The sequence below is a fragment of the Arvicola amphibius genome, chromosome 3 (genome assembly GCF_903992535.2).
Source record: "Arvicola amphibius chromosome 3, mArvAmp1.2, whole genome shotgun sequence".
In the NCBI taxonomy this organism is placed as follows: Eukaryota; Metazoa; Chordata; class Mammalia; order Rodentia; family Cricetidae; genus Arvicola; species Arvicola amphibius.
Window position 1 is genome coordinate 40,166,720 of NC_052049.1, and position 252,224 is coordinate 40,418,943.

The 252,224-nt window shown below is 41.3% G+C and overlaps 3 protein-coding genes across 6 annotated transcripts; 1 reads left to right on the top strand and 2 right to left on the bottom strand.

Annotated features, from left to right (window-relative positions):
- Positions 1-11,068: 11,068 nt before the first annotated feature.
- Ercc8 (ERCC excision repair 8, CSA ubiquitin ligase complex subunit) lies at positions 11,069-48,115 on the bottom strand. Of its 4 annotated transcripts, XM_038322621.1 has the most exons (12): positions 47,987-48,115; positions 44,694-44,789; positions 37,653-37,754; positions 33,081-33,204; positions 30,460-30,541; positions 29,230-29,298; positions 26,706-26,772; positions 24,391-24,491; positions 23,245-23,369; positions 18,417-18,614; positions 15,754-15,837; positions 11,069-11,313 (listed from the first exon to the last, which is right to left on the bottom strand). In XM_038322621.1, the coding sequence occupies exons 1-12, from the start codon at positions 48,061-48,063 to the stop codon at positions 11,245-11,247; spliced, it is 1,194 nt and encodes a 397-aa protein (XP_038178549.1). In that variant the 5' UTR covers positions 48,064-48,115; the 3' UTR covers positions 11,069-11,244. The 4 variants fall into 4 exon arrangements, with proteins under 4 accessions (XP_038178549.1, XP_038178550.1, XP_038178551.1 ...); XM_038322622.1 differs by lacking the exons at positions 37,653-37,754; positions 47,987-48,115; XM_038322623.1 differs by lacking the exons at positions 33,081-33,204; positions 37,653-37,754; positions 47,987-48,115.
- A 109-nt stretch (positions 48,116-48,224) lies between these two features.
- Positions 48,225-158,386, top strand: Ndufaf2 (NADH:ubiquinone oxidoreductase complex assembly factor 2). The gene is made up of 4 exons (XM_038322625.1): positions 48,225-48,416; positions 115,209-115,298; positions 125,402-125,442; positions 158,067-158,386. The coding sequence occupies exons 1-4, from the start codon at positions 48,290-48,292 to the stop codon at positions 158,310-158,312; spliced, it is 504 nt and encodes a 167-aa protein (XP_038178553.1). The 5' UTR covers positions 48,225-48,289; the 3' UTR covers positions 158,313-158,386.
- Positions 158,387-160,953: 2,567 nt separating this feature from the next.
- On the bottom strand, positions 160,954-164,884 carry Smim15 (small integral membrane protein 15). Its single transcript, XM_038324314.1, has 3 exons — positions 164,781-164,884; positions 163,479-163,597; positions 160,954-162,673 (listed from the first exon to the last, which is right to left on the bottom strand). Exon 3 carries the CDS (start codon positions 162,646-162,648, stop codon positions 162,424-162,426), a length of 225 nt encoding a protein of 74 aa, XP_038180242.1. The 5' UTR covers positions 162,649-162,673; positions 163,479-163,597; positions 164,781-164,884; the 3' UTR covers positions 160,954-162,423.
- Between the last annotated feature and the right edge of the window lie 87,340 nt (positions 164,885-252,224).

Consider the following 252,224-nt stretch of genomic DNA (forward strand, 5'->3'; position numbering starts at 1 on the left):
AAGGCAGTATCTTTGCTGTTGATTTTTACATACCTATCTTAATGCATTTCAAATGAGTTCTCTATTTCCAGATACATAGATAAACCACTCTAAGGGTCAGGGATGTTGTTCAGTTGCTAGCAATGCTTGCCTAAGCACACACAAAGTCCTGGGTTTGATCCCCAGCACTACATAAACCAGGGACACATGACTCACGGCAATAATCCCAGCACTTGCGAGATAGGAGAAATAGTCAAGGTGACCCTCAACTACGTAGTGAGCTCAAGGCTGACTTGGGACATATGAGACCCTATGTCAAAAAAGAGATATATAGAAAGAGAAGGAGGGAGGAATGGGGAGGGGGAGGAGGAGGGAGAGAAATGTGACTTACAACTCCAAAGCAAAATTTGTGTCATTCAGTTATAGCTAATTTATTTCAACTTTCTTCTTTTATGCCAGGACAAGATTAGATTTGTTCGAAAGGCTTAAGGTATTACAATAGGTGACAATGGTGGTCCTTTATGACTTAGAATCTAGAAGGGAGTGAGCTCGGTGCATTGAAAATCAAGAGCCCAATGTCTTCATGGTGTACCTGGGGCATCTCTCAACCCTTAGAAAAGCCTTTTTTCTGTAGGAGATTGTGATTGATAGAGACTCACACCTGGTCAAAATGTAGAGGATAAGGGAATGTGGAAGGCTCAGTTCTGGATCACATCTGGATCATATCTCCTTCCCCCAGGGCTCAGGGATCAGAGCAAAAGAGGGAGCAGAAAGCCTGCAAGAGTCAGAGGTAGCTAAGGAATGCCGTGAAACAGTGTTTTCTGTCTGTGACATTGCACACATAAACTCACATAGGTTGTGACTATATGCACAAGGCCCGCATAAGATCAAGCCAGCCAAAAGTCCAGCATGGGTCAGCGAGGAGATCACGAAATCCCAACACTAGCTGACGAGCTATTGCCAAATGGTGGTTGCTGGAGTGGGGGTGGGGAGTACATTTTCCCCCCCTGGGATGCAGCCCCTGGTAGGGTTCCCATGCTCCAGTGGATGGCCTTGTACCCATGCACATGCTGACAGCACTAAGTAAAGTCAGTGGATAGAAAGGGACTGAAAGAGGAATGAAAGAAGTTGCAGGGGGAGGACAGAGTGAATTGTTCAAAATACACTATAATGCTAGTATGGAATTCTCAAACATTAAATTGAAAATAAAAACAGAAACAAATGAAGCAATGTCCATTCAAAGATTGTAGCTAATAATTCACAAGATCGTTTCCATTCTTCTGAGCACAAAGCAAGTGGTATTTCCTAGCCTTCCTCCCATTTTACACTTGGTCATGGAAATTAACTTCTGGTCAATGGAATTTGAGCCAAGTGTTACTTGGCACTTCCTTCCAGGTGAGAGACTTTGTGCTCACTTACCTTCTAGGTGGTCCCCTGCAAGAACAACAAATACCCTTAACCACTGAACCATGTGTCCAACATACAGAATTCGTTTGAAAAAAGTTAATACTGATCTCAGGTGTTGTAGAAAAAATGTAATAATGGAGGCAACTATTATTTTAATCCTCATCAGATTTATTATATGGCTTTCATTTTTTGAAAGACTGTGTATATGTCTGTGTGAGTATGTAAATGTGTGTGCATACCTGTGTGGAAATATGGAGGCCAGAAAAGGGGGTTGAGTATCTTTATAAACTATTCACTTGCTCCTCTGAGACAGAGTGGATGTTTTCTTGGTTAGGCTAGAAGCCAGCAAGCAACCGCAATCCTCATGTTAGCACCCTGCTCAGAGCTGGGGATCTAGGCATGCACCGGATCCCCAGCTTGGGGAGTGTTGGGATCTCAATTCTGGTCCTTATGATCAAACAGAGAGTACTCTTAAGCACTGAGTTATCTCTTCAGCCCCATGACTTTAACTCTTAAATCTGATTCTTGGTATACCTGCATAGTCTTTCCTCTCCCTGTCTTCTTGCCTTTTTGAGAGCCTTCATTTTGCTTTTTTTCTTTTACATTCCTAATCATAACCTGAAGTATGTAAAATTCCCAACAATTATTGTCAGTTGTACATAATGGGGGTTGGGGATAAGGATCAATCGACAAACTTTGAGTCAAATGCAATGGAGAAATTTAATCTGACCACATTACCAGGCAGGAATGTGTGAGCAGTAAAGATCACATAAGAAATCTGTACTTTGGGGGCTGGAGAGATGGCTCAGAGGTTAAGAGCATTGCCTGCTCTTCCAAAGGTCCTGAGTTCAATTCCCAGCAACCACATGGTGGCTCACAACCATCTGTAATGGAGTCTGGTGCCCTCTTCTGGCCTGCAGGCATACACACAGACAGAATATTGTATACATAATAAATAAATATTTTTTTAAAAAAGAAATCTGAGCCGGGCGGTGGTGGTGCACGCCTTTAATCCCAGCACTCAGGAGGCAGAGGCAGGCGGATCTCTGTGAGTTCGAGACCAGCCTGGTCTACAAGAGCTAGCTCCAGGACAGGCTCTAAAGCTGCAGAGAAACCCTGTCTTGGAAAACCAAAAAAAAAAAAATGTAAAAAAGAAATCTGTACTTTAGGTTTCATGCAGGTCCCTTACTCTTGTCAGTTTCTGAAAGTCACACCCAGTTTATAGAATACGGCTAAAGAGCCCCGACTTAGAGTTTTATTGCTGTGAAGAGGTGTCATGACCATGCAGCTCTTATAAAGGAAAGCATTTAATTGGGGCTTGCTTACAGTTCAGTGGTTTAGTCCATTATCACAATGGTGGGAGGCATAACAACATACAGGCAGACATGGTGCTGGAGAGGTAGCTGAGAATTCTACATCTGATTGGAAGGAAGCAATAAGAGAGAGTGACACTGGACCTGGCTTGAGCTTCTGAAACTTCAAAGTCCACCCCCAGTGACACACTTCCTCCAACAAGGCCACACCTCCTAAGAGTGCCTCTTTCTATGGGCCTATGGGGCCCATTTTTATTCAAATGACCACAAGCCCCATGGAGACCAGTGGGAGAGCCAGGCAGATCTGAATGGTGTAAGGGCTGAGGACACTGACTGAAGAATCTGCTATTTTGTGAGAAGGCAAAATTATGCAACAACCAACTTAACTAATGTTTTTCATTAGCATTCATAATACATAATGATAGGTTTCACTACCAACATAGCCAATATTTAATACACTTGAAATTTCATATACAGTAAATGACACACATAACAATTAACTTTATAACATATGTAAACTGTAAGATTCATTGTTATGCACTTAAGGGCTTGGCAATGGGGTCACATGCATTATAAACTTTTCTCAAGCACTATTCTAGGTGCTTTTGATGTGGTAATAAGCAAAACAGATACAATCTTTGCTCTCATGAAATATTTACAGTCTGAAAGGGACAGGAAGACAAAGAAAAACCAGATCATCTTGAGATAAGACCTGAATGAATTTTTACAGGATGGTATAACCTGATACTTGTGAAGTTTAAAATAAGAAATCTACTAGTTGAGTGCTTTTGTATGTCAGAAATATACTTTCTTTTTATGACTTCATAAGATGTGTTTACTCCCTTCTACAAATGACTATCCTAGCTTAATATGTTAACTTACAAAGCCAGTTCATCGGTGGCAACCCTATAGTTCAGATGAAGACATCAGAAATTCATCTAAGGGACTAGGGAGAGGGCTCAGTCAGTAAACAGCTTGTGGCACAAGCCTTAGGAATGGAGTTCAGACCCCAGGGCCTGAAAATCTGGGTGTGGTAGTTCACACCTGCAATCCCGGTGCTGAAGAGGTGGAGGCAGATAGATCCCTACAGCGTGGGTGACCACCTAATGCAGCAGAATCAGTAACTCTGTCTTAAACCATAAGGTGGAGATTGGGTAAATCAACCTGTGGCCTCTGTAAGCACCTACTCACACATGTGTGTATGTCCATCAACCCCATACCACACCGAGAGACAGAGACAGAGTTAGCTGACTGCTTTAGGATTCGGTCTCAGTATTCATTCAATATAAGGTAATTCCTTCACCCTCATCTTCAATGAATTTTAATTATTCATGTATAAAAATCCCTGTTTATGTATTTCACACTGAATACCATTTTAAATGCTTTTAAAATCTCATGAGTGATCTTAGAAAAAGAATGAGTTTTAATAATTTTTTTTCTAGTTCTCTGACCTAGCTTCTCAGACCTTCTTATTTTACTTTGTTTAGTCCTTCCTTCCCTCCTTCCTTCCTTCCCTCCTTCTTTCCTTCCTTCCTCTCCAGTTTAGCCCCACCCTTAACACCTCACTCAATACTCAGGCTGGCATTCAAACCTCAAGCTTTCTGCACTAACTAGGAACTGGGGTTATAGGTGTCACATCTAGTTCTTTTTTTGATGAGTCTATTATAATTTTAAAATAACCTTAATATTTTCCAATTTCTATAGTGATCACTACTATTTTTAAGTATTTATTTTTATTTGTGTGTGCATGCACACATGTGTGTGTGTGTGTGTGTATGTGTATATTTACGTCACATGAGTGTCCAAGAAAAGGTGTCCTGGATCCCAGGAGCTGGTGTTACAGGGGTTGTGAGCCACCTGAAGCTGGTGCTGGGAACTGAACTCAGACCTTCTCAAAGAGTAGCAAATGCCCTTAACTGCTGAGCCATCCTGCAGTCCTGTCACTGTTTTTTGCTTGTTTGGTTTGTTTTTTTTGTTGTTGTTGTTGCTGCTATTGATTGGTATAGGAGGTTCTTCTGTTTGTGTTTTACTTTCATTGGTTGAATAAAGAGACTGCCTTGGCCTTTTGATAGGGCAACCCTTAGGTGGGCGGAGTAGACAGAACAGAATGCTGGGAAGGAGGAAGCCCATTCCTCCCCAGTCCTGCCCAGATCACCGAAGAAGCAGGATGTGACTTGCCCAGCTGAAAAAGGTACCGAGCCATGTGGCTAACACAGATAAGAATAATGGGTTGATATAAGTTTGCAAGAAGCCTGAGCTAATGGGCCAATCAGTTCTATGACTTATGGAGATCTCTGTGTGATTTTCTCTGGGACTAAACAGCTGGGGTAGCAGGCGGGACAGAAACCCCAACAAGCCGACTCGTACTACAATTGATGTTTCTTTTCTTCTTTTTTCCTCTTCTTTCTTTCTTTCTTTCTTTTTTGGTTTGGTTTTTCAAGACAGGGTTTCTCTGTGTAGCCCTGGCTGTCCTGGAACTAGCTCTGTAGACCAGGCTGGCCTCAAACTCACAAAGATCTGCCTGCCCCCGCCTCCCAAGCACTGGAATTAAAGGCGTGTGCCACCACTGCCTGGCCTGCCACTGTTATTTTTAATAACTTTTTTCAATAGTACTTACCAAAACCCTAATAAAAATTGCACACAAAATACAAAAACCATATAACACTATAATATTGATAAAAATGATTAACTCAATTTCCAGGGATTTTTTTTTAGCAATCCTTTAAGTACAGGTTTGAACAGTAAATTTATTTAGGCACTCCAGATGCACCCAGCAGTTTTGATGGAGCATCATGTGACAGGGAGGGAAACTAGAGTCAGAGGTCTAGTGCTCTGCTCCTGCTGGTGTTTGTCTAAGATATCAACAGGCCCTAGTTTGGGACTGCTACTAACCTGTGCTACAAAGGACAATACAAACCAAAGGGAAGTGGCCTGTGTAATTCCCTTGAGCCAGTGCTGAGCACCAGTGGCAAGGAAAGAAAACCGCCAGCCAGGCCTAAGGCCACTTGCCAGCTCGGCAAAGTTTACAAAATAAACACTGACAAACACAGGCATTGAAGCACAGCTTGAGGAACCTGGTCACTGACAGGAGGAACACATGACAGATCCAGTCAAGGTGGTGACACCCTCTTCCTGAGGATGCCTCGGGAGCACCAACCAGGAAAGCTGAATCGACAAACTAGTGAAGAAGCTACCAAAGTTTTCATCGGTGCTAAGAGTGCACAGGGCATTTACTTGCCGATTCTAACACACATAATACTGATAGAGATCACAACAGCTTGCCTTATTTTTTCCCCTGTTTTGAATCGTCAGTTATATGATTAGAAACAGACAGTGGAGCCGGGCGGTGCTGGCGCACGCCTTTAATCCCAGCACTCGGGAGGCAGAGGCAGACGGATCTCTGTGAGTTCGAGACCAGACTGGTCTACAAGAGCTAGCTCCAGGACAGGCTCTAAAAGCTGCAGAGAAACCCTGTCTTGAAAAACCAAAAAAAAAAAAAAAAAAAAAAAGAAACAGACAGTGGAGAAAAGAATCATACACCCCACATACAAAACTACTGTTGACACAACCATCAAGACATGTTATGTTTTATATTACAGGGACTGGATTATAACTCGGTTGGGAGAGTATTTGCCTTGCATGCAAGAAGCCCTGGGTTTGATCTCAGCACCACACACACTAGCTGTAGGGGCACATGCCTGTAATTTCAGTCCCTGGCAGCATCAAGAGTTCATGGTCACCCTGGGCCATATAAAAACTTGGAGGGCAACCTGGGTTACATGAGACTTTATCTCAAAAAAAAAGGTTTACATGACTTGTAATAATTCTAGAAATCAAGGAGATTTAACATTGGCTTAAGGTAGCAAAGAAGGAACTCCAAAGGTTCTTTGCAAAAAAGAACTGGGCATGGTGGCCCATGTCTGTAAACCCAGCACTTGGGAAGCTAAGGCAGCAGGATTCAACCAGGATGCCTGGCTGTGAGGGTTTGAATGAGAATGACCCCTATAGGCTCATAGATTTGAATACTTGGTCACCAGGGAGTGGCACTATTTGAAAGGATTAGGAGATGTGGCCTTGGTGGAGAAAGTGTGTCACTGGGGGTGGGCTTTAGGGTTTCAAAAAGTCTATTCCAAGCTCAGAGGCTTTCTTCCCGTTGGCTGCAGATCCAGATGCAGAAACTCTCAGCTCCTCCAGCACCATGGTGGCATGTAAGCCATGGACTAAACCTCTGAAACTGTCAGTAAGCCCCAATTAAAAACTTTCCTTTATAAGAGTTTCTGTTGTCCTGGTGTCTCTTCACAGCAATAGAAACCCTTAGGCAGTTCCCAAGAGTGTATTTACGTATTTGATATTGCATACTGCCCCCACACCACATCTTTCAATATCTCTATTTAAGGAAAAAGCAGAGAGGGAAAGCAAATATTAACAATGATACAAATGTTTAACATAATTGGCTTAATTAAGACATTGGGCTAAGTATTCAGCAAGTTCAAGGTCAGCCTGCATACTTAGATAGACTGTGTCTCAAAATAATAAAACCAGGGGCCGGAGAGATGGCTAAGCAGTTAAGAACACCAGCTGTTCTTCCAGAAGACCCAGGTTCAATTCCCAGCATCTACAAGGCAGCTCACAATTGTCTGTAACTCCAGTTCTAGGGTGTCTGGCATCCTCACACAGACATACATGCAGGCAAAACACCAGTGCACATAAAAACCCAACACGAAAGGAAAAGCCATATCCACAACTGAAAGGTTAACTATAGGCCATGAATCTAGTACTTCTTAGAGCTCAGTCCCTTGTTCTCCAGGCATTGGTGGAACCTGCTCTATCTAGAACACAGTGCCAGGCAAAGTGGTTGTTCATTTTGCAACTGGCTTTCCCTATCACACTTTCTAGCAGGTAGAATCCCCTGTGCGCCAGGCTTCTGCTGCTCCATTTCTGGCAAGGTTTGAGTGATCTAAATGCATTGCTTTAATGAGCTAAATCAACCCATCCCCCTGCTCCCTACCCCTTGGTTTTCTTGTTACTATTTGGTCACTGTGATGAGAAAAGTAACCACTAAAGGAAAGTTAGGGCTGGAGAGATGCCTCAGTGGTTAAGAATGTGAGCGGTTTTTTCCTAGAGAACCCAGGCTTGGTTCTCAGTATCCACATTACGTTGTTGATGGAGAGAGGGCCTGCTTTTCATCCCGGCCACCTGGCTAGTTTACACCCCAAATAACCCAAAATAATCACATAGAAATTGTATTAATTAAAACACTGCCTGGCCCATTAGTTCTAGCCTCTTATTGGCTAGCTCTCACATCTTGATTAAACCCATTTCTAATAATCTGTACGTCACCATGAGGTCGTGGCTTACCAGGAAAGATTCAGCATGTCTGACCTGGCGTCTCCATGGTGGCTCTCTCTCTCCCTCTGCTTTCTTCCTCCCAGAATTCAGTTGCCTTCTCCGCCTAACTGGTTCTGCCCTGTCATCATTATTAACCAATGAAAGCAACACAAATACAGAAGAACCTCCTACACCATTAGATGACCCAGTTCTAAGGGCATCAGACACTGCAGGGTGGCTCCACAGGCATCTGCACCCACCTGCACGTACCCACATAATGAAAATAATAGAAACAATTCTTTAAAAAAACAGCTGGCACTGAGGGTAGGGTTTGTGATAAGGATGTTGCTGACACAGACCTAATCATGTCTTGTGAACTTTGGAACAAACTTGCAGGAGAAATGTGGAAGGGTTTAGAGTTTTGGGTTAAAATGAAGTTCTGAATGCTGTAAATGGACTCACCGGGCCATTTCCATAGGAGCTCAGAAAAGCAGAGATGCCTGAGGGTCCCAGGGGAAAAAGGGCCCTATCAGATTTGGAATGGGAATGCTTTCTTGTTTGCTACAGGGATGAAGAGATATTGGGCTTTCGACTGCTGAAGCAGGAGTTTGGGGACTTCTGAAGTGGAACTGACTGCATTTTGCATTGAGATGGCCATGAACTTAAAGACAGTGATGGAGTGTGAGATGCCCCCCATGGGCTCCTATGTTCAAATATTTAGGCCCTAGCTGGTGGTGCTATTTTTCAGAGATTGCAGAATGGAAGGTGAAGTCTAGTGGGAGAAAGTAGAGCTCACCTCCTGCTTCTGCTGCTGCAGCTACAACCTGCTCCTTCCCACCACGACAGCCTGTACATTCAAACTGTCTGCTAGAGTTACCGCTTCCTCTTTTGTTTGTCAGGCATTTGATCCAAGATGAAAGAAGCAAATAAAATATTCACCGTTTCCCAAGCTTGCCTCAAGCTTACAAAAGCCCTTGTTTCCACTTTCCTAGTCAGTCACCACATTCACGTGAGTCTTAGTCATTGTCACCGTACATGTACAGCATGAGAAGAATTTCACTTAGAGAAGACACATCTACAAAGGTCGTTTCAACCTCAGCTGTGCAGTGAAGGTGTTGTGCACTCATTTTTCTTGCCTGGGATGTGATGTGGCCAGCTGTGTGAAGTTCCTGTCCTGACTTCCCCGCAGGGATGGACTCTAACCTGGGATTGTTAACTGACATAAATGTGTTCTCTCCCAAAATGCCTTTGTTCAGGGCATTTTATCGCAGTAAAGAACTGAAACTAGAACACACGAACACACACACACTCCCCTAAATCTCATACACCCAGAAAAAAAAGTAGAAGAGTTAAAAAATCTAAAATCTAATGCCTAAGGAAAACAGAATGTAGATCACAATGTATACAAGACACCCACACACCTACATGTGATATATATATATATATATATATATATATATATATATATATATATAGAGAGAGAGAGAGAGAGAGAGAGAGAGAGAGAGAGAGTCAGGAAATCTGTATAAAACACAATTTGACTCCATTATAACAACATAGAGGGGTTTATACATGCTGAATCTGAAAATTTTAGACAGAATTATGCCATCTCATCTAGTGAAAACAAGTAAATCCTATATGTTGATATAGGTCTATATAGAATTGTAATATAAAGGAATACACACTAGGCCAATACAACTGTGGCAAAAGTATGAAGAATGGGGGAGGGGTACTTGTTTGAGAAGACACGGTTTCTATAATAGCATCATGGCAAATAGGACAGTATTTAAATTATACATGTGATAGACAAGCACAGAGAATGCCTAAGTCCCAGGTACCCTGGAAAGATCCTAGGTGACCATTACTTTCCTTCTGGAGTTTTACTTTTTAAAAATTATCTATAATGTTTAGAAGGGCTGGGCCCTTCCACATCAGCCACAAACTGAGAAAATGCCCTACAGGCCTATCTACATCTCCATCTTATGGAGGTATTTGTAAAATTGAGGCTTTCTCCTTTCAGATGGCTCTGGCTTGTGTCAAGTTGACATAAAACTAGCCAGGACACATAGAAAGCATTTGGTCAATAAAGGCAGATAGTAGGCCTAGCACTAACACTAGAACCTAACAATTATTCACTTAGTCCTCCCATTCACAGAACCCTCTTTTACTACTCTACTGCCGCTAGGAATCAAGAAGAAAGGGAATGCAATATTACTGCCAGAGGGGCTGAGCCCTTAGTCTGGTGGTAGTCCTCTTGCCTAATGTGTGAGGCCCTGGGTTCAATCCCTAGTGAACATACATGTATACACACACACACACACACACACACACACACACACACACACAGTGGGGGGGGGCGCTTCATAATAATCGCTCCTGGGTTGACACAGAAAAGGGGAGAAGAATAAAAATTTTATTACAACATTTCATGTTTAATCCAGACTCCAGCAAGGATCTTGCTGAGTCTGACAGAAAGGAAATGAGGACTGAGTACAAGCTGCCCTTTGAAAGTAACAAGTCGTCAGGGGATTGCCCATGTGATACACTGTTCTGACTGTAGGAAACATGAGCTGTAAACAGACAAAAAGCTAGAAGACGTCAATTACATGGAGCTATCAATATGAGAATACAGAGTTGCAATGTTACCTTTGCATAAATACTTTTTCTTCTAATTATCCTTGTTAAAAATCCCCCTGGAAGGAGGCTGGTAACACAGCCTGGGGATCCAGAGCTGAGACACATCTTACACTCATCAGACCTACAGGCCTGGCTGAGAACAATGACCTCTGTTCATGTGCTGTGCCCGTAGCAGCTGACCTGACAACAAGGCAAACAGGCTCAAACAGAATGGTTTTGAACAATTAAACCACAGAGAAGTTTATTTCAGGGTTTTATACACGTTGACCTCATTTTAAAATACAAAGGTAAACATCCCAAATTCAGAAACTGACTAAAGAGTTAAAAAAAATTAAACACACACACACACACACACACACACACACACACACACGGCAATATGGTACACACCTGTAATCCCAGCACTTGGGAGGCAGAGGCAGAGGAATGGCTGCAAGTTTGGGCTTAGTCTGGTCTACACACAGAATTCCAGGCTAGCTTCAGGCTAGCCAAGGCTACACAGTGAGACCTTGTCTCAAAAACAACAGTAACCAAAAGAAGAGCTAGAGGTCCGATGGACAAGGAGTGAAGGCCGGCTAAATCACCCTTCTTCGTCACTGCTGCTCCACGCATCCACAAACGCTGGATTCAACTGGGATTTAGTCGTAGCCTAAAAAAAGAGAAGAATCTATTTTTGTATTTCATAATTTTAGTCTCATACTAGGCTAAAATATGCTACTTCAACAGCAATTAGATTATTTGGAAACTATATTACTGCTAATTTAAAAACAAAAGTAATGTAAAGAAAATGTAAATTCTTTTATAACTGACAAAACTGATTCTTCCAAAATAACCTGCTTTCCTCAAAGGAATCAGATTATATGCATGCGCAGATCTGCTATGATGATGGCCAGTTCTATGCATGCGCAGATCTACGCTATGCCACTGTCCACAGTATTTCTAGGCTGCCATAGATCACAGTACTCCAACTCTGTGGAGAAGGCACAACACTGACGTGCAGGTGTTAAGACTGGATGCATGCGCACAGCATACTGGACAGTCCAGAATACATATGATGGTAACTTTGTGTTGTCTGGATTAACTTTACCATCATACATAAAAATACCAGAATCTGAGAACTATTTCTTCCATCAGAATAATGTAAGCCCTCACCCCCAAGACAGTTCCTGCTTTGTAGTCGAGGCTGGCCCAAAACTCATCACATAGTTCTGGGGCTCTTTAATCTAGTCTGGCCCAAAACTCAACACAGTTCAGGGACTACAGAAGGTTGTGAACCCTATGTGGGTGTCAAGAATCTAACCCACATCTTCTGGAAGAGTAGCCAGTGCTTTTAACCACTGAGCAATCTCTCCAGCCCCACACACTATAGTTCTGTAGCTCAGCTGACTTTTGAGTTTGTGGGAAGCACCCTCCTTTATCCTTCTGAGGGCTAAGATGATAAGCATGTGACACCAAGCCCAGCTGAATATTAGTTTGTAATAAAAGGTTACTGTGGCTTACTACACAGCTAAAGCATAGGTAAACTACAGGAAACCGGAAGCAAGGGCAAATAACTAGCACTGAGGTTTCCCTGGGAGATTTTTCTAAAAACTGTTTGGATTTTTCACTTAAAACTGCAAAAAAAAAAAAAAAAAACCACAATATTCTTCCACCTTATAGCCATCAGTGAAAAGATTTGGCAACTAGAGATTTTAATTAAATGAATTATCAAGTCAGTTCACTTGTTTCTTATCTCAAGGAAATGACTTCAAAGGCTTAAAAGATGCTCTTTTTTTTTTTCTTGAATTAAGAATCAGATTTGTTTCTTATATTGCAGCTTTTGCATCTGGCTACTTGATATGATCCGGATTTCAATAGCTAACAAATTGCAGGATTACTGTTAAAGTATTTTAGATATACTGTCTTTTGTAACATAGGGAAACATCTTCTGTGATGGCAACCCTTAAGTCATGTTTAAGAATGTGGTCTACCTTACGATAACATGGCAGAATCTTACAATTCAAATGGGAAAGCCAGCGTTCCCAGTAATTTCCCCCACCAGCTAGACTAGCTAGAAAACAATACAGCGATGTAGGCATGCTGCAGTTGTTAAATAGGCCAGAGGCCATGGCTAAACTTACTGGCTACTATCACTACACATACAATAAAAATTTACCCTTATACTTGCCTCCAAATGGCCAAATAAAAACTATGACCAAACTCCAGCTAACCACTCATTTCCAGCAGCAGTGATGGAAGCTGGAAGTCTATTTATTCATTTACTCTTTGATCCAATGTTTGCTGAATCTCGTGATGCCCGAGATTAATAAGGGTAAGTTCCTTACAGTTCAAATCTGACTTCTATCAAGGATGCTGTTTGAAGCTGGGTGTGGTGGAGCATGTTGTAATCTTTCCACTCAGGAATTTGATGATTTAACAACTACTAAGCTAGACTGCTCAGGATGGGTTTAATCTCAGAGATAACACTTTTCTCCTGTCTTTAGACTTTCAACTCCACCTTAGATAGCTACCAAAAATATCCTTGAGGAATAAAAGCTACACAAAGCTCGTGTCTTCTAATTCCACAATGGAAGCCCAATGTGCAATCTATTAGTCACTTTAATTTCATTTGACAATTCAACAGAAAAATTTATATTTCATTATGAATTATTTTGCTTTGGTAAGGATAGAAACAAAAACAAGATGTTGACATATTTGCACATATATTTACTACTTACAGTCGTAAACAGATATTTAGAATGTATTATAATATTACTAGTATATTTTATAGCTAAAACAATCATAAATAAAATTTCAACCCTGTGGTCAAGAGCTGCAGTAACAATGTTGCAGGCGGATTAAATACAAACTACTATTCGAGGTAGTAACAATGTTGCAGATGGATTTAATACACACTGCTTTTTGAGAAAGTAACAATGTTGCAGGTAGATTTAATACATACTGCTTTTTGAGACAGTAACAATGTTGCAGGTGGATTGAATACACTACTATTTCAGAGTCCTCTACTTTGGTTTTCTCTACAACATCTCCTCCTAGTGGACATCTAGTCTATGCATGAACACCCGTCCTACCTTACCAGGTTTCTGGTTTACTGGCAGAGTTTTGTGCATAGAGATGCTGAAATTGGGTTTAGAAGGGATCCAGTACAGAACCAAATAATGAGAAGGATTAAAACAGCACCACAAGGACATGTCTTGAGAAGTTTCAAGTGTTATTGGAAAGTCCCAGATCTTTCCATGTCAACAAATGATACATCTACACAAGTACAAAGTAGATACAGCCATTTACTGTGCCAATGCCTAATGTTTTGTTTTGTTTTGAGACTGAATCTTGCTTTGTAGCCCAAGTTGTCTTAGTCCCCTTAGTGCTAAGATTACAAGAATGAGTCACTACACTCAGCTGGAACTAGGATTCTTGATAAGAAATAAGATTAGAACTCTAGTGTACTGTCCCTATATATCCCTGGCAACTAAAGGTACCTAGAAGCTACAGATAGGCTTGAGTTGACCACGCCAATTAGAAAGTCTGAGTGAAAGTAAACAGACATATTCCTCAGATATAACACAACAGTCTGACAATTAAACAACAAATTTAAAGATCATAAAATATCCCTGTCATCTACGGTCTTTCAATTTCTATAGGTAGACTTAAAACACTCCTTAAAAATCTGAGAAACACTCCTCAGGCTGCCTTGGTTCGAAAGGAAACCTAACAACAACTTTGGTTTAACAACCTGATACATGCACTAGCACTCAATTTAAAAATACTACTTTTTCATACTCTACTTTTTGTAAATTTAAGGTAAGAGAGGATACTACTACTTCAGGGCAGGGCTCTTGCCTCATCTGTTTAACACCTTTACCTAAGCTCGTACCATCCTGAGATAGGCACTGTGAGGTTGCTGATCTAAGTGTGAACTGACATTGTGAAAAGACAGATTTTAATAATAATAACTCAAAAGTCAACTCCAGCTCTTTCCTTTCCACAGCTGCCATGACATCCAAACTGGGGAAGATCCAGAAACTCTGTGACTTCATGAGCTAGGGCCATAGCCAATAGGTGGCATCACAAGCACCCAGAAGGTTAAGGTAATGCTGGGGCACGTGTTACCACCACAGGATCAACTTAGACATATGGCATCAGGTGACTTTGGTAAAGCTGGTATGTGGTCTTAACACTTAGAGAGGAACCAGGGCTTATGCTCATCTGCCAACCTTGGTAGACTGTGGATCTTGTCAGTGAACAGACATGGGTAAATGTTGCCCCCATCATCAGTGTTGTATGGAGTTCTGGGGAGGGAAGAGCTCCCTAAGCAGCCCTCACTGTGAAGCCCAAATTCTTCAGAATAGCCAAAGAGAAGATTAACTGTACTGGCCACAATACAGTTGTCATGGTGGCTTAAAGCCAGACAGGGAGCAAACAAACAACAAAAAGAGATAACTCTACTTTTAGGAGTATATCCTAAAATTAATTAGAAATAGGAACAACTTTTGAGAATATATTTATATTGAGGTTGTTTAAAACAATCAGCGGAAACAAATATTTAAACTATGACATATAAATGACAGATTACCATATCATTAAAGATATTTCTAATTCGTAGCTGGATAATGGTGGCGTATGCCTGTAATCCCAGCACTTGGGAGACAAAGGTTAGTGGCTCTCTGTGAGTTTGAGGCCAGCCTGGTCTACAGAGTAAGTTCCACGAGAGCCAAGGCTAGCTATATAGAGAAAGCCTGTCTCAACCCCTCCCACTACAAAAAAAGTTTCCAAATCTTACTCATACATGAATGGGGACTATTGTATCATTTCAATGAGAGAAGACTCTAAATTATGTGTCTATAAATTAACTATTGCTTTAGAAAAATCAATGCCAGGGAAAAACAGTAAAGTAAATAAAAAGTCTTTACTAATTAAAATTGAGAAATTATGTTTTTTTACTATTTTTCTGAATTTTTATGGTTGTGTGGCAAAAACTATCTGTACAACCAGAAAACAGCCAGAACTGCTTTAACAGTCTCCCCCATCAAATAAAAAACTAATCTTTATAATTAGCAATCACTGCACAGTAGGTAGAAATACCACTTACTTCATCATCGTCATCAGGTATTGGTTCATATAAAGATGGTACCCAAGCAAGAATATTGCAATCCCTGCTACCACTGTACAGTTCCTGTAATACAGAAAGCAAAGACTGATTGTTGATCAATTTAAAGCTGGTATAATGAGGAAATGAGCTGTATCAGTTTTTGAAATGATCAGACTAAGTAGGTTAATTAATTTAGATTAATTCCATTTATTTAATTTCTATTCATTAAACAAAATATGATGATGCTTCTCAGTTTTTTAAAAATGTGGTGTCTTTAAATTCTGTGCATGACACAGGCAAACTTTTTAGAAATACTACAAAGCTCTGGTTATATCCTGAGATTTCATTCTCCAAAAAGATCATACCAATTTGTACCTTCTATAAATGAGAGTTTCCACTCCACTGCCCTTGGAATCTTCCCAGGAATAACCAATATAATATGAAGCTTTATATTTTAAAATAGAGCCAAGCGTTAGAGCTTACAAACAGTGAGAAAATCTTATAGACATTCAATGTCTTACTCGTTTTGTCAATACTCATGAGCATATTTCTAAGTGTTAGAAAAAGTAAAATGTACAATATCTTTTCTCTGACAAAAACTGAGGCATCTACAATAATGACTTCAAAGAAGAAAACGAGATTCTACAAAAACAGGCCAAAAGTTCCATTTAGCTTACAGCTACCCAGCTGTTCTTCCAAAGCTTCAGGACCCCACTCTGTCTGCAGAAACATTCAGTACATGGAAGGACTCATGGGCTGATGCACATGTGTGTCGATGTCTTAATGGACATGCTGTTTGCTCCCACTAAACAACGCTTACTCCTTTCCAACAAACTGAAAAGGTTCTGGTCATACAGTAAATTAAGAGCGTAGTGTTTCCTAATGTGTTCAGTGACTGAATCTTTCTGAGTCTGAGGCAGATAAAGACATGGTGTTGGCTGTGAGTAGTGGCACATGGGATTACTCTTGGCTACATAGCAAGTTAGTGGCAGTATGGTGTATGAGACCTTGTCTCACAAACAAGGCAAAGTAAACCATAACAGGCAGAGCCTTTCCCAGCTAACAGACCAGCCAGGTGTCTGGCAATCTCCGCCTCAGAATATTTTGTTTTTAGTTTGAAACTTGCTCTGTAGCCCAGCCCAACTTTGAACTCCTGAAAATAATCCAGAATGCTGGGAGTGCAGGTGTCTATGTCACCACACCCAGCTTATTTGGTACTGTTATGTTTTGCCTATATGAATGTATATGTACCGTGTGTGTCAAGTACCATGTACCTGAGGGGGCCAACAGGGCATCAGGTTCCCTGAAACCAGAATTACAGATGGTCATGAGCTGCCGTGTGAGTGCTGGAAACTGAACCCACGTCCTCTGTAAGGGGAGCAAATGTTTTTAACTGCGGAGTCATCTCTCCAGACCCTTCTTGGTATAGTTCCAACAACTCCTAGGCCTTTCTGCTAATAAGCTCCTGCCTAAAAGAATGTCATACTTTATAGTCAGAGTATCTTGTTTAAGATTTTGCTCGTGTCTCAGAAAGACTGTTTTCTTTGATCCAACAGAAATGAAAAATGTCTTTGAAAGAAAAAAGTAAAGACATTTAACAAAATTCACAGTATTCTGACAATCTTCACTGCAAACTTGACTGGCTCTGAAAACACACTGAAACACTTGTAGTTGTTCCTATGGGAGTGTTTCCAGAAAGGTTTGTTTGCTGAGGGAAGCACCGCCATGAATGTGGGTGCTATCAGCCAGGAGGCGGGGTCCTAGACTGAAGAAGAGCCAAGCCAAGTGTCAGCATTCACCTTGCTCGGCCATCTGCTGGCTGAGGCAGAGACCACTTGCATTGTGTCCCTGCGGCCTGACTTCCTTGCCATTACAAACTGTGTCCTTTCTAATCGTAAGCTCAAGCAAACCGTTCTCCTGGGAAGCTGCTTCCAGTTATGTATTTTGGTCACATGAACAGAAAAGTGACTAAGGTGAGTATTTAACAAATTTCGAGTTGCTGAGGTGGTTCAGTGAGCAAAGGCACCTGCTGCTAAGCCTGACGTCCCACAGGATGGAGGGAGAGGGTCGATTCCTGTAAGTTATCCTCTGATCTCCACATGCATGCCCTCGTATGTGCCATTCCACACACAAATAAATAAATGTGAGAAATGTCGTGAGCTGCATTAATTCAAAGATATACTTTACTAGTCATTTCAGTATCTAGTCCTGCAAAGACATACTTACATCAGCCTCTGACAGAAAATAAGGAAATGAAATAATAATTAGTTTTAGATTTCAATATAGTCACACATAGCTAAACCAAGGTATACTATAGTTTGGAACATATATATATTTTACCTAAAGAATTATTCACAAGAAAATACTTAAATTACATTTCAAATGGTTAAATGGAGCTCATATTCAAAGGGAAAGACAACATATCCCAACCAATTACAGTATTATATTGATTCATATACACTTTCTATGCCATATGAGAATTAGGCTCTATTAATCTGTATTAAAGAAATACTATCTCAGTGGTGGATTGTTGGCATCAAACTTCAGAATGATTAAAAGCATATAACACTTGAAAACAGAACCGCAACTTCCAGTTTTATACACTACTAGTCTGACAAGCCAGCCTTCTAATGGTTGTTAATTCCCTTAAGTGTCATTCTTACCTGGAAATGAGGCTGGAACACACAGCAGTCGACACTTTTATAATGTCCCTTAAGCACAGTCAGCCGCTCTCCCGAGTGAACTGCATAGACAGCAATGGTGCTGCCATATGGAACAAAAACAAACTCTGAGCTGCAGCCCCAGGAGACAGTGAACTTCAGTCCTTTCCTGCTGTCGTTACAGACCTTCCCATAGTTTACCTGCAGAATTCAAACCATAATGCCACTCATTTTTTAAGTTTTGTTAAAAAAGCAACAAAGACTGAAAAAAAACCACTTCCTTCACTTATTACAATTTAACAAAACTAATATCTTAATAAAAACAAAGGCCAATGATACAAATGTACATTTTATATTTGAAGAAATAGAAATTGTGAATAAACCCACAAGGGAGAGATGGTACAACAAAGTCAAACTTGAATTATTTCCGACTGTCAAACTTTCAAAAACCTTCCCCTCTCTTTTTGGTATCTGAAGACAAAACTCCGGGGCCTCATGGATACTGGGTGAGACCTCTAACCATACTACATCCCCAACTTCTGGTTGAGCTATTTTAAGGAGAACATGTAATTGGCGTCATAATATGGCTATTTCTTCAAATGGGACAAATGGTTTAGTAATAGTCTCTTTCGGCTGGGACTGAACTCTTCCTAGGAATGTGCTGTAATAAACCAACACAATGCACGCCTGACCATTACAACCATCTCAAGTGTGCAGATGAGTGGTATTAATGCTGCTGTAACTCTCCACTTTTATCAAAACTAGCTGAACAATAAAGATATTCTTACTTCTTGATCTAGTAATTGCTCCTGGGAATTTATCTTAAGGAAACAATTAAGCAGCAGAGAGTACTATGCCCAGAGGGCTCAATACAGCACAAGGGCAAAACAAGTGAAAACGGAGCCACCCTGTGGCAGCTGTGGTGAAGTACAGCAAACACTGAGCTTGGGTTCTGAAATCTATGTGAGAGGGGTCACTCAGATTTCATCTCTAAATTCCATTCTTCTAATCTGCTAAGCAGAAACAACACCATTTACCATAGTGTCATTGTAAAAACACAAATGACATCATACATATGAGTGCACCTGGGAAATGATGGTAGCCAGCCAGTGATGTTCAGACTTATTAATTCAGAATAATTAATTAGGAGGAGCAATCTTCATTTCCACCTGATGAGCCAGTATGTACCATCTGACTATGGGAGGCGTGGTTCTGGAAGTTAGAATGGACCATAAACGGGGAGGGGCAGTAACATAGGGCTGAGGGGAGAGCAAAATGCACAAGATATGAAAGATATTGGTAGTTAACATGAGAAAAGGGAAAGAAACAGGAGGAGGGGCTGGGTTAATGAAATAATATCCTTATGGAGATATCCTAAAGGATAGGATATTTAGATATCCTGAAGGAGTTTGAACACAGGTACGGGGGAGAAGGGTTATTAATGGTATTACCCAGTGATGAACCCTGAGTGCAACACCAACATGCCACGGGGTGAAATAGTGGCACAAAAGATCTTTGGGTAATCAACCATTTTCTGAGTAGGTTTGAGACCACTGTTACTGCAAACCCAGTCAAAAGCTATGGCTGTGGAACTCACACCTCCTAGAGGGGACCTACTACTAATGCTAAGTGGACATGGTATCACACAGCCTTCTAAATATCTATGTTTATGCCCACAGACCAGTGCAGCTTCAGGAGGAGCTTCTTTCTGCAGCGGGCAGCAGCTAGCGCAAAACCCCGTAACTGATGGAAGTGCTGGGAATAAGTGACTGTTGCGTGCTTAGTCAGCAAATGGGACACCTGTATCAACCCCTGTAAAACCCAGGATCCATCATGAAAAAGAGGGCAGAAAGAACGGAATACATGGAAAGGCTAAGTAATTTCTTTTCCTTTTTTTCTTTTTTCCAGACAGGGCTTCTCTGTGTATATTTGGCTGTCCTGGAACTCACTTTGTAGACCAGGTTGGCCTCAAACTCAGAGATTTCGCCTGCCTCTGTCTCCTGAGTGCTGGGATTAAAAGTGTGGGTCACCACGCCTGGCAAAGGTAAGTAATTTATCAATGTATCTTGGCTAGTACACATCAGACTCAAATGCTGCATCTAAACTATGTCAACAAAATCACTGAAACATTTTGTTATATGACATTTTTCTTTCATCATGTGAAGTGATGGTCATAGTACACTTCAAGACAAGTAAGCCCAGGGTATTCTGGGAGCTTTTAAGATAAAGTAGAAGATTCAAAGACACACTGAGATGAACCTTGAAAGCTGAGCAGTAGCAGCAGGAGGGGTACTCTAAAGTGAAGGCTGCAGTCTGTGCCGCAGAATAGAGGGGCAAGTGGATACAGCAGATCTAAATCTCTAAGGAGATCAATGCACTAAAGGTGGGGAAAAGGGAAGTGGCAGAACGCAGAGCCAGAGGGCAAGAATGCACGGCTCATACAACTGGTGAAGGCAGTCGGTTTGAACAATGCGGAAACGTGGAGGAATCAGTGAAAGACATCCACTGGGAGGAACTAGGGACAGTTAGGGCATTCGTGTAGTTAGACACATTGCGGCCAGCAGTGACACAAGGAGAAACTAACTGCACTGTGGCTGGCTTAACAGTGGTGTCAACAGTCTCAGTTCCTTCCCTGTGCCACCACACAACACAAAGGACGCACCAGTAACTGGGACACATCACCAATTCCCACTCTCTATTCTTCTCTTCTTTTGTTGTCAAACGTGTCTCTTTGTGAACTGGCCCAGCTGGAATTTGCTCTGTACTTTAAGACATGGTCTCCAGACTTCAAACTATGGGGAGATTACACCACGATCATTAAGGATCCATTAAAGATTATGTGAGGGGAAAATTTTAAAATTGTATTTCTATTTATTGTTGTCTAAAAAATAAGAAATTAAGCTTTACTAAATTTAATATGAAGACTCAATATTTGTATATAGTTTATCATTAAACATATTGGAAATGTGTATTTGCATATATTTACACAAGTAAGGCAAAAACACAGGATTACTACTACACTCTGCCCTCTAGAGGATTATTACTACACTCTGCCCTCTATAGGATTACTACTACACTCTGCCCTCTATAGGATTACTACTACACTCTGCCCTCTATAGGATTACTACTACACTCTGCCCTCTAGAGGATTACTACTACACTCTGCCCTCTAGAGGATTACTACTACACTCTGCCCTCTAGAGGATTACTACTACACTCTGCCCTCTAGAGGATTACTACTACACTCTGCCCTCTAGAGGATTACTACTACACTCTGCCCTCTAGAGGATTACTACTACACTCTGCCCTCTAGAGGATTATTACTACACTCTGCCCTCTATAGGATTACTACTACACTCTGCCCTCTATAGGATTACTACTACACTCTGCCCTCTAGAGGATTACTACTACACTCTGCCCTCTAGAGGATTACTACTACACTCTGCCCTCTAGAGGATTATTACTACACTCTGCCCTCTATAGGATTACTACTACACTCTGCCCTCTAGAGGATCACTACTACACTCTACCCTCTATAGGATCACTACTACACTCTGCCCTCTAGAGGATCACTACTACACTCTGCCCTCTAGAGGATTACTACTACACTCTGCCCTCTACAGGATTATTACTACACTCTGCCCTCTATAGGATTACTACTACACTCTGCCCTCTATAGGATCACTACTACACTCTGCCCTCTATTTGGTGGCTCGGCACTACATTTTTAAACTTGTAATTAGTTTTTAGGCAGACAATATTCATGATTTACAAAATGATGACACCCAAGCTGAAAAGAGTATTAAGTAAATCGGGGTGGAATTTGTTTTTTGATCTGTAAGATGTTAACAAATTTGAGGACAAGGTTTTTCCTTGGAGTTTACTTTTTGGAATCAGTGTCTCAAGTCCTTTCAAGTCCCCTTTCTAGGAGAGATTCTAAGTTAGCTTTGTTTAATGTTTAACTCTTTATAAATAACTTACTTTGATGAAGTTTTTTTTTTTTTTTTTTTTGAGACAGTAGTTTGGTGCCTGTTCTGGAACTAGCTCTTGTAGACCAGGCTGGCATTGAACTCACAAAGATTCGCCTGTCTCTGCCTCCCAAGTGCTGGGATTAAAAGTGTGTGCTTACTACCTTTAAGGAGATAGAAATGGACTAAACGGTATCAGCCATGGCCATATGCACAGTGCCATTTGCAGTCGTCACATTAGACTCCGACACACACTGCAGAACACTGTCCAGTTTGGTCCTGTCACTTCTCTACTGAAAGCCTTTACTTGCTTTCCATCTAGCCTAAGCCTCTCAGACAGGTTAAAGGACCACTCCACACGACTATACGGGAGGGTGGGGGAAGCAGTTAGCAGCAGAGGGCTGCCTCTGAGTCTGTGCCCATTGTCGCAACAGAGACAATCATATCAGTGTTAGCACTATAAATACTAGCATTAACAGCAGTAGTCAAAGTGACCCTGTGACCCTCAGTACTTGAAAAGATTTATTAGCTAGAAAGATGGGGAAAGGAAAGGATATGACTAATTTTAAATGTAAAATTTGACTGTTGGTAACTTTATCTGTAGCGGTTCTCAATCTTTTAATTAAAAGGATCAAGTTCACCCCTACTACAGCAGTTCCACACTAAGAGAGAGAGGGAATGAGCTGGGGTGCCAGGTGGGGTGGCGAGCCTGAGAATTAGCTGTTCATACCTAAAGTATTTTTTCAAAATATATTAACAGCTGTTAATAGACAAGAAATGAAGTCACCTCTATAGAAAATGTAATATGTGTATAAATGTACATCACAGATCCATTTACTGACAGGTCCTTTAAAGTCTCTCACCAGTGTGTTCTCCCCATTGGAGCTATTCCAGAGCCTCATTCGGTTGTCTGTGCCAACAGTGAGCAGGTGAAGTCCATCACTTGTAAAACATAAGCCATTAACTTTCCCATTGTGAGCAGTGTTTGCTGTAATGAAAACACATTTAACTTATCTTTTTCTGTGTTAAGTATATTTTAAACACATTAAAGAATAACTAATGAATTACTTAAAATATAAGTTGATTATGCATAAAATTAACCAATCTTTAGGTTATGTAAGCAAGATAAACTACATTAAAAGAACCTTGAATACAGAGGAAAAGAATATACAAAATATTTGCCAAGTATAATTTTTTCAGTAAGCAAACTGTACTAATTCAACTAAAAAATCAAAACTTTAAATGCTTTTCAACCCTTTCACATATTTCCCTCTAAATTAGAAATCATTTGACAAAGTATTAAAAATCTAAAATGGCAGGGCATGCCTATAATCCCAGCACTTGGGAGGCAGAGGAAGGAAGGAGAGCCATTTGTTTTAGGCCAGCCTGGGTTCAGTCTCCAGCACTATCAAGAGAGAAAAGAAATAAAGAAAGGAAAATATTAATGTTTTCTATCAAGAGAAAGTTTAACAGAGAAAGAAAAACTGTTCTAGTCTTATAAAAACTTATATCACTTTTAAGTTGGGGAAAAAAACAGCTGAGAAGCAGCTATCCCGTTTGACCACAAGTTCATCTTAATAGACTATTTCTAGTCTAGAATGGGTGGACACTGCTTTGCAGGAATTAAATCCTGTATAAAAACACAATGAGCCGAGTGTCCCAGGGATCGCACCTGACTCACATGTGCACAACCTGTAGTGTCTATGGTGACACAGAAGCTCAGGACACCACTCCTGCATCACTCTACTGCAGCTTTCTGGGTAAAACTGAGTTGACATAGAACAAACATATTTGCAAACCAAGGTACACATGAGAAGCTTGTATGTTTGAAAGTTTGGAGGCAAAAGCAGTCTACATGGATCTTGGGAGAAAGAAAAGCACAATTATGTTTGATTTTGAATGCCATTTACAAAAATTAATTTTTAATTTGTCAATATATACTTATTTGATTTCAATTTAGAAAGCCACCATAAAACCATTACTGTATGATTGAATGTGGCCTTTGTTACCTGATTCAACAGCTTGTGACTTCTTCCCATTATGCTGATCAAGAGTGAGCAAACATCCTGATGCTCTTCTCACATCCCATAATTTCACTCTACTGTCAGCACTGAGGAGAAAAAATAGCTCTTGTATTGACATGTGTGGCTAGGGTAACGAGTCACTCTTTACTTTGCTAGATTGAACATGGAGGTTTCACTCTATGTCACAAATATATTCCTATAATTGTACTGTATTCTTATTTTCAACAAATATTCAACATTCAAAACTCAACATTCCCATAAAATAGTAAAAACATAGTAAAGAAAGGTCATTTTTCTTTACAGATCAAAGGATAGAATTCTGCTTTTCTCCTATCACACTAATTATGACATATTTTCTGTATTTCTCAAATGTTATCCATACAACCAAGCAGTTAAGGAATCTCATTGTTTAAGCATTTATTATCTTGCTTTTTATAAAATTTTGTAAAAAATTTTCAAGTAAGATGTATAATAAGGACAATCTCTTTCCAGTTGTTTTTTGTGCTCCGATAAGTCTTTGCTAGAAAACTGTACTCGCTGTCTTCTAGAAACTGGGCGCTTCAACAGAGAGTGAAACATCAAAGGCAAAGACAAATCATGCACCGATCTCTCCTCTAAGAAACTCCCAGTAGTAAAGGGCTCCCAGCCAGATCCAGTCACCTGTCATGTCTTCATAAAGACCTTAACAATATTCTTTAAAAACTTGATTTTACTTATTTACATGCATGTGTGTCCATGAACACAAGCCAAAAGTTAAAGGACAACTTGCGTGAGCTGGTTTTCCTCCCACCACACAGGCTCTGGGGAATGAACTCAGGCTGGCAGGCCTGGCAATAAGTGTCTTCTCTACTAAGCCATCTCGCCAGGCCTAGACATCTTTTGATAGCTACAGTCTAGACATCGTTGTAACTCAGAAATCACATACTTTTACCTCCTCAGGTCACGTCACTGATCCCTCCTACAATTTGTGTGTGTGTGTCTGTGTATGTGGTTTTCATTGTTTTAGCAGGGCTTCCAAAACTTTCATATGTTGAGGCACTTTCCTTTAAACACCAAAAATCACTGTCTGTGTCATGTGATCCGTACCATGGTATAGCTATAGCCCAGTGGTCTCATGTACTTGTAGCCAGCCCCTCCCCCACAGCCTATCATTCAGTATCTTTACTATCTCAGCCCTTCAGTGGACAACCCCACCCTCACACCGGCAAGCAGTCCTGCTCTCTTCCTGTACTAGTTACTGAAGGTCCACTCTTCACTATTTCTCCCTCAGTCATCAGTCCCCACCATCAACACTGCTGGACCTCTTCCTGTACTAGTCACTCAAGGTCTACCACCATTAAGGCACTCCAGAATGTTCTGTAGGCACTGGTCTTTCTGACATCATGATCAACCTGTGCCTTTAGTACACTATTTGGACTGGGTAGTGCTACGGGAGCGCCTTCCGCTTCTCTAGCCAATAGCCTTTAAGATACAAGCCCACTTGGGCGTGGTCTCTTACACTATAAATGTAGCTGTAGAGTATGTGCTCACTCTCTTGTTTCCTTGCTTCTGGCTCTGTCTTCCAGCTGCTAGACTCTATTCCTGTTCCCTGTTTGTGCAGAGGGCTGTTATCTAGGACAGTGATCTGTAAGTTTCCCCTAAATAAATGACCCATTATTATTCATAATTCTGAACTAGTGTGGGATTATTTTGTGACTTCTGCCATCAGGATAGTAGCAATTAAATACTAACAAACTAAATCAACGGATACATACATATTTTGTATCAGGACAAAAGTTATGGCTAAAAAACTAAAAATGTCATCTTATGCGAGCAGTGTTTTCCTTCCATGTACAAAATAACATGTTTTACTAGCAGAGCTAGATGATTTATGCAGAGGTTCTCCTGCTTTCTCTCTGTTCTAAAAGATGAAAGCCTTCAAGATGGATGACCATGCAAAGGTGGGCACAGGGCAGATGGCCGACAGGTAGACCCTGCAGCACCCGTATGAGGACGTGAGTGCGGGTCCCTGAAAAGCTAAGTGCAGCTGTGTGCTGCACAAGATAAACACAGTGGAAGGCAGCTGAGGGAGACACCTAGTGTCAACCCCTGGCTTACACACACATGCATGTGCACCTGCACATGTACCACACACACAAAAGGAAATCTTTGCTGATGTAAACTGAAACTTGTTACTCAATATTTCATTTTCAGGTACTAACAATTATATACAATAAATATGTATCTTATGAAAACTACAATCTTTCAAAATGCTTCTAATTATTAATATTAATAGTAAAACCAAATATATTGCAATTTACCTGGCTGTTGCCAAGATATAGTCATAGCGTGGTGACCAGGAAACTGCCAATATTTCTTGTCTGTGACCTGCAAATCCAAGAGTATAAAAATTAGACACTTATAAAATATTCTAAAAAATAAATATAAGGGGCTAATAATTTTGCCTGACTCAGAAAATAGCAAGCATAAATAGCAGTGAAGATATATGATCACTTCTTAAACTTGCAGCATCTATGTTTAAATACTAATGTGAGATTGCTAAGAAGTATTTTATTTGTTTATTCATTTATTTATTTATTTAATTTATTTATTATGTATGCAATATTCTGTTTGTGTGTCTGCCTGCAGGCCAGAAGAGGCCACCGGACATCATTACAGATGGTTGTGAGCCACCATGTGGTTGCTGGGAATTGAACTCAGGACCTTTGGAAGAGCAGGCAATGCTCTTAACCTCTGAGCCATCACTCCAGCCCCGCTAAGAAGTATTTTTAATTTCATTTTCTTTTTTTAAATTTTTATAAGTTTTTTTTTTCATTTTACATACTAACCACAATTCCCCCGTCCCTTCTCTCCTCCTGTTCCCCCCACCTTCTTCCCATCCAATTCCCCCATCCACTTCTCAGAAAGGGTAAGGCCTCCCATGGGGAGTCAACAAAGTTTGGCATATCAAGTTGAGACAGGACTAAGCCCTCTGTATCAAGACTGAGCAATATATCCCTCCATAGGGAATGGGCTCCAAAAAGCCAGTTCATGTACTAGAGATAAATCCTGGTCCCATTGCCAGTGGGCCCACATGCTGCCCATGCCACAGGACTGTCACCCACATTCAGAGGGTCTAGTTCAGTCCTATGCAGGTTCCCCAACTATCAGTTCAGAGTCAGTGAGCTTGGGTCCGCTGTCTCTGTGTGTTTCCCCATCATGATTTTAACCCCTTTGCTCATATAATCTCTCCTCCTTCTCTTGGACTGGACTCTGGGAACTTGGCCCAGTGCTTAGCTGTGGATCTCTGCATCTGCTACCATCAGGTACTGGATGAAGGTTCTGTGATGACTATTAGGGTGATCACCAATCTAATTACAGGAAATGGCCAGTTCAGGCACCCTCTCCACTATTGCCAGAAGTCTTAACTGGGGTCATCCTTGTGGATTCCTGGAAGTTTCCCTAGCACCAGATATCTCCTAACCCCATAATGACTCCCTCTATTAAGATCTCTCTTTTATTGCTCTCCCTCTCTGTCCTTCCCTCAACTCAACTATCCCATTCCCTCATCTTCTCCTTCCCCTTTCCCTTCACACCCACCTCCCAATTTACTCAGGAGATCTTATCTATTTCCCCTTCCCAGGGGCATCCATGAATGTCTCTCTTGGGTCCTCCTGCGACCTAGCTTCTCAGGGGTCCTGGGTTGTAGCCTGGTTATCTTTTTCTTTACGTCTACTACTGGTGGAAGTTTTTAACCCAAGACCTTTTAATGTAAAAGAACTGGCTTCTGCTTTGAAAAAAAAAATACAATTACTAATTTATATCAATCAGTCTATATAACAGAGTCATCTATCTTTATAATAGAAATACATGTAATAAAACAACCATTTTACAGAAATAAAATATTTATAATTTCTTATAAAGTTATAAAAGAAAAACTTGATTGAAAAAAGCATTAACAGCTTTGTTTCTAAAAAACACAGATGATAAATTCAAAGAATAATTTTACCTAATGGAACTGTTCTAATCAGACATTTTCATCTGCCCAGCTTTTTAATCAACAGCAATTATTAGTAATAATGTCATCACTACCCACTGGGCTCGAGAACTGTCTCAGTGATTAAGAGCCTTACTGCTTTTGCAGCTCCAACAGTAACTTTAGTTTCAGGGGAACTGACGTCCTCTTCTGACCTCCAAGGGCACGAGGCACATATGCGGTGCACATACACACATGCAGGAAAGACACTCATACACATAAAAGAATAAAATAAACCTTAAAAAAAATAGCTGCCTATTCCATCAAGTTTTTCTGGTATATTATATTTCTCAGAAGCTGATAAAATATGTATATTTCTGAATTATATTCCAGCATTCGTTGTATTAGATAATCTAATACGGCTAAAAATTAATAAAATCGTTTATATTAATATAGTTTCCCCAAAGTATTGCTTCAAGACTTTTTCTAAAATATTTGTAGTGAGGAGAAAAGATTTTTAAATATTAGGAACAAAGCTTCCTCATTAATCACATTATCCGACAGCAGACACATCTGATGACCTAAGTCCCAATGCTCGTCTGTTTAAACGTAGAAACAGCTGATGGCTTTGAGCTGATTTCCTAGTTTCCTTATCCTCTGCGTTCCCCTTACAGTCACTGTGCATACAGATGTCTCAATAGTCCTGCCGGACAAGAATAATGCGCAGCAGGACTTCTCTTTCTTTGCAGACTTAACAACTAGCTCAAAATGCATCAGTCAAGTCATTTACAAAGAACACATTTTAAGTCATGTTTCCTTTTACCGAATAGTTTACTCAAAGCAGTAGCTGTTGCAATTAAAGAAAATACCTTGTAGAATGTGAGAACAGGATCCAGACTTTAAATCACAAAGTTGTACCTTGGGTCCTCTAGTACCAACTGTCAAAGAAAAAAAATGCAAAGACTTTATATAGTATTTATTATAAATTATAAGATCCTAGCAAACTACAGTTAAGAATCACAGCACTTTCACTGTATCTATACAGGAATATAAAATGTATGTCACAATACATTTACAAACCTCTAAATCATCTTGAATGTTTATGACTATAGAAATGTTCCTGTATTTGCACTGTATTTGTGCAGAACTGTGTGTACACAGTCTATTCTCATCACAACAGCTACGGACCCACACAGGCTGCTGGGCTACTTCACAGACGACCGAGAGGTAACCACAGTAAAATATCACAGGAAATCTCTAGCAGCACTTTAAGTGTGTTTATAGCTCTTTGCCACTTTATCACAGGAAATCATTCAATTTCAACAGCTCAGTTTTCTCAAGCTAATGCTATTACTATCTCTTCAGTTGCTAGACACAGCTTCACAGCAATTCTGACTCAGATGAACGGATCTCGCACCTCCATTAAGTGCCTCTCTCCTATAGATGAAGCAGCTGATTGGTGTCCAGCTGTGAGGAGACTCATGCAGCTCTCAGGAATAACTCAGTCCTGGGGACCAGATACCCGATAGTAGGTTAATATTTTTTTTTCTTCCTTATATGCTAATATTTGTTGTTGTTGCAGGAATTATATAAATGCCTATCTGCTTTCAATCAATGTTAGAGAGAAATAAATTTTTCTTTCATTGCGTTGAACTGGAAAATTTATAAATTACAAACATTAGTTACTTTGTGTGTGTGTGCCGAGGATGGAGCATAGCCTGCTGTAGTCAGCTCTGTCCTACCATGTGGGTTCTAGGGATCAATGCTAGGTATTAGGTGTGGCAGTGACAGCCCTACCCACTGAGCTACCTTACCAGTTCAAATTGTCGTATTTTGTTCACATAAAATACCTTAAAGTTTAGTGACTTAAAAGAACTCCTCAGGGAACACATACAAACTGAAAGAAACAAAGAAAAAGAAAAAAGAAAGGGAGAGAATCGATATTCTCACAGTCTGAATCCTAAATAATAGCATTGCTGGACTTAAACTAGTTTATAATGTTTAAAATAATCTTTCCCTGGCTTAAAGTTTTTCTGTCAAACATAATCCTAAAATGGAGAGCTTCCCATATGTAAAGGGCAAAAGGATGGTGTACGCACCTGCTACCAGACAGTGCTTGGTGGCTGCTGGAGACATGTGATGGCTATAAACCGTTTCCTCAAAGTTAAACACATCTGCAACCTGTTAAACAAGAGACATTAAAAATGCGCAAAATCCATTAACAAATTCTCTTTCCCACATTTTAAACGTATTTTTAATTGACTGTCAGCAATTTATCAACTAAAACATAACAAATTCCAGAAATTAAGGAAAGACAAGCCTCTAGAGGTTTACCACCCCTCTCCAGCAGGCCAGCGTCTCTACAGACTCACTACCCCTCTCCAGCAGGCTAGCACCTCCATCAAAGTTCTAGCTCCTAGGAATCTGCCTCTCAGCACCACATGGCCTCAGTTTCCAGGATGCTAATCATAATCCTTTGGAAGGATACATTGCAGTTATCGGTAACCACAGCATTTATCCTTTTGGCTTTCTTCACCAACTACTCTAGAACTTTTGAACAAGCCCCAGGGTCCCTAGCATTCTTTCCTGTCCACTTTTTCCTAGTTGCATTCACTGCTTTAGTAACGTCTGTCAGCCTACAATACACCATCTCAATAAACTAGTTGTCTGCAATATCCTGCAGCATTTCCAACTTTCTCCACTGGCCACAAACATCCCTCATCAATCACAACAGGTGATTAGATGATTACAGTTCAGTTGAAATTAAAGTCACTGAAGCAGAAATCGCACAATCTCTCACGCAGCCAGCCGCCTTTGCTTACGCTTTCCCGTCTTCATTTCCATCATGGAAGAACAGTCCGTCCCCCATGTCACAAGCTAATCTCTGACCTCCCAACACTGCAGCAATCTCAATCTACAGGTTAGTTGTGATTATCTCTACTGGGTCATTCCCAGAAGCACTGAAATAAAGTCCCCTTCATCCTAATATCCCAGGACAAAATAAACAAAGCTTACACCCTACCATCTCTCAATTTTCTTTCCTCCTCTTCATATTAATTTTGGCAATCTTAAATTACTTACCATTTCTTTTGTTAAAATAATTTATTTTGTTTTATGTGCATTGGTATTTTGCCTGCATTAATATCTGTGTGAGGGTGTCCCCTAGAACTGAAATTACAGACAGTAGTGAGCTCCATGTGGGTGCTGGGAATTGAACCCAGGTCCAATGGGAGAGCAGCCAGGGTTCTTAACCGCTGAGTCATCTCTCCAGGTCACACTTACCCTTTCTTAACTCACTGCAATCTTAGATTGTTTCACTTGTCTTGTTCACACTACTTTTTCACTATCGCTGATAGCCTCGGTATCCTATCTGGTGTGTCAGCTTCCTTAAGACAGCCAGTCACCCCACTGTCCTTGAGACAGCTTTTCACTGGCTCCTAGTGTGGAGATGTACAGATGTGTCCCCTACTCTCTGGCTCCTAGTGTGGAGATGTACAGATGTGTCCCCTACTCTCTGGCTACTCCTCTTCATTATTTTTGTGGGGTTGTTATCACTTCTTCTGTCTTATAAGTCCTGATCACCCTCAGGGTTTGTTCTACGCAAGCTGCTTCTCTTCACCTGAATGTTACTGGCTCATTATCTTTATTTTACTTTCACATAATAAATTACCCAATTCCCATTCCAGAACCCGGGGACCCATTCTTGTGTGTGTTGTTTTTGGTTGCTGCTCTGAGACTAGATCTTGCTCTATTGCCCATGACTCACAAGACAGTCCACGCTGGTTTTGAACTCATGTCTTTCCTGCCTTAGCCTCCCAAATGCTAGACTTATAGGCATATACCACATGACCAGTTGCTGCTCTGTCTCTTAAAAACTCTCCAACGCCTTCCTTCTCAGTCTCCTGCTATACATAAAAACATAAGCGTGAAGCATTTGTAATGTCCAATTTATGTTTACAAACCTTTCTTTTCTCTGAGAACCAGCCTATCAGGATCTAGATTTCTTAGCAGGTTTTCAAAACCTTTAAACAGAACTTTGCTGGGTTTTGTCAATGGAGGATTGGTTCAGCTACAATGTACTCCACTGTGGTCAAACGGGAAGTTCATGACATACATTTAATCTATTTTAGTTTAGTTTTTTTTTTTTTTTTTTTTCTGAGACAGGGTCTGGCTAATGCAGAACTTACTATTTAGCCCGGGAAATGCCAACTTTAAAATTATGTCACATTTCTATAAAGAGGTTTTACAGGCAGGTAGATATAAAGCTGAGGATAAGTAGTACTATAAATTAATTTTCATTAATTATATAATTTTCATCTCTATTATCTATTTTTACTAAGTTATGTTATGAAAACTTTCTTTTCCTGCAAGTTTTTAGATAAAGAAGGGAAGTCTAATTCTATTCCTTAGCTTGAAGTTTTCAAATAATAAAAATATTTGCTAAGGTTTTGAATGCTGGTTACATGCTAGGCCTTGTGCCATCTTGGCCCTCATTTATAGACAAAGGAACGATGCAGGTGCTTTGGCATTTGCCCACTGTCAGTGTTAACCAGCAGAAGTCAGTTAACCAGGATATAAGCCCAAACACTAGTTCTCTTTAACTATTCTACTTTCATATCTGACACACAGAACGTCTTATCAAGAAACCACACCAATATGGTTGAGGATTCAATTTTCCATTATCCTACATAGCATTTTGGAAAGGTTTTAATGTATTTACCTGCAATGTATTTGTATCCCACACTTTCAGAGTTTTATCGAATGAGCTGGAAGTGAACATGCCCGTGTCATGAGGGTACCACTGAACAGTCTCCACGCTGTATTTGTGAACATCAGGATGGCTTCTACAAAACAGCAATCGAAATTTAGAGACTGCTGACTTGGGTGGGTTTCAATGTATTATTATGAAAAAGTAGCAGGCATGGGTAGGGAGATATGGATCACTACACTCACATCACACATCCCTGTTCTAGCTGTTAAGAAGGGGAGAGAGAATGTCTAGGCATCTTCAGATTAAATTTCCCAGTGAGATGTTGGGGGCCTGCCCTCTCCTAAGGCTCATCATGTATCACTCATTCCCATACTGTATACAGTTGGGGGTGGGGGTGTTGAACAACTATAGCAAACTTCTTTCACCTTGCAGGTGGCAGGGGTTTTCCTAACTGGAAAAATACATCTTTTTGCTTTTCTTTTTTCTCAACTACCATTATTAGAACTGGGGATGCTTCACACACTGCCATGGGGATCCACACACTACTGTGTCCCAAGAAACTTACTCTGGCACAAAGGAATGCAATTGGTGCGTGTCAATGGGACCTACTAGTTTCATGTAACCCATCATGAAATTACATGTATCATCTTGTGAAAGGCTGTCCTGCTTAAAAGACATGTTGTGTCTCTGAGCCAGTCATCAGTACAGTACGTATGCCATCTTACTCAATCTTAAACAAACTGGCATTGTGATACTTTTGAGACAATGAAGGCAATCTGAATACAACATGTTTGATTCCAGGGATCACTATATATGTGAGATAGTGGTACTAGGGTTATATTTACAGAAAAGGTCTTCATTTCAGTGACACAAATAAGTAGTTATTGATGTAGTAATGTTATCTGGGGTTTACTTAAAAATAATCCTGAAACTGTTTGAATATGTAGTAGATACTTAACAAATTGCTTACGTTTGACAGTTGTGAAGGTTGGGTAATGAGTAAATAGGTTATTATACTCTTGTTATGTGTGTACATGGGAGAAATTTCCAAGAATAAAACAAACAAGTGTATAGAACATCATGTAATCTTTGCAAACAGGACCATTGTGGGCTCTAATTTCTACATGTGAATGTTAAGTCTCTGGGCATCTGTAGTGTTAAATAGAGGCAAGGTCGTAAAGGCCTGCTCTGGCCTCGAGACAGATGTATACAGCACATAGTCTGTAGTTACCACCCATGTTTCTGTATGTGTGCATGTGTGTCTAAGTATTTACTAACTTTCCTGCTTTCTCCATCATTTTATATGGGTTAACTATATACTCGAGCCCACAATTTGCATAATTCTGATATTGTAGATACATCATTAGGTTATGCTAGAACCGTGTTTTTAAAGGCTATGGGGGAGGCACATACAGATGTTGGACAGTCAAATGTGTGGGCAGCAGTACTCAGGTGCCTTTCTTTTCTGCTAAGGATTCAAACTCCTCCTAGTCACAAGGAACCTCTGCCCTGTTGTAAGCAAGTGCCTACTTTCTGCTATAGAAATCGAGGGACTCTAGGCATTGTCTTTTCCTCTTCCTTGGCACCAGAGTTGCGTGCTTAGCTTTATTGATCTGTTTGGAACTCTCATTGTCCAGGTCTGAATGGAAAGCCCATGGAGAGTTAGCTATTAGTCAGTGCTGTAGAGTTGGCCTACACTGGTCACATGTACCAAAGTTAACGGAATTATTTCTATAGTGTAACCTTGGCTGTGTTCCATGATTTAACCTTTCTTTCTCCTTCCTTCCTTCCTTCCTTCCTTCCTTCCTTCCTTCCTTCCTTCCTTCCTTCCTTCCTTCCTCTTTCCTTCCATTTGGTAAATTTGATTCTCTAATTTTCTTCACAATTTCATGATATACAATCATCATTTCAATAAGTTTCTCTTTAAAATAAACAGAATCAACTTTGATATCCTCTAAGAATCTTGATTTCAATATAGACTTTCTGGTGAGTTGTTTTAAATAAAACCAGTTCTTATTGTAGAAATACAAACAAAAGCTCATTTATATTTTAAATTTAAATTTTAAAACAGGATACGATATTGTATCATTCTCTTACATATGACATTATTCCCATGTACATTTAGTAAGAATATTGGTAGTAGAATCTTTTTAATGCCCAAGAACAAACAAATTAAGTATATCAAGAATAAATATTACAAAGTAGTCTAAGCCACAATACTATACTAAATAACAATTATTTAGTACAGTATTTACTAAATAATACTACAATAAATTTTCTGAAATTATATTTTAAAATGATACTGTAAATAGCCATTTTAGAGTTTGAACTCAGGAATAAAAGTCATAATAAAATAAAATACAGTCACACCAAACATTTATTTATGTTACACACCAAAAACCTCATCAAATCATAGTTCTTCAGAGTAACACTATCTAGCATATATATATACATATATATCAGCTGTATAAAATATATCTATTTCACTATTTAATAACCTTAATGTGTTAAATTTTAATCTCAGGAACATTAGATTTTAAAATTATTAAATTAAAGCTGGGTGTAGTGGTATACAACTTTAATCCCAGTACTCAGGAGGCAGAAGCAGACAGATCTGAGGCTAGCACTTAAGAATTTAGTTTTTTTTTTCTTCTGATTAAGGCTGAGGGAAAGTGTGTAAATGGCTCAATCCTCTTAAAGAGCAGGTCCCATACTGTGTACTATTGTTACTGATCTTGGTTGTCCAACATTAACTAGATGGTAAGACAAAAATGCTGAAGACACCATACACATTGGTTGTAGGCCATGGAGAAAACAAGCTGGAACTGACCCACAACCCTCCTCCCAGTGAGCTAGCTTTTATGGTGGGGAGGTGTTATGCAAGCCACTAGGAGAGAAGTCTCCTCAGTGGTACCACCCAGAAATGGACCCTGCATCCTACAATCCCAACCTGCCAGGCAAGGTAGTGGAACAGTGTCAAGACTGGATTTGAGGTCTGCTCCACAGAAAGGACTTAGTGCTTGTTAAAATGTAAAAAACAGTGAGAGGGACAGTCATGCCACACAACAGGGCTCACATGGGGGTCACTGGAGGAGGAGAGAGAAGGGACAGAAAAGGGGATAGAGAAGGGGGCAGAGTAGGAGACAAAGAGGGGGGCAGAGACCAGTCCCTGGGGATAAGAGTGGCAGGAGAGAGAGACAGAGAGACAGACAAGGGAGGTGGGCAAGACCCACCTTTTAAAAGGAAATGTAGCAAATGTGCACAGGAGGTGTTCTTAGTGGCTGCAGCTGAGGACGTATCCTGTCAGGACCCCAAGGACAGGCCAGTAGGTGCCTGAATACTAACAGTGCTTGTACCGTAGAGTCCACACTAGGGAGTTCACAGGCTCTGCAGCAACTTGCCTACTACTGTTGTTTGCTAAATGGACCTGGAGTCAATGGCCACTTCTCTCCTACTGTGTGGGTGTCAGGGACAGAACTAAGGCCATCAGGTGCCTTTACTCACTTAGCCACCTAGCTGACACTGGACTTTTTCTTTAGCTATATTCCTTTCCATTTACACAATAGTTTTTTTTTTCACCTTTCAACATGCTTTAACAATAATATTGACAGAAACCTGGTGAGAATGAGGGAGCAAATATTACCTCTTAAACAAGATTTTCAAGAATTATGTTTCTAAAATGAATCAATACTGTAGATACACAATTATAAATCTTCGGGACCATGACCTCAGGGCCTTTCCAATGCTTTGGGAATATCTACAGAAGGGTGGCTGCTGAGATCTCTGAGCTTCTTGTGAGAGCACCCCTTGGCAGCTAGTCTCTAGGGCAAAGTTGACTTAACAAATCAGAGAACCGGCAAAAGAGCTGCAACTGGCATAAAGGAGCAAGCAAACTGCTAAGGAAGTCAGGACAAACAGGTCTATTTTAAGTTGAGCATTTATTTTTATTTGTTGTGTTTTGTCTTGTTTTTTGAGACAGTTTCTCTATGTAGCCTTGGAATTGTCCTGGAACTCACTCTGTAGACCAGGGTGGAAATCTGCCTGCCTATGCCTCTTTAGTGCTGGGATTAAAGGCATACACCACCACCACCCAGTTCAAGCTGAGCATTTTGAGTGAGTAGACAGACAAGAAAGAAGGGCACACGTGTGTGCGTGTGTGTGTGTGTGCTGAGAGGACTGCCTATACATTTATCACATCATGTTTTTAATCTATTCCTCTTCAGCATGAGTTGAAAATTTAGTTTGCATTTATAATTAGTGAAAGATTCATAACTGAACCTTCTACTAAGTGTAATTAAAACCATAGCCACTGAGGTATGCTCTGTAGGTGCAGAACAAAAAAGACACAAAAGTCTTTTTAGAATTTCATTTGAGAGCTGATACAAAAACTGTTTGGAGGAAATCACACGACAAAAAAACTATTGAATTTTAATTGTTTTTCAAGAAAGCATCAAGGGATATCTTGGTCAACTGAAAAAGCTGCTTCCGTCGTGCACATGACTGTTATTTTCGTGTTTTGCATTTGATGCACACAATACTGAACTGTTTACATATTCATGAGTTACATTTTCAAATACACACCTGCCAACGGAACACACTGCTTTACATGTGTAATAGGGTTGTCTGCTGGCGTTCTCAAGGTCATAGAGTACAATCACACCATCTGAACCACCCGATAACATGCTGACAATGGAAAAAGCCACATTAATCACTGAAAGAAGTTCACCTATTGATGGTGATTTCATATCTGCAAACATTGGCCTATATACACCCCAAAGTATTAAGATAATAAGTACAGTTAATTCTAAAAGATTTTAATAAACTGAAATTTTTAACATTTACAAAAGAACAGATACAGAAAATCTCAATCTTTGATCATTTTACGTTTACCCCAACAACTGCAAAAAAAGAAAAGATGGTAGAAACAAGATGGAAAGTAAAATATTACAGTATTATTTTATATGTCTTCTTAAATCTGTACGAAATGAAAACAGATCTAGCCTATTATTGACAGTAGTTACCTGTTCCTGGGCAAATTATATCACCTATCTCAACCTTTCAACATTTGTAAGAATAGCAACAATGGAGTGGGGGGGTTCTCCCCTAAATAACAAAGTTGACGCGGCAGTAAACGGAAGCAGGCTTCCTTTCCTGCATAATCATAATCACTTACTTCGTTTGTCCTGAGTGCCTACAGAGCATAAGGCACTGTGCTAGTAACTGGGAACGACACAGGCACACCGACCACCGGGGAAGCCAGTCTAGCAGGAAAGACCTTGTAACTGCCTCACAAACTCTATGTCCTAATTGGAATCACTGTGGCAACGGACTCTCCTTTTATTTTAGCTTGAAGCTTCAAGGATAGCATCCTTGGTTATATAGTATTAAAACTGGTACCTGAAGGCAGAAGAGAAAGTAGCCTGTAAGGTGTAGGAAGTTTGCGATCTGTACCTAGTCTAGTGACCGAAGGAAGAAATACGTACAGAAGGGAGATGGGAGAGAGAAGAGAGGTCTAAGGGCCACGCGTTCAGTCTTAATTTTTTTTTTGGGGGGGGGTGTTTCTCTGTGTAGCCCTGGCTGCCTTGGAACTCGCTCTGTAGACCAGGCTGGTCTGGAACTCTCAGAGATCCACCAGCCTCTGCCTCCTGAGTGCTGAGATTAAAGTTGTGACCCACCACACCCGACTACTCAATCTTACTTTTAATAGCAAAGGATGCTAAAAGGAAAAAGCTGTTCTTCAAACTAGTCTACTACATTGGTAGAGACTGTCAATTATTTGATTAGAAAAGCTTTGAAAATGATTTCTAAATAGTAAAGTAACATGCTCGACAACAGAAGATTCTTTATATCAATTCAACTACCTTACAACATTAACTTGTAATACATTCTTGGTTTTTAACTTTACTCAGGACCCCGACTGCTACTAGCTTGTTTACTATCTACTCTACTAGACTGTTTGCCTCCTTTCCTTTCTTTTCTTCTTCTTCTTTCTTTTTTTTTTTTTTTTTTTTTGGTTTGGTTTTTCGAGACAGGGTTTCTCTGTAGTTGTGGAGTCTGTCCTGGAACTAGCTTTGTAGACCAGGCTGGCCTTGAACTCACAGAGATCGCCTTCCTCTGCCTCCAGAGTGCTGGGATTAAAGGAGTATGCCACCACTGTCCAGCTGACTGTTTGCTTTCTAATTATGATTTTGTTCTTCTGAAAAAAATCTGTAACATTTAACTGACTTCCCTGGCAGCCATATTTTCAGTTTAGGAAAATAACAGTAGGTGGTGAACAGTGCACTAAATTCAGAACAAAGCCTACAAAAGCGAGAACTTTTGATTTTTCCCATATATTGGAATACACAGTATTTCACATTCAATATTTTCACTGTTTCTATCTCTCTACCTCATTCAGGGTACCATTTTTAAAAAACATTTTTTACAAGATGAAAATCTTTTTGAAGAATGATCTCTTTTTTTTTCCTCATTTTTTTTATTAAAGATTTCCATCTCCTTCCCTCCTCCTCCCCCTTCCCTCCCCTCCCTTCCACGCATACCCCCACTCCACCCCTCTCCAAGACAAAAAGCCATCAGGGTTCCCTTCACTATGTTAAGTCCAAGGTCCTCCCAGCTCCCCCTAAGTCCAGGAAGGTTTCTCAGGAAATTTGGGATCCATCTTCCCCAGGACCCAGCAATCCCACTCTTGGGAATTTACCCAAGAGATGCCCAATCATATTACAAAAGCATCTGTTCAACTATGTTTATAGCAGCATTATTTGTAATAGCCAGAACCTGGAAACAACCTAGATGCCCTTCAGTGGAAGAATGGATGAAGAATGATCTCTTTTGGATCAAATTTAACTAAAATCTTAGATATTCCAAATTTTATCCCATTACTACACAAAACACAGTTGCCCAGTTAAAAACAGGTACATCTATCTCACCAAGGGTTCTTCAGGCGTCCACACGGCCCTTTCTGCAGCACCACCCCCTTCTTTACCTTCAGCTACTCACTAATATCGCCAGCTTCCTTTCCTGAACACTGCATAATTCACCACTCCAAAGTGTACCATAAATAAAGGGCTTTGAATTGTTTTAAATGAACACAGACCTTCACCCACTCTGTGATTCTTTGCTCCCTTGAGCTGTTCCATCTCTATGATTTATCATCTGGGCTAACACCCAGGTCATTTGCTCTGCAATTTCCAGTTTAGACTTAGACTGAATTAAAATAACTTTTACTTAAAACTGGTTTCTTTATTGTGATGTGACACCAGCAGTCAAATTTATACATCTACATTTATAGATCTACAAATTTATACATTTACATAAAGTATTGCTACTTTCTAGAAGTACTGGTCATGGTAAACCCTTATATTTCTATCCTGGTTATTCTAACTATCTGGTTTCAAGCCAGCAAAAGGCAAAGAAGGGCTAAGGAGTGCAGTACTCCAAGAATTCCTGTGTACCACTGATAAATGTCTGTCTTCTGGCCTTGAAAACCAATTTGAGTGGATGGAAAAGGCTTAATTCTCAAAGTATTTTAGATTAAAGAAAAAAACAATAGTCTTCCTTTGGGCTTTTTATAATCCTTTCCCTTACACACACACTGACAGTGTGACCCTTTTCTTACACACAGTGTGACCCTTTCCCTTACACACACTGACAGTGTGACCCCTTCCCTTACACACAAACTGACAGTGTGACCCTTTCCCTCACACACACACTGACAGTGTGACCCTTTCTTTACACACACAAACTGACAGTGTGACCCTTTCCCTTACACACACAGTGTGATACTTTCCTTACACACACACTGACAGTGTGACCCTTTCTTTACACACACAAACTGACAGTGTGACCCTTTCCCTTACACACACACAGTGTGATACTTTCCTTACACACACACTGACAGTGTGACCCTTTCTTTACACACACAAACTGACAGTGTGACTCTTTCCCTTACACACACAGTGTGATACTTTCCTTACACACACACTGACAGTGTGACCCTTTCCCTCACACACACACTGACAGTATGACACTTTCCCTTACACACACTGACATGTAAGGGTTCCCTTACACACACACTGACAGTATGACCTTTTCCCTTACACATAGTTATAGATCTGTAGACCAGGCTGGCCTTGAACTCAGAAACCCATCTGTCTCTGCCTTCCAAATGCTAAGATTTAAGGTGTCTCCACCATGCCTGGCTGTAGTTGTAGATTTTACTCCAAGTGAAAAGGTTTATTTTATTATAGTCTCAAGGTTATTTTGCTTGCTTGCGTTGGTTTTCTGTGTCTACTCTTGTCATATGCAGTCTGGGTCTTCTTGGCCTTTATTCTGTCTGTCTGACTACCTTCACATCTGTTGTTAGTGCTGGGATTGAACCTACAGCCTCACACATGAGAGGCTAGCACTCCACTACTGAGCTACAGCCTGGTCCTTCATCCTTTCCTTCCTAATCTTAAGTTCTCTATGCTTTTTGCCTTCTGTTTCTAAGGAATTATACCTTGTGGTGATTTGCTTGTGTTCTTTATGCTTTGTCTCATTTCTGAAATATTTTTTTTTATTTCTACTTTTCCATGTGTTTATAACCTCATTTCTGAGATTTTTAAATTTGAATTTATTCTTTCATGGATTCTATGTTTTGGGGTTAGGCAAGAGATGGATCAGTTGGTAAAGTGTCCGGCACACAAATATAATGACCAAATTCAGATGTCTCAGGAGCTGCACACATGTAAATGCACACACAAATGTGTACCACACATACATGGTAACAAACTGACTTTTCATTAATTTTGAAATATCACATTAGCATTCTCACATTTTATGACATAACCTGTCAGGCATGAAGTCATTGCAGGGGCTGTCAGTTCTCTAGCTCTTACATCTCATATCCTATTTTTGCATATTTTCCCATTCTTTCAGAATGGAGTTAGAGTTTAGAATTTATATTTTAGAATTTATAATCTAGATTTAGAATAACATTTAAACTTTTATTCTCAGAAAAATCCTCCTCCTAAAATATATTTTCTTTCCTTTTGAAAGATACTTAAAAACATAAAAGTTTTTAATTAGAATTTTTTCTGTTTCTGTTCATGTCCTAAACTTTTAGGTGAGCTGTCCTTTCCCCTGTGTCTCTAGCACCACACTGCTCAAGCTGGGTTCTAGTCTTCAGTATGGGGCTCTGTTCTGCAGGGAGCGTTGACCTATTAGCTCTTAGGAATGATTACAAGGGCCACACTGAGCTCCTTCCAGCGTCGCCTGTAACTGAGGTGTAACATGCTTTCTTGAAATTAAATGACTTTCTGTTTAGTATCTTACACTAATATTATTTAACTATGAGGTTAGAATTCTGCTAATCATGACCATATCATGCTGTGGGACAATGGTCTGTAACCTGTCAATTGTATTTTAATAAAACGCTGATTGGCCAGTAGCCAGGCAGGAAGTATAGGCAGGGTGATGAGAACAGGAGAATTCTGGGAAGAGGAAAGAGCAGTCTGTAGTCATCATCCAGGCACAGAGGAAGCAAGATGTGACTGCCTTACCGAAAAAGGTACCAACCCACATGGCTAACACAGACAAGAATTATGGGCTAATATAAGTTATAAGAGTTAATAAGAAGCCTGAGCTAATAGGCCAATCAGTATATGATTAATGTAGACCTCTGTGTGTTTCTTTGGGACTGAAAGGCTGCAGGACTGGGTGGGACAGAAACTTCAGCCAACAATATTAAAGAGGTAGGGCACTGCTTTTATATTAAAGGAGAAAACTTACAAAAGGTGAATAAATTAGAATTTATAAGATATACAAAATTTAATCTTCATAGGTGGTATGCAAATGTATTCTCTGTAGTTGAAACTACTAAAAATGCAGTCTATGGGTAGTATTCTTAAAATCACACCTAATTGTGGAACTGCAGACTGGCCTACCAGATCTGTGCATTCTGGTTGTGACTGCGGTTTTTAGTGCTTCTGCTACAGTGTTCATTGTGGATGATAAATATTAATATAATTTTGAACAACTTACGTGTACACTGATTTTTGTTAAGGAAATAAAACACTTGGTTTTCGATTTGACATACACTTTCATCTTGATTTCTTCTTGCTCCTGAGTGGGACTGAATATGTCTTAGCAAACAAAGAAATAAACAATTGTATCTTTTACCGTGTATTAAAGGGAGTGCTACTGTGCTGAGTGGTTCAGACTTCGAGTGCCCCGTGGAAATGCTCTTCAGCCTATATTCCTCAAACATACTCCACACTTATGTAACTGTAATTCACCAGTTCGGACTGACTCTGCTAACTGGTTACTGTAACTCACAGGTTACACTATGCTAAACAGCGGGGCTGGGACACTAGTATATTTTCTCCTCACTGGCATCAACGACCAAAAGAAATCAGCTGTCCTTTATTCGTTAGGTCTGCACCTATTTTTACAAATGAGAGCCCCACAACTGTCCTTGAACAGGAAATACTATATTTTGCCTTGGAAAGCTAGGGAAAAGGAAAGAATTTTTGTGTACCATCTTTTAAATTTAGCCTCGTGCTAAATGGAGAACTCTGTTCGCCACACATTTCTTACACACTATTATTATGACAGAGGTAAAAGTAGAAAGTGTGAGTCTGCCAGACCTATCCTGACTTACGTTAAAGTGAAGGACAATACTTTACTAAAACAAAACTCTAGGGTGACTGCTGAACAGCAATAGCACGAGAAACTATTTTCCTTAGTTTTTTTTTTTTTTAAATATACAAGGTCTAATTGTAGACCACATAAAGACTGATTTGTTCTATTTCCTGTGGTGCAGGGCTTGAGTCCAGGTCCTTGTGCATGCTAGATGAGGGTCCATTACTGAACTACAGCCTCAGCCCTCATGAAGGGCTCTGAGTTCACCTTCCTTAACACCATTCTTTTCTCCTCCCCCTTCTGCTCCAGATTGAACCCAGATCCTTGTGCATGCAAATCGTATATTCTGCCGGAGAGCTGCATTCTCCCCCAAACCCTCCTGTATGAGTAGTGTGGTGTGATGACAAGTTGTGAATAGGGGAACACGTTCAGTTACAGTGTGGACAATGAGCTGAAACAATTCAACATGCACATAAAACTGCTTTCAGTAGATTTTCTCAAATTCTTATGACAAATAAGCTAAACATGATCATTCTCATCGAAGAGCTATGGCAACTGGAAATTTGGAAGGTTAGATAATTGCACCAGGTCCCAGAGATGGTAAGAAAGAAACTCAGCAAAACTGATGCTTCAAACTTAATTTGCCAAACACATTTCTGCTTTTTATATTTTAGTTCCCATTAGATTTCTTGACAGTAACATCTATATTTAAAAGAGCACCCAAGACACATCCCAGCACTTAGAAACCTCCTGCATAATATAAATCCCTGGGTTTATTGATTTAACATGAATATATCTATGCCACAGTAGTTTGGAGTATTGATTGAACTGGCAACGTTTTGCATATTTGATTTTGTTTTTATTTCAAATGAATAAATGCCAGCTCAACAAATGCAACAATTAAAATTTTTTTAACATATTATAACTGATTTCTACTAGTCAATCTAAAAAGAAAAGATTTTACTGCATTCATTTAGAGAGAAAAGTGAAGCCACAACTTACTATCTTCCTTCAACAGGCTCAATGTCAAGAGTGTTCACGCCACTGCAATGGATTCTTTCAACATCTCTGTCTTTGTTTAACTCCAGTCCCAGGACCCTTCGACAATTAAAGAGTAAAAGAAAAAAACTTAGTAATAAGAAAAACTTACACATAAGCAAATTCCTTATTTTCCCAAGATTACATGGATTACCGCAAATCTTTTTAGTCTCTTACTATATTTAAAGGTATTCAGATTATTAAATGTAATCCTCTAAAGTAAGTTACCAACAACTACATACAAATATTTCACTTGATACATTACCTTAAATTTCATTTAAAGATTTTAGTCCTTAAAAGGGTATCTAGGGATAAATTTTCAAGAAAAAGATTCTGATAAACTTGACTGAGGACACCTAGTGGATAAACATTTGAAGTATACAATTTAAAAGATTCTCAATTCTCTTAAGAGCATAGAAATACAAATTATACTTCTTTATGCAGCAGTTTAAACGAAATGAATTATTTTCTTTTTGTCATTAGTGTCTTGATTTTTTAACCTGTCTTTATTATTCTGAATTCTGCCTTGGGTCCAAACATAAATTGTGTGGTATGACAGTAACCAGAGGCCAAATTTGCTGGCTGATGGACCAAGATGGGAGTTCCAGAAAACTGGGCAATCACAGCAAAGATGGAGAACAGAAGGAGAGCCCATAAAACAGTTCACAAACTCCAGGACTCATCCTCGAATGCAACATGCACGGATCCAATCCTGAATATCCCGCAAAAGAATTTCCAGACTCAACCATATGCCACTTAGGTCACTGCTTGGCCTGTGAGAGTCATGCACTGGGGAAGACCTAGTGGTTTTGAAGCACAGCCTACAGAGAAGTAGGAACCATAGTCCAGATCTAATCTGATAAGTTACTACTGAAACAAAAATATCAACATTCTTCATAGAGTAAAGAAGAATTCCACACCCTGCAAGTGTTCAAAATATTTAGGATGCAATTCAAAATTATTTATTCTGCATACTAAGAACCATAGAAATTACAACTTCCATGGGAAAAAGATTTCAATCAAGAGAAGCTACAGCTGAGACAGCATGGCTTTGGAGCCACACAAGGCAGCTGCAGAAAATGCTTGCGTGAGAGATTATAAACAGGTCCACATCCACTTAATGGATTCAGTAGCAGACAGGAACTGGCACAAGCTAACAACATATAGGGAAAGACTTGGGGAGAGGACATAATAGAACTTTAGGGACCAAAGGAACAAGTAAAACAGGACAAAGGTTAATGTAACTGGACTCCAGAAGGACAAGAGAAAGAACACAGGGCAGGCAGTACAGCTGGAAGGAAAAATGACTGAAAACTCACTGTGAACCTACGAACTCAAGAAGTAAAACAGATGCATGTAGAGTAAACCCAGAGAAAGCTACATCTAGATACACCACAGCCAAATTGCTGACAACTAAAGACAGCATTAAAGCAACCAATTGATATAGATAGATATCAATCTATGTATAAAGAAAAAAGATGACTGGGCTGACAATCTGTGCAGCCATCGGATGTTATGGTGGCTTGAAAAGGTATGGCCCCATAAACTCATGCTTGAATGCTTGGCCTATAGGAAGTGGCACGATTAGATGCATAGGTGTGGCCTTGTTGGAGAAGGTGTGTCACTGTGGGGGGTGGGCTTTGAGGTCTCAGACTTGGCTCCTCCAGGGTTGAATATAAAGCAGAAAAGCCTCACATCCCATCAATGGTCTCAATCCAAGCACAGCCAGCACCATTTTATTATAAACACAGAAGACAACTGGTGGGGGAAAGTTTGGTGTTGCTAAGATACAAGTTTGCAGGTGGAAACACAAAAAATAGTGCTTTAGGAATAACACTTCACAGAGAAATGAAATCCGTTGACAGGTAGATTAATCTAGTGGGACCTCTTACTTGTTTGAACTTTTATTTCTAATGAAACAAGAAATTTAGGTCACAGAATGTTGACAAAGACCTTAGGGCTTCCTTAGACCAAGGACATTTGGACATTAAGACTCAGAATCCCACATTTGCAGATCCTCTGTGGTTTACTTACTTAAATTACTGTAAGACTAACTATTAACTACAAGGAGAAAGAGTAATGCTGTTTTTTTTTTTTAAAAAGTTTTTGGCTGAAATTAAAGGTGAAGTAAGCATAGTCATTTATTTCACAGTGTTTCCTTTGCTGAACATAATGAAGAAATCCCAGAACTAGTTGGAGTAACAACTCATATAATCAGAAAGATGGTCAGTCCTGATGTTAGGTTCTTGTATGAAATGAAAACTTCTGGCTATGTGTCCAAGAATGCAGAAGTGAGTTAGAAAGGAGTTATTTCCCCACGGACTGATGAGAGAACATCAGGAGCAGATACAAACAGCGCCGATCATGTTTAGAACTCATCAAAATGTGGCTATAAAAAGGTTGCCTGTTAACTCATTTAGTTAAAACAATTTAAATACATTTTGGAAGGTATTAATCTAAATATAGAACACTAAAATGTAAGAATGAACGCAATATACTTATATTTCAGTATATAAAGTATAACTGTTGAAAGCAGACAATTTGTTTTTGTTTGTTTCTCAATGATCCGGGAATCCTGGAATCGGCTTCCAATGGTCTCTAATTCTTAGTACTGGTGAGCTTCACCTTGATTCACTGGTAATTCGTTCACCTTGAGCGAGCCTTATCTGTGACTCACTTCTGATTGGCTAGAAAATGACAAAAATGATGAGCGAGAACTCCCAAGATTAGGTCATGTGAAGAGGCTGCCTCCCAACTTTCGCTGCAGCGTGCTTTGGTGAAAAGTCAGTTGTCATGTTCAGGGATCCTATGGGGTATTTCGAAACAGTGCAAAATTACAAGCACAGCTTCCCTTTGGGAAAATCTGGAGTACGCCACCAGCATTCGACCCACAAGGCATATACCTGAGCCTCAAACTCCACACATCCGATCGATTTATTCGATAATTCCCAGCTCTATTCATTTCACTTGAACTTCACTCCCTGAATGAACGCCCGCCCATCAGCTCTCCTGGAGCGACAGTTCCCTAATTCGACCCACTCCCACTTTCAACTTCATTCTTCAAGCAGACGGCAAGCTACAATAACTGTGGCCGGCGTTTCACCTTCAGACTTTGCTCTACGTGCACACGCGGGTCTTCTTCTCTGGCACCTGCCGACTTCTTCATCTTCGGACCAACGGTCCTGCCATCCTAACTCCCTGCTCGGGAGTCTCACTCGGTACGTTAGAGGAAAAGGAAAAGACAAGGCGTTCCCTACCTCCGTGTGGACTGCGCTCTCCGCAAACGAAGAGGGTCCTCCAAACCCGACTGTCGAGCGGACAGAAAGCTCAACATCTCGGTTCCGTTCACCGGCTTGAGGCCCGGGTGCCGCCATGACCCAACTTGGCCCGAGTTGTAACAACACGGTCTCCCATTGGCTCACCCGTGATGTGACGTAACCAACGGGGAGCGGCGTTACTGGGAGGCGCGAGAACGCGAACCTGAGCGGTGGGCGGGGCCTCGTGTAGGTGGGCCCTCCCGGCCGGCGAGAGTCCTGGGACCCTGAGCTGCGCGCGGCGGCATGGGCTGGTGGCAGACTGTGCTGCGCTCCTTGTGGAGCTCTCTGTCGAAGGAGGTGCGGGAGCACGTAGGCACGGACCATCTGGGGAACAAATACTACTACATCGCCCAGTACAAGAACTGGAGAGGTGAGAGCGAGGAGTGGCTGCGGGTCGGTGCGCCTCCCGGGCCGGTGCGTGTCGCCGCTATCCGGGGCCGGGCCTCGGTGTCCCGGCCCTTCTCCCGGCGTCCGAGGGCTAGGTCGTTGCCTTGGGCGACGAAGCCTGGACCGAGTCCTCTAAGATCTGCCAGAGGTGTTTGAGAAGCATCGGGCAAAGCTTTGCACCAGTGCACAGCCAGCCTGGTCTTCAGCTCCTGGCTGTCCGTCTTCAGAGTTTACGTTTTCCAGTGGCGCTGTGGCTGGGACGCTCGCCCTTGTCATCATCCTTATCTTATAATTTATCTTATAACATAATTATCTTATAACTATGAAGTATCCACACACACCGATCTTTTCTAATTAGCAGTTCCCGTTTCCTTTCCAGGGAGTCTGCGTCCCAAGACCCTGTGCAGGTCGATTTCAGAGAAGGATCTCTAAAGATGTTTTCAAGAAGTGGAGCGTGTTGTTTGGGGAGCCAAGAGTGCTCCATTTTAGCCAGGCGGCGGTGCCACACGCCCTTCATCCCAGCACTTGGGAGACTGAGGCAGGCGAATTTCAGAGTTCGAGGCCAGCCTGGTCTACAGAGCAAGTTCCAGGATAGCCAGAGAGATCCCATTTCGAAAAACAAAACAAACAAAAGAGGAGTTCCTTTTTGTTGTTGTTTGACACCATTCCACATAGCGGCTTTCACAGCGTATTCTACTTTTCTCTATAGCTCCAGTAAAGAGTCTCAGACGTGGAAGAGGAAAGAAGTTGGGTTAGAACCTCAGCTCTGAGGTAGCTGAGGGACAAGTCATTTATTCTTGCCTTGCCTCAGTGGTCTTACGTTAAAGAGACAGTAATAGTGTCTCTACTGGGGCACTTGAAGACCTGTTTAACACTGTTTTCCTTTACTTCTCACACGTATTAACTATGTTAAATGTTTATGTAAAATTGTTTTTACTTAACTTTTAAAAAAGATTTTAAAATTTTAAAATTTATGTGTACTGCCTGCATTTATATATGTATGCCATAGAGGTCAGAAGAGGGCATTTCCTGGAACTGGAGTTAAAGGTGGGAGATGGGATTTGAACCTTTGTCTTCTGTCAGTGAAGCAATCACTCTTATCTCTGAGCCATCTCCCTCCAGACTCTGCTTAGCCCTTTTCTATAACTTCTACCGTGTACTTTTTTTTTAACCTACTGAGCATTTAAATATGGTCTCCTTGCTTCCTATACCCAGACAACCACAGATCTGATTTCTGACATGATGAACTGATTGTTCTGAATTTTCTACAAGTTTTATAAATGAAAACGAATAGTAACTTTTCAGATTTCTTTCTGAGTTCTTCAATTAGGATAATTTTGAAATTCACTCTCCTGTGTATCAAAATGTTAACCCCATGCTAATGTTCCAATGTATGGAATGTAGAGTTTGCTTATTCACCAGTTTACAAATCTTTAGATTATTACCAGTTTAAGGCTGCCACAAATTAATCATTAACATCCATGTTGATAAGGCTTTATACAGATAAAGTTCAGCTCTCCTTTTAAAGGGTCTGCAAGGAGAATGGCTTTGCCAACCAGTAGATGCATGCTTCACTTTGTAAGAAGTAAAATGATCATGGTAGTGCACGCCTTTAATCCCAGCACTTGGGAGGCAGAGGCAGGCGGATCTCTGTGAGTTAGAAGCCAGCCTGGTTGACAGAGTGAGTTCCAGGACAGCCAGGTTACACAGAGAAACACTGTCTCAAAAGAAAAAAGAAAAGAAAACAAACAAACAAAGTGACTTTATCAAGCTGGGTGTGGTGGCACACACCTTTAATCCCAGTTTGAGGCCAGCCTGGTCTACAGAGTGACTTCTAGGACAGCCCGGGGATACACAGAGAAACCCTTTCTCGAGAAACAAAAACAAACAAAAGTACTGATATTATTGTGTATCACCGGCAGCCACTCTGGAGGGTTTCCTTGTTTCTTTTTTAGTTAATTAGTTGGTCCATTGTGAAATCTCAGTTTTTCTTTAGTGTTCCTTTTACTGCGAATAAATGGTTTAGGACTAAGGAAATGGCCCACTGTGTTGTGATACTCGTTCAGCAAATGTGAGGGTCTGAGTTTCAATCCCCAGCAGTTACATAAATAGCTAGGCATGGCTGCATGTGAACTGGGCATGGCCGCGTGTGAGCCAGGCATGGCTCTGTACACCTGGCAACCCTAGCATTTCAGGAACAGGCAGGCAGCTCTGACGGACAGGTGGTGAATGGTCAGGCAGACTAGCCAGGAGGCAAGTTTCCAACTCTTAGAGACAGTAATAGAGAATATACGGGAAACATCTGCTCTCCAGCTCTGGCCTCCACGTGTGTGTGCACAGGCATGTACACTGGCACACTCAGGTGTGTGTAATGCACACAGAACTCAAGCATAGCACAAGCTTTCTTTTCAAATACAAATGCTATAAATTGGTCCACATTTCACATTTTGACATGTCAGAGATTGATCTAACTGTACAGTCAGGACAGAACAGGTACTGCCTTCAGCATCTCCCACGTGCTAACCCTTAGTAGTTATCCACATGTCAGGGATTGATTTGACCGTATCACAGTCAGGACAGAGAACAGGTGCTGCCTTCAGCATCTCCCACGTGCTAACCCTTAGGAGTTATTCTCAGTTCCTAACCTTGGTAGCTGATTATTGTATCAATCATCATTTTTTCTTTCTGAGAATATTATTCAGAGAGAGTCATAACATATGTAACTTTTTGAAAATGGCACCTTCTATTCTGCATAACAATGCCTTTGAGAGTCATTGTATCAGTGGTTGGTATATACATGTGTGTGTATGTGTGTGTGTGTGTATAAAATTGCTGTCTAGTACTCCATGCCAAGGATACACTGTAGTTTGTACATTTACCCATTGATGGCTTGGGCTGCTTCCAACTTTGGGGGCTTGGGGATAGAATTGCCATAAACATTTGCATGTGGATTTTGCATGAATGTTTGTTTTCATTTCATCTAGAGGCATAACTGATTTTTAGCCTTTTATATCACTTATTAATCTCCATACAAGCTCAGTAGCTCCAACTTGCTCTGTAAAATGTAAACAAAAAAATACTTACCTGGCATCAGGAGACATTTTTGGAACTCAAGGAATAAATTAGATAATGTCTTTTTAAGAGAGTGAGATTTAATGTCACAGTCTACTTGAGTTGAATTTGGACATGGTTCTTTGATTTATCACTTAGAGTTTTCAGCATAAGGAGTGTTCATATATTTTGTTTTATTTGTTTAGAAATTTATTGTGTTTGATATTATGAAGGGTACTTTTTTGTTGTTTTTTTGTTTTCTTCTTTGAAGCAGCCTTCCTGTGTAGTTTTGACTGGCCTGGAGCTCATGGTGTAAAGCAGCCTGACCATGATCTCAAAGAAGTCCACCTGCCTTTGCTGTCCCAGTGATGGGATTTTTATTTACCTTTACTTCTTTGCTTGCATGAGTGCGTGTGTGTCTGTGTGTGTCTGTGTATGTCTCTGTGTGTGTGTTCCAGTGCACATATCCGTGTTTGGAAACCAGAGATCAATGTCAGCGTCTTCAGTCACTCTCTTCCCAGAGCTCTTTGCTACAGCTGGATTATCTGGCCAGCACATCCTAGGGATCCTCCTGTCTCCACCTCCTCAGCACTGAGATTTCAGGAATATGCTGCAGAGCTGGCTTTTTACATGGGTGCTGGGGAATTGAACTCTGGTCCTCACACTTAAACAGCAAGCACTTTAACCATGGAACCATTTTTCTAACCCAGTTTTAAAGATTCCCTTTGTAAACTTAACAGTTCCTTGCTCTTCTCTGATAGCTCAGAGAACTAAGCTAAAATTGCAAAAGCTGAAACTTTGACTTTTTAACATTAATAATTACTTGTTTATTATTTGTGTGTGTGTGTGTGTGTGTGTGTGTGGCATGCCTGTGCCACAGTGATCTTGTAGATGTCACAAGACAGTTTGGGATTGTCTGTTTTATTCTGCCACTGTATGGGTTTTGGGGTTCACACTCAGGTCGTCAGGCTTGGAAGCAAGCAACTTTGCTTTTGGAACTATCTGACTGACCCATGGCTTTATTTTTAGATCTGTTCTGGGAGCTATGAACATAGTCTCTTTACACTACCCGTGTCTTGCCTTGGTGTCTTCCCCATCTTCTCCATCCCACTTAATTTCTAGTGATCACTTAGTTTCTATTGTCTTTGTAGTTTCATTTTTTTCTTAGATGCCATAGAGTTGTAATTACATATTATATAACCCTCTTAGATTGGCTTTTCAATTAATAATATGCATTTACATTGTTTCCTTTTTGTTTGTGTGAGACATAATGGTTTTCTTTCTTCCTGTCTTTTTTCTGTTGATTATATGTTGGAATATGTTGATTTAAAATTAGTAGACTTTATTATATGTATTTCAAACTTTTGGGATTTTTGTTTAGATTTTATTTATTTCTATTATGTGTTTTGGTGTTTGGGTGTTTTGCCTGTTTGTATGTCTGCATGCTATGCCTAGGAGGCCACTGCCATGCGGGTGCTGGGAACTGAATCTCAGTACTCTGGAAGAGCAGCCAGTGCTGAGCCATCTCTCCAGCCCTGTTTTCATTTCTCTTTATAGCTATTTCTGCCCCGCCATGTGTGTTTGTATGTCACTAGTATGTGGGTACTCACAGAGGCCAGAAGAGGGTATAGGATCCTGTGGAGCTAGTTACAGGAGACTGTCCCAGGGTGGCTGTTAGAAGAGGCAATTGTTACGGGACACTGACCTATTGATGGGACGTTGATCCATAGTATAGCTCTGAGCCTCTTTTATATATAAATTGAGCAGGATTTGGGATGATAATGAGGTAAACATGAATCAATGGTTTTATGCATTTGAATTTTACATGGTTGTATTGTAACACAAGTTAGGAATACATTTTCTTCCATTTTTGTTCTCACTGTCTCATAACCTCCCCCCTTTTCTGTCTTTTTCGTGAACTTAAATTAACCATAGTTACCATTCTTTCATCGAATGCTGATTCTTTAATATCTTTATATCCAGATACAGGAAGCTCAGCTAAATATGGGGAAATGAAATGATGACCCCATGTTTAAGTGAGAGTATTACCTAAGTTGGTGGGTAATACAAAGGCAGTATTAAATGAATTATCTTTTAGTCCAGAATTTTAAAAGCCAAAACAAAGCAAAGCACATAGATGGATGAAGTATCTCAAAGAATATTAGAATAGGTAATTAAGATACAATAAAATAAATGAGTCAGATTAGCCATGGAATAATCAATATGCTTACCAGAAATAAGAGTGGCTGTACATGGTGCAGGCACCCTCTAGTGTGGGCCAGGTCCGGACCTGCCCTTCAGATCCGCTAAATTGAATTTTATTACATCATCAGACTTCTGAAGGATACTTAGCTTTACAGTTTCCCTTTAGAATCATCATCTAATTATTCAAAACCTGCGCCATCCACTGTTGTGTTTCTAGTAAAGGTGCATTGACTGTAATCTCACGTCAGCCTATTCCCACCATTAATGGGAACAGTCGCAAAGAATATGGAAAGGTAAACACCCAGAACTGAAAGTCTTAGCTTCTTTTCTTAGTAAATAATTGGAAGATGGTAATACAGTTCCCCTGCCTCAGTTTGGGACTAATGAAAATATTTCCATTTCTCCAGCAGATGGCAGCATTGTTCCAAAAATCAACGTTGACCGTTTCTTTACTTTTTTTCTTTAAACTGAAGGAATGATTGCCTCCCTCACACACCCAGGTGGGATCAGAGTGTTTATTTACTTCAACAGCAGCAGCAGCAACAGCAAAACATAATGAACATGGAAGGAAACAGAAATACACAAGATGGACAGAGACCAATGGGCAACATGGCAGTAATAAAAGCTTTGCTGTCCGTAGTTTTCCTCCAAGATTTCTTTCTTTTTTAAATAATTGTTTGCTGGATCCCCTCAGTTGTGTATAGGTCACACACTTAAATACTAATGGTATTTCAGCAAAGAGGGGAAGACCCACTGTTTGCCCTGTGGCTTTCAAATGAGATTCAGCAACTGAATCCAAATCTTGGTTTTCCTGCCAGGGGAGTGTGGGATCTTAGAGCTGAAATGGAGACTAATTATAGGTTATTGACAAACTGTGTTATATCTATTTTTAAATGAGGCTAGAAGTATTTTCTTGAAATGAGTTGCTAGCTCTCTGTCTCCGAGGGCTTCATAGCTGCTTTATGTTAGGACAGTAAGGTCAGTATGAGTACTGATCGTCGTATGTAGTAAATGCTGTGTGCAGACTGACTTCTTACCGCTTGTCAGGAGACACTGCCTTTGTGGGAAAATTACAGGACTTAAGTAAAACAAGAGTGTTGCTTTGTTAAAGCCACTCAATTGTATCGTGTTGACCCAGGGCCCAGTTTCTCTTGTATTTTTAAAACAGATTGATTGGTTTCCTCGTCTAACTCTGAGAGAGCTGCTCAGGCCAGCAAGTCATCTCTGCTGCTGCTCAAAGCTAAGCTACCTCCCCAGTTACCAAACTGCTATGCTTACTCTTAGATGTCACAGTTGAGTGAGGTCTGGTGTAAATAGCTTCAGAATTACGTGGCAGGCTTCATTATTCAGTTGTTAGAATTTTTTAACCTTTTTTTTCTATATCCATTTTTACAAAATGGTGTGTGGAATATATACATTTAAAAAATACCTTGAATGATTTTTTTTTTTTTAAAAAAAATAGCTTGAATAATTTCAGTCATGCTTTTATCTTGCATTCCAGCTGTCTAATGGCTCCATCTTGTGGTCCAAATAACAAACTGCACCCTTTGCCCTAAATGCTGATTAGTTTTTCCAACTTAGCTGAATACTTCACATAGAATTATTTATATTGCCTTATTTATTAAGACACGAGGCATTAAACATACATTAGTTGCATCTGTGTCTCTCTAGGGCTTTTCTCTGAAAACCACCCCCTCTTTAATGTATTTTTTGTCTTCTTCAAATGTTTGTTCCACCTTAGGGTTCCTTAAGATCCAGAAGCCATTTGTATAGTGAACTGCCTATGGGTAAATAGAATTATTAAATACATGAATTTAAGCTGCTCATGAATATACACAGCATTCAATAACCCTTAAAATATGTATATAAGGCAGGTTGGTGGTGGCTCACGTCTTTAATCCCAGTACTCAGGAGACAGAGGCAGGCGAATCTCTGTGAGCTCGAGGCCAGCCTGGTCTACAGAGTGAATTCCAGGACAGCCAGGGCTACGCAGAGGAGCCCTGCCTCAAAAAAACAAAAACAAAAAGTATCTAAGGAGTTTTATGATGGTGGTGTGAGAAATGGAGATGTTTGTCGTGAAAAGTAAAGTGTAAATCTTCAGGAACATTAGCTCCCAATTGCAGCTGTAAGACGGCTGCTGCGATTCAGAATGAATTAAGAATCTGTCTCACTATCAGCTTTACTTAGATTTCTTTTGAGAAAGTTATATGTAGCTGTGCTGGTCAGGATTGTGTCGACAGTTACGACAGCACGATGTGACATTCTTAAGTGTGTCTCTTAATGAGAGTGAAAAGTGTTTTCAAAATTTGAGGGAGTTATCATTTCTTCTAAACTTTTATAATAATCTTTAATATATTCATTATTGTTTGAGTTATTTTTCATAGTCCAATCCTGCTGTGCTCTTGACCATGTTCTTAATTAAAAATCGATAGTGTTCTTGTAATTCTGTATTACTTTCTTAGACTTTGTGAAGCTGTTTCTAGTATGTAGCATAATTTAGTATGTGCTTGCATTGTAGAATGACTGAGTTAGCATGTATGTTGACTCATATAATTACTACTTTTCCTTCTTTAGTGAGAATACCTCAAACCCCATAGCAAATGTCAGGTCCGTAGTATGTGGTTTGGTTTTAGCCATAGCCACCCGTCCATGTAGTCAACTTGTTCGTCCATCCTGTCCACCCCAGCTCCCAGCGTAACTCTCCACCTCCTGAGAAGCAGCATTATTTTATGTGTCTTCAAGTTAATGTTTTTATATTCCACATATTTGTGAGACTGTATCGTATTTGTCTTTCTTTGCCTATCTCATTTTTTTGAGCACATTCTCTGTGGTTGTTTGAATAGGTTTGACCCCCATAGACTTATGTGTTTGCATTCTTGGTCATAAGGAGTGGCACTATTGAGAGGTGTGACCTTGTTGGAGGGGCAGGCTTTGCAATCTCATATATGCTCAAGCTCCACCCAGGGTGGGGCAGTTCATTTCTTGTTACCTACAGATCAAGGCTTAGAGCTCTCAGCTCCTCCAGCACCGTGCCCGCCTGCATGCTGCCATGCTTCTCACCATGATGATAATGGACTAAACCTCTACCCAGCCAGCACCAGTGAAATGTTTTTCTTTACAAGAGTTGCTGTGGTTGTGGTCTCTCTTCACAGCAATAGAAACCCTAAGATGTTCTCCAGATCTATCATTTGGCTGGTCCTACTTCCTGTGTAAGCCTACCCAAATAGCACCACCAACTGGGGACCAAGTGTTCAGAGCCTCTGGGGGACATTTCTCATTCAAACTACCACCACATAATATCATTTAAGCTTGTTCATGATATCACAGATAGGATTTGTGATTCCATTTTAAACAGCTAAGCAATAATACATGATGTATACACACCATGTTTTCTGTATTCAGTATCTGTTGACGATGGACATTCAGGTTGAATAATATTGTGTAACATAGGGCAGGTCTATTCTTCTGCTCGGTGGCACTGTAACAGAACACATGGCGCAGGCTGCTTGTGAAGTAAAAAGTTTACTTCAGCTCGTAGTTGTGGAGCTTAGGGCCTCAGTTGGACAGGCAACCTCATTAGCTTGGCCCTCTCCTGAAGTTAATCATGGTGAGAGCATACATCAGACCAAGGAATCACGCCTTAAGGCAGAAAGGTGTGGAGTATACCACCAGGGTCCTGTGGTCCCTTTCATAGGCGCGCGCGCACGCACGCACGCGTGTGTGTGTGTGTGTGTGTGTGTGTTTTAGAGAAAACTGTGTTGGGAGATCATAGTTTGTATGACCCCATTATCTGGGTTGCTGGTTTTGTTTTGTTTTTTGAAGTGAGATACGAAAAGCAGTTTAAGGATCCTCCTGAGGATTCTTGTTTAAGCAGTTGCAGGAGGAGCAAGACTGGGGAGGACAGACCATATCTTCAGTCTTTTCCACTTGAGATTTTATTAGACATCTAAATAGAGCTATCCAGAACATTGTATAAATTAGCCCCGAGGTCAGAAGTCTGATTTGGACATAGAGATTTACAAGTTACTGGCAGGGGCAAGAGCAGATGGTTGAAGTCAGTTAGAAATGGTGGCTGGGTAGTGTTGCTCACTGACAGTTTGAGCTGTGGCGGGTTAAGACTGAAGGTGGTAGGAGGCCAGCTTGTTCTACACGGACTCTGAAGGCAGGATCTAATATCGTAGCATGCCTCGAGTTTCTGTGTATCACTTGTTCAGAACTGTGGCTTTAACTTTTCCTAGGGCGACATGAACAGACATCTACTCAGTTCAGATAGGGCACTGATGACAGAACAAAGATGGGGCCCTCCAAGTCCAGCCTGATTAGTCAGCGAGTTTAATTGGGGTTCCTTACAGGATCACAAGTGAGGGGTTCTTAGAGATGTATGTTAACCTAGAGCAGCTAATCCACTCAAGAGTTGCTCTCCCCCTCCAGCAACCATTAACCACCTATGTGTTTATTATTTTAATCGATCCCATTAATTAAAAGGATATAGCCATGTCAAGTCTAGAACATTTTACAACAGAAACTGAGAGTAGTGAGCTCTACTTCTAAGTAATAAAAATGATTATTGTTTTTAAGTAGATTAGATCTTTTAAAAGATGACATCATGAAGTATAAATTCTTTAATTTTATTAAATTGTTTTTTGTTTTAGTATAATATCTATTTACTGTAATTCCTGTCTTGTTTCCTTTTGGTTTCTTAAAATAGGGACTCACTGCATAACCCACGCTGGCCTGGAACTCCTGATATAGACTGGGCTGGTTTCAAACTTGTAATCTTCCTGCCTCTCTCCTGAGTGGTGGGTTTACACCACACTCAGCATTTTACTTTAATTCAAATATCTAATGTGGTGGATTTTGATTAGAGTTTATGTGATTGCTATTGCTTTAGCCTCTCTTAATCTAAAGTCAGAACCTCTCTGGGTGTGTGCATCGGCTTCCTATTCATTCGTTTCTTTAACCCTTTCAGATGGTCCTGAAATGAAGAGTTTATACTCTGTCGTCAGCACTCCAGAGGTGCCGGCATACAGTGGCTGTTTAGTTAGTGCTTGTTAACACCGAGCTGGGCCTGGGAGATAGACTGTGGCTCAACTTGCCTCATTACCTTTCTGGCAGAGTTTCCACGGCCTTCTCCTTAAGCAGAATACAGAGGAAAGCAGTCCCTTTGAGGATATGCAAGCCCTTGAGGTGTGTCCTTGTAAACCTGAAGGATTCCCTTGGCATTTTACCTTGTACATTTGACTTCCTTTTGGTTTGGAGTCCTGGTAGTCTGTCCTTGAGACTGAATTTTATACATTCCGTCTCTGCATGTCTTCGTAGAACGTTCGGCCACACTCCAGCCTACTAAGATGGTCTTTATCATAATAGCGTCCTCACGGACAATCCACATATACGTTAACGTCAGAAGCAGTGCTTCAAATGCCTGACTTCCCTGGTCAGTGCACTTACTGTGAGTTGTAACTAAGCACACAATGCTGTTCAGTGTTGAGAACAGCAGGGAGTTAGGAACGTGGTAGAACAGGACTTTCTGAACTATGATTTTAGCTATTAGGTGATTAATAAGAATAAAGCAGAAAAGAATAATTTTCTGTACTTTTTGATGTGCTATAAAGATTAAGAACACATAATTCGTATTTGTTCCTATGCCTTTTCTTCCTTAAAATGATCTGAAAATTAGTCTCTAGGAAGCTTCAAAAACATCTTTGGGGCTGGCTAGATGGTTTAGCGACTAAAGGTGCTTGCAGCTAAAGCTGATGACCTGGTTTCTTACCTAGAACCCACAGAGTCGAAGAAGAGGAGACTCCCGCAAATTGTCCTCAGACCTCGACAAGTGTGCTATGATGTGTGTGTGTGTGTGTGTGTGTTAACAGACATACACAGAAGAAAAAATTGTAATTTACAGTTTTAAAAAATGTTTGGATTTTCTCCCGTCACTACCATTAGCCCATTGCTATGTACTAGTTCCTCAGCTCATAACCTGGAGAACATAAGGGCGCGGTGTGTACATACTCACACAACTTTCAATAAAGCCTTTATAACAGAGACCTAAATGCAAGAGCGTGTTTCACACGGACTGGACGTGAGTGGTATGAGTGTGCTCGTCACGGCTACAGGTGCCATGCTTATGTGGTGAGCTGCTTCTTGGTCCTTTGCTCTAAGTTTATTGACTGTTCTTTAAAGTGGTATAGATTTCCTGAAAACTTGTGCTTTTTTCAATTGCCTTTCCTTCTTTTGTTAGCTTTCTGCTTCCAACAAGGGCAACCTGAAGAGAAAGAGATTAGTAATTCTGTCACAGGGCCATAGAAACTTCTGTTGGAGTGCCTGAAACTGATTGGTGAGATCCTAAGGAACTTCCTTTTCCCTTCGTGTCAGCTCCAGGAAGAGGGTGCTGAAACCAGTGTAAGCTCAGAGTATCATCCCTGTGTTGCTCTAACTCAGGTTCCGGGTGTGATTGTAACCGAGCTGATGGGAAGTCTTTGATCCTGCAGTATTTCAGATTCAGACCTTTAAACATTGGTGCACTTACACAGTTTAAGTAGATAAATCTTACTACAAGGATGCCAGTACTGTTGAGTGGGAAAGAATAGACTTCAACAAGTGGTACTGAGACACCATATGCAAAATGGATAACTGTTAACGTAGGAGTTAAGCTTATAAAACATCTACAAGTAGTGCCTGTGGGTTAACCTCCTTAACCTTAGAGTCGATGTATAATAATAATTAGACAGGCTTCCTAAAGCACAAATGACAGGAAATTAGATTTCATCAACATTAGACCTGTATTCATCGAAGACATTGTCTGGAAAGTTCATAGACAACTTACAGGAGGGGAAAAAATACCTGAAATGATAAAGTGTATCTAGCATCTAAATTTAGAACTGGGTTAACTCGGTGATGGGAAGAATGGAGACAAAAAAGGCAATGGAGACCATTAGACCTTTCTATAAAGATGATACACAATGGCTAACAAGCTCATAGAAATATGGCCATCTTCCTTCTTTGAAAAAGTAGAAATCAAGAACTGTACCACCTCTGTGATTTCAAAGAGGACAAAAAGTGAGTTAGGCCTGGTGGCATAGGCCTTTTATAATCCTGGCTACTTGGGAGACTGAAGCAGAGGTTACAGTTTGAGGCCTGCCAGTAAATTCACTTCAAAGTAAACTCAAGGAAAGCCTGAATTACTTAGGGAGACCTTGCCTTGAGCCAGACAGTCATTTATTAATGATAATGAAGATGATTAATAATAATAAATAAAATAAGACAAAAGGGCTAGGTGATGGGGCTGTGGCTGAGTTGTAGAATGCTTGTCTAGCATATTCCAGGCTCTGGGTTCAAGTCCTGGTCTGAAAGAAAAGAAAAGGGTGACGATGGTAGGAAGCCGAGCTCTCTAGGACCCTGGTGAGAGTTGGTGATGGTGCACAGCTGGGAGACGTTTAGTGCCCTCAGTGTGTAGCGAGAAGTCCCCACCCAGATCGTCAATCCCGCTGCTGGATGTGTGTCCAAAAAGAAAGTATACTCAGGCAAATGCCTTAAAACAATGTTCACAGCTCCACCGTTCACAGAAGTCAAAACGGAGAGCCTCCCAAGTGTCCATCAACAGAAGAAGGGTAAACAAAATGTGCTACTCCTGTATGTAGAATGCAGCATACTCAGGCATGGAAAGGAGTGAGGTGTTGATCCATGCCTGCTGCAGTGAGGATGAACCAGTGAGTGTCTTGTGCAAAGTCAAAGAAGCCAAGCAAAGATGGATACTGTGCGATTTCATTCATCCGCCTTATCCAGAGTGGACAGGTACACTCAGGCAGAAGTACCGCTGGACGACATGGAACTGAGACGCACAAGTGGCAGCTTACAACTTATGGACTGGTTTTCTTTTGGGATGATGGAACTACTTTGGAACTGGGTAAGGGAGTGAATGCGTTGCGAGTGCACTTTTTACCACTGCTTTTTCCACTTTAAAATCTATGTTATGTGGATTTTATCTCAGTTAAAAGTAACAAGTCAACCTGTAATCAGCTGCATGGGATTCAGTATCCCTTCCTACCCTCCAAGGACACTGCACGTAATACACAAACCGACACATACTTATATGCACATAAAAATAAACAAAATGCTATATGAGTGCAAGTTCTACAGTGTGGCCTGGCCGTCTAAACCAGACCAAGACAGGGATAGTAGGATTGGCAGTGAATTAAAAGTATTCTGAAGAATGCACACTATTTTCTAGTGAGACTTGTATAATGGATAAGTTTAGAAACTAGATTAGGCCTAAAAAATGTTAAATTTCCATCCTGCATGGCACACTGAGCAAAAGGTGAACAATTAAGTTATATTAACACAGATAAATAATGCTGTTCATATTAGTATTTTTAAGTACTGTGTGTTCTATGCTGTAGAATATTTTTTTCTGAAATTATTTGGCCAAAGTTCTTTAAAACTTAAAAGTTCTGGGGCTGGAAAGATGGCTCAGCAGAACACTTGGTGTACTGATATTTTAAGGTTGAGGTATGTTTCTTGTATACAGCAGAAGGATGGGGTTCTGTTTTCCTACCTATTCTGATACCCTGTGTCTTTTTATAAGCGAATTGGGTCCATTGATCTTGATTAAGAGATATTAATGAGCAGTGATTGTTATAACCCCAGAGAAGCTAGGTAAAAAGGAGGACCCTACGAGGGACACACATGGAGGGCCATCTCCTGGGTAAACTGGGAGGCGAGGTGGATGGGAGGGGATGGGGAATGGGAACAGGAGGGATTGACATTGCCGAGTGGGGGATTGGCGGAGAGGGAGAGCACTGAGAGAAATATCTTGATAGAGCCATTATAGGCTTAGGGAGAAACCTGGTGCCAGGGAAATTCCCAGGAATCCACACAATTGACCCCAGTTAAGAATCCTAGCAATAGTCTAGAGGGTGCCTGAATTGTCCTTCTCCTGTGATCAGATTAATGACTACCCCAATTATTATTATAGAACCTACATCCAGTAACTGATGGAAGTAGATGCAGAGATCCACAGCCAAGCATTGGGCTGAGCTCCTGGAGTTCAGTTGATGAGAAGGAGGAGGGATCATATGAGCAAGGGAGGGGATCAAGATTATGATGGGGAGAACCACAGAGACAGCTGACCGATGCAGTGGGAGCTCACAGTGGGCTGACAGCTGGGGAACCTTCATGGGCCTGGACTAGGCTCTCTGACTGTGGGTGACAGTTATGTGGCTTGATCTGTTTGGGGGGGTCTGTTAGTGGGACCAGGTGCATGAACTGACTTTTTGGATCCCATTCCCTATGGTGGGATACCTTACTCAGCTTTGATACAGGGGTGATGGGCTTGGTCCTGCCTCAACTTAATGTGCTAGACATTGTTGACTCCCCAAGGGAGACCTTACCTTCTCTGAGGAGTGCATGGGGCAGGGGAGAAGGGGAATGAGGGGGAAGTGGAGTTGGTATGTAAAATGAAAAAATTTTCTAAACAAAAAAATAAATTAACTGAAAAAAAAAAAAACACTTGGTGTTTTTCCAGAGGATCTGGGCTTGATTCCCAGCACCTCTGTAGTGGGTCACAACCAGCTAGAACTCCAGTTCCAGGGGATCTGATCCCCTCTTCTAGCCTTTGCTGGCACCAGACACGTCTAGAGCATAGACATGTATTCAATCAAAACACCTGTACACATAGAAAAGTAAAATAAAAAATAAAACATTAATATCTTAATATATTTTTGCTTTATTATAAGATTTTGGTTTTTATAATAAAAAATTTGATAATGGTTAGAATCTAGAAGAATTTTCTTTTTTGGTCTGGAATTCACATAATGAATTTTGGTGGACTAAATAAAAATGTTATAGGACAGCATAAAGGAAAATTTAAAATATAGTTATAATTGCTTGCTAAGGAGTATAATAAAACTCAGTGGAGAATCAGTGCTTCCATAACTTGTTAGCATGAAAAATCTGCAAACCCTCACAAAGCTGAGCGAGTGAAGTGAACATCCCTTTCAGTGGGTGTGTGTGGATTTAATGATAACTGTGCACTACATGGTTCTACTAATGGCACTGAGACACTTTGCTGTCACATTTGAGATGTTATGTTGATAGAGGGAAGCTCGGCCTCTTGACTGTCTCATCGGCCTCTCAAGTACTAATACATTCAGCACTTTCTAAGTGGTATGCTAATGCTTTACTCATGTTATCTTATTTTGTGTTTAATGTTAATAAATGTTGATAGGAAGTCATACAGATATAACCTTAGGTGTGTTTCTCTAATGATGAGAGAGAGAGAGACAGAGAGAGAGAGAGAGAGAGAGAGACAGAGAGAGAGAAAAAAAAATTTGCGGTTAGCAAGATGGCTTAACTGGGAAGGACACTTTCTATTGGCTTGATGCCCCAGGCCTGGATTTAATACCTGTGACCCACATTGTAGAAAGAGAACCAGCTCCTACAAGTTATCCTCTGGTCTCTACATACATGCCATGGCATAACACAAGAGAGAGAGAGAGAGAGAGAGAGAGAGAGAGAGAGAGAGAGAGAGCGTGCTTATACACAATAAATAAACATTCATAAAAATAAATTTAATTAGAAAAGTCAAACTTACTGAAATGGAAACAGTGCTTCCTTTTGGAGTTGACCGTTTTGACCCGCCAATAGCCTGCAGTATGGAGGAACTAGGAACTGTGTGTACATCCTCACTGGGTCAATTGCAACTTCTCACTCCGCTCTTCGATGGGTCATCCATCAGCTTCCTCTGACATCCCGTGACCAGTGACTGCTGGAGAGGGAGCATCTAGCATCCACAGAAGTTGGCACATGAGTGTGCTGTAGGTCATAGATCAATGAGAGGCCCAGCCATGTTATCAGAAGACCAGCTGCAGCTGGTAGGAGAGGTGCTGCAAGTTGAGAGTGAGGAATAGGAACAGCACAGCTTGGGAATGAGGCGGAGGGACAAGGATGACTTCTGGTCCACCTTCTTTCTCATGCTTCTGTGAATCATTACCGCATCACACTATGGCCTTTTTCTAACGACAGCCTCTGTTTGGGCATCCAGCCACCACACGATACTATTCTCAAGGTTCTATTCTTATTCTCCTTCCTTGGCAGAAATACCCCAGGGGAAGAAGCCAACACCGCTCCCCATCCCCAATTACTTTCTAACTATTTCTCCTGTCCTATATCCCCAGCTATTCCCCTCAAGGCTTTTCTTTCTCTAATAAGTCCAGATGGGCCCACCTTCTTTTTACTTTTGCTTTTACGTTATATTTATCTTCCTGTGTATTTAATGAGCTCTTCCCTACTCCACGATTGCCTGCATTTAAAAATGATTGCAAGGGTGCAAAGAAGGATTCGCAGCAGTTCCCCATGCAACTTTTATTTCTAAACTAAATACTACTTATAAATACCATTGTGAAGCTTGTGAATCAGCATTCCAGACTTGTAATTGTGCCCATATGCTGTCTGCTTTCCATTAATATCTGGTGGCATTGCATTGAACATATTTTTCTCACCTGTGCCATTCTGACAGTCTGGGAGATAGACTATTGGTCTCAAGGTAGTGAATCCTTATTAAATATAGTTTGGTTGGAAGCTGTGTGTGATAAATATTCTATCTCTTTAGATATTAAAGCTTATTACATTGTGATGAATGGTTTAATAAATAAAAGGAAGTCAGAGTTTCTGTTACCGCTGCCATGTCTTATATTAGAGACATCTTCCCCTTTGTGTTTTTCTCTTTTAGACACTAACCTCAGGACTTGGCGTCTCAGGCATCATCTGTAGCCCCTGGTCAGACCTTCCTATAATGTCACCCTTTGTGACGCGACCATCGCTGGTCCAGCGCCGCTCAGATTATCTCTGAAAGTGAAGCAAGATGACAACCCGCCTGTTCTGTGCTCAGAACCCGGTGTCCCCCAGCTGGATTAGACCTGGAGGGAATGCCGACGGAAGGATGGCGGGAGCCCCAGCCGTGGACAAGGTGGGCCTGGAGAGGACCAGAGCGGTGCTGCCAGTGTCCCTTTCAGCTCATCCTCACAGGCTCGCTTAACTTTAAGTCACTCTGTGACTCCTCTCTAGTCCTCGCTTAAGATCAGTAATGTGGTCTTGTTCAATATCCGACTCACTCATCTGTTGGATTAGGGAAGGAGGACATTTGCTCCTAATCCTGTAGGGTCTTAATATTATTTCATATTCATTCTGATTTAAGATTCTAAAAATGTGGTTTTGTGTTTCAAAATCTATCACGGTTTAATCACTGCAGGAGTTCAAGGACATGGGAAAGTATGATTTATGGTTCCCTTTCCCTCTCAGCGTGAATAACTTCAAATTCAGTAAAGTGCTGCTTTGGCTTTTCTTCCCCGAATGGTTTACTTCTCTGACTCACTTCAGTAGTTGCCTATTTTCCCTTTCAGAAATGTCTGTTCTCTCACCAGGACACTAAAACACTGTGCAGATGTACAGTTGGATACAATGATGCCAATATAATATATGCACTGTTCAATAATTTATTTTGTATCTGGAGTGATGCATCTGTTTCCTTCTTGTGGGAGGGGTTTGAGCTTCGTTTTCAATGTCATTTTAGGTACTGGTCCAATTCTTCCATCCAGTTAACCAAAAATGAAAATTTCCATCTGTTCAATTGCCATTCAGAGGAATGTTTTATCTCTGAAGCACATTATGACAACTAAAATTGACAGCATAATCAGTCTGAGTTTTTTTCTCTTTCATTCCTCTTCATATCCTCTTGAGCTTTAACAAGAAAGGAGTCCTTTTTCTTTTTTTCTTTTTCTTTTTAATAGCTGCCCAAGAAATAGGGAGCTGATTTTCTTCTCTCCAGTAGCTATAGACCAGCAGAGCATGCATGGCTGTTGTCCGCTATTCAGTGCTTCATTATATATATTTTTTTCTGTCCATTAGTAACCCTACTTGCTAGCTAAATGCTGTTAGCAGAACAATACAGAGTTCTGTTTCTTAAGAGTAGATGTCTGCCGTGCTATGTAGTGTTCCCTTGCACTCCCAGATTCTCTCCAACTGGAAGGAATAGTTACAGGCTGATCTTTATTGATTAGTATGTAATTTTTAAAAGAATCTAGCCAAGAAAATCTTTGTAATATACTTGTAAAGCTTTTTTAACTTTTAAAGACTTGGAAACATTGTTCCCAATAGCTTCCTTGCTGAAATAGCAGAAATGGTTCCTTTCCCGTACTGTTAACATTGGAATTTAAGTTAGCCAGTTAATGAAGAAATTTTAGATGCAATGAATAACCTGTGGTTCTATCTACCAATTGCAGAGCTAAGTCGCTGGAGGAGTAACAGGGTCAGAATAAAATAGCTGGTTCTTGTGACAATTTCCTAATATACTATAAACACCAATACACTGGGACCAGCTATGTTGAACTCTAGAGATAGCTATTTTCTTAATGTCTATACTTTAATAAATACTCTGATGCCTGTACATCTTCTTGTGTTCTCAAAGAATTATGATGCTTTATATAATAATGACTAGCACTTGGCTGGCCTATATAATATTTGCACCACAGCCTTTGAAGTATATTGAAGTCTCTGCATTTGCATGGTTGCGCACACTAAGATTTCTTTATTCTCCCTTGGCCCATGCTATTGGCTTATAGATTTCCCATTGCCTACCTAATGTTTCATGTACCCCTGTGTAACAACCATGTCAGTTATAAATTGTGTTACCCAATGGAAAGTACTGCCTTAAAACTGTAGGAATTAATGTTTTCTTATGATATGAAAGCCTGATAGAATGGGCAGCCAGCTGTAGGCTGTTGAATATATGGAACATTTTTGCAGCTTGATTGTGAGGCCTGTTGGAATATCATATAAAAGGATAAAGAGAACGCTTGAGTGTGTGAAGCATTACCACTAAAGGATTCCAGCTTTGCATTAGATTATTTCTGTAGTGACATGAAATATTTGTACATTTATGATAGATTGAGTAAATTTAAATGTCTTGTCGTAGGGTCTGAGAAATTCAGTAATTAAAATGTTACTGATGTCTTACTCTTACTTCTCAGTCCTGAGAATGAACAGGTTTTTAGGGGTGTGCAGTACTAAAGACATAGTCATATACTTTAAAAGGAGTACAATCTATCACCATACCAGTCTTTTCTTTTTAAATTCATTTTAAGCTACTCTCCTTAATGACCTAAAACAACAAAGGAGTTGAGAGAAAGAGAAGGAGGGTTTGGGAGGAGGAGGGTGGATGGGGAAGATGTAAGGATGATGTTGCATAGCTGGGAGGGGATGGGAAGGAAGGAGGATGAGGGCTCTGGGGACTGTTGGTCACGTTTGAAGGATGGGAATGAGTTGCTGTAGAGTTTTGAAATCATCTTCTGTTTCTTCCACTAGTTCTGGGGAAGACTTATAAACAAGACAAGCATGACTCTTGAAATCAGAGTAGGAACTTTCTTAAATGGGAAGCCGGTAGGTAAGACTGTGACAGTGCCGTGGAAAGAGAGTGGTATGAACTGGTTTGTCCTTTGAGGTACTCACGTGCTGCTTCTGTCCCTCTGGTACCTAAGAATTCAAGGCTTGGAATCTGAAATGTTACTTTCTTCAGTAAGTATACAATAATAGTATATTTTACATAAAGCAGTGTCGGAGGAGGAGGATACAGAAATAAAGCAGATTCAGTCCTGCCTTTGCCAGCAATCCAGGATTAGATGCTGAGTTTGAATCCTAGCGCAAACACTCAGTAATTCTCTGATTCATTCACACACGTTTATTGAATGCATACTATACACTTGATTTTTCTTGTGTTACTTGACTTTGGCAAATAAAATATAAAAGGTATATGCTTGCTCACTCTCCTTCTAGAAAATGTGGTATACTAGCAGATAAAGAAAAAGAGAAAGAATAAATGCTGTAGGTCTGTGGAACAAGATAGGGAGAGGATCTAGTGGGTTCTGCACTTGACTGAATGGTGAGAAAAGGCCTAAAAGCAGGAGTGACATTCTGTTCCTAGAAGGAAGGCTTGCAACTGTCCTCCAAAGAACTAAGAAGAGAGTAACATGAAATGAGATCAGTTGCTGTCTGATTCCTCCTCAAGCAGAGATCATTGTTTATGGTACAGAGTTTGGTTTTTATTCAAAATACATTTGGAAGCTCTTGAAAGATTTTAAGTGGGATAGTTACATGGCCTGACTTCCTGTTTGGCTTTTTGATTTTTAAAAAATAGCTCTTTTGTCCTATTTGTTTTGTAAAGTTGGATGTTTAAAATGGACGTTGAAAATTAGTTATGCCATTTTACATTTTTGCTTAACTGGGAAAACTGAAAATTTGAAATAAAACTTGTGTTTCCTAGGAACCTGTATTGACAGTGTCTTCGTCCACTAGAGCCAGTGAGCCTTGACGGGAAACTGAAGGTCATGCTCAGTTTGGTATCCTCAGTCCTGGACTGATAACTTGCACCTATTAGGTGAATAGTGTTAGGCCCGAGGAGACTGGATAGGGGCAGTGATCACAGAGGGAGCTTCTCACATCAAAGACTCACCCCTAAGATGTTAAAGCTTTTCTGAAAACGACTTATCCCCGGCACTGAATGCAAAATAGTGTAGGCGAGGCCTTAGGCTTCCTCAATAGACACTGACAAGCTAGATCCTATATGGCTACATAATATACTTTCACTGTGATAAGATTTGTTTATTTTTGAGATAGGGTTTTTTTTTTTTCTGTGCAGCCCAGGCTGGCCTCAAACTCACATTTCTCATGCCCCTATCTCATGTGTGCTGGAATTGTAAGCATGTACCATACACCTGGCTACACTTTAAAGCAAAAATTACACTAATTTTTAAGTTAGAAGTTGTAGTAGTTTGAAAGAAAGTGCCCAAAGGGAGGGGCACTATTAGAAGATGTGGCCTTGTTGGAGGAAGTGTGTCACTGTGGGGGCAGGCTTGAGGCTCGTATATGCGCAAGCTACTCCCAGTGTCACAGACCACTGCCTGTTACCTGTGAGTCAAGATGGTAGGACTCTCCACTTCTCCAGGACCATGTTTGTCTGTACACCACCACGTCCCACCATGATGATAATGCACTCAGCCACTGAGAATGTGAGCCACCCAACTAAATGTTTTCCTTTATAAGAGGTGCTGTGGTCATGGTGCCTCTTCACAGCAATAGAAACCCTAACTAAGACAGAAGTTATGTTAATACATAGTTTATCATTCCTATAAATGTGTCTAATGAATGTACTAGAATGCATTACTGTCTTGTTAGTTAATATCAAAAGAAACTTGATTTTTCTCTCTTTAAATTCAGTGGTCATATGACTTGCCAGAAATATTCAATAATGCTATATCTCTAGTTTTATAAAAAGCTGTCAGTCGATATTTAGTACTTAAGAAACTCATAATAGCGTCTCTCAAGCCTTGATAATTACCAAGAGTAGTCTTATAAAACATTGACAGGTTGGAGAAAGAGTTCAGTGGTTAAGAGCACTGGCTACTCTTAGATAGGACTCAGTTTCAATTCCCAGTACCCATATGGCAACTCATAACCATCTGTAGCTACACTTCCAGGGGATCCAATTCCCTCTCTTCTGGTCACTCTGGACACCAGGCACCAGATTCATAGACATATATTCAGATGAAACACCCATACACATAAAATTTTAAATTTGCTTTAAAAAATTAAAACTAAAAGATTCTTAAATTTTTAAATTAAAAAAGTGATGGACAAACATGTACATGTGGATAGCAAAGTCATCTGTATGTATATTCTGTGTGTAATACCTAAAAATTATATGGAATTTTAAAACAATTAATTCACACTTTTGCTCTTGTTATTCAGATCATCCTTTCAAGATTTTCAAAAATGTTTGAATTTGCTTAGGTTCAGTTCCATTATTCTTGGAGGATTATGACTAGCGGATGATATGAAGAGCTGGGCGTTGAGTAGTGATTTATAGATATTCATCAGTGTTATTACCACCACCTTCATTTTCAACAGCCACGTTGTGATAGGCCTGTGCATTACAAGGCTTATGGGTTTCCCACCGGTACTTATCCATTGTTACAGAGCATACTAAACTCTCTGGGACAATGGCGTGGACTAGGCCTTGAGGAGTGATGTAGGATCCGATGCTTTTTATGAGATGCCTTCCTCGTTTCACTCATCAGTTTTCCTTTTTAATCTTCCCGACTTTGCCTTCTGTTGTGGTTTCCTGTTCCTGCCATTTGTGTTTTGTGTAGTCTTGCTTCTACGGGCGCTATACAATCTTAACCTGGCCTTCGCTGCTGTCTGAGTCTGTGGTCATCCTGGCTTATAGTTACTCCCTATGTTTTGTTCCGAGTTTATACTGATGTTTTCAGGTTTCTTTTCGTTATTTATTCATTTGTTTATTTTTAAGGCAAACTTTTTGCCTTGTAGCTTAGATGGCCCTGGAACAGCCCTGCTTCAGTCAGCTAATGCCACCACAACTGGTTCTCTGGCACCGTCTGTTTCTCATACTTTTATGTGTTATGTGCTGAAAGTATTCTGAAGCCTATTAAGTTTGGGTAACTGGTTTTTTTTTTTTTTTTTTTGCAACAGGGTTAAATTTGTTATAATAACTAAATACAGAACTTGTTAGAGTTTTTAATTCATTATTATTCACTGTGAATATCCAAGAGGGAAAGAGGTATGGAGGGGGCAAATATAAAATGAAACATCTTTAAAAGTGGTTTACCCATGAAGTGCACCCCTCCCCGTGACGGATATTGATGGATCAGTTCATTGGCCTGCACAGATTTAGGGCAGGTGATGGCCAGAAAGTTGCTGTGGGTGCAGTGTAGGGTAGAGTGCTTTGGGGTGTCAGGTTTCATAGGCTCCACCCCAGAACCACAAAGCAGAATCTTGAGAAGTAAGAAACACATTCCGTGTCCTCTTTTCCATCTCTTAAGAGACTGGAGCAATGGGAGCTCTTCTCTGCCATTCCATAGTCTTATTATTCCTTTCTCTGATGGAATTTGAGAATCAGATTTTAGCGCTATTTTTCTGAGTCACTGTCAGTACCCTTCAGATACCAGGAGGGTCAGTTATCCTTTCTGAATAGCCCTGAATCTTTGGCCTGTCCCTCTCCTCAGGCTCTCTATCCTAGACTGTGTCTTTAATGCTTTCCCCCTGAACTACAGCTGCCCTGTGCTGAGTTTCCACCTGTCTTTCTCTGATCCAGACCCGACATGGGCTGAGCGTGATTTCTAGATTTCAAGTGCAGTCATATGACTGTTGCTTTAATTTGGTAACTTCATACTATCCTTAAGCATTAAGGCTAGGCTGCTACATTTTAGAGGCATTCCACAGAGTCAGGTTCCCACCTACCTGCCTGGTGAATAGTCTCACATGCCACAGGGTTTGCTAGCCTCTAGCTCATGGGATTCTTCAGCTCTAATTTTAGGTATTTATTACACAAGGCCTTTGCACTCTGGTTCCTTACCTCTTACTGCCCTCCTCTCTCTCCCTCTTCTCTCTCTGACCTTCAGCCCCCTGTCTTGTTAACCACCAATCCTTTGCTGGTCATTTAAACACCCTTCCCCCCGCCTCGGAGATCTGCCTTTCTCTTAGACCAGATCTACAGTTTGCCGTCGCATAGGATTTGGGGCTTACAGCACCACTTCTCATTGCCGTTGTGTATTTTATTGATGGGGCACTTGCTCTCCCCTGTGTGCCATGCTTGATGCTGCAGTTTGCTTCCCATTATGCAGCCAACTTTTCTTTCTCAGTTTTAGCTGGCATTGTGCCACATAGTGCATGACCATTCCGTGTTTCTAATGGGAAAAGCCATACTCTTTTGTCCCTTCTGTCTCTTGGGCTAGAGCAACATGAGTGCGTCAGCTGCCCTCTTACTCACTACAGGCCGAGAGGACACTTTAGAGCACAGAGAATCCACAGAGAAGGATTGAGAAGCCCTTTAGATGGCCAGTATGCTATCATTTAAGGCCCAGACTCTTGTCTTCTATCATTTTTTTATGAGGGAGAAAAGTAAGCTGTCTCCCTACTGTTAATGAGAATTCCTACTTTCTTCGTGGCATAGCAGTTCTTTGTGTGAGCCTTTTCCTGTTTGTATTCCTGTACCTTATGTCTTACCAAAGAGTAGAGCCTGCCTTCCTTTAGTAAAGGATCTATATTCACACACACCCAGCTTGCCTTGTAGCCAGAATGCGAACATATAGTCTAGGATCTGCCAATAGGAAATGTCTGCCCCACTTATGAATTCATGAATTAGTGATAAAAAAAACTATACAGTAGCAGAAAACCTTCCTGGCAGTGGGTACAGTTGGGCAGTAACTGAGGGGAGGGCAGCAGAATATAAAGAATGGAGGCATCATCCATCCGTATAGTGCCAGCAGGTTCAGAGGGGCAAACTGTCACATCTAATGCTTCATGACAACAGCCATAGCTTTGTTGTTGTTACTGTGTTGGTTTATTTAGGATGAGCGCACACAGATGCCATGGTGTGTATGTGGAGGTCAGAAGGCAACTTGCAGGAGGAGTTGGTTCTCTCCCTAAGCTGTGTAGGTACTGGGGGTTGAACTCAAGGCGCCAGGCTTGTTGGCAAGTGCCTCTACCCACTGAGTCATCTTGCTGACCAAATAATATTTTATTAGACTAGTTCTTGGCATTTTAAATAGTTCTCTTTTCATTACATAATGTTTTCAAGCCTTGTACAATGCTATGAACTAACCAATATTTTCTTTAAAAAAATCAAACCAAGATTTCTGTTGTTTGCACTTAGACATCATCTACTGCTCTGCTTGGCCTTCCCTAGCAGGATATAGATGCTGTGAGGACCATTGTGCTTATCAATGTTTCTCCACAATGGGTAGGATCTCAGTGTGTCCTTGCTCAACACCTGCACATTGAAAAGGTGCTTAGCTTGTTTCTTCTTTATCTAGTATAATAGATGGTAGACCTGTGTCTCTGCTCTCAGCTTTCTTACCTACCCCTGCAATTTTGTGTCTACTTCATTAGCAACTCAAACTGCTTGGGTAAGATTACTAAGGGTATCCTGTTTGCTTTACTCTCTGGAGTCTTTTCATTTTGTCACGTGACTAACTTCTTTAAAACTTTAGCCACAGTATTCCTTTCTGGGTGTCATTTTACCATTCTGACTGTTCTTTCAGGTTTCTAAAAGTATTCCTGCGTATCTGGCAGCACTTCCATCCTTCTGTTCCCCCCAGAATTCTTTCTTAAATGCACCCACTCCTATAGCTTCGGTTACTACACATGCTGATTTTCAAACCTTGTCTTACCCCCAGCCCTCTCACTTGAGTTCATCCCGCCATGTCCAGCTGCCTACTCAGTGTATGCATCGTGATAGTCTGCAGAGCTCTCAAGCTCCACATGCTCTGCATGTCTGAGGATTCAGTGGATTTTGCTGTCCTTCCCAACACAGGGATAATGTACATATGGCTATTATCTAAATCATTGGCTTACTCTACTTCTCAGTAAACTAGCTGAAATGAAATTAATATGCATGTGCAAAGTCACAGTTAAAATTTATTCAGATTTTTTTTCTTTCTTTCAGTCTAGGGCTTATGATTTTCTTCTAGGATATAATTAAGGCTGTCTATGATTTCCAGAATTCTAGTTAGTACCAAGACAAGAATGTAGACATAACAATAGCAATAATAATGATAACATGATTAGTAATCTTAGTATGCTAAAAACTTAATTTGAATCTGTTACTCTCTTAGAGAAACCATTTTAATTACATATAAACAGTTTTAATTTATAATATTTACTTAATAGAACTTTAACGCCTTTTAACATAGAATGAGTATTTTAGCTTTCAGAAAAAAATATAAACCATTTTACAAAGGAAGGGATACTGACTGAAAAAATTGTAAACTAAGTCACACCTCTTTCTTGTGTAATAATTTCTCCTATAATCTGAAATATTCACATTGCCATTTAAGCATTTGGGAAGTTGTGCCAACAGTTTGCTTGCCTTGGTTTGACTTTTGCCAGAACTCTGTATGGATAGTTCTGTAGCTAGCAGAGCCTTTCACTAAAGGCGTCTTCAATTTGCCTAGTTTGACAGATAAAGATCTTCAAACTGGGGAATTAATAAGTCACTCAAACAAAGGCAAATTGTTGTTGTAAACATCCAAGCACAGAAGTTGAGAAAACAGCTGAAACTGTCAGAGTGGGTTTGAAATTTTTTAATCACCCCAGGAAATAGCTGATACATAAGAGCATATTAGTGCAGTTTTGTTCATTTGAAACCTTCAAGCTTAATTAGATTTTTTTCCAGGCACTTAATTTATGTATGCACCACAGTTTCCTTTGGATTTTAATTTTGTTTAATGTCTTTTGTTCAAAGGTACATAAAAAGAAAATTTTCCCTTTATAATAATTTCTTTCAACTCCTAAAATAAGGTATTTAAGATTTTCCTTTGTTGATACATTGATTTAAAGCTTTGTGCTTCCATACTTGAATTATATTAAAGCCAATGGATTTATTTCTAGCTAATTATTCTTTTCTATTGGACAGCTGCCTGGATGTTTAGAGCAGCTGAATAAAGCGTGTTTTTATCCCAGCATCCCATGACATTGCATGCCTTCTGGAAGCTGCATTAAACTGACGCTGTGTATCACTGGGGAGCCAGACGAATACTCTTTGGTCCCGTTTGCTCCTGCGTTTATCATTTCCTTTTGTAGCGTTAGGAGTCAGTAGATAGAGTGAGTGGGGGTAAAACGCGCATTCCGAGCTGAAGTGTTGCTGTACAAGTTTCCAGTGCTGGGAAACTCGTGGTTGCTAAGTAACCAGATCACAGACCTCCGCCACCGACCGCAGTCGTGGGGATTTTTTAATAGTGCTTAGGATTTTGGAGTAATGCCATCTACTGGTTGAGAAGAACATCCTTTGCTTTGGCTTTATATTTATTTGTGTAACAAGCAGTAAGCCGAGTACAGACCCTGCTTCTCAGGTATCTTGTTCATTATCTTTGAGACCCAAATTGAAGCTAAAGAATCATCATCACGGGGATGGCTGACTCCAGAGTCAGACTTTGTTTTGAAACAGATATGCATAAGTCTCAACTCCCGCTAATTTGTGAAAGTGTGTCATGTCTGCTGGTATAATTAAATATGTTGTGTGACTGGATGGTACAATATCTATATCTATATCTCTGACTTGCTATTTTTAATTATTTTTAGCTGTTACTAAATATAAATCCAGTTTTTTTCTGTTTCTATATTTAAGATGAGAGTCATGGAAACATGTGTCTAAATAGTTCTCTGCCTTTCCCAGTACTCAGAAATTTTTCCATATTTAGTGAGCAAATGATATTATATTACTATAAATTACTTACTACTAAAGGATAGTTTAAAATCTGAAGGGAAGGGGTTAAAACGTAGTAATAATTGTGGGTATCTTTACTGTATATATGATTAACTGATTTTAAAAGATATTTCTACAAAAAAGAGATGATTCACCTTTTGTAATGATTAAAACCACTTTTTCTATACAAAGAGAATTAAAATGATAATCTATCTAGATAGAGGTTGGAAAAGCAAAAGGTTGCAGCTGTGTAAGATCTGTGTACAATGGGAAGTGTGGCTGATCCCAGGGAAGCCTGGGTGATGGCTATGGTTGTGTTCATCTTGACACTGTAGTAATGGCAGTGCTGGTAGGTGGCAGCCAAGTTTCATGGAAGCTGGTTGCAAACACCTGTGTTGTGGGGAAGCTCCAGGCTGTCAGGAGAAATCACAAGGTGTTCTCTCTTCTGGCCGGTTTTGTGTCTACTTCACTGGAGTGTTCTGTCTCATGTGGTGTGTTTCTGAAGGGGGAAGTAAGTGCTGGGCGGTGACTCCCTGTTCTGATGATCAGAGTCTCTGGAACCATTCTCTCCCCTGAAGATCCCAGGAAACAATGCCCTTTGTTTCCTCGCTAGGTGAGTCAGCAGCTGTTACCTGGTATGGTTCCTAAATCACTATTATAGTAAGAAAGTCTAGTTTAGGGACCAGTCTTATACTGGAAAGATAAAGAGTGGTGTTGGCTTTAAGATGTGTTTCTTTTCTGCTAGGTGGTGGCAATAGTACACGCCTTTAATCCCAGCACTTGAGAGGCAGAGACAGGCAGACCTCCGAGTTTGAGGTCAGCCTGGTCTACAGAGTAAGTTCCAGCACAGCCAGGGCTACACAGAAAAACCCTGTCTCGAAAAATCAGAAAAAGAAAGAATGTGTTTCAGGATTGGCTAGTTGTCTCTGCATGTATAACCTGTACATCTGACTGCACTCTTGATATATGTGTGACGTTTAGTCCACTTTGACTCGCTTTCTCATCTATCTGTTTAGGGACTCAATATTTGCCTGATACGTCTCTTTCTTTCTCTACTTCCAGCCTTTTAATAAGTCCTTTCTTTAGTAGTAGATGCGAGACAGCCTGCAATAGGGTAAATTCTATAGAAGCTGATTAATGTCCTAATAAGATAATTTCAGATAGCACATATTCCTACCAGTGAACTAATGTACTAATAAGATTATTTCAGATAGCACATCTTCCTGCCAATGAATTGATAGTGTATGTTAGCACGAGCTAATCATGTTAAATAAGAACTAGGCTTGAGAATCCTTTCTATATAGATTCATAATCTAAATAAGAGCTTCATAGAAATTTTGCACTAAAATCTATTGTTTATAGGAAAATTTTTTCATTATGATAGCCCAATTTCTTTAGTTGCAAGTTCTAGTTGTTATTCCCAATTTAATGATTTTTAATAATTCACCTATTTTAGGGGCTAGTAATAATGCTTAAACTGTTACTTAAGAATTCACATATGTAATGGCTCAGCTATTCTAAGCACTACCTGCTCTTACTGGTCTTGGGTCCAGTTTTGGACACCCTTCTGGTGGCTCACAACTCGTCTATAATTCTGGTTCCAGGAGAGCTGATGCTCTGGGCAGGCACTGCATGCTTGTGGTGCATTTAGACAAAACACTTATATGTATTTTTTAAAAGTACATGTTTTAGTAATTGTTTTAAAATTTAAAGTTTACATGAATAAAATATAGTATTTTTGTCTGCTTTTTCATATATTTGTAAATTTCTAGCATTGTTTACTTGTATTATTCTTCTTAAAAGTTAATAACAAATTTGTCTATTTTCAAAGAACCAGATTTTTGTTTTGGTATTTCTGTTTAATTTCATGCTAATTCTACTTCTATTTTATATATTCTACTTTCTTTATTTCTTTGTTTACTAATTTTTCTGTTTTCTTCAAAGTCTCAGGTCATCAGTCTTTTTCTGTTTGTTTTCTGATATAAAGACTTTGGGCTATGTATTTCCTATAAATAATAATTTATACCTTCCAAGTTTTACTGTTATTACTAATATCATTTGACTAGTTTTCCAATATGTTCACTAGCATATTTCCTCATAATTTATTCTGTATGTGTGGCCTGTATGTGGTGCATGCCTGTGTGTGCTCATTCATGTATGGCCTGTATGTAGTACATATGTGTAGTGCACCTGATGCACATGCCTGTGTGTGCACATTCATGTGTTGCCTGCATTCATATGTGTTGCACCTGATGCACATGCCTATGTGTGCCCCGTTCATGTGTGGCCTGTATTGTTTGTATGTGGTGCACCTGATGTATATGCCTGTGTGTGCGTGAGGAGACCAGACTAAGATAGCATCCTGTGTCTTCTGCCACCCCTCTCTGCCTGATGGTCTTGAGACATAGTCTCTTGCTAAACTAGAAGCTGACTGTTTAGGTTAGGTGCTGGGCAGCAGCAATCTCCCAGTGCTGAGGTTACAGGCGTGTGCAGCCTGTCTGGCTTTTACATGGATGCTTGGGATTCAAACCGCAATCATTATCTTTGTGTAGCAGTCCTCCACTGAGACTTAGCCAGCCTCCCTCAGCCTGCTTGCTTTGTGTTCTTTTTATTCCTTTTCCTTTTCTTTTCTTTTTTTTTAAATGTATACAGTGCAGGCCAGAAGAGGGTACCAAGTCTCATTACAGATGGCTGTGAGCCACCATATGGTTGCTGGGAATTGAACTCAGGACCTTTGGAAGAGCAGGCAAAGCTTTTAACCACTGAGCCATCTCCCCAGCCCTGTGTTCTTTATCAGACTAGCTTTCCTTTGATGATTATTCACTGTGCTTCTCTTGGGGTCTTTAAAAACTATTTTCCTTAATTTTCCTTTTGGTTTTCTCTTTCCTTTTAAAATTCACTCTAAGCACTTACAATTTTAGTTACTTTCAGATTGCAGATGCACCTTGTTTTGCCCTGTGGTTCTATCCTCCTAAACCTATTGAAAATTGAAAGCAGTTTAAGTTAAACATGCATTTAATTTACTTAACTCTCTGGGCTTCATTGCTATCTGGACTACCATAACTGTATTTAGAACATGTATGTGTGCCCTACAGTTGGGTGAATTGACCCCAGAGCCTAATTTTAAATAAGGTGGTGACTATCTCATGTGCTGTGTTATATACAGAATTATGATTATATATATTTTGTTACATAAAAGCAGAATGATGGTATAGATACCCTTTCACACCATTAGAAAGTCAAGGGATCGTAGCCAACCATTCTAAACCAGAAACAGCACCATCATAGTGCCATTGTCTAATTATACCCACTAAAGTTTTTCTTTATGGTGGTCTTGTCAAGCTGAAGTCATTTTCATTCTTTTTTTAATAATCATCTTTAATTGGGATTATTTCTGTAGAAATCTTATGTGGTGGGTGTCTCTATAGCACTATTTACTTCTATGTTGCTTGGATCCTAAAATAATTTCAAAGGTCTAGCACAGTTTTGTTGCTTTCAAATTTATCTTTCACATTGTCCAACTGAGTAAATCTGAAACCCTTACATAACTGTGATATTTCTCTAAACTTTAAACTTATTTCTGTGGCTCCTGCCTCTCCCTCCTTCCACACTGTCTGCTTTGCTCCAGTTCAGGCACCCAGGATCTTCTAGTAGATTTTCTGAGAGGCACAGCTCTTTGATACCACGAACGTTATACACGCTCTCCATGTGTCCCTCTCCACCCCTCATCAGCTAATGGTGTATTTTGTCTCCGGCAAGAGACTACTGCCATTCTATGCCCTGAGGGCCTGCAGTTGGGTTTGAAACTCAGTGATTGCCACAGTCCCAATTCAAGCCCAATTTTATGACAGCGTGCTATTTTGAGGTATTCTATAGAGCACCATTCCAACCCCACCATTAGTATGGACATTTTTGTTGTAAAAATTATCTGCATTTTAAAAATATTGATGAGATTCATTGGCTTGTATAGTCCCCTTGTATTTTAAGAACTTTGATTGATTCTGTATATTAATATCTTGTGGTCATTAAAGTTTTCTTTTAGTGTTCTGTTTGTAAACTTTTGGGAGGTATTTATACGGTATGCAGTAAATATCTAGTAAATGTTCTCAAAGTGAAAATACACATTTATGCTGGAGAGTTAGCCTTGTATCCTAGTTCTAAGATATATAGTTCTTTTACTAATAGACCTGGAATATATCATGGTGTTACTGTCTTACTCACATGCTAATTGACACAGAGAAAGAAGCGTGCCTCAATTATATGGTTGTCATGGCAGAACTGGATTTGAATCAAGTCTGGGCTCTAGGAATCTATGTTCTTTACTGTTTTACTATAGCTTTTATGAGTTTGAGCAATATGTTATTTTTATATTCAGGCTTAAAATCCCTCCCACTGCCTTGCATTCCAGATGTTTCAATAAATGTTTTATTATTTCAAAAGTAAATGTTTCAATAAATATTTTAATCCACAAGCCTACCTAGCATGGCCCATCATACATCAGCCGTTTGCCTCTCCAGATTCTAAAAGCTTTCCATCGTCAGCGATTTCCTGCTCTGTGGTTGAACTGCATCCTCTCCTCTGCCTTCCTGATAGCACTCCTCTGAGCCTCTCTGGAAGTGTCCTCTCCAGTGTTTTGTCTGTTCTAGCTCATAGCGCCTGCAGCACCGCGCTTTCAGGGTTGCTTTCATGTTGTTCTCTTGACTAGGCGGCTGTCTCTGAGGAAAGCACAGGGCCCTCATCTCTGTATCCTCCTGGCTAGTAAGCATTACCTGGCACCCTGGGGATACTCAGGAAATGTTTGTGAAATAATGACTGAAGAGCTGTTGCTTCATTTGTTATTCTAGAACCATCAGACTTGCTTACCGCAGTGGCTTGGTGAAATCTTAAATAAGCCTGTGGCTTGCTTTGTACCTATGAAAACTCTTTATAAGTAGCGGGTGCTTGAAAAAAATCACAATGACTTTCTTACGATAGCTTACCAAAGCTCTTGACAGTGTGCTAGTTTAGTTGTAGAACAACATAGGTTCTGTAATAGTGTGTTACTTAACAGCAGTTCTGATCGTTATTTGTTGAAAATGAGTTGTTGGTGAGAAATTAACCCAGTTGTAATTACATATTAAGAACAATGCCTGGTCTGGCTGTATTAATTTTTTGCTTTAATATTTTTCTCTTGGAAATATTTAACAACAATATATCTCATTAAACTTATAGTTACTAGTCATTACTTTGTGACTGCTTTTCAGTTATGGACTCAGTTGATATCATATATAGAAAATACTAATTTTACCAAAGCTTGTCTCATTATTCACTTATCAGCTAGTGTAAATGAGTACAGATGACCGTATAGAACACATATGTCTCTTAGGCAACAGTTTCTTCATAAAACACATCAAGTGTATCTGTGGTGTGGAGGGCTTGCCTTGTTTTCTTGTTATTTAATTTAATTTAATTGTCCAACACTGGGGAAGGGGTCTTCATGCTCCTTATACATTTTAACTCTTAAAATGGAGTGAAGAGTAAGAATGGAGAGTTATTTGCTGCAGCCTAGTAGACTGTTTCCAGGCTGGCAGCTGAAAGTCAAACGTGAGGAAATTGCAGAAATTTACAATTCAATGTGTGTTTCATCAGGGAGAAATCCACAGATTGTTTTGACACTCAGTTAGAAATTCAGCATGAAGATGGACGTCTCATGAAATTTGCAGCTGCTGATTGAATTTATATTTCCATAAAGGCCATCAACAGTAGAAGCCTGCAGGGAAAGAGGGGGGAGAAATGACAAAAATCGTGAGGCTAGCATTTTTCCTCAGTGTTGCAGCCACAAATTACTGGTAATAAGGGTTTACACTGACCGGGATTAAAGCAAAAATAAAGACAGCCAGGAGGGAAAAACTCTTCAGTTTAATTGATTTTAACTAAATATGTCTACATTTGATATCTATATGTGTGTGTTCATCTATGGAAAACCTAATATATACTTAAAAGTCAGTCTTTACTATTTAAACAGGAAAAATGAGGCAGTTCTTAAAGCTGCAGAACTCTTATGCAGGGTTATCTTTATGAGTCTTCAAAAGATTTGGATATTTATTAAGAAGAACCGAAATATTTTGTAATAAGTGGTATTCTCAGGTGAATTGAAGGTTGCTGTAAGATCATGGAATCATTATTTCAGTTCAAGCTTGTCTTTGTTTCTGTAATATTTACTTTCATTTTGAAAGGGTTTAGGAAAACCCTGTACAGTCCTGTATCTTTAAGAACTGCTTGATTTTTCTTATTTATGAAGTAAAGATAAACTACCTGATTTTAAGAAGGTACTAGGTTTTCTACAGATGAATAAATATATACTTAGATATCAAATGTAAGCATGGATAAATCAATTATCCTGAAAGGCTTATTCTCATTTAAAGTGCCTTTTAAAAGCAAAATAGACAAAACCTTATTTTTGTATTTAATGCTTTTTTGTAGCAAATTCATATTTTACACAATTGAAAAATACTGTGGGCTGTAGGAACTGGGGTTGGTTCATTGTTTCTTCAGAGTTCTTTGTGTGGACAGCCTTAGTGATACATCATGCCCTTTCCTGGAAAATTAGAATTTATACAACTATAAGTAAAAAGTAGTGTCATACTGAGAAAAGAATTATGTTTAAATAACAATGTGGCCTAAATCTATAAGACTATCTAGAAATATATATGTAATTATTAGAGATTATTAGCATACTAGAATATGAATATCAGAACATAGAAATGATCCCAATTGTTCTGTTGTATGGTCATATTTGGGAGTCTCAACTAATTTGAAAATAACAGTATTTCTGATGGCTGTGCTCTGAAGTCACATTAGGCCTTTTCCCCCCACAGCTCAGAATTTGCTTTAGGTGTCATAAGCTCTTTGGGGTTAGATGATGTGAACTGTGTGTTTGGCTGGGAGGCTGGGAATCGGCTTCGTTTTCAGTATCGCCACCAATTGTCCTCTTCACCACGTGCTAATGGCCAGACTTTTAGCTAAATATATTTTTTATCTCTTTTTAAGGTTTATTGATTTAGGTTTTTATCTATGCATATTTTGTTTGCATGCATGCCTATGTACCACATGCATTGCAGAGCCTGTGAAGGCCTGAAGAGGGAATCTGAGTCCCTGGATCTTGGGTTATGTTATAAATTGCCAGATGGGTGTTGGGAACCTAACCTGGATCTTCTGGAGAGCAGTCAGTGCTGCTGCTGCTGCTGCTGCTTCTCTTCTTCTTCTTCCTCTTCCTCTTCCTCTTCCTTTTCCTCTTCTTCTTTCTTCTTCCTCTTCCTCTTCCTCCTTCTCCTCATCCTCCTCTTCTTCTTTTTCTCCTCTTCCATTATCCCTTTAGAAATGTTATTTACTGTTTTGACTTGCCACCTCTGTCTGTGTCTATTTTTAATTTTTGTACATGAATTGTAACTCATTCATTATTTATATGGCAAGCATTTACTGACCAGTGTCTGTAGCAGAGACTGTTTTAGATACCGCTACAGCACAGACTCTCATTCATTAGTGAGAAAGGAATACAAATAAGTGAGGAGACACTACTGTGTCGAGTAGGAATAGGAGCAATTGGAAAGGAAGTGAAGGGCCTGGCGTGGGAAGAGCAAGAATGTGCTACCTGGAGGGGACGTTCCTAAAGTAAAGTGATGAGACGGTACTAAAGGATTCTCAGAGTCCCACCTTAATTCGTAGCATAGACACTGGCTTTCTGATCTCGCTTTCTGGGTGTGATTTTTCTCCTCTGAACCTCACCTCTTGGCAGCTCCTTATCTGCAATACTTCTGCAGCTCTGATGACTGCCAAGCTATTTGTATATTGATACATAAATACACATAAATAAGATTTGGAGAAGTATTCATTTTACACAAAACCACAGTTCTTCTATTTACCTTTCCTGTCATTTGTCTTTTATTCTGCAGCAAACCAAGAAGACATTCAACTAAATTATTCTTTTAAAGCTGCGTATTTTTTCTTTTTATTCTTTGACAATTTCATGCATGCATGTAGTGAATTTTAGCATTCTCCCCAATCCTTCCCGTCTTTCATCTCCTTCCTCTCCAGCTGAGACCATTCTTCCTGCCAAGTCTCTCTTTTCCTTTCAAGTCTTCTTAAGTTCATAACCCTCTAGCTGCTTGCACGAGCATGGGTGGGGTTATTTACAGGAGCATCAGCAACTTATCCATGGCTAACCACTGAAGAAAATGACACCACCACCACCTGCATCGCAGCCAGTAACTGACGGCAGAGCCACTGTGGGGTGGCAGCTCATGAGCCTCCGCATCTATTTCCATAGTGTGGTGTGCTACCATTCTTCTTCTGATGAATGAGCCGATGGCCATTTGAGTCATTTAAAGGGTTATGTCACTACTAAAATTGCTTCATAAGCATCCAATAAAATATTTTCTCCTACACGCGATTTTCCTTTTTAAGAAAAATTCCCAGGTGTGATATTGCTGTGGCAGAAGATATATGTAATCATTAGTAATAAATATTGCTAGAATAGTTTGGGGCAGGGCCTTGGAGATTCACATCTCCCCAGCATTAGACATGAGTGTGCTCCTCTTCACAGCCTCACCAGCATTGGACATTCTGCTTGGTGCATTACCTGGTACGTTTTCTTTTATAAACACATCTGTCATATCATCTCTCCCATGCTCCGTGTGTAGGTATTCTAAGCATGCAGTCTGCATGCCGTATTAAACTTTTGTGCCTGTACAGAACTATACAACCATTTCCAATGATCTTACTCTCTCTCTCTATCGATCGATAGAGATAGAGATATATTACCCACACTGACCTCAACAACTAAATAATACAAAGCCTGACACATGGAAGAAAAGTTAGGTAAATTCTTGCTTTGAAAGGTAACTATTTCTTGGTGAAGGTGTAATGGGAAGGGCTGTGCTTGTATAGGGATGAGATGAAATAGAGGAGATTTCTATATCCCGCTTTCTATTTGTCTATGAAGCTAAAATAACTCAAAGGAAAAGCTTTAAAAACACAATGCAGCAAATGTTTAAGACTTTTGACTGCCAGTCATATTGGTTTCTTTATGAGTACAGATAAGCACCAGATCACTACATTCTAAAGCTTTGCCCAAAATCTCAATGCATTCTTTTAAGGGGACACTACTACCCTTCGTATTTAGAGAAAGCATTTGTCTTAGGTGCACATTAATATGATCAGGACGTAGTTATATTTGTCACATTGCTGCCAACTATTCCTAATCTCCTTTCTGACTCTGAATCACATGCCTATTCTAGGCCTGTGCTGAGTTGATTTTGAATAGCATTGTTGACGCTTAGAGCACTGTGTGCTGTGAGCATCTTCCCTGGTGTGGGATGTGAAGAGGAAAAGCGGTTTGCTTCGGACAACCTGTTGGTTGCGTCCAGATGAAAGTATATTCTTTTTCAGACTGAAAGAATCAGAATCCTGCCCCAGTCTCAGCCAGCCTCTGATTTTAGAATCATCATGTGGAATGTTTCCTTTGCCATAAGCCTTCAGCCTGCTTCCCTCCCATTCTAGCACCAGTGTCTGGGCTTCTGCCTCTCTTTATTCAGCAAGTATCTGGGAGAGTGTGGAAGTCACATTAGCAGCAGGATTCTGAGGAGAGCTTTTTAAATAGTTGCAATCTAATGGGGTAACTAGATTTGGGATTCATAACAAAATATGGCAATAGTAAAGTTTTCTGAATACATGAGAAAAGATTGGTTCAAATTGAGTACATAGTAAATCCAATAGCACTCGCCAGTGTTGTATCTGTGCCTTCACTGTAGCCTTGGTTCTGAACACACACACATTCCGTACATAGAAACAAGAAGCGATACCTGATATACTCGCTACTGTGAGCATTATTTTACTGTACACACAAAGTTGTCTCCTTTTATAGAAGTGTAATGGTTTAATTATGGAAAAACAAAATTTGTAACATTTTCCAACTGTTATTCCCCAACATATAAGTGTGAAGTTAGTATAACTTTGGCTTATTGTGATAAAATGTTTGACTTTAAAATTGCTCTTTGAGTTGCTGACTTGTTTCATTTAAAAAATCATTAAACAAATTTTAGTTTGAAGTTAGGGCAGAATTTCCAAGTTTCTGGAATGCCATTGTGTGCTATGTGTTTAGGTGAGGCAGACTTCTCAGCGTTGATGCTTATAAATCAAAATATCATTAAACCCTGAAAAACACTGAATATTCTGAACATCTGACAGTATCAATTTTTCATCCAAAATTTAATTTATCACATAATAGCATAGAAGCCTGTCTATCTCATTAGTATGCACATTTCCTTTTATCTTTCATTAATGGTAAGATTATAAGTATACCAAGGAATTGTCTCAAAATAATTTTTTATGATTTATTACCAGTAGATGTTTTATTTCTATACACTTATATACCTTATAAACAAATTCCTGTAAAAATTTCTCATTCCTAAATGGATCACATGTAGAAAAAGCTTAAGAAGCCCTGATCTGGAGCAAAGGGAAGGTGGCTGACTAAGCTCTGATTGACAGAGATTATGCTCTTACTTTATGGAGAACTTATTTCTAGGACCTGGCAAGGGTATGGCCTTGGGCCAAGAGTGACAGATAGGCCATTTAACCATATAGGAGACATAAGATTATAAGAGAGGACAAACAATCAAGTCTCTTAGCACATTCTCTCCTTCCCCTCAGTTTCCTGTTGGTGTTCCCCATTACTTGCATTCCACTAAACCCCAGAGTGTAAGACTGTCTGTTGATGCAAATCCATCCGTGTCACCTTTGGGGGCAGGGCCAGCTGGATCTGGAAGGGAAGCAAATGTTTTCAATGCCATGTTGATTCCTGCTTGCTAAATTACATGCAAAGGAAAGTCTCCGACAGCTTGTGTCATAGTAGAGTTTGACTGCTGCATGAGGAATTAGATGAAGGACAAGTGTGTATGGGGGCGGTGTTAATGCAAAATGCATCCTCGGGAAGAAGCGGAATTTGCATTTGCCTATCATGGATTGACAGATTTAGAGAGACGAATTGGGACTGAGTTAGAAAGGACAGTGTGTATAATTGCATGGAGTACTGTGCGTCAGAGTAAAAGGTGGCCATTCATGTAAATTCACAGAATTAGAGGGAAGAACAAACGTAGTTTAGGATTAGCCTACAGAGAGCCATAGGAGCAACTGTCCTGGTGTTCTGCAACAGCTTACAGGGTATCCTGGGGTGAAAGGACTCTTCAATGAAATAAATTTGTGAATTGATAATTCCCCACCATGATACACACAGTGAAAGTTGACCGAGAAGAAACTACTTTTTTAGCCCTGCGTGGCAGTACACGCCTCTAATCCCAGTACTCAGGAGGCCAAGGCAGGCGGATCTCTGTGAGTTTAAGGCCAGTCTGGTCTACAGAGTGAGTTCCAGGACAACCAGGGCTACACAGAGAAACCCTGTCTTGAAATAAAAGGGAAGGAAAAAGGGAAGGAGGGAGGGAGGGAGGGAGGGAAAGAGGGAAGGAGGGAGGGAGGGAGGGAGGGAGGGAAAAACCAAACTACTTTTTCTGTTAAGCACTTGGAAAAAGAATCTACCCTACTTCTCCCTGTTTTAAAATTGAAACAGGTTGAAATCTTGTAAAACTGATATTCTATAAAATGTGTTTTGTGAAAGGCTACAGTTAATGGAAAGCATTTCAGTCGTTATTTGAGTCGTAATTTAAGGAGATTATTATGCCAAGATGAGCTGGGTGCAGATGCTCTTTAAGCCGCAGTTGGTACTAAGTGATACAGGCACACGTTGCTCAGCTGACGTGGAGGGGAGTGGGTGAGTTGTAAAACTGATGACTTTGGGAGGGTGTTGGGAAAGAAATGCCAGGATGGCTGGATCACGGATTGCATGTAGGTGACAAGGGAGAAGAGGCAGGAGAGACAGACAGATGGCAGGATGGGAGTTTGTCTTTGAAGTTATGATTTTTGAAACACATTTTCCAGTTTTATAAGAGTTTGTAAGTTATGACCATCAACCATCAAGAATAAAATATTGGAAAGACATGTGAGAAAGTCTTCACATGTGAGAAAGTAGGTGCACAGAGTGAGTAGCCTATATGCCTACCCTGAACATGAGTTTAAGAGAGCATGGCCTTAAGTGTTTGTGTGTCCTGCCTGAAAATTCTCCCATGAATTTATTTTCCTTGCTTATTTTCACACATTCATCTTGTTCTAGCTTTCCGGAAAGTACGAATCCCTGGGTTTGAGCTCCAGCTCCCCTTGAGATGGGGAGAGAGGGTGTTAAAAAGCCAGAGCAGCAGTACAAACCGGTAATCCATGCTGGGGCATTACAGGTTCAAGGTCAGTCTAGAGAATTTAAAATTAAAAAGGGCTAGGAGTCTGGCTCGGTAGCAGTTCACTTCCCTAGTACGTGAGAGACCCTGTGTTCCCTATCTAGCAAAATGAAGCATTTTTTTTTCTTAATGACAAAAAATGTCAGTGTTCTGACCAAGAAAGGTTAACCCAGATCATTGGGGTTTTGTGTGTTTAGGCAACTCCAGCTCTGTCTCTGGTGGGTCTGCACACAGACCTTTTATTGTCTGTCCTTCACCCAAAGGGAAATTTGGATAAGCTGCAGCATTCTCTTTATTTGGAGGATCAAAGTGATCGTTGAAAACATTCCTAGTTTCTCGAGTATGCTCTAACTCTTTTTGAAGCAAAGTGATGTAAACGATCAGCTGCCTGCATGCTGGGGGTTGGCGTGGAGCCACATGCAACAGCAACGACTGGTGTTAGACAAAGGAGACGCTGCGCACTCCTCTATATATTACTTGTCATTAAACCATAATTATCACAGGTAATCATTCTAAAACTAAGACGGGAGGGAAGCCGGTAGCTCCACTGTTGTTTGCGGTCATGTTCCCTAAGTTATGTTCTCTATGTTGCTGTGGCTTTTTTTGTCCCATATCGTATGATTGTCATCTGCCCATTTCTCTGCACGTTTTACTGTGTTTTTATCTGTAGAAGATGAAGTAAAATGTAATACTTCTTCCTTATTGCTAATTCCTTGCCTAAATCCTAAAGCCCTATTTTAATGTAGTTTAGGATAAATTTACTGAAAATATTCAGTGCTTATATTTTCAGTTTTGAATTTATTCATATTGTGACAGTAATTGGTAGAAAACTGTTTCTCACAGCTGACAGGCCAAAAAAAAGGGGGTTGAGGACAAAGCTACCACATGCCAGAGTGCTGAGGCCCATAACACATTTGAGTAAGTGAGGTTTGTATTTGCATTGTTTAAAGTACTATCAAAAAAAGAGATGGAAAAAGACTGTATTTTATCAACCATCTTATAAAATTCATTTTGTAAATACTCATTTTTTTAAAAGAGGCCTGATATTTTATAAAGCACATAAAACAAACAGACAAACACCTGGAAGCCACCAGTGCTGTTATGAGTCTTTTTTGAAACTCAGATGCGTCTATCTCTTAGAAAAATGGTTAAGCTTCCAATGGAACCTTAGGCAATAATGTTATCATTTTCTACCATGAAAATACTGCTTAGTAAGTAGTCATTATTTAGCCTCTGTCTTATGAGCTAGTTCAAGTTACTGTCAAAGTGTGGTTTAAGAATCCTCCAGGTTGCCAGGTGGTGGTGGCGCACGCCTTTAATCCCAGCACTCAGGAGACAGAGGTTGGCGGATCTCTGAGTTCGAGGCCAGCCTGGTCTACAAGAGCTAGTTCCAGGACAGGCTCTAGAAACTACAGGGAAACCCTGTCTCGAAAAACCAAAAAAAAAAAAAAAAAGAATCCTCCAGGTTCCAGGCATGATAGTCTTTAATCCCAGTACCCAGGAGGCAGAGGCAGGTAGAGATCTGTGAGTTCAAGGCCATCCTAGTCTACAGAGTGAGTTTTAGGACACCCAGAGCTACATAGTGGAACTCTTTCTCAAAAAAAAAAGAAAAAAAGAAAAAGAAAAGAAATCAATTCCTTGGTGATAAAATGGTGGTCTTTTGTTTTAATGATCATGTGATCGTGACTGTTTTTCTGTTACTTCTGGCAAGGGCAAATAAGTGTATCTAGTAAAAACTACAACATCTCATACATATTTTATGAAAGAGAAAACTAGGTTTGTCCTGATGCTTGTCGGGTATCCTGGGTAAGTAGGAATGGACTGAACATTCACCCCTGCCTTATTGTTTTTAATTCCTGGCAGGTAAGCTTGGAGGAGGTTTCCATGTAAATGGTAGTGTGATGATGCTTTGGAAGCTCGAGGATATTGTATCAAATCATTTGAGAGTCTTGTTTAAATGATGACTTACAAACTCATAACTGGATACTGGAGTAACTTCTCCGAATGCTCTGTCCTGGGACTTTGGGGTTAAGGTCACTCAGTCTGATAAACATCTCTGCCTTTCCCCTCCTGCACAGCCAGTGGAGTGAGTTGGATCAAGTTATCCATAAATTTATTTCTAAAAGAAAACCTCAGAGGATGGCTTTATTTGGAAACAGGGGCCCTTTTAGGCATAATTAAGATGGTCCTCATCCAGTGGCTGGTGTCTTTCTCAAAGGGGGAAGGAATGCATAGATGCATGCACAGGGAAGAAGGCCATGTGAGAACAGAAGCAGAGTTTGAAGCAATGCATCCACAAGCCAAATAGCATAAAGAAAGGTTGCAGTTACTAAAATGGGGGATGTCATTCTCCATTAGCCCCATCAGAGCAAGTGTGGCTCAGTCTGTGCCTTGATTCTAGACCTGATACCTCTGTCCTCCAGAATGGAAACAATGACTTTCAGTTGAGTGAGCTGCCCATTATTATTAGTTCTTTGCTATGGCAACTCCAGGGAGCCTGAGCATTCTCCCATGAACTCCATTTCCTTTTTCTTTTTTTATTTATTTTATTGAGATTAAAATTACTTCATTTTCCCCCTTCCCTTTTCAAAATCCTCCTACATTTTTCCATTGCTCTCTTTCACATGTAAGGCCTCTTTTTTCAGTTATTACATGCATATATGTACATGTATATACATATATATCTTCCTACATATGACCTGCTTAGTCTGTATAATGTTATGTGTATATATTCAGGGACCGACTGCTTCGTATTGAATAACAAATTGGCGTGTTCTTCCCCAGGGAAGAGTGTATCTGCCACAGTCAACATTCCTTGCCTCTAGCTTTTTGTGTTGGGTTGAAGTCTCATGTCTTTCTCCGTTCACATTGGCATGTCTGTTGTTCTTGTTTGGGCAGTCATGCTGTTGAGACTTGTTGGGTGTAGTGTCTGGCCATCCTAGGAGACACAATCTCACAGCAAACTTCCTCTCTCTAACTCTTACAGTCTTTCTGCCCCGTCTCCCACACTGTTCCCCGAGCCTTAGGTGCAAGCGGTTTTTGTGATGTATCCACTGGAACTGGGCTCCACAACTCTGCATTTTGATTGATTGTTATTTTCCTCTTTGTTTTTATACATTGTTCTTATCATGAATCTCTTAGGTCCTTGAATGTGAGACAGTGTCATGTTCATTCTCAGCACATAGTTCAGTATCCCTCAAGTACTCATTATCATTGTGACTATGTAGACATTTTAGGTTTTAAGATTCCCCGGATGTATTCTTTATGAACAAATATTAAACTCTTATTAAAATCCATACATTTGGGGAGGACTGCAGTAAAATAAATAACCACAGAATATTATATATGGAAAAGGTTATAGCTGATGATGAAACTTGGTATTCTATAGTTAGCAGAGGCAACTGTTACCACTTTTATGTCTCATCCAAATGACAGATGAGATCCAAAGTATATTTTAAAGCAGCAACTGAACTCTCTGATGGGCTTTCAATTTGAATTCTTCAGGGAATATTGAATGTTCAATAATTTTGCTCTAATATTATAGTGCATAGCTGAAATTACAGCTTAACTATCAAAATTCTGTCTGAAGCATAGATTACTTATAAAAATTAACATTTTAGTAAAAAGAGATATAGTTTAAAGTTAAGTAAAAAGGCTAAAAAGTGTAATTTAAAGTAATATTTTATTTTAGAAAAGTTGCAGCTAAGTGGATATGTAAAGATTTAAATTCTTTTATGTAAAGAATTGGTAATATGCTAACTTCCTGACATGAGGAACAATCATTAAGTGAGCTCACTGTAAACACTTTCCACTCCACTTTTCTCTCTTTCCTCTGAGGTAGCTCGAAAGCTTTGCTTTGGATATTTAATACAGGAGTTGGAGTTTTACTAGTCGAAGTGCAGATATCTCCTTGGCATGTTGTGGGTATTTTTACCTGTCTTACTGTTTTTCATGAATTTTAATATGCAAAGATCCCAGTGTTCATTAAATTCTTCACTCTTTTTGTAAAGTCTGAGGGCAGAGATATTGTTTAACACATTCCGTAGACCAACACTGGAGCAAAACAGTGCCAGATTTGAAACTTGGCAGACTTGACTGTGTGATTCTTTTAGTTGCAGAAAGCATTGACCTATGAATTATAAGCAGATTTATTTTATCCAGCAGAGTGAATGAGCATTTCTTGTAGGTGTAAGCCTTTATATATCCATGAACAGACACTAAAATTATCTTTCAGTAAAGAGAAAAGTGATGTTTTTACTTGGTGATATTTTTTTCCCAGACCTGTATTCACTTAGCTTCCTAGAGGACAGGGAAGATCTTAAAAACCATTTAATTGTTTATTTTGCTTCTCAATAATGATTTTACATGCTATAGAACAAAATAAAAATTCATGGGTAGCCATGATAAACCGTGTATGCTTAACATGGCATTTGAGTGAAACATATGGACAAAATTGTTCAGATAGCTCCTTAAATATCCAACCATTCCAAATATCTTTGGCACTAACAGACCGGAGTCCTGTAAAGAAATGTATTTGTGTATTTGGACTCAAAACTACTATTAAATATTCTGAACAAACTAATTTTGTACATGTGTATGTGTATGGCAAGAGTACAGGCATGTGTGCACATGTAGGGGTTAGGCACACAATCATACCATGTATGTGCATGCCAGTAGAGGCCATTAGGTGTCCTCTACTGCGCTTCCTCTACTGCACTCCACTGTATTTTCAGCAGCTCTCATTAAGCCTGAAGCTGGCTGTTGAGGCGAGGCTAGCTAGCCAGTAACTCCTGGGATCCACCTTGCAAAGCTGAGGCTACAGACACACGTGCCAGACTCAGCTGTCATGTGGGTGCTGGGAATTCAAACTCATGCCCTCATGTTTGCACAAGAAGTGTTTTTACTCACTGAACCATCCTCCCAGTTCCTCACACAGTTTTGATAGAACTGTTTTAACTACAAAACTGTCATTGAGCTTTTATTTGAAATTTGTTGGTTCTTCTTAAACAAATGACTCCATGACTGTAATTTCAAGTTTCCTTATGCCTATGTACTCATTTATAGATGGCCAGTTGCATAAGTTATGATACTTATACACAATAGATGCTACTGCAAAATAATAAAGACAAACTTTTGTGTTAATACAAGCAAATTTCTATCATATACTGTTATGAAACAGAAACACAGACCAGTGTTAAAAGTAACCTATTAGTGGCAAAGCAAGGTGTGTGTGTGTGTGTGTGTGTGTGTGTGTGTGTGTGTGAGAGAGAGAGAGAGAGAGAGAGAGAGAGAGAGAGAGAGAGAGAGAGAGAGAGAGAAGCACATTCCTATTGACTTTTTTTGTATAACAGTCATCTGTGGAATGGTAAACTTATTGAAGATAGAAGTTTCTGTCCCACATGGTCCTGCAGTTGTTCAGTCCCAAATAAACAACAGAGGCTTTTATTAATTATAAACTGTTTGACCTATTACTCAGACTTATTACTAACTAGCTCTTACCACTTAAATTAACCCATAATTCTTATCTATGTTTAGCCATGTGATTTGGTACCTTTTCTCAGTAAGACATTCTCATCTTGCTTCCTCTGCATCTGACTGGCGACATCTCTTTCCTCTTCCCAAAATTCTTCTAGCCTGGTCACCCCACCTATACTTCTTGCCTGGCTACTGGCCAATCAGTGCTTTATTAAATCAATGCTAGTGACAAATCTTTGCAATGTACAAGAGCATTATCCCACAGCAACTCAGGATAGTTCTGCCAGGTGTGTGTCTGCAGAGATAGAACCCAACACACAAGACTGCATGCAGAAGTCTTTCCTTTCTGTATCACTGTGTGCTGTGTGTTGAATCATGAGAATAGATTAGTCAAAACTAAAGATAGGTTGACAGACAGTGATCTTACTAATAAATGTTTCTTAATGTATTCTGCTTTAAGACAATGGAATATAATTCAGTGTCAAAAAGAGATGAGCTATCCAACTCTGAAAAGGCTATGGTGGCAGAACTTAAAAAATGCATCACTAAGTAGAAAAAGGCTGCATATTATATACCTCTCTATGATATTTTAGGAAAGGCAAAACTGGGAAAATAGTGGAAAGATGGGTGGTTACCAACTCTTGTGGACAGAGGAAGGATGAATAGGAACATGGATTCTAGGTGAAGCATTCACACAGTATAATGAGACTGATAATTGCTGTGGAATATTAGTTGAATATGTGTTACGTTCATTTATGCTGCAGAATTTTTTTATTTAATGATACAAAGGTATGTTACATTCTTTTATGTTGTATTTGTTAAAAGCGTTGTGAAGCTGTGTTACTTTGCCTGTCTAAAACACCTGATTGGTCTGGAGCTGAACGGCCGATAGCTAGAAGAAGGATAGGCAGGGCTGCCAGGCAGAGAGGAAAAATAGGAGGAGAAATCTGGGAACAGAATATTGAGGAATAATAAAAGAAGGAGAAAGGACACTAGGAGCCAGCCACAGCAAGCCACAGAATAAGTAGTAAAGAAAGGTATATATAGAATAGAGAAAGATAAAGTCTCAGAGGCATAAGGTAGGTGGGATAACTTAAGAAAAGCTGGCTAGAAACAAGCTAAGCTAAGGCTGGGCATTCATAAGAAAGAATAAGCTTCTGTGTATTTATTTGAGAGCCGAGGGGTGTGTGGCAAAGACAAAGAATAAAACAAAACACCAACTGCAAGTAATTATAAGCTTATCCAAACTCATAGGATGTACACCAGCACACAGGAGCCTTCCATGGTGGTGAGCGATGTGCCAACTCACCATTCGTATAAATGTGTTACTCTGGGAAGAGACATTGATGGTGGAGTGTGTTCTGCATAAGTGGAATTGGGGGGCGGGGGCTGCATCTCTGATGTATCTCCTGCTCAGTATTGCTCTGATTTTAAACTGCTCTAAAAGATAATATAGCAAATGATTGTATTTGAGGTTAATGGGTATTAAAAATACATAAGGCTGCTGCTATGTGGAAATCATCTTGGTGGTTGTTGCTGCACTACTATAAAACATTTAAGGGCAAATCAGAGTTTTTTAAAAGATGTACATTGGTTGCATCACAGATTTTGTTAAAGGGTTCTGTGTTCTATGTCTTTGAACCATGGTGTGGCTACTCTCCGTGCACAGCCTTGCAGTCTATATTAAGCTTGTGGTTCTTCTATGTAAACGTAGGCCCTAATTACATATCAAAGTGCTTACTTCCCGCTGATTGTTCTCAATTATAGTAGTATATTTTGTAAAATCTGAACTCAGACATATAAATAAATGCTGTAGCTTGTTGTAATTAGCCCTGGTGAATATTTTTGCAATTTTATTAGCTTTTATAATCATATTAACTTTGTCCAGCAATTAATAAGTGTGACAGTTGGATCTGCTACTATATCACAGGTAAGCAGATATGTTCCATGAAGCAGCATAGCACCCCTGTTTAATTTCATGAGATTTTCTCTGTTTTTGGTCCGTCTTCCTATAGTAGAAATTCTCAGTATTGTGTAATTTGAAATATTCCTCTCTTCCAAGCTTTTCCAGTGTGAAACACAGGGCCTTCTTGTAAACATCACTAGTTACCCAACTCTGTTTTTCCAGTTTCTTGTTGAGTTCAGCTCTGACTGACTCCCACTAAGTCTCCCACCAAAGCAGGCTGGTGAACCGAGATGTAACTCTTATAGATGTCTCTGTCACGGAGAAGTAGCTGGGTGGGCTCTCATGTTAGCTGAGGCTGACTCATTGGGTGTATCACGCTCGGTACAGATTAGGCTTAGTGATAGCTCATGTGGTGTACCTGTTAGTTTGAGCTTTGGCAGTGGTGTGTGATCTGCAGCAATTCATCCTTCCCTGGATTTTAACCATGTGTATATGATGACTATTGTGGATTCCAGTGGTTCGCATCTGCATCTTTTTACAATTGTAATTTTAGATGGTAATTTCTTCAAATAATTGTTACTTGTGTTTGTACTTTGAAAACCACCATCTCATTTTATTTATTAACTTAACCTAATTTATTACTCATTCTAATTATAAAAATAGCACAAAATTGAAATAGTTCATATAAACATCAAAAAGTCTATCATAGCCTGGCAGTGATGGTGCACACCTTTAATCCCCATTATCTCACTTTATTTATTAACTTAACCTAATTTATTACTTATTGTAATTATAAAAATAGCACAAAATTGAAATAGTTCTTATAAACATCAAAAAGTCTGCCATAGCCTGGCAGTGATGGTGCACACCTTTAATCCCCACTATCTCACTTTATTTATTAACTTAACCTAATTTATTACTTATTGTAATTATAAAAAAGCACAAAATTGAAATAGTTCATATAAACATCAAAAAGTCTGCCATAGCCTGGCAGTGATGATGTGTACTTTCAATCCCGAGGCAAAGGCAGGTAGATCTGAGAATTCAATTTATTTTTACTCTCTACTTCAGTGCCACTGACTTTTGTTAGTTGTCTGTAATAGCGACCATCATATATATGGCCTGTTTTTGACTCAAGTGTCATTTTGTGGTGTATGGCTGTAAATGGTGTGGTAGCCATTAGAAACAAAATATTTAGCTGGGCGGTGGTGGCGCACTCCTTTAATTCAAGCACTTGGGAGGCAGAGGTAGGCAGATCTCTATAGTGAGGAGGAGGCCGCTTGTTTGTCCCTGCTGCCCAGTATCAAAATAATCACACAAAAACTGTATTAATGCAGGGCAGTGGTGGCGCACGCCTTTAATCCCAGCACTCAGGAGGCAGAGGCAGGTGGGATCTCTGAGTTCGAGGCCAGCCTGGTCTACAAGAGCTAGTTCCAGGACAGGCTCTAAAAACTACAGGGAAACCCTGTCTCGAAAAACCAAAAAAAAAAAAAAAAAACTATTAATTAAATCACTGCTTGGCCCATTAGCTCTAGCTTTTTATTGGCTATCTTTTACATCTTAATTTAACCCATTTCTATTAATCTGTGCATCATCACATGGCAGTGACTTACCGGTAAAGTTTCGGCATGTCTGACTCTGGCAGCAGCTCCATAGCGTCTCTCTGACTCTGCCTTCTTCTTCCCAGCATTCCATTTAGTTTTCCCCACCTACCTAAGTTCTGCCCTATCAACAGGCCAAGGCAGTTTCTTTATTCATTAACCAATAATAGCAACACATAGACAGAAGGACCCCACACCAGATCTCTATGAGTTCAAGGCCATTCTGCTCTACAAGAACTAGTTCCAGAAAAGCTAGGGTTATTACTGTGCATTCCTTAGATAACTGATTTGTCAAAGAGTTTTTATCGTGAGAGTATCTTACATTTTGTCCAGTGCTTTCTCTTCTCTTAGGGAAATGATTGTCGTTTCTGTTCTTCGTTCTGCTAATATATTTTATCTCCTGATTTGCATATGTTGGCCATCCACAAATCACAGAACTAAATCCCAGTTGATTATACTGATGATCCTGTTCATGTGAAGAATGTGTTGAGGTTTTTACATCCATGTTCAGCACCATTATCAACCTATAATTTTCTGTTCTTGTATTGTCTTTGTAGCATTAGTACCAGGGTAATGCTGGTGGCATTGCCAAATGGGTTGCAAGTTTACTCTTAAGTTTTTGGAAAGGGTTTAGAAAGATTAGCACACTTATTATTGTGCTATGATCAAATGTTTAACAGAAAGCAACCTAAGGGAGGAGATGCTTATCCCGTCTTAGTTTCAGAAGAACACAGCCTGTCAAGATGGGGAAGGCACATAGCAGAGTGAGGAAGCTTGTCACTGTGGCTGCAGCGTGGAAAAAAGGAAAGTCAAACACCGGTGCCCACCCCCAGTGACTCATTTTCTCTAAGCACTGGCCTCTTCCATTTCCCACAGCTGCCAGCTGGAGACCAAGTGTTCCAACACAGCAGCCTATGGAAGACAGTTAGCTTTCAAACAGCAACTTTATCAAATAAAGCTCAGCAGTTTAGTCATTTGGTCCTGAATGCTTTCTTTATAGGAAACTTTGCTACTCATTCTATCTCTGTCCTCTTTATTGGAAACAGATTCTTCATGATTTGGTGGTGGTTACTATCTACCTATGTAGATGCTATAGCTTCTATCCACCTATAACATCTCTCTTCTAAGGGACTTCAGTAACAGGAACATATCTGGGAATGGGGAAACTAATAATTTGGATGTGTGTTTTGTGATTGAACTAGAATTTAACCAAATGAAGATGACATTGGGATTTATTTTTAAAAAGCAAATGAAGCAAACATCACTATAGCATGCTATCCAGTCACCCAGGGCTCAGGGGTCATGAGTGCTCTGCTCTGTACCCTAAGATAAGGAGCCCACCCCATACTCAAAAGGTAGTACCATGACATAGAGTGCATAGCTCTCATCACATCTGTCCAGCTTCTCTCGTTGCCTGCCCCTCCTTAGTGTTTTGATCCTTACGTCATTAGCACTTTCCAGGCAAGAAATGTGTCTGCAGTAAAAGCCGCCAAGGCTGTTCTGACCTTGGTAGCATTAGACATCTTGTCTGCTTCTTCCCTTCAGCCACGGAACTGCTGGGTCTTAGCCATGATCTTATTCTACACAATCAAAGTCTGTCCCTTGAGGGTCTTGTATTCTCCCACCCTGTGGTGTCGTGAGCACTGACACGAAAAATAATACAAAGCTAACACGTAATATTTACTAAGTACTTGGCATTGTTAGCACTTTAGGAGACTCCCATGGTTAAGTTTTTTTTTCTTATTAGCCCTATTTTATAGATCAACCAGGATATAGAAAGTCACATAGTACTGAAGAAGATAGGCTAGTAAGGACAAAATTCAGAGAAGACACAACTGTGTGTGACAGAAGTGTAAGGACACCTCAGTAAAGCGTTCTAAACAAAGTGCATGACGAGCCCACTGAATACCTGGAGTTATAGGAGTGATCCTGATCGTTTTGGTCATAGAGATAAAGGTTAAAGCTGCGGAAGCTGACCTCTGGCGTGTCACTGACAGAGCTCTCAGGAGCCGGTGTGAAGTAGCCGTGGCTCTCATCCATCGTGTCAGCAGATACCAGGTGACCGTGTGAGGCCCGGTCTGAGCTCCACAACACAAGGCAAGCACTGAAATGTGCCCAGCATTGCTGTGCCAGCATTCTACTTCTTCTTGCTTTGGATTTCACTCTGGAAGACTTAATGCTTCAATATGTTTTAATAATACGACAAGTTCCTAACCCACAAATTAGTTGAATTCTAAAAGTTCTATATAAGCAGCTTATTTAAATTCAACACATTTTCCATAGAAATTGTATTATAAATTGTAGCTCAGTTTTCAGAATAATTCATAGATCTCATTTAATCTAAAATGTATCTGAATTATTGCATATTAATAAAAGCATATTGATTAGCAGTGAAACCAAGAGAGATGCAATAACTTCACGTTTTTTAAGGAGAATAGAGAATATATATATGATACATGTTTTTCCAAGTGGGCTTGACTCAGCCATAATAATAAAAAAGAGAACAAAAAGAAAGCTCAAGCTATGCGGTCATTGTTCTGAGGACTAGGGAAGTGGATGCTAAGGTTTTCTGTTTCCAGTCCATCACTGCTGTTGTCACGGACTGATACACGCAAAGGCAGGACTGGAAATAGGTATGAGCCCGATTTTGGGGACACTTTTTGTAGCAGAGGAGTGGTTATTCTAGAATATGTTCTTAAATCCATTTGAAAATGTGATATAATTGTATAGTTTTCCTCAATTATAAACACGAAGATTGTTGCAAGAATTAAAGTAGAAAAATAATACCTAGCAGAACAGTGTATGCAAATGTCACTATAAATGGTGCTGCTCACCTCCAGACCAGCCAGGTAACAATGGCCAATCGCTCACAGTAACAGCATCACCAGTGTCGCTGAACTGCACGGGGTTATATTCCACTGGACCTCCCAGTCGTACTACTGAACATAAAGAGCGTTTAGTCCATTGTGTCTTGGTAATGAACCCACTGTCCACCCGGCCAGTGCACAGGGGAGGAGGCAGATTTCTTTCCTGTTCTGAGATCGCCATCCCAGTAACAGCAGGTCTTCATCTTGTGACTGTAGCCATTTTCTTGCTGGTTTCTGGGTCTTGCCCTCCCCCGCCACCCAACCCAGCACATGACAGGGTCTCACCTTGTAGCCAAGGCTGGTCCTGTTCAGTTGGTGACTATCACATTCCATTAGACGATTATGTGATCTTTCTTACATCAGAATAGATTTCCATTTACTAATGATAAATACTACTTGATGTTTAGCTAAATTAAACAGATTAATGAAGGATATTAGTAATTTCATGGATTGATAAATATAATTTCTAAGAAATTAAGATTAATGCACCAGTAAATGTACTCTATTTTCATTAATCTGTTTGTATTTAATATCCGTCATCTATCCTGTGAACTAGGAACAATAGCCAGCAGTGCAGCCCTTGACTCTTTTATGGCCTATAATAAATGACCAAATCCTTGATTTCAATGAAAACTTTTGAGTCTAGAAATCAATTTCTAAAAAATTGTTTTTAGTCTGGAAATAACAGAATATATTTACTACATTTTAAATCCAAAGCAGAGTTTTGGTTAAGCTTTACAAGTATTGTAATTTTAAAATTCTCTACATCCTAGTAATTGCTACTCTTTTTAAGTTGAAAATAGTGTTTTTCATATAATATATTCTGATCGCATTTCCCCTCCCCCAACTCCTCCCAGGTCCTCCCTATTTTCCCAACCACATGCCCTTCTTTCTCTCTCTCTTTAGAAAACAGGCTAATGAAACAAGCCAGAATTCAAGAAATAAAAGTAAAAAGCACAAGAAACATACATGCACAGAGACAAGAACTTATACAAACACAAAACTGTTAACCGTAATATATAGGCATAAGACAAAAAAGATAAGACAAAAAAGGCCCAAACAAAGCGAAGTGAGACAAAAGAACTACAAAAATACCAGTGAGCTCATTCTGTGATGGCCTCTGCTGCTGGTCGTGGGGTCTACTTTAAGTGTGGTTACCATCCCTATCAGACTCCATTGGAGAAAACTAATTTCTCCTTTGTGAATGGATTGGATTGGAGAGAGCTTCTTGGTTAAGGGTGAGAACTCTGGAATTTGTGTCCATTCCCCGGTCTCAGCACTGGGTCCCTGTCTGGTTTGAACCTGTGTGGGTACTGTATATGCTGCCACAGTCTCTGAGTTCACTTGTCGGGGTTTTGGGGTGTCTGGAAGACAATGTTTCTTTGGTGATAGTCATCCCTTCTGGATCATACAATGTTTCCTCTCCCCATGGTTTCCCGATCCTTGAGGGGTTTGATGGTAATATCCCTTTTAGGACCAAGTCTCTCGTTCTGAACCTTGTCCAGTTGTGGTCTCTATGTTAATGCCCATCTACTGCAAAAGGATGCTTCTCTTTTTAATTAATTCCCTTTTCTCTTTTTACTTCTTTAGCTTTCCAGTGTTGTAATTTTATATCTCCCTAAATCTAGTAATATTTGCTACCATTTTCATTAATCCCTGCCACTCCTCATTTTAGTACTCTATTAGCAGTCCAAGTGTTCGCGTTACGTGTTCATACAGCAATCAAGTGCTTAATTATACTGACTTGTACTTCACTGTACTTGCTGAATTTGGTGTGAACAAAGCTTTTCTATCACAGCCACACATTTCCTCTTATTTTATTTTTTTTAATTTTTTTATTTCCTCTTATTTTAAAAGCCTTTTTGCTGGGCATGGTGGCACACTGTTTGTTTGTTTGTTTGTTTGTTTTGAAGCTATAGTTTAATCACAACATTTCTCCCTTACCTTTCCTCCCTCCGTACCATCCCATATGCCCCTCCCCACTCACCTCCAAATTCATGGGCTCTTGTCATCAATTGTTAGTGTATACACATTACATATATATTCCCAAATATAACCCATTGCACTCATATAATGTAACTTGTATTAGGTTTTCAGGGCTCTTCTCTGGGGAGGCCCTCCTCTCCCATCCCCAGCTTTCCTCAGCTGACCCTTGTTTTCTGTGTAAGGTTGAGACTTGGTGGGTTTGCCCTGTACAGTTTGGCATGTTCATTGTCCACTCCTAGTTAGGCTCACTTTGAGGTGATATTAAGAGGAGACACAATCTCACAGGAAAGTGACTGATGCTCCGACTCCTAGAATCTTTCCTCTCCCACGACTGCAGTGTTCCCCGAGCTTTCGGTGTAGCTGTGTCTATCAGGACTGGGTTTCATTTGCGTTTTGATTGGCTGTGGTTGTCTGTAGTGGTCTCCATCTGTTGCAAAGAGAAGTCCCTTGGTGAGGAGAGAAGACTGTGAGTATAAGGACAAATGTTTGTAGATTGTTAGGGATTGTGTTGGTTTAATAAATTAGGGGTTGTAGATTTTCCTCCAATAACCATGATTTCACCAGCACTGAGGAGTTAGGTAGGTTGTAGCATAAATAATAAAAACCCAGTCGTAGATATTGGGGGACTGAAGATCAGAAAAACAAAGCAGTCAAGCCACTAGTGAACTCTTACCTCTACCTCAGACTGAAAATGGGCAATCCTGTCTCCTCCACTTTATATACCTCTTTTCACCCAGCCATATCACTCCTGTCTCCACTGCCCTAGTGCCCGGATTAAACATCTGTGACTCCTGAGTTCTGGGAGTACCTTTGTTTCTTTTTTTGGACAGATTTGACCTCAAGTAGCCCAGGGTGGCCTTGAGTCCTGGGATTAACCTAGGATTAAAAGTGAGTGCCACCACTCCCTGACCTCTAGGATTAAAGGTGTGTGCTACCACTGCCTGCCCTGTGTGGCTGCTTTGCATTCTGATTTTCAAGCAAACTTTATTTCTAAAATACAAATGAAATATTACTACAGTAGATTTCTAGTAACAGGCCTGGAACCCCTCTTGTTGAGTGGTTTCTTAGTCCAGTTTGAGAGCAATTGGTTACTACCACAGTATGTGGGTGGTACCCGCTTTTATTCTAGTTCTTGGGTGATAGAGGCAAGCAGATCTCTGCGTTTCAGGATCACCTGATCCAGAAAGCAAGTTTGAGGCCATCCAGAGCTAAGTGTGTGTGAGGGTGTGGGGGGCAGGTAGGGCTGGCTTTTTAAAACTGTGATTTCCTTACAGTATGTTTTATGATCTATTTAATTTGGCTAAAACAAAATGCATCCTTCTCTTCCTTACTTTTGTACAAGATATATGAATTCATAATTCACATGCATTTATTCCAGACTTTGCTAATGTTTCTTGTGGTATTTTATACTGTTCAAATTTCCATTTATAAAGAAAGTTTATATATTGCTTTACAAAGAAGTATAGAATATGTTAAGTTAACAAAATACTTCCAACTCTTCCACCTCAAGCAAAATTTACATCTTCAGGCCTTTCAAGTGAGTTGTAATTTTTTTTTTTTTGGTTTTTCGAGACAGGGTTTCTCTGTAGCTTTGGAGCCTGTCCTGGAACTAGCTCTTGTAGACCAGGCTGGTCTCAAACTCACAGAGATCCGCCTGCCTCTGCCTCCTGAGTGCTGGGATTAAAGGCGTGCATCACCACTACCCGGCAAGTTGTGATTTCAACATTGATGTTTTTCCTTTATAACAGAGTCCCATGTACTTCTTCAGGGACTCAAAAATCTCTTGCAACTTGGAAAAAAAAATAAGTGCTTCTTAGAAACATACTGTAAGCAGGTGTTTTGTGCAGTAATGAAAAAGAAATAAACGATGTAATGAAAAAGAAATAAACGATGTGAAGTACTGGACATTTCTTAGATATATATGTTTGATATGGGCATCTATCAATAAACCTGTTTAACATTTTATTGTAAATCTTCCCAAATGTGCAGTTTAAACTACCCATTATATTTGTTGCTTAAAGGATGTTTTCTGAACTTTACAGCTGTTAAGTAATGTGCACGCGCACGTGTGTGTGTGTGTGTGTGTGTGTGTAGGTAATAAGGTTTGAATGGGTCTCACATATTCTAGGCAGGTATTCTCGGACTATGCTACATTCCCAGCTATTTTTAGAACCTGAAATTTTTGTTTGAATACAATATTATTTTGAGAATTTTATTAGTAGTAAATGAGAAAGTTTATATTGGAAATTTGCTGTAAACTGATGTATTTTTTCTTAAATTGTGATATTCTTGATATGCAGTTTCAGAGTTACATTTTATTACATGCTTACTGCTTTTAAAAATATGAATGAGTTCAGGTTTTTTTTTTCAGTTAAGAAAAGAACACCAATATGTTAACTAACTGGCCACAGAGCATTTTCACTGATAGAGGAAGCACATTGCTTGAGATTTTTCTGTCTCTTCCTACATGATGTTTGAGGTCCTTCAGCTTTTGCAGCCCAAGAGCTAGGCCATGTCATACCAGGCGTTTCAGGATAGCCAAGCTTTGTGGTACATTTTTTTTTCTTCCATGAGATGACCTCAGATTATTTGTGGGGGACCCATGACTGTGGGAGTTTTACCTGGTACAGTGAACTCACTGGTGGTCCTATGAATTCAGGAAGCATATCTGCAAGGCCTTTTTAATTTTTTTTTTTTAATTTTTTGCCTGCTAAGATCCGCCAAGATCATCTTCAAAGCTCTCATAAATACGTGTAGATTTATGGAGTCATCAACTTCATGTAATCACTATAGGAAAGTAATAGCTTATGAAAGTTGTTAATAGTGTTAGTTTTCAGCTTGATATTTGTAATGATTTCTCATAATAAATATGTAAATACTGATTTAAAATTCTTAAACAGAACATGCTTATGCTTAGAAATAAGAAAAATGCTTCCATTAAAATGTCTGCTATCTTTCTTTACCCGATGTCTTGGGTTAAGTTAATCACTCAGCCTCTTTTGTTTGTAAAATGTTACTTTAAAGATGAGACGTAATATATGAAAGACAGTTAAACACTGTCTGGTCCTTGGCTGTGTCCTAATGAGTAGATGCTGCAGCTGAGGAACTGTCATCAAACTCTACTGTAAGTCATTTGTAAAGTGGCTTTCAGTCTAAAAAGTTCCTATTTTGGTTCTTAAAATTGAGATTCATTTTATATATAATGATTCAGAATGTATCAAAATTTAGAAGTTCAAATCTAGTGTCTGTAGTTGACTTTTCAGTAGGCTTGACTTTCATACATTATACATAGATGTTTCTAAGCCTCCTTTTATATGCAGAATGGAATCTTTTATAGTTAAAATTATCAGCTGGCTGCACTGCTTGCTGCCCCTGTGATAAAAGGCCAAAATCAGTGAGACCTTAAAGATCTTATCCTGCCTTTTCTATTTCATAACCATTTCTCCAAGCCAAGAGCTCCTAGCAGACATCAAAAGCCTGGAGCTTGCTTATTTACAAGGGACAGCGGTCTCAGATATGTCACCTCACTCAGCCCAATCTCCCTTTGCAACCCCACCTCGCCTACACTCAGCTCTCATGTGTTGACTGGTTGGGGAATACTGGACTGAAAGCAGACAGGTGCTTATCTCTATCATGCTGTTCATCTTTCTCCCTGACCTTAACCAACTCCATCCCCCAGTCCCCATCCTATAGTCCAGGACAGCTACAGTAAACTATAAGAACTTACTTTGTCGCCAAGAAAGAGAAATATGTAGGTTAGGTTTTGTGATCTGATGGAGGAGTGTTTATGTGTTACTTTCATTATTAATAAAGAAAACTGCCTTGGCCCTTTAAGAGAAAATTAGATAGGTGGAGTAGACAGAACAGAATTGTGGGAACAAGGAAGTAGAGTTGGGGAGACGCTTCAGGCATTCGCCATAGTGAGTCTCCATGCTGCTCCTCTCCGAGATGGACGCAGGTTAAGATCTCTCCTGGTAAGCCACAACTCGTGGTGCTACCCAGATTACTAAATATGGGTTAAAGCAAGATGTGAGAATTAGCCAATAAGAGGCTACAGATAATGGGCCAGGCAGTGTTTAAAAGAATACAGTTTCCGTGTAATTATTTCGGGTGTAAAGCTAGCCGGTGGCCGGGTGGTGGGACGCAGCCCCGCCGCTTCACACTACAGTGATCTATTTAACACAAAGAGTCATCTGTGAAGAGTTAACCTCAACTAGGAAGACATTTTCTTGATTAATGATTGATCTGGGGTGGCCAGCTGGGTAATTCACCCCTGGACAGGTTCTCCTGGGTTGTATCAGAAAGCAGACTGAGCAAGCCATGACGCAGGCTAGTAAGCAGCATTCCGACAAAGTCTCCGCTTCAGTTCCTGCCTCAAGCTCCTGCCCTGACTTCCCTTCCTGTAAGCTGTAAGATGAAAAAAACCCACTTCTTCTCCAAATCACTTTTGTTCATGGTCTTCATCATAGAAATACCTGAAGCACTGAAATTTGAAGATTTAAGATTACTCCAGTGTCTGCCCTGGCCTGTGAGGGTGGATAAAGAAAGGAGTGGTGGTTCAGGAAAAGATGCACGAGTCTGCCCTCGTTCTTCAGGGCCACTGGTGCCTCTTGCCACAGGGATCTGTCAGTAGTCTTGTTCGCCTACAGGGTAACTAAGACTGCATGAAGCAGGATGTGTTGTAATAAAGTTGGCAGTTCTTCAGCATAGATTCATTGTAGAAAATGGTTTCGTTGTGGCAGGCAGATACATATGTGTGGTACAGTTTACCTGCAGTCATTTCTTGTGGGACTCTCTGCCCTACCACAAGTCCCTTTCCTCTTTCCAGATGTTCATCTTTACTACTTTAAAATCTAGATTCTGCAGGTGAGTGAAGACATTGCGTGTGTGCTGAATTGGCACATTTATGGGTGCATCATGCGTGTGTGCTGAGTAGGCACAAGTATGGGTGTCTCCCTTCTCATCCTGGCTCTTGGCCATTCAGTTCTCTCTGGTGCAGTCCAGAGTCTGTTTCTGAAGCAGTCCTCCAGGGTCACTTTTAGCTGTACAAGCAAAAGTGTAGGAAGATTTGGGGGACGGACAGATGACACGGATGGCAGCAGATGGCTCAGACTGCTGTGCATATCACTTTTTTCTCCCTTCGTAACCTGCCTCAGCTTCCGCACACGAACACAAAAGACCCATCACCATTCTCTTTTCCAATTTTGCACCTTTTGCTTTTCTTCTTTTACATTAGTTTTATTTTTTAATACCCCTGAAATAGTACAGAGAATGGGTACAGCCCAATCTTTTCTTAGTTTGTATTGAAGAATGTGTAAGTAATTCCTAGCCTTTTGCCATTATAAACAGTATTGCAATGAGTAACGTTTTCATATATCTTTCCAAATAAGTGAGAATATATAGATAAAATTTCCAGAATTGTACATGCAATTTTGACAACTTTTTCTAAACTGTTGCCTATAAAAGTTGCCGAGTTTAGCTCCTCCAGTGGGCACTAAATTGCCATTTTTGTGCAGGCACTGGGCATTTCATCCTATATGCCTTTGTCCTTCTTTTCTCTGCATTATCTGTTCATGTCCTTGGAATATTTTACTGTTTACTGTTGGTCTTTTCTTAATGATTCATGGGAGCTCTTTTATATATTTAAGAATGACTGCATTAATAATACATATGCATACAAGTATTCATTACAGCATTAGCTGCAGTTGCAAAGTACTGAAAATGACTTAAATAGCCAAGCCTCATAACTCTCCTAAATGCACAGGGGAGTATTCTGGAAGTTACATGTGTAATATACCACCATACTGAATTATAATGGTCATATGAAAACACAGCTTTTAAATTAAGCCATCTGTATCAAACATGAATACATTTTCCTTGCCATTATTCCCCAGACACACAGCACAAATACATATATATGTCTGAATGGATAGGAGTGGTATGAAACACTGGCTTCTGGATTTGAATGACTATTGAATTCATGAACCCATAACAGCTATAATTGCCTGCCTAAGACATGCACAAGATTAGGCCCTTCAACATTCCATCATGAGGGACACAGGAGTCCCCACACCTAGCTGAAGAGCTACTGTCAATTAATAGTTGCTAGGGGAGGCCAAGTAAATTTTTTTTTTGTGGTGGAGTTACTTGTAAGCTGCCTATTATAGCACGAGTTCTTGTAAAGGGAGGCTGCTTTTCCATTTTCCGGCCATCCAGATCTGAATAATAACACAGAAACTATATTAATCTTAACACTGCTGGGCCAATAGCTTAGGCATATTCCTAGCTAGCTCTTACATCTTAAATTAGCCCATCTATTAATCTATGTATCACCACAAGGCTGTGACCTACCAGTAAGGTTCCAGTGTCTTTTTCTTTTGGCAACTCTATGGCGACTCCTTGACCCTGCCTTCTTTCTCCCAGCATTCAGTTCAGTTTTCTCCACCTAGCTCTATTCTGCCCTGTCATAGACCAAGTAGCTTCTTTACCAATGCTAATAAAACATATTCATATCATACAGAGGGGAATCCCACATCGTTATAATTTTTCAAAAATTGAAAACTTGGAGTCAAATATTGGGTAAATGTTGAAAGATAAGAGAGACAAAGGAGCAAGCCATGGTCAACTCTTACTTTGCTAACTCCTCATCCAAAAAAAGGACCAAGCTCCTGTCTCCTCCCACCTTATTTTCCTCTCTCCACCCAGCCATAATCACTTCCTGTCTGTACAGCCCTCCAGTCGTCTATGGTTAACTTGTGGATAGCTCTGCCCTCTGATCTTCAGGCAAGCTGTTATGTTATAGCATAAACAAAATATCACCACAACCTGTGCTTCAGTAAAAACCCCCTAACCCATACTCATGCCAGAAACCTTAACTAAACTCAGTGGGTCACACATGCACCACACACAGGACGTGACTGTAGGAGGGGGATGAGTTGGGGAAAGGAGCTAAGCAGGAGTAGGAGTGAGTAAGAGAGGGCGCTGGGAAGTAAGAATGATGAAAATACATTGTATACATACACTTAATTGTTAGAAAATCAATTATAAATTTTCTTAAAGATCTTTTCTGATAAGAATTAATGGGACTGGAACTGTAGCTCAGTGGCAGAGCACTTTGCCTAGCAAAACAAAACCATGAAATCCTTTGGGAAAATACCTTACAACTATCAATGACATCTGTGTTCTGAAAATGGTGCATAAAGCAATAAAAACATCAGATATTTCCCATCAAACATATTCTGATTATTGATTGTTTTGTAGAGCTTTATCCAACATTAAAGGACTTAGATGAATCTCTGTCAGTGGTTGTGTGGCTTGGCATTTCAGTCACACACACAGACACCATGGAAGGGAAGGTGTGTGCCTGATAATTTCATGAAATTTATGAAAACAATTTACTATCTCTAGTATTCCTTCCTCTTTTGAGTCAGAATTTAAAAAGATGACAGGCAGGCTGCAGGACCAGGGACACAGAACATTGTTTGGCTGTAGTAGATTTTTGTCTCCCAAGGAGAGAACTTCTTTGGCGAACAATCTGCTAAATGTATTATTGCACTTTATCTCTTCCTCAGGTCTCAAAGTTATGCCTCAATTTGTAAAACTAAATTTTAATAGCATACCTGATACATGTTCTTTAATTGACTTAAATTTTCTTTTAGTATTATTTTAATTCAGTTTATTGTTGTTGTGTGTCTTAAATGTGTTTTCAGTTGAAAGAAAATTTATCAGTTTTCACCTCCTTTTCCTTCTTTCCACACTCCCACTACATTACTGTTGTAAGTTTCCCCTCTGTGTGCTGTGAATATGTTTTATTACCATTGGTTAATAAAGAATCTGCTTTGGCCTATGGCAGGGCAAAACATAGCAAGGCAGGAAATCCAAGTAAAGATAGAGGAAGAAAGGAGGGAAAGTCAGGCAGACACCATGTAGCTGCCTAAGAAGCAAGAGATAACAAACCATGAGCCTCATGGTAAAATACAAAATAATTGAAATGAGTTCATTTAAGATGTGAGAGTTAATTAATTTATAAGCCTGAACTAATAGGCCAAAGAGTATATAATATTAACTCTCAGAGTGGTTATTTCATAAGTAACTTCAGGAACAGGCAGGTAGAGAAAACCCGGTCTCAGTGAGACAGAGAATATTTGTAGCTACACCTTCCCTTGAACCTGTCCCATGTCACTCCACTCAAATTGATAGCTTCTTTGTCTTTTATTATTGCTACATATATATTATATGTACACACGCATGTATGTATATGTCTGTATGTACATATGTATATATACATACGTGTACATACATACAGATGTATACACACTCATGTATGTGTGTATGTGTCTACACAAGTATATATAAATACAACCTGCTAAGTCCATTTTGTTGTTTGTGTGCATTGGTCAGAGAGACTGACCACTCTGCATTTAACATCCAATAAGGGGCTCCTCCCTGGCAGAAGTTAATTCTCCTCCCCGTAGTTATTGGTTACCTGGTTTTTTTGTCTATAGGTTGAACCCTGTGAAATTTCTCATACACATGTCCACTGATATTGCCACTGTTCCAATCTTGTGAATGCAGCCATTTCTAGGAGAAACCATTTCACAGGGGACTTTCAGGTTGTGGTGGTTTGAATAAGAATGGCTCTCAGGCTCTCATGTCCCCAATAGGTTGACCTGTTTGGAAAGCGTTAGGAGGTGCGGCCTTGTTGGAAAAGATGTTTGCGTTGGTCCTGGTGTTTGGTCACAGCAGTGGAGAAATGACTAAGCCACTGGTGTTAAGGCTTTCACAACCTTTCACCCCTTCTTTCACCGGGTTCCTGAGCCATAGATGCAGCAGCTGTGATGTTGATGTCACCGTTAGAGCTGGGCTCACCGTGAAATGCTGCTCTCTGCTTGTGTCCAGCAATGGTTTGCATTTGCAGTGAAGAGAGGCTTATTTGATGAGGGATGGTAGCAACATGTATCCAGGAAAGGTGGCTTGTACACAAAACGCATTCACAAGTCATGGGTCTGGAACTACACTTGTGGGTTTGACTGCAAACTCTTAAAGCGGCAAGTTTTATTTTTATCTTCACATTAAAACACAACAGAGGGGAGGAAAATGTTAGCATACACAGGAGCTTTCTTTTCATCAAAATGTCAAAACATACTCAAACTGGATATTGAAATTTTTTTTAAGGTAGGGAGAATGACATGCTAAATTTCATATTTTTTGCATCAGAAAACTTCTGCACGAATATACACTTATCACCGTGTGTGTGTGTGTGTGTGTATGTGTGTGTGTGTGTGTGTATCTGTCTGGTATGTGTATCTATATATAGTCTATTAAGTGTTTGTAGTAGGCTATTACAGGTGATGGGATTTTATTTGGTTTATATTTTCTGACAGTTGCCTGTATTCTGCAGTTAGTGTTTGGTGATTATTATCTTAACTGATATAAGGAATGTTTTCTACATCCTTAAAATCTGGTAAAGGGTAGCGGTTTTCATTTTTAATTGTTTTAGAGATAGCAGTTACTTTTGCTTTTAGCATTTACCAGCTGAGATGTGCAGGTCTACAGATGAACAGTTATAGATACATAAAAGTTCAGTTACAGGGACTGAGACCAGGTCTACATTCCTGGAGCTTGTTTGCTGATGGTTTTATCTCAAATTAATGAATTAAGTTCTTGTAGGCCGCCATGTCTTTATTTATAAACTAAGATAATGGTGCCTCACGAAGCTAACGGTGCTCCATAGAGCTGTGGCATTTGAGGGGTGGGAAAGGCCTAAGTGTAATAGCTGAAGCTTTGCACCATGTGAGGGTGTAGGAATGGCAAGGACTCTCTGAAAAGACACAGTGATGATCTTTATTATAATAAAGAAGACAACCACCAGAATGAGGGGACAGCTTGCAGATGGGGAAATGAATAAATGCCAACTAGGTCTAAATAGGGGACTAATTTCTAGACTATATAAAGAGCTGTAAAGATTAATTCCCTAAATACGTCCAATCAATAAGTCGGTTAATGAACTTAACAGTTCTCCAAAGAAGAACTACAAGAACCACTAAATATCTGAAAAGTGTTTAATATCTTTAACTGACAGAGAAATGAAATTCAGACTCTTTTCATCTTCCATCTCACCCAAGTCAGAATAGCTATTGTCAAGAAAACACACGACAGAAATGCTGGCAAGATGTGGCGAAAGAGGAAACCTTGTCCGCTGCTCATGGGAGAGTAAAGTGGTGTGGCCAGGTGGACGCTGGGCAGAGAACTAAAAGGAGAACTACTGCCTGAGGGCCTGGCCCCCCTGGGGTGTACCTGAAGTCAGCACACCGCAGAGACACTCGCACGCTCGTGTGTACTGCCTCACTATTAACAACAGCTAAGAAATGGAACCTGCCTAGTTATCAATCCCTAAAGGAACTGACAAAGAAAATGTCCCCATAAACAAAGGGAGCTTGTTCAGCTGTAAAGGCAGATAAAACAGTATTTACAGGAAAAAGAACACAACTAGAGATTGTATTAAGCAAAATAAGACAAAATAAGATACTCAGACAAATACCATATTTTCTCTGTCTCGTGTGTGTGTGTGTGTGTGTGTGTGTGTGTGTGTGTGTGTGTGAAATAAAATAGAAAAGGAGCCATGAGAGTGAAAGAATACCTTAAGGAAGGGGAATTGGGTGGGGCTGGAGGGAGGTAGACTGTGTGTAAGAAGAAAGCTGAAGTGGAGACCTATTTGGGGGAAATAGGGGGCCAGCCCGGGGAGGCAGGAAGACAGGGAGAGCTGTGAGTGAGATGAATAGGAACAAAGGGCTGGGTGTGGCCCAGTTGGTAGTGAGGAGGGAGAAGCCAGAGGAACTCAAGCTCCAGGTTAATCTTGGCTGCACAGTGACTTTGAGGCCAGCTTGGGCTACACGAGACGCCGCTTCAAAAAACAAGGCCAGTGTGATGGGTCAGCTGGGAAAAGCACTTGCCTGATACCTAGGATCCACATGGTGAAAAAGCATGCTGGCGTATGTATACATGCATCTGTATGTATATGAAAATGCTGTAATGCAATCCAACACTTTGTATGCTAACTTTACAGAGGTAAAACTTAACTCAGTGCCTGGCATATGTGGTAGACATACCATAAATATTAGTTTTGTATTCTCTTTTAAAATCTAGTCATATTGGGACCCTGCCTTTTTTAGACTTATAAGATAATTGTGTGTAACACAATGTTATAAAATGAAGAGTAAATATATTATAAACAAAATGTTGATGTTAAATTAGACATTGCCTATCCACAAACTCTCCAGTCTGGTTTATTGGCTTCTGTGCCCTTCATATGTTACTGACGTGTCTAGACAGACTAATGAGTTCTGTAGAATGGTTACCTAAGGAGTTTCTAGATGACTCTTTGGATTTATAACTTCTGTATCTATTTTAATGTATTTATGAACTAAAAACACAGTAAGCATATGGATGGGAATCTTTTAGGACTAGGTAAAAGTGACTCCTAAAGAAAGGTCAACTGAATCAAGAATGTCAATTAGAATATTATAAAGTATGGCGTATTGAATGGCAGGGTTGGGACTTTAAAAAAAAGGAAAAGAACAAGCAAATTGACTGTAGGTTTTGGACTGTGTGCTCTGAAGTCTCATTCTCTCTGTGCCCTGGGCCCCCCATAACCTTTCTGGCTTCCAGCCTAACCTGACAAGCTCCAGGTTCAGGGAGAGACTTTGCCTTAAAGGAATAAGGTACCCAATACCCTCCCCTGGCCTCTACTGTCACACACACACACACACACACACACACACACACACACACTGCATTTACATACAGACAGATAAAAAGTAAAAGAAGAAATGCTCGTTAATTACTCTGCCTGTTTTTCCATCCATACATATGCAAGTAGCTGTGACTTGTATTTTCAAATTATTTGAAGACCTTACATGAAATTTATAGACAAAAATAGGAACAAAAAGCTAATTTTTGTGTCATAGATATACCTATAGCAAATATGCTTTATTGGTGCTCCTGGGAGCCGCATACCTTCCTCTCTTCCTCCTGTGCCAAACTTACTGACATACACTTAAAAGCTTATAGACCACACGTGTTCTGTTTTGTATTTTAGATGATTTTGCCCTTTATTTAGCTGTTGTTATTAAAAGAACATGTTTGTATCTTAGTATTAAGTAATGGCTATATGAAGACATAAGTATTCTGATTCTCAGACATTTTAGTAAGTAATGTACAGGCATAGTTTTTAGTAACCCATTGTAGTTGTATGCATCTTGGGTCTTTGGAAGTGGCTTAGTAGGTAAAATGCCTGCCACACAAGCATGAGGACTTGTGTTCAGATCCCCAGTACTCAAGAAGCCAACTGTGGTAGCATACAACTGCAAACCCAGTTCTGAGAAGACAGATCCATGGAGTCCTTTGGTCAGTTAGCCTTGCCAAATAAAGGAGCTCCAGATGAAATGAGAGACAAAATAAAGAGACGGACAAAAGGTGGTGTGTAGTGGTGGAGGAAGACAACTGATAATAAATTGTGACCTCCACAAGCATCGTGGTTTATGATCTTTTTGGTTCTGTGCATTTGCCTGTAGCTTTTCTCCATCTTTCTCTTTCCTTACATTCCTTGAGGTAGTGAACCAGCTTGGTCACAGAATCTAACCTAGAGTGCTATGGGAACAGAGTGCAGCCCTGCGTACAATGGGAGGAGAGAGGCAGTAAGGTCTTGGGTCTCTTACATACTTAATAAGGGCTGTGAACTAGCTCCCTAAGGCAGTCACAACAGCTGGACTCCTGTAATACGTACACTGTGAGTTTGGGGACACAGACACTTCATTATATCTTTATTAGTAGTGTCCTGGAGGACTAATTGCTTGCTTTCTTTAAATAGAATCTAGATTTGTTCTACAAAAATTAATTTTGCATACAATGCTAGAAAGTATTTAAAATTTGCAGCAGTTTCAGAACTGCCTTCTTCATATAACTCTAAGTAAAAGTTATTCTTTTTGCTGATAATTTAATAATTTTACATATAAACTGGTGTACAATAATCAAAAGAGAAGATAGAACCTGTCATGGTGTAGTGTAGGCTCATGTCAAATGTTCATTTGATCTTACAGGACAGACTATTCGAGAGAAAAGAATTGTAGAAGCAGCAAACAGAAAGGAGCTAGACTATGAAGCAGGAGACATCCCAACAGAATGGGAAGGTAAGTGTTCACCTTTAATAGGGTGTTCTGAAAGGCAAAACATTTAATGAGCTATAAAATTAGAGTACATAGAATTACTTCTCCATGGAAACACTTTACAACTTTGTTTCTGGACCATTGCATTTATTTGAAATTTGTAAAGGTAACAATTTTAATAAGGGAGTGCATGTCCGGCACCAAGAGTTGTAAGGCTCCATTGGGACTTGGAGGTGAGGCAGGCAGAGCAAGCTCCTACCATGTATGACACAGGAGTGTGCTCATGCCTGGCCCTTGCATTCCACAGCCCCCGACTAGAGTTCTTTTTCCAGCATTCACTAACTTCCAAACTTGGTAAAGTAGCATATTTTGGGTCTTCATTTTCTCCTGTATAATTTGTGGAGAACACTTACATTAGTTGCTGTTTGAAGTATTTATATAACTCACGAGGAACCTGTGAAGTGACTACCTCTTAAATTAAGGAGAGATGTTTGACCCCTATCTGAAGACAGAAGTTGATGTGGAGAGCTACATAAAACAGCTCTTGCCTGTGATCTTAGCACTTAGGAGCTGAAATGGGAGAATTGCCTCAACCTCAAGGTCAACTTGGGCGACATAGTAAAAGTCTGGGCTATAGTATGAGACCTTGCCTCAAAACCAATATATATATATATATATATATATATATATATATATATATATATATATATATCAGGAGGACCTTAGAGTGGAGACGGGAGGATCCCTGGCGTGTGCTGCCTCGTGCCTGGCTCCAGATTCAGTGCAAAACTCCGTCTCAAGAGATTAAAGCAAAGAGTAATAGAATACTCAGTGTCTTCCCATGGCCTGTATAAGTGCACACATGTTGGTGCATGTGCACACATGTGCACAAACACTAAAAGTAAAATACTTAACTGAAATACCAATATCTGTCTTCTATTTTGCTTTACACTTGGCAGGTGTTACCTGTGGTCATTTGCTATAGTCATTATCATGTTTGATCATAACGGCACTCATCTAATTCAGATGCTGTATTTATTCATGGTTAACCTAGAGCATCTAAGATCCAGTAAATTTAGCTCAATTGCAGCTTCATACATTTAGAGCCTTCACTTCCTGGTGGGCACAACGTGATAGCCATGAGAACTTCCATGTGGCAGCCATGAGCAGTATGTTCCACTATGGCAGCATGTGCCTGTAAATACCCTTTCAGAGACGACCATTTCTGCCCCCTGACTACGAGAGGACAGCTCCATGTGGGTGGGTAGCAGAGCTTGTTCTCTTCTGCAGTGAAGTCTCTACGTTGGCAGCTTGTAGAAGGAGCAGTTGAGCTTTATTTTCCCGGATTGTCAACATTTGCAAATCTCGAGTAGTAATGCTTGTGCCTCTTATGAGCCTAGTTCGTCATTTCCCAATAATAGTATAGAATTAAAGTGTTTATAGAAATAAATTAGGTTATAAATAAACAAATAGGTAATGGCTAATTTTTCAGCCTTTGAGACTTTCAGAGAATTGGAATGAAGTTTTAATGCTTTTTACGACTCTGTCCTGATCTAGTAATTCAGCATACGATCCCCACGGGGCATATTCTTAAAAATTATGAATCAGCCAAATACTGAAACACAAACACTTTTACAGTGGCACACATCAATTAAGTAAAAAAAAAAAAAGTACTTTGTACCATGCAAATATATACAGCACTATGTACAGGGAAGTGGGGGAGCTGTACATTGAAGTCATTGATACCAGCACCAAAGGAACCTGCTTTCAAACCAGATGAATAAAAGTTGACATTTTTAATTGTTAACATTAAAGTACCGGTACCTACCAGTTGCCTGCTGTCATACAATAAGGGTTAAATAGTGTGGGTTTCATTTGTTTATCTAGGAAGCTATTGACTTCCCTAGCATACATTCAGGAGTGAGAGAAAGACACTGGATTAAGCACTGAACTACATATATGCTAATGGCCATAGAAAATGAAACAGGCAAGGGACAAATAGAGTACTCTGAAAGCTTATACAATTTTAATTAGTATTCAGAGGGACCTTTCTGAGAAGGTACCTTTTTTTTCTTTGCATAAAAACCAAAGAAAGATCTGTCCCTGCCCTAACAAGAGGGGCCTCACTAAAGCAAGCACAATGGCCCTGAGGCAAAGGCCTTCCCTGGGGATCAAGGAAGCCGATTTGAGAGAAAGCTATGGGAGATAAATTTAGAGTGTTAAGAGAATGCCTGATCTGGTGGGCAGCATTGTGGACTATCCTAAGGACCCAAGCCTTTTCTTCCAGGGAAACTGGAAGCCTCTGAGAAGTTGGAGGAGCCGCTGTGTGCTGAGTTATGGTTAAAAGGATCTATCTCGCTTCTGAATTATAAGAACTGAGGGCGATGACATCAGAACATGGAGACAGAACGTTTTCTAATACTAAGGCAAAGAATAATGTGACTTGGAGCAGGTTAGCATCAGGAATAGAAGGAAGTAGATACACTCTGGAACAACACAAAAGTAGAGCTAATGGGATTGTTGACACAGCGGACACAGAGATTGTTAGTCAGCATGCTGAGCCTTCTAGTCTCACCTGGAGAAAATGCAGTGCTGATATAACTATAGCAGGAAAAACAGACTAGGAGGGAAGTAAAACCAGTGTTGGAAATGGTAAGTTTGAGAGGCCCATTTAGCATCCGATTAGAAATGGTGAATTGTGAGTCAAGAATTCAGTGGAGCCGGACGGTGTGGCCTACTCCTTTAGTCCCAGCACTTGGGAGGAGAAGCAGGCAGGCAGATCTCTGAGATCCAGGACAGCCAAGACGACACAGAGAAACCCTGTCTCGAAGAAGAAAAAAAGAATTCAATGGAAATATCTGAGTTAGAAGTAAAAATGTGGAGTTTCCAGCAAACAAATGCAACCTGAAAGGCTGGATGATGTCACAGAGACAGTGAGTGCAAACAGGAAGTGTGGGACAGGCTGGAGCCTGTTTGTCGGGTTTAGAGCAGTGGAGACAAGAGGAGTGACAAGAAAATTAGGAAAAAAAGGAAAAACTTCCCATTCTGGAAGCCAGTCATCAGGAAGGAAACTGAAGAACATGTCACCCATTAACCGTTTACTCTTAGATCAGACAGACCAGCACTGATCTCTACAAAACAGTTCAGTAGACTGGTGGAGCCGGAGAGAAAAGAGAGACTTTGGGGAAGTAAGCAGAGATGGTGTTTTGAGGAGGTTACCTGTAAAGAAAGTTACGTCGTCCCACCTAGAGAGGAAGGCGGGCGACAAGAGGGTTTATGCTGGCTGAATTGGAGGCAGGAAATGAGAGGATTTTTCAGTAGTGATGGTGAGGATCCAATCCCAAAGGCAGCATGTATCAGTTGAAAGCCCTCGAGAAGGGAAGCTGGGAAAGCCCTGGTCCATAGCTGGAAGAACACAGAAGTTCCATCAGTAGGAATTGTGGATAGGTGAGACAGTGAGAATGTCTCTAAACTCCTGGTTCCTCCTGCTGAGTCGAGTGCTTACAACCTTCCCCAAGCTAACAGCCGCTACAAGATTTGAAGTCAAATCATTTCTTCTAAGTCTGTGACATTTTGTTCTCCTGTTGTTGATTTAGGGACTGAATTAGGGCTTGGACACGCAAGGCATAGCTGCACTGCTAAGCCCCAGCCCCAGCTCCTTCACTCATTGCCTTGTATGAAATTCCCTTAAATTAACTGTTTGATGTTACATTTAACCCACCTCTTTAGTAACTCGGCCAACACCTCCTTTTCCTTCAGTGGGGTAGATGCTGATTCCCACTCTCAGCCAATCCTAGCCCCAGATGAGATGTTTCTTGTGTTGCCACTCATTTCCTGTTCTCCTCATAGCACCTAGCACCCAGGTGAAAAGCCAGGTGTGGTGTTGCATGCCGATAACCCAGTGCTAGAAAGCAGAGAAGGGAGAATACTAGGGCTTGCTGGCCAGCCAGCCTGACCAGTCAGTGAGTTCCAAGTTCAGTGAGAGGACTCATCTTAAGAAATGAGGGAGGGAAAGGCCAGTGAGTTGATTCGATGGATAATGGGCACTTGCTACCAAGTGGCAAGTTCAGTTCAATCCCCTAACCCGCATGGCAGAAAGAGAGAAGCAATCCAGGTGAGTTGTTTTCTGACCTCCACATATACATGCACCTCCTGACATGCACACACTCACGTCTTCTAAATGGAAGGTCATAGTGGATGGTGTCTGATGTTAATATCATGTGTGCAGAGGCATGTAAACATCTCCCCCAACACTAGTTTTTAAAAACTTGATATGCTGATTCTGACTTGATTTATATCAACATAGTAAACTAGGATTCCTAAAACTTTTTTTTAAACAAGAATAAAACTGGGAGATAGAGAATGTAAATGTTTTATCAGGACAGTTTACTTCTGAGAACATTAGAATTTAAGAATGGACAAAAAGTGGAGCTGATATTTCACCATTGTAAATTCTCTCAACCTTTTATAAATTGCTGCCTGAAATATAAAATAATAGGACAACAGCTACGAAAAATAGTTCATCGATTCTTTATAAATGTGAACATAGACCTGCCCCACAGCTTAGAAATTCTGCTAGGTATTTACCCAGAGACATAAAGACATATGTCTGTCTACCTAAGTAATTGTCCTGCTTCCGTGCAATGGAGTATAAGGCGCAGCAATGCAAGAATGAACTGATGAGCTTGCTCTGCTTCCTCTTGCTGTATATAAGTATAGCAAACTCTCACTACTCCAAACAGCATATGCTCATTACCCCAGAATCTCTGTGAGTCAGGAGCCCAGGCATAGCTTAGCTGGGTGCTCTAGCAAGGATCCTGTGAGACTGGGATGAAGGTGCCAGCCAGGCAACGATCTGCCTTCTTCCCACCTGGATGTCTATTGGCAGCATCAGTTCCTTGCACTTTTAAGATGAAGCTTCAAGTTTTTGCTTCATATTTAAGAAGCCACCCTGAATCCTAAAGGTCAGCAGATAATTCTTATATCTGTCAGATATACTTAAAGTTGTTACCAGAAAACAACTCATTTCACAATATGTCTTTTGAAGAATTTCTCAAACTTGAAGAAAGTGTACCTTTATTTATTTATCTATTATTTATTTATTTGTATGAGGTGTCAACACTCAGAACTGGTGAAGATCACTTTTTTCTTTCTTTTCTAATTATTAGACTTTATGAGTCTTTTTTAAGTAAAATAAACATCTCTTCCAAATTTACAAATTTTGAGTGCAAACAGTTAACATCTTTATATTCTTTATACTTTGATTTTATTCACCTAGTAACCTGGTGGTAGGATATCTAATTTACCATACATGGTTAGCAGTGTTTCTAGAAGGATCCTAATGCCTGTAGAGATTTGGAGAAAGTATGCCTCATGGAGCATTCTTCTCCCTGCTTCTTTTTGTCTCTCTACGTGATTAACGGGAGCCTTAATTGCATGCTCACCTTTATACTCAATATAGTTTGTATGTGCCGACGGGAATATTAGAGTTCATGCATAGTGATGAGAATGCAGATGAGCAGATGAAAGACCACTGGGATCTTAGGGCCTTAACTGTCCAGTCCTTTTGCTGAATTCTCTTTCAACAATGGTAGCATAAAGACGACTGGTACAGAAATCACCTTACAGATATTTTACTAATAGTAAGACTGTTTTATGATTAATAATTGGATAAAGGTATTGTTTAGATTGTTTTGAGATTTAAAAATCATGCTTCAGTATTACTGCTTTTTTCCATCCCCTCCTCTTCTGCCCTTTGCTGACTCCCCGGTATATGTCTGTGTGACCTGTGGTAGCTGAGAAAGTGGGTCTGACTGTCAGAGTGAGTGACCCATGGGACGTGTCCAGCTGTGGTCTTGTTATGATTCCTGACAAACAGTAGTGCCACCGGCCGTCATCCAAAGATGTTTCAGGCATCTGGTTTGTGAAGAGTCATAAATATACAAGCTTATTGCAGCAGTTAATGTTTATATATCCATTTAAAGCAAACATCAGGAAATGATCATTTCAAATGAAGCCTAGAGAAGCCCGTGGTCCTTTGTCAGAGAATGATGTGCTATGACAGTCACTGGCTGCGCCCAACACTCAGCGTCTGGGCTCTGTTACATTCTCAGACTTATAAATGGATATTTTAAACTTAAAACCAATAAACATCAGAAAACACATGCTTCAACACAATATGATATATAGATACTGAAATTTTTAATTCTATATAATTTTTGTGTCATAAAACATTCCTTCAATTTTTATAAACTAATATTTAAGGATGTATAACAAGAGATAATACCCCCAATGTCTTTACCTTTATTAAAACCTTTTAAAATAAGTAGGGGTGCAGCTTGGTGGTGCAGAGTGCTTGCCATAAGGCCCTTGGGTTCAATCCTCAAGTACTGAAAAAGACGGGAGAGTCTTTTGTAATGCTCTGTGTTCGTTAAAACATCTTTTTCCAATCTTGGAAGAAATCTGAAAGTGCTGCTCTGTGGACTTCCCGGTAGAGCGGTTATTTTGCGGTGTTTTCTCCTGATCATAGTGTGCATTATGCTATTACACTTCTCATCACAGTCTCATGCCACTGGTATGTGTTTATAGACTCTAGAATATACAGTAATCATTAGTAGATATATAATAGCTGATCATGAAGTTTGTTTTAGGTATTAGAGTAGTGGTTTGCATTAGATATATACTTGTTACTAAACGGATTGTACTAAATGACAGCCCTGCGGGTTGGCACACATTTTCTTTAAAGGACCAGATGGTATTTTGGACTTTGTGGGTCATTTGGGCTATTGCAGTTGCTCAATTCTGCTGCTGTAGCCATAGATAAAATCAGCATGGCTATGTTTTGATAAAATTGTATTTATAGACTGCGAAAATTTAACTTGCTTATAATTTTCATATGTCATGAAATATGCATCTTTTGACATTTAAAAACGCCACATAAAGATGTAAAAACAAGCAGTAGACTGAATTTAGCTTGAGTCAAATTTGCTGAATACTGTCTTGGTGGTTGACTGTTCTAAACTAAGTTCCTAATGTGAATTAAAACTGAAGAGTTATCTGAAACTTTTAAGAGGCATAGGCCTTACACTGAATGATTTAATCCAACCTCTTTCCTGGGGGAAAAATCGACAAATATAAATAACATTTTGACAATAAAGAAGTAGCTGAAAGTATTGTAAATCACTTTTTTCCTTGATGACTTAGAGGAGTTCTGATGTTACAAAGCCTTTTTTTTTCTAATGGGCAAGAACTATTATAATTCATTGTAATATATATTGGAATATGCATTGAACATGTGTAAGTATTAAAGACTTACTTTCTCAAGGCATTTACATGATAGAAAGATAAATTGCCCATTGGTGCACCCTGACCTTGACAACCTACAGTCATATAAAATCTGCAAGTTTTAGTTCAGATGGGTCAAATAGAAGCTAAGGATAGTAAAAAGAGAATGCAGAAAAGAATCAGATGTAGAAAAGTTCAGAAATGGAGTAAAGGGTGCTGAGCACGCAGCCTGTTGGAGATGCATACGTGGGTCAGTGTAGGAGAGCACAGCAAAGGGGCAGTAATCCCAGCCCACAGTGCAATGTCTGTTTACACACCCACGACCATGCAGAACTAGACTTTGCAGAAGGTCCTGGTGTTATTACTTGTGTGATAAAGGCATTTGGCAAAGCTGACTTGAAGAGTGGTGTCTGGTCTGTTGAGCTGGGAGAGCTCGGTCTTCACAGCCATTCACCACGTTTAATTCCCAGCCTGCTCAGTCTGTCTGAACCTCATTCCCTGGTGTGTGGAAGGGGTCGATGTTTTGTCCTCTCTGCCATGTTAGGTTTGCAGCTAGCCCTCCTCATACTTTGGTGCCCTTTGCTGCTAAAGGTTGACAGACTGCTTAGGAAGGCATGGTTGATTTCAGAGCCAAGGGCAGGAGTAGATCTTCAAACCTGGAAGATGAGGAAGGACACTTAACGGTTTTACAGAGAAGACAGAGTCAACTAAAATTAGAAAACTGTTTTTCCCTTTCTAAAGCAGTGGTTCTCAACATGTGGATCGCGACCCCTTTGGGGGTCTAATGACCCTTTCACATGGGTCTCCTCAGACAGTTGGAAGACACAGATATTTACATTATAATTCATAAAAGTAGCAAAATTACAGTTATCAAATGGCAACAAAAGTAATTTTATAGTTGGGGGTTACCACAACCTTCAGGACTGTCTTAATGGGTTGCAGCAAGGAAGTTGAGAACCACTGCTCTAGAGACTACATTGCCCACAGTGAACTTTTCAGAATTTCCTGTAAACCCTCATAGGACAAGCAGATGTTATTGGGTTTTTTGCTTTTGCAAACATATAAAGAAAATGTATAAGACTGGGGTGGTGCTGTATACCTTTAATCTTATACTTGTGAGGCAGAGGCAGGAGGATTTCTGTGAGTTCAAAGCCAGCCTGGTCTACAAAGCCAGTTGCAAGCCAGCCAAAGCTACATAGTGAGCCCCTGCCTCAAACAAAACAAAACAGAAAAACAAACATAGATGTACTAAATAAAATGAACAATAAGAATACATTTATATGTTTATATGTTAAACAATAAGCTGAAGATATATGTAAATGTAAAAATCATGTAGCTTTCAAAACAACTATTTGCTATAGATATCATTTTAATTTCCATTTTGCAGAATCAAAATCTGATGCTTTGAAAATTAAGTTGCCCTGGGTACCGTAGCTAGAAGTGATAGGGGTGGAAGGAGAACCAGACAGTCTGGTCTAGAGCATGCTGTGTAACTTTTCTGATCTAGAGCACGCTGTGTAGCATTTCTTATCTAGAGCCTGCTGTGTAGTGTTTCTGGTCTCGAGCATGCTGTATAGTGTTTCTGCTCTAGAGCGTGCTGTACAGCGTTTCTTATCTAGAGCATTCTGTGCAGCTTTTCTGGACAGAGCTGCCCCACTCCCTTCCCTGCAGCATAGCTAGGAAGTGATGGAGGTGAAAGGAAAACCCAGTCTGATCTAGAGTATGCTGTACAGCTTTTCTGATCTAGAATATTCTCTAGCTTTTTCTGGTCTAGAGCATGCTGTGTGGATTTCCTGATCTAGAGTGTGCTGTGTGGCTTTCCTGATCTAGAGTATGCTGTGTAGCTTTCTGGTCTAGAGCATGCGGTGTAGTTTTCCTGATCTAGAGCATGTGCTGTAGCTTTCCTGATCTAGAACATGCTGTGTGGCTTTCCTGATCTAGAACATGCTTTGTAGATTTTCTGGTCTAGAGCATGCTGTGTAGCTTTCTTGATATAGAGCGTGCTGTGTAGCGTTCCTGATCTAGAGCATGCTGTGTAGTGTTCCTGATCTAGAGCTTTTCTGGATGCAGCTGCTCTATTCCCTTCCCTCTGCTGCAGTGTCTACCAAGTGGGCATTGAACCAGTGTCTGTGTTCCACCTTTGTATCCTGCCTCCCAAGAGTTCAAGTGAAGACTGATTGTATTCTCCAGCCACAGATGGCAGCTACTTACTAGAGCACATAAGAAAAAAAAATCCCTGTAATAAAAACTTTTCTAAATCCTCGATAAATTGGGCAATTACAAATTCATATTTTCAGAATAATATAATTTTAACATTGCCTTGAACTTTATTGTGATTTGTTCTTTGTGTCATAAATAGAATAAATTGAATTCTGATGATTACGAGCTGCGGTTTTGAAGATATGAAACTGTCCTCCGGACAGTCTAGTATTTTTTTCACGACACATATCACCACCTGACTTTATACATCTGTGTTTAGTTCCTGTACCCCACTTCCCTAGTATATGTGCTACAGTCAATTGAGGCATTTCATCTGCTCAAACTCCAGTATTTAAAACAGTTCATCATAGATGTTTAAAAAATATACACGAATGAATCAAAGCTTTATGTATGACCAGCAAGATGGCTGAGCGAGTAAAAGCTCTTGCCACTAAACTGTATAACCTGGGTCCCATTCCCAAAACCAACATGGTAGAAGGAGAGAACTGACTTTGGTAGGTACCCTCTGACCTCCACACATGCTGTTGGGTCCCCCATTAAATAAAAGTGTAAAAGGAAAACAATATTTAATTTGGATAAATTATGGAAAACAGACATTTAAATGCTATTTCTTTTCATTCTAGCATGGATTAGAAGAACAAGAAAGACTCCACCTACTATGGAGGTAAGAATACATGGGAAAATATTCAAATAGTTTATGCTTTTAATGCTGTGTTTTTCAGATGAGAGCTTGTGCTACTAAACATATATAAATCCTTGGGGAAAATATCATACAGTATTAATTTACTCTGTAAGAAGTAATTCTCAAGTATTTCTAGTAAAATAATTTATTATTATATTAGCATTACATAGTAATAAAATATTGTATGATAAAAGTATGTGCACATATTCTTGTATTATAATTTTTCTTTATTCTTGAGAACTTCATGCATGAATTCAATGAAATATGATTATATCCATTTTCCCATTTTTCTCCACCAACTACCCTGTATCCCCCTCCCATATTCCCATCTCTCAACTTCATGTTTCTTTTTGTATTTCTTATTTCTTTTTCCATAATCCATTGAGCCCTTCTAGCATGTGCATGGACATGGGGCCAGCCACTGCCACAGAAAGCTTACCATTGGGAATATCCTCAAGAGAGAATGATTCTCCCTCTCTCAGCATCCATCAAGTGCCAACAGCTTCCGTTAAGGGGCGGGGCATGGAGAACACACTGCCCACCCACACATCCTGGAGTTTTGGCTTGTTTGACCTTGTGCAGGGACCGTGAGTGCAGTAACCACGTCATGTCCAGAAGACGGCTCTGAGGGGGTGGGGGCACCGCTCCTCATCCTCCAGTTCTTATTCTTTCACAGTCCCTGAACCTTGGAGTTGATCAGTCTCTTGTTCTCAGCACTTAACGGATTCCATGTGTCTGCCCTGACTAAAGGCACTGGGGAAAGAATCTTCTTTGGCCGAGGTTGAGAACAGCCTATGTCCAGAAGTATAAATGTGAATATTTCAGAAGGCAGTTTGGCCACGTGACTATAATAAATGCACATCTTATGGAACTGATAAAAATATTTTTAAAAAAATACACTTTGACAGGAAAATGGTTTAAAAACCCATGTTCTAAGTCAGTTGCCTATAATACTATTATCTCAGAAGACTGAGTCAGGAAGATGGCTAGTTTGAGGTCACCCTGAGAACCTTGGGGTGATTAGTCTTTAGATTTTTTAGAATAGTATATGTTTGAAGCCTAGCAGTTTGTGATAAACTCAAATACTATAACATTACTATTTCTCTCCTGGCCAACTTGAAGGGGAAGGGATCAGTTTCTAGTACAGTTCTTGGGGTGCTCTGGCCAGCGGAAGGTCTGATTCCTCCCTTGTTGACTTCATCCCCTGACCTCCTGGTACCTGCTTTACTCATACTCCTTAGAGGAGCTCCAGGGAGGCTCTCAGGTTTAATGCTGCTTCCTGTTGCCATCAGCAGACAGACTTACCTGTTTATATTTAATTCCTCTTAAAAGGCTCTTTAGAATGCTAGGATACCTCTCTGAACTTTTTTCTTTCCTTTCTTCCCTTTTTTCTTTCTCTTCTTCCTTCTTTCCTTCCTTCCTTCCTTTCTTCTCTTCTCTTCTCTTCTCTTCTCTTCTCTTCTCTTCTCTTCTCTTCTCTTCTCTTCTCTTCTCTTCTCTTTTCTTTTCTTTTCTTTTCTTTTCTTTCCAAGACAGGGTTTCTCTGTGTAGCCCTGGCTGTCCTAGATCTAACTCTGTAGACCAGGCTGGCCTCAAACTCAGAGACCCACCTGCCTCTGCCTCCCAAGTGCTGGGATTAAAGGTGTGCGCCACCACGTGACTATCTCCTCAACTTCTTAACTCATAGATTGAATCATTCCTTTCTTGAATACCCTAGCTTTGACACCTTAATAGGCCCTTGGAGTTTACCTTTCAAGTTTATTGTTTATTCATCTTTCTGATCCATTGTAAGTAAAGTAATACAAGAATTAAGCATTATCCATCTTTGCATCGTAGCACCTGATGCAGGTCTCGGTTTGTTGTTGTTAGGCTGGTTTATATAGACAGATTTGAGTGATGAGCTTGAGTTTCTACCCACCAATTACAGACCAACCTCGCAGAACATACTTCCAAGTTGAACATTGCTTGCTGTATTTTCAAAGAGGTTCACATGCAACTACAGTACATCGGTGTGGTTCAGCACTCGTTCTGCAGTGCAGTACGAAGTGAGCTCTGTTTCACAAAAAGTAGACTTTTCCTGACTCTTACTTTATTAGAAGCCATTAATAGCAAATGTTTAAAAATATTGTTCTTGTCAGACTAAAAGAATAGTGGAAAGCACAATAAACTCTTCTGGTTGAAAAGTAGCCATGCTTTTTGCTAACTATTGACAAAATGCATGATGATTTAGTGATATGTTTACAGACAGTAAAAAAAGAAAGGCACAATATTAGTTCCTTTTCAATTGTTTCATGAAGGGGAAAAGGAGCTCAAGACACCAATAAAGAAAGACTGGTCAAAAGTACTTGGAAATGATGCTGTTCTAGTCTAGGCAAGGGTTGGGTAGATGTGTAGGCACACTCATCGTGGCTTTGGTTATTTACTGGACCATGGTCTTGATTCTGGGCTGGAAGCTCTAAAGACTTATTTTGTCAAATGGTCATGAAATGGTGAGGAGAACTACAAGTACTGGTTTACAGTGGGAATCTAGCAAAGCAAAGGGAACAGGAAATGATGGGAAGTGGGTAAAATAAACAGTTAAATGTTTCATACTTATTTATGTGACGTATTGCAGTCACTTCAACTGAGATAGTTTGACCTACAGTGGTGCAAATGGTTGAGAGACTTGTATGTTGTTATCAGTATCTCTCTTCATACAAGCAGACCCTTGTGGATTGGAACAGAAAACTGTCAGGTGCTGGTTAAGCTCCCACTCTCATGGACAGTAATTTATCTGGATTATCTGCCAACTTTTGTCTCTAGAATCTCATTTTCTTGCTGTTCCCATTCTGAGTGACACCCCCTTTTACTATTACGGATGTTGTGGGTCAGATGCTACCAGTCCTGAGTTCTGTATGTTCAGTATTTTTATGCTCATTTTATAAGTTAACAAAATGAAATAGCCTAATTTTGACATTTTGCATATATGGCTCTACTTTCTTGTTGACTTAAATTACAAAGGTGAATGTTGGAAGCGGGGCTCCTTGTTCGTCCCAGCAGCCCAGAACTGAGATAATCACACAGAAACCATATTATTTAAATCACTGCTTGGCCCATTAGCTCTAGCTTTTTGTTGGCTAACTCTTACATCTTAATTTAACCCATTTCTATTAATCTGTATATCACCACAAGTTCATGGCCTACCAGCAAAGTTTCAGCACATCTGTCTCCAGCGGCAGATCCACAGCATCTATATGACTCCACCCTTCTTTCTCCCAGCATTCAGTTCAGTCCTCCCCACCTACCTAAGTTCTGCTTTACCAGCAGGCCAAGGCAGTTTCTTTATTCATTAATGGTAATTACAGCACACAGAGGGGACTCACACATCAAGTAAACTATGTGTTCTTCAAAAAGTAGACACCTCTCTTATCCCAAATCTTGTATTTTTAGAAATGTGGTAGAAATTTAGAAGAAAATTGCAACATTTTCACACTCTGGGATCTAGCATCATTAATTAAAAAACAATGAAGTAGAAACTGATGTCTGAACATGGGCAAATCTTAGAAAACATGATATTGCATAAAAAGAGCAAATCACAGAAGATTTCACACTGTATGCCATTCATATAATCTTGAAAGTAAGGAAAGAATAATGGGCATTCATTCAATTAAGGTGGGGACTTAAACACAGGGGTCCACTTTTGCAAGACTAGTGGGAATGACAGCAGCGGGATGTATTCTAAAAGGCAAAGGCGACAACTATGTTTGGAAGCTAGAAAACACACTGACAAGTGGTAACAGCTTTAACAGAACAGTGAGGAAGGAAAGCCCAGAAGCAACCCCACTTAAGCACAGAACTCAACATGCTTAATAGCTGACAGTGCCCAGGAACTCGATGTGGGTAACCTGGTGCAAAAAAAAATAGGAATGGGAGAAGAACCAATAAAGTTAAATATTGCCCTTTTCTTCTGTCAAAGTCATCATTGATTCAGGGAGGAGTCATTTGCAGATACTAAAACTACTGGTTTCTGTTCTTTGAAATAATAAGTCTCATGGTCTGAAAGCATAGTCCTATGAATTACTTATTAATTATAAAAGGGGAAATAGAACTTCCTAATAGACAAATTTAGCAAGCAAAACCCTAGCCAGATGGTCAAATGTTTTGCTAAGCTGTATAAAACTGATGTTATGAGTACCTCCTTGTTTGAGGCAGAGAATAAGGCATCATCTATAAAATAATCTTCCAAAATACATAACCTTAATGTAGTCATGAGGGAACAACCAGCAAACCTAAATTGGGAAACATTCCATCAAACATCATACCTGTCATGTCAGTGTCATGGAAACTAAGGTGGAAAACCTAACATCTCAATTGTGTAGGGCTTTGCTGTGAAGGACAGTTAGGGATAACTGGTGAAGTTGAGACCTGTGCCATGTATTAGAAAATAACATATATCAGTGATACATCTGCAGGAAATCTGTTAAATTCTCTTTGTAATGCAATGTCTCCTTTCTATTCAGCTGGAAACTCCAAGTTTATTCTCATGAAAGATAAAACAGTTTAGGCATTGAAATGCTGTTTACTGGACAAATCCAAGGAAAAGAGAACATTGTGAAAACTGAGCAATTGGGCTGACAAGGTGGCTCATCAGGTAAAGGTGCTTGCCATGCAAGCCTACCAACCTGAATTCAATTCATGGGTCCTAAGGTGGAAGGAAGAACTGACATCTGAAAGTTGCCTAAGACTGTTTGTTTCCTGGCCGCCCAGACTCCCGAAATAACCACACAGAAACTATACTATTTAAATCACTGCTTGACCAATCACTTAAGCATGTTGCTAGCCAGCTCTTATATCTTTGGCTAACCCATTTCTCTTACTTTATATTTTACTATTAGGTATGTGGCCTACCAGTAATGTTCTGGCTGGCCTGGCAACTAGCATCTTTCTCCTTTGGTGACTCCATGGCTTCTCTTTGACTCCACCTTCTTTCTCACAGCATTCAGTTTAGTTTTTCCTGCCTAACTCTACTCTGCTTTATCACTGGCGAAGCTAGCTTCTTTATTTAGTAACCAATAAAAGCAACACATATACAAAAGGACCTCTCACACCATAAAACCTCCACACATGCACACATATGCTCATTCACAAACGATAATAGGTCTTGCAGAATTATTTCTACAAACCCGTTGTCAGGAAGTTATGGAAATGCAAAGATGAGAGAACGAGAGACAAGGGTCCAGCCTAGGCAAAGAACGCTAGAATACATGGGCAGCTAGACCACTAGGTCGTGTGGGGGCAAGAAATGCAGGGAGAGTGTTGAAATACACAGAGGATGTGATACACCGGAAGACAGTAAATGAACCTCATTACACATCAGTGTGTGCAAAATAGAATTCACTCATTGGCTCCAGTAGGAACAAAACGTGGTGTTTTAGGACAAAATGACCATGGGAACTCTTTTAAAAGAAAATATTTAGTTGGAGCTGCCTTATAGTTTTGTAAGTTTAGTCCATTATCATCATGGTGGACATGGTGACATGCAGGCAGTAATGGTGCTGGAGAAGAAACTGGGAGTCCCACATCTTGCAGGCAACAGAACGTAGTGTGAGACTCTGGGCAGTATCTTGAGCTTATGTGAGAACTCAAAACCCAATTCCACATTGACACACTTCCTCCAAGAAGATCACACCTACTCCAACAAGTTTTACACCTCCTAATAGTGCCACTACCTTTGGGGGCCACTTTCTTTCAAACCACTCCACATGGGTAGAAAAAGGGAAGTAATCATACGTAAGTCATTAGTTAAAAGTATTCGTGCAGAATAATGTAAATATTGAATATTGAACTGTTGCTGGTGGCTGCTGGAAAACAAGGCTGGGGTAACTCTCCATTTCCCATTATAAGGAGTCAACACACAAAGCTTAAATTCAAATAACAAGGGAGTGGTCATGAAGGGTTACAGGCGGCTGCAAAGTCCCTAGGAGCAGAGCCTGCCTTACAGCTCTTGGGCAGCCCTTTGCTTCCTTGGTTTGGCCTATGCTATGACCCTAGGTGGCAAGTGAGCACTGGGTGTAGAGCCCTGTGCTAGGAGTGCTTTACCAGCACACTTGAGCCCTGGCTCTCATCCCCAGTCCTGCAAACAACCATCCAGAGTCATACGTAAAGTAGCTGCTTTGAGGGAAGGGGTGATAGTATTTTCCATAGCCAATATTTTTGTGATACTAGCCCTACAAACTCTGACTTAAAAGAGGAAAAGAAAAGAATTTGTTTTGTTTTGCGAGACAGGGCCTCACACTGTAGCACAGATTGTCCCTGAACCCACACCAGGTTTCTTATCTCGGTCTGTCCTGATTGCTGGGGTCTTATGGGCAATTCCCATACCCCACTACAGCCTTTCTCAGCTTAAGCTTTGTAAGCCAAACCATTCTGTAATAGATATGGCAGTTACTGCAAAATGTGTCTGATTGTGGTTGTGCCCAATAAAACTTTGTTTACAAAAACAGTAGGTCAGTGAAAGCAGTCAGTTTGCCAACTCAGCCACAAATCATTGGTTTCCAGACTGTCAGCCTGTACCGCTGGGCATGGAGAAGCTTCCTGTCTAGTGTTCAGGTTCAATAGCTTTAAGGAAATCAATTCCATATTCTCTCTGAATATGCAGTCTTTCACTTACAAGAAAAAAAAAATCTGCCTAAGAACTTCTGGCCTGCTGGTTGCCATCAGGCCTACTTTAAAATTACTATTAGAAGTGTCGACCTTTTAAAAGGAAAGATTATCCTTTGTCCACACTACACCTGACTATGGGACCTTGCTTTGGGGGTTAAAACTCTCCAGGCACCACTGGGGCCTTTGAAGAGTGAATCTCACCTGAGGGAGAGTCCCGCAAGAGCAAAGCAGAGGCAGAGCTTCAATGGGAATGATCTGAGAAGCAGCACACAGTCTTTATTCAGAACACAGACTTGCAGCCAGTCTCCAGGACAATGGCTGATCTGTCCAACTAGCTAGCTAGCTGTCCACTTAGCATCTGAAAGTTAAAATTCAGAGGTGCGAAACTTGTCATGCGGATGAATAATAACACATATATTTGAATTTTAAAATTAACCCAGACTTATTCTGACAGAGAATAAGTCAGACTTGGCTGATCGGGTTTGACAATCAGGACTAGCTTTGCCAATTAAGTTATATGGTTATATCTTCCATAAATTGAACAAGCTGAACTGAAACTCTGAGGCTTTAAAGAACATTTAAAGTCTACATTCATTGTGCAATCATTACTGATGCTGGCTTTGCTATTGATTTGCCACCTGAAATGTGACATGGTTTGTAAAGTCTTATACATAAAAGTGCTGCTGTTGTTTATGGATGTATCAGGATACAGTGAAAGTCGGCATGGAAATGACAGGCAGGAAAGGAAACACAAGGTCGTTGTTACTGGAGGAGAAAGCAGGAGAGACCACTAGGGGCTTTTATCATATCAGCAGAGTTTAATCCATTCAGTTTGATAGTGGGGACATAGGAGTATATTGTTAGCTATATATATTTCTGTTCAAAACAAATACCAAGAGGGCTGCCCTTGTAGCTTGGTTAGTAGAATGCTGCTTAGCATACTCTGGTTCAATTCCCAGTACTGTATAAACCAGGCACGGGGTGCAGACTGTTACCCCGGTACTCTGAAAGTGTAGGAGGATCAAAAGCTCAAGACCATTTTAGCTACACAGTAAGTTTGAGACCCTGCCACAGTAAGACAAATAAATAAGCAGTGACTTATAATCACATCAAGTTGAGCCAGGCAGTGAGGCTAGCCTCGTCTACATAGTGAGTTTCAGGACAACCAAGGCTATACACAGAAACCTTGGGGGGAGGGAGGGAGGGATGGAGGGAGGGAGGGAGGGAGGGAGAGAGAGAGAGAGAGAGAGAGAGAGAGAGAGAGAGAGAGAGAGAGAGAGAGGGGAGATCAGGTTGAATCTCTGGTAGAATGATAAGACATTCATTTTTAAAATATAATATTTTCCATACATTTTAATCTGATTATGGTTCCCCTTCCCCAACTCCTCCTAGCTCCCACGTACCCACTCCTACACCCTTCTTTCTCTCATTAGACATTCTTAAACTAATAAATGATATATTTGAAATTCAAAAAAGAAACACTTAAAAGAATTTTCTTAGCAACTTCCATAGAAAACAAATCAGTAGGACTTAATTTTTGAAATTCCTTCTGAAAGTTGTAATGCTTAATTAGGCTTATGATTTATTCAGTTACCATCAAATACCTCACATGGACTTAAAAGTTAATATACTTTACCTATAGACATCTTTTGCACATGCCAACCTAACCTAAATGCATTGAACATAATACTGTTAAATTATATTTAGTTTCTAATTTTAGTATCTATTTTTCCTCCTGTGAAACTGAATTAGTCTGAAATGGTAAAATTACAAAGAGAAACTCTTCACGTATCAGCCTTAGAAATGGGATCTTCCTGCAGTACACACAGGCGCTGTGTGTTCTGTTGCCGTGTTGCTCTGGGTCCTGTACTTGCAGGGCTGAAAAGCTTGCTCGGTGACCTATTCTTTTTTTTTTTTTGGTTTTTCGAGACAGGGTTTCTCTGTGGCTTTGGAACCTGTCCTGGAACTAGCTCTTGTAGACCAGGCTGGTCTCGAACTCACAGAGATCCGCCTGCCTCTGCCTCCCTAGTGCTGGGATTAAAGGCATGCGCCACCACCGCCCGGCTTACGGTGACCTATTCTTTATTTGGCTCCTGCCTTAACTGTGGTGTGCTGTCAAGCCGTCTCCGTTGGCCAACACCATGACTCTGCTTGACTTAGTCTTTTATCTTACTAAAATGTTAATGCTAAAAAAATTACTTTTTTAAAAACAGAAATAATGTTACCCCAAAAGTTCTGGTAGATTCCACAACTCTCGGTTTTAACAAGTTAATTGACTCAGGCATGTGTTAGTGCTTCATTGCCAGTGGGAGTACTTGCCCCGTTGGTTCTGCTCTTCCTTAACCACCACAGTAAATGAAAACACACAAGTACCTGCTTGCAGCACGCACACACACTTAACATTGGAGAGGCTGTTTCTCCCTGTCTGCCTTCCTTGCTGTTAACCGCCAACTCTGTGCAAACAGCAAGGATGTAAAATTCACCTTGCTTCCTAGAGAACTGCTAAGAGAGGAAGATGAACCCTGCAAGCATTTTGAGTCACAATCCTGAGTCTGTTCTTAACTGCTAAGTCTGTCTGTCTTCCTGCCTGAAGTATGAATATTGTTAGTCATTCAAGAGCTATTTGAAAATGAGTTTCTTCTCATTTTCAAAACATTGGTTGTAGGTGAGCATTGCTAAGAAGCATCCTGTCAATTCCAAAGCTCTTGCTTTTTCTTGGCCAGAGGTGCTGCTCCCAAGTCTGTCTGTCTGAGCAGACTATACATTTTATTCTTAGCACAGTTTGCCATCTATTTTGACCTTTTTCTGACTTTTAAGGAACAGAATATAATATATATATATGAATATATAAAAGAATAAGAGTTTTAAGTAAGTTGTAAGTAAGGTGCTATTATTTATTATTTTAGGTAGATTCGTCAAAACATACTAGGTACATATTAAGTAGTATACAAAATTAGTTCTGAATGGTTAACCTAAATCATATCAACGGTCAATAAGACAAGTTTCATAAGTTGGAGTTATTTCCAGATTGGGAACGTTTGAGGGAGTACAGTTGGGAGATAATGTCTTTAAATTCATACTTTTCTTGTTATTTCATCAAATTTCTTAATTCTTTTCACTCATCTCCATACTAGAGAGGTAATGATTTTATGCGATCCCAGTTCAAAGAAAAGCATGACTGATAATCACTTGTATGTGATGTAAGCTCTCGTTGGGAAGGAGGGTGTTTAAGAAAAGTACATCTGTTTGCGTTGGTGATACACCCCCTAAAAGGCCTGATCACCCAAAGGAAGAGATACAGATGACTAATAAATATTTGGGGAAATGTTCGATGTTTACATCAGAGAAATGTAAATTAAAACTGTTAAGATTCCATCTCATACCAGTCAGGATCATCCAGACAGCAAACAACCAATGTTGACGGGGATGTGGGGAAGGGCTCTAATGTGCTGCTGCTGGGCGCAGAGACCAGAGAGCCCCTATGAAATCAGTTGGGAAGCTACTCGGAAAAACGGAGAGGGAACTACTGTGCAACCCAAAGGAATCCAAGTCAGCACAACAGAGATGCCTGTCCGGCTGTGTTTACTGTTGCCCTGCCCACAGGAGCCCAGACGGCCATCAGCACAAGGGAGTAAGGCAGAGAGCATAGACGTGTATAGTGAGATTTTATGCGGCCATAAAGAAAAATGAAATGATGTCATTTGTAGGAAAATGGGAAGAACTGGAGAGCATCCTGTTAGTGAAGGAAGCTACTACGTACTACGTGAAGGCGGAAAAGAAACTGTGAGGAGGGAATTCATTATAAGAGAGGGATATGGGACAAAAGAAGGACAAAAATACCACATTTCCCTCTCTGTGCAAAGTCTACATTTAAGCAATGCAGGTGCACACGCGAACAAGACAAGGAAGCAGAAGGTAGATTATGTCAGGGGGTGGGAGGAAGAGAGCCATGGGGAGGCAATGGAGGTAAATAAAAGCAAGATACAAGCACACAGGCATGTGTTGTGAGAGAGAGAAATCTCAAAATGAAACCCACTATTTTGTACAACAATTAACTTTTAAAATATTAGAATTTGAGTAAAAGGAACAACCATACAATATGTGGGTAGGCTTCTAATCGTTGAAGATCTTAGGGGAGAAGTCCTGGTAATCCCTAGGGTGTCAGGACTGCCCCGTGTGAGGGTGTTTGTCAGGACTGCCCTGTGTGAGGGTGTTTGTCAGGACAGCTCCTGTGTGAGGGTGTCTGTCAGCACAGCCCCCGTGTGAGGGTGTCTGTCAGGACTGTATCTGTGTGAGGGTGTCTGTCGGGACTGTACCTGTGTGAGGGTGTCTGTCGGGACAGCCCCCGTGTGAGGGTGTCTGTCAGGGCTCCTCCTGTTTCTGCTTTTAGATTGAGGTAAGACACCCACTCCCAGTGTTTCTCATTCACATAAACTCAGAACCCAGAAATTTGATAATTAGTCATCTTGTGGGTAGTTCTTTAATGAGTTAGTAAATAAAGTGATTAGCCAGAATAATTCAAAGTTGCAAATATTCAATGAATATTATTATTATTAGTTTATTGTCATTTCTACTTTCTATTAAAGTCCACAAGAGGGGTTTGAGGCGGCTCAGTGGCTTGATGACTTGAATTCAACCCACAGTGGAAGGAGAGAACTGACTCCCATGGCCTCCATGGGTGCTGCCACCCACCAAAATAAGTGTTTAGAATTCATGCATAAATATTCCACAAGACATTTAATTTCATGTGAAGTTACAGAAATAGATCTAAACTCCACATTCGTTTTTTTGTTTTGTTTTGTTTTTTGTTGTATTATCGTGTGTGTGTGCGTGCACTTAGTGTGGGAGGTCCGAAAACAACTTGTAGCAGTCGAGTTCTCCTGCCACTGTGACTCCAGGGATCGTACTTAGGTCCTTGGGCTTTCACAGCAAGCCCTTTTACCTGCTGAGCCATCTTCCTGGCCCTGGTTTGTCTTTTGGAAATAGCTATATTTGTGATCAGTCTTATGGTATTTTTGAATACTTACTTTATAGAAATAAATGTAAAATAAATTTTCTGGGTTTGTCTCCCTATTTTTGTGGGGGGGGGTGTTTGTTTTTTGTTTTGTTTTGCTTTGTTTTTGGTGTGTGTGTGTTCGAGACAGGGTTTCTCTGTAGTTTTGGAGCCTGTCCTGGATCTAGCTTTTATAGACCAGGCTGGACTTGAACTCACAGAAATCCCCCTACCTCTGCCTCCCGAGTGCTGGGATTAAAGGCGTGAGCCACCACCACCCAACTTTGTCTTCTAATTTTTATAGCCACTGCCAGTTTTCTACTTGTGATATTCAGATCAATTTAATATATTTGATTTTTTTAAATGCAACATATTTGAATTTTAGTAATATAGCTATTTTCTTCTATAGTTCAACTTGATTTGAAATGTTGAGTCCCAATGGGAAGAGAAGCGAGAGTGTAGGAGGCTGTATGAGATACCTCTGTGACTTGCCTGTGCACTCCTGTCATACCATTTACTCCTGCCTCCTGCTCACAGTAGCTCTGACGACATGGGGTATCTGTGGGAAAGAATGTGACATGTGGAAGAGTTAAGGTACTACTACCCTGGATCAGTAGGGATAGGCCTAAGGAGTGAATGCTCCACTCCCTCTGTCACCTGGGCAAGCGGCTGAAACCCATTCAGGCAGCTGGCGCACATTCGCCTTGCCTTCTCCAAGCCCAGCAGCCAGTGTGGTGACCAGTTACAGCACATGCTGATGCAGGGCTCCCTTCCTTCCACTCTGCCATATCGTCTTCCTTTCACTGGGATCCCTTATTCAACATCAGCTGAATCAAAACCAAAATTGTCTTTAGCAGACGTGAGCTCAAACCATTACCGGTCAGTACCAGGTCATTAAATTCAACAGATCTACTCATTTTGTAATATGACTGCATGTCGGTTATGCTGACAGAAACAGTATGTTCATTAAGAACGTGGCTGAAACGGTGTGTTGGAGTGCCTGACAACTTGGTGACCGAGGCCATCTCGGGAGATGAAATGCTGGAGAAACCCCAGGTTAATGTTCACTAACAAGTCTGGTATAGCCTGCAACTGTACAAGCTGATCTTGTAAGGAGCTGATTTCCTTTCTTGTGAGTTGTGCTGTAGGAATACCAGTTGGGACTGGGCTTCACAACTCTGCATTTTGATCAGTTGTGATTTTCGGTAATGGGCTCATAAGTTGCAAAGGGGAATTCCCTTGATGAGGGGCGGGGAGTACACTTAGCTGTGAGAAAAGGACAGAAGTTTAGGATGTAGTTAGAGATTGTTCTGCTTTAGTAGAACAGAGGTTGGGGATCCTCTTCCAAGACCCCGGACAGCTGTCCAGGTTTCTGGGGCCAGTCATGGTTTCCCTCCTGTTGAGTGAGTCTTCATTCCAATCGAGAGCTGCTGGTCACTGCCAGGGTGTATGTGCCACGGCTGCACCTTTATGTTACGCCCTGATGGTCGTGGTTGCGGCTCATAGATATCAGAGCTGGGTGGGACTGTTGGCTGCTTCCCTCCTTTGGAAGCTTGCATGGTGTCTTCTGGTACCAAGTCCTCAGGGAAAAGGCTTGCAGGTCAGATCCAGCATAGGGGTCAGCTCAGAGTTGACCTTCATTTTTTAAGGTATTTTTAAAATGTGTATGCACACAAAAATAAGAGTCATTTCTAATGGAAAAATAAAATAGTGCTTTTTTGTTTAAAATAAATTCCATCATCCTAGATTTTTGCTCGGTTTCTTTTTATTAAAATATTTTTATATCACTGTGTGCAGAGAGTAAAAATACATTTAGCTTTTAAATTTTGCTTTCCATCTTTAATGTATAAAGTTCTTGATACGCACCAGTAAAGTGCAGTGTTTTCTGAATTGCACAGTTGGATATAAGGTGAAATGTTCAGAAAGAGAATGAAGTTCTTATGACAGGCCCTGTCTTCTTCCCAACTATTTCTAGCTTTTCTATAATTACGTATTTTGACAGCCTTCCTTTTTCAGACAGGTAGAAGGTATGTTTCGAGAGGACTGAGAAGCAGCACGTTGCCCCAGTAATTGTCTCCCCCACAAAATTAGACTAATTGCATTATCAGCTCTCACCAAATTACATGGCAATTCATCATAAAAACACTTATTAGTGTTTGTCTAAAACAGCCTCACTAATGATGTCTGCGCAGCAAAGGAGCTCTGCATTTTCATCAGCATTTGGAAGCCTTTGCCACATTTATGCTGCATAGCCATTTGACTGCAATAATTTTTTAAAGCTATGACATTATCGCACTAGAGTAATACTTGTTAACAAAATTCATTTGTGTATTGGCAAAATATTTGCAGATAATAAGCTCAGTGATATATTGAGCAGTAACATGGATTTACCTAAGGAAACATAATTTATTGCCCTGAAGAAAACAAAGCCATCCTTTCCATAGGAAGACCTCTCCTAAAAATTAACTGATTAATTAATAAGCACTTTTTAATAAAAAAACATAAAATGTAAATGCAATTAGGCTACACTCAACCCAGCTTTGTCCAAACTAAAGGCTTTCTAATATCAGATGTTACTTATATATCTTAGAATTCTTTTAAATCTGTAAATAAATTTATTGCTAGGTCTTTTTATTTGAGCCAGGTGGTGGTGGCGAATGCCTTTAATTCCAGCACTCGGGAGGCAGAAGCAGGCAGATCTGTGTGAGCTCGAGGCCAGCCTGGTCTACAAGAGCTAGTTTCAGGACAGGCTCCAAAGCTACAGATAAACCTTGTCTAGAAAAAAACAAAAAATAAAAAGTATTTGATAGCCATTTGTGTAAAAATTCTAAGTAAATTACTCTTATTAGTACATAATACAAAGGTCAGGCTTAGAAGAGATATTATGGAAATATTAGATACCTTCTTAATTTAAAATATAATCATTTAAGCTTTAATATTCTTTTAACATTTTATGTGCTTAGCCTGCCTAACAGTGTGTACAAACAGGGTTCAACACCAGTATTAGAAAATTTTTTGAAATAAGAGCTTTGATAATTCCTGCCACATTGATAAGATACCCAGTAACAAGGAAAAGAACAAAATGGGACTTTTTTTTTTTTTACGTTGAGTAGGGCACTGTGGCCAGCAGAGTGCGTATGGAAGACAGGGGACAGGTCACAGGACTCGGTTTCCTTCCTTCTATCCTGTGGGTCCTGGGGATCGGACTAAGGTGGTCAGGGCTGGCAGCAAGCACTTCTGCTCACAGAGCCATCTCACCAGCCCAAAAAGATGCTCTTAAGGAAAATCTGAAAGTCCTCATGTAGCCTAAAAATAAAGCCGTTTAGTCCCAGCATGAAAATACGGAAGTAACCCGTCTACTATGAGACAATCTCTTACCTGACGGGGGCATTGCCACCTGTTGTGATCCCATCCTATCCTGATTACCTGATTAATATTCAGGAACTGACCATCTCTATTACTGAATTTTATTCTTAAGTACTTGAAGGAAATGTCACTTGCCTTTAAATAAGGGAATTATCGCTACACAGAATGATTGGCAGTAAAAATTCAGTCATAATTTCCTAGCAGTTCCTGATGTTTTTGAGGGCCCTGACACCACACTCCTCCTTTATTCTAAAGTTGTTGGGCGGCTTATAATCACTTTTTCAGAGGTTACCTAATAATACATTTTGCATCAGGTTTCTTGATATTCAACTATGATACCCTCTTGACTATCATGAAAGCCACATGACAGGTTCTTAGACCAGACCAGTTGCTTTACGGCAGTGTTCAATCGAGCCCTACTGTTGAGTCCCGGAATAGCCTAGGCCTTACAGTGCTTGTTTTGGAGGAAAAGTGAGATTTGCTTCCTCCTTCTGAACACCTTTTTAAGAGAAAGGTTAATCCAGCTGCCTTTGTGAGTATTGGTCAAGAGAAAACCAGCAGTAAGCTCACAGAAAGGAGAAGCTCAAATTTGCTTAACAAACACCTTGTGAGCACCTGTGGTAGCTAGAAGCTGGTGGAGGATGGGTGTTGACTGATGACCCTAGCAACATCAGGATCATCATGGAACTTGTACTTAGGAAAATATGTGTGCCAAAATGGGTCACTGCAAATGTGACAAGGACTCTGAGAGAGGAGCAAAGCCTAAGAAACAACAGACTCAGCCTTCCTTATGTAAGGCAGAGTTCAGGAAAGCTACTTTGGAGAGTCAGCCAGGCTGAGCCCTGAAGATGAAAAAGGAGCACCCAGGATGCAGAGCCGGCTGACACCAAAACCTCACCCACAGGTGAGAGCAGTTTGACAGCCTGAGGCATTCCCTAATATGGAAGAGAGGTAAACCAAATGCATAGAGAAGGCAAGAAACACCTTTTCAATTGACAAAGCTATGGGGAAACACCTACTCTCATTTGCTACATGAACAGATGGAAGTTAGTGCTAGATACAAGTTTTCCAAATACCAAAAAACTTCCTGATCTAGACGTTCCAGTCCTAAGAAGATGTGCCAAGGAATGAGTGGCAAGTGAGCTGAGATTTACAGACATGTAGGATTTGTAAAATATGAAGTATTCTAAACATGCACCTGCATGGGATTGAGTGGATATGCCACATTCCTCTGCACAGTTATGTTGGCTACGAAGCAAGCAATGAGAAGAATACTGTGCTCCTAACTGTGGACACACACTATCTGAGGAATATTAAGTCAAAAGCAAGGAGACAGTATGCATTGTGTATGCTTTATTTATTTTGACAAGTGTGTTTGTAAATGAGATACCTCGTATTCATAAAGGCCATGAAGGGAAAGTATGTAGTGATGCATTCTGGCCTTTTCAGCAGAAGAAATAAAAGTGTAAGAGATTTTTGTTCTCTACTTCATGAAGTTCTGTCTGTTTGGATTCCTGTATCTCTTTTTAAAGGTATTTTGTAGGGAAAGAGCTGGTTGGTGGTGGCACATGCCTTTAATCCCAGCACTTGGGAGGCAGAAGCAGGCAGATCTCTGTGAGTTCGAGGCCAGCCTAGTCTACAAGAGCTAGTTCCAGGACAGGCTCCAAAGATACAGAGAAACCTTGTCTCAAAAAAAAAAATTTATTTTGTAGGGAAAGAAAAGTAAGAAACGTAGTTTTTCTTTAGCGAAAGATAAAAAGGACATTTTGAAGGAGCTGAGAGTTCTAAAAAAGTTCCAGTTTACTCAGTTGCAAGCACTGTCTTCCTTTATGTTTCCAGTTTGTTAGGTGGCAGCAGGGCAGGCTGGCTGATTAAATCAGGACACAGCAATGTCAGTCATCAGCTTACGTACAGTCCCTAGCTGTGGTTTCTGCTGTGTCATTGTCTCTTCTGACTTGGGTCAAAGGCTCGCGAGAACAGGTCCTGTGGTCTGGACCTGCTGCATCTGTAGGATCTGGAGCAGTCCGTGGCTCAGAGTGTGCTCTCTGGATAGGAAAGGATCCATCTGCTGAGCCCTCCTTCTCCTTTTGTCTAGCATTGCTGCTGCTGTTGTTTTAAAGGGTAGGGCACAGGTTGACCTGGCAGCAAACGGAAGGCAGAGGACAGCCTTGTGGAATCAGTTCTCTTTCTACCTTACATAGGTTCCAGCGACAGGATTTGAGTCACCAGGCTTGTGTGACAGGAGTCTTACCCACTGAGCTACCTCACCGGCTCCTCATCAGCCGATTTGATTCCCTCTCACAACTCCCATGAGAATTCTCTTCTGATTTTGTTATTTCAGCTTCTAGTCTCCATCAGTGGGACATCGGGGACATGATGCCTGAGCCTCTTTTACTCCTGGCACCAATCCTAAAAGAAGCCCAGCTCCACTGGTACCCATTCGAGCTTACACCTGGCCTTCAGGAGTCACTGTATCCTAATTAATACGCTTGCTTCTTCAATTTCTCTGAGGAGAAGAGTTCCCACTGTGGTTGCTTCTCCTCTCTCTTCATCCCTCCCTGAGTATCGTTTCAGTCAGTTTCATCAGATGCTGCCCTTCAGAGACTTCCACTTCCCTCCAGTAGAGTTGCTTCAGGGAGCTCCAGCTGCCTGGCTGCCAACACTAGTTACCTGGCCCAGGGCAGGTGCCACTGTTAAGCTTCTGCGGAGTTTGCCTCTCTGCACGTCTGGGTAGTCACAGACCATCATCTGTGACCCCTGCCACTGCCCTCCCCATTTCCTACTCTGTCTTCTTATGGGGCGGAAAAGGCTTTGTCATCTGGGAAGTTGAGTAGGGTGTAGGTGTACTGAGTTCCACTTTAAATGACCAAGAGTCATTTACCCATGCTTTCCTACGACCTACGCCTCTTCAGGAAATACCAGTAGGCTTTCTTGAGCTGTCAGGTACCTGTTGCCAGGTTCCTATTGGTCTCAGGCACTAGGGATGGATGTTGTGATCTGCCACATTTGTGTTGTTATTGCAGATGCGCTATCCTGGGTAAATTACTCGGTGTGCACTGGGTTACAGAATATAACCATCATTATAACCTATTTCTCTAGGCAAGGTGGGATGTGAAATATTTGGGGTCTAAGAAGGTGGTTGATAATTAAATTTTCCTACTTTAACCTAACGTTGGAACTCTGTATTTGCATGTTGATATATTCAAAGCCAAATACTTAATGATTGACAAGTGAAGAGTACACAAAGGTAGATTTTTCCCCAATTTCAAAAGCATCATCTTTGCCACATTTATTTTTAAAAATTAATATAAATTCCTAAGAGTATAAATATCTCATTTGGTTTTCAAGAATATGCGGCATTTTTCTCATTATGAAGAAAAGGCCGGTAAATTATTTAGAACCAGAATTTAATTAACAGTGAAATAAATTTATCCTTAATTGTTAGCTCTTTAAATTTAGGTTTGCATGTGTAATACAGTGCAGCGTGCAGAGCCAAATCCATTCATTCAGCAAGTACATGCTGGCTTCATCTTACTCGCTAGGCCCTGTTCTAGGCGCTATGTGTGAGGGACTAAAGGGAAGAGAGCCAGAAAGGGCTGACAGAAGCTCATCGCCTTCTGGCCACCAAACTGCATGCGCACATATTTACCTTCTGCCTTGGCAATCCAGCTTCTAGAAACCTCCTCAATTACCAGACAAAAGCAAAGGTGTAGCCTCACAAGGGGGTTCCCAGCGACTAAAAGATGACAAAATGTAGCAGTGGAGTTAGTGCCCTGGTGGTTCCAAGAGAGCGAAGCAACCAAGAGCTGAGTGTGGACGGGTGCAGCTGATACATGAAGCGGAGAGTTTGCCTTCTTAAGAAAAATGGAAAATATGTAGAGAACTGTTTGTTTGTTTGTTTGTTTGTTTGTTTGAATAAAGATTCGAGAAGGAAGAAAAGCCAAGAATGGAAGCGCAACCGCGGAACATAAACTTCACTGGTTGTGCCATTCTGCTTAGTTTTACTATGCAATAGTTATTACATAGCGTAGCAAGGGGCGCTCTCGCTACTGTGTTGGTCTCCCCTTAGCCACAAGGCTCAGGGAGCCATGTGAATAACTAGAAGAAAAGCCTTCCAGGCAGAAGGGGGCCCAGTGAAGTGTGTCTGGGGAACACACAAGAAGCCACTGGGCTGGAGGGGAAGACCCCAGGCAGGTCACCTGACCCTTGTGGGAGGCTGATTGTGCGCGCAGGCCCGAGGTGGAGTTGCAGCAGACGGTGTGGACACAGCGCAAAGCTGAACACTGATGGAGGCCCAGCCAAGCTTTGGCCACCTCACTGGGATCCTTAGTGTTTAGACTGCCCATCTGGTTCCTGTGGACTGGCTTTGTGTCCCTGCCTGTCTCAGAGCCTGGACAGGCTGCCCTTAAAGCAATAACGAGGCAGCCATCTGCTACTGGCACACGTGCTAGCACTGTGGACAGACGTGAGTGGCCCTGTCACGGTCCCCCTGCTGCTGGAAAGGCTCTCATGAGTGTTCTCTATCTGCCACGTGCTAATCTGACGTAACTTCTAATAACCCATGGAAGGCTTGTTAGCAGGAACTGGCATGAAAAGTTACCCTCTGCCATGTGAACATTACATCATAGAGGCCCAACGACACCTGTTAGGGGGCCTGTAGTCCAGACAAGGAATGCTGTTGCCCAGAGACGTGGAGAGAAATGTGATTTCAAGAAGCAATTTGAAGAGCTGCTAAGATTTAGTTGCTTCCATCCTGACCAGTGGGACATTTAGTGCTGGTAGCTTTAGGAGGGGAGGGGACCCAGGAATAGCTTTGTAGACACCCACAACCATGCTGACTGAAGCACTGCTCCCTGCCATCCTCACAACTCCCACTTGCTCCCCCAGCCCGTCCTCCTCGGACTCCTCCTACCTTCCACCTCTTCCTCTGACCCTGTCCACTGTATGCATTTGATCTAGAGAGAGCCTATTGTAAGGGGGACAGTTAACTCACAGGGCTGTCTGCATGGTGTGGGTTTTTGCCTTGGAGCTGGTCTGTAGTTTAGTAGGTGATAGGGAAGAGGTGGAGTGAAACGAGACAAAGCTGCCAGGCACCAGCGAACACTGGAGATGGGCAGAACGCACTGGTTCCAGCTGTATGCAGAGCCTTGTGTCTTGTGAAGAACCCTACCAGGCAGTGGTGGGTGGAAGCAGATACCTATTTCAAGTATACAGTACTTGTGTGACCTTTGTTGTCGTTGGACATGTTTAATGAGACTGTCTGTTAGATACCCAACACTAATGGGCTGTGTAGTTTGACTTAAGACCTTAGGTAACAGTCAGGGCTGAAGGTATAAATTTGAGAATGTTTAGCATATGGAGATGGTATTTAAACTTGCGGCATGAGGAACAATTACCTGTGGAGAGAGTATAGACAAGAACAGGGCCTGTGCCTGAGCCCTGGAACACTTGAGGCAAAACATGTTTGAAGGTCTGGCCACAAAGGAGCTGACAGCTTGGTAGGAGAGCCTGGATGTCTCATAGACGTTTCATTTGCTGTGTCTAACACGTGCACACACGTGCACACACGTGCACCTCTTCCTCTCACTGTGGCTCAGGACGGCTTCACTCTCATCTTCCGAAGTGCTGAGGATTGGCCTGTGCTCTCCTCCTCCCGTTCCAGCCATGGCTAATGGCGTGCTCTGCAATCACGCTTTAGCAGTGGGGGTGGTTCTGCTTGCCTGCCTCTCCCCGGCTCATAACCAGATGCCATGTACACAGCTGTGTAATGACCTGTCTTCTCTGCCTCGCTGCCACCGTGTGCTTTCTGACCTAATGACTCCCCGCGTGCATTTCTGTGGTAACACCCTCTCTGATTTCTCTATTCTAGCATGTTTCTCTATTCTAGCATGTCTGCCCCACCTTTCTCGCCTTTCAATCAATTTGCACAGTTGCCATAGTCATATTTTTAAAAATGAAGTGAACATGGAAATCTTGTGTTTATGATCGCAGATTAAGTAACAGAAATGTAGTGTAACCCACTAAACATTAATTACAAATAAACAACTATTTAAGTGTAAGTTTGCCCCATGCAGTATTTACGGCATAAATACTAAGAAGTTGTTTGTTTATCTGAAATTCAAATTTACATAAAAAAATCTGTATTTTCTCTGGAATCCTATTCTTGCTTCAAAATCTAAATTTCTTCACTAGTGCTTTTGGAATGAAACCTTATTGTCCTGAGACCATATTGCAAGAGCCAGCATGTTGAGTCCTGTGTTCTCCACGCTGCTTTCCTCCTCATCTCTGGGCATGTGCACACCTCTCCCTACAGTGACTAGTTCCTCTCAGTTCTCTGAGTAATATCTGTAGACTGGTTAAGACTCGAACATTATCTTCTCCAAGAAATCATTTCTAACCTAGTCCTCTCAGAGAAGTTAATATTCAGGAGACTACCTTTTCTTCTGCATTTGCCAAACATTCTATTCTCAATAGCATTATAGATCTTTCTATAATTTAATACATTTGTACTTATCTTTCTCCCCAAGATTGTTAGTTCTTTGAGCACAGGGTAAAAATCATATCATTTGCCAGCCGTGGTGGCACACGACTTTAATGCTAGTGCTAAGGCAGATGGATCTCTGTGATTCTATAGGGTGAATTCCAGGATAGTCAGGGCTACACAGAGCAACCCTGTCTCAAAAAACAAAACAAAACAAAATATGTCCTTTAACTCTACTCTGTGGCACATAGTAGGCTCTTCGTAATATATGAATGAACCAATGAATGGGGAAATAGGATCCCTAGGCAGTAGCCACATGGTTAGTGCTTACACAGCTTTTCCAAGAACAGTTCCATTGTTCCAGTGTAACACGTCAGTGTTACATTGACGTGTAGGTGCTGGGTCTTTTTACTGAGTGCATAGGAGAAAAACGCAGGGGTGAGTGAGTGTCTTCAGCAGTCTGTGTTGTCCTGCATCAAGTCCTAAGAGTACAACCTCTCTGGGACAGCCTTCTTAGAGCCTCAGCAGTGACTCCTGATTCCCCTTCATTGGCCCAACTCTTTTTCCTTCCTTCAGTATAGAAGGGACCCCTCTCCTCTCTCCGGCCACTGGCACAGGAGTCAGTAATGTTAGCAGCTCCTCACTGAGGCTGCCTTCTCTCTTCACCCGGCCTATGCTTCTCTGCCACATCACTTCCTCTCTCAGGAGAAAGCATGGAGTCCCAGCATTGCCTTTTCTTCCAGGGATTACAGCCTTCCCCCTTTCACATGAGAGAGCAACATTTTCTTTGTCTCCTCCCAGAGCAGTTCAATTAAATAGAACTAAAGCTGCTAAGTAACTTTAATTATTTTCTATTAATGTTTAACCACTCAGTTTCTTTTTCTATTAAATGATGGTGTCTTTATGCTCAGAGGTTATACATATATGGGGAAGTTCATTTCTTTTATTAAAGGAAATACCACCACAAAACTATTAACGACTTGAGCTCTGTGATTAGTTCTTTTTAGTGACATTTCAAGATTTAATTATTAATCTGGCTCAAGTTCAAAGGCAGAAAACTCAGTGCCAGAAATTCCTAACCAGCAAGAAATATAAACAAACCTTACAATTGTCCCTTCTTATAACAAAAACCAGCGAGATCAACTTCTTATAATTAGAGATGTTTTGGGGGAGGTTGCAGAAGGGGAGTTCAAGAAAGCATGTCAAAACAACAAAACTCAGTGTACATTTTCATTGCTATAATTGATCGGAGGATGTTTGCAATGGATTTGAAAATGAATAAATTAACTGTGACATTGATTTGGCAGAGGCTCACTAGTGATTGGCAAGAACACACAGCAGAGCAGCGTCTGCTGGAGCATAGCTCCCTTGACTGTTCATTGCGTCTGATAGATGTCTTTGCATTCTGGTGCTAGCCTTCTAGTTTGAGTGCTAGAGCGTATTTACTTATTTACTCTTCAGTTCGTCCTACCGTCTTGGCGAGACCAATTGATCTTTGATTACTATGTCAAGCCGTTTCTTGTGTCTGAACATAGAACACTTTCTGGAGGATCTATGTACCTCCCCCGTTTCTTTTCTACACTGCAAAGGGGTGAGCTAGTAATAGTTGTTTCATCCCAACAGTAAGTAAACAAAGTAACAGCATTTTCAAGCTTAGACTTCAACACGGTTTTTGCTAGGAATGAATTTTTATCACCATGTGACAGTATTGATCTCAAAAAGACATTCCCAGGGGATAGGATATAGGGGTAGTAGTCAAGGCCATGAGTTCAATTCCAACCTCCATACACAGCCCCAATGTGCATATTCAGTTTAGAAAGCTCCCACTGTAGAAATGTTGAGGATTGGGTCTCTGTGGCATATTAATGGTGTAATATGCTCACATCTTTGTGGCTGTCTGTGATAAAGGATTCAGAAATATACTTATGGCCAAGTTTCACTTTTAATCTGTTGATTAAATCCTTTTGTATTTGTAAATTTTTTCTTTAACTCAAAGGAAATAATTCATATGTTAAAATATTTAATATGATTTTAAACAAAAAGTTATCCCTCAGCATGATAGTTTAAATTAGGAAAGAAACTAATGGAATTGATAAGATTGAGTTTATCCCTCTATGGGATATGTCTGGTAAGAGGTTAAAATATATAAATTTCAGAGAGTGTACTTAGTAATATAAACATTTCAGAAATATTTTTTTCTCTGAAACCAAAGTTTGTTTTCTTGATATTTTTATCTTACATATTTTCCTGTATGTAGCACCAATAACTATTAGATGTATTTCAGTTTTAATTATTAATATTTTGTAAATTCCCATTTTTATTTTCTGTATGTAGTATAATTTGAACTTCATAAAATGAGTCAAATTTGTTCCTATAAAAAATATAAGAAGAACCTAGTGGTATACCTAAATATGATTCCTAAGTCTTGTTTATTCATAAAATAAGAAACTTTCTAACAATGAAATGTTGTTAAATTTATTTAAACTGTAGTTTGATTTGTTAGTATTTTTTGAACTTGTATTTGAACATACTTTTGTATGATATACATAGAATTTTCAAATTCTGGTAGGTAAAGATACCCTAGGAACATGGAGCTTGAACTTAAGACTCAGGCCCTGATAAGAAGTGTATGATTCTATAACCTGTATTAGCTTTATCTTTTTTATGATTAGATTTCTAGCAATTTCAAAGCAAACTTGGTAACAGCCTAATAAAAGACTGATCATTAGCCTGTCCCACCACTGTGCCTGTCCATGTGAAAATGAAGTAGCTGAGGGTGTAACTCAGTAGCAGAGTGCATGTTAAGCATGTTCAAGGCCCTGGCGGTCCCAAGCTCCCTCCCCCCGAAATGATCAAAGTGATTTTGAAGCCTATTATGAGTGTCATATCATCAGCATCACATGTGTACATAACGCATTACAGAGAAGCTCCTCGGTAGACTAATTCTCAGTTGCTTAGTTGGAATATTTTAAAAATAAAAACTGGACTGGGGGTTTGGGATCATGAATAGTATCATGAAGACAATTACTTTTTAATAATATATCACACAAAATAAAAAGAAATTATTGATATATGTCTTGAATAATGAGTTGCTTCTAACCCGAATACTTTGTATTTACTTTCCCTTGTTACTAGGTATTCTACAATGTTCTTGTGTGGGTACTTAGACCTGCATAAATACTCAAGTCTAGCTGTGCTCTCAGAGACAGAAGACCTTGAGGCAGAAGACTCCAGATAATCTTTAGGACTCACTTAGATATTTATTAGCCCTTCCCTGTCCACAGCTGAACCCATCAAGTCAGCGAAGCCTTCACCCAGTCCCAGACCTTCATCCGAGAGCTTCATCAGCCCCACATCCTACAGCTCTGTTCCCAGCCCAGCTTTACACTGCCTTGCTTGCCTTTCTCAGGACGCATCTTGTGGGGACCTTTTATCTATTCTGCCATTTGTTTTCCCTCTCTTTAACAGTCTAAATTCCTGTTTGTTTTACTTAAGATTTCCTATAGCCATAACTGTATGATAGAGCTGATTTCCTCGGCGTTGTGGAAAAAGCTTCTGTGCTAGAATTTCACAGCAAGGACTGATAGACGTGAGATAACTATCCTGATTACACGTGCCTAATGTCTGTGACTGAGCTATATGTCAGCATATTCGTGGAGTGAGTGCATATTTAAGCCTTTAAAAAACTTTAAAAGCTTTTTGGCATTATGATTCATGTATCAATTTGCAACATTGCGTATAGCTACCCAAAAGACTCTTAGCAAAGTAATGGTATTACAAAGGGCTCGAGCACCTTCGGGGAGCTTGAGTCCACATCAACGAATCAGGCCAGGAAAACAGACATTGTATCTTTGTCTTAGGTGGTGAGCATCCTGAAGGCATTCAGGCTGTTTTCTTTTGCTTTTGTATCTCATCCTCCATAATGACATTTAATGTTATAATTTTGGAATATAAAATAAGTTATAAATTCAAACAGTAGAAAACCCTGATGGATCTGTTAGTTTTCACCAAAACAAGACTCCATTAACAAACCTAAACATGGTGGCTATAGCTGAAAAACAGCTGCTGCCTGTTCAAATGAGAATTATCACAAGATACTGGTCATTCATAAACAAAGGAACAACGTGGCCTGCAGATTTGACAGCATTCACTCTGTCTCCTCTGTTGGCATGATTTCTTCCTTGAAGTTGGTATGGAATAATATTATTCAGCTATTCACTCCACGGGACTCCAGGTCACTCTCCCAGAATGGGGTTGACCTCACACGTGACTCCATGAGACTTGACTGCAGACTGATTCAAAGGACCATTGTTGATGTACTGCTCAAAGCTCATGACTGAAATGGTATTGAGCATGGATGGTGTGGTAAGCAAGGGCTTTTTCTCAGATGCACGTGGGGTGGGCTTACGGTGATAATCGTGAATGTGAAATGTCCCCATGGCTTGTGTGCTTGAACACGAGGCCCCTAGCTGGTAGTGCTGTCTTGGATGAACAGGTGTGGGGGATGGAGGTGGAAATACGTTGCTACGAATGTGCTCTAGTGCCAGCTTCCCGACTGTCTTCCCGTTCCTGTTCTGCCAAAGTGTGAGAAAGTGGGGCGTCCATCTGCACTCACCTCCATGATCCTGCAGCCATGGCTTCCCTGCTGTGGCAGACAGTATCCCCTCCCTTCAGCTGCTTCTCCTTGGGCAGTGGAGCTAATGAAGAGTGCTGTCAGTCTAGGGCCGCATGTGGGATTAGCCATCTTCCTGCTCCTGGGCTGTTACTGTCCTCAGCTAGGTCAGCAGAGCTTGAGGACTTGCTGGGGTAGACACACAGTCACTGGAAGGTGGAGAACTTGAAAGGAATGGGCATCGAGTTCTAGGATGCCCAACATCTATCAAAGTGTCCGAAAACCTGGACACCAGAAGTCCTTCATGCTGATCCCTCCCTGTGGGCCATCCTCTTGCATGGTTCAGGTTTCTGTCTGGACTTCCCTTAGCTGAGGTAGTTGCTCTAATGTTTCTTGTATACAAATTTGCCTGTGATCAATTCAGTTTCGGTTTGCCTAAAAATGTTTCTTTGATTGAAGAACACTCTCACAGGATATGGAATTCTGTGATAGTCTTTTTTACTCAAGCACTGGGGTCTTGGATATGCACGTTTGTATTTGTAATCCCTTTGTATATTTTTTAATCATTATTTCCTTTTTCCGCCTGTGTTTCAGTTACTTGTAAACAACTTGTTATTGTCCCACACTTCACTGAGGCTTCATTTTTTTAAGTTTTTCAGTTGCTCGTTTCAGTTTGTAAATTCTCTGAAATCCTCTTTCAGATTCTTCTCTTCAGCTGGGGTTGACCGGCTGCTGGGCAGCTTTCAGGGTTTTGTTGTATGTGTCTCCACCTCTAGTGCTTCCCCTCTGTTCTCTTTGTGGCCTTTCTCTCCTCCCGTGACCTTTATGGCTGAGCATGTAGTAGTAGCTGTGATGACCTCCTTATTTGTTGGTTCACTCCTTTCTCGGTCTGTTACTGTGGCTGAATTTGAATCACTTTCTTCTCTGCTTAGTTTCATGGTAGACACTAATGTACTCCTTTATTTAGTGTGTGGATTTTGTTGTCTTCCCTTTTTACTGAGTTTTGTGCTGAAGAACCATTCATTGGCATGCGAATTGTCTCAAAGTCCTGGAGGATTTGCCTTGTCTTATCTTTTTTGTTGTTGTTGTTGTTGTTTTGGTTTTTTTGGTTTTTTGAGACAGGGTTTCTCTGTAGCTTTGGAGCCTATCCTGAAACTTGCTCTGTAGACCAGAATGGCCAAGAACTCACAGAGATCCGTCTGCCTCTGTCTCCTGAATGCTGGGATTAAAGGCGTGTGCCACCACTGCCCAACGCAATGTCCTGGAGGATTATTTTTAAGTTTTATTAGATAAGCTCTAGAATACTATAGTCCAAGAAGAGCTTCTGTAATGATGGAGATTTTGTATCTGTCTTTTCCAGTGTGGTAGCCACTACATATATTTGGCTATTAAATACTTCGTGTTTTCTAAACCCATTTATTCTAAATAAGTTAAATTTAAATAACACCTAGCTACTACACTAAACAGCACAATTCTAAAGTAAACTGCTTTTATGCCAGTTTGCTTTGAATCCTAAGTAGTGCGAAGGTCTTTGCTGCTGCCCCAGTGCTCATAGGCTTCCTTTGGCTGGTAGAGCTTGATTGTCTTCTAATCCGTCGCCAGCTCCAGCAGTGGCTCATCTTCCAGCTCTGTGGTATTCCTGCAGAAGTCTTCCTGGCTGGCTTTGTGGAACTTCATGTTACACGTACTCACTTCATGTCCTTCTGAACACCCAAGTGGGTCGCTGTCCATGATCTTGAACTTGATAGTACACCCAGTGTGTTCCATCTTCCTTAGTCTCCCTTGAGCTTAATGAGATGCCATCCTTTGCGTGGGTTCTAGCACCCCATGTGGCGATCCATTATGTGTGCCCAGGCAGAGATATGGGTGACACGGGGATTACCTCATTTGATCCCTTACCTTTCCAATGTCATAGCTGGGCACTGCCCACTGCTAAGTTTAATTACATTTTGTACAGTTTTCTCCGTGTGTGTGTGTGTGTGTGTGTGTGTGTGTGTGTGTGTGTGTGTGTGTGGTGTGTAGACCAGTGTGCTACTAATTGCACCATCTTGGTCTGAAATTTGAAGATTGTATTACCCTTCACTGTTTGAAAAAGGAGCAAGATAGAGTGGGGATGTAGAACATTTGCCTAGCACGCATGCACCCTAAGCTTAATCCCTAGGGCAAGAGTTAAGGGGGGGGGTTAAAGTTGGTGTTTGTTTTGTTTTGTTTTAGTACAGAGGAATAAACAATCACTATCTTGAGATCAGCATGAACTTTCTTTGTTACACTGTCACCACCAGCAGCCATTTCCTTAGGATTACCCTCAGAAAAAATAGTACCCTAGTACCTGTATCTCCATTTTATTCATGAGTCAACTGAGGACTATTTTTAGGAATGTCTTTGTCTATGTTTATCAACATTATTTTGCCCAGCTTTAATAGGTTGCATGCGTCTGCCATTTGTCCATTTCTTCTAGATTGCCCAGCATATCGGCACATGGCTAGCGTTACAGGCATCTCCTCATCCTGGGTTTCAGTGCTACCTGATGTGCTGCTACCACCTTTGCCTTCAGTTTTACCTGGACCTTCTCCTCCTTTCTTTTCCTTACTTTGTTTTGGGTTTGTCAATTTTTAAATCTTTTCCTTTTAGTCTTTTGCGCTGTTATCACTTTCCTTTCTCTGATTTGGGGGTTAATTTCTCCTTTTTTTTTTTCAGAGAATTTGAAATGTATCATTAGGTTATTTACTTGACTTTGTCAGTTTATTTTTTAAAATAAGCTTTCAATGGTATAAACGGCCCTATTATAACTGCTTTAATTTATAGCCTACAAATTCTGGTGTGTTACGATATTTTATTTGACAGGATTTTTCCTACCTTCCTCCTGGTTTCTTCAGTGACCCGCTCTTTGTTCAAAGGTGTTTAAGTACACTACTTTACTTCTCTATTTATTTGTTTGTGGAGTGTGCGTGCACAGGTCCTGAGCTGAGGTCAGAGGACAGCTTACAGGAGGGGCTGGTTCTCCCCTTCCCCACCGAGCCATCTCCCTGGGCACTCAGCATTACTCGAGTTCCTGTGCTTATTACTTGCTGTCATTTCTTTTGCTATTGATTTCTGTCTTCATTCTGCTATGATTTCATAAGATGCAGGAATTTCAGCATTCCATATTTTTAAGAATTGCTTTTTGACTCAAAACATAGTTTGTTTTGAAAAGTATGTTTTAGTAATGTATAGTTTGTAGATGTGTAGTGAGTCTATTTGGTCTATAGTGTAATTTATCGTTGAGGTTCCTCTGTTGATATTTTCATCTGGATGATCTAGTGGTGAAATATTAGAGTCACCTACTTTTACTGAATTGGGGCTTCTCTCTCCCTTTCTATTGTGTGGTGCTAATGTTTGATGCATATATATGTACCGTTATTAATCTTCTTGCTATATTGATTTATGTAGCGATGTCCTTTGTCTCTTCTAATTTTTGGCATGAGGTGTGTTTCGTCAGATAGGAATATACAGCTGTCTCTCCCTCTTCATTTCAGATTCCATTTGCTTGGAATATCATTTTCCATCCTTTCAGTTTCTGTGTTGTTTGTTGATGAGATAAATTTCTTACAGGTGACAGATTGTTTTGTTTTTTAATCCACTCACCCTGTCTCCTTTAACTCAAGAGTTGAGACCTTTATGCAGAGTTATTATTGAAAGGTATTGTTGGCTGGTTTCTCTCAATTCTGTTTTTCATCTGGTTCTAAATAATCTGTGTCCACTTCTTTCTCCCTTGTAAGAGGTTTGTCTACAAAATTAATCTTGGAGTCTGTTGTTCTATTACATTTGTTCTTACAGTTGTGCTTATCTTGCTTGCTTTTCTATCCGTGGGATTGATTCCTTTACGTACGTATCTTCCAAGATGCTGGCTTTGTGGTCATGTCTTGTCTTTTCAGTGTATGCTTCTCTCCATTTCTCCATTGATTCTGAAGGGTACGTTGTTGCCATAGTGGTCTGGTTGTCTTCTGTGCCCTGCTGGCCTTTAGTTTCTGCTGGGAATGCTGCTCTTGCTCTCCTGGGTTTGACTTTAAAAGTGAGTCAGTACTTCTGCAACATTCAGTGTTCATTCTTTGTTCTGTGCTTTTCAGTTTAATTGTAATGTGATGTGGATAGGTTCTTTCTGGTTGTATACATCTGGATATTCACACCGTTCCCAAGATCTGGAGGATTCTGGCATTATTCTCCTAAATTGGTCACTTTGGGGCTCCTGTGTCATGTAGCCTGAACCCTGCCAAGTATTGAACAATAGCACAAGGAAAGTTGTATTCACTCGAGACACACGGGTGCCACTGCTAGTCTCCATGAGCATCAGCATTAAATGCTTGTGTGCTCCAGTCTGTGCCCCCATCCATAGCAAACATACAAGTCCCCAGGTCCCCTGATGCTCAGAACAAGCCAGATAACCAGTGAGTTCTGTGCCAGAAAGGGGCAGCCATATGGGCAGCCATATAAGCAAGTCCTGCTTTCAAACATGGCCTCCACAGTGAACCATATCCGCCTGCTGCTCTCCCTTCTTGCTACAGATCGAGACACCTACACCAGACCTGTCACAGTTCCCCCTCTCGACGGTTTAAATGTCCTAAGGGCTTTCTTGCGGTGAACTCACCTCACTTCTCCATGACTCTGTGTGTTTATTTATCTTTTTTGTACTCTTTGCTCTTTTGGGGACCTACCACCCAGCTTCCAAATAAATCATGCACATGGAGGCTTATTCTGGGCTTTTATCTTTCTCTATTTCTGTATACCTTTTTTATTTCTTTCTCCATGACTTGCTGTGTAGCTGGGTAGCTCACCCCTGCAGTCTTCCTCTCCTCTTCTTTCTCTCTTCTCCATCTTTTTCTTCCCAGATTTTTCCTTCTATTTATTTATTTTCTCAGCCCAGCCCCGCCTATCCTTTCTTCTGCCTCACTATTGGCCATTCAGTTCTTTATTAGACCATCAGATGTTTTAGACAGCAAAGTAACATGGCTTCATAGAGTTAAACAAATGCAACATAAAAGAATGCAGCACATCTTTGCATCATTAAACAAATGTCCCACAGCAGAAACAAATTAACACATCTGAACATACTGTTCTACAGCACTATCTTTGCTCACCCAGCCAATGCAGCAGGGTGTTCCAAGGAACCCTACATTACAGTTGTCCATGTCTTCTAACCCCCAGAGTAATTAGTCCCTAACAACGGACCCTTCTCTAGATGATCGCTCATTACAACGCTTTTGTGGGGACTTCTTTTTAAAGCTAGTTTGCTGCTGCAGAGTGGGGGTCACTTTCAGACTGAATCGCTATGGTGAATTTAAAGCTTATAAGAATCATGGGTTTCCCTGTGACTGTAACTGCTGGTCTTTTAGTACTGGGGCAGCTGTCTACACTCTCCCAGTTAGCATCACACTTACCCTTCCAGGGAGCCGGACTTGATATATGGGTGCTTCGTGCCTTTCCCGGTGCCCTCTGGCTTTCCAATTGTCTTTCTTACCCCGTTTCCTTGCTCTCTCCTTTCTTCTTGTTCATGTGGAGGATGCCCATTCTGCTTTCTTACCCTATGGGGTAAGGAATAAAGCCTAAAGGATCTCATTGTTTTTTCTGAGTCATGCATGTAATGATGCTCTTCAAATAGGACAGTCTTGTATTCAGTGAAAGACAATAACAACAGATTCATTACAATTTGTAGTATAGAACCTAGATCCAGCAAAGCTGCAGAACTTACTACAAATGGCACTGACTTGAGGAAGCATTTCCAGTAGTGAAGCTCCTCTGTAGCAGTGTCTAGGACATGCTGGACTCGGCTCCTGTCCTCCACTAGACCACTCTAGGGACAAAGAAGTAGGTAGGGGTCTTAGTTACAGTTTCTTTTGCTCTGAAAAGACACCACGACCACAACAACTCTTATAAAGGAAACATTTAATTGGGGTGACTCCTCTACAGTTCAGAGGTTTAGTCCATTTATCATCACGGTGGGAAGTAAAGCAGCATTCTGGCAGACCTGGGGCTGGAGAAGTAGCTGAAAGTCCTTACATCTTGACTTGCTGGCAACCAGAAATGGTATGAGATGCTGGGCATGGCTTGAGAATATATGAGACCTCAAAGCCTACCCCCACACTGACACACTTCCTCCAACAAAGCCACACCTCCAAGTAGTGGCACTCCCTATGAGTTTATAGGGGAGGGACCAATTATATTCCAGCTACCACACAGTAGAGCTTGGTTCTGGCTCTAGAGAAGGGAAATGTAGCATTCACATGTTAATCCCCAGGACACAAGAGCAGCAGGCTGAAGTCCCCCACGCATCTTCCTCTGCCATGGAGCAGCAGCACTGATGACTGTAGCTCAAGGCAGAAAGCAGTAGTGAAACCTGACAGTTCAGGGGGTGATTCGCGTTCTCGTGTAGCCTATGCGTATCTACACATGTAATGCAGTATCTTTTAATATTTTGAAATCTTTGAATTTTGTAAACTAAAATTTTAATCATGTTTCCCAATTATGTGTATGTGCAGGAAATATTAAAGAATGAAAAATACAGAGAAGAAATTAAAGCAAAAAGCAAAGAGTTTTATGAAAAAGATAAACTCGGTAAAGAAACCAGCGAGGAACTCTTGCCTCCACCTGCAATTCAGATTAAAGGACATGCCTCTGCTCCATATTTTGGAAAGGAAGAACCCTCGGTGGCTCCCACCAGCACTGGGAAAACTTTTCAGCCAGGATCCTGGATGCCAGAAGAAGACAAAAGACAAAATCAATGAATGCACTATGGTAAAGTCATTTCATTTATATGGATATGGTTATTTTAACAAATAAAACAAAGGTTAAAAGTTAATCACTTTGTATTTCCTGTGATCCACAAAGCTTGAGTTTTTTTTTTGTTTTGTTTTGTTTTTTCGAGACAGGGTTTCCCTGTAGTTTCTAGAGCCTGTCCTGGAACTAGCTCTTGTAGACCAGGCTGGCCTCGAACTCAAGAGATCCGCCTGCCTCTGCCTCCCGAGGGCTGGGATTAAAGGCGTGCGCCACCACCGCCCGGCCAAAGCTTGAGTTTTTATGTGTATGTGACACTTGACTTACTCATCACTTCCCTCCTTGGATTACGATGCTGGCAAGTGTCATGCCACTGTGAATATTCAGATACATGCAAGGTTCTTGGGTTGTGGGGTTCAAGGAACCACCACAGATAATGAGGACAACAGTGGGCTCCCACAGCTGTTAACAAGTGAGATGAGGGCGGAGATTCATACTTCAAAAAGAAAACTTAGAACATGTGACTCAAAAGAAAATTTAATAAAAAGTACTAGGTTTGATGGTGCGTGATGTAGGAAGTCATTTGAATCTCCTACATAATAAATAAGATACAATTTTATTTATCTTGTGCCTTGGGTTCCTGTTTTGTTTTAGAGACAGGTTCTCACTGTATACACCACACTGGCCTCAAATTCAGAGATCCACCTGCCTCTGTTGGCACTCCAGGCCTCAATTGCCTTCCTACTTTTTAAAAACCACCTAGCTGTAGCAGGGTGATGGTGGCACACGCCTTTAATCCCAGCACCTGGGAGGCTGCGACAGGAGGATCTCTGAGTTTGGAAGCCAGCCTGGTCTACAGAGCTAGTGCCAGGACAGACCCCAAAGCTACACAGAGAAACCCTGTCTCAAAAAACAAAACAAACAAACAAAAAACCCACCTAGCTGTGAAGCATTCAAAGAAGAATTTAAATATTAAATAATAGCTTGCCTGCCGTATTTCATTTCTTAATTAGCTATATTAGAACACTTCTAAGTTTATTATCTTTCAAGACAGACTTAAACCTATTTTAAGCTTTTAGTCTCAAGTGAAAATGTTCACATTAACAAAAGAACACTATATTCCTTAAGTATATACTTAAGAGCTAAATTCGCTTTCTCTGCTAAAATGGATGTAGGATACTTATGCAATGATGGGCTTAGCACTATGCAAACTTTTAAAACAGAAAAAATGCTTCTGATTCCAGGGTTTAATCATATATCCTAGCTATACATATATTTGAAGTATATACACACAAATAACTATATGGAGTGAGCATATTGTATTTAGGAATACATACACATATGTAGTATGTATGTAACAAAGAAAAAGAGACTGAATTTGAAAGATGGCAGAGGTTGGAGTTTGTGGGGTATGGGAGGGTTTAGAAGGAGGAAAGGGAAGGGTAATTATAATCTCAAAAAAGATTAAGGAAATAATCATTACCATTTTTAATCAACATAGAAAGCACTCATTTATTTCTTAATTAACCTTGAACCAATTACCATTGTATTGATCTTTTAAAATTCTATTTCATTAAACATATTATTTAAAATAAATCTGAGTTTATTTAAACCAGACTTTTCAAACTGTTTATATTCTTTGAAAAAAGGCATGTAGAGACTGTGGAAGTCGCTGAGACTTGCAGAAATTGTGAAGGAAAGAAACCTGTCTGAGTCTCATTTTCATTCTCAAAACTCTGACCATCTGTTATTGTTTGAAAATGCAGACCTTGGCCTTAAATATTTATTCCAACTAAGTAATAGACCAGAGTGATTCTATATCCAGATGCAGACACTAAAGGCAAACCTTCTGAAGTAGATTTCCTCTACCATTTTGGCAAAATGCTTGGACAGCCTCAGGATAGCTTGTTTCTAGCCATGAAGGGGTTAACAGCTGCATTTAGTTTTCAGAAATTCAGAAGTGACAAGCAGGCATTTCTTTTAGAAAGTATTACGGATAACCAATTCTTCCAACAGTAAATGATAAAAGATGGAATTCCCTGAAGAATCCCGAACCTCACAGTGGTCATTGCCTTGCACCCAACACTCAACATGCCCTCCAATATTTTAAATATTTGTTGATCTCGTGTATAAAGTCACTGTCAGTGTTTGAGAAGGCTGGAGAAATAAGAGCTTACATCAAATAAAAAGTTGCCACATTAAGAGAAATTATAGAAAACCAGACATTTAGTTAAATATTTTTAAATTACTAAAACCAAAGAAACCTCAGTTTTAGTGGGTAACTGAGTTATTTATCTTTGCTTCAGTACTTGGACTCCAATCCTAACTACTTTCTGTGAAATTAGTGACTCCCAAACTGTGGGCTCTGCAGACCCTTGGAGACCGGTAAGGTTCTACCATGTTCTAATGGTATTGTACAATGGAGGTCGCTTATCATAAGTAAATACTGAGTTATAGTCCAGTGCCTAGAGCTGACGTGGGGCCAACCAGGAGCCAATACGGAGATAACAGCACTCACGAGTCCTGGCTTCTTCTGGGAAACACTATCCTATTTGTAGTTAACCATGACTGAATTCAGCATCTTTTGAAGCCTTAACCTGCATGACATAACTTAATTACTCCTCCCACAAAAAACGACAAAAACTCAAGACCTCTTTATAAAAATGTATCAAATTTATTTCAACATTTAGTTTCATTTTTAGTAAGACTATTTGACAATTACTGTAACCTAAAATTCATTATCAGAGGTACAGAAAACATTTAAGCAGTTAAATACTGCGGTAATTAAAGTTACTGGACCATGCATTTAACAAAGCTGTGTTTAGTCCCTGGCTTCATCCTTTAGCCACTTTCCTGCAGTCCCTTCATCACTGCTACACCCATGAAAACTTCTCCAAATCTAAGCTTTTATTGGCTTAAAGTATGACTTCATACACTTGAAATTTTAGTTTTCACGTTGAACCTGTATGAGTAAAAAGTAACAGGACATCACTACGGTATTAGTTACAAACAGAACATAAACAAAAGTACTGTCTATGTCATCAGCCAATTATCTGGTGACATATTTCAGAGTTCTAGTGAGTGTGCGATGAGCGGAACCCAAGGTCTCAGAAGCACATGGCATTTCCACTGCTGGCTTTAAGTCATGTTACTCTTCTTAGCAATTCACTTAAGAAAAGGGCAGTGTTTGAAGTACCAAGATTCTATCCATGGTCAAGACAATAAAAACTCTATATAAAATGAGGTTTTAAACTGGAAAAAAAAAAGTCTTGATAATTGCCAACTGTGTTAAAGTCTATGTAAGAATGCAAATAGCCATTTTCATTAATAAAATTTTCTTTTGAAAAAAATCAGTAATGCTTCCATTCCAAAAAATAAGCAATTTTAAAATAGTGATTAATATACTTTATCTCTTTTAAGCCAAAGTAAACTTTTTCACCTTAGAAGATAATCCTTTTATATTCCTAATATCCTCTGCCCAGAGATGAACCCCATTTTAAACTACCATTTACATAGGATTCATAGTTTAAAACCATTTTTCTCTACATGGTGTTTTTTAGCTGAGTACATTAAGCTCCAAAAGGGCAACTAACTTAATGTTAGTATAAATTTTTACTACAGGTTAAGCAGACAAAAATGCTTGGGACCAGTAATGTTTTAGTTTTATTTTTCGTATTTTGGAGGATTTCATACCTTGAGGATGGGATCCAAATCTAAATACATTAATTTATATTTCTCATGGCTTGACGATAATTTTATGTATTTTGAGCACACCTGTATTTTGACTACAACCCATCATAAAATAGGGTGTCGAATTTTCCACTCTTGGCATCACTTCTGAACACAGGTGTTAGATTTTACGGTGCTTTGAGTTTTGAATTTTCACATTACATATGCTCCACCTGTATGATAAATGCTAACTTAAATACTTGTCAGTGGGTTCCAACAAACTTCTGTTTCCAAACCTAAAAGTTACTATAGTATTGAGGTCAGAAAATGACACAGTCAGATTTAATTTACTAAATAATATTATCATGAAATTGATGGAACCTTAGTGAGTCCTTCCAAAGCTGCAGAATTTTCCAGATGATTTTTCTCTAGTTACAGAGTCTGTTCACTCCTTTAATCTTTTTTTAGTCGTTTAGCTTTTGCAATGTTTTCTTGACGTTTTTGTTTCTTCTTTTGTTCCTTCTCTCTGGCTTCAATCATCTTGGCCAATTTCCAGGACAGTACAGCACTTGCTAGAAACAGTGGCGTAAGGGCCAAGATAACTGTGGTGAGGAAGCCGTATGGATCCTTTGCAGCCCACTCCACAACATACTCAGCCCAAGCCTTTATATCAAGCATCTTCGTAACAAGCAGGAAACTGGGGCTTGGAGAATGGAGAGAGGAAAAAAAACAACAAAAAAAGAAGACTATATGGTTAATCAAATCCTGACAGTTATAACACATCCAATTAAACCAGAATTCCATTATCACTCATATTTTTTAAGTATTAGTTAATACTATTTTAATAAAGACTAATATGTCCATTTAGGGAAAAATAGTTCAAATAGGGCACAAATAGTCAATTTATAGAAAGTGAAGCCCATTTGAACTGTGTCCTATGGACGTTCTCCATGCCTCTTATGATACTCAAGACAAACTAGGAAGGAGCAGATGTACAAGGATCTTGAGTCTCACGTGCTCATTTCCGGAAAAAGCCAAATCCTGCCAATTGTTGACATACCATTAGTACTGCTAAGGACTAATTAACAAAAGTACAAATCAAACTCATGTCTAATTTCTCAAGCCAGACCATAGACATTCTCTCAGAGAAAGGGGAAGTAGATGGCTATTTCTAGAACATAGGTAAAGAAACCATGATGCTAAATCCACATTAATATGTCCAGCAGAGAGAGAGAGAGAGAGAGAGAGAGAGAGAGAGAGAGAGAGAGAGAGAGAGAGAGAGAGAATGACTGCTAGGTTACTGGCTTTCGACTAAGAGAGTGTCATCTGGTAAAAGAGATGGTGAGGACGTGAGGCATTTTCTATTTTGCCCCAGTGGCAAACTCTGTGTTCTTGTTTCTAGCAACCTGTACTCAATTACAGGCTGAATTACAATACACGGAGAGGGAATGTTTACACATATATACAGCCACCTAAAATCTCAAGCTAGGATTTTTAAAAACATCTACCTTACACTGGAGTAGTGACTTCTAATTTTTCCTGGGAATAATAGTGAGCCGGGGTCACAATTCAGACGTTGGTTATTGTCTTCTTTAGCTTGATCATACACTTTGGAAAGGTTTGAATTCTATACAATGAATGAGTTGGGGAAAAAAAGAAAACTAAGTCATAACTATTGTTAAGATTATGAATGGGGAAAAAGTCTAAATTCTCCTAAAACACAAATGACATGTAAAAACGTCTTTCTATAATACCATAGCCCCTTAACACCCATCCCTTTCTAATTTACCACAGTTGTAAATGCCCGGAAATAAAGTACTGGTTGCAAGAAACCAAATATTTTAAGTAACTTGTTCGGTTACTATATTTTTAATTTGAATAATAAAATTACGACTCTCACTGACTTAAAAAACATTTACAGGAGCCATGCCCATAGAAACCTTGAACCTTTGTCTCTACTGCTGGGAATCCAACCCAAGGCCTAGAGCATGCCAGGCAGGTGCTCCACTGTGGACCAACATCCCCAGTAAAGAGCTGTTCCTACTCGGCGTACTCATTTATACGCTGGGTTGGGTACATCGTTAGAAAATCAAACACCCTGCCTTGCTCTTTAAAGGTTCTGTGCTCCGTAGTACAATTCGTGTACCTTATAGGAAAATAAAGGCTACCAACATAACTATGGTACCCACAACTCCGTCACATCAAGAGAGCTGCCACTGGCTTAACTTCCGTAGTCCCACGCTCTCTTCGTATTTGTACTGGAAACCATGCCTCTACTTTCAACACATTAAACTTCCTTGCTACGTGTAATATCCTCGTCCAGCTGTAGCCAGGTTGCAGGAGGGTCGAGGGAGGATCGACCTTTCTCCAGCCCGGTAACTAACACAAGTTTCCGCGCAAAGCATGTAACTTTGCAAACACAACAGCGCGGCTGACGGGCATGGTTTGTGGCAGTTACCGTCCACGGGCCACAAATCTCGCGGGCACCTCAGTCTCGAACCAAAACGTCCTCGCCTCACTCAGGCACACTCCTCCACCTCAGAAAGCCTGGGGGACACGGAGCTGCACCTGGCGGCACTGCACCCACAGCCTCTCCTAACTTTTCCTCCCTAGGATTTCCCTTGCCCCGGGCCACGTCCACCGCCATCCCTCGGCCTCACAGGCGCAGGGCGTCGTCCCGCCGAGCCAAGCCGGGCAGGACCCGCCAGCCGGGAGTTCGCGAAGCCGGGGTGGCCCCGCCACACGCCCAGCCGTGGCACCGCTGGGAATAAGCACACACCCCAGGGACTCCCGCTCCCATTCCCACTCACCCGCCAGGCAGCTAGGAAGAAGGCGGAAGCCGCTCCGCTCGGGTCCCGCCCACAGGCGGGGCGGGGTGAGGAAGTCGCGGGCGGGCTTCCGGCTGCGCCATTGCTGGGGCGGGGGGGCGGGGCGACGCGGCGCGGAGGTTTCCAGTCAGCGGCAGGTGAGGCTGCGCCGAGCTTCGTGTGCGCTGCCCGGTGTGGGAACCGCGACTTCGCGTCCTGAGTGGGACGCTGAGGAAGGCGAGGCGACGGGAAGTGGGCCGAGTGGGTGAGGTGTTCGGGCCGGGGACACTCAGCCCCAAGAGCGGCAGCAGGAATGAGGTGAACCCCACAGACTTCTTGGAGCCTGCTCGCGGCCGTGGACGGACCTTGGCTGGTTCCCTAAGTCACATCTCACCGTGCATTATGGTTGAGCAATAGTTAAATATTCAGACAAAGCAGCAGCCGGGCCGGGATGTGTCCACTGAACCTTGTTACCAGGAGAAAATGCTGCCACGCTGTGGGAAAGAGGTTTTGTTGTTTGTTTTTAATTTAAGAGCCTCGCTTATTTCACAAAGGAATGGTCGATACTTGCCCAAAGTAAACTATCAATAATTAAACTGCCAGGGCATAGAGATCCCACAGAAGCACTTGTTCTCCCAATACATAAATAAAGGGCCGCAAAAGTCAACACGCAGGAAGGGGTGCGTTAAATAGGCCTCCTGATCTACAGGAACTGGAAGATTAGCTCTGGTTTGGTTGGTCCTCAGATTCTGTGATTGCTTGCCTGAACTGCTTGCTCTGTTTGACTGCCTCTGGCAAATGTTGCAAGACCTCCTCGCTGCTGTGTGCCAAATAAAGCAAGTTTTGATCCCTGAGAGACTCTTGAGTGTTCTCTTTGAGGAGCAAGCCGAGACATGTATGACTAGTTAAAGTATAACAACAGTAACCATTATTTACCAAGAGGCAGACTTTGGCAGATAACCTGACGATTAAAACGCTGCTCCCCGGGTAGACGCTAATGTTTGCCTGTTGTGTTAGCGACATTTGTTTTCTTTCTCTTGTGTGAAAACTGGAAGGATGGCTTAGACCACTGCTGAAACTGAACCAGCCAGAACAGGCAGGCCATCACCGACTCGTATCAATGAAATTTTCACTAGAATAGATGGTTTCTCTCAAGTACTGCCTCCCAGTCTGTTACTCTGCTTTATCTCTCAAGGTCTCAGGGTTCCAAGAATCTTGGGAGTGAAAAGGAAGCCCGCCCTCCCCGCCCCCCCCCCCCCCCCCCCCCCGAAGACTGAGGCGCTTGCTCACTGGCAAGTACATGCATAGCACACACACATACAAAGGAAAGAAAGAAGCAAGCCTCTTTGGCTATAATCTATTGGAGACCTTAACGTCACTTTCTAATTTTACAGATCTGTCTTCTGGTATATTAGGCAGGCTTGTGCAAGCCTAGAGATTGCCACAGAGAGTACTCCCTTACTGTGGTCTGCATTGCCTTAACCAAAGATGATATGATGGGCTGCCAAACCATGGACTGTTCAGTGGTGGCTGTAGCTTTTGAATCTCCATACTAATCTCCCTATGGAGCCATCTCTATGAGCCTTTTCCTCGTGTGTACCCAGAAGGAATCCTAGTTGACCTCTCGTGCCCTTTCGGCCCCTACAGATCAGTAAATGAGTCTGTCTTTGGTCAGTCCTCTGACTCCTTGTCCTTTTTGAGAAGGTGGAATGGTAGTGTTTGGTTTTGTGTTTTGGAGACAGTCTTGCTGTGTATCCCAGGCTTGCCCTGAACTCTAGATCCTTCTGGCTCAGCCTCCCAAGTGATGGGATTATAGGCATGTACCTCCACACTTGTCCGCTTAACTTGGTTTTTATTTTCTTCCAAATGTCTCTCGGAAAATCATTTTTAGATAACAATAAGTTCTTCCTTGTTTTTAAGAAGTGAATTTTAGCCGGGTGTAATAGTTTACATCTGTAACCCCAAGACTCGAGAGGTGGAGATGGGAAGATGAGGAGTGGAGTGTCCTCCTCAGCACACAGTGAGCTGTCTCAGAGAAGAGGTCAGATGTTAAGGTCTCCTCTAGGAGACCCAACTAGGAAGAGCTGTGTGTTTGAGATGAAAACGACACCACCATAAAGGGAACTTTGATGTGAAAGAAGGTATACACAACGTTTGCTCTGCCGGGGAGCCTTAAAAACTGTGAGTCTGTTCTGGGTTTCTCTTGAGAAGGTAATGCCTAGCAGATTTGTCATGTGTTGGTTTTTTACTCTTAAATTTGTAAGTACAAAGTTGAATCTTGCTCTAACCATGTGTAAATTGAAAGGAGTGTGCCCTGAATAAGAGTCTATGGTAGTAATGTAATTATTCGCTCTGATTAAAAGGTGCTGAAAGGTCTCACCTGTCCGTATGCCTATTTCCTACAGTAACTCTACATAGTAGAGTTACTTCTTTTGATGGAATTGGGTTTTATCCCTGAGATTTTATTTCATAATGTTTTGTTTTCATTCCTTTACTTCCCATCCAAACACGATGCAAATGGATTTCTTAGTCGGCATAATTGCATCTTTAAGAATTAATTGAATCCATTATGTTTTGAAGAGCATGCTGAAGAGTAATAACTTTGAAAAGTTAGTTGAGTACTTTCTGTATACCAAGTACTGAGGTCAGTGTTTCTCAAATACTATTGCTAATCCTGAGACTGCGTCACCCATCAAAAACTGTGTTCTTACACTGATTTTGCAGATAAGGAGCCAGAGATTTCAAAAGTAAAGCAGGGTTCTAAATGTGCCTCATGAAAATCCTGTTCCCTTCTAACACTCGGAGACTGGGCAAAAACGTTTTTTGAGTCTTCTCATTGTTAAATGACAATAACTAAAATCCCTGACTTAAAAACTGCCTACTGCCCAGGTGGTGGCAGCATGTCGCAGAGAGCTAGTGTGTTGGGAAGGCTTTCCCAGCCTTGCTGGTTGGCTGCTTGCTGAAAGTGCATGACCTGTCTCTGCAGAGCCCCTCCGTCTGTGTGTCCGTCCAGCAGTGATTCATCCTGCTGCAGCCTTTTCTGGGCAGGTCACACTCTGGCAGATTCTTTTCACTTGTTTTATCTATGAATTATCTATCAGAATCTGTCTAGAAGACTCATTAGGACCTATCCAGTGAGAAAACTTTATTTCAGGTACAGCTATCTTTGTAACCATTATTTGATGTTATTGGGCAGAAGCACTAAAAGTGTTGCTATTAGCTAATATTACTGAGAACTGTTTGCTTAAACTAGAAGGTGTGTCTTACACACACACACACACACACATACATCAGTGAACGCACTTAAGAAAAACAGAATTAGTATTCAAAAGAAGAACAAGAAACCCTAATGGAAGTAATGCAAGATTATTATTATATATGTGACTGGGGAGACAGTGAGAGGGTAAAGATGCTGTCAGTCAAGGCTGAGTTCCAGCCCTAAATTCCCCACTGATGGAAGGTCACACACACAAAGAAATGGTTGGCTTGTTTTTGTTCGTTTGTTTGCTTGCTTGCTTGCTTGCTTGCTTGTTTTAAATTAAACCTTTAGTTGAAAGTTTCTTGGAAGATTCCATTTATGCCTTTGAAGGCAGCTTCAAACAAGTGCTACCTCCGCACAGGTGACCTCCACACCCCATCACTTCAGTCTGATATTTGTTTTCCAGTGTATTGTCTCTTCCCACTAGAATATAAACTACAAAATTAGTTGCCTCAAAAATATGAATATCACCAGTCAGTGATAGTACACGCCTTTAGTCCCAGCACTTGGGAGGCAGAAGCAGGAGAAACACACCCTCCCAAAAAAAATATATGTGTATGTGTGTATATGTATATGCATACGTGTGTGTACATACATATGTATGAACATCACTGTATTGTTTTTGCAGTACTCGGTTGAACCCAGGTATATGGCACATGCCAGACAACTGCCTAGTCCTATGTGTGACCTATATCCTTAGCCCTTTGTAATTTGATATTTTTGCTCCTGTGTTTGTTTGAAACAGAATATCTTAGTAGTTGTGTTGATATAAAGAGAAACCATGACCAAGGCAATCACAAAGGGAAGCATTTGATTGGAAGCTTGCTTACTAGTCTGCAATCATGACAGTCGGCTGGCAGGCATGGTGCTGGAGAGAGCTGAGAGCCCACATCTGAATCACAAGTTGCAGGCAGAGAATAAGCTAGACTAGGCTGGCTGAGCTTTGGAAGCTCCAAGGCCTACCCAGTGATACATTTCCTTCAACAAGGCCATGCCTCTTAATCCTCCCTAGACAGCCATCTACTGAAACCAAATATTTAAATAGATGAGCCTATGGGAGCCATTCTCATTCATACCATCACTCAGTATGGATAAGTTGGCCATCCTTGTCTTGAACTTGCTGTTGTTTTAAACAGTTCATTACAAGGTACCAAATAACAGGTGGTGTTGAAACGCATTTAATAAATCCTGAGCATTTGTGAAGTTTGTTTTAAAGTGCTGAGGCTGGGAGACTTTGGAAGCGATAAGAGATGCCTGGGAAAGGGTGTCAAGTGTAAACTTAATAAAGTTGTTTGTAGATCAATAAATACATTGTGGTTATATTTCATTAATGAAAGAGATGTAGTTGCTTAATGCTTTCCAAGTATGTAAAATTATCTACAGGAAGGAAAGTGGTGATTCATCATTTTCATTGATAAGATAAAAAGAATTAGTTCTAGACTGTAGGTGCTAAGATTTAAGATACGAGCAGCCAGACTAGTGATCTCAATGGAGATACTGAACATGGGATGAGGATTTATATGCAGACTAGATGCCCTTTCCTGATAGTTTTCAGCCTCATATTCTCAGCACAGACAGCAAGAGAAGCAGTAGATAGCAGGTGCCATTCTTGATTCTTGATTCCTCGCCTGCCTGGGCTATTTCCATATATCTTTGAACCCATTGGGGGAGAGAGATTGATGCTTTGTTTTATGTTTTTCAGTCAGTACAGGTGGTTGTATGTTGCTGATTTGGGCCATTTATAGACTTTTGTTAACAGAATACTGAAAAGTGGACACCTGCTGTTTTTAACGCTTCCCAAATCCTAATTTCCAGAGTACCTTGCATGTGCACATGTAGCAAACAAATTGTGTGTAGTTGGAGGAGGCCCATGAGGATGAGCAAAATGTTCTACTAAATCCCCGTGATGCTGGGGCTGTGATCCTGGTCAGGTCTGAGAGGCTGCAAGCTTTCTTCCTGAATCTTGATGCTCAGATGTTAGTCCCGTCCTTACTTGAGCCAGCTGGATTGCTGTGTCGAGATGCCTTTCATTTTTCTGCCCGGTTTTCCTAGCCACCAGATAGAAACCGCTCTGCCATTGGAAAAACAAATCCATGTATTCGAAGCCTTTGACTTAAAACCATTTACAGCAGCTTTAGCATCATCTCCGTCACCATGTAGTTTTTGAACTTTAAACTTCTGCATATAAGCACAGAGCTTAAATATCAATTTTTAAAAGTAGCTATAGTTCCTGAAGTGTAGTATCAGGGACATTTTAAAGCCCCACTTAAGTTTTTTGGAATGTGCTCATAAGAAAAGGTTTGAGAACTACTTTGATAGAATTGGGCCTCGCTGATTTCATTGTCAAGAAACTTGAGCCAAGTTTGAAATTCATGTTGAGCGTTCATCCTAACTTCATATGTCCTTACTTTACCGTGATCAACACATTGAGCCTCCACATTTCTTCTTTACAGTATTTTTTCTTAAAATAAGCATCCTGCTTAACTTCTGTTCATATAGCAAGGCACCTTTGTTAAGTAAGGGGGTAGGGGTATAGATTAACTTTAAGTGAAGTGTGAAATTCCATATTTTATAGAAACCCCTGATGCGGAACAACTAGTTATTTGCTTTTCAAACTCTTCCACTGATCCTAATTTTTTTTCAGTCTTATATTAAGAACCACTCATTCAAATTCCAAACTAAAGAACTGAGGGAATCATAACTACCACGTGATGTCTAATTCTGAAAGCCAGCTGTGTCCTTAGTACCCCTACCCCCAGTGTAAAGTATATATTTGGAATCTAGTTTTTAAAGTAAAGGAACACTGAATGATGCCCGGCTATGAGTAAAGCGCACTAGACCATTACGCACAGACAGGCATCCTGGTCTCAAATTCCTTCTTTGCTGGGTTCACGTTTTATGCTTTGGGACCACTCAACTTAAGTGAAAGGGTCCGATTTCAGAAACTCTATTTGCATTTGTGTGTGTCCTCTTGGCAAGTAATAAGTGATACTATGATTTTGGAGGCTGTGAATTGGGAATTTTAAATTTTTTAGGTTTTCAACTTTTAATTTTCTACTTCTGCATTTTTAACATTAGTTTTCCACTGTATTATACATAATACACAATAGTATCTGCCTCCAGACATATCAGTGCTCTTGAAATTATCTTTTCATGTCTGCTTTTGAATATACTGTTGTAAGATTATATTTCAATTGTAGGATTATATTGTTAATAAATACAGGTGCTTAAGTATCTGATTTAATATTTCAGCTTATATTTGTTCTCTTGTAGAGCAAGCAAATCAAATATTTCTGTACCTTGGTTGCCATAGCCATAAAATAATAGCAGCAATGCCTATTTCCTGTAAAATAATTAATAAGTAAATGAACCCCTTTTATAACAAAAAATATTGAATTCCATTTGTGGAAGACAAGATCTCCTGAGTAAATTGGGAACATGGGTACCATGAGAGAGGTTAGAAGGGGAGGGGAGAGAAAGGGAGGGGAATGAAGAAAAATATATGGCTCTAAAAACAAAAAGCAAAAAAAGAAAAGAATTCCATTTGTGGAAATTTTTGGATGCTTACAGTGATCAACAAGGAATTGATGTTTATTGTTTATTATCTTCATTCAAGCTAGTACATGCCTATAAACCCAGCACTTAGGGGGTGAAAACAGGGTCAGGAGTTCAATGCTATGTGAGACCCTACCTCAAAACATGAAAGTCTTCTCAGACTTTAATACATACTTAACACAACCTAAGTGGGAAGAGAATCTCTGCAAAAAATAAAAGTAAAAAAATTTAAAAATATTTCTAACACTTGTAAGAAAATGATTTTTTAAAAATTGGTTTTTATTGCTTCAATTCTTACTACTATTACTTACTATTTTTACAAAGAATATAGTGGGAAATGAATTTTTATAGGTTCTTCTTTAATTTTCACATTTTTATACCCTAGAAAGTATGAATGCTTAGCCACCATCTTCTGGCCATTTTAGTGTACATGCAAGGGACACGTCTTACTTACTCTATAAGCAGTCCAGGAAATACTTTTGCTTGCATCTGTTTTCCAACCTGCTAACCCCTTTTATACTTCAGGAAACTAAAGCCACATATGGTTCTATAAATTATTCATGTGTATATCCAATGCATATGTAATTTGTTCATATACGTTACTCTGAATTGTGCACCCCCCACACACAATAGAATGAAATACCAAATCTTTAGAGAAACCCAAAGACTTAACAGACTGACCAAGCTTCCATGCAAATTCTCAGGGTGATAGAGGCCGATTTCCTGCAGATCTCCGCCATTCTGAGATGCTTTCTAGGGCAGTGATTCAGAGTATCAAACTACCTGGTTTGAACTACAGATCACTGGAACAATGGTGCTACCACAAGAACACACCATAGAGACAACCGGCGGCTGTACTCTGAAACCCATCACTGTTTGTATCGAGACCTTTACTTCTCCAGCTCCATAATTTATCATGATGAACATGGCCAAGCCAGCCTGTTTCTAAACAGAAAATCCCTCTAATAGCTTACACCCTTTGTTTTGATAAATCTCCCTTAGGATACACAGTAGTCTAGGATGCTCCACCCAATAGACCTTCCCTGTCACTTGCACTTGGGGTCATACTTGAAGTGTCAAGTGATAATCCACCCAGTCTTTCCCAGTTCCCTCCCCATCTCACAAAAAAACCTACACATATAATCCTGTCTTGGCATCTCCTTGGGTAACAAAAATTGAGACATCAGTTTTGGTGTGTAGGGCATTCATAGTCCCTGGCATAAGACTACAGCTTATACTGACCTGGGACAATGTCCCAGTTGAGGGCGTAAGGATACAAGGATTTGGAAAATAGAGCAGGAGTGATGCCTACAAAGACAACAGAGTTGGCTGGGCTAACTTGTGATGGAGTCCTGAAGAAATGAGAAATGGCTGTTGAGCTATGAGTAGCCAAGTGTGTTCTGATTTATAAAGAGCAGGACAGACCCAGCCGGACTGCAGCTTTAGAGCTCATTGGTAAGAAGCACAGCACTCTACCATCTGGGCATTGAATATTTAGGCAAGTCTGTTAATATGAAGGTAGGGAGATGTAGGATCCTAAACATGGGATGAGGTCATCTGATTGGTACCCATAGACTCCCTCTGGTTTAACTGACATGCCTGCTGTGCTTGGGGGGAAAAAAGCCGTTGCCTCCCTCCTCCCAGAACTGCACTTCACTTTCCTTCCTGGCTGCCAAACCAATCATTAGCATTAAATCCCAGCATATCCCAACTAAGACAAGTTGGCATATCCTGACAGAAACCAGGAGAGTCCACCTGGGACTAGATATTAACGGCGCTTGTTTCTGTGGATTGCAAGCTCTTATGATAAAGAGAGCCAGATGAGAAACTGCAACTGCTTCTTGTTCTGCCGAGATAGATAAGAAGCAAACATGTATGTTGGAGGAAGCTAGAGATCCGTGCCCCCATTTAAGACCTAAAGGATAGAAGAGAGATCTTCCAGTTGGAAGCTGTTAACTTATCAGGCTGTTCTCCAATGGTCTTAGAGAAGGCTGTAGACTATTGCTGACTTAACCAGGTAAAAACCAGATCCGAGCCTCTAGCCTAGACTCATGCTTCAGAATACTAATACTACCACAGATGCAAAGTGTACACCCATTGATTTGGCAAGCGTATTTCTTCTATCCCAATTAGAAAAGAGGAAATAGTTCACCTTCACAAAACACAGACAGTAATGTTAATAGGGGATGACTTTTGCCTCAAGCCTTTTAACTCCTCCACCCTCAATCATAATAAAACACGTTAATCTGAATCGTTTACATATTCTTTAGGACAACTGCCTGATCCTCTTTGTTGACCACGTTGTACTGATGGGGTATGATGGACAAAGGACAGCCACTATGCTGGATGCCTTCGTAGAGCATGCACCCCAGAGAAAAGGAGAAAACACTAAAAAGATTAAAAGTTCTCCTAATTTTTAAAAAATTTGCTGGCATTTCCTGTGTGTGCATGCACATAGAGGCCGAAGGCAACCTCAAGTGTCATCCTCAAGAATGTCATCTACCAGCCGGGCGATGGTGGCGCACGCCTTTAATCCCAGCACTCGGGAGGCAGAGGCAGGCGGATCTCTTGAGTTCGAGGCCAGCCTGGTCTACAAGAGCTAGTTCCAGGACAGGCTCTAGAAACTACAGGGAAACCCTGTCTCGAAAAACCAAAAAAAAAAAAAAAAAAAAAAAAAAATGTCATCTACTTCCTTTGAGAGAGGGTTTCTCATTGGCCTGGAGCTCGCCAAATTAGGCTGGGCTGATTGGCCAGTGAGCCCCTGCCTGGGGTCCTCCTCTCTTTGTCTCCCCGGTACTTAAATTACAAGTACATCCCACTATGCCTGGCATTTTTATCTGTTCTGAGGACTGAACTCTCATCCTCATGCTTGCAAACACTGACTTAGCTGTCGCCCAACCCTGAGCTTTCCTACTTGAGAAAGATTTTTCAAGGTCCTGCTCATGGAGTGTTAGTAGTGGTATCTTGGTTAGGGTTTCTATTGCCGTGAAGACACACCATTGCAGTCGTCACCCGGACACAGAGGAAGCAAGATGAGAATGCCTCACTGATGAACGGTACCAAGCCACATGGCTAACACAGACAAGAATTATGGGCTAATATAAGTTGTAAGAGTTATAAGAATATGAGCTAATAGGCCAACCTATACTTAATGCAGACATCTGTGTGTTTCTTTGGGATGGAACAGCTGCAGGACCTGGTGGGACAGAAACCTCAGTCAGCACACCACGACCACAGCAACTCATACAAAGGAAAACATGTAATGGGGTGGCTTACATTCTACAGGTTTAGTTCATTATCATGGTGGGACATGGTGGTGTGCAGGCAGACATGGTGCTGGAGAGGTAGCTAAAAGTTCTATAGCTTGCATAGGCAACAGGAAGTAGTCTGGGACACTAGGCATAGTCTGGGCATATATGAGACCTCAAAACCTGCTTCCACAGTGATACACGTCCTCCCACAAAGCCATGGCTACTCCAGTAAAGCCACACCTCCTGATAGTGCCACTCCCTTTGGGGGCCGTTTTCTCTCAGACCACCACAATTGGGAAAAGATGTGATGAGGAGTTTGTAGAAACTCCAGTGTGAGAGTCATAGCTCAAGCTTCTCAGATTCCCGGGCAGGGCGGTGCCACCTGCAACAGAGAACTGAGTCCCCATTGGGACAGCTGTGCTCATGGCACTAAGCCCTAGAGAGACTAGAGTCCATGGATGCAACACAATGCACTTACATTTGATCAGCAGGTTAAAACCCACTATGATTATTTATTTTGATGTTCTGAATATGTCTGATTTGACCAATGGAAGCCCCAGCATACCTGTATCCTTTTTTTGTGTGTGTCATTATTTATTTGGCCCTTTCCTAACTTTTTATACAAGAGGATGTCCCAGGCTCTACATTCCCAGCTCCAACCCTGGAATCAGCTGGGTTTCTGGGGAGTCCTGTTTATTTTTCCATGACAAATGGTATTCTGTAACCAAAACCCCTGTGTCAGGTTTGCTGCTGCTAGCATGTCATTTCTTGTGGTTTTCAGTAGATAGTAACACACATATTAAAAAACACAAGTGTCGGCCAGTCGGATTAGTACTCGCCTTAATCCCAACACTCAGGAGGCAGAGGTAGGCAGATCTCTGTGAGTTCAAGGCCAGCTTGGTCTACCTAGTGAATTCCAGGCTGGCCAAGGAGCTACATAGTGAGAGCCTTTCTCAACAAAGCAAAACAGCCCAGAAGTGTAATCGGGGCCATATTAAGAGTGCTTTCTAGCTTTCCCTCCTGCTGCATTTTGAACTCACTCAGCAGAAAGAAACCTGACTGCCATTAGCATCAATATTCATATGTTCTGGGATACACGTACAGAAAGTAATTTTAGAATTTATCCCTGATATTACCACGGAAAGAGAACTTAGCAGAGTTTTAGGTGGCCCGTCTCTTGTCAGTCATCTCTCAGCTTGGTCTCTGAAGTGGCATCTGTGGAGTCAAGTTAATAAGTCAAACTCAAGTCCCAAGTATCTGTACGTAGGCCCTAAGCTGGGGACCCAACACTCTAGGCTGTCTAAGTTACTAGCTTTAAACCTATCTATTGCAACTAAACATGCCTGACACAAACCTGTTTTTATCGGGCAATATTAGCTGATCACGACTTTGTCTTATGGGTCTTCGTGCGTATAATCATGTCACTAGGAACTGCCACCTCAGCTGAATGAAAGGGCAGACTTCCCCCAACGGTGCTGTTTAATCCGTTTAGAAGCACACCATAATAGATTGCTTTTAAGTCATTTCTATCCGTGTGAAGAACATGAAGCCCAATTCTCACTTGGATCATTTTATGCCTTGCATTGTAACCACATCCTTAATATATATTTTACAAAATACAAATGTTTCTGAACAAATATTTAGGGAATAATGCTAAGGAAAAGGTGCTGTCCAGGCAGTGTTCCCAGAGTAACACTGGCTGGTCCTCTAAAGATAGAGGCAGTTGATCTTCAGGAGGAGGCATATATAGTCAGAATAGAAATTCAGAGACTGGGATTTTGTGATCTGCAACAAGAGGTCAAGTCACTTGTGTCTTCATAAGGGTTCCTTTTGTTTGTGATGGTTTGTTGTAACTTACCAAATACCATTAAGCAACTTTAACTTGCTGTGGTGGTTTAGATAAGAACAGCCCCATAGGCTCATATACTGGAGTACTAAACCACAGTTGGGAAAGATTAGGAGGTATGGCCTTTTGGAAGAGGTATGTCAAGGGGACTGCCTTCAACTTCCAAAGCCTCCCACCATCCCTGATGTGCCTGTTCTGCTGCCTGCCTTCAGATCCAGATGTGAGCTCCCAGCTGCTCCTGCCACCATGCCTTTCCTCCGCCATCGTGGACTCTAACCCTCTGAAACCGTAAGCCCAGTTAAATGCATATGGTGTTTTATCACAGCAATAGAAAAGTAACTGATACACTTGCCATCTTAGCAATAATCCGCAAGCAGAACAAACGTGAGTGATGCCTTTGTACTGATAACGTCTCTGGGAAAGGCTTACACCGTGGTGCTAGCAACCTTGTTCATGGTCATCCAGTACACTAGCTTTGGCCTGGAACGTGAAAAGCACAGCTTGACTCTTTTCACCAGCCTGATAGCACATGCACTTGCCCATTCTCCATGGCATGTTGGCCTTACTGTGAACTGTTTTCTCTTTACTAAAATCAGATTTTGTGTTGTGTCTTTAAAGTGCTTGGCCTATTTCCTGGGAACTCATATAGCTAAGAAGATGTTAGGTGAGGGATATAAAAGAAAATCGCCTTTAATCTTTGGAAAGCACATTGATCTAATTTATAAGGCCATGTGAAGGCTGCTTCTATACAGATGGACCTGCTTGGGTACTTTCTCACCTAAATAGCTTTAAATTAATCTATCTGTAGTTAGATAATTAGACAAAAATATGAATTTGTTATTATTGAGTACCCCTGTCTATTGACTTCCAGCTTGTTTCTGTAAAAGCCTTCTGCATTGGTTTTACATTGATGGGCCTGCTCGTAGAGTTAAGACAGACTAGCAGGGGTTCCTTTAAGGGAGATTAATTTTTAAGCCAAATATTACTAAATGTTTAGATAGGCAACTTAAAGATGGCCCCAGTCACGCACACTTTGTGGCCTTTGTGTTCTTCTATTGTCTTCTCACTTTCCCTTTACCCCCCTTCCCCACCGTTTCTTTTCCTCTTCTTTCAGTCTTTGGCATGGAAGATTTCCCAGTCTCATCTACTGTCCCAGCTCCACTCCTAGGATCAGCTGTCTGTCTAGGAGTCCTATTTGGTCTGAGTTGGAGAAAATCCACTCCGATCCTTCCCCCACCCTCTGGCTTCCACCTTGCTTTCCCTCCTTTACCCTCTCTTAGAACCAGTTCTCATCGTCGGAAGCGCTCTAATGAAAAGCAGGGTAAGGGCCAGGGAGGAAATGAGTCCTGTCAGTGGGAGTGGGTGTGGACATGCCTTCATCTTTCCAACAGAGCCAGAAATGACACCGGCCATGGGCCGACACTGTGCATGTGGACTTGTGAGAAATCTGCAAGTCAGAGGATCCTGCCAAATTGTGTCTAGATTGTTGGCTAAACGATCCTGTAAGATGGTGAGGTGAGTGTTTGAAGTTGCTCAGTTTTGGAGTAATTCATTACTAATTCATTGAGTGTCTTTTAAAAAATAAAATCACAAAGGACCCTCATATTTCCTATTTTCCTTGTTACAGCTTTAACTAGCATTTCTAAGTAAAAGAGGAGGTATGTGAGTCTGGCTACCCAGCAGACTAAGAAGTACCTTCACATATTCATCTGGAATTGGTGTGGGTGGACATCCTGTCTCAGTAGTTTTCAAAGTCCCCCAAGTATTTCTAAGGGATGGATGAAGAATTGCAGACACAGCGCAGGTGAATTTACCAAGCCCTTTCTGCACATCAGGTATAAAGGTCATCATACAGACTAGGACATGATGCTCACCTGCCTTCTGGGTAAAGTGAGTGACATGCAAAACAGGTTATAATTACAATGATGGCAAATATTCCAGTAGAGTTTCAGGATGATGGGCAAGAGGAGGGAACCCCTAAGTTAGCCGGATAAAAATCAGAAAAGATTTTACAGAGAAAATGTTGGGCCCAGCCTTCAGTATAAAACTAGTCAGCATAAATATGGTGGAATGAGTTATGCCAAGGAATGGGAGAGTTAAGATTCCTAGTTATCAAATGAGCAGGGAGATGGCATGTGCTCATTTGAATAAGAATGTGGGGGGACCCTCTCGGGGGTAAGGGTTGGCCACAGAATACAAAACTGGGGGTTGAGCAGTCTGAGCAAGCAAGGTGAGGACAGGGCTTACGGTGGTGGCAGAAAAGATGTGGTCTAGGGGAATGGGTTGTTACTCAGGGTGGGCAAGGATAGGCAGCAAAAGTATCTGGGGCGGGCCTGGGAGCTCCAGTCTGTGATGCTACAGCAGAAAGCTTGGGACTGGTAGCTCACAGGATGGGAGCTGAAGCCTGGAGCAGAGCTGATTTAAACTTCCTAATTTTAAAGCCTCCACATAACTAAACTGTCAGGGCCATTTGCTGGAAGAGTGTACGGGAGTAGATGTGCTGGGTTTAAGAAGAATGTAGAACTTGACTTCGAGGCTTCATTTTTCTCGGTGTTTCAATGATCTGTAGTCAGCTTGCAGTAAGAACAGGGAGATCCCTTTCTTTTTTTCCCTCATGTATTTGTTTGCTTACTTATTTTTCTTTTGAGACAAAATTTAGGTGGCCCAGGCTGACACTGAATTTCTGCTTCTCTTGCTCAGCCTCCAGAGAGCTGGGGTTGTAGAAGCGCACCGTGCTCGCGAAGACTGAGACTTAGCTGTGCTGACTTTGAGAGCACATTCTATTTCACGATGAGCCACTGCCACTGCTTTGAAGTCTGTCTTCATCCACTGGCTCCGGTTTATTCTATACCCTCTTCCTAGGTATCTTTGTTCAAACTAAAGTCTTAGTTTGCCCAGCAATTGGTAGAATTTTGAACTGACATTGACATCAGATTTTTTTAGCATCTATTTTATTTTTGCGGATTTCATACATGAGTTCTGTACTTACATTATTCCATTCTTCCTTTCCCCCATTCCTCTTGGTCCCCCTAACTCCCTCTCAAATTCATAGTCTCTTCTTAATTATTATTGTTATATTCATTTATATTCTCATATATATCCATTACACACACACACATACACACACACACACACACACACACACACACAATCTCCCAAGTCCATATAGTGTTCTCATATGCATATGTGTTTAGGGCTGACCACTTGACATTTTGGTTTTGAGCCTAGCCTTTAATGGCTGAACCATCTCTCCAGGCCAGGGCTGGCCACTTAGGGTTGGCTAGCCATTCAGGGGGCTCGCCCCTGGAAAAGACACCTCCCTCTCTTAATAGCCACTAATTGCCTGTAGCTCCGCATCTCAGGGTGGGGACTTGTGGGTGGTAGCGTTCCTGTTTCTTGCTAATGCTCTAGTCGTTTTTACTTCAAAGAGTAATACAGTCTAGCACATTCAACTGCCTAAGACATTTCTGCCCCAAGTGTCGGAGTGAGCATTCGTTCCTACTGTGGATCCGTGACAGACAGGGACGCCTGCTTCCCAAGTGTGGTCTGCTCACCTGTTGTGTGGGGCTTTTAGTTTTTCATTTTGTAGATACTTAGTATTCCCATTACTTAATCTTGATGCTTTGACCTTGTCAAGGTGTTTTTCTTTCTCCTTTAGTCAGGATAGCTACTGTGTCCCCACAAGAGGAGGAACAGGTGCAGACACACAGCTGAACCTTGTTGCAGCAAAGAGAAAAAGAAAAAACAATTACAAGGTCTGGACATCAAGCCTGAGGCTGGTGTTAAAGAAGAAAGAAAGAAAAAAGATGCTTTTGTCTGCATAACTTGACTTGTATCTCTCCAGCAAATCAAACCTGCAGTTCCACTTGGCTGCCTGTAAGTCACTTAGATGTCTGCCAACGCGAACGTTAATGAACTCAGTATCTCACACAGGTTTGTTCATGTAGAGCACACGATCACTTGGCCTTTCTTCCAGCTGCTTCCTGGGCTCCATCTGGTGAAATGGAAGCTGGACCAGGTCATCACGTAATCACAGGACACTGTAGGTCGTGGTGGCCAGTTCTTCTGTCCAGATTCAGGGTGGCCTGGCTTTGACAAACCACCTGGTGGTAATCCCTGGCATGGAAAAGCTTTATGAGGCTCGGGCTCCTCTCTGCCTCTGTTCTTCATATCTTAGGCTCTGTGGCACTTTTGCATAATCTTAACTGTGTGGTATTCTTGCTCTGGGGCCTTTGTTTACCTCCACAGATTTATAGTTATGGTTATTCCAGTGCAAATTATCCTCCTTACATTTCCCCAGATGGTATTGAGAGTATTAAGAGAGGCATGCTAAAGTTGATATGAACCCAATTTGTCAAAAATATAAGAGAGTTATAGCTAGATCATTTGTTCCCAAACTTTTCTGTAGGCAGTCTAATAAAGGTCTATAAAATTCTAAATCACAGGCCATGTTCCAGACCAATTAAATCACCACTTTTAAGGACGGGCCACAGGCATCAGTAGTACTTTGACTCCACAGGTCATTCCCATGTGTAGACATGTTTGCAGACCACTGATCTGGATGAGGCTGTTTAGATAATCGTGTGGCGGCACAGCTGTGGCTCGTTCTTCTCCTCTGCCCAGCCCTGCCCTTGCTGGTATGTTTTTGGCCTTTTTAGCATCTTTATTGTCTCCATCCACAAAGGACTCTGAGGGCGTGTACCTAAGCAGGGACACTGGACCAGAGGGGAGTCCGTTACCAAAAGGCAGCAACAATTGAAGGGTCAAGGACCACAGGTGCATGTAGAGCAGATTGTTCAAACTTGTTTGGGGGTTGATGCGATTTTCTAAGTACGTCACTGGTAGATAACAAAGGGGTTTTTTCCCCCCTTCACAATTTCAGACACTAATAACTTCTCCAACAGTTAGTTTGTGAGCTCTGTCTAACAAGACTCAAGTTTCTCATGATGTAAGCTATTGAATCCTCATGCTTTGGATTTTTTGTGTTCGCTTTCTTTGTACAGCTTGGCAGTAAAGCAAGGCGTCCTATGAGCGTTGAGTGAGAACTGCCCATCTGCTGTTTAAGAATCACAATCTGAGGGAAAGGTAGCTCTTGAGCCCTACAGTTCTGTGTCTCTCTAATGTGTATACACAACTCATGACTTATTTATGCCCAAAACTACTCAGTTCTGGAACTGAGGGGAGTGACTTTTAATTATAGCAACAATTGTTTACTCATAGGTGAATTTACATATTGGAGCTTAGAGCTCTAGCAATGTACAAATAATTACATGCTGACCTATAAAATCTTAGAACTAATAGAGAAACCCAGTTATTTTGCTAGCTGTACCTTGAGAGAGATAAATTAAAATAAATTTATAATTGAAGTTGTTGAATTGATTGCAATTATCCAAGTAGATGTGGCCTTGACGTTAAGGAATTTAGAAGTAAGTTTACTACAATTCACTATTTTTTAACCTTTATTCAACTTAGGAACAATGGGTACTTAATTTTGATCTACTGCTTAATTAAAACCTTCTGTGCTAATACGTAAAAGTTCTACACCTTGTGCTTCATTCATCCTTGCCTGCTACCACTGAGGAGTGGAAACCAAGACAGGTAACTGTAATCTAATCATTCGTAATGTCTGCAGGGAAAACATTCAGGAAGCAATTCTGATCGGGAAATGCATGTTTGATTTTTTTCCTCATATTTTATTCTGTATATAATTGTTTGGAGTGTATTAGTGTACTGAAATTGCACAGAATACTTATGAAGCAAGAATTGAACTTGAAGTTTTTGGTGGCTGAAAGCTCTGATGCATCTCATGGTGATGGCAGATAGCAACAGCTGGAGCACATCTGCACCAGAGCAGAGAGGCCAGGCTCCAGAGATGGCTTGGTGGGTAGAAGCATTGGCTGCTCCTCCAGAATCCATGTTGGAGTCCTAGCACCCACACAACAACAAACAACCACGTGTAGGTCTAGTTTCAGAGGACCGGGCCCCTTGTTCTGGCCTCTGCAAGCAGTGAACACACACAGTGCGCAGACATACATGTAGGCAAACACATAAAATAAAAATAATAAATCTTGAAAAGAACACTTCCATGAATCTAGAGAACTTCTTTTCCAAGGCATGCACTATGGACTTGCTTTATCTTAGAGTTCTTTCTTTGAGTTAGTCCAAGAGCTCACCTTTTAGAGGTGCCACCACCTCTCAACAGTCCCAGGCTACAATATATGAACGCTTAGGGAGGCTCAAACTATATTAAGCCACAGCAGGATGATAATGCGCATCTCATTAGAAATAAACTTTTGTTCAAGATGTGAAGAGCAATATGGCCATTTTTATATGAAACCTTTAGCTATATCATTTTGAGGAAAGTAAGGATAGCTGTAGTGTATTACAAGTATATGACAAGGGCTGGAGAGATGGCTCAGTGGTTAAGAGCATTGCCTGCTCTTCCAAAGGTCCTGAGTTCAATTCCTGGCAACCACATGGTGGCTCACAGCCATCTGTTATGAGGTCTGGTGTCCTCTTCTGGCCTGCAGGCATACACACAGACAGAATATTGTATCCATAATAAATAAATATTTTTTTTAAAAACGAAAACAAGTGAATGACAATAGCATCTAAATTCTAGTTACTCTAATATAAAGTAGAATTTTATCCCTCTTTTACTAAAATGTCTTTTTAATATAAAAGTTTACATTTTGTCCTAGGATGTGCTCATGCCACTGCACAGAAAATGTCATCTCCTACCTACCAATTTTTAATTTCACTCCAATATTGCCATCGTATACATAGGTCAGTAGTCACTAATCTCTGGATAGCTTGACTTTGAAATGAGCCTTGGAGTTTGTACGTGAATGTGGATATTTCCAGAAGTTAATTCAGTGACGTTGAGAAACAAGGTTATTAGCTAGGGGTGGCATTTCCCATCATGCCATTTACGCAGTTATGCCTTAGCCCATTATTGTTTGTTTTGTTTTGTCAAACAATAGATAATCATTCAAGTAGAACAGCATAATTTTTAAGTAAGGCCATTTTATATCTGTCTATTTTCTACTCCCTTCCCCCTTTTCAGAATTCTGGTTAATTAAAACACAATAACAAGAGAAAACTGTGCTAGTTAGCTTTGATTACCAACTTCATAAACCTACAGAGAGACGGGTTGGTTAGGGTTGGAGTCAAATTCACTATTGTGTTGCCTGGGTCAGCTCAGATTAACTAGTTTTTTTTTTTTTCAAAGAAGGGGACTTTCCTAAGGTCAGAATCAACAATAAAGACAGAAGCAGGAACCTCAGGGCTAGGGCTAGGGCTAGGGCTAGGGCTAGGGCTAGGGCTAGGGCTAGGGCTAGGGCTAGGCACCAAGCAAGTCCACCATCAGCCGAAAGGCCATGCATCTTTCAGACTTTCAGAACTGCTGGTAACTGCGACTGTGGTTGAGAGGAAGAAGGGATAGGGAACGAAGGACCTGACCACCACCTCAGGACCCTGCCAGATTTCTCCTCGGTCCCAGTCCTCCCCGCCCACGTGCCCATTCCCTGAATAAACTACCCATACTTCTTAGGTGTCCCCTTTCCGCTTTTCCTTACAGTTCTGCCATCTAAGTGGCCATGCAGGCACAAAGCTCAGACAAGTGAGCTGTGTGCTTTACGGAGGCTTCGTCCGATTGCTTCCATTTGCTGTGCGTGTTGTTGAGCATGGAGGTGGTTTATACCTTTTCATCACTATGTCGTATTCTGTTGTATAAATGCACTACAACCTGTTCAGCCATTCTGTTGTGCTAAACAGCTAGCTTAGCTATATGTCCCTACCCCACATGATGTCACTATGGATATTATAAACGCACCCCCCTTTTGTTTCAGGCTTGGTTTTTTTGTTGAAGGGGGGTTGGCATTTCTTGAGACAAGGTCAGGCTGTTCCCCAGTCTGACCTTTAACTCATGAACTTCCTGCTTTGCCACCCAAGTGCTGGGGTTACGTGCTCAAGTCACTGTGCCTAGCTACTGTGAATTCTCTTCTGCCAGCTCGTGGTGCTCATGGGTTTGCTCACATTTACATTGAAAACAGCTCTTATATCAGTGATAAACATACACCTGTTCCTTTTGTTGTTCTAAGATGGCAGGCGCTATCTGGACGCAGAGATAGGCCCACATACATACAGACAGAGTGTCCAGGGGTTGTGGACATGGCTTGCTTCGTCAGGTGCTTGCCTCACAAGCTTGAGGACCTGAGTTCCGTTCCCCAGCACCCACCTAAGAATGTAGGTGTGGTAGCCTGTGCCTGTAATCCCAGCACTGGCATGAGTGGGGCTTAAGACAGGAGGCTTCCTGGAGCTCACTTCCCAGCTAGTCTAGCCCAGTCAGTGAGCTCCTGGATCAGGTAAGGTCCTATTGCAGAACACTAGGTGAGGAGCAATAGAGAAAGACATCTAACACAGGCGAGGCACCGCCCACGGCATAAGTCCCTAACTCCCTGGACAACACCAAGAGAGAATCCATGTGCTTCCGAGTTCCCTCTTGTTTTGGTTTCCATGTGGCCCGGTGCCCAGGCTCATTACAGATTCACCCTCTCAGGATACAATACTCGTTAATATGCTTCCCATGCTTATAAAAATAAACACTGCTAGCAAACACCAGAAATTGGTTTGTTTGGTTTTTTTTAACCACATGACTTTTATAGACGTGTGTATATACATTCACATGTCTATCTGTGTGTGTCTGTATATATGTGAAGATGCATGCTTACTGTGGCACATGTATAGGGCTAAGAGGACAACTTTTAAGAGTCTGTTCTTACTTTCTGCCTTGTAGGGGCCTCTCTTGTTTCTGCCCTATTCTGTGTCCCTGCCCATGATTCTGCTTACCATCACACCATAGGAGTGCTGAGATTCAAATGATACCACCACATTCAGCTTTATGTGGGTTCCTGGGGACAAACTCAGGTGGGCGGGCTCGTACAGCAAGTGTTTTTGCCCACCAAGCTGTTTCCCTGGCTTCCAGAAGACTCTCTGCGTGGAGAGAAACTCTATTCACCTATTTCCATAGGACCTGCGGAAGGATAGTTCTGACTAATGTTTCTGTAGCTATCTAGTATCTTCTTGGCAGGTTGTTTTTATTGATGTGGGGCACACACTTAAGATCTTTTGAGGGGCATAAATGTGACTAAAATCAAAGAACTAGGAAAATATATCTCAGAAATGTTGCCAATTACCCATGGTGAGGATGGGAAGTTACTCAGGCTGGAAAAGGTCATGATAAAGTAGCTGGCTGAGCCAGGTGTGGTGGTTCACACTTAGAACCCTGGCCCTTGGGAAGAAGAGGCAGGAGGATCATCACAAAACTAGGACTAGCCTGGTCTACACAGCAACTTTAAGTGAGTTATAGCAAGAAGTTGTCTCACAAAACTATGGTAACAACAGCAAAAAAAAAAAAAAAAAAAAAAGTGGGAAAGCCAGAGCCAAGGAATCCAACATTCTCTGATGTTTTTTCTAGACTGCTGTACCATGCTATGTTCTAAACGCCTATACATACTACATGACATGCAAACAGGAATGGAAATGCTGTTTTCTTAGAGTTGGAATTCTTCAATATTATGCATCTTGGTGTTCCAAGAAGAGCTTTTTTGTTTTGTTTTGTTTGTTTTTTATTTTTTTGAGACAGGGTTTCTCAGTAGCTTTGGAGCCTGTCCTGGAACTCACTCTGTAGACCAGATTGGCCTTGAACTCACAGAGATCCACCTGCCTCTGCCCCCCAAATGCTGGCGCCCAGCAAAGAAGAGCATTGCATTTCAAGAGATGTTGGAGTTCCAAGAAAACAGACATTTGGAAACACTGAATCACAAGGTAGTGTAACATGAGGGCCTGCTTGTTGGGGTTTCTATTCTGCCCAGTTCCCACAGACTTTATGCCCCAAAGAAAATAACACAGAGGTCTACATAAGTTATAAGCTGATTGGCCCATTAGCTCAGGCTTCTTATTAACTCTTATAACTTATATTAACCTATTGTTCTAGTATATGTTAGCCACATGGCTCGGTACCTTTTTCACATCTTCCTTCTTCGAAGTCTGGACAGGACTGGGGATGAATGGGCTTCCTCCTTCCCAGAATTCTCCTGTTCTCATTGACCCGCCTCTACTTCCTGTTGGTTGTCCCGCCTATACTTCCTACCTGGATACTGGCCAATCAGCATTTATTTAAAACATGATTGACAGAATATAGACAATTGTCCTGAACCAGGGTAGTCATCTAATATATTGGGTAAAAGGTCATTTTGCTTGAGCACCATATAATAGGAATGGCCACGCAGCTTTGCTATTGTCTAGGATAGAACACACAGTTATCTATGTCCTTCTCTCTAACAACTAGACTCAAGAGAGGTTGACCTTGATGGGATGGGAAAGAATCTCAGCTGGGGTGTGGCAAATGCCTTTTCTGCCTCTGTAGATTCCCTTTCTGTTTGTAGGAATGATGAATTCCATGCTTTTCTGCGAAAATCTCTATTTCTGTGAAAATCTCACTTGACTATGACATGCTGCTTTGTAAAAGCATATTGTTATATTTAAGGTGGCAAGTTTTTGTTTAATTTTCACATCTTTGTTCTTGCAAAATCTTGGCCTTGGTTGGTTTTTATCACAATGACTTTGTCTGGTTTCTGGTGTCATTCCTAGTTTGAGCTTTGGAGAATAAGTTAGGAGGTATTTCCTTGACTGTTTTTCATGCCAGTATACAACCTAACATCAGAAAGTCTGTTTGGGCTTTATCCTTTCCATATTTATAGCTCCCTATCTGGCAATGAAAATCCCACTTCCCACTACCTGTCTTTATTGGTGAATGCTTCTGTTTGTGACCAGCATTCCCATTGCCCATCCCTTCCTTATCCAGATGTCCCCTTTCTCCTCCAGCTTTGCTGTAGTTAGTGACCTCCTCCCCACCCAGACAGATACCCATCTGTCACCACCCAGGCTGGCAGACACCCTGGGCCAGACTGCTCCATGACCTGGACACCCTCTTTACCTTCCTTTTCCAACCATTTTTGAAACTATTCCTGCCAGCCAAGTCAGCTTTGTTAAACTTAAGCTCCATCTTATCCATGCACAATTGACAAACAATAAATAACTAACCTATAAGTATTTTTTCAAAACATACATTTTGAAATAGATATGTGCTATCGTGACACTGACGAAAATGTCTTCAGAATTGTTGGAGTTTGCGTTCTTGGCTGACCAGCCTTAGGCTTAATTTGCTCTTTTAAACTTTTGTATTAAGTGGGACGATGATTTAAAAAAAAATTACAGTAGCCAAATGATAGCACGTGCTCGCTACTGTGCACCGGTGCCATTCTACAGACTTGACAGCTATTAAATCATGTGATCTGGAAAACAGTCTTTCCAAGTTCATTCTATGATTATCTGTATCTTACAGAAGAGCAAACCGGTACTGAGGTAGGTGCTTTCATCTGCTCTGTTTCATAGATGGAGACACAAAGCACAAAGACTCTGAGGTCATACAGCTGGAATCCCAACCCTGTCTCCCTGGAAAGGGTGATGCCTGACACCTGTGACATGCCCTAGCACGGTGCTTGCTTCAGAGTGGACCCTAGCAGTTAATAGCGTGTTCACACATCACGTGACGAATCGTGACAGCTCTGACACTCCTGCCAGGGTATGGCGCTGCACCGTCAGACTGAGGAGGACGATCCCCTCTTAGCCTGAGTATGAACAGGTGACGCTGTTCCTCACTCCCTGGCACTTAAAGTCCTCCCTGTTTGTTGTAGATGGGTGAAGGGGGCGTTTAATATAAAAGAAGATGCTCCTAGCAATACATGACATATTTCAAACTAAAATGGAAAGATAGAAAAAGATACTTTCAGTTGAATGAGGGAGGGACTAATGAGACACAGGAGATGAAAGAGTGAACAAAGGGCACGAAGGAGCAGGAGAAAATAGCTCAGAGGGTGTAAGGAAAACAACAGAATTTCAAGAGACAGTTCCAGATCAGGATTTAAACGCCGCTGAAAGTCCACAGGCCCATTAATGTGACGAGTGTATACAGCTGGTTCATGATAGGTGCTCCACATATGCTTGTTGACAGTCTGACAATCCTTTAAAAATGTAATTTGCATTTCCAGGTAGAAGTGCAAGCCTAGGATAAAAAGGAAACGGACAGAGGGTAATGTCGGAACATTCTGGGGCCTGGAAAGAATGGAAGTACCAATGTAGGATTGGAGGGAGCAGAAGCCGGAATGGGAAGGGAGAAAAGCTGAAGGAAAACTCAATTTACATTGCACAATCCCCCAAGACTCTGGAAAGTGAGGGTGAAGATGAGGTTAAGGTCTCCCTGACAGTGTGTTAATGAAGCAATTATTCTTTTAGCTCTTTTCCTGCTCTGCGTGCAGCAACAGCCCCGCCGCTCTCCGCATCCAGACGGTTGCCTGTCACAGGCTCCTGGCAGAAACATAGAAACCTGCTCTGGGGAGGAAAAGGAATATCCCACCATCCGGAACCCCTTCAAAGGGTAGCCTATGATCTTAACAGTGGGAGCCCCCAAGTGATTGGCCCAACTAGACTACAGGACAGAGATGGCTTCAGTCAATGAAGTGCATACTCAGATATCTAAATCAATCTTCTGGTGTACAGTGTTGGGGCTGAGCAAACAATCAGGCAGTGGCAAAAAAAAACCAAAACAAAACAAAAAAAAACAAGGAACTTCTCTGGCGTGACTGATTTCCAAAAATCTTGGAGGAAACAGAGTCACTTCAGAGAGTTGTCAACCACCATTGTATTCAAAGATTACTCCAATTCTTATTTTTTGTTTTTTTAATATTGCTAAAAAAACCAGATACACACTTAGAGAACACAGAAAAATTAATTAGCTTTAGTAAGAAATTAAAATTATGCCAGCCATCAAACACGAAACTGATTTAGACTTAGAAGGTAGAATTTAGAAGCTTAGAAAATTGATTTTTTTTAAAAAACAGGGAAAGCAGGAAAAGAAAAGAAAATTAGAAGGCCAGTGCAGAAGATCTGTTATCTGAGTAATGAGAGTTTCCTTTTTTAAAAATAAAGGAAAGAAAGAAAAAAAGAAAAAGAAAAGGGATAGAGGAGACTAGGAAAGTGATTTAAGAAAGTGACTAGATGAAAGCTCATTGTTGCAAACAGCTAATTAGAGCTGAGGCATTAGTTGCAAATATAAGGACATGAGTTCAAGCCCCAGAACCCATGCGGACACACACAGCTTGCCATCATGGCTCTTTGTAATCCCTGTTCTGAGGAAGAAAAGACAGCTGGATTCCTTAGAGCTTGTAGGCCAGTCAGCCTAGCAATTTCAAGAGTTCCAAGCATTGAAAGACCCTGCATCAATATAAAATAAAAAGTGAATGACCCCTGAGGAATACCATGTGAATGTGAAGTTGTTCTCTGACCTCAACATGCATGCACACATATGCACACTCACCCCATACACACACATGTTCACCTACACACACTCCTGGGTGCACATCCACACTCAAGAAGAAACCAGATAAGTAAGAAAGGAAAGGAAAGCCAAGTACAGCCCAATGACAAGTGTGTGTCACAAATCCTGTTTAACATAACATGAACCTCAGTTTCAATTAAAAAAAAAAAAACCTATGTAGGAAGGAAATAAAGTCATAGTGTGTTACTCAGCCCAGGACGATAGCACTTAAGCAATGTAAGTGTGGAATGATGAGCTCAGCGATTGTCACCGAGCCAAACGTGGAGATTTAGAGGATGACTCTGTGGAAGAGAAGGAAGCAAATGACGACTCAATCCCAATTTCCCTTATTGGGACATCAACAGATAATGTCCAAAATGGAAAAGTTGAGAAATTGCAGTATTAATTAGAACTGGGAAGAGAAACAGAGTCTGCCACCAGAGTCAGAAATGGCTGTCCGTAGGTGTGGTTGGCAGAGTTGGGAGGGAAAAAAGAAATTGGCATTCGTGACGAGGTTGTTAAAGCTCTTTCACTTCTTATGTTTAGATCTTAAATTCTACTCGGTTGTTCTATGTGCATGTTTGATGTAGGAGGGGGCACATGTGGAGATCATAGGACAACTTTGGGGGCTTCTCTCCTTCCTTCTACCCTGGGAAGAGGTTGGACTCGGGTTATTATTGGGCTTTCATGGCCAGTGCCTTCGTCTACAGAGCCATCCCAGCAGCCCAGTCCAATCCTTTAAACAGCTGTAAATTCTGGGAATTTAGTAAAAAATAAAAGCTATTAGTGTTAAGGTGTTATCAGAAACTAAAAATAAAAGAATCATATAATAGAACACAGAGGAAGCTCATGAATGAAGATATTGTGCCTAAAATTTATTCTATCACGTATCTACTGGTTCAACCAGTTGGTTTGCAGCCGATTCTTTTGTGCCCCACCCCACCCCCATTTCATTTAAAGTTAGAATCTCACTACACAGCCCTAGAACTCACCTTGTAGAACTGAACTCAGAGATCTGCCCGCTTGGCTTACCAAAGGATTAAAGTAGTGTGCCACTATGCCCAGGTTCTTTTGCCTGTGAAAACAATATATATTGCTCCCTTGCATGGACTTTCTTAGATCAATGTCTATAGTGAATAATCCTTAAATTCTAGAAGAGGTTAAGCTTTCCTAGGGAAATTATGAACTAAAAACACAGCTAAGCTACTGTTTTGGTTCCAAAGAAAAGTTCAATAATAATTGTAAATTTATTATTAGGTAAACATCAGACTAGGAGAAGTATTATATCAAATGATATAACATTGTTAAATACCATGATGATGGTGATAAGTTTTGTAAAATATCACACACACACACACACACACACACACACACACCCCTACACATTTCTGGTAGAGAATATTCATTTGTTCAGGCATGCATGATGAGTGGCTACTGAGGCTGAACTTTTCACACAGTTTCTGTTAGCCATAAACAGTGTGCCTTATCTTCTAGTTAATGTGTATCAAGCTTGGCACTCATTCAAATATCACTTCCCAGACCCCAGGTGTGAGGATGGGCACCAATCGGAGCTGTCTTCTTTGCCCATTGACCTTACAACTAATCTGAAAGTATAGTTGTAGACGTGCTGGCCCCAGTGAACTCTGAGTTTATGCACAATATTTAAAGCATATCCTTTTTTTGATAACTCTGAAATGAGAGGAACCATGCTGGCTTATACCTATTATGGAATTCTTTTCCAGAAAAGAAGTTACAATGCCTGTCAAAAACTACCAATAAATGAGTAAAAATATTTGGTGGTTACATATTACAGTAAACAAGGGAAAAGAGAAGTTGAGTTTGATATAAAGGTAGGGACTGAATTGTTTCAACTTTTCAGAGTATCTGAATGAGCAGATGCCAAGCAGCGAAAGAAAGGGAACCATGTGATTGATATGTTATATAAGTAAATTTGATAAGATACATTATATAAGTGAATACATAAATCTTATTTACTAGATGCTATCGCCTAACTCTTTGTCGAGAACAAAATATATATTTTTTTGTACTGACATATCCGCAAAGGGCTAATTCAAAAGTTTAATTATGATTATTAAACCATCTCCATTCAGCGCCTACCAAAGTAAATGAATGAATACAGGACATTTTTTGCCTGTGCCGTAAGCAACAACTTGACCGGCCCCATAAAGTTTTTGGTTACATGTCTTGAGAAACCACAGTTTGAGTTACAAAAATAACAGATCTCATGGCCATTAAAAGTTACAACACCCCCACCCCATTAGATATTGCAGTCATATCTAGCTTATTCATTTCTGCCTCCACATTGGGTAACTAGGGAACCGATGATGTCACCGCTCAACAGTGCTCAGAAACTTCTCTGCGTGGACCTCAGGTTTGGAAAGACTGCATTTCTTCTAGCTCCCACCTCTGCTGCTGGAATAAACTCAGACAACTTTTTTTCTGACACACTGATAGGGAAAATGATTGTTGCAACTATGAGATTGTATTTGTAATAAATTAAATAATATATTACACTGTTTCGAGAAAAATTATTCTAAAGTGCACTATTTCTGAAAAGTCCTCTGCATTTGTAGTAGTTTTCTGATGTACAGCGACAATATGAAACCAACCATGTGACCACAGGTTCCCTATAATCCCACCAAGCTATGTCCTATGGACCCTTGACCTCTTGACAGCATTCAACACAACTGAATACATTTTTCTGTTTTTCTGTTATTATTGTTGCTGTTGTTTTATTTTGTTTTAAAATGCTAGCCCTTTATTGATGGTTTGAACTTGAAATGTTCCTCAGGAGTTCATGTTTGGAAGGCTTGGCGTTCAGCTTGTGGTACTAGTCTGATGGCTGTGGAGTTTTCGTTGTCAGGACTAGATTACTAGGGGTGGGCCTTTGGAGGTCATGCCCATTCCTGGTTCTGGCCCCCAGAGCTCTGCTTCTGGATGTAATATGACCTCATGTTGGTGCTCCAGCTTAAATTGCTCCTGCCACAGCGCTCTCTCCACCACGGTGGGCTGAAATCCTTTGAATCTATGAGTCAGAATAAATCTTTCCTCCAGTAAGTTGCTTCTGTGAGGTATTTGGTCACTGTGTGAGAAAAATCACTGATGATTTGCCCCCAAAAGTAAAGCCCACAATAAACACTTGTGCATGGGGGTGTTATCTGGACAAAGAACGTATTGAACATCAGAGGGCTACTGGTGAAGGCAAAGTTATGCTTTGGAGGTGTGCAGATGACTCCTGAGGAGCCTTATGTGCCTCAGAACCGTCTTTGAGGGGGTTGAAAGGAAGCGCGTGTCTAATAGGTCTTATCCCTCACACCTCTGGGGCGGACTCACAGATGTCATCTGCTCAGCCCTGGCGTATGCATGAGTGTTGTTGTATTGCTGAAGATTCCTACCTCAAGGTCAGAGAAGCAAAGGGCATGAAGTGGAAAGTACCTGATTTCTGCTAGGGGAGAGCAGGTGCGTGGCCTTGCAACAGCGAATGGAGTTTAGACTGAACCAACACGAAAGGGAACGTTCCACTCCCCACACAAAGCTCTGGAGTAACTGAATGAGGGATTAGCAGTCACCTGCTAAGACTCTCCTTCATTGTTATTGTCAAGCTTTTCTGCCACATGACTAAACACTGTCTCAGCCCATTGATCGCCTCTCTCTGTCTGCCAAATTGCTGCCTGTCTGGCTACCTGGAAGTTTCTTTCCTTGCAGTTTACCCGGCAGGTTCTCAAATTTTCATTTAACTACCCAAGGATGCCTCCTCTAAACACACCAACAAACCTACTTACAAATTCTCTTCCTGTTATGCATCTGCATGATGTCCTGCTCAGCATTTACCACTGTCTGACATTTTCTTGCTTACTGGTTCTGTTGGACTCCGTGAGAACAAGTATCCTATCTGTCTAAGTACGAACAGCCTTAGCCCCTAGTGGGTACTATCAATTGTCTACCAAGTGAATTAAAAGTGAGAATTTAAAAAAATGAAGTAAACAAGAGTTTCAGGAACATTCTTATTGAGAAAAGATGCAAAAGAAAATAGAAATTAAGTTTTTGAGACATACCCAATACTTCACAGTTTTGAAATCTAGTGAGATGGAGGAGCAAATCTGAATCTCACCACTTACTATCTATGTGTTTGTGAATAAAGTACTAAGCTATAGTTTGTTTGTTGGTTTATTTTTGTGATGCTGGGGATCAAATATAAGGCTCTCACACATTCGCACGTGCTAGCCAAGTGCTCTACCACAGTGCTAGCTACACAGATGAATATAGTGCTCATCTCACCAAGCTATTGTGAGAATGGCATGACACAATGCAGAGAAAGTGCTGGGTACAGTGTCCGGTTCATGGTAAATGTTTAAATGTATCCTAATAATTGTTGTCATCATCACCATCACCACCACCATCATCACCATCTTCATCACCATCATCATCATCATCACCATCACCACCATCATCACCATCATCACCATCATCATCACCATCATCATCATCATCACCATCACCACCATCATCACCATCATCACCATCATCATCACCACCACCACCATCATCACCATCACCACCATCATCACCATCATCACCATCATCATCACCATCACCATCACCACCATCATCATCATCATCACCATCATCACCACCATCACCACCATCACCATCATCATCACCACCACCACCATCATCACCATCACCACCATCATCACCATTACCACCTTCACTGTCATCATCACCATTACCATCATCACCATCACCACCATCATCACCATCACCACCATCATCACCATCACCACCATCATCATCACCACCATCACCACCATCCACATGCTCAATCTTATTTCTCCATTTGCTAAAATAGCACACCGAAACTGTCAAAAAAATTCTTGTTTGATTTTCATACTGTATCTTCATCATCTCAATTTATAATTCAAAACCTCTCAATCTGAGTCTTAGACTTTCATCTGGCTTCACCTCGTCTCATCTTCTTCCTCTCACAGCCCGGGAACATGTGTTAAGGCAAATGCCTTTATTATAGTCACCACACAGATTATTAGTTATAGTTCTGTTGGTGCGATAAAACACCATGACCAAGGCAACTTAACAAAAGTTTATTTGGGCTTATAGGTACAGCAGGTTAGAGTCCATGATGGTAAAGTAATGGCATGGTGGCAGGGGCAGAAGCCAGGACTCATATTTTGAACTGCAAGTAAGAACCAGAGAAAGAGTTGACTCAGAATGGCATTAGTCTTTGAATTCTCAAAGCCTGCCTCAAGTAACATTGTTTCTTCAACAAGGCTACCCTCCTGAGTCTTCCCAAACAGTGTCACCAACCAGGGACCAAGTATTCAAATGTCATAGCCTACAGAGACATTCTCATTCAAACCACCACACTCAGGTCATGAAATGGACCCAGGAACACCACCATCCACTCCTGCAATGTTATCATGGGCTTAGAACTGACTACCCATTGACTTAAGGTAGTATTTTTTCTTATGTTCTTGTGTGATGTTCTTATCCATGTTGAAGCCTTATACTTTATAGTTTAGTTCTTACACTGTAGTTTAGACTGGACCAATTCTTTCTAAATATTTTTTTATTTCCTCCACAATTAATCAGCTGATCCTTCCGAGTGTTCCCCGTGCTCTAGTTTTGTTTGGGGTGCTGCTCATCACAGTCCTCTGTGTTCTAGATTCCTTGAACACTGGACCCAGACACTTGACCAAACCCAGGTTAGGTCCTTCCTATAAGACTGCAGGTAGTTGTGCTGTTTCCCTTATGAGGTGTCACCATTGGTCACATGAATTAATTTGTAAGGCTGAAAAATGGTGAAATACAGAAATGCTTCTGCCATTTTGTTTTCTCTCAGTAATCGGAATGATTTTTCAAGAGTCACTTCTTTTCATCTATAATTTGGTGAGTCAGTAATGCAGGTTATGCAGGAAGGACAAGATAAATGTTTGGGTTTTCCTTAGTTTAAAAGTTTCTCCAATGATGGATTAGTTCCTTGTCATCCTAAAGTAGACAAGTATTTTTAATATTATAAATAGATGACTATATAAACACTTGATACATTTCAACTCATTGAAATACTTATTGAAATTCAAAATGTTCTATTTTCAGAACCTTGATGGGTTGCATCCTGTGTCACAATGCTAGGGACTTTTGTTAGTGTTCTTTCTATCTTATACAGTGACACATTCTTATTTGCTTTGAATAGATCTTGCCCCAAACCTAAACTCATCTGTTCCTTCTTCCTGGAAGCTCTGGTTTACTTTGTAGTAAATGATGTTTCAAGACTCTGCTTTCGGAACTGGTCATTGTTTCTGGATTCTTTAGGGAAGCAAAAAAATGTAGTAGTATTAAAAATAAATTACATACTATACAATAAAGTAAAATATATCCTTAAAGTTAAAATACCTCTGAAGTTTACGCTGCCATGTTTGATTCAGTTTCCTGATGGTAGGACTTTTATTTAGCCTTCTTTATAGCCACGTCTCTTTTCGTCTACACCATGAGTCTTGGTTCTCAAAGACTTAAGAGATAAGAGAATAAGGATATCCTGCCATAGTGCATGTCATAGTCTCAGAGCAGCAATTCTAATATTACCACAAAAAATTATTACTAGAAACAGTTAAAGTCATTTTTGTGTATTCTATTTCTACTTCTCCACTTACAAAAAATTTACTCCTTTTTATGTATATGAATGTTTGCCTGAATGTATGTATAGACACCATGAGTGTGCAGTACCTGAAGATGTCAGAAGAGGGCCTTGGATGCCCTGGAACTGAAGTTATGAATGGTTCTGATTGCCATGTGGGTGCTGGGACCTTATCCCTTGTCCTCTATGAGAGTAGCAGTGCTCTTAATGACAGAGCTATCTCTCCGGCCCCTGTTCCTCCATTTTAAACCTATATTATAGCATCACTTATAATTATTACTTTTTGATCTTTAGTCTTAGTTCTACAAGTAATTATGTATTTAATGTACATAATTAATCCATCTGTAGCTCAGTTCATTGCTGTTAAGTTACTCTTTAAAATAATTACATTTCTTTAGTTGTGTGTATATATGTATATGCATGTAACAGTACACATGTGGAGGTCAAAAGGCAATCTGTAGGACTTGTCTGTCTTCTTCCACTTTGTGGGTCCTAGGTATTGAACTCAATTTGGCAGGTTTGGTTACAAAAATTCCTTGACTCATCAAAGCATCTCATTGGCCCTGAGTTATTTTTGTTGTCTTACTGTGTTGTCCTATTTAGTAGAATCCTAAAGAAATCTCATAGGAATGACACAAAGTTCTCACATAATGCTAATAGTTTATAGACACTTTTTATAATATGTTTTGCTAGATACAAATCTTGAATATGTTCCTTGGGTAACATCTTAAATATGTGTTACTTATGTAAATATTAAATATGCCATTCCATTTCCCTTTGCCATTAAACATTGCTGTCAAAATGTCTGATTGTAATCTAATTTTCTGCCCCCTTTGGGATAGATGCCCAGGGAATTTTTCTTCTTCTACTTAGACTGTTAAAAAGCTGGGCGTGGTAGTTTAAACCTAAATCTCAGTACTTGGGAATCTGAGGCAGAAGGATTATGAACTGTAGTTTGGGTTACATTGTGAGACACTGTCTCAAAAGTGAAAGTAAACAATCAAAAAAAGAGTTTAAGGCTTCAACATTTTCCTTTAGGAAATACCCTTAAATTATATTTTTTTTCACTGTTTGCTTTATTACCTGATGTGGGATTCCCCTCTGTATGCTGTGAACAATATTGGTTGATAAAGACACCCTGTTTTTCTTCAAGAACTTCTATTGTCCAGATTTAGGATCATTTTAACTTTTTTTTCATATATTTTATATTTTTCCTCCCCCAGCTACTTCCATATTCTCCCCACCTCCCTACCCACCCTTCATACACTCTCTCAAAAAAAAAAAATCTAAGAAAGAAAACCCCAAAACAAACAAACAAAAACCATTAAGACAAACAACAACAAGAACCAAACAAGAAGCTCATCGTGTTGGCCTGCCATGAGCATGGTTGATATACCCCGTGATACTCCATGGGAGGCCACCGTAATGATCGTACACATAGCTTCTGGGCTAGAGGTGGGCTTTGTGCCCACTTCCCGTTTCTCTGTGCTGGGGTTTTGCCTAGCGAGCCTGTACAGCTCCTGTGCATGCTGTCATAGTCTCTGGGAGATCATAGTCATGACTGGAAGATAGTTTCCCTGGAGTCATTCATTCCCTTGGGCTCTTATAATCTTTCTGCCTCCTCATTCCCATAGATCCCATGAATCCTGAGATGGGGAGGGGTTTGATGGAAACACCCCATTAGGACTGAGTGCTCCAAAGTCTCTCAGTCTCTGCACATTGCCCTCCTTCTCTGCTTGTTTTTAGCATTTAGCACTTAACACATTTTTGCCACGTAACATTTTTATTGATTCTCTGGGAGTTTCCCATCATACACCGGATCACAATGCCTTCACAGTCCATCCGTGTTCATCCTCCTCATAATCCCCCAAAAAGAAGTAAAAAAAAAAAGTCGAAAATTAAAATAAGAAAGTCTACTTTGTGTTATCTATATTCTCGCTGGAGCATGGTACAATTCTCAGTGACCTGACCCTTAAATAGACTGAGTCCTTCCCCTCCTGTGCTTTCACCAGAAGCCATCAGTTGCAGAGACCTATTCTTCGGCTCCTATCTATTGACTTCTGCATGACCCTCAGTGGTAACATGTGCCACAGACATCATCCCAGTCCCGAGCAGGGCACAACAGGGTGGGTGGGTGGAGCAAGGGTGGTCATAGTCCAGGGGAACCTCCCACCCTGGGTGGGAGGGGGGTCGTAAAACTTTTTTAAAGTTTTTAAATTGTTTGCGTGCGGTTCCTTTTTTCCTTTTTTTTTTATTTTTTAGAAATCAAGGTGCTGGCTGGAGAGATGGCTCAGTGGTGAAGAGCACTGGCTGCTCTTCCAGAGGACCCAGGTTCAATTCCCAGCACCCACATGGCCACTCACAACTGTCTGTAACCTCGGTTCCTAGCTATCTGACGCTTTCACACAGACACACATGCAGGCAAACACCAATCCACATAATAAAATAAATCATAAGACAATGGAAATAAGGAAAGAGAGAAATCAAGTGCTAGTTTGTTTTGATATAAATCTCATGCTGGCTTTGAACTACATAGAACAAGTTCTCCTGGAACTCATCAACCTCCTGCCTCAGTTTCAAAAACACTAAGCCTGGAGGCTGGAGAGATAGCTCAGAGGTTAAGAGCATTGCCTGCTCTTCCAAAGGTCCTGAGTTCAATTCCCAGTCAACCACATGGTGGCTCACAACCATCTGTAATGGGGTCTTCCTCTTCTGGCCTGCGGTCATATACACAGACAGAATATTATATCCATAATAAATAAATAAATATTTAAAAAAAAAACACCAAGCCTGTGCTACCATGCCTGGTTTCCTCTTTCTTTTAATAAAAAAAAATTCACTTTCTCCTACTGCTGGCTTATTCTTATGCTCTTTCTCATTTACCCTTCATTTCTAAAATGATTTTTCCTTTTATTATATTCTTTCCTGAGTTCCATTATCTAATTTTTCTAATTTTTACTTACAATGTTCTTTTATGTCTTGGTGTCTTCTAGATCATTCTCATGAAGTCAGCTACGGCTTGGGCATCTGCGGGGCTGTGATTCTGCTCCTTGTCCAGTCGTTGACGTGGTTAGCACATGATTTGACTTCGGGTTTTTCCTGTTATCTACTTTGGTGTGTAATCCATCCCCTCCACTGTGAGAAGGCCTAGTTCAGACTTCCCAGAATCACTTTCGGTCCCTGCAGTGCTAATGACATGCTAGCATGCATTCTTAACTTCCTGCTTTTGTCTCCCTCCCTAATTTCACCTGGACCGTCTCTACCCAGAACTCCATTGTCCTTGTCTTTCTCATTTTTCATTCATATCCGGCCATCTACAGGGTCCGGCTCTGGACTTGGGGAGCCCTGTGTGGACTAAGGTCACAGACTCTGACCTCTGTCACTGACCACTACTGGTACAGATAAAACCCTGTGGATTTCAGCTGCTCCCTCCATCCATCACACTCTGCTTACAGCGAATGTCCCTGGGCAGTTTTGAGGTCTATCAATCTGTGGTCCCTGGTAATTGCCCACTGTATTAGGCTTTCTTTTACTGCCAGCCCCCAAATCGTGACACAGAGACTAATTATTAATTATAAATGCTCAGCCTTATGCTTGTCCCACTAGCTCTTATAACTTAATATAAGCTATTTATCGACATTTTGCCTCGGGTCTTTTTAACCTTTCTTTCCTTCTCTGTGTCCTACTTTCCTGCTTCCTCCATGTCGGCCTGGCTGGCTGGCTTCAGAGTTCTCCCTCTTCTTCTCCCTCATTCTCTCTTCTCTAGAACCTGGATTCCTCCTCCTCCTTATTCTCTCTGCCCACCAGCCCCCCCCCCCCATCCCTCCACTGCCTAACTGTTAACTGTTGCGCTCTTTATTAGACCAATCAGGTGCCGTAGGCAGGCAAGGTGAAACAGACGCGAGACATCTTTACACAGTTAAACAAATGCAGCGCTGCTTTACACAGATAAAGTAATGTTCTGCGACAGAAACAGATGTAACACATCTTGACACAGTTAAAGGAACAGAAACAGATGTAGCACATCTTGACACAGTTAAAGGAACGGTCCACACCACTTGTTCGCTGGCGTCGGTAAAGATCCCCCATCACCTTGCAAATATAGTCCTTGGCTCTGATTCCGGGAGGGGATTTGGTTTCGATGAACACTGCCACCCTGCTGTGGCGTTCTCAACTAGCCATGTTAGGCCTGTCGGCCAAATCATTCTTTCCATTAATTACTTGATATTTGATCGGAATGAAAAATTGTGTGGGTCAACACGATCATATTTTACTTTTATGGTGATAAAGCCAAAGGTTTTCCTGTTTCCTGCCAGCTCACGTCTGTAACATTTTTCTCGGGGCTTTATTAAAAATGGAGCCACGGAGTGAAGTGTATTGCCTTTATTGCCTCTAACTCAACACTTTCCAGGTAATTAGAGCACATAAGTGTGCGTGTCAGAGAGCTGATTGAGAGCTTTATCAATCACTGTGCTAAGTTTATACGGTTCACTCTAGCGCATTAGTATTGGAGGCAGTTCAGTTTGTGACTTCATGCTTAGGTGTTAACGACTGGACATCTTTACCCATTGTTTAAAGGAAAATAGCTTCTCACATTCATGGCTAAACAGACTAGAGATCCTGAGAAATATTACTTAAACCTTTGTTAGGCGGTCTCCTCAACTTCCACATGGCAGAATTAATGACTCCTCTTCCTATTGCGCTAAAACAACACTCACCCAGAGAAAGTGGTAAAGCAAATTTCAGATCCTCTCACTAGGCAAGAGTAGCCTTACAAAACTAAACCATATAACTAATATTTTTATGATTAAAAAGAGAATATTTAGAATTTATTTTTTTGTGAAGGTCCTATATGAGATACTTCCTTATTCCGCATCGAAGTATAAAGTGTTTTCTTAAAAACTGTGTTATCATCAATAAATAGCAAGATAAACATATAGAGACATGCTAGAACAAGCTTGGAAAAAAATGTTAGTGAAAGAATCAAGATAAGAGGCATAGAGATTTTTCTATAGGATTTCTTTAACTTTGCTGTCTGCTTGAACATGCTTGCAATGCGATATCAGAATAAATACTATAGTAAACTCTAAATATCTATAAAAGAGAAATGGAAATCATTTCATTCTAGAAGGTTCTTGTTTAAAATCAGGCTTTGTAAGACACGGAAGAATTACAGCTTCAGAGTTTCTTCCTATGGATCTATGCACATTTTAATTCCTCTCATCGAATGAGAGTTCCTCAAAAACAGGTTGTATCTGTTCGTTCTTTACGGATGTTCTCCATCCAAAATAACTTCAGGAAGGAGGTTTCCTTGATATAGGCTTAAAATAAAACCCAATTTAAAAGACTCTGGCTGACTGAGACGGGTGCCAGGAGACACTGGGGTAGACGGCACTTCCTCCCCACCTACGCTTGCCCTCCACGCGGTGCCGGTTTTCAGCTCACACGGGAGAGAAGATTATGGTTTCTGCACAGGCTACAAGAAGATTTTGGAAAAGATGACATCATCCTGACTACTTATCCCTAGAAATGGGCGTGGCCCCTCATGGTTAGAGTAAAGGTCAGTGACTAGCGCTCCAGGGCTACTGTGTCGCTTAGGTAGCTAGGTGACCGGGGAGCGAAGGAGGGGCCTGTGCTTCCCGCTCTGCAGAGAAGTCTGCTCAGTGCCGGCGGCTTGGGGGACATCTTAGATCAGCTCGTTAGGAATGGACGTGGTTGTTTTCAGAGGGAGAGCTTTTTGTAGGAATCCTAATGATGTTCGTCAATGAGATTCATGAGTGATGACCAGGATATCAGGTGGGGAAGGATCACCATGCTGCCACCATGGCCGTCTGGCAGTCTGTCGCTATGACTCCTGTGGCTGCTCATCAGAGCACATCCGGTATTCTCTGAAGACGTTCACTCTTTGAGAAGAGCTTCCTTCAAAGCCCCTGAGGTAGAAGTCCCTGGTTGAGCAATTGTCTTGGAAAAGCACAAGTGGATGGGACAGGAAGGGGAAGAAAGGCCCCGCAGCTGCAGCTCGAGGTCTCAGCTGATCACAGAATAGGTCCCCCTTGAGGCAAGCAGATGGATCTCCTGTTCTTCACCGGCCATTGGCTGAGGTTCACCCCCCAACTGTGAGAGGCCCCTCAAAGTTACTCTTTGGAGAGAAGGGCAGTTGTGTTTTAATGGTGCTGGCATGGACTAAGAAGGGCGGGGCATCAAAAGCAAGTACCAGGGCCTGCTCTCTCAGGGGGATGGTTTCGGAGTTATTGTAATGAGCATAAAGATAAACACCGCCCTTGTCTTGTAACCACAGGCTTGTGAAATCAGACATCGTAGCTAGATATTACTTAGCCTTAATCATGTAAACTAAAATAAGGCCAAAAATGAGTTAAATGTTTTCCTTTTGGGGACAGCATCTGATTTTTCTATACTCGTGATTAGAAGTATGGCTCATTGTTTTGTTTACACAGACATTTTACAATGTTAAAAAAGTAGCAGTTGTCTGAAGAGAGGCTCAATTCAAATTCAGAACTGGAGCACAGGGAACTCGTCCCTGTCTCCCTCACTTCTGTGACTTCTGCTAGGTCTTTAAACATCTATGATCCCGAGATAAGGGATAGACAAACATTGACCAGAACCCTATGAACATCCAGTGTGTTACATTGATGATGTAATAGGGGGCCAAGTAGAGTCCTCCAGCCAGCATTGAGAAACGTCTTTGAGAAAAGTAAGCCAGTGTCTCTGTGCCTGGAGGAGCAAGGGACAAAGAGGCGAGGTTTAAGGGTAGACGCCGTGGCTCAGGCTTGAACTATGACTGCCATGTTTCCCCAAACAAGGTGAGGGTTCCTCGCAGGCCTCTCTGAAAGCATCTTGCAATTTCAGGTTCAGTATTCACTTAATCAACTGGATTCTGGATTTCGCTTTGTATCAGCCTGACCCGTCCATCATCACATGGGGTCCAGCAGCTCTTTGCGAGACAAATGGAGGCTTCAAATTAAATAGAGGAACTTCGTTGGACTTGGTAGTGCCGGTCAGAAAGTGGCAAATCTTGGATTTGATGCACTGAAATGTAAAGCTTCGAGTGCAAGCCGGAGACTGATAAAGCAGTTGAAAAGAGTATGTTTTCTCTGCGCCAAACAGAGGACTGCCGCCCACTAAAACAACACGCTGGTTCTGTGGATCGGGAGTCGAGGCACAGATGAGCCACGGCCCATGTTCATGATCCCGTGGGCAGCAAGGACAGTGACAGCCAGTGAAGAACCCCTCATCTGGAGCTTCGTGTCTTCTAGGCCTGTGGAGATCTTCGGCCAAAATCAGCGCCTGCAATGGGAGGTGAGAGCCCCAGCCCCTGGAAGTGGTATTCCGAACAAGCAGTATGTGTGTTTTCCCAGACAGGCAGGAATAGTAAGTGCCCCCTCTTGCTTCCATCTCTTCTTTTAGATGCAGCCTGTGCCCAGTGCCGAAAGGGTTCTCTGAGTAGGTCAGCCCCAGATGGGAGTGTCTCTCTTTTGATTAGATCAAAGCCAGGTGATTAAGGGCTTTCTATCTGCTAAATCCCTTCACCTTGACATTACTCTGTTGGTTAGCAGCGAATCTTTGACTCCGTTGGCTGTTGAGAAGTGAGGATTTCCCAGAGGCTCGGACACCAGGGAATCGCCTGAGTCTGCACGCCTGCCAGTTGGCTCGGGTGTTGTCAGGTGTGAACGGCAATGGAGGATGAGAAGTCAAGATCTGACTTACGGCTTTGACAGTTGATGATGTGAGAGAGGGGGCCTCACTGAGAGGGGAAAACAGAGGACAACGATGGTGCTTAGGGGGAAAGGCTTATTATTAATTCCTTTCTTTTCAGTTCTGGGGATCAAAACTGGGCTTCTCATAATGCTAAGCAGGTACTCTACCAATAAGCCAGCCGCATGTCCAGCTCTTGGGTTTTCGTTTTGTTTTGAAATAGGGTCTTTTTGCTAGTCCAAGCTCACCAAGAATTCATGTTGCTCCTTCTTCCTCCTCCTGAGTTCTAGGGTTACAGGTGCATGCCGCTACGCAATGGAAGACGTTTACTGTTCAGCCAAGGGGGAAAACTAGAGACACTGAGACTGATGAGCACACGTAGGGGAAATGAATGGGGAATGCCATGGCCTGGGGAAGGAATCTCAACAGCAGCGTGATTAGCTGAAGCAAATGTGGCCACGATGGAGGAACTTGGGAGGCTCACTCATTTAACTGTATGGTGACCTCAGAGGAAGACATTTGGTGCACTTGGTGACATCAGGTGAGAGTTGTAAGACGTCAACTGGGCATGATGGATTCAGAGGAGATGCCCTCAAGAGCTACCAAACATCTCCCTACTTCCTCAAGGCAATGAGCTTACCCAGGCTCTCCTCAGACGGCTTCCACAGGAACAGTCCTCAGTGGCTTGTATCCCCACAGGTGGGGCCTGGCTGGAGCCTTGTACAGGACTCTCATCCAGAAAGGGTACAGTAAGACACAAAACACATATGAGTGCCTAAGCTGGGCAGCATCTGAGGTAGGAAGCCCTTCACTTCTCTGAATAATTAAAAATGGTCTGTTTCGTCTAGCTGAGAGAGGAATTTTTTTTTAATGATTATTGTGAATCTTTGCTCAGTTTCTTTCTGGCCAAGCCTCACTTCTTTCAAGCCGGGAGCCCAGCTGTCCTAGCTGTTTTTGAAAAGATCAAGGAGAAGTTGGAGGAAATGAAATAGTAGGAAGGATGAAGCAATTGTTGGACCCAAGGCAGACATTCCGAGGCTCTTGAAATAGCCAGCGTTTCAAGGGGGTCACATTAATCAAGTGTAGTATTGCCATATAAAAGCTAAATTTAATTCTAATGTAATAAATCCATAAAATGAGATTGTTCTCTTTATGCTACCTTCTTGCCTTTCATGCAGGGGAAAAAAAGCAACCTGAAATCATGTTTGTTTTATTAGGAGAGCTGTGTCTAATGCGGACAGCCAGTCATCAAATTCTGTGAGTATAGCAACAGGACCAGCTCTGTCTCCCGCTTTCATTGTTAATTGCAAATATCACTTCTGACAAAAAGCAATTAGCGTGTGTAATTCCACCAGATTATTTTCTTTACCCTGCCGTAAAACTTTCTGGAAGTGAATGCTCTTGCAGAATCACAGGATTCAAACCTCTGGCTCTAAGAGTTTATCCCTGAAACTGTCCATGTATTCATCTAACATTTTAAATGGGTTTTTCTATCATTTTAAATGAATAGGGTAAGCGCTCTGCACACCTTTACAAAATATATTTCATCAGGCATTTCTGTCTTTATCTCTCCAATTTGATTTAAAAATTTTAGCTCTTTGGCTGACAAGAAGGAGGAGATGGGAACTCCTCCTATCAGAATCTCCAGTTTGCATGGGACAATGGTTGAGGAAGAAATTAATACCTTGCTTTGTAGGAAGTTAGAAAAAGGTTTTGTTTTGTTCTGTTTTCCCGGGGAAATCTTTTGGTATTATGACCTAGACACCTAAAGCCACTCCACCTTCAAAGTGTCCCTCTTTGTAAACACGCCTGCCAAGTCCCAAATGTTTGCATCTAATTCCAAACTTCCAACACACACACACATACACACACACACAGAGAGAGAGAGAAGAGAGCAGAGAGAGAGAGAGAGAGGATGAGAGAGAGCCGGAGGATCGAGAAGAGCTGAGATGCAGCACGAGAGAGAGGAGGAGGAGAGAGAGAGCAGACGGGGAGAGAGAGACAGAGACAGAGACAGAGACAGAGAGAGAGACAGAGACAGAGAGAGAGAGAGAGAGAGAGAGAGAGAGAGAGAGCGCTTCCATGTCAAGCAGCCCACACTACCTATGCAAGCTGCTTTCTCTGACATTGCTTCCATAGACGAAGCAGAGTTTGACCAGTTCAAAAAGAGGAAAGCTTCTCATCTCAACTGAAGTGAGATTCTGGGCTCACACTGCCAACTTCATTTCCCTGCAGAAATGTATGTTCCCCGTTATAAAATGTACTCATAATAGAAATGAGGCAGTTCCCAGGAGTGTGGTTATCCAAAGGTAATCTCCACCCAATCTGATTAGAGGCAAGTGGCTCATGCCTCAAAATGCTCCAGGGTGCGATTATTTTATGATAACCATGCCCTGTATCATGTCTTATTGATTAACTAATAAAGCGTCAGCATTGCCATTTAGAAGCAAAGCTGAGGAACTAGGTGAGGGCGATAACTGGGTCTCAGAAGGAAGTAATTCCTTCCAAGGACCCCAAAGACCCCTGCGCATCACCTCTTTATAATTGCGACTCAAGTCTGAAAGTCATCCCTTCACTATTTAGTATTTCTCCGGTGGTAAGCTAATTGATTTATTAAATCTGATGCAAGTAGTTCCATTTCAGTGTGCCCTAAGTTGTTACCTGTGTATGGATCCTGCCTGAGAGCAAGGTGACATTCCTCTACTGTATGTTCTTCTCATCAGCCAGGTGACTTAACCACATGGGTCCAAAGAAATGTGTATAGAATCCAAAGGACACCGGAACTACCTTGCCTATGGTGGCTCTGGTCATGTCGTCCAGCATTTTGGTGGAAAGAACAAAGGATGAGCAGCAAGTACTTAGCAGCTAGCACCATCAGGAATGGGTCCCTTGAGACAATATGCTAACATCTAAGTATCCTCATTTCCAAAGGCTGCAACTGAATATCTATAGAAGAAGGTGGGGTGGGGGAATTAAAGCAATTAACTTAGATGCTTCAGTTTTTACGACCTACTTTGTCATAATTAGTTTGTTTTCGTTGTAAATATAAGATTATGGTCTGAGCTACTGAGTCATTGCTTCAGTATCCCACTTCCTCTTACTACGCAAGCACAGCCAGCATATTCACAGTGAAAAACATCCCACGAGTGTTTGTGTTAGGTTTTGTTTTTATCCCTGTAACAAAATACCTGATAAGCAAGTAAAGTAGGAAAGGCTTTCTTCTGCTTCTGGTTTCAAAAGCAGTCAATCATGGTGACAAAGGTGTGGCAAACTCACTTTGTGACACAGAGAAGCCAGAAAAGACAGAAAAGAGCTTCAGGCAAAATTAACCTCCCGCCCCCCCCCCCCCCCCGCCCTGCCAAGAAACACCCTCGAGGACCTGCTTTCTCTAACTGGGCTTTTACCTCCTGCTTCATACTGTAGTATCAATCTACCAAGGAATAAATCTGTTGATTAGGTATGGGGCATTAGATATGATCACTTCTCCAAGCCCATCTGCTAGTAAGCAAGCCCCTAATACACGATGCTGGGGGGCAGTGGCATCTTGTTGGTGGAGGAGGTTTCTGTCCTGCCCGGTCCAGCAGTAAATACACAGAAACTATATTATTTGCAATACTGTTTGGCCATTGTTAAGAAAATTAGTGTTAAGAAAATTCAAGGTTAATAAAGCACTATGTAATCTATTTCTGAGGGTATTTTCCATCCCTTTTTTTGTTTAAAATATCCTTTATAGTTTGGTTTGACCTTTCTATAACTGCTTGGCCTATACATGCAGGACCCACAGAAAAATGACGGCTGAAGTTGCCTAAAGAAGGTGAGGCAGTCCTTTGCAGTTAGCTAGTGTTACATCTAGTGTTACAAAATTAGTGTTAGCTAGCTCTTACATCTAGAATTAATCCATTTCCAGTATTTTATATTTTACTATGAAGTTTGTAGCCTATCATCAAGGTTCCCAGCTGATAGCTCGCGTCTCTTTCCCTCTGGTGGCTACATGGCATCTCCTTCTCTCTGCCTTCTTTCTCCCAGCATTCAGTTTAGTTTTTCCGCCTAGCTCTATTCTACTAAACCAATGGCTGAAAACAGCTTCTTTATTCATTAATCAATAAAAGCAACACATGTACAGAAGGACCTCCCATACCATTTCCCCTTTTCTGTTTAAATAAAAAGAAACGTTTTAACTTTAACATAGTAAAATTACATGTAACAAAACAGATGTCGAGCAAGAATTACAGTTATAATATTTACATCTGTTTTATCTTTTATCATAACTACGGAAAACTATAATTATAACTATCTATTCTTCAACTCCATGAAAAACTCCAGAAGGATATAATATTACTTAAGTAAACAGGACATTGTAAGCAACTTCCAAAACTCTAGAATTGACAGAGACATCTTGCTTCTGGACAGTCACACAGAGTTCTTCTATATCATTGGGGTGTTCATCTTTAGCCAACAGGCCCATAGTGTCTGGCAGACTTTTCCATGAAGCAGGAAATTTCAAAGACAGTTTGTCAGTCACTTTGTTCTGTGTCCTGCAGAATCTCTGGCAGACTCGTTTCATGAAGCTAGAACTGCAAAGGACTGTCTCAATCTCCTTCTTTAGGCCAACTTCAGCCGTCATTTTTCTATGGGTCCTGCATGTATAAGGCCAAGCAGTTATAGAAAGGTCAAACCAAACTTATAAATGTATATTTTAAACAAAAAAAGGGATGGAAAATACCCTCAGAAATAGATTAACAAATGCTTTATTAACCTTGAATTTTCTTAACACTAATAAAAAAGGAAAAATAGCAGCAGAGAGACATTGGATAATAGAAAAAGCTTCTTGAATTAAATCAGCCCATGTATTCAAGGAGTGTGCTGACCTCACCATATGGAAACTAGGAGATGTGCTACATTGGGGAAGGGATTTTGCTCTTGTTTCCACAAGGAAAAATTAGATATGGTACCATTCAAAATTAATAAAGATTTGTTTTGAAAATGAGAAACCTCTTAAGAAAGAGAATGACAGCTCATCCACAAGTAGGTGACAAACTATACAGGTGGTAAGGAAACCTCATAGGGTTGGACAGGGTTCTGCTCTTGTCTTTACAGGAAAATACACATCTTCAAAAAGTCAAGAGATCCTGGACTTTTGGATGTTGAAAGAAGAAAAAATAACTATCCAGGAAGGATCACCAAGCAAAAAGGAATATGACCTACGAGGACGGATCTTTTTCTTACAGTAGTCTTTGAAGTTTCCTGGAAAAAGATAGGGCCCCACAGCAACAACTCCACCTGGTTGATATGACGTCATGATGCTGATAACGCTACTATAAAGACCGGTTTTTGGGTACTAGCTGCTGAAATGGTGCACCTTCTCACAACATTCTGGGCCAGAGCTCCAAATAAGAACTTTGAAAAAACCCTGTCGACTACTCGGGAATTATTTGCGATTACACTAGACAGCAATCTTGAAACTTAACTATCGCTTTACTTTTATAGGATCCCATAGAAAGAACATGGTCCCATGACAGCTGGAAGCAATTCTAGAAGGTGACGTGCCCTTTTCCCAATGAAGTTTGTCCTCAATGGTTAGAGACCCAACCAATTTAGGGGTTAATTATTACTTGTATAGGATAGAGGTTGGGGTGGGTGGAAATTATGAAGGCCCAGAGATCTCCTGAAAAGAAAGAGGAGAAAAATTGAATGGGATAATAGGTAATTTAGTGTAAACTTATTCACACTAATAATAATAATAGTGAGTAATAGAGTGAATATTTATGAGCTATTAGTTATGGACAATTATATTGGCATAGTTTCTTGTATATTGATTAAAGTTCAAATTATATTTGCTATTTCTTTTACAATATTTGTACACCCATGCAAGTTATTTTGTCAGATTGTATGCATACATGTTTCTTTACCTCTGTTTAAGACATTTTATATATTGATACAATTTTAGAATAATATTTATCATATTGCAATTATATATTTCTACCTCTGATCAAGATATTATACATTGTTAATTTTGAGGTCAGTTGTCTTCCTTTACTGCCCAGTTGTTTACAGATTATTTAATATTCTGATATGAAGTCTTAGTCTTTAAGTTCTATAGGTATTAACTATTATAGGTCAATAGTCACTCAAGTTTGCTATACATATAGTCAGATTAATTAGGTTCTGTAGATACATAGATTGTATTCTGCATAGATAGGTAATCTTCAAACCACTTCAAGGATCTGTAGAACATAGCATTTAAGTAACTGAGGGTTCTGCTGACATGAGACACAATTGCTCCTGACAGCACCGATTTATTCCCGAGAGAATGTCGAACACTGAGACACTCCACTTGGAGCTTGTTTTTTTTTCTTGGCACAATTGGCCTTTGGGCAAGGAACTGCCCATGCCTTGACCACTGACAAAGTATAAGGTGTATAAGCAGGACACAAGGAAAAAGATTGCCAAACCTTGCCAAGACAGGGTAAGATGGTTCTGAAACTTTTCCTGCCTCTGAAAATTGTCTGTCAGTTACACTAGGCCTTAGCCAAAGTTGGTTGCTTCAACATTGCAAAATGGGACTTTGGGTGATTGCTCAGGTAGCTAATTGTCTTCATCATATATTGCTCGCTTTGGAAGTTACTTGATTGCACTTCCTGCCTACTCAAGTAATATTACCTCCCTTCTCAGGCCTTTGATGGGGTTGAAGATTAGATAGTCATAGTTACCTTCCTATTATGATCTAGCCAAGCCATTTTCAATGCAAGACTTAGACTCTTTAGGATAAAATGTTTATTTAAACATTCAGCATATGTTCCTTGCTTAATATTATTTATGCTTGTTGTAATCCTAATTTTACAATTGATATCTGTTCCTAGTGTGTATAGTTTTATATTGGGTTTGAAACTCTCTTATTAAGACAAAAAGGGGAGGTGATGGGGAACCACTGTCAGCCAATGATCCTTAAAAGGTTGGACCAGGTTAGGGCATGACCTTTTGGGTTCCCAGAGAAAGCCGCTGGCCTGCCCAGGGCTCTTTCTCTCTCTCTGTGGTTCCCACACTACACAGCTGAGGTTGGACTTCTCGTTCCTGTTTTGTAAGTTTTTCCCTTATAATAAAGAAAATATATTTGGAGCCGGGCGGTGGTGGCACACGCCTTTAATCCCAGCACTCGGGAGGCAGAGGCAGGCGGATCTCTGTGAGTTCGAGGCCAGCCTGGCCTACAAGAGCTAGGTCCAGGACAGGCTCTAAAAAAGCTGCAGAGAAACCCTGTCTTGAAAAACCAAAAAGAAAAAAAAAGAAAATATATTTGGAATATCTTGGAGTTAGCCTGGGATTCTTTGACCCGTGTCCATCAACAGCATTTCATATTCAAACCATGGCCATAGGTGATTATGCCAGGCCTAAGTCTTAGTCCCTTTGATCAAACTTGACTCTCAAAGAAGCAGCATCCAAACAGCACAATTCCAGCTGCCAGAGTCACCAGACACTAGACTCAGGATGTTCTCCTCCACCCCTCCATCTCTTTGACTCCATGGTATTGATGTGTCTGAACAGAATAATGCTTTGAGAAGATATGCATATAAGGTTAGCTTAATTTATACATGTCTGCTCTAAGTCTCTGACCGTTCACAGAGCCAATGGTATTTTTAACTTCAAAATCCAAACCTGCTAGGGTGGAATTTCTGTTAATTTTCCAGAGAACATTTCAGCAAAGCCTCCATCTTGAATATCTAAGTTTAGAGTTTGCCACAGAACCCATCTGAACAGCTTTCAAAAACCCCCGAAAGCAGAGCCTACCGGTCCCAAGTGCAGCCTCCCTGTTAACCCACAACCACTTCCTTCACTCTTAAAAAAAATGAGTGTTTTTCCGTCTACATCTTTTCTCCTGAGAAGTTCTGGGGTTTTGTTTTAGTTTTTGATCTTTCAGATGTGAGTATGTTGTTAGTAGTCTTTGCCTAGCAGTCACAATCCCCTTCAGTTATCTCTGACCAACTCTCCTTTGCAGGCTGTGAAGATCCTGTCTGAAGAGCCTTTTATTTGTTAAGGGAATGTGGACACCCAAGGATGGAGGATAGCCTTTGTCCTAAGAAGAGCTGTCTGAGAGCAGTGTCCCACACTCTTTCCTTGAGGATAGAAGAGTGGACTGCTCTGCTGATTGTGACCTTCTCAGACATTCACAGCCTCTGTGATTGTCAACATGGTTGAGTGACGGCTGGCGGTCCTCCTGTCTTCTCATCTATGCAAACTTACGCGGCTCCTTCCTTTCTTCTTTCTTTCCTTAAGTCCTTCCTTCCTTCTTTCATCCTCCCTTCCTTTTTAATGAAAGAAAATAGCAGAGGTTCATAAAAACATTAAAAATAAATGTCTTTTTATCTTCTCATTCCTGTGACTCTGGCTGACATTTTGGGCTATATGTGTCCAGTTGTTCCCTTTTATGTCAACATGAGCTTAATTATGTTGCAGTAGCAAGCAACCTGAGATAACAGGGTATTAAAATACCAGAGATTTATTCTTTACTTTACATTAGAGTTCTAGCATGAATCCTGTATCCTTTGACCCCAAGAGCAAGGCTATGAGGGGCATCTGTATACTCTGTAGCAGAGGAAAGAGAGCCAAGGAGAGTCAGGGGCCACAGCCAGACCCATACCCATTTCTTCTGCTCCCATCCAATTGATCACTGTGATGCACACGGTCTATCCAACAAGAGTTACACAAAAGGGACAGAGAGCATATCATGTCAGCAGTCATGTTTCTGGAGTGGGAGAAATAACTCACCAACATGAATGGCTACCAAATGACCTGGAGTAAGAAAATAGAGGTGACTTGTTTCACATTATAAGGAAGCTCATTAGCATTGTCTGCCCTATTACCTAGCAAGCTGTTACTATAGCTCAAAACCTCAGGTTGGGGATATTTCCATTACATGTTAAGGCTTAAGGGACAGATGTGTTCATTTTGCTTACCATGAACTTGATGCCTTACAACAACATGCATTTCTTATCCCACAGTTTCCTTGCATTAGAAACAAGGATAAGGATTTTTCTGAGTCTGCTGCTTGGGATCTCAGTAGGTTGAAGCCAACTGCCATCCGAGGCTGAGAGTTCTTTTCCAGTCTCACCGGTTGTGTGGAGTCAGCTCCCAATGGTCAGTCCCCAGACCCAGCCATAAGTCCCCAGACCCAGCAGTCAGTCCTCAGATCCAGCAGTCAGTCCCCAGATCCAGAGGGTCAGTCCCCAGACCCAGCAGTCAGTCCTCAGACTCAGGGGTTGGTCAGTCCCCAGACCCAGCAGTCAGTCCTCAGACTCAGGGGTTGGTCAGTCCCCAGACCCAGCGGTCAGTCCCCAGACTCAGGGGTTGGTCAGTCTCCAGACCCAGCAGCCAGTCCCCAGATCCAGAGGGTCAGTCCCCAGACCCAGCGGTCAGTCCCCAGACCCAGCGGGTCAGTCTCCAGACTCAGGGGTTGGTCAGTCCCCAGACCCAGCGGTCAGTCCCCAGATCCTTAGTGGCTGTTGGCTGGCGACAACTCTCAGTTCCCAGAGGCTGTTGACAGGGTCTTGCCATTTGTCCTCCTCCTAAGCACGTGGTCCCAGCATCACCGCTTCTGCATCCTCAGCCAGACAAGCCTCTCTCCACTTGAATTGCTCTGATTTTTTCTAAACGTTCCCCTGATTAGATCGGGCCTGACTAAGATAATCCATCTTTTGATTAACTAGAAGTCAACTAATTAGAGGTCTTAATTACACCTGTAAAATCACTTCTGTGTAACATAACAGTTACGGGAGTGGTACCCCATCCTATCCACAAGTCCATCTCATGTTCAAGAGAAGGGGACAACATCGGGCGTAGCTAGGCTCTTAGGGTCATCTTGGAATTTTGTCAACATAGAGGGGCCAAATGCATGCAATCAGAGGTTGGCTAGGGAAATGGCGTAGTATTAATGACCACATTAATAGCTGACTTCACAAAATTTATTGGATTTATTTTTTAATGAGTCAACATTTAAAAGATGGAGACAGAGAGAGGAGAGGAGGAAGCTGCTAGGCAATGGCCTGATTAGCAGATGTAGATGGAGAGCTTCATGAGGCAGTTATACAATAATTCAGACTTCTGGGTGCAAAACTTCCAGCTCACGGTCAAGCCGCAATCTTTCCAACCGTACTAACTAACTGACCAGGGATGAGTTCCTCAGTACACTGCCCTTTGGATTTCTTTATAAGACTTAGTAGCTCTGAAGACAAGATGACCACATTGTCCCTTTCTGGAGAGGACATTTGTTCCTCTGCTTCTTGTTCAGCTGCCTAAAATGGCTCATTATTTCGCAATACATGCAAGATGGCCCAGAAGTAATTTTTCCTTCTATTTTTTCCCACAAGGTGGAAAATTAAGGGTAAAAGGGGTAAAATACAACTTTATTTTTGGCTTTTCCAGAAGAGTAACAAGGAAGGTTTGTTTTTACTTTTTTATTTTTTTATTTTTTGCCTGTTTTCCACTTGCAGTGAAATATTGTGTTGGCTGTAACTGTTGCTCACTTCGTCCTGTTTTGGCCAAAGTTTTCTTGTGTATGACCAGAGCTCATCCTGGGTCTTATGGGATAGAGAGGACTGTGGTCTCCTGAGCCTTGGGGACATGATCTTTCTGCCTGCCACTACAGTTAGATGTCTTTTATGTCAATTGCTTCTTTCTCTGGATTGAAGCCATTGTTCCCAACACGTCTGCTCAGAAAACACTACCTCCAACTGCGGAAAAGCAGGTGCTCTCAGGGAGATGGAGCATATGTGGTCCTTGTTTCTTTTTGGTCTTCAGTATGAATATATTAGTAAAACCATTGGCCCACAGGAACGCTGTACATTTCAGGAGAAATGTACTTCATTTGACTTCATTTTATTGTTTTTTTTTATCTTCTGCTGACTTTTAAAATTCAATTCTAATGTGGTGGAAATTCTCAAGAAATTTAATAGGAAATAACCCTCAGGATTAGCTGCTGTGTCTACTTTTGCAGACTTTTTCTTCTGTTCACATTTTATGACAAACTCATTTGTGAGTGAATGAATTTTTGTGTTCTGATTTTTTTTTTTAACCATCGGAGTCCCAAAGTCGTTTTTTTCAACTCGATTCAAAATGCTATCCTGAGCATTGGGGCAAGAGTAAGCCTGGGCCTCTGCTCTAAGAAGAGCAGCTCACAAAAGGAGCACAAAATTACAATCAGGCAGATCAGGGTTCCAACTCCTTTCTGGCCGCATGTGTGTGCCACAAATCTGTGTGCTTTCTGTCTGTAAAAAGGGCATGATGAACCCAGTTTCACTGGGCTGTAAATACCAAAGGACCCCAGTCACATGAAAATAATCGAATATATCATAACCGAGATGAGATGATCAAAGAAATGAATCATCTGGTATTTTAAATTTCATAAATTTAATCTTGACATTCACCAGTTATCAGAGAAAAGCCATATGTCAGTTTATACAGAAAAGGCATTTGAAAAAACTTTAGTATTTAATTCCGAGGAAAACTGTACTGATTCCTATGACTCCCTTTGATAGCAATGCCCACCAAAAAACTAGAGCCACCGTCTGTCTTTTGGGTGTTTTGTTTTCTTTTGTTTGAGACAGAGTCTCTGCATGTAGCCTTGACTGTCCTGGAACTTGCTATATAGACCAGGCTGGCTGGAACTCACAGAGATCCCTCTGCCTCCTGCCTCGGCCTCAGCCTTTGCCTCCGCATGCTGGAAACAAAGGTGTTTGCATCTTTCTTAATGGTAATGTTAGAAGAAGCCATTTTCTAGGGGCAAGAGAGATGACTTAGGGCTAAGAGCATCTGCTGAGAGTCCGAGTTAGAATCCACAGCATGCAGAGAAGTAGGCCTGGCCATGGAGGTGTTTATACCCCAGAGTTGGAGGGTCGGAGCACAGATCGAAGAATTGCTGTGGCCTGCTGGCTGGCGGGAGCTCCAGGTTCAGGGAGGCTTTATCTTGAGGGAAGAAGACAGACCAGTGGTTCTTAACCTTCCTAATGCTGTGACCTTTTAATACAGTTTCTCATGGTGTGGTGATTCCCCAACCATAAAATTTATTTCACTGCTACTCACAACTGCCATTCTGCTACCGTATAATGTAAATATTTGATATATAGCCTACCTCATATGTGACCCCTGAGAAAGGGTCATTTGACCCCCCAAATGTATTGTGACCCACATGTTGAGAGCCACTGATACAGAGTGATGGACCAGGATACTCAAAAGTCATCCGCTGGCCTCTACAACACATGTGCATGTGTGTTACACAACCTGCAGGACAACTTGTACATACAATACACACATACAATTTTAAAAAATTACCGTATTATTTTTATGTATATGAGTGTTTTTCCTCTGCACATATGCCTGTATCCTACATGTATGCAGTGCCCAAGGGGGCCGGAGGAGAGTGTCAGATCCTCTGGGACTGGAGTTGCAGGCAGTTGTGAGCCACTCTGCGGGTGCTGGGAAGAGAACTCCTGTCCTCTAGAAGAGCTGCCGGTGCTCTTAACAGTCGAGTCATTTCCACAGCTCTCCCTCACACAAATTTTAAACTAGGTCCTAGAAGAATGATATGTAGCATTTGCTAGTCAGTATTATGCTGCGATGGCTAGTCAAACACGACAGGCAATGAAAATAAAAAAAAAAAAGAATAAAAAATAAACTGAAAAAAATCGTTAATATCTGGAATAATAAAATAGATTTTCACATTTATTTTTTAATTTATTTTTGTATGTGTTATGTTTTGCCTGAATGTATGTATGTCTTCTGAGTACCTGGTACTCAAGAGATCAGAAGAGGTATTTGATCCCTTGCAAACTGGAGTCACAGATGGTGTTGAGGCCATCTGTGAGTTCAACTGAGAGTTGAACCAGAGTCCTCTGCAATAACAAATCCCTCAACCACTATGACAACTTTTAAGCCCTTGTTATATGATGAATTTATAGAAATAAATTTCATTTGTATGCTCTAACAAAAACTAGCTTTTCATTTATGAAGAACCTAAAAATTACTTTTATAAGAAATCTTAGCTGGGTGGTGGTGGTCACGGCCTTTAATATTATTCCAGCACTTGGGAGGCAGAGGCAGGCAGATCTTTGTGAGTTTGAGGCCAGCCTGGTCTACAAGAGCTAGTTCCAGGACAAGGCTGCCAAAGCGGCAAGAGAAACCCTGTCTCGAAAAAGCAGAAGAAGAAGGAGAAGGGAAGGAGAAATAAAGAGAGAGGAAAGAAAAGAAAAGAATAGAATAGAGAAGAGAAGAGAAGAAAAGAAAAGAAAAGAAAAAGAAAAGAAAAGAAAAAAAAAGAAAAGAAAAGAAAAGAATTCTGTGAGGCCAGTATGGAAAAATTCGTAAAATGTGTTTGGCCCATGATCCAAACTATAATCATTTAGAATTATATGGCATATCTTCAATTCCTTTGCATTTTTCTTGCTTCAACACATTGGTTTAACTAAGCCCAAATGACAGTTATATCCAACACTTATTCTAACATGTACCTGCATGTACCATCTGTACAAATGAATGTGGCTGGAAAAAAGTAATATGAAAATAATGGCTGGTTTCATTTTAAATTCAAGATTGCTGATCTCGGTGGAAGCCCTCCGAATGCTCCACAGTTATATTTCCTCTTGCTTGTTCTTGCTCACATTCTTTTAGACCCATTTCTGCTAAATAAATATACAAACAGAAAATTAACCATACCACGTGATCCTACAATTCTTCTTCTGGTTATATACCTAAAAAAATTGAAGGCAAGGATTTGAGTAGATATTTATATACGCATATTTATGCCAGAATCATTCACGAATGCCAAAGATACAAACCTCTTGACTGCCCATTATCAGATGAACAGATGAGCAAAAGTGTCATATGGACTATAATACATATGTTTATACCCATAATGGACTATTATTGAGCTTATAAAATGTAAACTTCTTTGTTTTTATGTTTTGCATATTTTTTAAATTATGTGTACACATGTGTATCTTATATAAAGGTGTGTGCATTGGAGTGCAGTTGCCCATAGGGGCCAGAAGAATGCACCAGATACCTTGGAACTGGAGTCGTAGGCAGTTACAAGCCACTGGATGGTGGGTGTTGAGAAGCGAACTTAGGCCCTCTGCAAGAGCAGTACACACTTTTTAACCACTGAGCTTATCTCCCCAGCCCACAAAATGAAAGGATTCAGATGTGTGTTTACAGCATGAGCAAATATGAGTGAACATGGTGCTAGCTGGAAGAAGGAGTTGCAAAGGACAACTGTTATTTGATTCATATGAGGTTATTCAAAATGGGTCAAATCCAAGAAACAAAGACCTACACGTGTGGTGGCTAGTTAGCTTGAGCAGAGTAAGATGGATAGTTACTGTTCAATAAGTGTTGAAAGGCAAGCAGTGGGGCCTGTTTCCTGCCACCTCGGCTAGCTTTACCCAAAAATAATTACACGGGAGGAAACTGTATTCTTTTATAAAAAAACACTGCCTGGCCCATAGTTTCAGCCTCTTATTGGGATAATTCTCACAATCCTTTCCTTTAACCCCATATTAGTATCTGTGTAGCACCACCAGTGTGGCTTACCAGGGAGAGATCTTAACCTGCGTCCATCTCAAAGAGGAGAAGCATGGAGACTCACTATGGTGACTGCCTGAAGCGGCTCCCCAACCTCCTTTCCCAGAATTCTGTTCTGTCTACTCCCGCCTACCTAATTTTCTGTTCTCTTAAAGGGCCAAGGGCAGTATCTTTATTAATAATGAAAGTAACACATAGACACTCCTCCATCACAATAGGCATAGAATTTCAGTTTGGGATGGGTGCTGGCTTGTTTTTCATCAACTTGACACATGCTAGAGTCATCTGGGAAGAGCAAATCTCAATTGAAAAAAGGCCCAATCTGATTGGCCTGTAGGCAAGCCTGTGGGGCATTTTTCTTTGTTAACGATTCATTTGGAAGGGCTCAGGACACTGTGGGTAGTACCACCCATGAGCAGATGGGCATAGGCTGTCTAAGAAAGCAAGCTGAGCAATCCACGGAGTGCAAGACAGTAAACAGCCTTCCTCCGTTGTCTCTGCTTCAGTTCTTCCTCTAGAGTCCTGCGTGATGTCCCTCGAGGATGGACTGTGATCTGGTGGCATAAGATGAAATAAAAACCCTTTCCTCCTCGAGTCAGCTTGGCCAGTGGTTTACCCATAGCGACAAAACCTAACTAGGAGAGGCCTGAAGAAAAGTTCCAGATATGCGCAGCAGTGGAGATTGCATGCCATGCAGGGCAGGAAACGACAGTTAGCTGTAAAATGTTAAGATCTGACATGTTAGTTTCTTTTAATTTATCGCGCAAGTGCATGCAGGCATGCGCATGTCAGGGCACAAGTGTGGTGGGTCACAGGATCAGTCTTGAAAGTCAGAACTTATCCTGACACCTTGTCGAATCCAGAGATGAGCTCAGGTGTGTCAGTAGGGCAGTGCACATAAAAGAAAGCTGCTAGCCCACTAGGGGCCATCTTGCCAGCCTTTTTTCTGTTTTACAGTTTTTGTGGCTTGAGAATCCAACCAGGGGCCTCACATACACTAGATATTTTGCTACGATTTCTTGGAATAAATGAATGTTGAAGACTTTCTCAAGAGAAACACTAAGGATCCTTGGAAAAAGAAACTTGGTGTGTATATCTGTCACCCAAATTACTGTGATTTTACATTTATTTATTGGTACATGCATGCCACAGGCACACATGGAGGTCAGAGGACAACTTTCGAGAACTGGTTCTCTTCCTATCGCGTGAGTCCTGGCCATCACACTTAGATCGCTGGGCTTGGCAGCAGGGCCTTTACCCACTGAACCATCTCACCAGCCGAAGGACCAAGTTTCATTTGCCAAAGACTCCTTTGGGTTGAGGAGTCTCCTTTCACAACACTTCTCATTTTTAAGTTAAAAAATTAAAACTATGCATATTATCTTATTGCGAATCTTAGGGCGCTGTATGGTCCCAGCGCCTAAGAAACCAGATGAAAGAAACAACCTGAAACGCTGTTGTATGTGTTGGGAAAATAAGTAGCTCATTTGGGAGGAGGGATGTGGTCTATTGCAGCTTAACTTCCAATTCTTTGCTTTTAATTAAGCTGAACAAGGAATAATGACATTGTTGCTAACACATCATTAAAATTATTTTGATAATGATATAAAGTATTTGCTAAGATAGTTTTTCATAATCGTGAAGGGGGTCAAAACTCTGAGGAGTTTCAAAAAAAAAAACCCGTTAAACTTTCTTTAGACAGAATTCTTCTTGTTGGCTATTTAAGTGTAGAATGACATCCTTCACCGCGAATGGCTTTAACTTATGATGGACCTAGTTTCGGGGTACCAATCTTCACGTATGTGAGCGTTAGCATTTTGTAAAAACTGGTTTAGGAAACACAGAGTCAAAGGAGTCGGGTAAGGCCTGAGCTAGTCAAACAGCTCATGTTTTTCCTTCTCTTCCCCAAACACCAGCGTTTCTGGATTCGGTCAGCATCCGACCTTGCTCACTAACAGTGAGAAGTCAAAGAAATGAGAGAGCGTTTCCACTTGCCTGTCACACGGGCACACCCAGCACACACCCTCCAGCAACTGCACCTCCTCCCAGCCGCCGCCAGCTCCCTCGGTCCCGCTTGTCCTTGGGTAGCAGCAATTCGCTTCTCTCTGGTGTCATTCATTTCCCCCCTTTGTCCTGGGTTATTCCTATCAGTATACAAACTTGCTGTTATTCCTTTTCATCCTGTCCAACAACAAAAGCCATCTGTTTCCCTCCATCCTAAATATTTAAGTCTATAATTTATAGAAGACTTCAACTTACCTCCTCCTAATTCTTTAATTTCTTTGTCAACCCAACATCAGAGCTATAATCCCCCTCCCCCCCCCCCCGCCTGCTATCAGTGCTCTCCTTGATGTCAGCGTGGGCTGGATTTGCTGTGTCCAGTGGTCAGCAGGCATGTCTCATCCTCTCAAGCCCCCTGAACATGTCCACAGCAGTGTGCCCATGCAAACAAAGAACAGCCTACTTTTTTGGATTGGTTTTTTCACTTGACTTTTTCAGACTCTGTGTTCTATCGATGTTCCTTTCTAGTTGCTTTCTCCACCTGCCAACTCTAGGAACTTGCAGAATGCTCCAGAGCTCAGTCCTGGACCTCTCCAAGATCTTTTCTGTCTGCATGCTTTATATATAATTTGTAAGTGAATACATTTTTATTTTCTGTTTTTGTTTCTTTGTCCAGCTACAGTTATTTTGTTTTTTAAAGAATCTAGAGTCCCAAAACATCATTATTTCTTTCAACACAGATTCAAAAATGCTGCCCTTGAGCACTGGGACAAGAGCAAGCCCAGGCCTCGTCATCTCGTGCAGTCTTGGTTTGGAATGCCATTTGGTGTGCTGGTGACCAAGATCTTGTCTTGTCTTTTGGACTTTCACTACAGCCAGGTCTCTGTACAGAAGGTTGACGTATGTAATACTCACCACGGCCCTTCTGACTTCTAGTTCCTTGTGGCCAAAGTTAAGTGGTGGAAGGATTAATAAGAGCCAACATAGCACGACAGAGTGACACACCGGGCTGTTATTTCTTTGGCTTCTTATGTGGGAGGAAGTTTTAGGTCCCTAGAAGTTCCTCATGAGTCTTCCCCCTTCACCCAGATTTCCACCTCCAAGTCCCTACAATATTTATCTCATGATATGGTCCTTCCAGTACAATTCAAGTGTTCTTTCTCTCTCTTTCTCTTTCTTTCTCTCCCTCCCCCATTTCTCTCTTGTTCATTTTTTTTGTCAAAATCTTTCTATTTATCCCCAGGTAGGCCTAGGAAACTCACTGTGGGAGCTCAAATTCATGACTGCAACCACCACACACCCAGCTTAGGAGCACAGTGTGCTTCCATCTCTGGAGTTCCCACCTCTAAAGAGGGCCCCCTTGTAAACGATCTGTTGCAAGAATTTCTAGTTGAATATTTGGCTCTTTTCTGTTTGAGGTCCTGAATGATACCATGCAAATGATTTTAAATACCTGGCTTTGTTTTTTGTCTACCTTCTAAGTCTCAGTCTTCTCTGTCTAGCAGGCTACAGGGCATCGTGTCTGAAAAATCTGATCAAAGCTCTCAACCATCACATCGGGGCCACTCCTGGTATCCTCCTCCCATGGCCCTGCCCTATTCTTCCCAGGCTTGTCAATGCTTCAGCAGCGTCCTCCCTCCTTGCTCAGGTGGATCTCCTGAACTTCTCAGACTTTGCCTTTCCATCCCTCCTACTGGGTTTGTGAGTAAATCCTGTTGGCGCTTCTTTTCCCCCTGGCCAAGAATTTGGCGAACTAAATCTTAACATATATTGATGAGCTCAAACTAAGGGTGATCATGCCCCTTGTGAAGAGAAAACAGGTTTACACTTCTCTCTCTCTTTTTTTTTTTTGTAAAATTCAGATAATATGGTATTGGTTCAGGGATTAAACAAATTGGCAGGAGAACAAAATAGAAAAACCTAGAAATAGGTTTATATTAAGTCTATAAATAGGGAACTTAATATGAGAGCAGTAGCTTTGCAGTCAGTCACTAGAGAGGTCACGAGGTCATGTTGAGAACACTGGTTATGCCAAAAATAAAAATAAAAAACTGAAGATGGAGTTGTCGCTCACATCATATACACAACCCAAGGCCTAATTACACCTTTGATGCACTGGGGCAGCAAATACAGACTGCAGCCTTCTGACTTCGAAGTAAATACTTACTGAAACAGATGACCCTAAAGAATATTGATAATGGAGCTGGAGAGATGTCTCAAGCAGCTAAAAGCCATAGCTGTTCTTGCAAAGGACTGGGATTCTGTTCCCAGCACCCACATGGTGGCTCACAACTCCAGTTCCATGGCATCTGATCCCTCTTCTGGTCTCTGCTGGTACTGAAATGCGCATGGTATATATACATACACACATGTAAACACTCATACACATAAAAATTAAAATACATTAAAAAAAATACTGGTAAGGACTGTGGAAATAGTTAGCCAGCAAAGGGCTTGCCTTAAAAGCTTGAAGACCTAAGTCAATCTCCAGAACTCACATAAAATAAAAAATAAAACCAGAAAAGGGGGCCAGTCATGATGACAGGTTGTTTATAATCCCCATCATCAGGAGAGCAAGGGGGAGGGAGAAACTGATGTATTTCTGGAAGTCAATGGCTAGCCAGCCTAGTCTACTTCACAAGCCCCAGGGGCAGTGAGAGTCCCTAGCCAGATAAAACAGCTTGGAGAGTGTTTTGAGGAATGATATCCAAGGACTGACCTCTGTCTTCCATGAACACACTCACCCATGCATACATATCCTCACACACACATGCACACACATACACCACTCATTTAAAAAACACCTACAAATCTATCTACATGAAAAAGAAAAAAATTGCTAAGATAAACTATTTAAAAGTGAAAGTATCACAAATGGAAGATGTTTGAAACAAATATAATTGGCAAATGACTGTTATAAACAATTAACGACCCCTCCAAAAGTCAGTAAGAAAAGTGTGATTATCTCCAAGTGAAAATGGCTTAACCAGAAATGAAATACAGCCAGTGTCCACTAATAACAATTTTAATATGCTCAATTTCATTAATAATCAAAATGTTCTGATTTAAATTTGTCATATAAATCATGGGACTCTTTTAAAATTTAGAATTAGCAGGAATCTGGTGTATGAGGTTACAGAACAAAAGACTTAAGTAAGAAATGTTGCCTGAGGGCGGCACATGCCTTTAATCCCAGCACTAGAGAGGGCAGAGGCAGGTGGATCTCTGTGTGTCTGAAGCCAGCCTGGTCTAGAGAGTGAGTTCCAGAAACAGCCAGGGCTACACAGAGAAACCGTGTCTTAAAAATAAAAGAAAAAGAAAAGAAAAGATAAAGAAATTGCTGCTGGGAGTGGGATTGTTCTAGCATCACGATCACAATTGGTTCTAACCTCTAAAAGTGAGCATTCCCCTAATGGTGATACATTCACTGTTGTTAGCACAATGAGTGTAGTGTAGGATATTCTGTAGTGTATTTTGTAACGGTGGAAAATGAACAAGCCCACCATGCATAGTTGGGTGGGAGGAGAGGGTCTTGGAGGAGGCATATATCAGTTGAGTTTGAAGGAGCATTAAGAAAATCTAAATAAATGTTGGTACACTATTTTAGAAAGACTCAGTTTTACACAGAGCAAGTCTCCTCAAATTGATTCATAGTTCTCCTGCAACTACAATGAAAATCCCAAACTGTTCTCTGTTCACTGCTACTGAACAGCACAGCAGGCTGCTCCGTCCCCGCTGGGGGCAGCCAGTCAGTGAGTAACAGTGCAGACTTCCACTTCCCCTCAAACTCAGTGGCTGACTCATCTGCCTCTGACTTTATTGGAACCTCACCCCCAAAGCAGGCTGTGAATGTGTGCATGAGTGTGTCCGTGTACAAGGAGAGGAGAAAGGCAGATTCTAGAATGTTGTTAAGATACTGTTGGGAAGAGGGAATAGTTGCTGGGATGCAGCCCCAAACATTCACTCTGCTTCCCAAGGCTGCCTCTTCTAGCATGCTGTAATGTTTCTGGCGAGAGAATGGGTTAGGAACTGTCTCTGTGTTTCCAGCAGGGTACCTGGCACATCTCGGGCACTCAAGATATAGAGAACAAAGATTAATACCCAAAAGGACCTAACTGATCAGACCAACCTAAGCAGAAATCAGGTCAAGAGCCTCTCCTCAGGACAATGTGCTGGCAGGAAAGCCCGGGTGGCCAGAGAAAGTAGGTGGTAAATTGGGAAGTGGAGCTGACTTAGTGACTTGCTGGACAGACACACTGACCTTCACAGGGGAGTGTGTGGAGATGGCCAGCGCTGGGGGTGGCTTCTTGCCTTCTGATGAGAGGGGTCCAGCCGTGACATTGTGCTATGCTACAGCATCTACCCAATTTAAAAGGCCCAGAGCAGACGTCTGTCCGCTGGCATTCAGAGTGTGACACATGGCTTGCCTTCCCGCTGGAGCAGGACTCGGGCGGCAGCAGCTCTCAGGAGCAGTACCCAGCTTGCTCCTTGCTCCTGCCAGCCACTTCCTGGACTAGCTGGGGCGACACCACAGTGTTCATGCACCAGGTTTATAGGGTTCACAACACTGCCTCTGTTCAGTGGGCTAGCACACTGCTAATGCCTCATGCCTCATCAGTGACGATACATTTCCAGCCCTGTGTGGAAGGAAGAGTAGGGAACTCAGAGAAATCCAACAGTTTCCTGACCTAAGGCCAAACCTAAGCCAGTGTGTCTAAGTCTTTCAGGACTACAGCCAGCCTTCATTTCTGTTATTGTAGAGCTTTGGCTTCACTCTCCTTTGATGGGCAAGGGGCTGGATACAGCCTGCACTCTGCCCTCTACATCCCTACATCTGCTGGGAGGAGGGCACCCTTTTCTTCTCAGAGTCACTTCCCGTTTGCCGAGCCAGACTATCTCAGCCTAGCAGAGGGTCCTCATCTAACTGGCGCAGAAGCCCAGTATTCTCTTCCCATCCGGTCCCTAGGATGGATCCAGAAGCCTTGAGATTGTTCTTGCTCCAACAGGAAATGGGCCAGAGACTTTCTTACTGGCAATGAGGCTCTTAAGACGTTTTGTCCACCTTGGCCCTGAAGGACACCTGATTCCCACGTGGTCCATCTTCCCAGCCTATGCATACCTTTCTGCATTCTTCCGGGTTGTGGTCTGTCTGCTGTGCATCCTCTAACCATCTGGCCACTCTGCCATGTGCAGGCTAGAGCTGCTCGGCTTACCCTCTGCCTGACCTTTGGCTCCATGCCTGATGGTTTCCTGGCTCACAGCTTGGCCCTGACCTTCCATTCACATGTGCCTAGGCTTCTGCATTGATGCCTACACCATCCCTGAATGCCGCTGGTTCCAGCATTTCCTCAGGACTCCAAAGCTCAGAACTAACAGCCTATGATCTGGACCAAAGGCAGTGGTTCTGTCCAGTCATCCTTGACCAGGATGTGCATCCCCTACCCCTCTTTACAGATAGACCCTAGACCCTCCCTTATTCCACCACTCAGTCCCCACCTCCTGTGCTCAGTGACTCTGCTTTTTGTCCCACCATTGTCTTGCAACCAGGTGATCATTCCCGGCTCTGTTTCCATCAGTTTGGTCACAGGCTCTCAGAAACACCTTTTGTAGTTTGACCCAGTTCCTAAGTTCCTCCCCATGTTATTCATCTTTGTTACTCTCTTACCCTTTCCTCTCACACACATGACCTGTTTTGGGATTGGGGTCTACAGACTATATGGCCTCCAAAGTTACAGCAGGGGGAAGCAAAAGTCTAGTCTGAGTGGAAGGGAGGTGTCTGTGCTAAAAGTCCACACTTGCTGGATTCCCTGGTGCCCTGAGTGGCCTGGTGTGCCAGACCTGAGAAGTATAGGCAGTAGAACTGTACAGAAAGCCTGGGCTAGAGAGAGCTGAGAGACCAGGAGTTATGGGCTAAATGCTTGTGTCTCTCTTATCAAAAGCATGCATTGATTCCTGCCATGTGTTAGCATTTGGAGGTGGGATGTTTGGGAGAGAATTAGTATTATAGGAGGAGGTCATGAATGTGGTATTGTGGGATATTAATTGAAGATGTGTTATGTTTGTTTATGCTGTGGAATACTTAATGATGCAGAGATGTGTTGCATTCATTTATGTTGCATTTGTTTAACTCTGTGAAGCTGTGTACTTGCCTGCCAACTTTTTAGACCTAACTGGTCTAATAAAGAGCTGAACAGCTAATAGCTAGACAGGAGAGGGATAGGTGGGTGCTGCTAGGCTAGAGAGAATAAATAGAAGGAGAAAGAGAGAAGGAAGAACAGCAAGAGAAGGAGAGAGTACCACCAGGGGCTAGGCACACAGCTTACATAGCAAGCCAAGGAGTCAGAAGTAAAAAAAAAAAAAAAAAAAAAAAAAAAAAAAAAAAAAAAGTATATAGAATAGAGAAATATAAAAGTCCAGAGGCAAAGGTAGACATGGTAATTTAAGTTTAAAAAAATTAAAAACTGGCTAGACTGGACCAAGCTCCCAAAGTCCAGTTGAAGAGTGGGAGGAGTGAGAATATGAGCAAAGTGGTCAAGACCATGATGGGGACACCCACGAAAACAGTTTTACCTCAGCTAATCAGAGCTCACCAACTCCAGCAGGACAGGGAAAGAGCAAGCATAGGTCCCATATTAGGCCCTCTGAATGTGGGGTGACAGTTGCATGGCTGGGACAGACTGCGGGGTCACTGGCAGTGGCACCAGGATTTATCCCTGCTGCTTGTACTGGCATTTTTGGAACCTATTCTCTTTGGATGGATACCTTGCTCAGCCTAGATACAGTAGGGAAGGCCTTGGACCTTCCCCAAAGCAATGTGCCTTGTCCTCTCTGAGGAGTAGATAGGGGGTGTGGTGGGGGGTAGGTGGAGGGAATGGGGGTAGGGTAGAGGGAGTGGGAAGTGGGATTGGTATGTAAATGAAAAAAAGATAGTTTGTTTTCTTTTTTAAAAAATTAAAGAAAAGATTTTGGATCCAAAAATAAAAGAAAGAAAGAAAGAAAGAAAGAAAGAAAGGAAAGAAGAAAGAAGAAAGAAAGAAAGAAAGAAAGAACTGGTTAGAAACAAGCCAAACTAAAGCCAGGCATTCATAAGTAAGAATAAGACTCTATGTATTTATTTGGAGCTGGATTGCAGGCTCCCAAAGATACATATTAAAAAGGAACAAACAGCCGGGTGGTTGGTGGCGCACACCTTCAATCCCAGCACTTGGGAGGCAGAGGCAGGTGGATCTCTGTGAGTTCGAGGCCAGCCTGGTTTAGTCCAAGATAGGCTCCAAAACTACAGAGAAATCCTGTCTCAAAAAAAAAAAAAAAAAAAAAAAGAACAAACAATGTGGGACTTCCTGTGGGATTAGAAGTCTTCTGAAAGAGGATGCGTCTGCCTCTCTTTCTCTTTGAGCATTTCACCAAGGAAAGGTCACATGAAGGCGTTTGCAAGGAGTTGGCCATTCACCAGTCAAATAAAACCTTTCCACAGACACCTTTTCTGCCAACCTTGACCTTGCCTTTCCCAGCTTCAAGAACTGTGAAAAAATGGACGTATTTTGTGGTATTTTGTGATGGTAGGCCCCAAGCTGAACAAGTGACCGAGGGAGGGCCGGAGAGGGCTTAGTGGGTAACTGTGCTTGCTACACAGTTCTGGAGACCTGAGCTCAGTCTCAGGGACTCAACATGAAGGGTGGATGGGGAGAAGTGACTGCACTAAGTTTTCCCCTGACCCCCACATGCCTGCTAATACACACATGTCCACAAACATTACTTGCACAGATACTAACATGTATACACAAGTAATAAACGTATTTACAAGGACGCTAGGGGAGATGATCCTGTCAATAGCCTGAGAGAAAAGATTGTACACACCACACCAGGAAGGAAGGAAGGGAGGGAGGGAGGGAGGGAGGGAGGAAGGAAGGAAGTGCTCACGCCCCATCATGCTTCCCGCTCCCTTCCTTTCCCCAATATTACTTCTTGCTGCAACCTTGAAGACCCCAACTTGGCTTGTTTCTGGGCTTCATTTTTACCGCCCCCTCATTCAGCACATCATTGGCTCTGATATCGATTGCTCATCATAGCATTGGATCTGATATCCATTGCTCAGCCTCAGATGCTTGCTTGCCTCAGCCACCTGTGCTGACAACCTTGCTTTGTACTGCCCCGTCATGTCGCGGGCTTTCTAGCAGGACACCCCCATCCACATTTGCTGGCTGATTAGAAGCACGCTTTGGAGAGTGGTGTTTTTCAAAGTGCTATCAGGACCCTTTGCACCAGTGAATGTTTTCTCAAGTTCGGATTCTTAATTTTTTACCATACACTTAATAAATTGGAATTTTCTAGGACTACAGGGCTATCATTTGCATTGAGATGGTAAAAGGGCAACCAGAAATTATTTGGCATTTGACATGTCTTCCATAGAGGGATGGGAATTATTTAGTGTTTGACATTTCTTCCATAGGCAGATGGACCCGTTTCTCCCTCCTGAAACTGGCTCGTGGCTGCTTTGATCAATTCAGTGGCTTGTACCCATTCAGGCTACACTTTGGCCTAGAAGCCCTGACCCACCAGAACAGTGTGAAGAGACCGTGAATGGAGACAGCAGATGCTGATCTAGCCCACAGTTGTCCTTCCAACCTCACAGGTATGGGGATGCAGCCCTTCTGAACACTCGGGACAGGATCAGCTGAACCTTAAGAGATAATCCTGGCCAATCACACAAAGTAGAAGAATCCCTTCGCAGAATCCTGCCAGAATCCCTGACCCACAAAATTAAGAACTGCAACTAATATGCTGTTGTTTTATTCTCTATATTTGGAAGTCATTTGTTATACAGTGACAATAATAGGAAGATACCATAATTTTTTAATTAATTTAATTAATTTTCCCATTTCCATTTTCTATGTATGGGAGACTATCCTGTGTGTATTACGTGCAGCACATAAACGCCTAGTGCCTGCAGAGGCCCAGAATAGGGTGTGGAAGCCTTTGACACCGGAGTACAGATGGTTGTCAGCCTCTCTGTGAGTCCTGGGAATTGAACCCAGGTTAACTAGAAGAAGCCAACAGTGCTCTTAACCACAGAGCCATTCCTCCAGGCCCTCCACAAATTTCTTCAGATTGTACTTGTTTTGCTATAATCAGAGTCAGCCGCTAAAGGGATCTGACATTTAATGAGTAAACTTTTGTATTAAAGGACAGAAAATATAATTTATGTTGTACAGTGTTGTCTACACATCCCAGAGGAAGGAAAATATGGTAAAACAAAATCTCATCATTTATGTTGTTGGTTCTGATTTTATTGGACAGCCGTCTGGTTCTGTTCATAACACAAACAAGAGGGGGGGCTCCAGCTTCCCTGAACCCTTCTAGACAATCCAATTGCCACAGACAGTGTTAATAAACACTGTCACCCTAGTGGAATAAAATTCTGCTTTGGGTTATTTGAAATGAGCGAGCCCCTGACAGCATTTGGTTTGGACCTGTTTCCACAGCTATGCTTCCAGAGCCCAAAACTAAGATGATTTTTTTTTTCTGGTTCATCTCTTGGGAGTGTATTTTAAGACTAAGCTGTGGGTTTCTTTCAGCTTTCATAATGAAACCTTTAGGTTTGTCCGTCATGTGACCAACCCTGATTTTACATCTCATTGGATTAAAGCCAACAGGACCCTACCAACCCCACTGGGATTAGGGATTTTTTGTTTTATTTTGTTTGAGTTTGGTTTCTCAACAAGGCAGTTTGGACAAATCTGTAAAATTTTTACAGACTCAGCAGAGAGCTGTGTGAAACTCAGCATCTTCCTTGCTGCGTCGAATCAGCTTCGGTGGGTTTGGATGGCCCAGTGCTTAAAAATGGAACTCAAAGCGTAAGACCACATGAGCCAAAAGGATTTTCCAAAATGAGTTTAACTAAACTGAAAGTGCTGGGATTTGTGGCCTCTCTGTGCAGACAAGTAAATACACCCCTTCCAACTCGGCCCTCCAACTTGCCACTTTGCCGTCAAACATAGCCTTCTGCTGTAGGCTGAGCCGAACAGAACTGCCCTCCAGAGCAGAATCCGTCCTCTCTGAACGTTCATCGGGGCAGAAGTGTGTTCCCCAAAACGCCAGTAATCTAACTCTGGCAAGGAATCCACCTCACCACTTTTTAAAATTTTGTGCAGCAGGCTAAGTGTTGGTATTATTCACTGAGCCATAACTCGGAGACAAACACCCCTCTGCCTATAAGCCAGAAGGTCCCTGACAACAGGTGACCTGCAGGTTGTGGTCAATACCACTTGAGGCTCTGGGTGCAGATACGAGTTCCCAGGCAGCCCCTTCTGCATCAGGAATTTCTGGGTGGAAGCCCAGGAATCTTTATTTTTAATGAGTTTCTCAGATGATAGTACACATCCAAGTTTAGGAAACACTTTGGTGTCTATAAATATGACACTTCTACTTCTGGCTGAGCTGGAGGGACAGGGGACTGATTGGCTTGCTTCTCCCGTCTGGAGCCTCTGAAATGCAAAGCAGGGCGATTTGTAGCCCACAGAGGTCGGGCAGCTTGGGCAGTGACTCTGAGAAGGGATCAAATAGGCTGAGGATCCTGGGGGCATCCCTGGAAAGTGTCCAGACTGCAGTGCAGGGAAGGGACCTATGGTGAGCTCCGTGGTCTTGGAGATAAAACCGGGGTGAGGGAAGCCAGAGAACCAAGACAGATGAAAATCACAGGGTAGGTGCCAGATAAGGGGAATGGGTCACAGCTTCATATGTGGCAAAAGCAGTTTACAAAGACGGTTCATAAGATACATAAATCCATGTTTTTATGTATTATAGAGTCAGTGTACAAGAAGGTCTCAGCTCCTGACTGATCTTCCTTCCAAGGCCATGTTTTGCAACACTGGGAAAGGTGAGAGACGAGGGAGGTGCTACTCTGGGCTAAACAAAGAGAAGAGTGGGATTTCTACACAGGTCCCTTGTCTTGAAAAACTGATATCAGTATCTATGGTGGTTTGAGAGAAAATGAACCCCAACGGTTAGTGGCTCTCTTAGGAGGTGTAAGCTTGTTGGAGCAGGTGTGGTCTTGATGGAGGAAGTGTGTCACTGTGGAAGCAGGCTTTGTGGTCTCATGCATACTCAAGATACAGCCCAGTGCCTCAGACCATGTTCCTGTTACCTGATCAGCTACCTCTCCTGCCCCATGTCTGCCTGCATGCCACCATATCCCACAACATTGATAATGGACTGAACCTCTGAACTGTAAGCAAGCCACCACAATTAAATGTTTTCTTTATAAGAGTCGCCGTGGTCATGGTGTCTTTTAACAGCAATAGAAACCCTAAGTAAGGCAGCAATTTACAATATTCAGGATATTCCGTAAGGACCACGGAACATTTCTGTGGTGTTTTACTGTCTCTGAGAACTGGAAATAGGCCTGACAATCTGAGATTAGGTGAGGGAGACGTTTTCCATGCATATTTATTGTTTGTTTGTAGTTACTGGAGATTGAGTTTGGCCTTGAACTTGGTGGGCCTCCCAAGTATCTGAATTACAGTTCCCAGTGCTGTATGAATTTTTACTCTTAAAGTCTTATAATGTTCGTGCATTTCCTTTTTAATAAAAACAAGCTAGTTAAAATATAATATTAAAATAAATGAATCACCTTAAGGGTTGTTTTGGTTTTTTTTAAATATTTAATCAACTTTTATTTGATTTTCACAAACTTATAGGCACTTTAGGGAAAAGTCTACGATAGGAAGCAATTGTTATAATATTACAACTCATGCAATAGCTTATTCTGATTGTCATTCACAATTTAGTTTTTATCTTTTATCCACCTGGCATTAGAGCACCACACAAAAACAACAGCAAACGCATTGCTATTGTGTTATTGACTTGCTTGAAACGCAAGGTTTTCTCTGTTCATTTCCAAAATATGACGTTTAAAGTTTTTTTCATTTTAGGGCTTGTGTCTGGCATAGTGCCATACAATACCTTCATCAATTATCCGCCTATGCACATCCCTGAGCACTGAAATTTACAGAACTGTTCTGTTGGAGACCTGCAATTGTCAAAGAGTAAGCTACCGTTATCCACCTCTTCATGGGGTCTCCCATCAACAATAAACCACATGCCTACACAACAGTGATCACATATGATAATGAAGTCAAGAAGGTCCTGTCACCTAAGTGAGGCCACACGCATTGTAAGGTCACAGCACACGGCGCCACCCACTGTGACTGAAGCCTTAAGAAAGGGCCTTTATGACAATGCTGGCCCAACCAACTTACCTACTGGTGGTTTTACTATTATATAACACCTGAAATTGTGTACAATCGGTAATACTTAATAACAATAAACAACTGTTCCTGCCTAGGCATTTGCTGTACTATACTTCTATATTCTTCTTAAGTGTGTTCCTTCTGTTTAGAAAACAAGTTTGGGGGCTGGAGAGATGGCTCAGCGGTTTTAAGAGCATTGCCTGCTCTTCCAAAGGTCCTGAGTTCAATTCCCAGCAACCACATGGTGGCTCACAGCCATCTGTAATGAGATCTGGTGCCCTCTTCTGGCCTGCAGGCATACACAAAACAGAATGTTATATACATAATAAATAAATAAATATTAAAAAAGAAAACAAGTTTTGTAGTTACAACAGTCCTCCATGTCACACAGCAGCAGCCTCATGCATCTTGTGAGTTTACACAGCTCTCGAAAACATCATTTTTCCTCTTGTGCTCGGTTTGCTGTCATGTCAAGTGCTCATCACGTCTCTAAGAGTAAAAGGCCACAGGACACACCCAACCTCCCCCATGTGTAGATCTTACAGCCTGGGTGAGTGCAGGCTACTCCATATAGGTTTGTCTTGGTATAGAATGTTCGCACAAGAATAGAATGATTCAGGGATGTGCTTCTCAGAAAGCCCCCAGAATTCAGTGATGCCTGGCTAGGTTTTGAAGGTTGCCCGTCTTCTCGATCTGTAGGTCCAAGACTAAGAAAAGCTAAAGAGAAGCTCTACATGGAACAAGTGTTCTCTACTCTGACCATCATCGGCATCCCTACCGTAAGAAGTGATGAGAAAATATGCAGACCTGGAAGGGACCCGGGGCTATCCTTGCTGTTGGACTTGTTGTTGTTGTGTTGGGTGAGCAGGTTGTGAGTGCTCTGAATTATTGAGAATGTTGCTAGTGAAGACAACAACGTCTTCCTTAAGGACAAAGAGATCCCAAAGAGTAGGTTTAACAGAGGACCCTGAAGTAAACGTCATGTGATGTGGGATTCCCCTCTGTGTGCTGTGAGTATGTTTTATTACCATTGGTTAATAAAGAACCTGCTTCGGCCTATAGCAGTGCAGAATATAGCCAAGCTGGACGAGATATAGAGAGTAGGCAGAGTCACAGAGAGACATGTAGCCACCGAAGGAGAAAGACGCCCCAGAATTACCAGTAAACCATGAGCCTCGTGGTAAATACAAAACAATAGAAATGGGTTAATTAAGATGTAAGAGTTAGTTAATAAGAAGCCAGAGTTAATAGGCCAAGCAGTGTTTTAATTAATACCTTTCTATGTGATTATTTCGGGTCCGGGCAGCCGGGAAATGAACAAACAGCCTCTGCCTACACTCATGTGTCCCCGGTGTCTAAGTAACAGAGGTCATTTCAATGCTTCCAAGTTGCTACCAACCACTATGGCATTTGCTGCTGGTGTGTTCCCACCTGTGCTGACTTCTTTTGTCAATTTGACACAAACCAGAGTAACCTGAGAGACAGACCTTCCGTTGAAGAATTGCCTCTGTTAGATCCATGGCCTATAGGCATGTCTGTGGAGCTCTTTCTGATTGATGATTGCTGTGGGCAGATCCAACTCACCATGGGTGGTGCCAGCCCAGGGCAGGCGATCCTGGGTTGTATGAGGAAGCCAGCTGAGCAAGCCAGTAAGGCAGTGTGTTCTCCTCCATCTCTGCTTCACTTCTGCCTCCGGCTTTCCGCCTTGTTGTCCCTCAATGATGGACTGTAAGTAGTAAGCCAAATAAACTTTTTCTTTCCTAAGAGGTGTTTGATCATGGTCTTTACCACAGAAATAAAAATGTAGCTAGGACTACAGTCCTGGACAAAATGTCCAGTTGCTTGTCTCCTAAAATTCTATTCTTCAAAGACGAGGAGAATATAGGAATGTTTGTGTTGTTTGCATCAGGACACACCTGGTAAACACACAGGAACTAAACAATGCACAGACCCACAACTGTAAATAGCATATGAGGACAGACTTTTCGAAACATCGATTTTTCCGTTGTTCTGATATTGTGCCAAATAGATGCAGTCACCTATCCCTGGAATGATATTTAAAACTATTTCTCAGGGTCTAAGCTCATTCAGTTCAACTCTGTACATAACAACTCCTAGGCCAGGGTGGAACAAGTGGAAACAATTGTAGAAACTGAGTCAAACATGAAGAAGCTGGACTCCAACCCACACTTGCCTCCTTTAGTCAACTGAGATGAAAAGAGATCCCCTAGAAATTGTCCTAATTGAGTTCCTTTCCACTGCTGTTTTCCATGGCTCATGTTCAGACGAACCCATAGATTCCTGGAACATTTTGAAAAATAAGGCAACAGTTCGACTTTTGTCTATTTTCCTTTGGGACTATTTGGGCATCTCAGTGGAGCATCAACCTGCAGCGTGTTAGGAAAACAAAAGTAGGAGCTACGAGCTGTCTCAGCGCACTGCTCTTGCAGGGAACCTGAATTGGTTTTGGCACCCTCATGCTGGTTCTGAACCATCTGTAACTCCAGTTCCAGGAACCTGACACCTCCTAGGCACCAGGTACAAATGGTGCATAGACATAAAGCAGGTTAAGACCTTATATAAATAAAAATACATCCGAGAGATGCTTTTTTAAAAGAAAGAAAGGCCAGAATGACTCTGAGGATCCCGGGAAGCCCGAGAGGAGATAGTGTGCATGTTGTGCGTGTGTCATGTCCTTATCCTGACAGGATAAAGAAGGATTGGCTATTTCCCGGCATAAACATTACAGGTTCCTTTTTTGGAGCAGCTTTTCTGGTGAAATAGAACTGACTGTATTTAGAGATGATAATATAATTTAGGATCCTCTGGGCATTATGGGGGACACTATGATTTTCTTGGTGGAAATGCATCTTCCCTACCTCAGAATAGAAGGAAGACTGAATAATTTAATATTGGACACTTTCCCTTTTGGGGAATAATTTAAGCTCTACATATGTCTTCTTATTTTGTTCTTCTACTGTCTATCAGGAATGAACTGGGCGTTGACGACGCAGAAAAACAAAACAAACACACAGAGACACACTTGAGGTGGTGTTGTGTGTGTGTGTGTGTGTGTGTGTGCGCGTGTGGCGTGCGTGCGTGCGTGCGTGCGTGTGTGTGTGTGTGTGGGTGTGTGTGTGGTTTGTTTAAAAATCATTCGGTGATTCCCCCAGTCACCGGGCCATGGTAATTATCCAGGAAGGTGTTTGAAGCTATGCTCCACTGAAAATGATAACAACCTACAGAAACTGCTTCATCCCGAGGGACTAAAGCCAGTTTGATGGTGGCAGCACACGGCATGGAAGCAAATAATCACTGATGAATTATGAAGCCATAGAAGAGCGAAGCGCCCTGAGGGGGGTTGCTCTGCCAGCAGCTGGCCTAGTTGTCATAGGAGAGCTGGGGTCCAGGCAGTGGCACACCGCCCCCCCCCCACACCCTCCGTTGGCTCCTGGGAGCCTGGAAATCAGAGTCCGGGGCTGGGGGGGGGGGGGCCGGTATTTATTTTGTTTTCCGTTTCTTTACCTTTTCCTGCACTGAGGACGCATATGCTGCTGACTTTATTTACATCAAAAAGTCTGTGGAGTTTAAGTTTAAGTAACTCCAAGCAGCGCCTTTAATTTCCTTGGAAAGTGCAGTGACCTTTAAGGGACACTTACTTCCTAAGTACTTGGCGAAGCACGTTTATCAGGGAGCTCTTGTCTCAGAAAGCTGTGCTTAAATTTTATATACCTTATCAAGACGTTTATCTCAGAGATACTGAAGAAACAAAAAGTTGCCCCCCCCCCCCACTCTCTGCCATCCTCTCCATTCAAGACGGGCTGTTGAAGACTGAGGAGTGGTACCCTGTGACCTGGAGGCTGGTTCAGAACAGTTCCTGCTGCAGCCTCTGGGTTCCCTGGGAGATGCTTGCCCTTAAGAAGGCCCTGACCGGAAGGGAAGTCATTCAGAAACAGTCCTCTGTTCCACAGCCAGCTGCCCTTCCAGCCCTGTGACCCCCACGGGCAGCCTTTGAGCCCCAGCTTGGATGGTCCTGACGGGCCCATTTTAGCCTTCAGATAGTGGCAATCTTTATCCACAACTGCCAGCACCTATGTGGAGAGCCATTGTGGCTGTTTGGTTTTGGTTACCTCTGTTAAGTTTTTGGGATAATCTGCTGTACCTCATTAATAGGCAAGATCTTTCTCTTCCTTTGGCTTTTCTGGACCATTCCTGTTTCCTTTTGCTGTGGGCCTTTCAGGCTGCTGTAGTTTTTATCTGTCTTCGCTTGAGTCTGACTTTTCATAGTCTGTATGAATGCCACAGACATACACACACAGAGCTTGGCACACACCTGGCCGCCCGTCACATGCTCCTTTTCACTTTCCTAGGTCACTTGATTTAACCGTCGCTATTGAGCTGAGCAAACTCTGGCTTAGAGGGAGAATGGTTTCTGCCCAGGTCACATGACTCAGATGAGCTAAACCCAGGTCTTCGGAAGGCCAGGTTTCATCGTCCTTAATTACTTTAATTTTCCCACTGACCTCATTCAAAGGCAAAAAATGGACCAAGCCTTTTCTACCCCAAAAGCTGTAAATCTAGGGCGTGACAACAAGCCCAAGCCCCCTGTTGGTAGCACCTTTCTGGGACCTTTAGGGGATGCCCAGAACACACTAGTGGTTGTCTGCATCTCTAGGGGTGGTAAGGAGGAGAGCAAACAGGGAGGGTGACAGAGGACCTAGGCCTACTCCGTCTTCTTCCCCCAAGGCTGCATTCTGAAGACAGTGTGCTAATTATGGTCAGAGTACGGGCGGGGATTCCTGAACACGCTGGGAAAATGCCAAGCTCTCGCCTCTCATGCTTTTGTGATGGACACCTCTTACCAAAAAAGAAAAACAAAACCAACAAAACAAAAACAAAACAAAAAAATCCCAAAAAACCTAAAGTTTTTTAAAGCAACATATTGCACATTTTGGAATACGTGGGTCTCCAAAGAGCTGAGTGACCTGAACAAAGGAGTGGAGAGTCTCTGTGAGGACCGAGGCTTAAATGTCGGGAGAGTGTGGTGTGCCTGCTCTATCTGCCACTCAATGGCCTGGGCAGGCTGTCATTCATCCATTCTCTACCGCCCACTGCCCCAGAGTTGCCCCCCGTTCTTCCTAAGCCCTAAGCATTATCATTTCATGTGTCTGCAAGGGGGATTAGAGCCGATGAATAGGAAGACCACCTCCCCCAGCCTTTTGATAAGGCCGTTATTCCCATTCCCTTCAGCTCTCTTGCCAAACCATCAAGTGAGTTCTCCTCCTCCGTCTCCACCGACTCCCGCTCTTCTACCCTGAAGAGGAAGGGGTGATTGTGACTCTTTTACATGAGGTGTGGTTTGGTTCAATATTGTACTGTTGGTTCTGCAACTATGCTCGTGGGAGGTTGACACGTTATGGCCATATGCCACTCTGCTGGCTGGCATTGCAGGGGAAGCCTGGAAAGCAAAGGAGGGGAACGGAGAGAGGCTTCCTGCTCTTGAAGCACCAGACTTCAATGACAACAACCACGAAGCAAGAATTTGAGAGGAAAACAACCCACCTAACTGAAGCCGTGTTGATCCTTCCTAGGTTTTCCTTGTGCTGTGCACACTTCCCCCTCTAAAAAAGACCCGGCGGCAGATAAAATGAACCTTCTCAGTTCACAAAGCCGTGCACGACTGGATGGACCCCTACGCGTACTGCATATATTCTGGAAAAGGCTGTTGTACGTTGAATTTTTGTAAATCTGGCTATACTTCAAGTATTGTCAAGGTTTTGGGGATTTAAATTGGTACCATTTTGTAAGGCAAATCATAGTTTTGTAATAGAATAGTTACATCCCTTATTTGTTTTTGCAAGTTTGGGATTTTTTTCGTGTCTGTATTTTTTCCCAATAACAAGATATCCCTGTAGTTAAGATTAGGAGAAAATAATAATGATAATAACATAAAGTTGTAAAATACAAGTTAAAATGTAAGAACCTATATTCCTTTTAAGGGGAACCTTCTTTTGAAGCAGGTGGGAATTTGTACTAATCCCACAGCTAAACTGTATAGCACCATAGGTTAAGTACCCAGGAGGCAATTTTCTCTGAGATAGTCTAGCATCATGTAGCAGAATACTGAATTCTGTATTACATATTATGAAATATATGAATATGTAACATGCATACATACACACACATGCACACATGCATGCATTGTGTAGGTAAACAAAAACTAGGAAAGGAACATAATTGTGCTGGTTTGATTGAAAATGACCCCCACAGGCCATAGGGAAGTAGCAAATATGATCTTCAGATGCTCAAGCCAGGCCCAGTGTCTCTCTTTCTTCCTGCTGCCTTGCTGATCCAGATGTAGAACTCTCAGCTACCTCTCCAGCATCTTGTCTGCCTTCATGCCGCCGTGATGATAATGGACCGAACCTCTGAACTGTAAGCCAGCCTCAACGAAATGTTGTCTTTGCAACAGTGCAGCCGTCATGGTGTCTCTTAGTGACAACAGAACCCTAAGACAACAAGACACGGTGAGCAGAGAAGTCATGCAAATACAGATTGTTTATTTTTTATTTTTTTATTTTTTTTATTTTTTTTGGTTTTTCGAGACAGGGTTTCCCCATAGTTTTCTAGAGCCTGTCCTGGAACTAGCTCTTGTAGACCAGGCTGGCCTCGAACTCACAGAGATCCGCCTGCCTCTGCCTCCGAGTGCTGGGATTAAAGGCGTGTGCCACCGCCGCCCGGCTTACAGATTGTTTATTGTTGTAAAATATTATGCGGCTACTAAGAAGGACAAAGTAGTAACTAGAGAATTACAGTGAGCTGCCAGGGTTTAGCGATTAAATGGGCAGCAATTTGAAACTTGGATTGTTTTTTATTTTTGAGTGCAGAATGAGGATAATGAGCTCATCACCAGTATCAATGGAGGCTACAAAATGCTCTCCCTGTGGTTTTTGATGGGGGCTGTTCATAGGGTTGGGTGCCATTGGCTATTCCTCATAGTCACAGTAGACTAAGCTGCCTTATTCAATATGATACAAACTTGAGCTGTGTATTTACAAAGACTCCGGTCCTTTTTATGTACTTAAATCCAAAACCTGTTTTTTTTTTTTTTTAAAGTGTATTATTTTGTTAACAGATACAAAAGTTTCATTTCCTTAGATGTTTTTACTAGAAACCTCACTTACTGGCTGTGTTGCTACTGCTGCGTGGCTGGTGGGCTTGGGGTAGATTCCAGCATCTCATCCCTGATAAAACAAGCTCTCCATAGAGTTTTCACCCCCCTCCCATTGTTTGTCACATGGAAAAAACCATCCCCATTTGTAGCATTTAAAAGAAAGTGGCCTCCAAAGGGAGTGGCACTATGAGAAAGTGTGACCTCGCTGAAGGAAGTGTGTCACTGTAGGGGTGGGCCGTGAGGTCTCACACATGTTCAAGGGCACACCCAGTGTCTCAGACGGCTTCCTGTTGCCTGTGAGTCAAGATTAAGAACTCTCAGCCCCTGCTAAAGCAGCATGTCCACCTTCATGTCGCTGTCTCACACCACGGTGATGGGCTAAACCTCTGAAAATATAAGCAGCCCCAACGAAATGGTTTTCCTTATTAAGAGTTGCTGTGCCAGGCAGTGGTGGCGCACGCCTTTAATCCCAGCACTCGGGAGGCAGAGGCAGGTGGATCTCTGAGTTCGAGGCCAGCCTGGTCTACAAGAGCTAGTTCCAAGACAGGCTCTAGAAACTACAGGGAAACCCTGTCTCGAAAAACAAAACAAAAAAAAAAAAAGAGAAAGAGAAAAGAGTTGCTGTGGTCATGGTGTCTCTTCACAGCAACAGCAATAGAAACCCCAACTAAACACCATCTCCTCCAGAGTAAGTTTTCATCCAGGCAATAGTGGTGCATGCCTTTAATCCCAGCACTCAGGAAACAGAGGCAGGCAGATCTCTGTGAGTTCAAGGCCAACCTAGTCTAGAGGATACAGAATGAGTTCCAAGACAGCCAGACAGATAGACCTTTCTTGAAAAACAAATACAAAAAATCACATTCTTTCTTTTAAAGTTGTGTGTATATATATATATACATATATATATATATCTTACCATACATATATATATATATATATATATATATATATATTCGAGACAGGATTTTTTCTGTAGCTTTGGAGCCTGTCCTGGAACTAGCTCTTGTAAACCAGGCTGGCCTCAACTTACAGAGATCTGCCTGCCTCTGCCTCCCGAGTGCTGGTGTAGTACAATGCCTGCTCTACACATGTACAGTTTGCAAGTTGGGCAAGGGGCTGGATATTGAAACACACACAGAGACACAGGTAATGCCAAGAATGCCCCAAGAATGCCCCCTTTATTGTGTTCCATGGCAGCTTATATAGGGTCTCCTTGACTAATGGCCACGCCCCAACTCTTAGCTGTAAGCCCACCAGAAACCCACTCCCCCTGCTATCAGGGACTCCTGAGGGTCTCACAATTAGAGCAGCTGGAGAAACAGGAAAACAAGTTGTTTACTCTGGCAGACAAGGGATCGTAGGAAATTCAGGGTCTGGGGGTCCACAGTCCCCAACATGCTGTGATCAAAGGCATGTGCCACCACCACCCGGCTATTAGGCTTGATATATTTAAGTATATAAAATCTTGCCCATATCACAGGGTTTCTTTGGAGACAAAGTTCCTTCTTCTTAACATTTACTTGATGAAAATAAGAATTACTTGTCAACTCAAATGGAAATGGACTGTTGTTTAATCAAGGGAATGAAAGGAAGAGAGGGAGGGAGAGCAAGGGTCTATGCCCAAGGGTGAGTGGCAGCTTTTCGAGTCACCGTGAACTGTTACTTATGAAGCAATGCTAAAGACCTCATTAGGTTACCAACCTTAAAGTGTCTCCATTTAAAGCCCAGGCTGTTGGGGGGTAAGAATTCCCACCAATTATCTCCCCATCACCTTTTAATGCTGTTGGGGTGGGGGTCTATTTCCTTCCAGGTTTGCTTGTTTTCAAGTTAGTATCCATTTATGAACTACAGCAAACACACAAAACAAATTATACAGTAGGACGCCTGTTTGCTTCAGTAGGACAGGCTGCATTCTCTGACCATTCCTCCAATGAAAACAACTGAGAATTCTGAAAAAGGTATCAAAAGTTGATTTTAAATGTATTGATAGGAATGTACAAAACATCAGAAGCAAAAAAAAAAAAAAAAAAAAAAAAAAAAGATGTGGAACAGGCACCTTGAGAGGTTAAAGTGTTCTGAATATAGTCTTCTTCATGAAGGCATAGGTAGACCCTTGTTGACACTGATCTCACCTCCCAGTGGACACATGTATAAAAAGGGACGAGAGACCACATCCCGACACAGGTGAAGTCTACGAGGAACAGTAGCACTAAGGCTAGGAACCCAAGGGGCAATAGCATCAGGGTAGGGACAGCTAGTCACACACACACACACCCACAGACAGAGAGAGTGCAGAAACTTACCTTGATGACAGCACAGAGATGCTGGGGCATTTTACCCTGAAAATTTATAAACACAGACAAACCTACACAGGACTTTTTGGCCCCAAATTTGGAACTCTCTGTGAGGAACAAAAACCCTCAAGCTAAAAGAAAAAAAAAAGAGCTGGTTTCAAGTTACAGTTGCCGCAACAAATGTGATCATCTCCTGAGAACACCACTTCAATCATCCCTAAAAATTTCCCCAGATCAGCAGGGTGTGGTGGCACTCACCATTAATCCCAGCTCTTAGAAGGCAGAGGATATCTGTGTGTTTGAGGCAGCCTGGTCACACTAGTGAATTCCAGGACAGCTGGGGTTATGTAGAGACTCAACTCTGTCTCAAAACGATAAAGAGAGAGGGAGAGGGAGGGGGAGGAGGAAGGGGAGAGGGAGGGAGGGAGGGAAAGAGAGAAGAGAGAGAGAGAGAGGAGAGAGAGAGAGAGAGGAAAGAGAGTAAAAAGAAGGACGAAAAAGAAAAAAAGACAAAACAAAACAATTTTAAAAATCCCACAATATTGAGGAAAACAATGGCCTGACCAAGAAGAAGCCTTATACACAAGCAGTCAGGACACCAGTGTGGAATATCCAGGAGACAAAGTAGAGGAATCAAGCCCCCAAATGACACAAGATACTGTCAGTCACACACAACACAAGTACATTTGATTGGCAAAAAAGTATTGATAGGGAAGATTAAAACTACACATAGGACTAAAAATAATGATCTTTCCAATTTTAGATAAGAAGAATCCCTAAACTTTTAATAATGTTATAATTAAAATAAGAACCCAAATGATATGGCACAATCAAAACAGACAAACAAGCACAAAAACCAAGATGGAAGAAAATGTATTCATAAGATTTGCAGGGAAGGATCTTAGAGGATGTAAGATCTTTTAGAGAGTTAAGGATTTTTAGAGAAAAGTCTCAACATCAATAATAATTAGGAAAGATTCATTTTTAAAATGAGGAACGGGCCAGGGAGATGGTTCCGTGGACAAAGGGCTAACATAAAGTGCAAGCGTAGGAAAAGTTGAAGAGGGCAGCGCCCACCTGCAGCTCCAGTGCGGGTGGAGTGGGAACGGGTGGAGAAGGGCAGAGAGAGCCCTGGCGCTACCCAGCCAGTCATCCTAACCCAATCAGTGAGCTCCAGGATCAGCGAGACAGACGTAGGTGCATACACTCACATATGTGCACATGCATACAACACATATGTAATAGCAGCAATAATAATGATAGTAATAATAAGTACCAAAGTGGCTGAATAAGTTAAGCAAATAGCAGGGAATTATTCTTAAACCTGTTGGTCATTTGTCTTTTGCTGGAGAATTGTGAAGTCCTTCTGACTTCCGCACAAGCTTGGACATTCAGAGCAGAATGCATGCATGTAGCCAAGGCCTAGACGGAGGAATTGCGAAGTGCCTCACCCTCCAGTGCCTAAGTTTGCTATGGATCGTCTTTCTGGTTCTGTATAATCAGCGGCATCTAGCAACGGTGGACATCAGTGTCTCCTGAGTCCTCACACCCACGCATTTTAAAACAGACAAATAAGCCCTTTCAGGTCACTTTGAAAAGCTTGATTTTCTAGTATCAGATCTCATTTTTTTGTTGTTGTTGTTGGTTTTTGTTTTTTTGTTTTAATGAAGACTTAGCTTTCCCCTTCAGACTTCCATGGAAGGTCACTGTTGCATCTGGTCAGCCTGGGATGTATCAGAGATTTAGGAATAGCAAGCTAGAGGCAAACCGGATTGTTGAACAATCATTCCCATCAGAAGCTGCGCATGCCCCGAGGTCGAGCAAATGGGTCTCAGGAAGCAGCACCGGTCTCTCCTCTCACCCTCTCTCTCTAGATCCTCACTTTATGGGAGTTCAGAGCTAGGGTCTTACGCCGTCTTCTAGGATGTGATTAATACACAAACCCAAGCTTTCCTGTGTAACCTCGGCTATGAAGAGGAAGCAGGAAGAGAGTATGGGCTCATTTTAAGAATCAGAACAGACCAGGAGGCCACCGCAAGTTCACCAGCCTGAGAGACTGCTTCGGGCCCCGCCTGGAGGTCCTCGGAAAAGCAAGGTCATGGGCCTTGTCCACCCGAGTTCCCGATAATAAGCGGAAAACTATGCAAGCCAGTGGGTTCACACAGCAGTACAGACATTCTTGGTGCATTACTGAGAATTATTTTGAAAGCATACAATCAGATTATTGAGGAGCTGGTTTGTCAGTGAGCCACAGCAAAGGCCCTGGGAAAAATGGGAGTCTTTCCTAAACCTCGTGGTGGCCAGGGTCATACAGAGACGCTTGACGCCATATAACAGGGCATCGGTGTCTCCTCTGCCCCACTGCCTGGGTGACTCAGGCTGTCTTGCCTGCCTGTACGACTGCTGCCACAGAGGTTACAGTCAGCAGATCCCCCAAGGTCACGCACCCTCCATCCTGAAGACCAAGGTCTGCTTCTCTTCCAGGGTCTCAGTGTTAAACCCCGCAAAGGGAGCACGCTTGTTCTAAAAGGTACAGGAGAGACAGGAGCCGAGACACAGACACTATATGGCATTGTGGGATAATACCAGTTGGAAGGCTTTTGAAAAAAAATCCAAGCGCTACATAAATAAAAGTTAATACTATTTCTATATAATAGCACGGCTTAGTGGCTATACACACTGGAAGCACCGAGCCGTGGCTAAGCTGTTCCTTAAAAATAGAACCAAATCCTGCCACCTTTTCTCGGAGCTCTGGATCCATAATTCGGCCTTGTGGAAAGGCACCTCTGTGTGGCAGGCAAATCGAGTCGGATGTTTCTGTCTTGACCTTGGTTGCTTTCAGATAAGAAGTGAGAGAAAACCAAATAGCATCTAATTACTATGTACCCGGCTTGGATTTCCAAAACAGGTTTGTTTTGTAGCCTCTGGACTGAATGAAATAGGGGTAGGTATCCTGCTTTCTGGGAAGGAAAGAGTGGCTCAAAGAAGCCACCAGAGGGTGGCTGGTGGGAACCCCATGACTCTGTAGCTAGTGGCCTCCAAGAGACTGCAGAAAGCGTCAACCAGGATCTCATTCTGAAGGCGGAAACTTAAGCAGTTACCGCAGCAGCCTGGTTGTGCCGTTCTTTCCCTGGCTCTGCTGAGAACCTCGGGGTGCCTGGGAACAGGGTGTTCGGCTTCCCTCTCACTGCTGCTCCTGCTCTTTCAAAGCCAAAAAGGGGCTTGCTCCAAGATCAGGGTGATTGCACACTTAGGTGAAGGTGAGCACACCTCAGCACTTTCCATGTAGATGTTATCTGGCTAACCTTCCCTGTGTCCCTGCAGGTATGTGGACTGGCCTCTGTCCATCTAGAAAAAGGCAGAGCCGTCCTGTGTACCTAGGACTAGGGCCTTAGGGGCTTCCATTATTTACCAGGGTTGAAAAGATTCCTTTATATCCTTTAAAAGGACATGCCTGGAGTTTGGGAGGCAAATGCTGGTTATTACTGAATGCTGACTGCAGATACAAATGGTCCTGATTGTTTTCAAAAAGAGATATTCTCTGTTCGGACAATGTCTTTGACATGTCTGTCATAAACAGTGTCAACCCTCATTTTATAGGAATCTGGGGCTCGTCTAGGTGAAATACTTTGCTTCAGAGACAGTGGTATCAAATGGCAGATTGCATTCTGTTTCCAGGTCTGGGTCGCTCTGGAGTCAACAAACAAGGTGCCAGCACCCTGTTCCGTATTCTGTCCTCACAGGCTGAAGGGACAATGTGAAGGCCCCAATAACAAGGTCTGGCTGGCATTACATCAGCTTGCAGACTTCCTTTAGCTGCTGGAGGCTGGGCCTGAGGCAGAAGAGTCACAAAGAAAGTCGTGGTCCTACTGGACAGCTCCTCCCCGCCCCAAGCCACACTTCTGACATCAGAGAGGTTGATCCCAAACTCAGAGAGGGTTTTCAGGACCCCAAAGTGGGTGCAGAGGCCAGGGTACAGAGGGAGTCGCAAAGCAGAGATGAAAACAGAGCCTGGTGGTGCTGCCCTGTAATTCTAAAAGAGACGGGGGTTCAGGAGTTCAAGGTCATCTTCTGCTTTACGGCAAGTTTGAGAACAGTCTAGAAAATATGAATGGCAGTGAAAGGAGTGGGGAAATCCACGTGCAGATTGAGAAACGGGGTGGGGGAAGGGGGACTGGGACAGAGCTCCAGCTACCAAAGCTGGCTGTCAGCTGAGGCTGTTTCTGTAAAAAACTGGTCCAAGGAAGGAGAATTTGTGAAGGGTTGCCGCATCTCAGCACAGCGCATCCACAGTTTAGCATTTGTCCTACAAATTAACATCTATCCTACACATTTTAGAAGGAAAAGAATTTCCCAGTGACCATCTCCGTAAAACAAAGCAGGGCAGGCTTAATCAAAACGAATCGCTTTAAAAAAAAAAAAAAAAGACCGTTACTACATCTTTATTGTAGTTACATTTACTTCAGGGGTAATGCAAAGACCAAATAATAATAGTACTTTTTTATGAATTGGTTATAAGGAGAGAGATAGCCATTGTTCCAGGTTAATTATGATCCAGCTCCATAATTCCACAGCCAGAAAAATCAACCTGCAATGCCATTTATTAGAGTTCTTCTTTTGGTCCCGGTCTTAGACCTAGGAGCCCGTGACCCCAAGCAGAACTACTCCATAGCAGATATGGTCAGAGGAACAGACCAAAACCAGTACTTACTCCTGCAACCTAACAGGGGAAAGTGAATTGGAATTAGCATCAGCCTTTCTAATAAGCACCCGGGAAATAACCAGCCACTGTCCCCGAGGCTACGTTTCTCATGCAATGTCCTTGTTCTGGGCATGTGACTAATTGCCAAGCTCTGATAAAGCAGTGTGTGTTCAACGTAAATTATACACTGGATGCCAGGCTGACGCTCCAGCCTGATAGTGCTGGAACAGGTATTTCTAGCCTTGCAAGGTCAAACCGAGAGCTTAATGATGCTTGTGGAGGTCTATCGCTGATCTTCTGTTTTAACTGAAGGAGCCTCTCTCCTCCAGAGTACCCTACAGCTACAAAGTGCAAGTTATTGTCTGGTTATCCCCATTGCTTTTAGGTAAGTGAATCAATAAATGCTTCAGAGACCCACCCTGGCCCTGTCCTTGTCTTTCTCCAAAGGACAGAACCGTCCTCGGTAACGCAGTATGTGTCTTATCGTTCTTAGAGGCAAGTTCTCCTTTAAATGTGATCAGTTTGGACTGCTTCAATTCCCCTTCCTTTCCTCTTAGATCTTCAGAAGCCATGGACACATCTTCATAATGTCCTGGCAGTAAAACCTTCCATGAATTAGAAAACCAATCTCATGACCTGGCAAAATGGATCACTAGGTAAGCGTGCTAACTACCGAGACTCGTGACTTTTGTCAATCTCCAGAACCCACAAAGTAGAAGGAGAGAACCCAGAATCTTATAAGCTGTCCTCTGACCTCTAGATTGTGGCAGGTGTGCCTCCTCCTAAGAGACACACACATACTTGCAGAGACACAGGCACACACACACACACACACACACACACACACACACACGTACGCGCACACACACACTCCCCACAATGTAATAGAAAAGTTTAAAACTTCAAGTTCATCCATAAGGTTTTCTCTACCATGACGTAAGTTCTCTGGTTCCTTCTAACCTTTATTTCCACTAAGTTTTTCCTGATCCCTCTGTTTCCTCATCCTCTTTATTAATTAATTAATTTTATTTTGCATTTATGAGTGTTTTGACTGTATATATGCATGTGAACCATGTGTTTGCCTGCTACCGCAGAAGTAAGAAGAGGGCATCAGATCCCCTGTGAACCTCCATGTGGGTGCTGAGAATTGACTCAAGGTCCTCTGCAAGACGACTGAGCCAGCTCTACAGCCCCCATCCTCATCCTTATTAAGTGGGGTGACTGTACTATTATATGCAATCAGGGATTGTCTGGCATGCCGAAAGTCTGCAGGCAGGATGGCTTCTGTCCCAGTGTGCCATCAAGATTTCTCTATGGTCTTTGGTAGGCATAGCTCCTTTGGGCTGCAAGATGTCTGCAGTAGTTCCAGATACCCTATGCAATATCCTAATAATGAGTTCCCTTTCGTGAGTTCTCTGTAGTATAAGAAAAGCCTTTTGCCAAAGCTCTAGTATCTTACTAGCTGGGAATGGACCACAGGCCAGGAAAGTAATTGCCAAGGTTGGCTAGACCAATCACCATTACGTCCCTATCCCAGAGTGCTAAGGGAAGTAACTCTGAATAAAATGAGGACCCCACATAAAGTGAGGAGGGACCGTGATAACTGTTAGGTAGGCAATCCGCAGTGTTCGCCATAAGTAAGCCAATGTAAGACCGGACCATTCTTAGTATAGCACAAAGTCTTCCCAACAATGCAGCAAATCAGTGACTACTGACAGCCCACAAAGTGTCAGCAGAAGAGAGGACTTGTAACTACACAGAGATAAAGATATGTCCCTTGACCCATGGAGCTAGCAATTGTGTTAGGAAGAAGGCCCATCCAATGTCAAAATGAATGCTACGAAAAGGTATGTCAGAGTGTTCTGCAAAGAAAGATGGAAGTCGAGCCGGGCGGTGGTGGCGCACGCCTTTAATCCCAGCACTCGGGAGGCAGAGGCAGGCAGATCTCTGAGTTCGAGGCCAGCCTGGTTTACAAGAGCTAGTTCCAGGACAGGCTCTAGAAACTACAGGGAAACCCTGTCTCGAAAAACCAAAAACAAACAAACAACAAAAAAAAAACACCAAGAAAGATGGAAGTCCAGCTCAACAAAAGGATGGTGACTTCCAGGGAGAGGCCCACTAGACTGGCTATGAATCCTAGGAAGGAGTTAGGGTAAGAAAACAAGGCTTGGGAGGAACCACGAAGCATGTTCCTTGTCATGTTCGGATCTTGGTATGACATCCTATGTTTTATTATTATGGCTCATCCGAAGTTAATGAAACAGAAAGTCCTTTCAAGCCTGGAGGGTGGTGTGGATTTCAAGGGTCACTTCCCATGAGTTCATTTGTTCATGCTTTGTGTCTGGATAAAACCCATTTTATGATCAGTGAATTCCATATTTAAACAAGGAGGCCACTCATCTAGTAGGAAAATGTCTGCAGGAGAAAATGAATGCAGTTCTGATTGCCATGATGTCATCGGCTCTGTAATGGGCTTGTTTTTCAAGTGTTATGAGAAAACGGCGGTGATTTAGACAGAGGAAGAAGCAGTGAGAGTGAGTGAAGGTCTTAAACGACGCGGTTTGTATTAGCTTTGCTTTTGTGTGCTCAAGACAGGATCGAGAGTCACTTATGGGGGCTGGCTGTTTAAATAAGAATGATTTTCTTAGTGTATTTGGTATCTCTCTAAAGTATTCCTCAGAAGAGACCCAGAAGACCAGCTGTTCTGCTCCCCTACATCTTTCTAATTTTAATTTTTCACCCATTTTGTAGGTATCCCTTCTTTCCATGAGGGCACTTCAGTGGAAGCCTGAAACTGCCCGTAGTGGCAAACCCCAGGTCGACTACGCTCTTCTTTGCTATGACAACAGTTTATGTATCGCACTCGGTAAGAGACTAGTAATACTTTACCACAGTTCTTGGTAACTTCTGTGTACGCGTTCTTCCTTATTGAGAATGTTCACCTTCTCAGTTAAAGGAAGCCCTTCACAGCTTCTCACTGGAACTCCTACACCCCCAGCATCACTACACTTTGGAGACAACCATTAAGTAAAACAAGAGTTACTTGACCGTAAGGCTTCACTATGGCAACGGTAGCTATGATAACTGAGGGGACCACTATCTTAGATGACCCTCCCAAAGCTGTGTTGAAGGCTTGGTCTCAATCCAGCAGTGTTCCAAGGTGAAGTCTTCTGGGAAACAGTTGGAGACTGAGGACTCTGACTTAGTGAGCCCCTAAGAGGTGATAGAAACTGGAAGATGGAACCTATTGGGGAATAAGTGATAACTGTTAGGTAGGCAACAGTATATTTCTACTTACTCCCTCCTTCCCCTTTCCTGCCTGATTCTTTAAAATCTCAAGACATAGTACATAGGGCCAAGCACAGAACAGAACAAACGTTCCCCATGCACACACATAAGGAGATGCGTACAACTCATCCCACCTTCTAGAAGGCCCTCAGAAGCTGTCACGGTAGTTATGATGCTTACCTTTGGGACAGAAGATTGACTTTGTATGGTTAACCTCTCTTCGTGGTTTGATTTGACGTAAGACGTGTTTTATTTTAAAACATGGTTTTTCAAAAGCATAGCTTCCTTCCTTGTGGTTTGGTGTGAAGAGCTATCGCCTGCCCTATCAGAAGAGAAGGAGCTGGCACAGACTATGTAGAATGTGACTGTGACGACTTGAGAAAGGGGTGTGCGGGGGATGGAGAAAAGTGCCTGTCACCAAGGCTGAGGATCCAACCTCTGGGTGAAGGGGGAAAGCTGTCCTCTGACATCCCCAAGTACACTGTGGCAAACGTCCCTACCCCACGCCACACACAAATAAAAATGATAAAAGGGGGGCTGGAGAGATGGCTCAGTGGTTAAGAGCATTGCCTGCTCTTCCAAAAGTCCTGAGTTCAATTCCCAGCAACCACATAGTAGCTCACAACCATCTGTAATGGGGTCTGGTGCCCTCTTCTGGCCTACAGGCATACACACAGACAGAATATTGTATACATAATAAATAAATATTTACAAAAAATGATAAAAGTACTTTCAAAGCCTGGAAGAAAACTTCGCTGACCCAACAATGTGGCCATCCTCTAGAGAGAAGTAGAGTGTTAAAACTGCAATTTTTCACTTTCCCTGTGCTGTCTAATTTTGCGCAGTGAACGAGCAAAAAAGAAAACAAACTTTTTCAAACTGGAAAGAAAAGTGGGAGAGAAAACAGAAAAACAGCCATCCAGCCCTGCTCTTCCCTTTCACAGGACTCCTTCTGTGTAGTCTATGCAAAAACAAGAGTTTGGCTCCCTCTCTCTCCTGGCTTCTCTAAGCCTCCCCCTCACCCAGTTCCCTTTTAAATCCCACCTGCATTGAAGCCTTTGTAGTCCCAAGGTGAGAGGGTGAGAAATCTCACCTCAGATCCAACTTATCTGCCCTTGCCTTACCGAACTAGAAAAACTGGAAACCAAAATCCAAAACAGAATGTTCAAACACGATTCTGAAAACTAGCCTAACCTGTAAATGAAATCATATTTTACTACACCTGGGATTTGAGTGCAGAGCCAGCACCCAGCTACACTAAAAGAAGGCTTGGCCAAGGATGGAGACCCTGTGCTCCCCGAGATCACTTGTGGAGTTTCCCTAGTCTTTGATCCTCCCTGTTTTCCTGCTCTGCTCATCAAGTCTGTGGCCCTCACTGGGGAGGCTACAAGCTGCAGGGCAGGAGTGCTATGGAAATGAAGGATGATTAACCAATCTGTAAGC

Excerpts from the sequence above, each read along its gene's own strand:
- Ndufaf2 (XM_038322625.1), top strand. The coding sequence starts at position 48,290 with ATGGGCTGGTGGCAGACTGTGCTGCGCTCCTTGTGGAGCTCTCTGTCG. Across the intron at positions 115,299-125,401 it reads CATCCCAACAGAATGGGAAG|CATGGATTAGAAGAACAAGA; the intron begins GTAAGTGTTCAC and ends TTTTCATTCTAG. Across the intron at positions 125,443-158,066 it reads AGACTCCACCTACTATGGAG|GAAATATTAAAGAATGAAAA; the intron begins GTAAGAATACAT and ends GTGTATGTGCAG.
- Smim15 (XM_038324314.1), bottom strand. The coding sequence starts at position 162,648 with ATGCTTGATATAAAGGCTTGGGCTGAGTATGTTGTGGAGTGGGCTGCA.
- Ercc8 (XM_038322621.1), bottom strand. The coding sequence starts at position 48,063 with ATGTTGAGCTTTCTGTCCGCTCGACAGTCGGGTTTGGAGGACCCTCTT. Across the intron at positions 26,773-29,229 it reads CTGTTCTCACATTCTACAAG|GTCACAGACAAGAAATATTG; the intron begins GTATTTTCTTTA and ends TTGGATTTGCAG. Across the intron at positions 23,370-24,390 it reads GTCACAAGCTGTTGAATCAG|CAAACACTGCTCACAATGGG; the intron begins GTAACAAAGGCC and ends TTTTCATTACAG.